The sequence below is a fragment of the Oryctolagus cuniculus genome, chromosome 15, assembly GCF_051225735.1.
Source record: "Oryctolagus cuniculus isolate XC-2025 breed Fujian yellow rabbit chromosome 15, ASM5122573v1, whole genome shotgun sequence".
Classification (NCBI taxonomy): Eukaryota; Metazoa; Chordata; class Mammalia; order Lagomorpha; family Leporidae; genus Oryctolagus; species Oryctolagus cuniculus.
The window spans coordinates 63,496,979-63,740,771 of record NC_142881.1 but is presented as its reverse complement, the minus strand read 5'-3'; the positions used below and the strand labels follow the sequence as shown (position 1 = coordinate 63,740,771).

The 243,793-nt window shown below is 42.3% G+C and overlaps 1 protein-coding gene and 1 pseudogene across 4 annotated transcripts; both read right to left on the bottom strand.

Annotated features, from left to right (window-relative positions):
- Nucleotides 1-773: 773 nt before the first annotated feature.
- On the bottom strand, nt 774-213,861 carry MCU (mitochondrial calcium uniporter). 4 transcript variants are annotated; one of them, XM_089313425.1, is made up of 10 exons: nt 213,706-213,861; nt 195,426-195,541; nt 194,779-194,920; nt 54,737-54,806; nt 33,390-33,560; nt 31,252-31,356; nt 18,350-18,510; nt 16,536-16,739; nt 5,516-5,632; nt 774-2,590 (listed from the first exon to the last, which is right to left on the bottom strand). In XM_089313425.1, the coding sequence occupies exons 4-10, from the start codon at nt 54,765-54,767 to the stop codon at nt 2,513-2,515; spliced, it is 867 nt and encodes a 288-aa protein (XP_089169551.1). In that variant the 5' UTR covers nt 54,768-54,806; nt 194,779-194,920; nt 195,426-195,541; nt 213,706-213,861; the 3' UTR covers nt 774-2,512. The 4 variants fall into 4 exon arrangements, with proteins under 4 accessions (XP_089169551.1, XP_008268198.1, XP_008268199.1 ...); XM_008269976.5 differs by having other exon boundaries at nt 194,779-194,827; XM_008269977.5 differs by lacking the exon at nt 195,426-195,541 and having other exon boundaries at nt 194,779-194,827.
- Nucleotides 57,177-57,253, bottom strand: LOC127484300 (U2 spliceosomal RNA; annotated as a pseudogene).
- Nucleotides 213,862-243,793: the final 29,932 nt, after the last annotated feature.

Here is a 243,793-nt window from a genome sequence, read left to right as displayed (position 1 = left end):
TGAGAGATCTGGTGTGCACTTCTGGTGTGTCTTTGATGAACACGGCAGCATGCGGTATCTTCCCGTTTTGAGACCATGGCAAATCCGTGAGCTGTGACTGTCTCATCTCGGTTCAGTCTTGAAAAACCTTCTGGAGTCCAAGAACCCCCACTGGACAGTCAAGGTGGTCCTGACCCAGTGGAGATTTTTTTTCCTGAGAATCAAGAGATGAGGACGTCAGTCTCCTCCTTGTCACCGGCTTTGCTAATGGTTGTAGGTGTCATTCAATCTCTTGGTGGTTCTGGAAAATGTTCACCATCATGGCTTAAAGAAGAACAGAAGGTGTTTTTAAGGGTACAGGCTGCGGCAGGGCTTGGTGTGGTGGTCACCCTGCTGCTTCGGACGCCCACAGCCCTCCTCAGAGCGCCTGGGCTCCGGTCCTCGCACCCCTGCCCCCAGCTGCCTGCTACTGCACGCCATGGGAGGCGGCAGGTGACGGCTCAAGAAGCTGGGTCCCCGCCACTCCCAGGGGAGACCTGGATGGATTCCTGGCTCCCAGCCTCAGGGGGCCACGCTCTGACTGCTGTGGGCATTTTGAGACTGAACCAGCAGATGGGAGCTCTGTGTCTGTCTTTCCCTTTGAAATGAGATAGATAAAAACAGGCTCTAGGAACAAAGCTTAATTTGAAATGGAATTTTTTATACTAACTAATTTGACAACTCAGAATTTCCCACCTGGAATCACAGGAAAATACATGTTTTTTTTTGGTTTTGTTTTAAAGAATGAGAAGCTGTTTCAAAAATTGAATAAGTATTTATTGTTCCAGAAGGTACATTGCTTTTATACATATTTCATAAATGATACAGGATTTTACACGCCTTCCGTAGTTGGCTATTTGCTCGCAGGGCCTTTCTGCCGCCTCCCCCCTGCCTCCCACACACCCTGAAAGATTTGCGCTTCTGCTCTCTGCTCTTCCTCCTTCCAAACCCTGCACACAAACAGGAGAAATGGCTTCAAAATAACCGGCACAACTTAACAAAAAGAAATGGGGGGGTGAGCGGGGGAGGGAGCAGGGCACAGGAAGTGGGGGGGCATGCATCCTCTCTCCTCAAGCCTCCAGCCTCTGCAAGGCACCTGGGGTCTGAGTTTTTTTTTTTTTCCCTCACACACAATGATCCCAAAGGAGGAAGGAAAAGAGAAGGAAGCCCCTTGCCACGATGAGGCGGGATGAAGCTTGAGAGAGGAGAGAGGCAGCCAGCTGCGGGGCCAGCCCGGAACCCTGCCCTCCTGCCTGCACAGCGCACGGCCGGCTCTGGCTCTGCCAAGGGCACAGGTCTGGACAGACGATGGAAGATGGGGTGACGGGTGCAACTGCTTGATGGAGGGTGACACCAGTTCCTTCTTCTTGCAGTTTAATTTAAGATAAGAAAGAGTAGGGCAGAGTGGGCAGGCTGAATGAAGCCATAGAAGTGTGTTTCAGTATAAAGACGACTCGCACCCTCGGAGATGCCCCCGCTAGGCTGATGGCCAGGGCAGGGGCCGGGGGCGGGTGCCAGCGCGACTCCCCGGGCCTGGGGCGACGCAGGGCCGTCACACAGACTGGCCAACAGCAGTGAGATTACTCGGGTTCTGAAATGGCTACAGAGCCATGATTTTTAGCCAACGTCTAAGACTCACATCTTCCTGATTGGTGAGACAGCTGAACACCCCTCCTCTGGTTTGCACTGTGCAGGGGGACAGATACATGAAGTAGGAAAATTATCCCTCCTCTTAAAGATTAATCAGTTAAAGAAGAAAAAAAAGCAAAACAAAAACTTCATGCAGTGTTGCCAATGATTTTTAAATATTCATCCAGGGAACTGGGATACACAGATATTTTAAGAAGCTATTAAGGGGATAATCCAACACTCAGTGATCAAACAATCATACATTGGTTCTAATTACCACTTGCATAAAATTAGTGTAACCTCAAGTACAGGTAGGCGGTGAGAAGAGGGGCAGAGGCGGGGGAGATTCCGGGGGCGGCACAGAGACTGGGCCCAGCTTGAAATGAATGCGAATGATAGGGACTCAGACTCTGCCACCCATGTATCACAAGGATTTGCTTTTCTGATAATTGATTTACTCCTATGTCAAAATAAGAAAAGTTAAATTAAAAAAAATTAGAGTAGAGTAGGGTGCTGGTGTGTTACTGTTTGCTGACCCTGCAAAGATGCAAGAAACACACACCCCCAGCATCATTCTCCCTTGATGAATCTCTCAGCTATGTAAATGCATCGTTTTCATCCGGCAAGTGAGATGCTTGATTAAGACATTATTTCCTAGGCCCTGTGAGCTTATATTCCACAATGCCTGATCCTCAGATTTTAGCACTCCTTTCTTCCCTAAGATCCTCTTTGTTTTTGTTTTGTAATTAAAGGTAAAAACCCTCTACCCCGACATGGCTCCCAGCTGCCACCTGCTATGCTTTCATTAAAAAGGCAAGAGTTATAAACAGGTTCTTTCTGCCGGGACTCAGAGGCTGTTTGCAGATCAATCTTTTTCACCAATCTGTCGAAGGGGCAGATGTACTTGCAATGGGTCTCTCAGTCGTTTAAGGTCCATTTCTGCCTAAAATAGAAACAGAAGCGGAGGAAAACTGGTTAGTGAGGCTAAAACAGCATCCCCTGAGGACAGGAGACTGTCCATCCTGCGTTAGCAAGTCAGAGAGCCATCTCAGTACTCTGGAAAGCAGAGCGGCTCGACAGGCAAAGGGGCTTCCATTCAGAGCAGAGGACAGCTAGGACAGATCCAAGGTCTGTCCTTGGCAGTTTCAGCTGTTAAGAAAGTTCTGGGGCCAGCGCTGTGGCGCAGCGGGTTAAAGCCCTGGCCTGAAGCACTGGCATCCCATATGGGTGCTGGTTCTAGTCCCGGCTGCTGCTCTTCCGATCCAGTTCTCTGCTGTGACCTGGGAAAGCAGAAGATGATGGCCCTAGTCCTTGGGCCCCTGCACCCATGTGGGAGACCTGGAAGAAGCTCCTGGCCCCTGGCTTTGGATCTGTGCATCTCTGGCCATTGTGGCCAACTGGGGAGTGAACCAGCAGATGGAAGACCTCTCCCTCTGTCTCTACCTCTCTCTGTGTAACTCTAACTTTTAAATAAATGAATAAATAAATCTCTTAAAAAAAAAAAAAAAGGAAAGAAAGTCCCCAGAAAAGGCAGTGCTGTCACTGGCCAAACCCTGCAGACTCAGGGGCCGAAGAACGCAGGGCCATCTGAGACACCCACCTCCACGGCACGGCTCGAGTGAGGCGTCCTTTCCCAAAACTCTCCTGGAACCAGAACTCCAACTTAAGCTACTTAAGACTTTTTATTTACTTATTTATTTTTATATTTATTTATTTTTGACAGGCAGAGTTAGCCAGTGAGAGAGAGACAGAGAGAAAGGCTTCCTTCCGTTGGTTCATCCCCCAAATGGCTGCTACGGCCGGCGCTGCGCCGATCTGAAGCCAGGAGCCAGGAGCTTCTTCCTGGTCTCCATGCGGGTGCAGGCCCCAAGCACTTGGGCCATCCTCCACTGCCTTCCTGGGCCACAGCAGAGAGCTGGACAGGAAGAGGGGCATCCGGGACAGAATCCGGCGCCCCTACCAGGACTTGAACCCGGGGTGCCGGTGACGCAGGCAGAGGATTAGCCTAGTGAGCCGCGGCGCTGGCCAAGCTACTTAAGACTTTACAGTTACTGACCCAGTCATTGTCTAAGGTTTTCACTTAGCCAGCATATTTTAAAAACAGGGATGTGCACTCAACTGCAGCACTTAAAAAATTGTATTTATTTGAAAGGTAGAGTCTCTCTCTCTCTCTCTTACACACACACACACACACACAGAGAGAGAGAGAGAGAGAGAGAGAGAGAGAGGATCTTCCCATCAGCTGGTTCATTCCCCAAAAGCCTACAATAGCTGGGGCTGTGCCAGGCCTGAACTGGGAGTCAGGTCTCCCAGGTGGGGGCAGGAACCCAAGTCCTTGAGCCACGTGAGCCATTATCTGCTGCCTCTCAGTAGCTTAGGCTGGAAGCAGCTTGAACTGGCTCTCTGATATGCAATGTGGTTAGCCCATGTGGCAGCTTAACCTGTGGTACCACAACGCCCATCACTGCAGCACTTTTTTTTTTTTTAAGATTTATTTACTTTTTTAACAGGCATAGTTAGAGAGAGAGAGAGAGAGAGAGAAGGAGAGATACAGAGAGATCTTCCAATCTTCCATCCACTAGTTCACACAATGGCTGGAGCTGGGCCAGTCTGAAGCTAGGAGCTTCTTCCAGGTCTCCCACGTGGGTACAGGGGCCCAAGCACTTGCTCCATCTTTTACTGCTTTCCCAGGCCATAAGCAGGGAGCTCGATTGGAAGTGGAGCTGCTGGGACTTGAACTGGTGCCCAAATGGGATGCCGGGGCCGCAGGTTGTGGCTTTACCTGCTATGCTGCAGTGCAGGCTTCTTGCAGTTTTTTTTTTTTTTTAATTTACTTATTTATTTGAAAGGCAGAGTTACAGAGAGAAAGAGGGAGAAAAGGGGAGGGAGAGAGAGAGGGAGAGAGAGGTGTAGGGGGAGAGATCTCCCATCTGCTAGAAGGCACAAAGGCCAGGGCCAGGCCAGGCTGAAGCCAGGAGCCAGAAACTCTATGCAGGTCTCCCATGTTGGGTGGCAGAGGCCCAGGCACTTGGAGTATCTTCTGCTGCCATTCCCAGACTATTAGCAGGGAGCTGGCTCAGAAGCGGAGCAGCTGGGACTCGCAGCAGCACCCAAGGGTTGCAGGCGGCAGCTAACACGCTGCGCAGAGCGCCGGCCCCAGCGGGGATGATTCGGATGCATCCCCTCAGGACGAGAGCATCCCCACACCGCACCAGGAGATCCAAGTCCACTCAGGCGGTGGCAGGGGTCAAGAGGATCCAGAGAAGAAAAACGTAACACTCAGAGAGAATGGAAGAGCTTCTAGAGACTGCTGAAAGATCTCGAAAGTCACAACTGTTGTGGAGAAGAGCAGGGAGGATTAATTCAACACATCAAAGCTACAGTAGACTGAGGGAGGCACGTCCAGAAATCTGAAAAAGGCAGCTTTTGTGAAAAAATGAAACACATCAATCTAAAAGCATCTGCCACTGGACAGTCCCTGAACTGCACCTGTCGGGAATTTCTGGTACTGTCTCCCCTGCCTGGGCTCTCCGTGCCCCACTGCTGCCATGTCTTAGGTTTGAAATCTTTGGGCCAATTATTTCAGAGAGATTAACAGGAAGAAAGAAAAGTACAGACAACTCAACATTTCAGTGTGTTGGTGTGGATAGACAGGGTCTGCCATCTTTCCGTCTGCTGATGTTGCAACACTTCCCAGAGAGCGTCCAAGGCTAAAGCAGTCGTTTTTATCAGCCAAGGAGTAATTTAGCCAGAAGAGGAGGGCGGAGGGCTGGGTGGTTTTCCCGTGTATCCATTTGAAGTGCGGTGGTTGTGGCTAGTAACAATGCCATACAAGACGCGGCCGGGATTTCATTTTTGCCAAAGTTACCTGAGCAATTGCATCCTTGAGTTGGTTGTATTTCTCTAGGTCAAAACGTGACTTTTTGGCTCCTTTATGGAAAAATAGTAAGTATTGTCTGTCTCTGGCTTCTGGGTAAACATACTCCTACAGAAATAAAGGAGAAATGTAATTATTAGTCTTTCAGGTACTATCTTCAGTTTCCACACAGATGCACACATAGATACACTGTTTCGTGCCGTGTTAAATAGCTCATTTCTTCTGAACAGCTTTTATTGTGAAACACATACAGAAGCGGACACACAACCAAAGAGCATCACAATGAATCGTGAGGTAACAAACACGCCAGTCATCACAGAGCGGCACCACAGCCCGGAAGTCCCTTGCCTCTTCCCAGTTTCTAACACTTGTTTCTCTCCAGAGTAATCACCACTTTTACCTTTAGGGTCATCATTCTCTTGCCTTCCTTGTAACTTTCCTCCTCCGTGTCTCTGAGTGATAGAACTTAATTTTGCAATTTCAGAAAAATGGAGTAATGTAGTATGTATGCATGTCTACTTTTGTTTAATATTATGTTTGTGAGATTCCTCTTTTGTGTGTAGCTGTAGTCTGTTCACTTCCATTGCCATATTATACTGTGAGTAAACTGCAATTTATTTATCCATACTACTACTGATAGATGCTTGGGTTGTTTCCTGTTTTGGCTATAATGAATAATGACACCAAGAACATTCTGGATGGGGCCAGTGCCCTAGCGTAGTAGACTAAGCCTCTGTCTGTGACACTGGTATCCCACACGTGTGCTGGTTTGTGTCCCAGCTGTTCCTCTTCCAATCCAGCTCTCTGTTTATGGCCTGGGAAAGCAGTGGAAGATGGCCCAAATGCTTGGGCCCCTGCACCCATGTGGGAAACCTGGATGAAAGGAGAGGGAGAGGGAGTGGGAGGGGGAGGGGAGAAGGGGGGGGAGAGGGAGGGGGAGAGGGAGGGGGGGAGGGAAGAGGGGGAAGGGGAGGGAGGGAGCGGGGAAGGGGGAGGGGGAGAGGGAGGGAGAGGGAGGGGGAGGGGGAGAGGGAGGAGGAGGGGGAGAGGGAGGGAAGAGGGGGAGGGGGAGGGAGGGAAGGGGGAGGGGGAGGGAGGGAGAGGGGGAGGGGGAGGGAGGGAGAGGGGGAGTCTTCCATTTGCTGGTTCACCCCCCCCAGATTGCCACAATGGCTGGAGCTGCACTGATCTGAAGCCAGGATCCAGGAGCCTCTTCCAAGTCTCCCATGCTGGAGCAGGGGTCCAAGGACTTAGGCCATCTTCTGCTACTTTCCCAGGCCGCAGCAGAGAGCTGGATCAGAAGTGGAGCAGCCAGGACTGGAACCAGTGCCCATGTGGGATGTTGGCACTGCAGGTAGCAGCTTTACCTGTTACTCCACAACGCTGGGCCCTCTATATACTTTCTTTAATGTACAAAATCTATGAACAATGTCTAATTTCTTTTTGATGTCTACATCTGCCACATCTTTCTCTCACCTTCTGTACCAGTTAGGGCTTCTTCAAAGCTGACTAGAAGCCGTACCAGCATCCTCTTCCCAGACGATGAAAGATGTCAGAACAAATTCTCTCTGTACTATAAGTGCTATAAGGGTTTATTATAATTGTTTTGTACATATAATATTTGTTTCAATTCTGTCACAGATTTACCACTCTCATTCCTTCCCACTTTTCAGACTTTCCATTCATGATAATCTTCCTTCTGCCCACAGGATACTCTTTAGTCTCTGAGAGCGACAGCTGTTTGTCTGAAAATGCCTGTCACCTTTTTTTTTTAACTTTTATTTAATAAATATAAATTTCCAAAGTACAGCTTTTGGATTACAGTGGCTTCCCACCCCCCCGCAACCCTCCCATCTCCCACTCCCTCTCCCATCCCATTCACATCCAGATTCATTTTCAATTATCTTTATATATAATACAGAAGATCAATTTAGCATATATTAAGTAAAGATTTCAACAGTTTGCACCCACACAGAAACACAAAATGTAAAATACTGTTTGATTACTAGTTATATCATTGATCCACATAGTACAACACATTAAGGACAGAGATCCTACATGGGGAGTAAATGTACAGTGATCCTGCTGTTGATTTAACAATTGACACTCTTGTTTATGGTGTCAGTAATCACCCTAGGCTCTTGTCATGAGTTGCCAAGGCTATGGAAGCTTTTTGAGTTTACCAACTCCGATCTTATTTAGACAAAGTCATAGTCAAAGTGGACGTTCTCTCCTCCCTTTAGAGAAAGGTACCTCCTTCTTTGATGGCCCATTCTTTCTGCTGGGATCTCACTCACAGAGATCTTTCATTTAGGTTTTATTTATTTTATTTATTTATTTATTTTTTTTTTGCCACAGTGCCTTGGCTTTCCATGCCTGAAATATTCTCATGGGCGTTTTAGCCGGATCTGAATGCCTTAAGGGCTGATTCTGAGGCCAGAGTGCTGTTTAGGACATCTGACATTCTATGGGTCTGCTGTGTATCCTGCTTTCCATGTTGGATCATTCTCTCCCTTTTTAATTCTATCAGTTAGTATTAGCAGACACTAGTCTTGTTTATGTGATCCCTTTGACTCTTAATCCTATCATTATGATCAATTATGAACTCAAATTGATCACTTTGACTAGTGAGATGGCATTGGTACATGCCACCTTGATGGGATTGAATTGGAATCCCCAGGCATGTTTCTAACTCTACCGTTTGGGGCAAGTCTGATTGAGCATGTGCCAAACTGCACATCTCCTCCCTCTCTTATTCCCACTCTTATATTTAACAGGGATGACTTTTCAGTTAAATTTAAACACCTAAGAATAATTGTGTGTTAATTAAAGAGTTCAATCAATGGTATTAAGTAGAATAAAAAATACTAAAAGGAATAAAATAGTAAGTTGTTCCTCGACAATCAGGACAAGGGCTGATCAAGTCATTATTTCTCATAGTGTCCATTTCACTACAACAGGTTTCCTTTTTGGTGCTTGGTTAGTTGTCACCGATCAGAGAGAACATATTATATTTGTCCCTTTGGGACTGGCTAATTTCACTAAGCATTATGTGTCTAGATGTGGATTTCTTTTTTTTTTTTTACAACTGTATTTGTTGGCATTAAATTTCTAAATTGATATCTTTCATCATTTTGAAAAATTCTCAGCTGTTGGCTCCTAAAACATTGTTTTTCTCCACTCTCTCTTCTGCTTCTGAGACTCCAAAAAAATTAAATATATATTTAATTTTCTGCTGTATCTTCTGCCTTTTTCCTTATTTTACATATTTCTGTCTTTTCTTGTGTCACTTGAATATTTTCTTCTGACTTCCTACTCCAGTCATTATTTCTCTCTTTAGTTATGTGTCCTCTGCTGTTAAAGGCATCCACTACATTTTTGTCATTTTCATTTGGTTCTTTAAACAAAAAATCAAGTTATCTGACAATATTCTCAACCTTGCCTTTTACCTACATGAATATAATAAGTACAGTAATTTTGAAGGCTATCTCTGATAATGTCAGTATATGAATTCCCTTTGTCTGTGTGCTATCTAGTGTGCTATAGCTAGAAATAGAAGTAAATATTCACTGACTGATGATGACAGCTATAGGATGAATGGTAGCTAAAGGCTTGAGGAAGTCTTTTAAAATGAGTAAGATTGAGGTCTGGATCAAGAACACCGACTGGGCACAGTGGGTTAAGCATCCCATACTGGAGTGCCTGGTACTGAGTTCCATTCTGCTTCTGACCCGTTCCCTGCTAATGCACCTGGGAGGCAGTGGATGATGACCCAAGTACTCGGGTCCCTGACACCCATGTGAGAGACCCATGTGGGAGCTCCTGGATCCTGTCAGGCCCAGGCCCAGCCCCAGCCCTAGGTGTTGCAGGCATTTGGGGATAAACCCAGTGGACAGATGATCTCTCTCTGTCTCTGCCTCTTTGTCACTTGGCCTTTCAAATCAATCGGTCAATCAGCAATAAAAAATAACACCAATTAAAGAATGAGTTTTAAATTAAGAACTTGACAGCTCTCTACTTTCATCTAAATTTCTATTATTAAGGTACTAACCAATAAGCTTATGATGTAAATCTTCACACTAAATACAATTTGCAAATTTATTCTATTTTTTTTTCTTTTGGGCAATGAACATTTACTGAGAAACTGTGCTACATTCTTTCCTAGAAGCTTTGTGATTTGAAACATATAGAGAAATGTGGATGGCTTGGTTATGAGAGTCAGAGAGAAAGAGTTTAAAAACATAAGGGACACAACAAACTATCCTGGAATAAGACAGTGGAAGGAGGGACTATATGATTAAGGATGGGGAGGACTGGCCCTGAGGAGAATGCCACCTGTTCTTTGAACCTGAAGGAAATAGTACAAAACTTGGTACTGATACAGTTAAACTCACAGAATTAGAAATTAGAAAGCTTAGAACCCATTAACTTCAATGTTCTAGGTGTAGGAGGCAAGGTTAAAGGTAGGCTGGGGGAACTGACATGGAGTGTTAGAATAGTTACTTGGGGATAAAAGGGAAGGAAATAGAATTAGAAATATAAGAAATAGCCCTTTCCACATCTTACTTCATTTTTCCCTAGCCACGCTGAGTGGCCTGTGTAGGATAAAGGCCAGATTTCAGCGAAGGTGAGGAGTCTGAGCACATATGGTAGGAAGACAAAGGGGCCGGGGTTGTAGGAAGCTAGCAAGAATATGGGAGTATGGTCTAGGCTGGAAAGAAAAGGAAACAGTACAGTAGGAAGGTGACAATAAAAACTTGAGAAAGATGCCAGTAGCCTAAAGGTCTGGATGAGGGCAAAGCAGAGAACGAGCAAATAAAAGGGATCAGAAAAAAATACAGTTCTAGGAGAAAAGGTCCTGAATGGCCAATGACGTGGTTTTCAGAAGCAGAATATAAACATACATGATGGCTGTTGGAATGGAGGAGACAAAGAATATTAAAAGCTAGGTGAGTGCTTCCAAACCTATTCTTTTTTTTTTTTTCATTATTGCTCTGATAGGTACCTTGTTGGACTTAAAATCTATTTGTTTACATACTTTAATATTTAACTCTTTTTATTTCCCAAGAGCCAATTTTCAACATCTTGACATAGCATTTCCATGGAACATGCATGGGCTGGCTAGACCATGGGATGGGTGGTTCCCATGCATGCTGAGGTAAAATAGACTGGCAATTCTGCTTTAATTTTTATTTATTTGAGAGGCAAAAACTCACATGCACACACGCATGTGCACGCACACACACACACATTAGGAGGAGGAGAGGATGGAGAGAAGAAATAGGAGATAAGGGAGGGTCAAGGGACAGAAAAAGAGAATATCATTCACTGGCTCACTCTCAAACGCCCACAAAACCAGGAATGCTATGCAGGTCTCCCGTTAGGGTGGCAGGAACCCAGCGGCTTGAGTCAGCACTTGCTGCCCTCCCAGGGTCTGCATGGGTAGGAAGCTGCGGTGTGGCACCAGAGCCAGAACCCAACCCAGGCAACTCCAGTGTGAGAGACATGGAACGCAGTGTCTTATCTGCTGGGCTAAGTGCTGCCCTGGCCTGGCGATTCTGACTGTCAGTTTCCTTTTCCTCATCACAGAGACTACTATTCAGGTTTCTGAAATAGCAGTCAAGGAAATTTAGTATTTCATTTGATTTAATGATTTTTCAATGATATTTCTATCTTATAAAGATTCTTTGGAACGTAACTTACTACTGGGATTTGCAACCATGCCCTGCTCGGGGGGATATGTTCTGAGACACGCATCATCAGACGACTTCATTGTCATGCGACTGTCACATTGTGTGCTTACACACATCCAGGTGGTACTGCCTACTACATGCCTAGGCTACTAGTACACACCATTGTTTGTGTGCTCTATTGTTAACAGAAATGTCCTTATGTGTGTGGCCAATGACTATTTAGATTGCTGATAAACACAGTATCTCATTGTCACAACAGTTTAGGAGGGTTTAAATGCTGTGGAAGAGGCATTTTGCTTCATGTATCAATGATGAATACTAGTTAGAATATTTAACCTGAGAAACTATTTACATTTTATTTGGTTAATGTTTTCCTATTTATAAGAGGCTGGCGCTGTGGCATAGCGAGTAAAGCTGCCACCTGCAGTGCCGGCATCCCATATGGGCACCGGTTCAAGTCCTGGCTGCTCCAGTTCCAATCCAGCTCTCTGCTATGTGCTTGGGAAAGCTGTGGAAAATGGTGTAAGTCTTTGGACCCCTGCCCACATATGGGAGACCCAGAAGAAGCTCTTGGCTTTGGATCAGCCCAGCTCTGGCCGTTGTGGCCATTTGTGGAGTGAACAGTGGATGGAAGATCTCCCCTTCTCTCTGTGCCGCTGCCTCTCTGTAACTCTGCCTTTCAAATATATAAATAAATCTTCCAAAAATTTTTCTCTAATTAACTAAATTAATTCTTTGTTATTGCTATTTTTTTAAGTTGTCACTTGGTGGCAGCAAGCATGTTTTGGGAACCAGAAAAGTAGAATGCTTAATAGGACAAATAAGATATTAAAGATTCCACAGCACTGGGGCCAGTGTTGTGGCATAGCAGGTTAAGCCTCTGCCTGTGGCCGGCGCCGTGGCTCACTAGGCTAATCCTCCACCTGCAGCGCTGGCACCCCAGGTTCTAGTCCCAGTTGGGGCGCTGGGTACTAGTCCCAGTTGCTCTTCTTCCAGTACAGCTCTCTGCTGTGGCCTGGGAGAGCAGTGGAGGATGGCCCAAGTGCTTGGGTTCCTGTACCTGCATGGGAGACCGGGAGGAAGCACCTGCCTCCTGGCTTCGGATCAGTGCAGCGCCGGCCATGGCGGCCATTAGGGGAGTGAATCAACGGAAGGAAGACCTTTCTCTCTATCTCTCACTGTCTATAACTCTCTCTGTCTCTCTCTCACTGTCAACTCTGCCTGCCCCACCCCCCCAAAAAAAAAAGCCTCTGCCTGTGACGCCTGTATCTCATATGGGCGTTGGTTCGAGACCCGGCACTCCACTTCTGATTGAGCTCCTTGCTAGGGCCCCTGCACCCATGTGGGAGACCTAGAAGAAGCCCCTGCTCCTGGCTCCTCATTTAGGTCTAGTCCAGCCCCAGCTGTTGTGGCCAACTGGGGAGTGAACCAGTGGATGGAAGATCTCTCTCTCTCTCTCTCTCTCTCTCTCTTTGCCTCTCCCCCTCTGTAAATCTTTCAAATAAAAAATTTTTAAAAATCTTTAAAAGAGATTCCACAACATGATTAGAAGAAGAAAACTGCATGAACACTGTTTCAAGTTTAATATTTGTATTAACCTATAGTTCAAGGAAAACATCTACAAAACAGTTTTCTGTAAGCAGTCACTGTTTTTCTACCATGTAGTCCACATAAGGCAGCATGATAATGGAGTGGAAAGAGCAGCCTCTGGGGATCAGGTAATGTGGGTTCAATTCCTGGTCTTGCACTCCATTAGACACAGTGTTTGGGCAGACGAACCTCTCTGAGTCTCAGCTTCCTCAACAACAAGGCAGGGATGGGGCCAGCATTATGGTGCAGTGGGTTAAGCGACTGCCTGAGACACTGGCATCCCACAGGAGCGCTGCTCTGAGTCCAGGCTGCTCCACTTCTGATCCAGCTCCCTGCTAATGTGCCTGGGAAAGCAGCAGCAGATGTCCAAGTGTTTGGACCCCTGCCACCCATGTGGAAGACTGGTTGGAGTTCTGGGCTCCCAGCTTTGGCTCGGTCCAGTTCAAGTCATTGTGACCATTTGGGGAGTGAACCAGCAGATGGAAGATGTCTCTCTCTGTCTCCTCTCTCTCTGTAACTCTGCCTTTCAAATAAATAAATAAATCTTAAAAGAAAATGGAGGTATGTACTTACGAGACTGAGATTGAACATATACATGCATGTATTTATGTCCTAAAGTGCCTGATACATAATGAGACTCAGGAAAAGGCAGTTGATAGTAGTGCTGAAGCAACAGGCATGGACCTTTCATAGTCGTGGATACAAAGCTTAACATTTTTAGAAATTAAGGAAATACCATTTTGTACCCAAATGACTAACAAAATCTATGTTCAAGGGATAACTGGAAAGCTACTAGTGTATAGCTGAAGGCATGGGTGTCACTTATTTTATATGATCAGTTCACTAAGTGTTCTGGATATAAGGCACTATGTGACATGGTAAAGAAACAAAAATTGTCACCGTTTCTCATAATGTGGATCCGGCTGAAAAGCCCATGAGAGTATTTCAGGCATGGAAAGCCAAGACACTCTGGGGAAAAAAAAAAAAAAAACCTAAATGAAAGATCTCTGTGAGTGAGATCCCAGTGGAAAGAATGGGTCATCAAAGAAGGAGGTACCTTTCTCTGAAGGGAGGAGAGAACTTCCACTTTGACCATGGCCTTGTCTAAAAATGATCAGAGTCAGTGAACTCAGGGGGCTTCCATAGCCTTGGCAACTCATGACAAGAGCCTAGGGTGATTACTGACACCATAAACAAGAGTGTCAATTTGTTAAGTCAACAACAGGAGTCACTGTGCACTTACTCCTCATGTAGGATCTTTGTCCTTAGTGTGCTGTACATTGAGATCTAATGCTATAACTAGTACTCAAACAGTATTTTTCACTTTATGTTTCTGTGTGGGAGCAAACTGTTGAAATCTCTACTTAATGTATGCTAAACTGATCTTCTGTATATAAAGAGAATCGAAAATGAATCTTGATGTGAATGGAAGGGGAGAGGGAGTGGGAAAGGGGAGGGTTGCGGGTTGGAGGGACGTTATGGGGGGGAAGCCATTGTAATCAATATTCTGTACTTTGGAAATTTATATTCATTAAATAAAAGTTTAAAAAAAAATTGACTACAACCAAATGCCAGACTCAAAAAATAGTAAAAGAGAAATGATGCTGTACCAAGTGTATAACCTAAGGAAGCACGGGATGAGAGAAACATGTGCTAAAAAATCCAGAGGACGAGGGCTGGCACGAGGGTGTAGCAGGTAAAGCCACTGCCTGTGCTGTCAGCATCCTATGGGGGTGCTGGTTCATGTCCTGGCTGCTCCACTTCCACTCCACTTCTGTGCTAATGGCCTGGGAAAAACAGTGGAAGATGGCCCAAGTGCTTGGGCTCCTGCATCCACGTGGGAGACTTGGAAGAAGCTCCTGGCTTTGGCCTGGCCTAGCCCTGGCTGTATGTAGCCATCTAGGAGTGAACCAGCAGATGGAAGATCTCTCTCTGTCTCTCCCTCTCTAACTCTGACATTCAAATAAATAAATAAATCTTGAAAAGAAAAAGAGAGAGAGAATTAGAGAGTTGTCTTTGAAAAACAACAACAACAACAACACAGAATTCAGAGGAGGAAAAGGTCAAAGTCAGCCGTGGGGGACTGGTTGAAGGTTTGTGAGAGATCAGCATTTAAGTAAACTTGAACTCTGATAGGCAGAGATCAACAGGGAGAGCTTTCCCAGTTAAAAGAATGGTCTGGGGCTGCCTTCAGATCGGCCCAGCTCTGGTCCTCGCAGCCATTTGGGGAGTGAACCAGTGGATGGAAGACCTCTCTTTGTAACTCTGCCTCTCAAATAAATAAACAAGTCTTAAAAAAAAAATAAAGAATAGTATGAAGGAATGAAAGAGTGGGAAACTCAGGACTGTCTTCAGGAATAGAGAAGATAATTTGATTTGTTTAGAACACAGACATTTGGACAAGAAAGGTAACAATCAATTATGAACACCCAGCCTAAGGAGTGTGGACTTCAAGGAGCAGATAAAAAGAAACTCTTAAAGGCATGTGTGTGTGTGTGTGTGTGTGTGTGTGTGTGTGTGTGTGTGTGTGAGAGAGAGAGAGAGAGAGAGAGAGAAAGGAGGAGCTAGAAAGGGAGAGAAGTACTGCAGACAGATGTGAGAGGACCCACAGCTGTAAGAATGCGTAATGAAGGTAAGGTAAGAATGACACACCTGTTCTTTCTGTTCACCTGCTCCTTTCTGGACTAGCATGAGCCAGACATGGGGACAAAGGGTGCAGACTCTAGGCAAGCGATTGAAGGGACACACACAGTTTATTTTCTCTTCTCTATCAGACACATTCGGGAGGCCCAGAAAACTTAGATAAAACTCTTGTGCTTCATTTTCTTACACACTTATGTGCTTATGACCACTGATCTAACAATAGAAAGAAAATGCTTATGTTGAATAGCGGCCACGTAAACATCTGAGAGTAACTCCCAGCTTTCTACTGATACCTAAGGAAACAGAGAAAGCTTCTTGCATGTCTAAGCTATTTCAAATGTTTGTATTTCAAGGGAATGCTAGGTTGGATCTGTGGTTGTTATCCCATATATAATAATTAGTAATAAATCACTCATACTTCCTAAAGTGACACTAAGAATTTCCAAGATAATTAAACTAGTGTTGGTAACAAAAATAAGTCTGAGATATCCAATAGAGTCTTGGTTGATAAAGAACAGACCAAGAGCATAAAGTGATTAGGTACTTAATTTTCACCTTTCTTCCATGAAGTAAAAACAACAAACATCCATTCTCTTACCATCCTTAGAGGTAATTCAGAGTTTGGTGTATTTGATTAGTTATTACCGATTCTCTATTCCAAGAACTCAATAACAAGTATGACATTCCCCATCCAACCAATACATTAATTATACATCACATAAAAAAAAAAAAAAACAAATTAGGTGACTGAGTTATTCTATTCTCCTTTGCCTTCTTATTCTGTTCTTACTATTGTCTACCTTTATGAGTTTAATGGCTTCTACTGTTCTCTTAATGGTCTGTGATCTATGAAATGAGAAGTCATGTCTTATATCTACACATCTATCGCTAGCACCAAGAATAATGCCTGACAGATAACTGACACACACCTGCCTATGCACATACCTGTGTGTGTGTGTGTGTGTAAAGGATAATGAGTACTTAAAGACATTTGACCTTAGAAAAAAATAAGAGAAAAGAGAACTATTTTGACAACCAAAACTTCATTCTTTCTCATAAAAAGTTACCAGGAGAGGAATTCTTACCTGGCGTGTCATTACAAAATATGCATACATTGCCATGGCGCTTCCGTAAGTAATGAAGTAGGTGACTGGCTCCATGATGTCCCAGGAATATTCCCACCAGGTAAGCCGGGCCAAAATGCCAAACTGTGTGGCCATGTAGGCAAGGCCACCCCATAGCACCAAAGTGGTCCTCTTCTCAGCTTTTCTGCTAATCTCAATTCGTACCTATTGGGCACATGACCAATCATAAAACATTTTGTCACAGATCCAGTGAAAAATTCTTAAACTGTTTTATTCTCATTAAAGAAACAGGCTCAGGCTCACCAGACACAGGCAAGTCTTAATTCTAGGAAATATTCATATGACTTGGCTTCCTAACTACTATCTATAGTTTTACCAAATAAAATATCTCACAGGAATAGTATTTTTGGAGAGCACTGGTGTTTTTTATTTCATCCTAGAAATAGATGAAAATATGGGAGTAAATAATTTGGTTTCAATAGCTCTTCATCTAACCACAGGATTATCTTCTTTGAAAGGGGGAAATAAAAACATACTATGTTCTCTCACTGTGGCACGCAAGATTTAATCTACCGTCAGTTTTAACTCAAGTGCTGCACCACGGGTAGAACACCACAGTGAGTCAGAGCATGGACTCTGGACTGGAGCAGCAGAATTCAGGGCCCTAATCTGCAAATAACCACCATTAACTTCCTTACAGGGTTGTCCTAAGGATTAAATCAGATAATGCAGATAAAAACACTTAGCACAGTTCCCAGGACATAGTAAATATGGATAATACAGCTGGGCATCTGTGACTTCATATTCACAGGTATAACCAATCACGATTTGAAAATATTTAGGGAAAAAACCTGCATCTGTAGCAAACGTATGCAGATTTTTTTCTTGTCATTAGTCCCTTAACAATATAGAATAAACAACGATTTATATAGCATTTACATTGCATCAGGTATTATAAGTAATCCAGAGATGATTTAAAGTATTCAATGGGAGGAAGTAGACAGGTTATATGCAAATTTTATACCATTTTATGTAGGGGATTTTAGCATAGCAGATTTCAGAACCTTAGGGGGTCCTGGAAACAAACACAAAGGATACTGAGGAATGATCCTAATTATTTCTAAGAAATCAAAAGAAGCAAATTACCAAGAGATGCTCCCTTCCTTAATCCTTATAATCTAATTTTTAAAAATATAAACACTTGCATCATTATTAGGAAAAAGTACATTGTTAAACATTCAAAAAAGTATAAAGAAGATCAATCAAAATCCTATTACTGTATTAGCATTTTATAATACATTCCTTCTGATTTTGTCTGCTTGTATACAGATACATAAATGTATACAGTTATATATATATATATAACACATTTAAAACTTGGATCATAACGTGCATGGTTTTATAATTTACTTTCCATAATATGTCACAAGTATTTTCTACAGCAAATTAGCTCTACAGAGTCATGTTTAATAAATGCACAATATCCACATAATATTCACTTTTAATTTGGCTACAATCATTACCCTTATACTCAGAACCTTTCCTGATCAGCAATTATGCCAATCTCTGTTTGAAAGGTGGTAAATCTGGTAAGGGTAGTATAGCCAGACCTCAAAGCTCCGAGTTCATTAACAAGGCTCCAAACTACTCCTTTTAAAATCCTTCTGGAGCTATGACTGGAAGACTTTTTTATAGTCCCATGAACTAGTAGACCAATTTGATTGATGTGACTTAATCACATAAAATTTAGGAGAAACAGAAACAATATGCCGTGGCCAAAACTCAAGGGAAAAGTCAGAGATGAGAATGTTCACCTTTTCCAGGGGAGCCAGTTGCTCTTTGAGCGCCTCTAGCCTTTCAATGAGCTCCCTCTCCTTGTTCAGCTGGTGCTGCTCAATGCACAGCGTGGTGTAGAGCTGCTGGACCAGTGTCTTCACGTCATTCAGCGTGGCTGCATTTTCATGGCTTAAGAGGTCTGAAAGAAAGGGGTTGCCATTTAAAACAAGAAGTGTGAAGTCAATGAAGAGCTGCTCTCCCTGAGATTAAAAACAGTAAGAACAAGGCAGATTCACCCATCACAGGTATTCCACCTTCAGCATTGACCTGAAGGAAAGTGAGGGCTTTTATTTTTTTTTAAGGAGTCATACAGAAATATAAAGAGTAAATTAATAGCTGGGCAGCTTGAAATTTTGAACAGTATCCACCATTATATTCTTGGAAGTCTAAATGCTTGCTACATATGATGTTACAGCTGAGGCATACATTAAGAAAAACAATGCTAATAATAGCAATATTCAATAAATAAAGACAAAATGTTCAAGAATGTGGGCCGGCGCCATGGTTCACTTGGTTAATCCTCCACCTGCAGTGCTAGCATCCCATATGGGCACCGGGTTCTAGTCCCAGCTGCCCCTCTTCCAGTTCAGCTCTCTGCTGTGCCCCAGGAGGGCAGTGGAGGATGGCCCAAGTGCTTGGGCCCCTGCACCCGCTTGGGGGACCAGGAGGAAGCACCTGGCTCCTGGCTTCGGATCAGTGCAGCTCCGGCTGTTGCGGCCATCTCGGGGGTGAACCAACGGAAGGAAGACCTTTCTCTCTCTCTCTCTCTCTCACTGTCTATAACTCTACCTGTCAAATAAAATTTTAAAAAAAGTTCAAGAATGTGTTAGGAAAGGAAATCAGCCTGATTAGGACACTTATTAAAATGCTGATTTATAATTTATCTGTGGATGTATCATTTGAATTTTTTCCTTTAAATCCTAAAGAAAAATATACATTTCAAATTTGCAAATACAAAAGGTATAAGTAGAAATAGCATTATCCTAATAATCTTAACTCCCATAGCATACCAACTCTTACGCATTCCTGTTGAGGAAAGACAAAAAAACAGCGGTATAGCTCTCAATATCACATTAGTTCTACAGGGCATGAAATTACAAGAATAATTCAAAGAACGAAAGATTAAATTCTTTGATTCAATGTTCTCCATTGAGAGTAGTATCTCTTTCTAGAAATCTCAAAATCATGTTTTAAGAATCTAATAAAACCTCAGCTGATTTCTGGTATGAAAGAATTAAAACTAAAAAAGGCACCAGAAGCAAACCTTTGTTTCAGAATCTTTTTTTTTTTTTTAAATAGATTTATTTATTTAATTCAAAGGTCAGAGTGACAAAGAGGGAGACATAACAGAGAAAGAGAGAGAGAGAGATCTTCTATCCACTGGTTCATTCCTCAAATGCCTGTAACAGCCTACGCTGGGCCGGGCCAGAACCAGGAGGCAGGAACTGCATTCAGGTCTCCCCCGTGGGTGGCAGCACCCCAAGTACTCAGGTGGACATCTGCAGCCTCCACCCATACTGGCAGGAAGCTGGGTCAAGCAGGGCCTTGGGGGCCGGCACTGTGGCTCAGTAAGCTAAGCCTCCACCTGCAGAGCTGGCATCCCATATGGGCACTGGGTGTCCCAGCTGCTCTTCTTCCAACCCAACTCTCTATTTATGGCCTGGAAAAGCAGTGGACGATGGCCCCTGCACCTGTATGGGAGACCTGGAAGAAGCTCCTGGCTCCTGGCTCCTGGCTTTGGATCAACTGGATCCCCAGCTGTTGTGGCCATCTGGGGAGTGAACCAGCAGATGGAAGACATGGCTATCTGTCTCTTCCTCTCTCTGAAACTCTGCCTCTCAAATAAATAAATATTTTTTTAAAAAGGCACTCTGATATGGCATGTGGGCTTTGCAAACAAGGGCTTAACCCACTGCACCATAATACCTAGACCTCAGAATCTTATTAGCTTTAAATGTGACATTTTATTAGGCACAGCATAAGGTTAGCCATCTTCTAAATCAAAATAAGCCAGTCCCAGAATTCAAATATTCTTCATGATGTATAGCTATCATGAAAATCCAATGAATGAAAACATTCAAATAAGGATATCAAAGTGTATTAGAGAAGAGCTAATATAGTACGATGTAAAATAGCATTTAGCACAATATCTTGCATACTTCAGTGAAAGTGTGTTGAATTAATGAAAACAGATAAAAAATACTTCCCAAAAGTCACATAGGGCAACAGCATCTTTTTTTTTTTTTTTTTTTTAGTGAAGATTTATTCCATCTGCTGGTTCACTCCCCAAATGGCCACAATGGCCTGGACTGTGCCCGGCAGAAGCCAGAAGTCAGTTGAACTTCTTTTGGTTCTCCCACGTGGGTGCAGGGCCTAAGTTCTTGGGCTGTCCTCTGTTTTTTTCCCAGGTGCATTAGCGGAGAGCTGGATCAAAAATGGTGCAGCTGGGACTCAAACCAGTGCCCATATGGTGCTGGCATTGCAGGTGGCACTTTAACTTGTTATGCCACAGTCCAGCCCCAACAGCATCTTCTTTGTTCCAAAGTTACAGCTCACAATTGCACATAATGTTAAAGTTTACAACTGCTCCCTAGAAGGCTGAAGTCACGTGTCCAGAATGTTGGAGTTGAGTGACAGAGTCCATGTGTGCTGACTCCCAGACCTGGGCTGAGTTCTAATGCTTCCATGTATATTTCCCCTTTTCGCTCTGTCCCCTTTCAAAAAGACATACCTCAAGTAGGTATAAATTACCTATTAACGAAATCCTCTTATATACATTATCCTGTGTTATCCTCAAGATAACAGAATGAGTAAGCTTAGTGCCCACAATCTACACATGTATCAGAAATAAGATTAAGAAATATTTTTGCACAAGGTACTGATTTAGTCATTATAGAAGGGAGAAAAATCAAATAAGAGATGATGATTTTTCTTCTTAATGAGGTCTAATATGATATTATTAAAGTCTCAGAGTTAGTAGGGAGCTATGTCAATTTTCTTTTTTTTAAGATTTATTTATTTATTTGAAAGGCAGAGATAGAGAAGGGGAGACAGACAGAGACAGAGAGAGAGAGAGTCTTCTATCTGCTGGTTCACTCCCCAAATGGACACAAGAGCTGAGGCTGGGCCAGGCTGAAGCCAGGAGCCAGTAGCATCATCTAGGTCTCCCTTGTGGATGCAGAGGCCCAAGCACTTGGGATGTTCTCTATGTCAACCTTCAATACCATCATATTCTAATACACTGTATTTGCTTAGAAAACCAGGAAGTAAGGGAGCAAGGAAGAGAGGAAGGAACCAAACTAACAGAAACTCTCATTCCCTTTTCCTAATGAAGCATGGACATGATGAAAATTACCAAATGCAGAAAGACAACCATAATCTGAGGATGTATAAAATTTGAAACCAGGCTTAACATTTGTTTTACAAGAAAAATAAGTTTCTATGAGAATACCATTCATTGAAGACTTGTTAGTGTAAAAGTTCATATTCCTTTTTTTCTGGGTGTCGGGGTCATGGTCACTGAGGTAATCTCAAGAGCATAGTGTGACTGGCCCACTCATGGGAGACCTCCTGGGCCCCAGGAGCCCGACCTCGTGGGTCTTCCTGTCTCAGAGCCTCATGCCCAGGAATCTGGGCAGGGGTGCACCCCAGGCTGCTAACTGCTGACTCAGCAGACGAGGCTGTGGGTCTGTGTTTTGTGCAGATGAAACAGAGGGCCTGGGCTGGTCGGTGCCCTGAGACACGGAGTCTCTTGATGGACTTGGGGTTGTGCGTGGAAATGTCTCCTCCCCCACTGCCCAGCTGGCCTTCACAAGGGTTATTCTCACTCCTTGCTCCTGCCACGTCAAGGAACAGGCCTGCCCATTCTGGATTCACGTTCCTTTCCACTTCTGACTTGGGAGTCACCTGGTGTTTCACGTCGTCTCTGACCTGGCTGCTGTAGGTGTGTAGTGCTTTCAATGTTGCCGCTAGATGTTGGGGGCATTTACAACTCCTGCCTCCTCCTAATGCTTTTCCAATTTTGCTGTTAATGATTATGGACGTCAGAGAAGGGAGCACGGAGACATCACTGAAAATAGCTCTGTGATGTGATCTGCTGGTTTTCAACAGCGACTTTATTCCCTTTTCCTTAGAAACCTGAAACCCTGCTGTCCTCCTTGCCACGAGTGGAGGGAGTCCCAGCATCCACTGATGGCTCAGCCCCTGCTCAGGGGCTTGGGGAAGGCCATGTGGTGTTGGCGTTGGTGCTGCTGACCAGGCAGTGAAGGACACCTGGTGCTCACCATTCTTGCTATGTGTTCCGTGGGTCGCACATGGCCACCTTTGTGCCAGCCACTATCACTGGTCAGGGTCAGCGGTGCCCTTGGTTGGTCCTGGCTGCAGCCTCAGCGCCCACACCCCCTTTCCCTTTGCTGTGTTGTCTTCTCATCCACAGAAATCTTTTAAATGTCTAAGATGCTGAAATCTTGGCTGTTTGAGAATTTCCCCAGTGCGTTAGCACAAGTATGTGGCACATGTGTGAGGACTCTCCCAGGGTGAAGTGTAGGGTGAGTGGCATTTGTGAGAAAATGACCTGTCCACACTCACACCTGACACAGACACTGCAGGAAATCAGAACAGGTCTGCTGTCCACTATGTTCTGGGATCTCAGCCTGTGAAAGGCTGTGGACTTGAGCTCTGGATTAGAAGGAAACAAACGGAACCAACAACCCAGCAAAGTCCTTACAAACCAACCCTGTCAACTCTAAGGTATGAAGCAGGGCGGCAGATTCTGCCTGTCCAGCCCCAGCAAGACAGAAGCTACAGGAAAGGACCCAAGATTGGGAAATAACATAAACCTCCAACTTCCAGCCTCCCTGGCCATGGCAACACCAGATTCCTGGGTGGTTCTGATCATAAGAAAAACCTCACCCGGTAAAGTCGCATTTTTAGGGCTGGAGAAGGTGTCTTAGATCAAACTGCGGAAACTTTCATGGCAAGCTGGCTTCTGATAGGGAAACTGTTCAGATTAAAATAGCCCAATGCCTGCCTTAGAGGAATCTGTTTCCCCAGAGTGTGAAACAGACAGGCAGATCCTGGATTCGTGGCCATTGCACCCATTCACAGAGGTGGCGGTTGCTGTGAGAGGCTGAGTGGTGTGGGCAGAAGCAGGGGCCGGGCCATGTCCTCCTGAGCTGTGGTGTCCTGTGAGCCTCATCCTCATCCTGGGTGGGGCTCGGGGCTTTCTGGTCACTGAGGAGACCCCTGCCCAGTCTGTTGAACTCTCACCTGCAGCTGATGCTGTCCTGGGCAGAAAATCTGCATTTTTTGGTCCAAGGTAAGTCATTAAAAATTATTTAAAGGCAGAGAGAAATAGAGCTTCCATCCACTGGTTCACTCCCCAAATGCATACAAGCACAGGGGACTGGGCCAGGTAAAGCCAGGAGCCAAGAACTCCAACCAGGTCTCCTACATGGGTAGCAGGGACCTAGGTACTTGGACCATCACCTGCTGCCTCCCTAGCGTGCATTGGCAGGAAGCTGGGATTGACCGTGACTGGGACTGGAACCCATGCTCCCTGATATAGGATGCAGGTATCCAAAGTAGTGTCTTAAACCCTTCAGGGCCAGGATGTCCTTGGGGCTTGGGGACCTCAAAAGTGGCTAGGCCAAGCAGCTCTGAGCCAAGGGCACCTGTAACGCCTGTGCCAATCACCCCAGCCCCAGCTGCCACACTTGTCAGGGTTCCCTTTCTTTTTCTTTTTCTCTTCTTTCTCCTCCCCTACCTTCCTTCCTCCCTCCCTCCCTTCCTTCTTCCCTCCCTCCCCCCCCTTTTTTTTAAAAAAAGATTTACTTATTTATTCATTTGAGAGGCAGAGTTACAGAGAAGCAGAGGCAGCAAGAGAGACAGAGAGAAAGGTCTTCCATCCGTTGGTTCACTCCTCAGATGGCCACAATGGCCAGAGCTGCACTGATCCAAGGCCAGGAGCCAGGAGCTTCTTCCAGGTCTCCCATGTGGGTGCAGGGGCCCAAGGACTTGAGTCATCTTCTACTGCTTTCCCAGTAGCTGGATCGGAAGTGGAGCAGCTGGGACTGAAACCAACACCCATATGGGATGCCAGCACTGCAGGTGGCGGCTTTATCCGCTAAGCCACAGTGCCAGTCCCTGGGGTTCCCTTTCTAGTACAGGAGCCAAGAAACAAGTCAGGCAAGGGAGTAGGCTGGGTCAATCTTTACAACAAGATTTTATTTATTTAATTTCCCCCCAAAACATTAAACTTATTCATCTCTTAAAAAAAAAAGAAAACGTTAATATTCAGGGTTGATGTTGTAGTGTACCAGGTAAAGCTACCACCTACAAAGCTGGCATCCCTGTGGGAGCCAGTTCATATTCTGGCTGCTACACTTCCAATCTATCTCCCTGCTAATGGCCTGGAAAAGCAGCAAAAGATGGTGAAAGTGCTTGGGTCCCTGCCACCCACGTGGGAGACCTTGATGATGCCCCTGGCTCCTAGCTTCGGCCTGTCTCAGCCCTGGCTGTTGCGACTAACTGAGAGTATACCAGCAGAGAGATCTTTCTCTGTCTCTCCCTCTCTGTTACTCTGGTTTTCAAAATAAATAAATATCTTTAAAAAATAAAAATTAATATTCATATTATGAGTTTTAACTAGTTTTACCAGTTTTAACTAGTTTTACCAGTTTTAACTAGTTTAAAAGTTGATACTCATATTATGGGTCCTTCTATGCAAAAAATATCCTTCTCCAGGTATTGTTCTGTATTAGGACTAACCAAGAAAGAAATTCAGGTGAAAATGAGGAAAGTGGAGGTGAAGAAGTCTTTCTTCTCTGCAGGTCACAGTGGCTGGTGCCTGTAGACACAGCCTTTGGAAAGCTGTCCTGTCTAAATCAGCAGCCACTAGCCATGTGCTGCTTTTTATTTTTAACTAATTATTTTTTTTTTTTTTTTTTTGACAGGCAGAGTGGACAGTGAGAGAGAGAGAGAGACAGAGAGAAAGGTCTTCCTTTGCCGTTGGTTCACCCTCCAATGGCCGCCGCGGCCGGCGCACCGCGCTGATCCGATGGCAGGAGCCAGGTGCTTCTCCTGGTCTCCCATGCGGGTGCAGGGCCCAAGCACCTGGGCCATCCTCCACTGCACTCCTGGGCCACAGCAGAGAGCTGGCCTGGAAGAGGGGCAACCGGGACAGAATCTGGTGCCCCGACCGGGACTAGAACCCGGTGTGCTGGCGCTGCAAGGCGGAGGATTAGCCTAGTGAGCCGCGGCGCCGGCTAATTATTGTTTTATATGTGCATGTTTTGCAATTTGTATGCAGTATGGACAGCCAAATTCAGCAAATTAAGATACACATTACCTTACATGCTTACTTAAGTGTTAAGAGAACACTTAAAATCTACTCTTAGCAATTTTCAAGAATACATTGTAGTAAATTATAGCCTCTAGGTTATATATTCCTTGAACTTATTCCTTACTGAAACTTTGTATCCTTTGTATCCTTAGCTCAACATTTCTGCAATCTCTACCATGTTGCTACTTACGTTTAAGGTAAGACCAAATTAAATATTCAGTTTTAAGTCATGTTGGCTATATTTCTTATTCTTTTTTTTTTTTTAAGATTTATTTATTTATTTGAAAGCTAGAGTCACAGAGAGGGAGGAAAGAGACAGAGAGAGAGAGAGAGAGGAGAGAGAGGAGATGGGGCGGGTGGGGTGGGGAGAGAAAGATCTATCTGCTGGTTCACTCCCCAAATGGCTTCAATGGCCAGGACTGGGCCAGGCCAAAGCCAGGAGGCAGGTGCTCCATCTGGTTCTCCTACATGGGTTGTAGGTACCCAAACACTTGGGTCATCCTGTGCTACTTTTTCCAGGACATTTGCAGGAAGCTGGATCAGAAGTGTAGCAGTTAAGAACTGGTGCCCACATGGTATGCCAGTATCGCAAATGGTAGCTTTACTCATTGTGCCAAAGCACCAGCTCTAGGTATTAGCTTTCTGAGATTGTATTATGGAAGATTTAGTGGACTTAAAAGGTTAAGATTTATTTTTTTTCCAGGTTTTCTTGACAGGAACAATATGGTTCTTTTTAAATAAATGAAATTTTTTAAAAAAGATTTATTTATTATCTGAAAGGCAGAGTTAAGCGAGAGACAGGAGAGGGGAAGACCTTCCATCCACTGGTTCACTCCATAATTGGCTGCAATGGCTAAGGCTATTCCAGGCTGCAGCCAGAAGCCAGATTTTCTGGGTCTCCTACGTGGGTGCATGAGCCCAGGGACTTAGAACATCTTCTACTGCTTTCTCAGGTACATTAGCAGGGAACCAAATCGGAAGTGGAGCAGCCAGGACATGAACTGGTACCCATATGGGATGCAGGCACTGCAGGCTGTGGCTTAACCTGCTGTACCACAGTGCCAGCCCCAACAGTTTGGTTCTAAGGTATTGGTATTTTTGTTAAAGATTTACTTATTTTTTGAAAGGTAGAGTTACAGAGGCTGAGAGAGAGAGAGAGAGAGAGCACGAGCGAGCGAGTGAGCTATCTTCATCCACTGGTTCAGTCTTCAAATGGCCACAATGGCTGGAGCTGGGCTGATCTGAAGCCAGGAGCCAGGAGTCTCTTCTGGGTCTCCCAAATAGGTGCAGGGGCCCAAGGACTTAGACCATCTTCTACTGCTATCCCAGGCCATAGCAGAGATCTGGATCAGAAGAAGAGCAGCCGAGACTCGAACCAGCATCCATATAGGATGCTGGCACTGCAGGCAGCAGCTTTATCAGCTATGCCACAGCACCAGCCCCTAAGGTACTGTTATGGTAGAGGAAAAGAGTAGGCCATGCTCTTGACCCTGAAATCTCTGTCCCCATATTTAGAGACAAAGTTGTAGGAAGAAGGAAAATAAATCTGCTAATGTGTAACAACACTTGAGGATGATTAGTGTGTGCTTCACTAACAAGCAATTAGATGGTTATTACTGTTTCTGTACATGCCATCAATTCTGGCATAATTAAGGTAGAGAAAGGCAGAGGAGATATGCTAACATACGGGCCTTAAAATTTCTTTTCCACTGCAAACACGGTTTGAGCTTTTGGAGTCTCTAATAAGGCAATTGTTACTGTTGGTATTTGGCTTGCCTGTTCAACCTTTCAAACCCCTAACATCATTAAGAGAGAAGCAAGGTCTCCAATGTGGGGAAAAGGGCTTAGTGTTGCCAATCAAAACGATTTTCCTTAGCACAAAAACTTAATTACCAGTGACACAGGGTATATTCCTTTCCAGGGTGAAGAGAAGGGTAGTTAATTACTACTTGAACATGGATTGGGATAAAAGGCTTTTATGCTCCTTTTCATATTCTTTCCTCTGTTCTGGATTTAGATTAAATTATAAACTCATCTAATTATAGAAACAGTTACTCCTCCCATCCTGCAGTGGTCAGAGAGGAAACCAGCTACATATATAGCTGTGGGAACCAAAAGAATGTGATGCAGCTTGTAGCCAGCCTTACTGTTCTGACATGTTCCCTGTCCCATTTCAGTATTCTCTGGCCTCTTCCCTGTAACTTTGTGGTTAGGTACAGGGGTTGTTAACAGCTGAGAATCCATGACTACCCTGGGACAGCCAATCCTACATAAACATCAAACATGGCTTTACTAGATTTGTGATGAATAAGCCCTCTGTCCTTGACACCTAGTGGAGATGTGTGAAATTAGAGAAAACTGGTACACACATTTATAGAGCATTTCTGGTTCCAAGATGCTGGCCATAAACAGAGAAAAGAATAAATAGGAAAGGAAATAAAAGCTAAAGGGGTAAAGAGTAAGTAGAAAATTTGTGTCAAAAGTGAAAAACTGTCCTAGCAAAGTGTTCCTTCATGAATGATTGTAACTTTTATTAGGAAAAGCAAATTTTTTCCGCCTGTCCCATATATACAGAACACCCTAGTGTTACTCCTCATTACCTGACACAGCAGTTCTATAATGCTTTCCATTTCTTTCCTCCATTTACCCTTTTCACTAAAGAGGAGCAGTGTGGTGAGGTGGGCATTTGGCACAGCTGTTAGATGCTGCTTGGGACATCTGCATCCCGTGGTGCAGTGTCTGGGTTCAACTCCTGGCTTTGCTCCCAATTCCAGCTTTCTGCTAATGCAAAGCAGAAGGTGATGGCTCAAGTAATTGGGTGCCTACCACTTACATAGGAGAGCCAGATTGCATTCCTGGCCTCAAGCTTTGGCCTGTAAACCCCTGGCTATTGTGGGCATTTGGGGAGTGAACCAGCAGATGGGAACTCACCTGCTCTCTCTGCCTTTCAAATAAACAAAAATAAACTTTAAAAAGAATCACAATGCAGTAAAAAAGAACAGGATCAATCATTTGGATGAACATTATTCCTTTTAAATACAGAAATCCAAACGCCCTCTTACTCTACTCCGTTTGTATGTCAGCATCTTTCTCAATCAGGCAGAGGAAGATAAAAATGCAGAAATAAAATTCAGATCTATTTTTTATTTTAAAAAACAGAAAAAGTATTCATGGACTTAGTATTATTTGAGCTTCTGTGAGAGATGGTATCTGATGACAGAATCGCTCACTGGCACATACAGAGCTAAGAGAACCTAGATGCATGAATTTAACGTTAAAAAATCTTTAAGTGGCAAATTTCTAACTCTTTCTCTCTGTAACGCTGCCTTTCAAGCAAATAAACAAATTTTTTTAAAAAAAGAAATATTCATTTATTTTTATTTGAAAGGCAGAGTTGCAGAGAGAGAGAGAGAGGTAGAGACAGAGACAGATATCTTCCATCCACTGGTTCACTTCTCAAATGGCTGCAACTGGGCTGATCTGAAGCCAGGAGCTTCTTCAGGGTCTCCCATGTGGGTGCAGGGGCCCCGGGACTTAGGCCATTTTCCACTGCTTTCTCAGGAGCATTAGCAGAGAGCTGGATTGGAAGTAGAACATCAGGGTCTCAAACCAGTGCCCATATGGGATGCCAGTGCTGCAGGCAGTAGCTTTACCCACTATGCCACAGTGCTGTACCCACAAATTAATAGATCTTAAAAAAAAAAAAAAGAGAGGGAGAGAGAACTTCTAACCTGGGAATCAGGGAATAAAGAAGAAACACACATTAGCATAGCTGATAAATGGTTACTAGTCTATCTATTAAGTTATCCCAACTTAATAAAATCTGATTCAATAATGTCTTACTATTTAAAGGATACTTTTCCACTCTTACTACTTAGAGGATACTTTTCTATACTTGTTTTTCAGATAGTTCTTTGTCATCTGAGCTGAACAAAGAAGAGACTCTGGCCTCTGAACAACCAACATGTTTCCCAGTTAACTTATTTAATTCACTCAATATAGAATAACCACATGAGTCAATGCAGAACACAAAACTGCAGTACCTTCCTTCAGAACACTTAAAAAAAAAAGTAGAATTCAGAGAAGAAATGAATCACTCGAGAGTCAGTCAAAGAAAGGCAATTTTGACAGTGAGGAAGAAGGCCATCACAGGCGAGGAAAGGAGAGTGAACACTGGGATGGCACCCTTAGGACAACAATACGCGCGGAGGGAAAGCAGGTAACATGCAAAGTAGGACAGAGGAAGTCTAAAAAGCCAGGTGTGGACCAGATTATGATTGCATTTAATACTTAGGTCTTCACTCAGAAGTTTTTGTCCAAAAGACTCAATTCTCAAAGGCGGAATCCAAAAGAAGAGATATCTTAGGAGGCTAACAGAGGGAGTGCTGGTGATGGAAGGGGCATTACCGATAATAGTAAGTGACAATGTCAGGGTGAGAAAATGACCAAAAAAGACACAGCTTAAAATCCTATTTGAGGGGCCGAAACTGTGGCATAGAGAGTAAAGCTACCACCTGCAGTGCCAGCATCCCACATGGGCTCCAGTTCGAGTTCCAGCTGCTCCACTTCTGATCCAGCTCTCTGCTATGACCTAGGAAAGCAGTAGAAGATGGCCCAAGTGCTTGGGCCCCTGCATCTGAGTGGGAGACCTGGAAGAAGCTCCTGGCTTCAGATTGGCCCAGTCCGGTCATTGTGGCCATTTGGGGAGTGAACCAGCAGATGGAAGACTGACCTCTCTTTCTCTCTCTTTCCCTCTCTCTCACTCTTTCTCTGCCTTTGCTTTTCTATAACTCTGCCTTTTAAATAAATAAATCCTTTAAAAAATCCTATTTCAGAGGGCTATTTTAGTATTGTTCAGAGCCTCATGGAACCTGGATTGAAAAGAAAACTCAGAAATACTGACTATGTATTTTAAATTTTGATATTTATTCACCACGGATTTTTTGCATTACCTTCAATTTTGAGAAACAGTGCCATAAAATCTTACTTATCTTGATGACTGAGCTTTTGGTGCCCTCTTAAAAGCTGCACCTGAGGTGAGCGCTTCCATTTTTCATATAAGGCATATACACATCAGAAATTCTGTGGGTCTATTACTGAATAATTGACTTTCAGACTGCTGACCTTGAGCCTTCAAATATAAAAAAAAAAGATTATTATCTGTTTCAATGTTAAAGAGAACAGGGAAACCCATGATTTATTTTTTAAAATTTCTCCTATATTGTTATTAAGATGACTTTAAGCTGGTGCAGAGGGAAGGCACTTACGTGAGGTAAGACATCCATTTATGCAAATGAAGTGACTGCCAGATAATAAAGCATCTTAGTGTCTAGGCAGAATCTAAGTGGCTTCAGTCAATGAACTCGCCAAATGCCAGGGGCTTAATGAGCTCTTCAACTGAAACAGAATCTATCTGTATGTAAAACTTGTGGCGTTCTTTGAATATTGTCGGTGTCTCAAGGTAACCCAGGGAAAAACCAAGTTCTTTCCAAAAGGCACCCCCACGTTTCTGGGCCACTGTCCAGGCCGTTCTCTTACCTCTCTTTGGTGGCCGCACGAGATACGTGAAGTCATTGATGACCAGCTTGAAGTCATCGAGGAGGAGGAGGTCTATTCCTGTGGAGGCAGCGACTCTCACACCATCTGTGGGATGTTAAATAAGACTTGTCATATGTCCGCAGTTACTCAAGAGTGGTCGGGAAAAAGCAATCCTCAAAATAGACTTTAAAAATTACCTCTTCCCTTTTATATTTCGGTTAACCTCATCTCCAGCTCTATGCTAACCAGTTTAGGTTGGCTGAAGTGTTTGTTTGCAGGCCTCAGGTCTGCGAGGATTTGGCAGCGGGCTTTTCCTATGGAGCTGTATGGCAAGTGAAATACGGCTGGCCACAGAGCTATAGGTTTCTATCTATGAGGGAAACAGTGAAAATGCAGTCTTCTCCCATCTGGAGCTTTTCAGAACAGTCACTGCTTAGCTGCCAGTAATTCAGCTGGGATGAGTGCTAGCATAGCTACCAACCTGGTCTACTAATTATACTACTAAGTAAGCTGGGAATTAAGTATATTTAAAATACTTAAAGCACAGAAAGGCACCAGTTGTTAACAATTAGTGAATCCAGGTGAAGGGTAAATGGGTATTTACTGTACTAAATGCTGTGGTTTCCAGTAAATTTTCTTCTTTTTTTAAAAAGAGAGATAATCCTGTGGATTTTTTTTTAAAGATTTATTTTATTTGGAAAGGCAGAGTAACAGAGGAAGAGAGGGAGACAGGGAGAGAGAGGTCTCCCATCTGCTGGTTCACTCCCCAAATGGCTGCAACAGCCATGGCGGGACCAGGCCGAATCCAGGAGCCTGGAGCTTCTTCCAGGTCTCCCACGTGGGTGCAGGGGCCGAAGGACTTGGGCCACTCTCCATTGCTTTCCCAGGTGAATTAGTAGGGAGCTGAATCAGAAGTGGAGCAGCTGGGACCCAAACCGGTGCCCATAAACTCACTACACCACATTGCCAGCCTCTTGAAAATTTTCAAAGTATAAGCAGGAAAAAAAATTAAGGCACTTAAAATATAAATAAATGAAATGTGGGGGCAGGCATTGCAGCACAGCAGGTTAAATCCATTCTGCTTGGGAAACCCACATCCCATGACGTGGCTGCTCTGTTCCTGATCTGACTTCCTGCTATTGCATCCTGAGAGGCAGCAGGCAGCGGCCCAAGTGTTTGGACCCTTGTTACCCATATGGGAGACCCAGATGGCGCTCTATGCTCTTGGCTTTGAACTGGCCCAGCCCTGGCTGTTGTGGTCAGTTGGGGAGTGAACCAGCAGATGTAAGTGCATTCTTTCTCCCTCTGTCTTGCTCTGCCTTTTAAGTAGATGAAAATAAAATCAACAACAACAACAAAAAAACACAACAGATGTATGTCAAATGGGAATTTTTAGAGCCTTATTTTAAATTCTTTTCAGATCATAAACGTTTTATTTTGGTAATCTTTTATGTGACAAGCACAAGAAGATTTAAAACAAGTTCTAATATTTCATATCTCCAGAGATGAGGTTTCAATTACTAGAAAAATTATTCTACAGCAAAAGTAATGATAAAAAGTTTTCATAACATAAAAATATGACCAACTGTTCATCCTTGCCCATGGCCTTATATGTGAGTAGTTTTTAAATGAGACTTGCGGTGCAAACACATTTGCTAAAACTGAAAAATTAGCTCTTGCGAATGACTGGAAGAGAAATCACTTTCTTTTCTGGCATCAAGAACATGTTTTCTAAAGTTAACAGTATGGGGTTCTTTTGCAGTGATGTGTGTGCCTAGAAACAGCATGGGGGGAAATGAGCCGTGCCTGGGAATTAATAATGAATGCTGGGGCGGGTGTTCGGCCTAGCAGTTAAGCCGCTGGTCGCGACGCCTGCATTCCATATTGGAGTGCCTGTGTTTGAGTCCCAGTTCCACTCCTCATTCCAACTTCCTGCTGAAGTGCACCTTGGGAGGCAGCAGGTGATGGCTCAAGTAGTCTCAAGACACATGGGAGATCTGGATCAACTTTCTGGCTTCTGGCTTTGTCCTGGCTCAGCCTGAGCTGTTGCAAGCATGTGGAGAGTGAATGGGCGGATGGGTACTCTGTTTATCTTTCTCAATCTTTCAAATAAACTTGTTGAAAATGAAAAATAATACCTGGTGAATAGATTGCCACTCTGTCAATTCCCCGATCCTCTTCTTGCAGTTGTCGTAAAAAGACACCAACGGAGTCGGAGATAGGTTTGAGTGTGAACTGGCAGCGCTCACGCCGGGACGGTAGCCTCACAGATATCACAGGTAGTCCATTCTGATAAACCACTGTCACATCTGAAAGAAAAAGACCAGCAAACACGACCGTTCGATTTCATTCCAAGTGAAAGCCACATGATTCCTGTTTTCACCCAGGGGTGGGGGTCTATTATTATTAGTGGTTATTAGTGTGGTTTGATGTGGTTCAAGTTGGAGCCAAGATGGCAGGTAAGAGCCTCTGGTGACTCCCTCCCTATAGAGACTCCAGTGTGAACAGCCACACATACACACCACGTCACCTTTGCAAGAGCTGCAGAAGCCAGGTAAGACCACAGGGCCTCACCTTGTTATAATCATATGAAAAGTCACACTTTTCTGAACAACAGAAAAAGGAAAAAAGCTGCTAAATCAACCCTTGCCCTGCTCCAGGGAGTGGGGTGTGGAGAGACGACTCCCACCTGGGAAAGGGAGTACGAACTGATTCCCAGTGTTAGGCCCGCTGGGGAAAAGTTCAGTCACATGGGTTTCCCACCCCCCCCCCATCCCCCCGTGCCCTGGCCCTCAGGCCCATAGCCATGGAGTGAGTATTTGGAGCTTCATCTGTCGCCCCTCTCAACCACTGGCAGAAAGGGCAGCTCTAGCAGTTCTGAGCCCGGGGAGGAAGATTAGGACCGGGCCTCAGGGCTCAGAGCAGGGTCTGCTGCATGCACACTGGGCAACTGATAAAGGTGGAAGGTATCCAGTCCCATTACTGCTCACTGAGCCAGTCTCTAGAGTTGCCTGGCCTCAGGCAGAGACCTGTGCTTGGGGTGGTCTGGCCCACTTTGGCAGGTGGCACTGTTAGCCTCTGGTGAGCTTGGTGCATGCCTCCAGGACTTTGTAGGGGCCTGTGACTGTGGGGTCCAGCTGGGACCAGCCTGGAGTCAGCCTGGGTGGCCAAAGAGCTGCCTTTATCACTCTCCTGCAAACCTGGGCAGGCAGCAAGAGGCCACAGGACTGTGTCTTGGGACTCAGTGTTGAGCTGCTAAAGCCTAACGCTGCGCAGATCTTAACAGTTTTCAACCCAAGACAAGTACTTGTGGACAGTCTCTGGACTTGCCCCAGTATCAGGTGGAAACCTCTGCCCTGATGAGACAGACTTGTTTTGGCATATGGCACCACAGCCCTTCTGCAGGCCTGGTGTGTACCCCCAAGATTGCACCAGGCCTGGCCACTATGAGACTCAGGTGTGACCCACCTAGGCCCTGCCTGGGTAGCTGAGGGTCAGCTGCCTCTATTCCTCTCCTACAATCTTGGGCAGACAGTGAGGAATCACAGGATTGTTTTGGGACTCAGTGGCAGCTTGGTAAAACTCAGCACAGAACAGGTTCTAACAGCCCCCGTCTCCAAGCTAGTGCCTGCAGATATGTCTCCAGGCTAGCACCTGCAGATAGAGCCCTTGGAGCCGTTTCCGTGCCCAGTGGAGTTCTGTGGTCCCAGGGGAGCACTCTTATATGCTAGACAACATCACCAGTGGCTGACAGATGTGGCAGCAGGCAGTGAGCCCCACTTCGTAGTAACAGAGACAGCTTCAGTCCTACCCTCAGGCTGCAGTGGTCTTGCTGGGCTGAGGGCTCTGGCTGTTACCTAGCAGTGTGGGATTTATGGACACAGGACAAGGAGTCTGAGCCTACCAAAGGCCCAGGAAGAGGCTTTCTTGGGCGGAATACTCCTCTAGGCCCTTCTCCAGTTCATACTGAACAACGCAGCAACTGCAGATTAGGGATAAATGTGAATTTGGGGAGCACTGTAAGACTGAATTAGTAAATATATCAACAGTAGACTTGGGGGCAAACTGCAACTTAGGGTGCTATCTAGTGTTGAACTAGCATAAATATCCTTAGGCTCACAGAAAATCAACAGATTGCTTAGAATTTCTAGAAGGACAGCCACACAGGAAGCCGGACTACTTTAACTAGCCCTAACATGTAGCTGATGCCGCGCACCATCAAGGGCTTCCAGGGAAGCAGGATCTGACCTGCAGAGCAAAATAAGGTATGAGGAACCAACCACTCAGGAAATGAAATTTTCAAATCTTGGATGAACTTTTCAAAGTAGCTGTTTTATAGAAACTCAACCAAATTCAAGAGAACACAGAGAAATGACCTGATATTCTAACAGAGATTTGATAAACAGATGGAAATAAAAATCAAGCAGATATCCTTCAACTTAAAAGTACACTAAATAAAACTAAAAAATGCAACAGAAAGTATCAACAGCAGACTAGAAGAAACAGAAGAATCAGTGAGCTTAAAGACAGGCTATTAAAAAAAAAAAGACAGGCTATTTGAAAATTCATGGTTGAAAGAGAAAAAAGAAGAATGAAGAAAGCTGATAGAACTATGCAATAGCGTAAGAAGCAATATGTGAGTCACTGAGATTTAAGAGGGACCTGAGAATGCCAAGGGGTAGGAAGCATGGTCAAGGCCACAATGACACACAACTTCCTGAACCTAGACAGGAAACTGATTCAGCTTCTCGCTAACGTGCTTGGGAGGCAGCAGATGATGGTCCGAGTACTCGAGTTCCCCACCACACATGTGCGAGACCCAGTCGGAGTTCCCTGCTTCATCCTGGCCTCGGCCTGCTAGTGCAGGCATCTGGGGAGTGAACAAGCAGAGGGAAAACACCTTTCTCTCTGTCACGCTGCCTTTTAAATAAATAAATAAGGCTTAAAAAATAAAAATGGGCAGTAGATTTAAACAGACATTTCTCAACGGAGGACATACAAACGGACAACAGGTACATGAAAAAATGATGAGCATCACTGATCATCAGTGAAATGCAAATCAAAACCACAATGAAGGGCCAATGGTGTACCGAGTAAAGGTGCCCCTGCAGTGCCGGCATCCCATATGAGCACCGGTTTGAGTTCTGGCTGCTCCACTTCTGGTCAAGCTCTCTACTATAGCCTGGAAAAGCAGTAGAAGATGGCCCAAGTCCTTGAGCCCATGCACCCGCGTGGGAGACCGGGAAGAAGCTCCTGGTTCCTGGCCTTGGATCAGCCCAGCTCCTGCTGTAGCAGCCATCTGGGGAGTGAATCAGTGGGTGAAAGAACTCTTTCTGCCTCTACCTCTCTGTAACTCCACCTTTCAAATAAATAAATAAATCTTCAAAGAAAAATGCCTATGGAGGTGATTCACTTAAAAAAAAAAAGTACAATAAGATATCACCTCACTCCAGCACAACTGGTTATTACCAAAAAGACAAAAGTGTTGGTGAAGATATGGAAAAAAGAAGTCCCTTGTACACAGTTAGGAGAAATGTAAATTAATACAGCCATTGTGGAAAACAGTATGGAGGTTCCTCAGAAAACTAAAAATAGATCTACGGTATGATCCAGCAAACCCATTACTGGGTATACATCCAAGGGAAATGAAATCTCTCTATTGGACAGACATCTGGACTCCCACATATACTGCAGCATAGCTATTCACAATGGCTAAGAAATGGAAACAATGTAAGTGTCCATCCACTGATGAACGGATAAAGAATATGTGGTACGTATACGCAATGGACTATTTACTCAGCCACAGAAATAACAAAATCTTATCATTTAAAACAACATGAATGGAAATGGAGGTCAATATGTTAAGTGGAATAAGCGAAGCACAGAAGGACAAATATCACATGGTCTCACTAATATGTGGAGTCTAAAATACAGGTGATCTCACAGAAGTTAACAAATTCAGAGATGGATACCCAAGGCTAGGGAGGGAGAGGATGCTGAAGGGTTGATGATGGGTACTAGGTTATACCTAGTTAGAAAGGAGAAGTTTTGAGGTCCTACTACACATAATGCTAACACACTGTGTATTTCCTTATTTTTTTTTACCAAAAAAAAAAAAAAAACCTAGAAGAAAAACAAAAATAAATCATTTATCAAAATGGTTGCACGTGGAAGAATTCATGTTGAGTGCAATAAGCCAAAGTTTGTTTATTTTCATCTATTTCAAAGGAAGAGAGAGAGCAAAAGGGAGAGGGCGAGCTCTTCATTCCCCAAAAGCCCACAACAACAAAGGGCTGGGCCAGGGCAAAGCCAGCAGCCCGGAACTCCTTTTGGGTCTCCCATGTGGGTGGCAGGGGCCTAAACACTTGAGGCATTATCTGCTGCCTTCCAGGAAGCATGAGCAAGAAGCTGGAGCAGAAACAGAGGAACCAGGACTCGAACTTGCACTCTGATATGAGATGTGGGCATCCTAAGAGGCAGCTTAACCCATACTACCACAGTACTTGCCCCTAGACATTTTGAATTTTACATTGTTGAACACTGGAGCTGTATAAATTATATATTCATGTGATCATTTCAAGACTGAAAGAAAAAATAAACCTTTTTAAGAACAGATCTGACCTGAGGGCTGGTGCTATGACATGTTGGGTAAAGCTGCCACCTGTGATGCCAGCATCCCATATGGGTGGTGGTTTGAGTCCTGGCTGCTCCACTTCTGATTCAGCTCTGGGCTAATGTTCCTGGGAAGGCAGTAGAAGATAGCCCAAGTCGCTGGGCCTCTGCACTCACATGGGAAACCCACGTGGGAGACCCAGAGGAAGCTCTTGGCTCCTGACTTCAGTCCAGCCTATCTCTAGACCTCTAGCTCTATTCTAGTAATAGAATAGTGTTCTCTCTCTCTCTCTCTCTCTCTCTCTCTCTCTCTCTTCTCTCCCTCTCTCTGTAACTGCGCCTTTCAAATAAATAAAATAAATCTTACAAAATAAGAAAAGAAAAAAGAAAGAACAGATCTGGAGAATCCTTCATCCAAGAAACAATTTAGTCTCATTTGCAAGATGCAGTTCTTCTGGGAGTTTCTACTGAACGATGTCTCCCTACTCCAGCAGGAGGGAAGAAAAATGATGTCTGGCCCTGTTATCAGTAGTGCTGAGAATTATTTATTTTATGGCTCCTGATAATTAGTATTACCTGGGAAGTTGTTCTAGCCCAGTCTGTGGTTCAGAATTTATCCAAAGCCCCAGAGGATGCCGATGCAGATTTACTGACCTCTTTCTCTGTGCCTCCCTCCTATCTGGATCTTCGTCCCACAGATGCTAGCTTCCATGGCATTCACACTCTTTCTTCATTTTACCTACACAGCTAGGTTCAGTTTCTTCTCCCTGTTATACTTCCTACAGCTTAGAAACTGCCTCAGGCTGTAAGGGTTCAACCCATTTATTTCTCTTTTTTCAGGGATCACAATACAATATCTGAAAACAGTTGTTTCAGATACTTTGCTTGATGTTCTGGTTGTTTGGAGCAGGACAGCGATTCCTACAGCAGTTAATACTTTGTGAACACACAATTTAAATTTTTACATGAAAAAAGGAAGCACAGTCAGAAATTTTTATTGTCTTTTTTCCTTCCAAAGGGTTAGTCTATATTTCCTAAGGAACAAGAGGTCAAAATTATAACCCAAACTTAATATACAGCATGTACTACCTAAAGTTTAAAGATATTTGAAAATTCTGCCATTTTCCTTTTCTAAAAGAATCCTCAGCAACTAATCTAGTGCCTCTTTAAAATCTGAGGCACTGACATGAATATTTCTGTATCTTTCATGATGTTGTTATCATAAAATAAGGTCACTGACATTCATCTGGTATTTTTACCCAAATTACTCACTTTCAGTATGGGAAAAGAACCAACTAACCACAGATCTCAGGGAGCAGAGGTAAATTTAAATAAAAGATATAAATCTGTGAATATTAAACACCTCATATTTGGAACATCAGTTTCACAGCTAAGTGCATAGGGATTACTGTTGACAAAGTCAGCACAGAAAGCGAAGGTCTTTCACGCCTAGTTTAACTTTTTCCTTTAAAGAACATGGAAGCTTTCAAAAGAATGAAATGTGAAAGCTTTGAGAAACTCAGCATGGAATAACAAATTTCAGAACTGACAAATGTTTAATATAACACTGCTTTTGAAATAAATCCCCTAGGTCTCCTTTCCCACGCACTAGATTGTACCATAAATGTTAGATTTTTCAGTTTGTAACCAAAGAATAATAATCACTCAATTCCCTTAACAATATATAAAATAAAGGGCGACTGTATTGAAGTCACAATGGACAGTTACAATAAAGACCCTTGTCAGTTACTATTCTCTAGAGAGAAGTATTTTTTTGAATTATGAATCACATCAAGTAACTTGTTAGATTTTTTAAATCTCTGCTTTGATTTCAGCATTAATAACAAAAGAAACAATCTAATTATGTTCTGCAGTGTGTTCCAATGAAACCTAGAAATTATAGGGCTTTCAACAAGAACACTTAGTGCTAGAACATGACAATAAGAGGTACAAAAACAAAATGCTAGGGGCCGATGCTATAGCATAGCAGGTAAGGCTGCCACCTGTAGTGCCGGGATCCCATATGGGCACCGGTTCAAGTCCCAGCTGCTCCTTTTGAGATCAAGCTCCCTGCTATGGCCTGGGGAAGCAGTAGAAGATGGGTCAAGTCCTTGGGTCCCTGCACTCACATGGGAGACCTGGTAGAAGCTCCTGGCTCTTGGTGTTGTATCAGCCCAGCTCTGGCTATTGCGGCTATTTGGGGAGCGAATCAGCCAATGGAGGACCTCTCTCTCTGCCTCTGCCTCTCTGTAACTCTGCCTTTGAAATAAATGCATAAATCTTTAAAAAACAAACAAAAAACTCAAAATGCTATGGAATTGTATGAACTAAGGAAAATAATGCTGGAGCTATAAACATTTGGGGTTGAAGAAGGAATACATTTTTACTTCTTTAAAAATGTATTTATTTGAGGGGTTTGCGCTGTGGTGTAGCAGGAAAAGCCGCCACCTACAGTGCCCACATCCCATAAGGGTGTCAGTTTGAGTCCTGGCTCTTCTACTTCCAATCCAGCTCCTTGCTAAGGTGCCTGGGAAAGCATTGGAAGATGACCCAAGCACTTGGGCCCCTGCACCCACACAAAAGACCTGGAAGAATCTCCTGGCTTCATATTTGTCCAGCTCCAGCCATTGTGGCCATGTGGGGAGTGAACCAGAGGATGGAAGATCACCCTCTCTCTCTCTTCCTATCTGTAACTCTGTCTCTCAAATAAATATACAAATCTTTTCTTTTCTTTTTTTTTTAAGTCTGTATTTGAGAGGCAGAGAGACATAGAGCTCCCATCTACTGGTTCACTCTCCATACACCGACACCAGCTTCCAACTGGTGCCAAAGCAGTGAGCCATGAACTCAATCCATGTTTCCCATGTGGGGGGCAGGAATGTAATCATTTGGGCCATCATTGCTGCATCCCAGAGTCAATATTAGCAGGAAGCTGCAGACAGAAGCTACAGCCAGGAATCAAATCCATGCACTCAGATACAGGCCATGGGCACCTCTACTACTACTCCAAACACCTACCCCAGGAAGGAATCGATTTTTTAAAAGTGCTTTTAAGTCATCAGGGTCAGAAAAACAGTAATAAAAGACAAGAATGCTTCACAAAGTTTTTGAAAATGGTACAAAAATATGTTTACTTTGATGAAAAAAAATTTGAAATACATAGGTGTTTTTAAAGCTTATTTATTTATGTGAAAGGCAGAGAGACAAAGTGAGAACGAGTAAGCACTATCTGGTTCATTCTCAAAATGCCCACAACAGCAGGGACTGGGTCAGGCTGAAGCCTGGAGGTAGGAAATGCATCCAGGTCTCCCATGTTGGTGGAAAGACCTCAAGTACTTAAGCCATTATTTGCTGCCTCCCAGGAAACTAGACTGAAGTTAGAGGTGGGTCTTGACTCCAGGTACTATGATATGGGATGTGAATGGGCCAAGTGGTAGCTTAAACCACTGTGCCACAACACCTACCTCCAAGCACAGTTTTTTCATAATACACATTCTCCATGAATGTCCAAAATTTTTAAAAACATTTATTTTCGGAGGCAGCATTGTGGCACAGCAGGTAATGCTGCTGCCTGGGACACTGACATCCCTCTTGTCTTGGCTGCTCCACTTCTGATCCAGCTCCCTGTTAATGGCCTGGGAAAAGCAGCAGAGGATGGCCCAAGTGCTTGGGCCCCTGCCACCCACGTGGGAGACCTGGAAGAAGCTCCTGGCTTCGACCTAGCCCAGCTCTGGCCATTGTGTTCATCTGGGGAATGAACCAGCGGATGGAAGACATTCTCTTTCTCTCTCTCCCTCTCTCTTTCTTTCTTTCCCCCTCTCTATAACTCTTCCAAAGTAAATGATAAATATATTAAAATGCATTTTCATTTTACTTGAAAGGAAGAGAGAAAGAGACAGGGACAGATCAAGATCTTCCATCTGTACATCCTGTATGTGTAATGTGCTCCTGTATCACGCATCCTGTAAGAGCTGGCCAGGACCCTATAAATTAACCCAGGTCTCCCATGTGCTTGGCAGGGACTCAATTACTTGAGCTATCACCTGCTGCCTCCCAGGGTGTGCATTAGCAGGAAGCTGGAATTGGAGGTGGAGCTGGACTTGAATCCAGGCACAGCGATATGGGATGTAGATGACCCAAGCTACTGTACCAGATGCCTGCCCCTCCATGAACTTTCTGAAGATCTCATATATGAATGGATTTCAAACTCTCTTCATCAAAATAAATGTATTTTTTTGGTTCCATTTTCCAAGAACATTTTGAAGTACCCTCTTACAAGTGTTTTAAAAAAAGCTTATAAAGTAAATTAGGTGGTTTGGTTGGTATTCAAAATCAGGGGCAAAATCGTCACTTAAACTTACCACTTTATGTACATGACTATGTCTTAGGTCCTACAAAAAGGAACTAATATAAGGAAGCCCATTTGGGATGTTTGCTACAAAGCTACCTGGAGCTGAACTTAATATGGATGAATTCAGTGACTATGAGCTTGCCATTGTTTCTTTCCTCCCCCACTTTCTGTAATACTCTGCTTCAGAAATGGATGACATAATCATAGAATTTTAGTACTGAAAGGCCAGAGAGACCATACAAACTAACACCCTTCTTGTACAGCTAGGAGGAATTACGTCTAGCAAGGTTGTCACCCACACACAGTTCAATCCAATGTACATATATTAGGTTGCCAAGTCCTGCGGGAATTTGAACCCTTAACTTGCCTCTTTTAGGAGCATTTAATGATGGTTACCATCCCACCAACACCACCCTCCCGGCAAACTCCTACTTTGTAAAAAGCTTTCCCTTTGGCTTCTGTGGGTTTCTAACTTCTTATCTGTATTTTCTAATTTTCCTTCATAGCCTACTTTTCCTCTGCTCCTTAAAAAATTCTAAGTGCTTTTCCCTAGGCCTCTGTGTCTTGTGATCCAGACACTCTCTAGGCAATCTCTTATCCTTTCAAAGTATCAGCTACCATGTCGATACTGGTGGTATCTCAAAGCTACATTCAATTGTTGGCTGGTCTTCCCGTGGGCACACCTCAGACTCAAAAATCCTGAAACTGAATACATCTCCTCTTAACTATCTGTATTCTCAATCAATACCAGCACCATTATTTAACTTTTGCCCAAGAAAGAATATTGCTGGTATCCTTGGCTATTCTTGGAGCCAGAACCTGACACTCCTCGGAAGTAATTAGTCATCACATCTCTTCACTCCACTTTTAAACATCTCTAAATCTCTCCAATTCTCTCTTCAACCAGGATCTTAGACCAGGCCACCACCACCTCTTTCTTCTATCAGCTTCATTGTAACTAGAGTCCTTACTTCATTCCAGCCTTGCTCTGGTTCAATTACCACACTAAAGCAAAGTGATCTTTCTTTCTCCAAAAAAACCACTATCCCAGAGTAGGTGGTAGCTGTTTTTCATTTTCCCTCATTATATACATACATACATGCAGGCAGACACACACATGCATGCACACATACATGTATCTCAATATGAAACGTCTGATACTGTAATAACTAGCCTCCAAGATGAGCCTCTATGACCCTTATATGTAGGTGTTCACGTTCTTGTGTAGTAACCACCCTACATCCAGTTAAGGCTAGTCTGTATAAACATGAGAATACAGCAGAAGAGATGGCGTGTAACTTCCAAGCCTACATCATGAAAGATTTTGTAGCTTCTGCTTTGCTCTCTTGATTATTTACCCTGGGGGAAGCTGGTCATCCTGCCTGGAGGACAACCCTGAGGGGCTACAGAGAAACCTACATGAAGCAGACATGGCTGCCTCCTACCAAGCCCAACGCAGCCTGCCAGCCCCGTCTTGGGGTTGGATCTTCCAGCCCCAGTCAAGCTGGCAGACAACTGTGGCCCAGGTGTGACTACAGCCTCAGGAGACTCCAGACTGCTCACCTAAACTCTTCCTGGATCCCTAATCCACACAAACAGGAAAAATAATAAAGGATTCCTGTTGTTTAGAGGCACTTTTGCAGTAATTTGCTAAATAGTATCAAACAACTAAATACAGAATGTCTTTGCATGCATTTAGACTGAAATTTCACACTGTACACAACATTCTACAATCTGCCTTGAGGACCGTCATTGCTTTGAGATCTGTCTAAGAGGATTCACAGTTCTGGACCATTCACTCACACTCCTATGCAGAATTTCATGTATGACTGTATCCTAATTTATCTGCTGAAAAACAAGACAGTGTTCCCTAGTGTAAATTAAAAGAAGGTTAGCAGTACTAAACAAAGTTGTCAGTTCCTGAGGTAAAACCTTTCCCTTTTACAGCGGAGAGCTGGATCGGAAGAGGACCAGCTGGGACACGAACTGGTGCCCATGTGCGATGCCACGCTGCAGGCATAGGCCTAGCCCACTCCACCACAGCGCCAGCCCCGGGTTGTCTATAACTGATGTCTATAAGCAAAATGTGCTTGCTTCACAATAACCTGAGAAAATTTCATTTAAATATGTAAAATAATTAAGCTTTTCTCTGCATTGTAATATATTGATATATTAAAAACATTACATCTGTTACATATTATTTAAAAGGAGGTCATTTTGAAAAATGTGTCTTTGATTTTTTTGGGGAGTGTGTGTGTGTGCGTGTGTGTTACTTTAGTAAAATACCTGATCTGGCTAAGTTATAAGGAAAAGAGGTTTATTTAGCTCACAGTTCTAGAGGTGGAGCAGTTAAGATCAGGCAGCTGCCTGGGATGAGAGCCTCACAGTGTGTCTTAGCAGGGTGGATGACATCAGGCAGAGAGAGCAGCTGTCAGACTGGCGATCAGGCACACGCAGAGGAGGCTAAAACACCAAGGGTAACCTTGCTTTGTAACAAGCTGCTCCCACAGTACCTAATCTAGTACAGCCAGACCCAATGTATCCCATGAATTCTAACCCAGCCTTGAGAGACATACCTGGTCCATTCATAAGGGTGGTGATTCTACGACCTAATAACTCTCCAAAGGTACCACTTTTTGAAACTGCATTGTAGAAAAGTTGGCGGGGACATGGTCAAACCACAGGAACGAATGTAGATAACTACTTGGAAAACATCCTTCCATATTAATACGTGAAACCCCAAAGTTAATCTCAACAGTTTGGTGAGTCCAGTTGTTTGAGTCTTAATAACTAGTAACATAAATTTTTAACCACATCAACTACATATTTCATTGTACACCTCAAATAAATTAGTATGGTACAAATGAATCTATTTTGGATTATATGAAGTATTTTCATGAAGTCATTGTGATCCTTAAATGATGAAAGTTGTGGAAAAACTTAAAGCTAAAAATTATTTTTTTTAATATGTGGTATTACTAGTCTCTGTTCAACAGTTGTACTGCCTATGTACCTTTTGCTAATTGTAGTTCTTTTAAAATCAGCTTATGGGGTGAGTATCTGGCCAAGTGGATAAGCATTCCATACTGGAGACCTGAGTTCGACTGCAGCTTCCTACTAGTGAGCATCCTGGGAGGCAGCAGATGATGCCTCAAGTACTTGGGTCCTTGCCACACACATGCGACACTTAGACTGAACTCTTTGCTCCTGGCTTGAGCCTGGTCCAGCCCCAGCTGTAGCAGGCATTTGGGGAGTGAAACAGCAATTGGCGTCTCTTGTCCTCTGTGTCCATTTGTCTCTCTGACTTGCAAATAGATAAACTTTAAAAATGTTTTTGAAAAAATCAGCTTAGAAAAATTCATCATAGATTTTTATTTTGTAAAAATGAAATCCTGTTCTAATATACTGTTCTAAGGTTGCTTTAAAATTAAAAAAAAAAAAAAGGATAGTTCTGTTGTCAAGGTAACCTTCAATGTACCCTGACTCTTAACCCACTTTAATTTCTGGGTGGTAAAAGCTGAATACAACTCCAAAGTACAGACAGTGATGAACAGTGGAAACTCGGGTGTGTGAATCTCAGATTTGGTAGTACTCAAATCTACCAGAAGGGGACACCTTGAAAAGATGGGCACATTACTGAATGTAACCGAATCAGTTTTCTTACCTATAATGCAGGATAGTAATATCTTAAAAGGCTGCTGAGAAGATTCCATGAGAATGTATCAACATAATTGCTTTAAAAGTTTCCCTTGCTTTTCCTAAAAATCTACGATCTAAAACAAAGAGTTTAAGACGATATAACACACCCATGAGAAAATTTCCAATCTCTTTAAATGTCAAGAGAATAAAAGTGACTGTGCAATTGAGGGCAACAAGGGGAAAAGGGTGTAAGCTACGCACCAAACACTGGCAAGGATGTGGAGCAACAGGAATGCTTGTTCATTGCTGTTGAAAAATCCAAAATGATATAGCCATTTTGGAAGACAGTTTGACAGCTTCTTACAAAACCAAATATACTCTTATCAGTCGTGCTCCTTGGTATTTACTTAGAGGAGCTGAAAACTTATGTCCACACAAAACCTGCACATGGATGTTTATATTAGCTTCATTCCTATTTCCAAGGCTTGGAAGCAACCAAGTAGGTGAACAGAGACAAACTGTGGCCCATTTAGATAATGGACATTTAGATAATGGACAATTAGTTGGTGCTAAAAAGAAATGAGCTAGGGCCAGCGCTGTGGTGTAACTGGTAAAGCTGCTGCCTGCAATGCCGGCATCCCATATGGGCACCGGTTCAAGTCCCGGCTGTTCCACTTCCAATCCAGCTCTCTACTGTGGCCTGGGATAGCAACAGAAGATGGCCCAAGTCTTTGGGCCCCTGCACCCGCATGGGAAACCCAGAAGAAGCTCCTGGCTCCTGGTTTCAGATTGGCACATCATCTTTGGCATCTAAAAAGTTGCTCCTTTCTGTGTTGATGAAAAGTGGTGACAATCCTGAGGAAGGTATGTGGTGACAAATGTGACCTCAGCTTCCGCCCTCACTTTCCAGAAGATGGAAGGCCTATGAGAGGAACCTAAGGACTCTCTGTGACCCTAGGAGTGCACTGACATCCCTGTATGGATGCAACAGCAAAGGTGAAACGAGTGTAACCCAAGTTCCAGTCCTCAGGTTTTCTGAAGGCGGTATGCTTCAAGGGCTCTGAGGGTTTCTACATACCTACACAGACACTTGACAGAGCTTTTCATTCATAACCAGCCCCACAGAGATGCTTCCTCCAGCAGCAGAGAACTCACGATCGTCACTTCTAACTACCTACTCAGAGACAGCTTAGCTAAAAGGGCTTATGATTCTTCTGCCAAACCCATAGTAATAACTAGAAGGCCTTGAATGGGGAGATTACACTCATTCACTATGCCCAAGCATCCTCAAGTAAATTGAGCCAGGAATAAATTCTTTTGTACTAACACCTCTTTTCTCTTAAGAAGCAAAACTCTTACCAAAAGTTTAATCAAGCAAAGGTAAATTTTATATTTGGATCCTTTTTGATTATAAAAATGGTTCTCCTGAAACTGACTACTTCTGTGGTAGCTGGAAAGACTTCTTTTGGGCTTGTTGGAAGAGCCTTCACTGCTAGTATGTGTCAGTAAGCAAGCATGATTGTGATGGGCGGCGCTTCCCCCGAGGCACTATAAGTACTCCTGTTGCTAAATCTGGAAGATGTACCATCTGTGCACAGAGTACTGAGATTCCTCAGAGTCACAAATTATTTTTTTCCTGGTGATTATTTTGGCAAAGAAATTTAACACCCTTCCAAAGATGTTAATGACCATTAATGTTAACAGCCTTTAATTTCCACAGGAGACTCACATATTAGGGATTTCTGACTGTTGACATGCATGTTAATGGACAAACTAGGAACTGACTGCTTGGAGCAATGTCAGTTGTTTCAGCACACTGCATTCTCAGAAGGAAATGGAATAGTTTGCAGTTGCCTCAAAATTTACTTCAAAATATTGGAAAATTGATGGCAATCTTGGATGGATAATGTCACCTAAAATTTGACATAAATTTGCTTCTACCCTACACTAAGCCAGTAACACTGTAGGGGCCAGTGCTGTGGCTCAGCAGGTTAACACCCTGGCCTAAAGCACCGGATATGGGTGCCGGTTTGACACCCGGCTGCTCCACTTCCTATCCAGCTCTCTGTTATGGCCTGGGAAAGCAGTGAAGGATAGCCCAAGTCCTTGGGCCCTGCACCTGCGTGTGAGACCCAGAGGAAGCTCCTGGCTCCTGGCTTCAGATCAGCATAGCTCGGGCTGTTGCGGCCAACTGAGGAGTGAACCATCAGATCAAAGACCTCTCTCTCTCTCTCTGCCTCTCCTCTCTCTGTGTAACTCTGACTTTCAAATAAATAACTAAATCTTAAAAAAAAAAAAAAAAAAGAAACATTGGGAGCACATAAAGCTAGAAGGTCTTTCCAATTTGACGTGGCCATTTCTCTTGGCAATTTAAAAATTCTATCTCATAAAATCCAAACAGGGTTCTGTGATGGAACAACTTTATCCACATTTTGGTAAAGTTTCAAACTGAAACTGTTACTTAAAAGAAGTCTAAATTACTGGACACAATTTTAAAATGGAAAAATATAAGGTACTTTAGTTTTCCCGGGTAGCGAGAACCTGAGAACTCTGCCACGTTACAGCACTGAGGCTCTGTGTCCTGGGCAGCTTCATTACTTGCATTCCTTTTTTGTTGCCAAGTCTTCAAAGTTGATCTAAAAGACATACAACGGAGCTTCATATTGGAATTAAAAGTTTATTTTATCACAAAACATTTTGAAATCTATGCATAGTTTTTTCATAACACATATTTTCCCTGAACTTTTTGAGGAACACTATAGTATAGTGGTGGGGTATATCTGTGTCTTCAATAAAATGATGACAATATAAATAGAATTTCCAACTACGTACACAGTGGCCTTTAATAAGGAGTCTTGGCTCAAAAATAATATTCTCCTTCTGCAAAAACTATTTTTAAAAATACCAGAAGAAACTCTAGACTACAAGACTAGTCAGTGTTTTTAAATGGGCAAAAAATTTGGACAGCAACTTCACCAAAGAAAATATCTGAATGGCTAATTAGTACATGCAAATATGCTCAAGAGTGTTAGTCATCAGTGGAATGCCAATTAGAACTACACTGAAAGAATACTCCATATCCAAAAGAGTGTCTATAAGCAAGAAGACTGATCATACCAAGTGCTAGGGAGGACATGGGGAAACTAGAACACTTACACATTGCTGGTGGAAATGCAGGGTGGGGCAGCCATTTTGGACAACAGTTCTGCAGTTTCTTACCATATGAACCTGTCATTCCACTCTTAAACATCCGCCCTAGTGGAATGAAAACTGGTCTACACAAAGACTCATGAGCAATGTTGGTGGCATCATTATTTTTTTTTTAAGATTATTTATTTATTTATTTGAAAGTCAGAGTTACACAGAGAGAGGAGAGGCAGAGAGAGAGGTCTTCCATCAGCTGGTTCACTCCCCAAATGGACGAAACAGTTGGAGCTATGCCAATTCGAAAGCAGTAGCTAGAAGCTTCCTCCGGGTCTCCCACATGAGTGCAGGGGCCCAAGGACTTGGGCCACCTTCTACTGAATTCCCAGGCCACAGCAGAGAGCTGGGTTGGAAGTGGAGCAGCCGGGACTTGAACTGGCGCCCATATGGGATGCCGGCACCCCAGGAAGTGGCTTTACCCACTATGCCACAGCAATGGCCCTGGCACCATTATTTTTAATAGTTCATTCAGAACAGACTGCAATCCAAATGTCCTTCATGTAATGAATGAATACAATGTAATATTTCCATATACTAGCAATGCCCCACAATAAAAAATAAAAGAACTATAACACATGCTACATGAAAAAGCCTTTTTTTAAAAAAACAGATTTACTTACTTATTTGAAAAGAACACAGAGAAAGAGAGGGAGAGGTCTTCCGTACACTAGTTTACTCCCCAAATGGACACAATAGCCAGGTCTGGGCCAGGCCTAAGCCAGGAACCTAGAAATTCATTCAGGTCTCCCATATGGGTGGCAGGGGCCCACGCACTTGGGCTATCATTTGCTGCTTTTTCAGCACGTTAGCAGGATCCTGGATTGGTGGAAATGGCACAGCGTGGGCTCAAACTGGCACTCAGATATGGGATGCAGTGACTTTGCTTGCTGTGCTGTGGGTAAGCCTTTAAAGCATTAGGCTTCCCTAGGCCTCCTCTGAATGAGGCACACGTGCACACAGGGCTTTAGAACTCAGGGGTTACCTGGAGCAGTGGCTAAAGAAGCAGCCATCGAAGGTGAAGGTCAACAAGCAAAAAGCACAGGGCTAGCTCTTGAGAACTCACTCTCCTGACTCTTGCCTCAAGCCAGCTTTGGGAAGCCGACAGGGAGCAGCCCCTGCTGAACGCCTCCCCTAGCTTTGTTTTCCTCCTTGGCACTTGTCTCCAGCCTAGCACCTGTCAAATCCACAGAGTAAGATGTCCTTGGAGAAAATGTAAGATCTCTGCCTGGAGAAGTCAAAAACCAAAGCAGTGGCACCTAGATTGATGTCTATTTTGAGTGAGCTATTAAAAATAATGCTGCCATTAACATTTGCTCCTGAGTCTTTGTGATACAGAAAGAGGTTATGAAAAGGTAATTTCTTGTCCAGGGTTATACAGTGGCTGAGTAGTAACCTGGGGAGTGCAGAACTGGTCTGCTGGATTCAGACATTTGTGCTCTGCAGCTCTACATATAATGCCTCACATGGAATCAAGCAGGGTTGTGGGCGTGGGCACGAGCACCTGTGTTCAACGGGTCCAAAACAGTTATCAAGTTGGGGTCCACGAGACTATGGATTTCATGGGTTGGTTTGAGGAAGCCTGTATCTCTATGCACTGTGAAAATTGTATGTAAAGTTTCCTATGAGTATGCATAAATATTTTTAGAGTCAGAGTCCAGAGTTTCACTGGATCCTCAAAAGTATTTATGACACAAGAAAAAGTCACGATTTGTTACACTGTTTTCGTAGAGAGATTAAGCATTTAAGGTAATCTGTATATTTTATCTCAGCCAATATATTTATAAATAGAAGATATGTCAAACAACATAATTAACAAGAAACTACTGAGAAGTAATATATATGTATATACACACACATATATATATATATGTATACACACTAGGCATACAATGTGGTATTTGGGACTCTGTACTTTTTTTTTTATTTTTTTATTTTTTGACAGAGTGGATAGTGAGAGAGAGAGAGACACAGAGAAAGGTCTTCCTTTGCCGTTGGTTCACCCTCCAATGGCCACTGCAGCCGGCGCGCTGCGGCCGGCGCACCGCGCCGATCTGATGGCAGGAGCCAGGTACTTATCCTGGTCTCCCATGGGGTGCAGGGCCCAAGTACTTGGGCCATCCTCCACTGCACTCCCTGGCCACAGCAGAGAGCTGGCCTGGAAGAGGGGCAACCGGGACAGAATCCAGCGCCCTGACCGAGACTAGAACCCGGTGTGCCGGCGCCGCAAGGCGGAGGATTAGCCCAGTGAGCCACAGCGCTGGCCGACTCTGTACTTTTTTAAAAAATGAGAGCCAAGCCCTAATTTGATACTCAATTTGACCCAGCAGTCACAACACGAAGCAGATAATGATAGGAAAAATGTCTGTCATTGGTGACTAAACTCTAGCTGTGTATTAAGCAAGTTTCTCACACACTATACTGGCCTAAGGTAAAATTAATTTAAAAGTACAAAGCAAGAAATATCTATAAATTGGTACTAAGTAAGGATAAGTAAGGATATTGAGCTGCTTTAAATCAAATAGTTTTGTGCTTCTGTTAACACAACTTGATTTTCTTTTTCATTTATTCATTTATTTGAAAGTCAGAGTTACAGAGAAAGAGGAAGATACAGGAAAGAGAGACCTTCTGTCTATTGGTTTACTCCTCAGATGGCCACAATGGCTAGGGCTGGACCAGGCTGAAGTCGGGAGCCAGGAGCTTCTTCTGGGTCTCCTATGTGAATGCAGGGGCCTAAGCACTTGGGCCATCCTCTGGTGCTTTCCCAGGTGCATTAGCAGGCAACCGGATCAGAAATGGAGCAGCCATGACTCAACTGGCATCCATATGGAATGCCAGCATCACAGGCAGTGGCTTTACCCACTGTACGCCAACACCAGCCCCAAGATGGTTTTCTTCAGATGGCCAAAACAGGATTGCTAGGAATTTTGGGAGCCACTCAGTTTTTTAAAGGATGGCATCTTTTTAGTTTTTATAAAAATATTACCTTCAACCCCTCAAGCAACACAGGGCAACCTCCTAGCATTCATGTGCTGGAGTAACATTCAGCCAGATACCTCAGTACAACTGAGTAATCACTGTTAAATGACTTAAATACTTCCTTGTGGGCACAGGCATTGGGGTCAGTGGGTTATGCCCCTGTTTGGGATGTCTGCTCCCATATCTGACCGTGTGAGATTGAGGACTGTCTCTGCTTCTGATCCACTTTCCCGCTAATGAGCCTGGGAAGACAGCAGGTACTTGGGCCCTGCCCCCCAGATGGGAGACCTAGATGAAGTTCCTGGTTCCTGGCTTTGGCCTGGCCCCGTACTGTCTGTTGCAGGTATCTGGGGGATGTATCAGTGGATAGAAGATCTTTCTCTCTTGCTCTATCATTCTACCTTTTAAATAAATAAATATTAAAAAAAAATATTTTCTTGGGGCCAGTGTTGTGGCAGATAAAGTTGCTACCTGCGACACTGGCATCCCATATGGGTGTTGGTTTGAGTCTCGGTTGCTCTGCTTCCAATCCAGCTCCCTGTTGATATGCCTAGAAAAGCAGCAGAGGATAATCCAAGTGCTTGGGTCCCTGTACATCCATGTGGGATCCTGGAAAGAAGGTCCTGGCTTCAGCCTGGCACAGCCCTGACCATTGTGGCCACTTGGGGAATGAACCAGTGGATGGAAAATCTCTCTCTCTCTCTGTAATTCTGCCTTTCAAATAAACATGTAAATCTTTAAAATAAAATAAAAATACATTCATGTGGGTTGGTATATAGTATAATAGTAACAGCATTAAATGGCAAATTAAAATAAATCCCAACACGTATTGACTAGTTCAAATTAACTGTCATTAAACATCCTAACAAACATTGGTATTTGAGTTTCCTGTTACAATGTGACTTGGTTGATATCAGATATATATAATTTACCATATATATACACACACACATATACTAATACGGAATATACATGTAATTTTCAGATAATATTTTAAAAGTTAGAAATGCTTGAGTGAAATATTGTTAGTTCAACAACAGTTGAAAGGATTCAGCACCATGAACAATGATCTTTTTAAAGATTTATTTATTTATTTTAAAGAATTACAGAGAGAGAGAGAGAGAGGAAGAGACAGAGAGATCTTCCATCCATTGGTTCACTCCCCAAATGGCCATAATGGCTAGGGCTAGGCAAGGTCGAAGCCAGGAGCCTCTTCAGGGTCTCTCACGTGAGTGCAGGGGCCTAAGCAGTTGGGCCATCCTCTGCTGCTTTCCCAGGCACATTAGCAGGGAGCTGGATCGGAAGTGGAATAGCCAGGACTTGAACCAGCACCCATATGGAATGCAGGTGCTGCAGACAGTGGCTTAATCTGCTAGGCCACAGTGCTGGTGCCACAACAATTATTTTTCACACTGAGAGAAATTTTCTCCTTATTGAAACTCATGGTGTTACCCTGCACTGGTAGTAGAGGAAGGCAATGAGACCTGGGAGTGGGGCCGGCGGAGATGTGGACAGGCCCCGTTTGGCTGTTTAAAGCACTAAAGCAATGTCAGGGGGAAGGGAGGTTCCAGGTACTACTTCGGAGGGGTTACAGAGGGAGGGGAGCAGGTAGCATGGGCAGGAAGGACTGGAATCTGGCTACTTAATGACTCCTGAGTGGGGCAACACAGCAAGTACCCTCTGGCTGCAACAAAGTGGGGTGCATATAAATTGCCATGACTTCATCAGCTTTCTATGTCCTTAACTGATAGGAAAAGTCAGCTACTTCTTTCTTATTTTGATTCCCCTTCACCCTTTCCATAATACAAATGAGTAACCACGGGTGGCTTTAGAGGATTTAGCAAATGCAAGTATACTGTGCCAATAAATTCAGATACCTAAGCAGCTTTGGGGAGGGGATCTGATAGCACACAAATATCAATAGTGACTACACACGGGGGATTCTAGGGCCTTCCTGAGTCATCTGTTGGGCTTGTTCAATTTCAGGTGTCCTTGCAAATTTGAAGGATGTTTTCAAAGCCTATTGTGCCTATGAATTAATGTTTAGAGCTCTATCAAATGAAATGTTACCCAGAGGAAACATTTAACAGTGCACCCTGGGGCTAAGCAACATACACTATAAATGCACAGTACTGGGTAGGAAGAATGCCAAGAGTTAGAAACACATCTCCCTCCACTGCTGCAAAGACAGCCAGCACTTAGATTCTGCTACTTGTCTGCAGTACTGTGGGCATTTACAAAGGACTGCAGGTGGCTTCCATGCTTCTTCTGCTCATTCTCACACCATACTATTGCTCTGAGCCCAAGGGCAGAAAAAGACAAGCAAGAGCAGGGCCTCTCAGACTTTGAACTGCTTGATGTCGTGAAGGGGCTGGAGCATTTGATCAGTATCTACAATGTGAAGACTCCATGGTTAGCAAAATACCAAAGGCAGTGCTTCTGCGGGCATCACAGTAACTACGTCCCCAGTTCGAAAACAGATGCGTATTCTATGCCCTATGTGCTGGGTCTGTTAGTTTCTCCTCTTGGTTTCTTTAAATTCTAGCTCCTCACCCAAATTTTGTTTCTCTTCTCAGTCCTCCCAAGTTCTCTCTGACGCCCATGCCCACTACCTTAAGTGAATGAGTATGGTTTATACATTTTCATATCGAGCTTAAAAAATGGGCTTAAAAAAAACTAAAAAGCATATCTGCCAAAACTCACCATCAGAGGGCACAACAGTACTGCAATACATGGCTCCCAAATTCTGCCAGGAAGACAGCCTCTGGTGCACCTAGGAAATATGAAAAACATCCCCTGTCAGAACAGAACAGGAAATGTGGGGTGTGCATGTGTGCAAAATAAACACAGCTCTCTGATCACTTAAGTCACATATATTCTTTGTAGAAGTTTAAAAACACAGATAAAAGAAAATAAAAGCCCCTCAAATTCCCATCATTCTGAGCTAATAGTAGTGAACTTTTGGTGTATTTTCTTTCCTTTTTTTTTTTTTTTTTAAGATTTATTTTATTTATTTGAAAGGCAGAGTTACAGAGAGGTAGCTGGTTTATACCCCAAATGGCTGCAATGGCCAGAGCTGAGCTGATTAGAAGCCAGCAGCCAGGAGCTTCTTCCAGGTCTCCCACACAGGTGCAGTGGCCCAAGCACTTGGGCCATCTTCCACTGCTTTCTCAGGCCACAGCAGAGAGCTGGATGGGAAGTGGAGCAGCTGAGACTCAAAGTGGCGCCCATATGGGATGCCGGTGCTTCAGGCCAGGGCGTTAACCCACTGTACCACAGCGACAGCCTTGTGTTTTCAACATTGTATACAAACACATTCACAAACATGCACATGAGTCAAATGCTATGGTAAACAAATTAGGATTATGCCACATAAACATTTTTAACTTATTTTTTAAAAATAGAATACTGGTTTTAAGTGCTATCAAGTCTACACTAAAATTTTCTTGCTCCTTTCTCCTGATGACTTTCAGATCTCCATTTCCTTCCTGTTTTGACCAGGCATGAGATAGTTATTATTCACTATCATAATTGTGTTTTTACTTAAATAGGCATCTGGTCTGTTCACTCCCCTTTTTTAAAACTCGGACAACCTTATTCCTTGAGTCCTTTGATCACTACCTTCTGCAGAATGTTAGAAGGAAACCATGCACCCACCCATGCTTACTATTTCCTCCAAGAGTAATGCCACCGGACCTGTGGGGCTGGAATTCAGGCTGTCATAATTAAACCAAGTTTCATAAAGGATATTGAAGACACTTCTGACTTGCCAAATGCTGAATTTATTCCCTTAGACCTTTTACTTTCCCAGATCCTTAAAAGATCAAAGAAGGGAAGGCACTAACTGACTGAAACTCCACGTGTTAGCCTCAGTCTGAAGCATTCTCTCCACCACCCCAATGAAAAGTGAAGTTAGGACTCCAACAATGCACACCTCAACATGACTATGGCATATGACACACACACAGAAATGTGAGACTGGCACTTATTTACAAATGTAAATAAATAATTTACAATTACTGGAAACTTGGTTCACAGTTTAGTTTTTCAGGTTTAAATCTTTGATACATTAGGTATTAATTTTGGTCAAATTAAGATGCATAAATCCAACTCATTTCCTTTTAATGACAACAGAGCTATCCTGTAGAGAGACTAATTCCTATTATTTGAAATGATATCTTCATAATTTTCCAAATATCTGTATGAGTTAGAATATTTCTGAACCTGTTTTGTCTAATCATATGTCTGTTCATGTACTGGTAACCACATTGTTTTAACATTCTAGTTTTATATTTTAACATATGATAAAGTTAGTTTTCCCTTACTACTCTTCCTTAAGAATTCTTTTGGGTATTCCTCCTTGTTTTTCCATATCAGAGTCAGTTATCTCGTTACACACACACACACACATACACACAGTCCTATTTATTTATTAAAAAAAAAAAAAGTACAGTGTAGTGGTTAAAGCACAAAATCTGAAATCATCCTGAGTTTAGATTGTGGTTCAGTAACTTACTCTACCTGCAACCTTGGTCAAGTTCATTAGCTTCTTTTTGCCTTGAATTCTAAAAGGAACGATGGAGAGAGTAATACTAACACCTACCACATAAACTTGTAAGGACTAATAAGCGATACATATAAAGCACTTTGGACAGTGCCTGGCACTGGCTCGAAAGGTTGGCTGATGTTTTATTCTCAGGTCCTATTAACTTCATGGGTTAACATAGAGGAAATTAACTTCCATATGTTTTGACTCTTTTAGCCCAGAGTCCTGTAAGCCTCTCCATCTAAGTCTCTATTTGTACCCCTGAGGAGGATTTTAAGGTTTCCTTCATATGAGTCTTGTATGTCTTTTTTCCTCATGTAATGCCTTTTGTACCAAGTCTCATCCAATAGCAACGTCGTAACTCCTGTATTTCTTAGCTTACCTAGGCTGTCTGTGTCTTTGCCCGTCTTTTTATCATCTTTGCTAAATATCTTTGTTTTAAGAATGACTCTGAACAGTTTTCTTTGTGATCTCAGAATCTTCAAACCAGAAAGTTTACTTATTTGCATCTATATAACATACACATTTATATAGTTTTGCTTTCTATTTTAATTGCTGTTTTCTTTTGTAAATAATTTGTGCTTGCTTTGTTTCAGGTATGTGTGCATTATGAAACGTTTATGTTTTTGTTTCAGATACTACACTTGATCTTAGCCAGAAGGCCGAGAAGCGATGCATATTTGTTTCAGTGCTTAGACTAAAAGTCACAATCATTTTAGTGGCCTACAGATCTCATACCATCACAAAATCTTATTACCTGACTTCAACTCCTCCCACCTCCCTTTCAGTCATCATCCTTTAGCTCTTCCAGTCTCTTCCCCGTTTCTTGAACACTTCTGCTCCAGCACCTCTGCAATGGCTACTCTTTCTGCTAAGAATACAGTTTCTCCAGGCAACCATCGAGGTTTCCTCACTTCCTTTCAGTCCTTGCTCAAATTTCATTTTCTGGGGGAGGCCTGCTCTGCCCACCCAATGGGAAATGGCAATTCCACCAGGTGGTCCTCCTGACCCCTGCCACGCGGGGCACTGAACGACTGCTTACAACAGACGGAGGTGCTTATTCCTCTACTGTGCTTACTGTTTATCTCCCCAACACACAAAGCAAGAATTCTGGTCTGTTTTGGTCACTTTAAGTGTGCCTGGCAAATAAGAACTCATAAAAAACATGTTGAGTAAATAAATCTTTATAGCTATAACTATGCAAAATGTACTTTATATGAAAATATAAAAACCCTATCTCTATTATGAGCAATGATGAACTGATATAGTTTTCCTTTTTTACTCCTATCTAGATACAGTTTAGCTTATTATATTACCTCTCTTAGGGATAACCTTTAACTCATTCTATGTATCAACTATCTACCTACATACATACTTCACTCCAACACTTAAGTTTTTACTGGATCTATTTCAAATGACATCTTTTGGCAGCTAGTTATAAAACATGCCTCCACATCACTTCTGTCCCTCATCCTTCTACCTTTTGTTAGTTGTATCATTGCTACCTTGTCAAAATGACTACATTATCAAGATTTGAAAGATTCATATTCTGCTCTGGAAACCTCCTTTCCACATTTAGACTTAATTCTGCGGACCAATGGACTTCAGACTCACTGCCAATTATTCAGCTGAAGCTTCTCCTTTCATCTGTTGGTTGGCTGAACTTCTTCCCATAGAAGTAGGGCTCATGAGAGCTAAACTTGCTGAAGCTTGACATGTTAAACCCCAAATTAACTTTTCCACGAGGACTTGGGAGGTAAAGTGTCAGTGCCACTTTGAGCAAATCTGAGGCCAGCCCCTTCCTGTGGAGAAGGGTGTTCGCCTGACTTTGCTGGTGATGTGCAACCACAGACAGCTCCCAGGGCCTCCCACATATCTACTGGACCTTCATCACATCCGGCAGGCTGTGGAACTGCAGAGATCATCTCCATTTATAACATTAAGATGGAGGTTGTGATTCTGTTTATCACTCTCCTTACTCTAAAGTATAAGAAGAAAAGGAGAAACTGGCCTTACCTGGGCCGTTAGCCGTTATTTCATTACATAGTAGCTTTCTAATACTGACAGTTTCAAATATGCACAGAGGTAGAGAGGACAGTCTAAAGAAGCCTAAGTATCCATCACCTGGTTCTCTACTTGCCAAATTTGTGTCATCTGTGGTCACTCAGTTTCCCTCTAGAAAAATCACTTACTTTCATATTACTTCACCTGGAAACAATGCACTATACCATCTACTGTGCCATTTTAAATAAGTTCTCTGTCACCTGTGAAGTTCTCTGTCATCTGTGATTTTACAAATTATTCATAACAATAATAAAAGATGCTTGTGTAGGGCAGAGAACCACATCCATACATAGGTGGTTAGAAATAATAATGATTAGATGCTATAGAACCTGTGTTAGTTGGCTAGTCACTTGTTTTTGTAAATAAAGTTTTATTGGAACACAGCCAAGCTCATTCATTTATTTACTCTATATTGCCCATTAATCTATTTTTACACTACAACTGCAGAACTGAATAGTTATGTAGCTGTGAGAAAGTGTTGAGTAGATACAACAGAGACCACATGGCCCAAAAAGTCTAAAACACTTACCATCTGGCACTTTAAGAAAATGTTAGTTTCTGTAGTTTTGGGATAATTCACTTTTCCAAAGTATCTCCCAGCCCATTTGGAAATTACAGTGGCCATTAAAAAACACTGACCCTGGCAACTACAAAGTATTATTTTTATTTAAAATGTTCACCAACATACATATAAGTCCTTTTCTTTCTTTAAGCCAGTAACTTACAGTTTCAGCTTACAGTTTAATAAGGCCAATTGAAACAAAGATGATTTGTTCTCATCTTTTTTCCTTGAACCAGTGCAACAACAAACAAACAACACAAAAAAGTAAAAAATAAGGGGGGGAGGGGCTGGCACTGTGGCGCAGTGGGTTAAAGCCCTGGCCTGAAGCAACGGCATCCCACATGGGTGCCAGTTCTAGTCCCGGCTGCTCCTCTTCCAATCCAGCTCTCTGCTATGGCTTGGGATAGCAGTAGAGGATGGCCCAAGTCCTTGGGCCCCTGCACCCACGTTGGAGACCTGGAAGAAGTTCCTGGCTCCTGGCTTCGGATCGGCACCGCTCCAGCCGTTTCGGCCATCTGGGGAGTGAACCAGTGGATGGAAGACCGACCTCTCTGTCTCTACCTCTCTCTCTGTAACTCTGTCAAATAAAAAAAATATAAATCTTTAAAAAAAAAAATAAGGAGGGGATTATAAGTGCTCTAAAATCAAAGAAGCATTGCCATTCTGAACTGTCTTCCGTGGCTCCCCTAAATAGAATATATTACATGGTTTAAATGGTACATTCTTAATATATCACAAGAAAACAGCAAACTTTTTAATTTTCTCTTTTTTTATTTTACTTTTAATGGCAAGCTTTTAATAAATACTTGACTGATGCTGAAAGTTTCAAAAATATGTCAAGAAGTTGTAAAAAGAAAAATCAGCAATAACACTCTCACAAATGGTATGTATCATTCACATATTTAAATTTCATAGACAGGGGGCCGGCACTGTGGCATAGCTGGTAAAGCCACTGTCTGCAACTCCTGCATCCAATATGGGTGCCAGTTTGAGTCCCAGCTGCTCCATTTCTGATCCAACTCCATGCTAATGGGCTGGGATAAGAAGCAAAAGATGACCTAAGTGTTTGGGCCCCTGCTACCCATGTGGGAAACCTAGAAGAAGCTCCCGGCTCCTGGCTCCAGCTTGTCCCAGCTTTGGCCCATGCAGCCATCTTGGGGGTGGATCTCTGTTTCTCCCTCTCTCTGTGACTCTGACTTTCAAATAAATAAATAAATCTCTAAAAAAAGGATATTTATTTTTAAAAATTTCATAGAGATCAAGACCAAGAAAGTAAGTATTTAGAATGTGGAAAAATCATCATAGGGTAAATCTCTAGGAAATATGAATACCAAAGAAACAAGGTAAGTTAGTGCCACCACAGTTCTTTTTTAAAAAATGCAAATTTAACTTTTGACAGGACAGTGCATATCTTTGATAAGCAATTTTGAGAACTAAAAGAAAAGCAGGGGCTTGCAGTTAAAGTAAAGTGTCATGTCCCCCCTGGTATTACAACCATTTTCCTTCCTTAACCCCAGGGGAATACAAATGCTAGTGTTATAAATTTAGAGTCAAACTGCAAAAACAGTATAACTAAATCCCCAAGTTAGGAGATTCAAGCCAATAAAAAGAAAAATCAAGCATTAGTATTATAAAGACATTGCATGTCCCCAGAGTAAATTATTAAATTCAAGTCAAAATTTACTTTTAAATCCTTTTATACTATCATAAATTATGCAACTTTCCCTTCATTCACCTTTCACGGTTCAGAAGAGCAAATTCAGCAGTATGTTCTTGCCAGCAACTTGAGACAACTGTCAACTCTAAATAATCTGTCAATATCCTCAAAATACTCAGCCAATTAGACATCAACACAAAGCAAAGAAAGGAAGAGGGGGGAGGGAGAGTTATTTCCTTATTAACCCAGTGCCCTGTATTTAAGAAAGTTGGGAATTTTATTAGAAAATACTTAACAATGATATTAAACTGTACTAAATTAACTATATCAAACAGTTGTACACAGAATAACCTGACCTATATATTTGTCCATATAAATAACCTCACTATGCCATAGTTTAGTTACGTCAAAATATATCCCCCATTAAATTTCCCTTAGTATGATATGGAAAACTTAAAAAAAAAAAAAAGGATCCTTTAGTTATCCCAAAAGCCTCTATTTTAAGACCAGAGTACCCACGTTTCACCAGCTTTGCCAAACCTACCTCTAGAATCCACTGCTTATAAACATACTACGATTAACAGTGTGAAGCTATTTCCACTGGTCTGAAACAAGACACAGCTTTAACAGCTTCTACAACTTGGGGTCAAATTTTTTTTCCTATATGGCGAATTAAATTTGTTGAATCATCGTATCAGGAATAATTTTTTGCTACTTCTAATGCATCAGTGTACTAAAACAGGCACTGAGGCTTCAAACCGTGGCATCTGATAAAGGAAGAAAATACTGAAGTTAGAAGACTTGGAAAAGAGAGAGAGAGAGAGACAGACAGACAGACAGACAGACTTGGGCCCAGTTCTGTAAATCACCATCTGTAATTTCAACCCAGAAGACTTAGTTTCCCCAGCTATTAAAGACAACGATGACGACGACACAAGGCTAGTTTCACTCAGAGGTGTATGTGGTAACACTTGCATGGCACTTTATAGTCAACTCTTTACATTCTAACACAATGTTTATATTATAGAAATATAAACTCAAAACAAATCCCTATCTCCTTAAGGGATACTTACATTAAAGATTTAGTAAGTATAATGCATTTCAAAAGCCACAACTACCTCTCAACACAAAGATATCATACAATTAAAATACCTTATCATATTAAAAGTACATAACTTGGGTTTTAAAAGAACATGTCTTCAGATAGCAAAATGAAAGATATGTAACAGGGCAGCATTGTGATGAGGCATGGTAAGCCACACTTGGGATGCCTGCATCCCATACAGGACTGCTTGGTTTGATACCTAGCTGTTCTGCTTCCAATCTAGCTTCCTAATAATGCATGCTGGGAGGCAGCAGATGATGGCGCAAATGTTTGGGCCCCTGTGAATCTCTGTCTCTCTGTTGCTCTTTCAAATAAATGAAAACAAATATTTTTTTTTTAAAACTGCAACAAATACATAAGACATTTAAAGCATCAGAGTAAATAAAGGCATATGTTATTCTTTTTTTCTTTTTCTTTAAGGCAGAGTTACAGAGAGGCAGAGGCAGAGAGAGAGAGAGAGAGAGGTCTTCTATCCATTGGTTCACTTCCCAAATGGCCACAATGGCCGAGGCTGGGCTGATCCAAAGCCAAGAGCCAGGAGCTTCTTCTGGGTCTCCCACATGGGTGCAGGGGCCCAAGAGCTTAGGGCCATCTTCTATTGCTTTCCCAGGCCATAGCAGAGAGCTGGATCAGAAGTGGAGCAGCTGGAACTCAAACTGACAATGCAGTTTTCAATGACGTACCAAGGCAACATATTTTCTGACCTAGTTTAAGCAAAGATGGGGCTGGTGCTGTGGTGCAGTAGGTTAACCCTCTGCCCGCATTGCCAGCATCCCCTATGGGCACTGGTTCTAGTTCCGGCTGCCCCTCTTCTAATCCAGCTCTCTGCTATGGCCTAGGAAAGCAGAAGATGGCCCAAGTGCTTGGGTGCCTGCACCCACATAGGAGACCGAGAAGAAGCTCATGGCTCCTGGCTTTGGATTGGCGCAGCTCCGACCATTGTGGCTATCTAGGTAGCAAACCAACAAAAGGAAGACCTTTCTCTCTGTCTCTCCCTCTCATTGTCTGTAACTCTACCTCTCAAATAAATAAATAAAATCTTTAAAAAAAGATGGCATCTATATTTTATGAGTTAAATTATATATTACAATTTAATATTTTTAAATGTTTGCCACATTTTATTATAGCATGGGTCAAAATTTCCCTACTTGAAAACATTGTAACTTCATAACACAAGTCATAATTCAATTTAGTTATCTTTAATTTACAAGAACTTTCAGATCTACAAAACAAGACCATAAGTGACAACTGTCATATTTATAACATCAGGTTTTCTAGTTACAATATCAAATCCAGCCACAGATTATCAACAAGGTTATTTAAAAATTAATACTTGCTTACCTGACAATACTGGGTCAAGTAAGATAATGTATATAAAATATTCTTGGGCCAGTGGTGTGGCACAATAGGTTAAACCACTGCTTACAGTGTCCGGCATCCCACATGGGCACTGGTTTTAGTCCCAGCTACTCCATTTCCCATCCAACTCCCTGCTAATGCACCTGGGAAAGCAGCAGAACATGGCCCAAGTCCTTGGGTCCCTGCCACCCACGTGGGAGACCTGAAAGAAGCTTCTGGCTTCTGGCTTCTGGCTTCAGTTTGCCCCAGCCCTGGCTGTGGTGGCCATCTGGGGAGTGAACCAGAGGATGGAAGATCTTTGTTTTTTTTGTGTCTCCTCTCTTTTCTGTACTCTCCCTTTAAAATAAATAAATCTTAAAAAACCTTTTCATTATTTTATATATAAACCTTTTAGCTATAACATTCTTTACCACTGCTGATCTACAATGGACTAAAATAACCAGAGACCACCAAACTTTAGTCATAATTAGTTGTAAATCATATCACTCAATATAGTATGAACTGTGAAATGTCAACTCTTTGATCCTAATACAAATATTTATCTATTTAACTGAGATTGAGAAATGTTCCCTAAAGCATTTGTTATATTAGATTTTTTAATTAAAGACTGAAAAGATTAGAGGTATTTCTCACATATTGACACATAAGAAGTTAAGATACTTTGGTATAAACCAACTTCATTGATAAGCAATGTTTCTAGTATTACCCCCAAATTACAACCTATGTTATGTAAGCATCATAGCCTAATATCTACTAAAACTTCATTATATAAACTACATCTCTAGTATTTGGGTCAATTCTGCACCAACATTTGGAAGGTATTTATATTGTGATATATGCCATATTTTGCCTAATGGATACACCTTTACTTTCTTGGGTCTCATGACAGATATGTTAATGATATCAGAGCACGAAATTTCTGCTTTTCTTAGATGACAGCTTGCCTTCCCCACAGTGAATTGGAAATTTCATTTCTAGTTTATTGTATTCTTTTCATTAAGGACCTAGTATTTACAAGGAAAATGAAGACTGTGCTTGGTGGCCCCTTTATATCTAATCTTAGTTGCTTTGTTATCATTTTTTGAATCTAACATTTTCTTAAGAAACTTTTCAATCACAGAGCAAAATGTAAGAATGTTATAGTGAATACACTATTCCTTTTACCTAGATCCTATATTATCACATGTCAACCTATCTCTCTAGTTCACAGAAAATTTTAATTGCAGTTTCTTTTGTTATTTTTAAATGTATTGCATTCTCCAAATTCTATTTTCTTTACAATTTTCCTGCATTGATTCCAGATGTTGTGCATGCCCCTTACCATTTGTCACACTGAGGTCTATTCATCTGTTTAGATGTCTGCCTCCCCTCAAGAGTACTGATCACCCTGAAGATTACATTTATTTCTTTACATACTAGTATCACCCAGGACACTAAGAGAAAGCAGAAACTTAATAAATGCATATTTAACTGTGGTTTTTTTTTTTTCTAAATTTAGTTGAAATGCAAAGACAGAGCAAGAGAGACAGAGACAGATATCCTCCCATCTGCTGGTTTACTTCATAAATCCCTGCAACAGCTGGGGCTGAGCCAGGCTGAAGCCAGAAGCTGGGTCTCCCACACGCGTAGCAGGGACCCAGCTGCTGCCTCCCAGGATGCACATCAGCAGGAAGCTGGAAGTAGAAGCAGAGCAAAGACTTGAATCCAGGCCCGTAGATATGGGATGTGGGCATCCCAAGTAGTGTTTGAACCACTTGAAACACTTGCCCCAACTTAGCTGTTTTCTTTGGCTTCTTTATGCTACAATATCATTTTTTAAAAGAATTATTTGTTTGGAGGCAGAAAGACAAAGGCAGGGACAGTGACAGACAGCACGGGTTCACTTCCCTAACACCCACAACTGCCAGGAGCAGGGAACTCAATCCAAAGCACCACGTGGGAGGCAGGAACGTGACTGCTTGAACCACCACGACTGCCTCCCAGGGTCCACACTAGCAGGAAGCTGGAGGCGGGAACAGAACCACAGCACTCTGATGTGGGATGTAGCTGTCTTAACCACTAGACCAGACACCCACTCATGCCCCAGTATCGTTGATGAGCTGTAGGTCTTTGCTTTATGCTCCAGATTTCCCCCTGGAGAGTGATTGCAGACTTATTATTTTACTGCTGAATTACTCTGAGAAATAAGAAAGAAATTATGATTTCTATAAGCATGTGGGTATCTATGCAAAGTGCAAATTTCTTCAGACACATATTAAAGGTCTGCTATATTTTGATTGCTACAGGTGCGAATGCAATCCTTGTTGCATTAAGGAGGTCATAAATATACCGACAATAACGCCAAATGCACAATCCTTAAAGAACTATCACACAAAACCATGCATTTGTACTTTTCAATAATCACTTGTTCACTTTGAAGCAGGATACAGATTTAGATACAAGAGAACGAAGTCAGAATGTAAATTCCATAGGAACAGAAATCCTCAGTATTTATTAAATGTATAAATGTAGCCGGCTCAAATATTTTTATTGGAAGTAAAAATGGAACTTCATTTGGTTGTTCTTTTGGATAGAACAATTCCGTTTGGCAAGGATTCTTTTCATCTCCTGAATTCATATTTCTTTCCATAGTACCTTTTAAGTTTGTGGAATCTCAATATTTGTTGATACAATAGCACAGGAGAAATAGATAGTAGCATCTTCTATGACTGAACATACTGGGGTTAAACCTTATTTTGGCTTGATGGTGGGTAAACAGGTACTACTTACAATATTATCTATATTTCAAGGAACAGAAGTATTGTATAGTTTTTAAGAAGCACTTTTGCGACCTGGATGGTGGTGGAGGCTATGGGAGTTCTGTGCTTGTTCTAGATGTCTGCTATGCAAAACGCAGTCCTGGATCTCAGCATCACCAACACTGGCAGCTTACGAGAAATGCAGGTTCTCAGACGCCACCTCAGTCCTGCATTTAACAAGTCGCTAGGAAATTCACATGCATGTGGAAGTCTGGGCAGCACTACTGCAGTGCATCCAAATCAGATTCAAGGGAGTACATGAATTAGCTCGGCTCAGTATTCTTAAGCCTTTCACCGGTCATGGTTATCAAGAGCACAGCATAAGCAACTCAGGGTCGTGGAGTGGCAACACAATATGAGAGAAAAACACTGCAGTGAAGTTAGGAAAACTCCAATCTAGTCTCATCTCTAGTTGTATGATGTTGAACATTAGCTCTTCTCGTGTAAAATGGATAGATAATATATTGCAAAGTGCTTCCAACTCTGCCAGCCCATGAATTTATGAAAATAAATACATTCTTTTGTGACACTTATGACGCCCACTACAAAGTTATTTAGGAAATGGTTCAACTATAATACGTACTTCTCAAAATATGTGAAAAACAAAATTAAGGCAAGTTTATTTTGCTGGAAAAAGAAACTCCCTAAAATCCATGCATGTTTTTTCATAATAAATTATTTTCTATGGACATTCTGAAGTTGCCTCAAGAAATTGGGCCTACTTAATGTTATAGAGCCTTGTCTATCATTTGCTTTATATTTATTCAGGACTGAAATTTAACTGCTTTCATTTCTGGAAGGTGCACAGTGATGAATGAGGGAGTGGGTGGCTGCTATTAATAATTCTCCTCACTGCTTCCTTTGTTCTTAAACACTGAGAAAGCACAGCTAACAGGTGGGATTACAGAAAAATTAAACAGTTTTATATTTTGTACAAGAGCAACATGTTATTATTCTCAGGAAAAACATGGCTAAAATACTTATAAGTAAAGCATTATGATGTCTGTCATTGTCAATGAGTCAGGAAATAAATATTAATAACACATGTGTGTATGTATGTGTGCACATTTACATGTGTATGTATATATGTATGTAGAGAAAAATAAAGCAAATGTGGTAAAACATTAATAACTGATCAATCTACAGGAAATTTTTCTATAACTTTGAAATTGTTCAAATGAAAAAAAATGAGGGAGAAAAAGAATTAACCTAAATATCTACTAATCCTTATATGTACTGTTGCATTCTTCTCTTTTTAAAAGTTAAATATAATAGTTTATTTTCTGTAATCTTTTGTACTTATTTATTGGAAATTCAGAGTTAGAGAGAAAGAGGGACACACACACACACACACACACACAGGATCTTCCATCTGCTAGCTTATTCCCCAGATGGCTGCAATGGCTGGGACTGGGAGCCCAGAGCTTCTTCCAGGCCTCCCAAGTCATTAGCAGGGAGCTGGACTGGAAGTACAGCAACTAGGACTTTAAGTGGCACGTATATGGGATGTCAGCATTTCAGGCAGTGGCTTTACCTGCTACGCCTCAACACTGGCCCAATATGCTGACCTCGATTTTAAAAGACATCAGAAATGCTGGAAGTTGTAGAAGCTATAAAATCATTATATAGAAGAGCCTAGTAACTGATACTCCTATGTTGTTTACTTTGATCTTTACTTACAGACTTGCTAAATTTTTTTTCTCAGACAAGGCTAAAATGAAGGGGGTGGGGCTATTAAAAATGGTCCTAAAAAGTCATCTCACATCTTCCAAATACTAAAGAAAACAGTTTGGGGTCAGCTCTGTGGTGCAGTGGGTTAATGCCCTGGCCTGAAGTGCCGGCATCCCATATGGGTGCCATTCAGAGATCCGGCTGTTCCACTTCCTGTCCAGCTTTCTGCTGTGGCCCAGGGAAAGCAGTAGAAGATGGCCCAAGTCCTTAGACCCCTGCACCCACGTTGGGAGACCAGGAAGAAGCTCCTGGCTCCGGATCGACACAGCTCCGGCTGCTGTGGCCATCTGGGGAGTGAACCATAGGATGGAAGACCTCTCTCTCTCTCTCTCTCTGCTGTGGGCAGCCACAGGCAGTCACCCCTTTTGTTTACACTTAAACATGGATGGAGACATCCCGGCACAGACAATTAGGCTAAGGAGATTCCAGGAAGAGGCAGGAAGAACCGTATCTCACTGCTAGACTTCTCACAAGAGATGATGTAGATAATCAGCCACACCTGAAACCAGCATTTATTACCTAGGTGTTTTATTATACCCTTGTAATCTATGATTGATAACATTTTGTGATCTGTTAAGCAGAAGAACTGTATCGGGAACTCTTTGTAACCCCAAAAGTCTTTTAAGATATGTAAATCCTCTGTGTGCCTTCTTGTGTACAACTGGTCATGTTTAAATACTCCTGGACTTGTTGAATAAACGAGCCTTGATCAGGATTTGTCTTGGCTCCATTCTTTGAGTCCTTGTCCCCACATTCCCACTCTCTGTTTCAGGAAACCCGGTTCATTGTTTTTTGTTTTTTTTTTAACTTTTATTTAATGAATATAAATTTCCAAAATACAGCTTATGGATTACAATGGCATCCCCCTCCCCCCCAATAACGTCCCTCCCACCCACAACCCTCCCCTTTCCCACTCCCTTTCCCCTTCCATTCATATCAAGATTCATTTTCGATTCTCTTTATATACAGAAGATCAGTTTAGCATACATTAAGTAAAGATTTCAACAGTTTGCTCCCACACAGAAACATAAAGTGAAAAATACTGTTTGAGTACTAGTTATAGCATTAAATCTCAATGTACAGAACACTAAGGACAGAGATCCTACATGAGGAGTAAGTGCACAGTGACTCCTGTTGTTGACTTAACAAATTGACACTCTTGTTTATGGCCTCAGTAATCACCCTAGGCTCTTGTCATGAGCTGCCAAGGCTATGGAAGCCCCCTGAGTTCACCGACTCTGATCATATTTAGACAAGGCCATGGTCAAAGTGGAAGTTCTCTCCTCCCTTCAGAGAAAGGTACCTCCTTCTTTGATGACCTGTTCTTTCCACTGGGATCTCACTCACGGAGATCTTTCATTTAGGAAACCCGGTTCATTGTGCTGCAGGCTGGCACACTCTGCCTCTCCTCTCTCTGTGTAACTCTGACTTTCAAATAAATAAATAAATCTTTAAAAAAAAGAAAACAGTCTCAAACTAAGAAGTAGGCCCCAAGTGATTTTCATTTTTGTTCTAGCTCCAGCTAATAATGAAAAGAATGCAATTACCACTCACAAATATAAATAACTATAGGCTTTTCTTTCTTATTCTCCTGCAAGGAGTGGGACACAAAAGATGCTATAAAAATCACTTCCCACCCTCCCACGTGTTGTGCAAGTGTAATGGACTTAACACCATGCAAAGAACAAAACATAAAAGAGAAAGTTGTAGCAAAGTAGTTGATTTTGTTTCAGAATTCCTTTTCATGTATTGCATATGATTTCATCAAATTTAAAACAAAATTAAAAAGCTGCGTGCATTTCCAACATAATTATCCTACTTAGCTGGAAATCTCAAACTGGAATACAAGTAATAGAGACATGTGCCAGCTGACTAATAATGTGTTCTTTCAGTCCTTCCAGACTTTAGCCAACAGGAATAGTGTGAGAATAACAAATCTATTTTAATGAGTTGGAGATTTTTAATACACTCACAGGGCATGTTTGTTTTTAACATTCTGGCTTCATGTAAATACACAAATTTTGATACATTCTTTTCTCTACCTTTAGCTAAAAGCCTTTATTTTGATTTCCTTCACCAAAAAAAGTATCTTTAATTACTCCATTCCAAGATATAAATTCAGAAAATGAACATACCACTTTAAATGATTACAAAATAATCATTAGGGGCCAGTGCTATGGCGTAGCAGGTAAAGCTGCCACCTGCAGTGCCGGCATCCCATATGGGCACCAGTTCAAGTCCCGGCTGCTCTACTTCCGATCCAGCTCTCTGGATCAGGAAAGCAGTAGAAGATGCCCCAAGTCCTTGGGCCCCTGCTCCCACATGGGAGACCCGGAAGAAACTCCTGGCTCCTGGCTTCAGATTGGCACAGCTCCGGCCATTGCGGCCATCTGGGGAGTGAACCAGCGGATAGAAGACCCCTCTCTCTCTCTCTGCCTCTCCTTCCCTCTGTGTGTAACTCTGACTTTCAAATAAACAAATTAATCTTCAAAAAAAAAACCCAAAATAATCATTAAAGTTCTTAAAAGTGCAATATAAAATGGAAGATTAATTAAGAGAGTTAAGATAATTTTCATACATAATTTAAAACTGAAAACAGTCAACTAAGAATTATGCTCAGCTCCCTCTGCCTGACTCCCCTGGCTCTCTCCTATTTAGGAATAACATGGGACCACTCTCAGCAAGCAATTCTGGTTACAACTTCATGTAGTCTAAGATATCAGCAGATTCCCATCTATAGACAGAGTCCCATGACTAACATCACTCTCAACCTTTTCATTTGCTAAGCATACAGAGAGCCCATCTTTTCTAATTATTTTAATTAACCATCCCTGGACTGTTCAACAAAGAATTTGAAGCAATACAACAAAAACATGTACCAGGAAATAGTGGTATATTTTTAAAAATTCTTAAATAGAAATTTAAAAAGCCAGAAACAAGAGAAATTAAAAAAAAAAAAAACTAGTAAACAAAGATCAGAGAAAAAGAATATGTGGGCCATTAAAATCTTCATAAGTGCTGGATGAATTACCATCTCTGGCTCTAAGTATCTACAGTAGGCAGAATGTGGCCTCCCCAAGACGTCAGTTTTGGGAGAACTGAAAATGAAACAGTGTACATTCTTCCAGTCCCTAACATGGTTACTCACTTGGGTCTTCACTATGATTTTCTTTGTGGAGATTTGGCACGCTTTTCACTAGGTATTTTTATGTTTTTTTTTGAAGTTGTAAACAGTATCTGTTATTATTAGGTGTTTTTATGTTTTTTGATGTTGTAAACAGTATCTTTTTCAAATTTTATTTTTCTAATTGTTGAAGTATAAAAATAAAATTTTAAGCCTTTGTACTGAAGCATAATGTGAAAGTTTTCTGCATACATATAAATGTTACAATTCAGTGACTTCACAAACTATATCCAACATTGAACTTTTATATACTGACTTCATTTCCAACAACCCTGAGATACTCGGGTATTAACATTTTAGCTGTATATTCTTTTGTTTTCAATATACAAAAGTATGTCACCTGCAAATAAAGAACATTTTATTTCTTCCTTCCTGACACTAAGGCTTTATTTCTTTGTCTTCTTTCACTGCACCAAGACTTCCAGTCCAGCAGTGAGTAATGGAGGCAGAAGTCACCTTTATCTCAGTCCTGATGTTAACAGAAAAGTCGTTCAACATTTCATCACTAACTGTAACATTCATTCTACACTTTTTGGTAAAAAATTCCTATAAGATTAAGGGAACTATCCTATATTCCAAATTTGCTGAGAAGGTTTTCTGTTTTAGAGGATTTTTGGGTCTATCTTTATGTAGAAGATGGCTTATATTATCCCTTTATTAAAATGACCTTTTGGCTATAAAATAAGTTAGAAAGTGTTCCCACTTTGTATATTCTCTGTAAGAGTTTATTTAAGATAGTTACTACTTCTTAATTTTTTTTTATTTGACAGATAGAGTTAGACAGTGAGAGAAAGACAGAGAGAAAGGTCTTCCTTCCGTTGGTTCACCCCTCAAATGGCCGCCACGGCTGGCACTGCACTGATCCGAAGCCAGGAGCCAGGTACTTCCTCCTGGTCTCCCATGTGGGTACAGGGGCCTAAGCGCTTGGGCCATCCTCCACTGCCCTCCCGGACCACAGCAGAGAGTTGGAATGGAAGAGGAGCAACCGGGACCAGAACCCGGCACCCATATGGGATGCTGGTCCCACAGACGGAGGATTAACCAAGTGAGCCACAGTGCCGGCTCTACTTCTTAAATGTTTTAAGGAATTCACCGAGTCATCCATATTGGGCCTGGGGTTTTCTATGTGTGAAGGCTTCAATTAGTGATTAAATTTATTCCTTTAAAAAAAAAGATTTTTTTTTTTAAACTTGAAAGATAGAGTTGGGGGGTGAGAAATGGGGAGAGATCTTCCATTCACTGATTTACTCCCCAAATTGCAGCAACAGCTGGGCCTGGGCTAGGCAGAACTCAGGAACCTGGAATTCAATCGAGGTCTCCCACGTGGGTAGCAGGGTTCCAAGCTCTGGGGCCATATTCTGCTGCTTTCCCAGGTGCATTAGCTGGGAGCTGCATGGGAAGTAGAGCAGCCAGGACTTAAACAGGAGCTTATGTGGGACACTGGCATCACAGGTGGCAGCTTAACAAACTGTGCCACAACAATGGCTCTTAAATTTCTTTTATAGATATAAGATAAATCAGATTTCATATTTTTTCTAGTATTGGTTTTATTAGTTTCTTTGGAGAAGGTCTTGCTTTTAACAACAAACATCATTGCTGAGATATAATCCATGTACCATATAATTTACCCATTTAAAATATTTAATTTAGCCTATATACCACGTTGTCCAACTATCACAATCAATCCTAGAATATTTTCATCATCAGAAAAAGGAACCTTATACCCACTAGCAATCATTTTACATTCCTCCTTACTCCTAACCTCTGAAAATGACTAGTCTTTCTGTGACTATGGATTTACCTGTTCTGGGTATTTCATATAAATGGAATCACATAATATGTGGTCTTTTCGTGACTGGCTTCTTTCACTTACCAAATGATCAGCACTTCATTCATTTTTATAGATACAGTATAGATATATAGATAGATAGACAAATTTTCAGTGATTGATTTATTTGACAAGCAGTTACAAAGACAGAGAGAGGGAATCTTCCTTCTGTTGGTTCGCTCTCCAAATGGCTGCAATGGCTGGGGCTGTGCCAGGCCAAAACCAGGAGCCAGGAGCTTCTTGTAGGTCTACCATGTGGGTGACAGGGGCCCGAGTGGCTGGGCCATCTTCCACTGCTTTCCCAGATGCTCTGGCAGGGAGCTGGCCCATATGGGATGCCAGCATCAAAGGCAGCTTAACCTGCTACATCACAATACTGACCACAAATATGACATTTTAAAATTCATTCATCAGTCAATGGAAATTTGGGTTGTTTCTACAGTTATTTATTTGAAATACAGAAAAAGGGACCGGCACTGAGGTGCAGTGGGTTAAAGCCCTGGCACCCGATGTGGGCGCTGGTTCTAGTCTTGGCTGCTCCTCTTCCGATCTAGCTCTCTGCTGTGGCCTGGGAAAGCAGTGGAGGATGGCCCAAGTCCTTGGGCCCCTGCTCCCACATGGGAGGCCTGGAGGAAATTCCTGGCTCCTGATCTGCGCAGCTCCGGCCATTGCAGCCATCTGGGGAATGAACCAGCAGATGAAAGACCTCTCTGTCTCTACCTCTCTGTGTGACTCTTTCAAATAAATAAAATAAATCTTTTTTTTTAAAAAAAAGAAAGAAATGCAGAAAAACAGAAAGATCTCTCATTCATTGCTTTACTCGCCAAATGTGAGTAAACATAACAGTCAGGGCTGGGCTAGTTCATCGCTGGGAACCAATAACTCAAGCCGGGTTTCCCACATGGAAAGCAGGAATCCGACTCCTTGAGTCCTTACCTACTGCCTCCTAGCGTGTGCAATAGCAGAAGGTGGACTCTAGAATGGAGCCCGGATCCAACCCCCGGACTCCAATACCAGATGTGGGACGACCAAGAGGCATCCGAATCACTGTGTTGAGAGCTCATTCCCTTGTCCATTTTTAATTGTGTTGAGTTTTAATTATTTTTATAAAACTTTTTGTTGGTTTTGGTAAGTCATGTTATTTAAGGAATCTCCTTCATGTGAAATTTTAAATTTAAGGGCATCAATTTGTCAGATTACCCCCAACTTCTCAATGGTTATAAGACCTGTAATAATACTCTTTTTGTCCCTGTTACAGGTAAATTGTGTCTGCTTTTTATTTATCTGTTCGTTTGGGTTGTTATTTCTTCTTATGCACATTTCAAATATTGGAAGATTTTTCTGTGAAAATGTAATTACTTCTAGCTTAATTCCACTGTGGCTACAGAACACACTTTGTACAATTTCCATCTTTTGAAATTTATTAGAACTTGCTTTATGGCCTAGCGTGTGGCCAATTTTGGAAAATGCTCCATTAGAACACCAAGCAATCTACAGTTGTTGGATACAATGCTGCCATGGGATTTTAATAGCAGCTGTGCTAAAGGTGATATTTTTGTGCGGTAAGAAAAATGGTTAGGGGCCAGCACTGAGGCGCAGTAGGTTAATCCTCCGCCTGTGGTGCCAATATCCCAATATCCCATATGGGCGCCGGTTCTAGTGCTGGCTGCTCCTCTTCTGATCGAGCTCTCTGCTATGGCCTGGGAAAGCACCAGAGGATGACCCAAGTCCTTGGGCCCCTGCACCCATGTGGAAGACCTGGAAGAAGCTCCTGGCTCCTGGCTTCAGATCAGCTCAGCTCTAGCTGTTACAGCCATTTGGGGAATGAACCAGCATATAGACCTCTCTCTCTCTCTTTCCCTCTCACTGTCTGTAACTCTACCTCTCAAATAAATAAATAAAATCTTTAAAAAAAAAAAAGTGCTTAACTGTTCCTTGACTGACCAGAGAGCTATTCTACCCCTCACAAAGTCAAGATCTACAAGAAACTCTAGTGAGGAACTTTCCAAACAAAATATGCTGCCAACTCTAAACATTGTGGAGTTACAGTCAAATCAGTCAAACAGAAAAACATGTTTGTTTCCTTCTGATAAACAGATCAATTTCATGTTAAGAATTCAGGTATGCCCATTAATCTTATTAAGAGTGGAAGAAAAGACTGGACTGGGTCTCTCCCTTTTTCTAATGTTTATTTTCATCTATTTAAAAGACAGAGTGAGGAGAGAAGGAGCGGAGCAGTAGAAGAGGGAGAGTGAAAGCTGTCACATACCTGCCTTTCTGGGCCATTTCTATTTTCTGGACATATGTAATCCAGTTGGTTTTTTAAGCCAATTTTTTTTTTTAATTTTTTAAATTTTTTTGACAGGCAGAGTGGACAGTGAGAGAGACAGACAGAGAGAAAGGTCTTCCTTTGCCATTGGTTCACCCTCCAATGGCCGTCGCGGCCAGCGCGCTGCGGCCGGCGCACTGCGCTGATCTGATGGCAGGAGCCAGGTGCTTCTCCTGGCCTCCCATGGGGTGCAGGGCCCAAGCACTTGGGCCATCCTCCACTGCCTTCCCGGGCCTAAGCAGAGAGCTGGCCTGGAAGAGGGGCAACCGGGACAGAATCCAGAGCCCCGAGCGGGACTAGAACCCGGTGTGCTGGCGCCGCAAGGCGGAGGATTAGCCAAGTGAGCCGCAGCGCCGGCCCTAAGCCAATTTTCAAGAAGGAATATAGATTCTTCAAAATGTTTCTCAAATGTAATTCATAATATTGAAACACCAGATGAAATTTAAAATTAGCTAAGTTACTATATTTTACAAAAAGGGAACACTTCATTAGAAAAATGTCAATCTTTGTATGTAACACTGCCTTGGGGACCAAATGATTTAGTATAAATCTCCTTGATTTTTGTCATTGATCTTCATTCTCTTTCTAGTCTGTTTCCAACAATATAGGAACCCATCACTTCTTTTAGACAGAAGTAATGACCACAAAGAAGTTAGAAGTTAACACAGACAGGACAATGCTTTAGAGATAAAGCAAAGAAATCAATTTCAGTTGGCAGAATGGGCATTGAAAATCTAGTAACAGAATTTGATATATAAAATTCAAGTCTGGATCTCAACACTGAGTTGTTAAAGGGCACATTATTGTGTTGAGTCTAATATCAACTCATTCTATAGGAAAACAAACAGAAAGGGAACATGGGTGAGATTATCAGCTATTAACTATTGACTAAAACACTGTTGAAATCACATTAAAAAATCCTCACAAGGGGCCAGCATTGTGATGCAGGGGGTTAAGCTGCCTGAGATGCCAACACCCCATGAGAACACTGCCAGCATCCCACATTAACAACAGCTTCAGTCCCAGCTGCTCTACTTCCAACCCAGGTCTCCCTGCTAATGTGCCTGGGAAAGCAGTAGAAGATGGCCCAATTGCTTGGGCACCTGCTACCCACATGGGAGACCTGGTTGGGATTGTGGCCATTTAGGGAGTGAACCGGTAGACAGATGATCAGCTTTTCTGTCTCGTTCTCTCTCTGAAACTCTGCCTTTCAATAAGTAAATAAATAAGTAAATCCTCACCACAAGAATGAAGGAGTTGACCATTTTCCAGTAAAATATCAATTCCCTGATATGTCTCTTTCAAACCAACCTGGAGGGTCAATGATGTGTCAAAGCTCAGTGCACATAGGGGGAAAAAAAAGAGACATACCAGTAAAGTGTAAACAACTAGTGAATTTGGGTAAAAGCAGTTTGAATGTTTACTGTACTATTCTTTTAAATTCTCTGTGAATTTGAAAATTTTCATAATATAAAGGAAAGAAAGCATTTTTTAAACTTGAAAATGCCAAAGATAAGTTTCTACTGATTAAGGAATTGCTAAATAGTTAACAATATTATAATCTCCTTGAATGTAACTTTTATCTCTCATTTTATACTTAGTGGAATGTGCTGGTATCTGAACTTACTAAAGAGTACTAAAAATGGTAGGGTGGAGGGAATGGTGGAAAAATAGGACTACCCACAATGAATAGAAGGACTAACAAGTTATGTCTTTTAAAGTTAAGTATGCAAACATATATCACAAATTTTACACATGTAAGAGATAAACGTTTGTGTGCATGCATAATAGCAGTTTTCTTGCCTTTCTTTCTGTTGTCACTCTACTTTCTCCCCAAAATTTCAGACTTACTGCAAAAGCTAACTTCTTAAAGTAGCTCTTCAGTTAAACTATGTGTGATTTGCAAGTCGCAAGGCTGCTCCTGGCTCACTCCAATTTGTCAGAATAATGAAAATTGACCTAAATCTCTTCTATTGATTTTTGGAGATGCTGGTCACTCTCCAGATACCGTTCCCCAGGGGCTTATCCCCTGAAATATTCAAATGTCATCCAACAAATCACTTTAAATTTTTCTCATTCTTGCCCACAAGAAAGCATTATAAAGACACAAGGGAGTCAAGACTATCCTCTGTTTATACACTGAATTAATGTTTCCAGAGAAGGAGGATTAAGAGATTTAAGAGTTAAGAGTAACTTATTCCCAGGGTATAACACTGAATGCCAATATTTAATGTCATCGAATAGCATCACCAAGACCATGCTTGGACTCAGTCTGGTTTCCATGTCTTCACAGCACGAGCTCTTCAAGGGTGGCCTGAATATCCCCCTCCCCTTCCTTAGATTCAACACTACTAAATAATTCAATAACTGATCTTTAGTAACAGCTGCAATAAATAAAAGCTGGTCAATTCTACAATCAGGGAGTGTTAAAAGAGTTCACGGTTCCAAAATGAAAATCAAAGAAGTCAAGAGGGCCACAGGACTTTACTGGCCTCTCAGAACAGTTGTTTCTGCTTTAGTTTCATGGAATAAGTTAGCAAAAACACTGTGAATATCTCTCTTGCCATAACAGAGTAATCTGCGTTTGCTCACAATTAGGCTATCCCCTCCCACTAATCCTATCTTTGAAGCATAGGAAACTCTGAAAAGTCAGAGAAGAGGACAATGACCTAGATTACTGATTCATTCATAAAGCCGGAACAGTTGCTTAATTATAAGTTGTTTAAGCCTTTTAAATTTTCTACTCCATTATTTTCCTATCATCTAATTCGTTTCAAAAAGGGAAGCTGAATACTTTTGATTTTGCCTATTTTCAAATAGCTATTTTCCATTTTACAAAACTCTAACAGAATAACACAAATCAAATATTATCCTCATTTAGAGATTAGAGTTAGTATTTGAATCAATTTTGCTCAAGTACTTGGTATAAGCAAAGTCACTCAATATTAATTTCCTTTGGGACAAAATCTGAGAGTCTTCTGGGTCACTGAAGTTCATAAAAGTCTCCACTATTGTCTTCCTATCACTTCACTAATACAAAATGAGATACACTCAAATTTTACTGACATTTAAGATAATTGTTGAACTAGATTTTAAGTCCTTTTTTTTTTTAAGATTTTAAAAAATTATCCGCTTAATTTATTTGCCAGGCCGGGGGGTTGGGGGTGGGGGGTGGAATTGAATTCCATCCACTGGTTTATTCCCCAAAAGCCCAAATGAAGCTGGAAGACCAGAACACCGTTCAACTCTCCCACATGGGTGGCAGGAAGCTAACTACTTGTGTCATCATTTGCTGCCTCTCAGAGCATTGTCAGCAGGAAGCTGGAATCAGGAGTAGAGCTATGATTCAAACATAGGCCCTCCAATAGGGAGTGCAGGCCTCCCAAGTGGCATCTTAACTGCTATGACAACCCAACTGTAAGCCGTCTGAAAACAGGAATAGGGTCATGTACTCCTTTTACTGCTCATTTTAGTAAATACTAAATAACTTTCATTAAAAACACTAATTCTCATACTCAAGGACAGCGGTTACCACAAGCGAAGTCCTCAAGAATAGATTCACATGTTTATTCAAAATATTAGGTTTCCTTTTAGATTACAGTAAGCCAGCATACCTCAGGCTATGTAAGAAGGTGAGAACAGCAATAAAATAAAACAATCTTGACATTCTGCAGGGAAAGGCTATGTGATGAGATGGAAGTACTTGGTACTAGGGGTTCTATTACTGTGTTGTGTCAATGGTGCCTGGAGAAGAGTGAGAAACAAGCACCTGAGAAGAAGCCACCCTGAGGCAGAAGTTTAATCTGTAATTACTCTGCTTGGAATACACAGATGCAGGGTGTTTGCTTTACACTAAAGATGCCACAGCAACTCTGGAAGAGTAACAGAAGCTGACAGGAGAGATTAACACAAGACGATCCTCTTGGATCCTTCTGGGTTACATTGTTTTCTGTACGAGTGTTAGTTGGGGAGTATGAAGGAACCTTGACCCTGATAAGTAATTATAAATACAGTAGTAATGAAAAGAAATAGAAAAACGTATCAGCAGTAAGTTGTCTGCATAACACTTTTTCATGAAGCCAGGAGCCAGGAATACCATCTAGGTCTCCCCATGGGGAGGAAGCTAACTACTTGAGCCATCTCCTGCTGCCATTCAATGTGTGCATTAGCAGGAAGCTGGAATTAGGAGCAGGAGATGGGACTTGAACCTAGGCATTCTGATATGGGACACGAGTGTCCCAAGAAGCACCTTAACCTCTGCACCAAATGCTTACTTCTCTATATAATTTTTTTTAGCTTGTCTTTTCTTAAGTTTATTTAACTTTTTCCCTCAAGCCTCAAGCCATATCTCTGATTACATTTACTCTTGCTTTGTTATTTCTATGGGGTTTTCATTTCTCTAACCCTTTTTGTCTTTCCTGAGGTTTGTCCCCAAGTTTTTCATCTTCTTTTGTCCTATTATCTCTTCTTAACACCTGTGTTAGGCTCTTAGAAATCATTATCAGTGCATTTTCCTAATAGATCATGTCTATAATTTCTTTGATTTTATGAAAAACTAAATGTCAGAACTCCAATAGAGGTTCATTGGTTAGATCTTTAAAGCAATATGACATTTACTTTTAGGGAAATCAGTGTCTTGCTTGCAATTACCAGGAAGAGTTCAGAACTATATTAGTCCATTTTCTGTTGCTATAACAAAATACTCGAGGCTGGGTAATCTGTAAAGTAATGAGGTTTACTTGGCGTATGATTCTGGTGGCTGAAGGAAGGATCTAAACAGCATGGCGCTGACATCCTGGGGACGGACCCCTGACTGCACTGCAACATGGCAGAGCAATGGAAAGGGAACTGGCTGTGTGCAGTGGTGCGCACGTGGCGGTCCTGTTCTGGAACAAGTTCCTCTCTCAAGAATTAATACTGACACCAGCACTAATCCCTTCCAAGGGTGGCACCCTGGCTGACCTAATGACCTTCCACAGGAACTCACTTCTTTCTTAAAGGTTTTAACCCCTCAACACAAGCACGCTGGGGCAAGCTTCCAGCACATGAATCTTTTGGGGGACACACTCAAAACCAATTCAAAATGCAGATGTTTGCATCTTGAGGCTTAGTCTTTCACCTAGTTTCACTAATGATGGATTTCCTTTTGATTTTTCTGTCATTTTGTAGTGAGTTTCAGAGAATGGAAGAGTAAAAATTCCTTCACTCTACTACTTTCAACTGAAGTCTCTTTATCACACGTTGTATTTTAAGATGAGCTAATCTTTAAAGCAATGAATTATAGGCTGGATAGGTTTTAATGCATCAGGGAATGAAAGAAAACCAACATCAGCAGTGTGAAAGAATTGCTTAGAAGAAACCGGTGCCAGGAACAACATTTGTTCAGAGATCTGTTCAAGCAGCCATGCCAAATCAGTTGTATCACTCGGACTGAAAGCAGTTGCAGAGTGCTGTACTATAAAGCACTTCCATGGTTACAGTCAGGTCTCACCAGCTTACCAGGATCAGTAATGTTAGTTTCTCCTGATCATCACTCACATCCCTTGTTGCCCTGTTTGTTGACATATATGTCTAACACTTCTTTTCCTTTTTCATCCCCTGCCTGTATTTCTAACATCTCTTCCAATTCCAAGAAGTTAGATGAGGTGATTTTTAAGAATGAAATTATTTGGGGGCAGGTATGTGACCTTGTGGTGATACTGGTTAGGATGCCTACATCCTGCTGCCTTCGAACTCCTGGTTCTGGCTACTGAATCCAGCTTCCTGATAATGCAGATGCTGGGAGGCAGTGGTGATGGGCCAAGTGACTGCCACCATGTGACACATCTGGATGAGTTCCCAGTGCCCAGCTTTAGGCCCAGCCAGGGACTGCTGCAGGCATTTGGGGAGGGGAATGAACCAGTGGATGGAAGCTTTCTTCATTTGCCTCTTTCTGTCCCAAATAAGTAAAAATCAAATAAACAGCCATCTTTAAAAGAATTTTTAAAACCTTTGGGTTTAGTTATTTAAACACCATGCTGTTAGTTTCAAACACATCGTGTAGTGTGAACTTGAATTACTTTTCAAAATATCTAGGTAATGTCCAGAAGGACATATACCAAGTAGGCCTGTAAGTGATTACTTCCTACAGTTTTCAGATAGTTTATAGTTGTATTATTTCACAACCAGAAAAAAAAGTCATAAAAACATGCTCTACATAGTACAGATGTCAAGAGAGATGGTACATCCCAAGTTTTTCCTGATTTTTCATCACCTTGTTTAATTAAACATTTGAGTTTCTACAGTCTTAAGAGTTGTTTATAGCTTTGGACTTTACACTGCTGGTTGATGTCTTTGCTCATAAAAAGACACTCTGTCTCTAAATGTTAATTTCCAAGTTGGCTGGTCAGCTGTTGCTCATTAGCAGTCCACAGCTGGCAATCTCATTTAAATTTGTGTACCAACGGTTCTATCCACATTGCTAAGAGCTGTAGCATTTCAGCTTTCTATGGGGAATCTGTCTGGACTCCTACCCTGAGTCATCCTCAAAATATAAAAAAAAATTCAGAATGTTGGGCTAGGTCACTAGATTAGGAACTAGACTGTGTTCCAAATGCCGGCAACAGTGAGCTCACATACTATTTAGTGTTTAGTACAGCTTGGAAATGACAGTGATGAAAGTGATTCAGGAATCAAATGTCAAGTTAAAAGTCCATCTTGAATCTCACAGCCACAGAGATGACTAACTTGCCAAGCTGAAACTTTTAAGTTTTCTCAATTATTGGATGCCCCTCTCTACCAACCTCCCACAGAACACTAATAAGTATAGCAAATGATAAAATGGAAGAAGGCTTCCTTCCTCCTCTTTATATTGCTTTGCCTTAATATATTTTAAACTGTTACTGTCAGAAAACAGTCTCTCATTTCCAATGCTATTTAAGTATATCTCATTAGTGAACACTAAAGATTACTCCCTAGGGATCATCCCTGAAGTCTGTTTTCCTCTTCGCTTCATGCATTCAATCTCTAAATCTCTTCATAGATTTCTGTTATCTCTGGTCACTGGATCAGAGGTCCCTTTTCTTCCTTTTGCTCTGTCTCTTGCTCTGCCCATTGTACTTACCTCGTGTCAATAATGAAGCATAAGAAGCCTTGAAATTGCAAATTAATAGCATTATACTTTTCATGTTATAAAAAAGCACTGTAAACACTGAAAATGAACATATAAATAATACTGTTTCCAAAGTGTGTTGTATATGAAATTGCTTTGAAGTATATCTAGTACACAGATGACAAGACATACAGGTTGAATGAAATTTATATTTCTCTTAAAAAGGAAGGAAGACACAAAGGAACATTTTAGGTTATATCTGTGATGAAGAGAAAAACATTTACAATTTCAAAGGCACAAAAACAAAAATGAAGGCGCCAGTAGGGTCTTTTGGTAAAATTATTTTCAAAAATGGGTCTATTACCTTAAACAATACTTTGTAGTTAAGTTGGTTAATATGAAATTTATTTTCCAAAACTTTAAATCATTATCCTTACTCAATCTATGAATACAGAGGTGGAGGGAAGTTATTACATGACAAGCCCCAAAACAACTTAGGTATTTTAATTAACAGTAGGCCTTTTCTGTCAAATCAAAATAGATTTCTTTCCTCTTGCTCTACAATTCTAAGATGTTGCCTGAAAGAAGCAAAGAAGGATTGCCCAATTAAGAATAAAATTCCAATTGGAAAAATACTGAGGGAGTGTCCCTGATCTTTTTGTTTTAAGATTTATTTATTTATTTGAATGAGTTACACAGAGAGAGAATGAGAAACAGAGAGGGAGAGAGGTCTTCCACCGGCTGGTTCATTCCCCAATCGGCCGCAAAGGCTGGAGCTGCACTAATCAGAAGCCAGGAGCCTCTTCCGGGTCTCCCACGTGGATGCAGGGGCCCAAGGACTTGGGCCATCTTCTACTGCTTTCCCAGGCCACAACAGAGAGCTGGGTTGCAAGTACAGCAGCTGGGACTTGAACAAGCACCCTTATGGGATGCTGGCACTGTAGGTGGCGGCCTTACCTGCGACGCCACGAGCACCGGCACCTCTCCTGATCTCCTAAGACTAATTTTACTAACTAGATCCACAAAGGACCTATGGAATCACATGTCACAGGTCTGCTGGCTAAATGGATCTCCTCTACCCAAACCACTGCAACAGACATAAGAAAACATTTAGCTCATAAAAATACCAACTCGTTTCAGCAAAAAACAACACGTGAACACATCAACAAGATCTAAACAAATTTTATGTTGGCTCATTTAGCCTAGAATACAAGTTTCCTTTAATGGCAATAACCTTTTCCTCAAAACAATAACCATCACAACAAAACAGAAAAGGCAATCTAGGCTTAGGTCTTATAAAAAATTTTATAGCTTCTCTCTCCTACATAATAAATTATGCATTTTCACTTGAAAAAAAATGGAAATAAAAGATCTGAGTTTAAACAATCTTGGCACAAAGTATGACCTCAAAGGGTAAACTAATAAAGTGTATACTGAAAACAGCTGTGAGTTCTCATACATGATGTGATCAAAAGTAGACTTTTCAGCCAGCGCCGCAGCTCACTAGGCTAATCCTCTGCCTGCAGCGCCGGCACACCAGGTTCTAGTCCCAGTCGGGGCGCCGGATTCTGTCCCGGTTGCCCTTCTTCCAGGCCAGCTCTCTGCTGTGGCCCGGGAGTGCAGTGGAGGATGGCCCAAGTCCTTGGGTCCTGTACCAGCATGGTAGGCCAGGAGAAGCACCTGGCTCCTGCCATCGGATCAGCGCACCGCTGGCTGCAGCAGCCACTGGGGGGTGAACCAATGGAAAAGGAAGACCTTTCTCTCTGTCTCTCTCTCTCTCAGTGTCCACTCTGCCTGTCAAAAAAAAAAAAAAAAAAAAAAAAAGTAGACTTTTCAAGGGGTGTTTTTCACAGTGGCTAAGACACTGCTCTGGATACCTGAATCCATATCGAAGTGCCTGGGTTCACGTCCCATTTCTATTTCCAATGCCAGCTTCCTGCTAATCGTGTACCTCAGGAAGCAGCAGGCGCTGGCTCAAGCATTTGGATTCCAAATGGGAGACCTAGACTGAGTTTCTCTCTCCCATCTTGGGCCTGGCCCAGCACTAGCTTTTGCAGGCACTTGGTGAATGAATCAGCAAATGGAAGATCTCTCTGCTCACAAATAAAAAATAAAAATAAAAATTTTTTGAAGAATCCCACTTTTAAAAAAAGCCATTTCAATATTCTCCGTCAGCATGGCCACACCTAGCCTCCTTGCTCAGGCCTACCTTCCCTACTCAGCAGAGCTTTATTTTAATTATCTTCTCTCTAGCATTTTAGTTTCTTTGACATCCTAGACCCACGTGGTAAATCCTTATTTTCTGATAAAACCATTTCATCAATTCCTGCTATGGGATGAGATAAGGGCTATGAAAAAAGGTAACATTACTGTATTAACTGACACCACACAAAATCATGTTGTCCAATCTTAGCTAGACGAGGAGGCTTACTAAATGCTTTCACATGTTTCCAGTGGACTCTCAGACTTCCTGCCCCCTGAGGCTGCTAAGAATTACTTCCTGCCTCTTGGCAGATGATCTCACCTCCTACTTTACTGAGTTCAGTAAAACAGACCTTCCTGCTAAAATTTTCTCCCACAACTTCTCCCTTCTCCATCACAAATTCTCTCCATTTTCTTTTTCTCTCTTACTCTATTCCAGGGGGAAAAAGTATACCTATACCTTTGCAAAGCTAACCTCTTCTTCAGTTAGTTCTTCTCTCTTACATCTACTTGAAAGAGAAAGAGAAAGAGAAAGAGAAAGAGAAAGAGAAAGAGAAAGAGAAAGAGAAAGAGAAAGAGAAAGAGAAAGAGAGAGAGAGAGTGTCTTTCATTCTTAAAATGCCTGCAACAGCCAGGGCTGGCCCAAGCTGAAGCCAGGAGCCAGGAACTCCATTCAGGTCTCCCATGTGGGTAGCAGGGGCCCAAGCACTTGGCCATTACCTGCTGCCTCCCGGGGTGCAGCAGCGGCAAGCTGGATGGGAAGCAGGAGAGTGGGGGCTCGAAGTGGCACTCCAATATGGGACGTAGGTGTCCCCAGTGGCAGCTTAACCATTACAACACTCGCTCCCCTCTCTTGCATCTTTAATAGCTCCAACTGTAGAGGCTCTTCTCTTCAACCTTAAGTATATCTAGTTCTGCACTAAGAGTCTCCTCAACACATACAAACTCAAGCCCACCTTCACTGATCCTATTTTTCAACTAGTTTTTATTCCCATTGTCTTTTTCTCATTTCTCCTAATACAATCTTTTGGAAACGTTTGATCCTGCTGACTACCTCCTCCCACTTGAAATCCTGTGAACTCTATGGGTTTACTTCTTGCCCTACTGCGTCTTTGGCTACTTCTACGTCTCCTTCATTGACTCTTGCTCTTCCAGATATCTTCAAAATAGTCCTCAAGGCTGATTCTTTGCCTTCGTCTTTTCATGCTTCATGTTGTTTTGGAAAACTCAACCGTTTTTAGAACTGCAGGTTACGATCTCAGTGAAAATATCAAGTTGAGTTCTTTTGGCATTGACTTTCAGATCCAAATTCCCAACTGTTTATTAGATATCTCTATGAAATACACCACCAGTACCTGTAAATTACATTCCCCAACATGCTCCACTTCTGGGTTTCCTATCCTGATTAATTATAACTCCAAACTTTTGGTCAGTACCTCAAGGTTTAACTCTCATGGCCATCTTAGAATCTTTACCTTGTACTCTTCAGCCAGTTCCATATCTTACCAAGCCCATTATCATCCTTTCAGCCTCATTTGATTTATTTACTACATTCTCTCAGTCACAGCCTAATTCAGTGGTCAAGAGACCAGGCCCTGAACTCAGAACAGATGTGACTCCCAGTTCCTCCACGTATTAGCTTTGTGGCTCTGAGCAACTGTTTTAACCATCTCGAGCTTTAGTTTCTGCATCTATATCCATATTAGTGTCTGTGGTGAGGTGTCAAAGGACAAATGCATATAAAGCACCCAGCGCAGTGTCTGGCACTCAAACAAATTTGGTATTGTTGCTACTACTACTGTGATAGCCACCAATCTTTTCTCTATCTAATAGACTCATCAGAGTGCACAGCTCATCCCCCTGTATAAATATTGTATGACACTACCCGCTCTTCAGGATCCTTTCACTGGTTCCTCACTGCTTACAGGATAAAGCCAAAAGTTATGACTTGATTCAAGGCTTTCCAGAAATTCAGTCCCAATTCTCTCTCAAAGTACTTCTTTCTAAAACATGACTTAAAAGTGTTAGTAGGATCATTTTTCCCCCGTCTAACAGCTATCTGCCCTATGAATATGAAGACCTCACCTGGAAATTTAATAAAATTTTATGAAAACTTCATTTTTGAGTAAAATTGTAAACTATTTCTTAAGATATTGTAAATCCTTTAAAAAACATTTCATTAGAGAGAGAGAGAGAGAGAGAGAGAGAGAGACAGAAAACTCCAATTTGCTGCTTCATTCCCCAAATGCCTACAATGGTCCTGGGACAGAAGCCAAAGCTGGGAGCCTGGCAGAACCCCAATTATTTGAGAGGCATCATAGCTGCCTCCCAGGGTCCATATTTACAGGAAGTCAGAGTTGGAGGTGGGCAGGGAACTCAAACACTTCAATATGGGATGCAGGTATCCTAACTGCTTGGCCAAAGGTCCACCCCAGAGTCCATAAACATTTTTTTTCCCAGAGGCCCATGACTGCTCCTGCCTCACAAATGAATTTCTACAGTAGATTCATCTAATTTCAGGGCAAACAATTACTTGAATCCTTTCTCATTTGGCTGATAGTGAGCTCTGCATCAGAAGCCAAAGACAAGAGTACTTGGCTGAGTTTCAAAGACAGCAGGTGGAAGAAAAGGTAAACCAACTGCTGAACACAATGGCAAAAGAAACTTAATAGCCGTTAGTGGTGATAATATGGCATTGTAAAGCATGGCTATTATTTAAATTCGTGTTATTTTTTCCCTAAGTGTTCCTGAAAGAAATCATCTGTCTACTATCCAGTAAAATATACTTCTTATTACATTGTTACAAAGTTTCCTATTTTATGATGCTCATCCACTAGATTGTGTCTAAGTGACTTTCTATTTGGAAATGTAATTACAAGTTTAAGTAAACAGAATCTGGACAGGAATCAAAAATCCTCCTTCCCAGTTTTTTCTATTTCCTTAGTTTATCACGCTAAAAATTGCAAGTACACATTAACAGAGTATGTTATTTTATAAATATTACATGCTCCTGGGTTAGAAAAGGGAGGAGGGTCTCAGTGCCATATCTTCTGTTGGTTGCTGCTCAGGACAGCCAGTCAATACTTAAGTGAAAAACTTAACTTCAGGTTTATTTTCTGAGCAAAGTTTATGTATATGGGGGAAAATGGACAAGGAGAGAGAGGGTATATAGAGAATAAAGAAAAAAATCAAAGTACCAGATCCACTGCTCCAGTAAACAATTTAGAATTGAGTTACTTGGGAGTGAAGATTTGGAATTTTTTTTTTTTTTTTTTTTTTTTTTTTATTTTTTTGACAGGCAGAGTGGACAGTGAGAGAGAGAGACAGAGAGAAAGGTCTTCCTTTGCCGATGGTTCACCCTCCAATGGCCGCCGCGGCCGGCGCGCTGCAGCCCGCGCACCGCGCTGATCCGATGGCAGGAGCCAGGAGCCAGGTGCTTTTCCTGGTCTCCCATGGGGTGCAGGGCCCAAGCACCTGGGCCATCCTCCACTGCACTCCCTGGCCACAGCAGAGAGCTGGCCTGGAAGAGGGGCAACCGGGACAGAATCCGGCGCCCCGACCGGGACTAGAACCCGGTGTGCCGGCGCCGCTAGGCGGAGGATTAGCCTAGTGAGCCGCGGCGCCGGCCGATTTGGAATTTGATTGTATCATGATGACTAACCTCCTTTTATAATAAAAATGACAATAACAACAACAAAAAACTCAGAGGGCTGACACTGTGGCGTAGTAGGTTAAGACCATTTGAGCGCTGGCTGAAGTCCTGGCCACTCCATTTCCCATCCAGCTCTCTTCTAATGGCCTAGGAAAGCAGTGCAAGATGGCCCACGTGTTTGGGCCCTTACACTCTTGTGAGTGAACAGAAGAAGCTCCTGACTCCTGGCTTCAGATCGGCCCAGCTCCAGCCATTGTAGCCATTTGGGGAGTGAACCAGCGTATGGAAGACCTTTCTCTCTGTCACTCCCTCTCTCTGTCTGTAATTCTACCTCTCAAATAAATAAATAAAATCTAAAAAGAAAAAAGAACTCACTGAACTTAAGCAAATTTCATTAGTTTTCTTGTTTTATATCACATTAAAATTACCAGTTCCAAAGAGAAACAACTGACAGATTAAAAAAAGTAATATACTTGTCTAAATTTTCATTTAAATGTCAGTTCAGCTGAGGTACAGGTTGAGTTTATTTCATCCAAAATACCTGGGACCAGAAGTGTTTCTGATTGAAATATTTACACATACATCATGAGATATTCCAAATCTAAACACAAAATGTTATTTATATTTCATATGTACCTTATGCACATAGCCTGACTGCAATTTACACAGTATTTTTAGTGTGCCTGTGTTTCAACTGTCATTCACCATTAGGTCAGGTCAGGAGCAGAATCTTTCACTGGTGGAGTCATGTGGGCACTCAAAGTTTAGGAGGGGCTGGTGTTGTAGTGCAGCAGCTTAGCCCACCACCTGTGATGCCAGCATCCCATATGAGCACCTGTGCAAGTCTGGGCTGCTCCACTTCCAATCTTACTAAATCAATCTCTCTCTCTCTCTCTCTCTCTCTCTCTCTTCGTAACTGCTTTTTGAGTAAATAAACATTTAAAACATTTTGTTTAAGTTTTGGAGTTCAGAGAATTTTGGATTTTGAATTTTCAGATTGGGTGCTCATCTGAACAAAATTACTATAAATTAGTGTACAGGCATCTTATTTCCCTTTAAACCTATAGATACAGCAATCTTTTAAGGGTATTTGTGTCCAAAGTCAAGTCTTAAACTCACCTGGACTCTGTGTGAAAAGTAATAGAATAATCACTGTTTCTCAGTGACCTGTAAGCCACACTCAATACCAAATAGAAAGTCGCTCTTCAGAGTTGCACTACCCAGACTTTAAAAAGGACCACCTAGATAAACTGGAGTAATGCTCCAAAAAACTCTCTCCACATTTGTCTGTTACACTGTGTTAGTGACAACAAGTACTAAGTAGTAAGTGGCTTTACCAGAGACCGTACAAAGCTCTTATGGAATTTTAAAATGCATGCGTGGTGGTGGTGGGGGGGGAGAATCATCACATCACACATAGTAATACACGTATGTTGAACTGAAAAGAACCTGAACAGTGGTAATCAGCACTATGTTCCTATTTCAAACTGGCCAGTTACAGCTGGCTCAACATTATCAAATAAAATTAAGGCCACTGGAACTCGACCATGTTGTTAGTCATACAGTCAGACGGCTACAGGAGCTCTAAGCCTCTCCGACCTTGTTGTGCACTTGTCATTCTCACTCTAACATCCCAGCCCAATGCCTTCCTATGACTCCAGGAACTGGCTGACCTCTTCTGGCCTTATGGCCTTGCACACTTTCTTTTCTGTACCTGGAGTATTCCTTCCCGATTTTTTCCCAATGGCTGGCTCCTTTTTGTCAAATTTCACTAAACATCCCCTCCTTTCCATCCAATCTAAAGTAGCCCAACAGTCAGCCTGAACAAAAAAATCCACTTTCCTTTATTCTTGGCACTTTTTACCATGTGACTCTTTCTGATGGATCTGTCTGCACACATCCTCCCTCCTGCCTACAACCACCACTAGAATGCAAGCTCTATTTCTGGTTCCACTCTAGGTTCCCAGTACTGAGAGCAGTGCTCAGGACTCTTGAGACATAATAAATATTTGAATGAATTAATGCATCAAAAGCCTATACCCAGCCTCTTATAAAGCGCCTTCTGGTCTATCCCTCACCTATGTCTTTGGCTTCATCTCTTGACAGCCTTCTCTCGCTCTGTACTCTAGCCATACTGGCTTTTTGTAATTCTCTAAATTCTACATACTCTTCTCCTAGTACTAGGCCTTTCCCCATTCTGTCTAGTTCACTCCTTTATCTGGTTAACACATTGATTTCTAAAGATCTCATTCACTCACTGCCTTCTTAATAACCAGACAAGGTCAAATCTCCTAAGGAAATGCTTTCAAAATTCTTCATTTTTCTATTCTAAGGTATAATGAAATTATAATTCTTTAAGTATGAGTTTATTCATTCATGTTTGTTCCTCTACTACACTGTGGCTCCAGGAAAGCAAGAATTGTGTCACCTTTACAGTACCAACACACAACAGGCACTTCATACTTACTCACTAGATGGGCAAATATCTGGAGAGGATTAGCAAATTCTGTAGGGAATTTCTATAGCATAATTGACCTGATTAGTGACCTGATTCATTTAATAAACAAATGGCAATGAAAAGAATACTGAAAGCAGAAAATTCAGTTCTCTCTGGCACCTTGTGAAAACATTCAATAATACCTTCAATCACAATGCTTCAAACTATTTTTCATTTTATTGCGAATCACATAAAATAGAGTTGACACTCCTCTGTTTGTAGTAATACTAAAAGGATTGCAATTGTGTGTGAATTTGCTAATTTTTTGCATCTGAACTTCCAACATTGTGGCACAGCAGATTAAACTAATGCTTGTGATACTGGTACACTATATCAGAGTACTGGTTTGAATCCGGCTGCTCAGCTTCTGATTCAGCTTCCTACTGATAGACCTGAGAAAGCAGCAGAAGATAGCCCATATACTTGAGAGTATATACACATATACTTGAAAGTATATATACATGGGAGGCCTGGATGGAGTTCCTGGCTTTTGGCCTCGGCTTGGCCCAACCTTGGCCATTGCTGTCATTTGGGAAATGAACCAGAGAATGGAAGATTTCTCATTCTTTCTCTCTCTCCCCCTTTCGCTCTCTTCCTCTCTTTCTCTATCACTTTGGCTTCCAAACAAAAATAAATACATCTTAAAAATTTTCAATCAATTATACTACAGAAAAGGCTGACTCAGCCTTACTCACTATAAAAATATTAGAAAATCACTGTCATATGGAGAAGACTATGAAGACAAAAAAACATTATAGAGGTGTGTCAGGCACTTAACAGGTTTTGCTATTCTTTTGAATTTTGTAGTATTTCAGTTATTTGTTGGCTTTAAAATATGTTAACTGTTAAAGTTCTTTTCTCATTTTAAATAAATATCGACTTACATTTGTGCCCACCTCAGCCAAAAAGAGAGAAATCTACAGATTAAAGAGAGAATAAAAAGTATGACCCTTGCTTGGATTTTGCATCAAAAGAACTAATTTTAAAACATGTATGTGATAACAGGGAAAATTTAAACAATCAGTAGATACTTAATGATATTAAAAATATTATGAATATTTTTCAGTTTTATGATGGTATTGTTGCTATCCTTATTTGTCAGAGAAATATAATGAAGTGCTTATGGGAAAACAATGATAAATGACCTGCATAAAACAGCACACTATGTACATGCAGGGAAAGGGATGGGGGTAAAAATGAAATAAGACTGGCAACCCGCTGATAACTGATGAAGTTATGCAATGAGTACATGGCATTCATTAAACTACTTTAACTCCCAGAAAGGTTTTCAATTTGCAGAATGAAATACTAAGGATATATAAAAATGGAAGTTTGAGATTATTTATTATAAATTATTTATTATAAATTCTTATTTATTATTTATTATTTATTTTGTTCTACAAAAACTTTGTAGAACAAGAACTGAAAAGCCTTCAAATGCAAGTCTGCCCTCCCAGACTTTTTAGCATGCACGGATGAATTAACAGCAGAGGATGCTACTGCAGAACAGATTAAACAGGCCAGATGTAGGAGTTTGGACTTTTTTCCTTTGTGGCAAATATTTGTCAATTCCTTTCACTACTGCAGCTTCCTCAGGCTCACTGAGTCTTCATCAAACAGGCAAGTGTGCCTGTCTGTGTGGGCGAGTGAAGGGGACACCAACTGGATGCAGAAATACAGGGAAAATGAGGGAAGAAATGCTGCTGCTTTTGTGAAGTAGTGGTTTCCAAAACAAACGCACACGCAGGAAGTAAACAAACCATTTACTCCTCCCAATAATCTAAGCCAAGCCGGATTACCCAGATGGAAAGACCCACGTAATTTTGCTCCTCAGAATTACTGTTTTAAACCTATCTTCTCTTACAATAAAACCCACCAAAGCGACAGGGGGGTTGGGGTGGGTGGAGGATTATTCTATTATAAAAGAACTGTAGAAACAATGAGTCATGAATAATATAAACAAAATAGGACATTATTCTTTGGATCATGAATTGAAGTTTATCCAGGGAATGAAGCCACTGTGGGTTAAACTATGCTAAAAAACTCTCAGTATGATTACTCAGGAGTTATAAATATATCCAAATAAATTTGACTGGTGATGTTTTACATTCTTCTCAGCAGTACATGGAACCTTCTCTAGGATTGACCACATACTAGGCCATAAAGCAAGTCTCAGCAAATTCAAAAGAATTAGAATCATACCATGCAGCTTCTCAGACCATAAAGGAATGAAGTTGGAAATTAGCAACTCAGGAATCCCTAGAGCATACACAAACACATGGAGATTGAACAACATGCTCCTGAATGAACAATGGGTCATAGAAGAAATCAAAAGAGAAATCAAAAACTTTCTGGAAGTAAATGAGGATAACAGCATAACATACCAAAACTTATGGGACGCAGCAAAAGCAGTGTTAAGAGGAAAGTTTATATCAATAGGTGCCTACATCAAGAAATTGGAAAGACACCAAATAGATGAGCTTTCAATTCACCTCAAGGATCTAGAAAACCTACAGCAAACCAGACCCAAATCTAGTAGGAGAAGAGAAATAATTAAAATCAGAGAAGAAATCAACAGGATTGAATCAAGAAAAACATTACAAAAAATCAGCCAAACGAAGAGCTGGTTTTTTGAAAAAATAAACAAAATTGACACCCCATTGGCCCAACTAACTAAAAAAAGAAGAGAAAAGACCCAAATCAATAAAATCAGAGATGAAAAAGGAAATGTAACAACAGACACCACAGAAATAAAAAGAATCATCAGAAATTACTACAAGGACTTGTATGCCAGCAAACAGGGAAACCTATCAGAAATGGATAGATTCCTGGACACATGCAACCTGCCTAAATTGAACCAGGAAGACATCAAAAACCTAAACAGACCCATAACTGAGACAGAAATTGAAACAGTAATAAAGGCCCTCCCAACAAAGAAAAGCCCAGGACCAGATGGATTCACTGCTGAATTCTACCAGACGTTTAAAGAAGAACTAACTCCAATTCTTCTCAAACTATTCAGAACAATCGAAGAAGAGGGAGTCCTCCCAAATTCTTTCTATGAAGCCAGCATCACCTTAATTCCTAAGCCAGAGAAAGATGCAGCACTGAGAAAGAATTACAGACCAATATCCCTGATGAACATAGATGCAAAAATCCTCAATAAAATTCTCGCCAATAGAATGCAACAACACATCAGAAAGATCATCCACCCAGACCAAGTGGGATTTATCCCTGGTATGCAGGGATGGTTTAATGTGCGCAAGACAATCAATGTGATACACCACATTAACAGACTGCAGAAGAAAAACCATATGATTATCTCAATAGATGCCGAGAAAGCATTTGATAAAATACAACACCTGTTCATGATGAAAACTCTAAGCAAACTGGGTTTGGAAGGAACATTCCTCAATACAATCAAAGCAATCTATGAAAAACCCACAGCCAACATCCTATTGAATGGGGAAAAGTTGGAAGCATTTCCACTGAGATCTGGTACCAGACAGGGATGCCCACTCTCACCACTGCTATTCAATATAGTTATGGAGGTTCTAGCCAGAGCTATTAGGCAAGAAAAAGAAATTAAAGGGATACAAATTGGGAAGGAAGAACTCAAACTATCCCTCTTTGCAGATGACATGATTCTGTATTTAGGGGACCCAAAGAACTCTACTAAGAGACTATTGGAACTCATAGAGTGTTTGGCAAAGTAGCAGGGTATAAAATCAATGCACAAAAATCAACAGCCTTTGTATACACAGACAATGCCATGGCTGAGGAAGAACTTCTAAGATCAATCCCATTCACAATAGCTACAAAAACAATCAAATACCTTGGAATAAACTTAACCAAAGACGTTAAAGATCTCTATGATGAAAATTACAAAACCTTAAAGAAAGAAATAGAAGAGGATACCAAGAAATGGAAAAATCTTCCATGCTCATGGATTGGAAGAATCAATATCATCAAAATGTCCATTCTCCCAAAAGCAATTTACAGATTCAATGCAATACCAATCAAGATACCAAAGACATTCTTCTCAGATCTGGAAAAAATGGTGCTGAAATTTATATGGAGGCACAAGAGACCTCGAATAGCTAAAGCAATCTTGTACAACAAAAACAAAGCCGGAGGCATCACAATACCAGATTTCAGGACATACTACAGGGCAGTTGTAATCAAAACAGCATGGTACTGGTACAGAAACAGATGGATAGACCAATGGAACAGAATTGAAACACCAGAAATCAACCCAAACATCTACACCCAACTTATATTTGATCAAGGATCTAAAACTAATTCCTGGAGCAAGGACAGTCTATTCAATAAATGGTGCTGGGAAAATTGGATTTCCACATGCAGAATCATGAAGCAAGACCCCTACCTTACACCTTACACAAAAATCCACTCAACATGGATTAAAGACCTAAATCTACGACCTGACACCATCAAGTTACTAGAGAACATTGGAGAAACCCTTCAAGATATTGGCACAGGCAAAGAATTTCTGGAAAAGACCCGGGAGGCACAGGCAGTCAAAGCCAAAAGCAACTATTGGGATTGCATCAAATTGAGAAGTTTCTGTACTGCAAAAGAAACAGTCAGGAGAGTGAAAAGACAACCGACAGAATGGGAAAAAATATTTGCAAACTATGCAACAGATAAAGGGTTAATAACCAGAATCTACAAAGAGATCAAGAAACTCCACAAAAACAAAACCAACAACCCACTTAAGAGATGGGCCAAGGACCTCAATAGACATTTTTCAAAAGAGGAAATCCAAATGGCCAACAGGCACATGAAAAAATGTTCAAGGTCATTAGCAATCAGGGAAATGCAAATCAAAACCACAATGAGGTTTCACCTCACCCCGGTTAGAATGGCTCACATGCACAAATCTACCAACAACAGATGCTGGCGAGGATGTGGGGAAAAAGGGACACTAACCCACTGTTGGTGGGAATGCAAACTGGTCAAGCCACTATGGAAGTCAGTCTGGAGATTCCTCAGAAACCTGAAGATAACCCTACCGTTCGACCCAGCCATCCCACTCCTTGGAATTTACCCAAAGGAATTTAAATTGGCAAACAAAAAAGAGGTCTGCACCCTAATGTTTATTGCAGCTCAATTCACAATAGCTAAGACCTGGAACCAACCTAAATGCCCATCAACGATAGACTGGATAAAGAAATATGGGATATGTACTCTTTAGAATACTATACCGCAGTAAGAAACAACGAAATCCAGTCATTTGCAACAAAATGGAGGAATCTGGAACACATCATGCTGAGTGAAATAAGCCAGTCCCAAAGGGACAAATACCATATGTTCTCCCTGATCGGTGACGACTGACTGAACACCAAGAGGGAAACCTGTTGGAGTGAGGTGGACACTATGGGAAACGGTGGCTTGATCAGCATAGCCCTGACTGTTAATGAACAACTTAATACATTATCCCTCTTAGTAGTTTTTTTATCTGTTCTACTTAATATGACTGGTTTAGTTCTGTAATTGATGCACAGTTATTCTTAAGTGTTGAAAATTAACTGAAATGTGATCCCTGTTGAACATGGGAGTGGGAATGGGAGAGGGAAGAGATGTATAATTTGGGACATGCTCAGGCTGACTTGCCCCAAGTGGTGGAGTTGGAAGCATACCAGGGGATTCCAATTCAATCCCATCGAGGTGGCATGTACCAATGCCATCTCACTGTTCCAGGTGATCAGTTTCAGTTCACAGTTGGTCATGGTGGAGGGACTGGGAGTCAAAGGGAGCACATAGACAAGTCTAGTACCTGCTAACGCTAACCAATGGAGTAAATAAAGGGGAGAGTGATCCAACATGGGAAGTGAGATACTCAGCAGACTCATAGAATGGCAGATGTCCTAAATAGCACTCTGGCCTCAGAATCAGCCCTAAAGGCATTCGGAGCTGGCTGAAAAGCTCATGAGAGTATTTCAGGCATGGAAAGCCAAGACACTCTGGCAAAAGATCTCTGCGAGTGAGATCCCAGTGGAAAGAACAGGTCATCAAAGAAGGAGGTACCTTTCTCTGAAGGGAGGAGAGAACCTCCACTTTGACTATGACCTTGTCTAAACAAGATAAGAATCGGAGAACTCAGAGGGCTTCCATAGCCTTGGAAACTCATGACTGGAGCATAGGGAGATTACTGATGCCATAGACAGGAGTGTCAATTGGTAAAGTCAACAACAGGAGTCACTGTGCACTTACTCCTCGTGTAGGATCTCTATCCTTAATGTGCTGTACATTGAGATTTAATGCTATAACGAGTACTCAAACAATATATTTCACTTTGTGTTTCTATGGGGGTGCAAACTGTTGAAATCCTTACTTAATGCATACTAAACTGATCCTCTGTTAAAAAAAAAAAAAAAAAGAAATTATCAATTCCCAACTTGACTCTCACTGGGATTAAACATGACAATAGGTCTGCTCTGATTTCATCATCATTTAAAAAAAATCATCTATTATTTTTCACTTTATGTTTCTGTGTGGGAGCAAACTGTTGAAATCCATACTTGATGTATACTAAGCTGATCTTCTGTATATTAAGATAATCGAAAATGAATCTTGATGTGAATGGAAGGGGAGAGGGAGTGGGAAAGGGGAGGGTTGTGGGTGGGAAGGACGGTATGGGGGGGAAGCCATTGTAATCCATAAGTCGTACTTTGGAAATTTATATTCATTAAATAAAAGTTTAAAAAAATAAAAAATAAAATAAAAAATAAAAAATAAAAAAAAGGAATTAATGTATTAATCAGATAATTTTTCATAGGCATTTATAGAAAAAGGGGAAAAACAAATAGTGTTTTAAAGTTCAAATAAAGGCATAAAACCAAAAGTCAAGCTTTAAGGAATATAAAAAAGAATCAATGTTCTATTAGCTTCTGAAAGCATATACAATGGATGTACACACTGAATGTATCTGGGCAGGGCAGGCTCAGAGCAGTGGCTATTCAACAGCCCAGCGCAGTTAAGTACTTACCATCATTTTCCTTTCACTAGGTTTCTGGTTGAATTACAAAATCTAAGCCTCCTTCAGATTCTTGCCAGATTCACTGAAGGACTTTTAAGACATCATTAAGAAACCTTGGCCAGAGCAGTTAGGTTTGAGTCACTCAAAAATCTTTTTTTTAAGAACACTCAAATAAGGTTGATTTATATTTCAAATAAGCAAAACATTCTTTTTAAACGGAAATGAGACTAACAAAATTCTTTATTCTTCATCCCTACTCCACATATTCTATCACTGAAAACGCCGAAGCTGCCAAAGCAATGAGAGATGATGATCTCAAAGGAGGCAGGGAAAAGCCTCAGGATACACTAAGTGCCCACCTCTAGGGCCACTTGCCTCCTGAAAAGGTACAAGAGACACAGAAGGCCATCAGGAACTGCCTTCCAGCCTTCAGGACAGATGGGACCAACCTCCCAACTGCAGAAGTTTCCTTTTCTGAGATGAACACTTGGCATCACAGTTCCTCACAGGCCCCACAGGTATCTCTACAGGGAGTCTCACATGAACGCGGAAAAGCATGCTTAATTAAGAGTTACCTAGAATTCACTACCTAGAACCCTCAGGAAACAGGATATGTGCCCTATTTTCCACTTTTAAAAGGAAGTAGCAATTTTCAAGAAAACAAACTGGCAAAGAATTTCCAAATATAGCCTAGGAAGCCTACAGCCAGGGTTGGTGGAGGCTTCTCAAGAAGTAGGGAGGAACATGGACTTGCAGTCAGAGGGCCAGGGTTCTAACCTGAGCTCTAGGACTTGCTCCCATGGTGACTTCTCTCAAGTTCCTCACCTGTTTCTGAACTCCAGTTTCGCCATCTGTGATATGAGCACTGGATTAGATAACCCTTAAGGTCCTGACTAGAAAAGTCTCCTAAAAATTTGTTTTCCTTTTTTATTGGAAAGGCAAAAGACAGAGAGACAGATAGAAAGAGATCATTCACTCATTTGTACACTCCCCAAAATGCTCACAACAGCTAGGGCTGGGCCAAGATGGCAGCTGAAGATGGAACTCAATCCTTGTCTCCTACATGAGTGCCCGAGACCCGAGTACGTGAGCCATCATCTGCTGTCTTTGAGAGTGCACATTAGCAGGTCACTATATCAGAAGCAGATGAGCTGGTTCTAGAAATAGGCGTGCCAATACGAGATGTGGTCATCTCAAGCACTGACGTATCTGCTGTGTGCTGAACACCCAGCCCCTGACTAGAAAACTGTAACAAGCATTTTTTTCAAAGATTTATTTATAATTCAGAATTATAAAAAGAGGGGAGGGAAGGGGAGAGAGAGGGAGAAGGAGGGGGAGGGGGAGGGGGAGGGGAGGGGGAGGGAGACAAATCCTCCATCCATTGGTTCACTCCCCAAATGACCACATCAGACAGGTCTTGGACAGGACTGGGCCAGGCCAAAGCCAGGAGCCAAGAGCTTCCTCCAGGTCTCCCATGTGGGTACAGGAGCCCAGTCACTTGGGTCATCTTTCTCTGCTTTCCCAGGCACATCACAGAGAGCTAGATTGGAAGTAGAGCAGCTGGGACTTAAACTGGTGCCCATATGGGATGCTGGTGTTGCACATGGTAGCCTAACCCTCTGTGCCACAGTGCTGGTCCCTAACAAGCATTTTTGATCCTCCAGTTTTCTTTTTTTTTTTTTTTATTCTTTTTTTTTTTTTGACAGGCAGAGTGGACAGTGAGAGAGACAGACAGAGAGAGAAAGGTCTTCCTTTGCCGTTGGTTCACCCTCCAATGGCCGCCGCTGCAGCCGGCGCACCGCGCTGATCCAATGGCAGGAGCCAGGAGCCAGGTGCTTTTCCTGGTCTCCCATGGGGTGCAGGGCCCAAGCACCTGGGCCATCCTCCACTGCACTCCCGGGCCACAGCAGAGAGCTGGACTGGAAGAGGGGCAACCAGGACAGAATCCGGCGCCCCGACCGGGACTAGAACCCGGTGTGCCGGCGCCACAAGGTGGAGGATTAGCCTATTGAGCCATGGCGCCGGCTCGATCCTACAGTTTTCATACTATAATTCCAGATGATTCAAAATAAATTTATATTCAAATGCTGCCCCTAAAGAACCCAGTAATATAACCACTTAAATAAGAATCACTTATAGTCACTATACTGTACTAACAAATTCAATAAACTGATTATAATCTTTTAGAAATACTTTTAGGAAAAAAGGACTAAATGTTATGAGTCAAAACTAATTATCTAGAAAATTACTTAATCAATTAGAACCTCTCATCACATCATGTTTAAAGCATTCTATCAGATACATAATTAATTTAGTAGCTGATATTGTATCATAGTACTAGAAATAGTAAGGTTACACACAGTCTAGAGAAAACTGCCCACCTTCATCCACCTGAATTAGTGATAACATAGTAAATATTTTGGTTTATCTTTTCAGTGAAATTATTTTAAAAATAAAATAGGGACAGGCATTGTGACAGAGGTAAAGACACTGACAGAGACACTAGTATCAGAGTGCCTGAGTTAAAGTTCCCCAATCCAGCTTCCTGCTAAAGAGCCCTGGAGGGCACAAGTACTTAGGTCCCAGACTCGCACACAGAGGATCTAGAGGGAGCTCCAGGCCCCTGGCCCCTGGCTTCAGCCTAACCCTGGCTGCTGTGGGCATTTAGAAAAGGAACTAGTAGATGGATGATTTCTCTTGGTTTGGTTTTCTTTCTGTCTCTGTGTTGTTCTTTCAAATCAATAAAATAAATACGATTTTTAAAATAACAAAAATAATGTTAACACCTAAGATTTGTGTATATTATGATTTGGACAACAGTTTGCATGTTCCCCTCTAAGGCCCATGTATCAGGGACTTGATCCCCAAAGTCTTATTTCAATGGTTAATGGATTAATGTTAATGGATTAAGGGTGGATTTGATCTCCTTATGGCAACTAGGAGGTGGGCTGGGTGGAAGGTCTTACGGTCACTAGGGGCTCGCCCTCAAAAGGTAGTTCTAGAAACAGGATTGGTACATGAGTGTCTGCTTTGGTTCACCAAATGATCCTCCCTCTGCCTGTTCCGTCATCCACTGCCCTCACTACAAGCTGGACTAATGGGATCACTGGACTCCAAAACTATAAGCTGAAATAAACTTTGCTCCTTCCCAAATAGCCCCTCTCAAGTACTGTTGTAGTGATGAAAATCTAATACAATGTACACCACTGGATTTAAATTATATCTTAAGAAAGAATGCATGCTGGCAAGGTTAAAAAAAATCATCCAAAGACTATTAAATTCAAAGATGTCTTTAGGAAATGACACCTTTCTCTTTGATTCAGTATTCCATTACAGGATGTTTGCTTTTGTTATCAGTAATCCTCAGCCTTTCAAATGAAGGGAACAAGTCAGAGGCTGTGAGTTTTAGACAGGGCTTATTAAGTCGTTCAGTACATAAACCTTGACTTGCCAGTACATGAGTAAGAGATTTTTTTGCCGTTTCTTGGGGCATTGTCAGGCCAATTATAAAAAAATCATAAATAATAATAAAATCACAATTACCAGCCAAATGTTAGCTCTCTACTATGTTTCTAATCTTAGGAGTATAGTAATTCATAAAAGAAGAAATACAAATAGCCACTATAACCTCAAAAAAAGCTCAATAATGACAACTTTAAAAGTAATGACATGGGCCGGCGCCGCGGCTCACTAGGCTAATCCTCCGCCTAGCGGCGCCGGCACACCGGGTTCTAGTCCCGGTTGGGGCGCCGGATTCTGTCCCGGTTGCCCTTCTTCCAGGCCAGCTCTCTGCTGTGGCCAGGGAGTGCAGTGGAGGATGGCCCAGGTGCTTGGGCCCTGCACCCCATGGGAGACCAGGAAAAGCACCTGGCTCCTGGCTCCTGCCATCGGATCAGCGCGGTGCGCCGGCCGCAGCGCGCCGGCCGCGGCGGCCATTGGAGGGTGAACCAACAGCAAAGGAAGACCTTTCTCTCTGTCTCTCTCTCTCTCACTGTCCACTCTGCCTGTCAAAAAAAAAAAAAAAAAAAAGTAATGACATGAAGAGGAGTTTAGGAAAAATCAGATTAAAATAAAGAGATTAAGCAGTTTTTAATGTGATCAACACAACATGTCAGTTAAAAAAGAATGAAATTGTTTCACACAAACATCTACAAAAGTTCCTAATGGAGGGAGAGGGAACGGGAGATGGGAGGGTTGCGGGTGGGAGGGGAGTTATGGAGGGGAAAAAGCCACTGTAATCCATAAGTTGTACTTTGGAAATTTAGATGTTAAATAAAAGTTAAAAAATTAACAAAAAAAAAAGTTCCTCATGGAGATTTTAGATGCTGAAATTAAGTTATAACATAAAATTAAGTTATAACAAATTAAGTTATAAGATGAAATACAGTTTATTTGGCCAGCGCCGTGGCTCACTAGGCTAATCCTCTGCCTTGCGGCACCGACACACCGGGTTCTAGTCCCGGTCGGGGCACCGGATTCTGTCCCAGTTGCCCCTCTTCCAGGCCAGCTCTCTGCTGTGGCCTGGGAGTGCAGTGGAGGATGGCCCAAGTGCTTGGGCCCTGCACCCCATGGGAGACCAGGAGAAGTACCTGGCTCCTGCCATCAGATCAGCGCGGTGCGCCGGCCGCGGCGGCCATTGGAGGGTGAACCAACGGCAAAGGAAGACCTTTCTGTCTGTCTCTCTCACTGTCCACTCTGCCTGTCAAGAAAAAAAAAAAAAAAGAAAAAGAAAAAGAAATACAGTTTATTTTAGATTTGCATTAAAATATGTAATTTAAGACTATATTTGTGCTTAAATTTTATCTACACATTGAATACACATAGAGAAAAGTCTGGAAGGGTCTTCATCAAATTGTTAATGGTATTATCTAGTTTCTCCAAGGACAGAGACCTCTGTAATTTCTGTATTGTCTGACTTATTTACAAACATCACATCTAATAGGAAAAGATTTGTAAAATTTAAAAAATAAATGTGTCTGGAAAAAAGTCATACAAAGATGCATAAAAATACAGTGGGTATCTTTGAGTGGTGGGATGATGGGTATTTATTTCCCCCCATTATTCATTTAGTTTACTAAAAAAAAGTCAGTCTTGAGTAGTTCTCTTTTTCTCTTAGGCATTGTAGATAGTTTTCCTTTGTATGCATAGTAGATACATTTTTCCCTGTATCATTTATATACTTTCCAAATTTTATATATCAGTGATCATGAATTACTTTAGTAATTAGGGAAAAATAACAAAAAAAATTAAAACTTCAGTATATTTAAGTATGTCTAAGTACTGTTTTATGGTTAAACTGAAGTTAGGTAATATATAAAGCAACACAGCTATTAAAGGGTAACAAAGCTACTTAAGGCAGTCCCCGAAGAGGTATGACTCACAATTAAGATATAACAATTATGAATATCTATGCTCCAAACAGCATAGCTGTAGGCTATCATGAAATAGAAACTGTAAGTATTATACTAGGTGAAACATACAAAAACATACAATAAAAGGAGACTTTTACTTCTTAGACTATCACAGTTTAAGGACACAAATAATATGATGCCACTTAAACAACAGTTGACAAGCCACAATATTGTGAATGTGTGGGTATTTTCTACAACCTCAAAATTAAAGAATACTTTGTCAAATACTCATGAAATATTTATGAAAATGATTAACAATAAGTTACAAAGAAAACTTTAATAAATTCTAAGCAGCAGCAAAAATAAAGAAAATACTCTCTAATCTTACTGTACTAAAACTAGAAATTTACAACCAAATTACAAAATTTAAAAAAAGTCATTCTATCTAGGATATTTAAAACTCTATTAAATTTTTGGTCATAAAGGAAATAGGGGGGCTGGCGCTGTGATGTAGTGGGTAAAGCCTCCGCCTATAGTGCTACCATCCCATATGGGTGCCGTTTCAAGTCCCAGCTGCCACTTCCGATCCAGCTACTGGGAAAGCAGTAGAAGATGGCCTAAGTTCCTACGCCCCTGTACCCACGTGGGAAGACCCAGAGGAGACTCCTGGATCCTGGCTCCTGGCTTCAGATCAGCCCAGCTCCGGCCATTGTGGCCATTCAGGGAGTGAACCAGTGATGGAAGCCCTATCTCTCTCTCTCTCTCTTTCTCTCTCTGTGTAACTCTACTTTCAAATAAATAAATAAATCTTAAAAAAAAAAAAGAGAGAGAGAGAGAAATAGGATTGTTTAAATTTTCCTGTTCAAGCTTTGGCCTTGCATTTCATAAGATGGGATATATCTACTACTGTTGTTTTAAAGGTTTCTATCTGAGAAACACTGAGTACTGCATAGAATTTAGGGCTACAGGTTCTGAGACAATAGACCTGGATTCCCCAGTGTGCTGTGAGAAATCTGTGGTGAATCCGTGAGTTCAAGAGTGGCATTATTTTGTTCACTTGTGCCAGGAAACGACACTACTTCATGGGTGCTTTGGAAAAGCCAGCATTTTGAGTCATCATGAGCTGTGATTAAAATGGCAAATGAATACTTAGCAGTGTTTCTTGGTGTCTGAGGAAAAATTTAGCACAATTCCCTGGAGTGTGTTTTTCTTGGAGTTACGGTGGAAAATAATCTAATATTGTAATAAGCAGATATGTTTATTCTTCAGTAGAATTTAAAGTGTAAGCAAGCTTCAAGTGTAAAACATGGGATTTCAAATAAATTATAGACACTTGCCAAGATGCCCCCAGGAACCCAAGGGGTACACTTCTCATGTCAGTAGTTAGGGGCACTTTAGGAAAAAAGTCTGAAAATAACCCAGTAAAAGTGACATAAATATAGTGATGCCAGGTGGCTCTTGTTGGGTACATAAAGTAATTGGAAAGTTTTTTAAAAAAGTTTAGATGAGGTCTCCTTTGCTCAGCATTTTCACAAAATTGAGTGTTCCAGACAGCTGAGTTTTCCATGAAACTAAAGCCTACTCATTTAAGCAGGTATCTTTTCCATTTTTAACTGTCTTTCCTCTGAAGAACTCCCAAAGTATTTTTACTTTAACTTTTTAAAGTAGAAAATTTAAGATATATACAAATATTTAAAATATATGCTTTACAATGTACCTATCATGCAGACTCAACAGCTACCGACATGTGGTTGTCTTATTTCATCTGTACCTATACCCTCTTCTCCCATGAATACATTGCTCTGAAGCAACTATATCATGTTACACACTATATATATCATGTAAACAGTGTACTATATAGTGTACACAGAAACTACATTATGATACACATTAATATCTCAATATCTCTAAGGGGTTATTTTTAAAAATATAGTCATAATATCACACATATAAACATTTTTCAACTCTCAACAGTTTTAATGGGAAACTTTCTAAAATGTACGCACTGATGCCAGCGCCATGGCTCACTAGGCTAATCCTCCGCCTAGCGGCGCCGGCACACCAGGTTCTAGTCCCGGTTGGGGCGCCGGATTCTGTCCCGGTTGCCCCTCTTCCAGGCCAGCTCTCTGCTGTGGCCAGGGAGTGCAGTGGAGGATGGCCCAGGTGCTTGGGCCCTGCACCCCATGGGAGACCAGGAAAAGCACCTGACTCCTGGCTCCTGCCATCGGATCAGCGCGGTGCGCCGGCCGCGGCGGCCATTGGAGGGTGAACCAACGGCAAAGGAAGACCTTTATCTCTGTCTCTCTCACTGTCCACTCTGCCTGTCAAAAAAAAAAAAAAAAATGTATGCACTGTTCTTAAGGCAGACTGAGCGTGAAAAAAACCTTTAATTCCAAGTCAATATTCCTAAAAGTAGGGTGTTGCCATCTCAACGATCTAAAATACATGGAAATGGGAGAGGGAGGAGGAGGTGGGATGGGAGCGAGGGTATGATGGGAAGAATTACTATATTCCTAAAGTTGTACTTACGAAACTTGTACTCACTAAAAAATGGTTTCTTTGGGAAAAATACTAAATAAAATATCTGGCACTGACTCTGGGATGGGGTGCCAGGTCGAGAGGCAGGGTGGGCCTGCGGCAGGTGAGGGAACTTTCCTTGTAGCTCAAGTGATGGAAAATTTGGCAACATGTCAGTTAATGTAGAAAACTGAAAATGCACCTAATGATCTCGATGGTCTGAGGACCCCTGGGAGCAGAGTTCTGAAGGTACTGCTTATCTTCCTCTAGCTGTGTGTACTAAAATATAAGTGGAAGAGATAAGCTATTAAAAAAACTATTCTGTTTAAGAAAAATTTAGAGGAAATATAAGTAATCTAGGATTTGCTGGGTTTGAAACAAATATAAAACCCTTTTTGTCATTCCCAGTCTCTACAGAAGGCAAACTATTTTCAAATGAAGAAATGGGTCCTGGGCAAATATCAAATCCAGAATGGATCTTTTATTAAGACCTCAGAAGACTGATGGTGGTGCTTTGTAGATCATCTAAAACAAGGGGAAAAATTAAGAAAAAAAAAAAAAAACACAAGAGACTACAGATCTTAAAGGTGTACTTCCCAGATATCCTACAAGAACACAGTAAGATTTCTAAGAACATTGAAGGTGATATCCCACAGAAGTCTCCCAAAGAACTCAAGGTAGAGACAGATGGCTTATCTTGAAGAAATTTCTGGGCATGAGTAGTTTAATGGAATGACTTATAAACTGATTCATAAGAAATCCACAAAGGTTTAAGAGAAGTTATATCAGCTTAGACCAAAAGAGACAGAAACAGAACAAAATCAACAAAGGCCTTTGGATCTCTGAAAGGCAAGAAATAGGCCAAAAACATCTGCAAAAACAGGCTACTTTTATGCAAAAGCAAGCACAGCTCAACAGAATGAAAAGCCCAGATGCAGAACCAAAAACCTTAGCAAACAACCGCAGAGAAAGAAAGACTAAGGCCTAATCAAAGAACTGGGAACATGTCTCATAACTGCTATCACTCAATAACTGCTACGAATAGTAGTTATCCTATGCTTCTACCACTGTATGCTATGAGTATGTGGTGCAGATAATTTATCCTTTAACAACAGAGCTTCAAATCAAGACCCTCAAATCAAGAGGAATGGCTCTCAAGAAGCAGAATGCAAGGAAATGCATTGGAAAAGCCTTATCCATACATGGATTTGATTCGATGATAAGGCCCTGGACTCAGTTACAGCATAACAGAATGCTAACTGGGGATGTAGATAGAAGGGTTGAATGTATTTTGCAAGTGGAAGGGATGTGTATTATGTGTTTTCTAAAGATGACCTCCACAATATATCCCATTCCATATGCTCTTCTCACAATAAAATGAAGCTGATAGTCTTCCTGTTAAGAGGTAGGTCTATGATTCCTTGAATCTGAGTAGGCTTGTGAATAAAGTAGTAATGATATGTAATTTCTTTTTTTTTTTTTTTTGACAGGCACAAAGGTTTAAGAGTGAGAGAGAGAGAGAGAAAGGTCTTCCTTTGCCATTGGTTCACCCTCCAATGGCCGCCACAGCTGGCGCGCTGCAGCCAGCACACTGCGCTGATCCGAAGGCAGGAGCCAGGTGCCTCTACTGGTCTCCCATGGGGTGCAGGGCCCAAGCACTTGGGCCATCCTCCACTGCCTTCCCGGGCCACAGCAGAGAGCTGGCCTGGAAGAGGGGCAACCGGGACAGAATCCGGCGCCCTGACCAGGACTAGAACCTGGTGTGCCGGCGCCGCTAGGTGGAGGATTAGCCTATTGAGCCGTGGCGCCGGCCAGATATGTAATTTCTAAGACCAGGTCATAACAAGGTAACACTGTTGCCACCTGATTTCTTTTGTATGTTCACTTGTGGAAATCACTCAGCATGCACTTAGGAAATCTAGAAAGAACAAATATAAACTTATTCCAAGCTAAAGGCCTAGATGAGTTAATAGTCAGCCTCAATGAAACATGCATGAAGAAGTCCCAGCCAACATCTTACTGCAATCACACAAGGTACTCTGGGCAAAAACCACCTTGTTATGCCTAATCCACCCACAGGACTTGGGGCGGGCATTTGGCACAATAGCTGAGACACTGCTCGGTAGGTACTCTTACATCCTATGTGGCATCTTCTTCTGATTCCAGTTTCCTGCTAATGAGAACCCTGGGAAGAAACAGGAACTTGGGTCCCTGCCACCCATGTGGGAGACCTAGATTGACCTGGCTTAAGCCTGGCCCAACACAGGCTGTTGTGGGCAGGTATGGAATGAACTAGTAGATGAAAGATCTCTCTCTCTCTCTCTGCCTTTCAAACAAATTTTAACAATTTAACCTACAATACACTGAAAGATAGTAAAATGAATGCTGTTTTTATTCTCTAATTTTGATTTGTTACGAAGCAATAAAAAACCAGAATCTATTACATATCTGTTTTAATAAAATAAACTATCAAGGCCGCAAAAGTACAGAGTATTAAGATTTTACAAAACTATCTTAATAGTTCCTCTATCTCTTCTTCTTGGTGCCTGTTCTCTTTTTTTAAGTGGTTTCAACACCTGGCTTTCCATTTGTTGCTTTACTTTGCCTAGGTGAGGGTCTAGGGCAGGCTCTGCCTCACCTTTGCAAAACTGCTTATTTCTAGATAGCTAGATGTATTATTGCAGTAAACCTTGAAATGCAATATAATCATCACTGCCATTAATATCTACTGGGCACTAGGCAGGTAATGCACTATACCGGATATGCATTGATGGCAGTTAGACTACAAAACAAACACCTGAGGAGGCTTTTCTTTTTTTTTTTTTTAAGATTTATTTTATTTATTTGAAAGACAGAGTTACAGAGAGAGGTAGAGCCGGAGAGAGAGAGAAAGAGAGGTAGGTAGGAAATTCTAAATACCAAAAACTAATATACTTTTTTTAAAAAAAAAAAAGATTTATTTATTGAAAGGCAGAGTTCATCTGCTGGTCCACTCTCCAGATGACCGCAATGGCCAGAGTTGAGCTGATTCGAAGCTAGGAGCCAAGAACTTCTTCCAAGTCTTCTAGGTCTTCAGTCATCTTCTACTGCTTTCCCAGGCCATAGCAGAGAGCTGGATCAGAAGTGGAGCAGCCAGGACTCAAATGGGCACCCATAAGGGATGCTGGTGATGCAAGCTGGAGCTGTAACCTGCTGTGCCACAGCGCCGGACTCAGGGAGGTTTTATTATTCTCCTGTTCACACACAGGCACTGAATGACTCAACCCAAAATTAAACAGCTGGAAAGTGGTGGAGTCAGGATTCAAACTTGACTTCAAAGACCCTATTCTATAATTACTATTCATTGGCTCCTTCTGATAAAGGAAACTGAGGAAGCAATCTCCTCTAGATAAACTCATTTAAAATGTCTACTTGTGGGGCCAGTGTTGTGGTGTAGCTGGCAAAGCCACCTCCTGTGATGCCGGCATCCCATATAGACGCCAGTTCTTGTTCTGACTGCTTTGCTTCCAATCCAGCTATCTGCTAATGCACCTGGGAAAGCAGGAGAAGATGGCTCAAGTGCTTGGCCCCTGGAAGAAGCTCTTGGCTCCTGGCTTGGGCCTGGCCCAGCTCTGGCTGTTGCAGCCATGTGGGGAGTGAACCAGCAGATGGAATATCTCTCTCTCTGTCTCTGCCTCTCTTTCTCTCTCTCTCTCTCTCTCACTTTCTCTGTAAACTCTGCCTTTCAATAAATAAATCTTTTTTTTTTAAAGTATATTAGTTTTTGGTATTTAGAATTTCCTACCTAAAATAAAATATGCTCAGAAAGTGAAACATTAAAAATGAGTTTATGATTTTACAACAAATATACCTGCATTCAAACAGCAGTTATAGACATGTATCACATAAGGATGGTGGCACAGTTTAGAAATATGACATTAGGCAGTTTCATCATTGTGCGAACATTATACAGTGCACCTACACTAAGACAGTTATGATGTCGACAGCTGATACAATTTTTTTTTGGTAAAGATTTATCTATTTATTTATTTGACAGGCACAGTTACAGAGAGAGAGAGACAGACAGACAGAGAAAGAGAGACAGAGATAGAGATAGAGAAAAGGTTTTCCATCTGCTGGCTCACTCCCCCAAATGTCTGGAATGGCCAGAGCTGGGCCAATCCAAAGCCAGGGACCAGGAGCTCCTTCCGGGTCTCCCATGCAGGTGTGGGAGCCCAAGCACTTGAACCATCTGCAACTGCTTTTCCAGGCCATTAGCAGAGAGCTGGATCGGAAGAAGAGCAGCCAGGACACGAACTGGCGCCCATTTAGGGTGCCAGTGCCAGAAGAGAAGGCTTAGCCTATTATGCCACAGCACCAGCACCAGGTGATACAAGCTTAGGAGATCACTTTCGTGTAGGTAGCACGTCACTGACAGCAATATCACTGTGAGGCAAATGACCCTGTTCCTATAGTTGCACCTGGTGATTTGTGGCATTTCAATAATGAAAGGAAAGCACACTGAACTTCTTGATTATAAAAATAAAATAAAATAAAGTAACTTCTAAAATAGGTCACATAATTAAAAACTTCCAAGAAGAAGGAATAGAAATAGCCTATTCAGCATTGTTTTAAAGAGAGAAAAATTCTCTAAAGAAAATTCATCCAAGGGCCAGCAGAAAAAACTCTGATACCCTTCCCATGATCTGGGGTATAGATTGGAATGTTGTGAATCAAAAAGAAGTAAAATCATAAATACTAATGACTGTGGTTTGCAATCCATACACAACATTTAGTTAAAATTATTTTGTTCACTTTTCACTTGAAAATACTTATTTATTTATGTGAGAAACAGTGCTCCAATCCACTGGATCAATCCCCAGTGCCTGTAAGTAGCCAGGTTTGGGTTAGGATGATGGTCCCATGTGGGTGGCAGGAACACAATTACTTGAGCCATCAAGTATGCTTCCATAGCATTTCCAGGAAGCTGGAGTTAGAAAATAGAACTGGCAATCAAACCCAGGGCCTCTGACATGGGATGTGACATCTTAACTGCTAGGCCAAATGCCTGTTCTCCATTTTGCAATATATATATATATTGGAGGAGGGGGGAGGAGATAGGCAGAGAGAGAAAGGGACACTGATAGGGAGACAGAGAGCTCCCATCTGCTGCTTCACTCCCAACCCAGGCCTCATATGTAGGTGGCAGGGATCCAGTTTCTTCAGCTATCACTGCTGCTTCCCAGAGTATACATTAGCAGGAAAATGGAATCAGGAACTAGAGCTGGGTATTGAACCCAGGTACTCTGACAAAGGACATGGGCATCTTAATCAGCAACTTAACCACCAGGCTAACACACTGCATTTTGAACTTTTTACCTAAGGTAAGAGACAGATAGCCAGCAGCTGAGCTTAATAGACTTATATTTCATTTTAAGGCTTTATAGTCAGCTCATAATTTAAAGTATCTAATATGACATAAGATTCATTACTAATTTGAAACTTTTGAAAACAAGGAAAGATAACAAAAGCAAATGAGGGGCCGGCACTGTGGCATAGTGCATAAAGCCACTAACCGCTATGCCGGCATCCCATGTGGGCACCAGTTCGAGTCCCGGCTGCTCCACTTCCGATCCAGCTCTCTGCTATGGCCTGGGAAAGTAGTAAAAGATGGCCCAAATCCTTGGGTCCCTGCCTGTGTAGGAGACCTGAAAGAAGCTCCTGGCTCCTGGCTTCGGATCAGTGCAGCTCTGGCTGTTGCAGCCAGTTGGGGAGTGAACCAGCGGATGGAAGACCTCTCTCTCTGCCTCTCCTTCTCTCTCTGTGTAACTCTTTCAAATAAATAAATACATCTTTTTAAAAACAACAACAAATGAGCCACTTCTTACTTCTCAACAAGGAGAAAATCTTTTCACCTTAAATTTTAATACACTCTTCATACATCCTCTCCCCAACTACTAAGTCTACCACAATAAATCATATGAACAGTATTCCTTCTGGGGAGAATCCACCACTCTGAAGAGTATCCACTAAGTGTATAACAATAGCACAAGGCTTTCAAGATTTTGAAATAGCTCCAAAATATATGAAATGTCTATCTTTGTTAGAACATATTTCTTTGTTTCTTATTTATTATCAAAGTGAAAAGCACTATTATGATTTAAAATATATACTGGATTTGAGATCCTAGGAGATTACATTTCAAACAAAGTGTTGTTATTCATAAAAGCACTCTGGTAATCCAAGCTCCCTGACAACAGTGGCACACAGCATGCCTTGTAGCTTTTACTATGTAGCTGCAGCCTTCCCTAGAAACAGACTTATAAATAAATAAGCACCAGGGAAACCCAGGAATATCCAAGATCACTTCATCAAGCAAATAGAGATTGGATTTACTAGTAGATATATACCTTCATCTCCATTCACTGGAAAATAATAAAATTAAAAATATAACACATCAGAATTACCTAGCAAAGCCTTCTTTTTAACACCAATATTTCTAACAGGCGTATGTATGATTCTCCTTACATCGGATTCAGTTAACAATCTTTATACACATTTTGGTTTCTGGGAAGAATTTAACACATACAACTCTTCCTACGTACCTTCTCCTTCCACTGCCATCTAAGGGTGGAAGGAAGTTAGAAGGCACTGTGTCTCAAAGTTATCCCCTTCGCTTTCTATGGAAAAAGTTGTATTGCTAGATACAGATTTGGGGAATATTTTTCACCCCATCTTCTTTACTAAATTTTGAAAGACAAACACTAGCCCCAGACTAAAACATTGGCAGCAGAATTGCCTTACTGTCAGGTTACAAAAGATCCACAGAGTTCAGAATTCTGAGTTATAGTTTACGTTTCAAGTGGTCTATGATGTACAAGGTTCAGAATAGGTTCCCATAAAGTCTGCTGAATCGAGCCACTGTCCAAATCAGAATCAAAGCCAGCAAGTACATCGGAAGTGTGTAACCAGAAATAGCTGGAGGGCCATGTGGTAAGAAAAGAAACTGAGTTTTTGACAACCTCTGTTCCTGTTAGATGTTTTTCAAATTTCTTTTCCAGTGACCCATATATACATGGTATGTTTACATGGTTTGGTGAAATCTAAAATGCCTTTAAAAGAGGGTAACTATTTCATGTCATGATTAGAAATACAAATCTAGGTGCCAGCATTGTGGCGTAGTGGGTAAAGCCACCATCTTCGGCGCCAGAATTCCACATGGGCATCAGTTCAAGTCCTGGCTGCTCCACTTCCAATTCAGCTCTCTGCTATGGCCTGGGAAAGCAGTAGAAGATGGCCCAGGTCCTTTCCTTAGTCCCCTGCACCTAGAAAAAGCTGCAGGCTCCTAGCTTCAGATCAGCCCAGCTCTGGCCATTGCAGCCATTTAGGGAGTGAACCAATGGATGGAAGATACCCCTCTCTCTGCTTCTCTCTCTCTCTCTCTCTCTCTCTCTGTAACTCTTTCATAAATCTTTTAAAAAGAAAAGAAATATAAATCTAGTTTTAGAAGCCCAGAAGGGACAAACACATTGATAGTCTTTTTCTTGGATCCAAATTTGATGGAGAATAATGACAGAACAGGTCTTAGCCAGTATTACTGGAAATAGCATAGAAAAGCTACGAATCCTGGAGATAAACATTACCAGTTTTTTACATTTGAGGGAAAGAGTGACAGGAAGAGTTAATAAAGTGTGTCAAATATGCTTTAATATTATTTTATCTAGGTGTAGTATGAAAATGGAGCAGTTTCCCATAAAACAAAATAAGACTATAAAGTAATATAACGGTAGCATCATAAATTCTTATAAGTTCCTATATTACTTGACATGTAGCTAAAGCTAATTAGCTCTAAACACATCATGGAAGCCACAGACATTTTGGAAACATTGTATTATAGCCATTTGATTCTATTAGATATTAACTGGTACACATGCTCCCAACAAGAAAATTGGAATCATATAATAATATAAGCATATTTCTACCTTTTGGGCTAAGATTATATTCTTTTTTTTTTTTTTTTTTTTTTTTTGACAGGCAGAGTGGACAGTGAGAGAGAGAGACAGAGAGAGAAAGGTCTTCCTTTGCCGCTGGTTCACCCTCCAATGGCCGCCGCTGCAGCCGGCGCACCGCGCTGATCCTGGCAGGAGCCAGGAGCCAGGTGCTTTTTCCTGGTCTCCCATGGGGTGCAGGGCCCAAGCACCTGGGCCATCCTCCACTGCACTCCCTGGCCATAGCAGAGAGCTGGCCTGGAAGAGGGGCAACCGGGACAGAATCCGGCGCCCCAACCGGGACTAGAACCCGGTGTGCCGGCGCCGCAAGGTGGAGGATTAGCCTATTGAGCCACGGCGCCGGCTGGGCTAAGATTATATTCTTAAGTACTATAGCTGTTTCCAAAGTCCCCAGCCATTTAATTCCATTTTCAAAACTGGTCAAGTCATCTAAGAAATGGAAATGAAAAATTACAAGCCTCACCTCTAATGTTTATTCATCTAATACTACAAACCTACTCTTTATAAGCCTCAAAGAGTAGACATCATAATCATTCTAGAAAGCACAAATGAGCTGACTTCAGGACTCTTAAATATAGTCTTAATTTTCTCACATGGGGGATTTTAAGACATAAAAGATTCAGGAAAAGTCAATGGTTCTATGACATCCCAGCCCATTCCAGACCAGTCAAAGGAAGGGTTCAGACATACCCAACTTTTACTCTCTTTAGTCTGTACTTAGCAACCATGAGGTTTTTTCCAGCTACTTGGTCCACTGCAATATCTGGTCTGCTGCAATATCCTTTAAATCAGAATTATTATAGAGTAGCAAGCAGGCACTCTATCATGAGTCAACTACTCATGATGTATTAGTAGGTGTCAATGCAGAACACAAAATGATTTTTTAAAGACATTTTTTTCTACCCATCTCCTAGCTGTATGGTGTAAAAGTCTCAAATAGAATGCACTCAATGGACTTTACTCACCACTAGTTTATATGTACAACCACTGACACCAGCCTACTACCCATGTGTTTTCACTACAGTTCCATCATTTCAGTGTTACACTGAAGTCAGTCACTGAACTGTTTAACCAGCTGGAGGCACATACTCAAAAGTCAACAACTTTGGATTAAGAGTTGAATAGCTAACTGAATGAAGAAGCCAGAACTCCGCCCCCCCCCCCCCCCGGGTCTGGAATCTAGAACAGATAAACGGGAAACATGTGCCTCAAGTGTAAGGTATCAGCTCATTGCCTATTGCCTATTAGAGCTTCACCAAGGTACTGTGAAAAGAGCAAACAATTAGAAGACGAGGTCCTTAACCACTATTATAATCTAATTAGCAAGGTATAATACAATAATAAAAATGGAAACACATTGGTCTGTAACATAAAGGTGACAAATGAGAGAGAGAGATCCAAAGACATATAAATAATAAAGAGAAATTAAGTTTTCAGCAAGGAAAGATTACTATGGGCCAGAGTAGCCAGAGCAGTTCCTTGGAGGTCCTCAGATAGGGCCAGAAGGATACAGGTGAAGCAGGTTTGTCTTTCAAACAATGTTTTGTTGAGTATAAAATGAAATTAGCTTTATATTAAATTATTAAACTTACAGAAAGTTTATATTTCCAGGCTTAAGATTAAAATATGGTTTTCTCTCTCTTTTTAGATTTATTTATTTATATATTTGAGAGGCAGAGTTAGAGAGAGAAAGAGCAGGAGCTTCCAAACACTGGTTTGCTCCATAAATGGCTGTAATAGCCAGAGCTGGGCCAATCTGAAGCCAGGAGTCAGGAGCTTTTTCCAGGTCTCCCACATGGGTGCAGGGGCCTGAGGACTTGGGCCATCTTCTGCTGCTTTCCCAGGCACATTAGCAGGGAGCTGCACTGGAAGTGAAGCAGCAGGGACTTGAACCGGCTCCCATATGGGATGCTGTCCCACTATGCCACAGTGCCAGCCCATAAAATATGGTTCTTGAGAAATTCCTCTTTCCCCATTTATAAATTTCCTTTGCTATCTGGCTATTTGAAGTTCAGGTTGTAAAGATTTACCAGAGACCTGTGGAGTACAGATTCGGTGATCTGTACAAGTGCTATGGGAAATACCTAAGACTTTAAACTCATTTATTCTATCAGAGATGACATGCCTCCTACAGGACTGAATTTAGTGAGAAAACTAGGGAAACAAAGTTTTTGTGCTACAAAATAATTAAATGCCAAGAAATCTGTGAATTAGTAACTGTCCCCCCAATTTTTCCAAATGGAAAATTGAGATTCAGAGAGGGCACAGAGCTAAGAATCAGCACAGCCAGGATTTGAAATCAGATATATCTGATTCTAAACTCTGCTTTTCCTATGCTGTGACTCAGTCTTAAGTAGCAAAAACAGTGAGTGCTTGCTCTCTGTTGATGTGTTCAAACGCTAGCACAACACAAGACAAGATACACTAAAAAAAAAAAAAAGAGAGAGAGAGAGAGAGAGAGAGAAAGAACTATCCAGAATTCCACAAACAACTAGCCATTACATTAACTAAACTGGGTGCTATCTTCAAACACCAATGTGACATGTAATGAAATTATCTCTATGGTATTAAGTATCATCTATTTCTTTAATTTTCACTACCCACTGTATTTAACAACAGCCTTGTTTACTGACTGTTCCATGGACAACTTTTATCTCCTCAAATTGGTAAGAAATGGCATTTGCAAAGATGTTATTCTTTCTAAAATGCTCAATACATTCCCACAGTATATATTCAGTAAACACCTATTATTAAGTGTTGCCAAGCAACACTCCCTTGATTTCTATAAAAATCTCCTTTCCAAAAAGAGTCTCTTCACCCATGTATACGATTACATTGACAACTGACCCTAAACAAGTGGCTATGCACACACGATCATGTTTTCCTCACAAATGAACCAAAGTGGAAATTGCTGCCCCTATAGGGTCTTTCTACAGACACAGGTCAGAGAAAAAGCTCTATTTCCATGAAAAGAGCCAGTGTGAGAATTCCACATAAACACTAAAAGTGAATAAAACTACAGTTCTGGACTATATGCCAACACACAAAAGCAGCTCATTTCAACGTGTCATATAAATGCTAACTCAACAAGCATGTCTTCCTAGAATACACTGGGCTATTTTATATTCTGTTTTCTTAATCTGTCATTAACTGTGACAATAACAGAATATTTGGACATGGGGATACATTTCTATTAGGAGCATTTTTAAAAAGATTTATTTATTTATTTGAAAGTTAGAGTTACAGAGAGGGAAAAGCACAGAAAGAGAGATCTTCCATTTGTTGATCCTCTCCCAGGATGGCAACAATAGTCAGGGCTAGGTCAGGCCAAAGCCAGGAGCCGGGAGCTCCATCTGTGTCTCCCACATGGGTGACAGGGGACCAAACCTGAACCATCCTGCGCTGTTTTGCCTGGCTACTAGCAGGGAGCTGGATGGGTCACAGGCACAGCTTTACCCACTACACCACAACACCGGCTCCATTATGAACATTTTTAAAAACTCTAAAATATATTTTTAAAAGGCATGCTTAGTTTTTGCATGTAGCAGGCAAGTTTATTAACCCAAGTGGTAAGGGGCTCACAAAGGGAAGTAGGGAACGGATGGAAGTGAGAGAGAAGTGAAAAAGAAAGAAGGTTGTAGCTTCATAAACACAGCCACTCACCTTGCGGCCGAGACACCAAGGTTATTAGAAAAGTGCTGGCAGCAGCACTGCCAGGTTTGTCTGGAACAGCCCCACCACCCTCCGCTTCACTGACTGTGTGATGTATGTGGAAATTAGGGAGACTTTGCTTCTGGATCGTGCACTTGCATGTGCCTGCTAAGTAACCAGAGGCAGGAGGAGCCCTGGGTAAGGGAAAAGAGCAACCTCTGTATTGTGTCCAACTCCAACTCCCCCAATGAGAGCAAGATCTGCTTGCATAGCTCTATCAAGCAAAAGACACATACACGAGAAAATGGATGACAAGTGTTTTAAAGTCATTCCCTGTGTGCTTTCTGCTCTTCATTCCATTTGGAGCACAATCATTTGAGTGCTGAAAACATACCGGCCTTTAGGAATGGCCTACATTTCTCTAGACAGGGTGGATTTCCACTCCCGAGCCGTGAAAAGGCAAAGCAGCTCTGCAGTGTACTTCAGCCAGAGCAGCAGAGTGCTCAGCCACCCTAGCACTCGCCCACGCAGACCTCAGGGCAGGCTTTCCCCAGCATCCTGCGCTGCAATAAGGAGACTGCTCCCTCCCTGCACAGGGCCACATTAACATTTACGGGAGCTACTGAGTACACAGAGGGCTTTTCCTGCCAGACAAGGACATCCAGAGATCTATTCCCTGCTGACAACTGCTTTGTGGGACTTTCCGTCCTGAAATACGCCAGTAGGCAAACAAGCTTACTTATATCTGTTCTTTAACCTCTCCTACAACTAAAAGCAACCAATTAAAAATGGCACTTACTATCAAAGTGCTCAGCAAACTTGCAGCATAGCTAGAAGGTGGCTTGATTTTAAGTAAATAAATCACATTTACATTAGCTTTAGGAAATATAATTACTGTCCACATAAGAGACATGCTTCTAGGAGATCTATTTAAAAAACAGAGCAACATTTTCCAAATGTGACAGTATTAATTCGATAAGATCCGAACAAGCCAAAGTCTTTGTATTTCCATTTTAGTCAAATTCAAAACAATCCCCCAACGCAACCTACTGAAATATGCATATTCTTCCCATTGGAGAAGAAGGAAGTCTCCAGGAAATGCCGCACCTCACAGCTCCAGGTACAGGAGCTCTTCCTTGTCCCACAGCCTGAAGGGTTAAGCAAGGAGCTCCATCCAGCAGCACCCTTTCTGGTCTTCTCCTGGCTTCCTTTGGATCAAGCAGCAGGATTAATTATGTGAAACAACCAAAAAGGTTCAGTAATTGGATATTGACTTTTGGGGAATGGTAATTTCTATAATGCCTATGGCTCTAGACTTCCTAATAAGTTTTTCCTTAGCCTGCTTTCCAAGACAAAGTAAAAGAATTTTTTAGGGGCCAGAGCCATGTCTCACTTGGTTGATCCTCCACCTTGGCCCACTCCCATATGGGCACCAGGTTCTAGTCCCGGTTGCTCCTCTTCCAGTCCAGCTGCTGTGGCCCAGGAGGGCAGTGGAGGATGGCCCAAGTGCTTGGGCCCCTGCACCCACACCTGCATGGGAGACCAGGAGGAGGCGCCTGGCGCCTGGCTCCTGGCTTCAGATCTGCGCAGTGCCAGCCGCAGCGGCCATTTCGGGGGTGAACCAACGGAGGGAAGACCTTTCTCTCTCTCTCTCTCACTATGACTTTACCTGTCAAATTAAAAAAAAAAAGAATTTTTTAAAAAGAAGAAAGAAACGAGCAATACCACTTTTGTCTCTCCCACCCCCACCACTTGGAGCTAACAGTGGGGAAGAACTTTCCCACAGGCAAGAGATTTCAGGTACTTGTACATTTCCTTCCCCATTCCACTCTACCCTAGATGCTTTTCTTGGCATGATTTCTGCTCTCTCATCCTTTCAGAAAATAAACTGTATTTGCTCTATATTAACACTGAATACAACAGCTCCATCCATCGCTTTCTTTCCCTGCCCCCTCCTTCCCCAACCCAACCCCAAACCCTCTCTTTGTCTTTCCCAGTTTAAGTTTATATGTTTTTTCCCTTTAAAGAAAATGATCACAAAATCCTAACATGGTCCCACTAAACAATCTGCCACAGGAAGGGAAGATTCGGGATACAGTTTATACAAAGCCTCCCAGATGCCAAAGACAGACTCAGCTGAGGGGCAGAACACATCCCTTTTGGAGGCCACTAGTTTGTTTTAGCTACACTTTTTGCCCTGAAGAATATTCTAAAACGCATAGCAACACAGTTCTTTTGGGCATGAAGGTGGGGAATGCAGGGGCAGGCATTTAAAAGCATATTCTAGTCTTTCAGAATACCAGAGGCTCTGCGTGGAAAGCACTCAGATGGAGTACCTACGCCAGGTAATAAAATGGAATTAACAAGTCACCACACTGACTCCCTGTAGCCGAGGTGGACCACACGCAGAGCAGTGGCTCCATCCAAATCATTCAATGAAGTACTTAGGGTGGATATTGATTATGCTTAAAGTGCATTCAGCAAAAACTTCAAGCCAATTGAGTTGTTTCCTTTTTTTTTATTGTTGGGAATTCCTTCTATACTTTCCTATAGGCTGTAAATTGCTCAGGTTTGCTTAGGCTCAATAAAAGACACCAGCAGTCACAAGTATTTCTAAATTCCTTGGCTTCTGCAAAATGAATTAGACAGCTGCACTGGAGTCACAATAACCTCACAGCTCCTGCCCTTGTCACCAACCAGCCAAGATACATGCAATACCTGGGCCCTACATACAAGGACCTTACAAAGCGGTAAGGGAAACCAGACATAATCTTATCAAGTTAAATAAGAAAACAAAAGGTATAAAGGGCTCCATAGAAGAGGCATAAATTCAAAAAAAAAATTCAATTCAATTTTTAAAAATAATTAGAAGTTACAAAAATGAAGAAGAATAAGGGATCATTGAAAGAACATGATTGAAAGATGGCACTCAACAAGTGGAAATTGATGACTAAGTACTGACACCTCTATAGGCACTGAACAGAGCAGTCTGGGGCAGACTGAGGAGGAATATAGCACACATACTTATATACTGCCAATTCTTGTGTTCAGCCCACCTCAAAGTGTGCTCAGGATTTTTTCTGTGGAATCAGCAATAGTGAAGGAGGATTCTGGGACACAGGGCAGACAATCATGACCCCAGGACTGCAGAAAGGGGTTTGTGGAGTCCTGACAGCATTCACAGGTTTCTGATGAGGATGAAAAGGAGTTTACCCTTTTAGCAACCAATGCATGATTACACATCACAGTGTCCTTGTTCTTCTAGAATTAACTAATTGGATCTTCAGAGATCTTGTCTAAATCAAGTAGCTCAGCTATTCTTGCTATGGTTAAGAGATTATGGTAAAAAAAATTCTTTTGGCAAATGGCAAAGGCTTTTTATATATTACAGTAGGAAAGGAAGGGAGAAAAAAAGAAACTGACCTGAAGTTAGGCTCCTATTTTTCAGAGGTATGTTTGGAAATTAAGCAGCTTGTCATTCTCATTCTTCATACCTAGGCATTAGCTCAGGTTAGGCACCCATACTTAAATCTCAACTCATTCTGAGGAAGACAAAACATCTGCTTATGTACAACCACGTGACCATCTGTTTCTAAAAACCATAAACACCCAAACTCCCAAAGGGCTTTTTTCTTTTTTAAGCAAAAATAGAAATAATAGATAATGCCTCACACACTTGTGTGCTTTGTGTGTTTTCTGCTTTTGGAAATTTTCACACCACCCAGAACCTGACCAGCCTTAGGCTGACCTCAACTCTACAATGATTAATTTAAAACTAATGCCTAAGACACTGAACAGGCTGTAACAAAGCAAAGCGTCAGAGGCAAAGTAAGCTATGGGGAAAAATTCTAAAATCTCGCAGCCCAAGCTAAGAATATTACTTGTTAATACATCTAAACAAAGAGGTCCTGACTGGCTCCAAGGAGCCTTAGCCTAAACAATTCCTAATCCCCCAACTCCTCACCTGTCAAATTCATCAGATTTTCCTGATTACCAGTAACAAGATACCAGATTCTCTTTCAACAATTCCCTATTCTAATTTCCTCGGCAATTACCATCCCTCTTCTTCCCATTCCAGTGTTCTAATTGTGAAAATTACATTAGGATGGCAAATACATTCCAAAATAAAAGAAAGAAACATTAACCGAATTACCGTCTTTGCCTATCAGTCAGACCAGTTAAGCGGGCATCACTGTAGCACCACATTAAAACACCATCCTGTGTGTCACTGTGTTTGTATTATGTTACACCTGCAGACTGTTTTCAATTCTTCAAGAGTTCTTCCCATCTAAAACTTCATTTGACCCTCCCAACAAGCCGGTGTTAAGAGAGTAATATGGGAGGAAATCAGAAACACAGCAGATAAGGTAAAAGGCATTGCTGTTCCAAGTCTTCTCTGGCTAGACCCTGCCAGATGCTAGGAAGGCTGAGAGACAGAGACAGGGAGAGAAGTTTTTTGTGGTTGCATCTCAATCAAGTAGCTCAGATGTCCCTGCCACGGTAAGAGAATACGGCAAATTTGCTTAGTAAGTGCTGACAAAAATCTTTCCTTCTCACTTCCAAATTTATCCAAAACAAACGCTACATTAGTAATCAAACAATATTTTAGAGCTGGGAGGGGTGGGCACTTAGCCTAGTGATTAAGATTCCAGTGTGGGAATCAGCATGCAACCCTGGCATCCCATACGGGTTCCAATCCCATCTATTCTTTCAATCCAGCTCCCTGCTAAAGCACTTGGGAAAGCAGAGGAAGATGGCCCAAGTGGTCCTAGCCACCATGTTGGAGAACTGTAAGGAGTCCCTAGCTCCTGACTTCAGCACGGCTCTACCCTGGCTGTTGTGGCTATTTGGGGAATGAACCAGCAGATAGAAGGTATTTCTCTTTCTCTCTCTCTCTCTCCTTCCTCCCCCCTCCATCTCTCTCTGTCTCTCTGTGTGTGTAACTTTGCCTTTCAAATAAATAAATCTTTAAAAAAGAAAAATGTTTTCATAATACAACTTACATACCATAACATTCACTTTTGTAAAGTGTACAATTCAAAGTAGGCCATAGCTGGGAAAAAAAGGTATACAATTCAGTGGTTTTTAGTATATACATAGAATTATGTACACAACACCACTATCTAATTGTAGAATATTTTAATTATGCCAAATGAGACCTCATACACATTAGTAGTGGCTTGTCATTCCTCTCTTCCAGCTTCTTGGCAACCACTAATCTACTACGGCCATATGGATTTGCCTACTCTGGACATTTCATAAAATGGAATCAAACAACATGTAGTCTTCTGGGACAGGCCTCTGTCATTTAGCATAATATTTTCATGATTGGTCCATGTTATAGCGTGTGTCAGTACTTTGTTCCCTTCTAGGGATGAATAACATTTCATTGTAAAGGCACGCTGTGTTTATCCAGTCATCAGCTGAGAGACACTTGTGTGATTTCCACTTTTTGGCTGTTATGAATAATGCTGCTTTGAGTATTACGTACACATGTTTTGTATGCGTATGTGCTTTTATTCCTCTAGGGTACATATCAAGAAGTGAAATCCTAGGCCTTAGGAGAAATAAATGTTAAACATCTTGAGGAAATGTCAAACTGTTTTCCAACGACTGTACCATTTTATAATCCCACCAAGAGTGTATGAATGTTCCCATTTCCCTATATTCTAACCAATACTTGTTATTTTCTGTCTCTTATTATGATTACAGCTAACCTAGTGGGTGTATAGTCATGGTATTGAGTCACACTTCCCTAATAACTAATGATGTTGAACATCTTTTTATATGCTATTTGCCATTTATGTATCATCAACTCTGGAGAAATGCCATTCAAATTCTTTCTCATCTTTTATGTCTTTTGTCCTTTTATTATTGAGTTGTGTTCTTTTAATATTCTATATATAAGTCTTTATCAAACACAAGATTTATGAATATTTTCTCTCATTCAGTGGGTTATTTCCTTAACACCTTAATTTTGCAGTATACATGGGTTTTTTTGGTTAAAATTTCTTTAAAAAAGAGAGGAAGATTTATTTATTTGAAAAGCAGAGTTACAGGGGTGGAGGGGGGAACAGACACAGAGAGAGAAAGAGCAAGCGAGATCTTCCATCCACTGGTTCACCCTCTCAACGGCCATGGCAGACAAGGCGGAGTCAGGCCAAAGTCAGGAGCCAGAAGCTTCATCTGGGCCAAAACACTTGGGCCACCTTCTGCTGCTTTCCAACTAGGCCATTAGCAGAGTGCTACATTGGAAGCAGAGCAGCTGGGACATTAAATGGCACCCACAGGGATGCCAGCATTGCAGGCAGCAGCTTTACTGACCATGCCACAACACCAGCCCACATAAGGAAGTTTCAAATGTTGATTAGGCCTAATTATCTTTTTTTTTCTTTAGTCACTTTTGTCTCTGGTGTAATATCTAAAAGACCATTTGAACTAATCCAAGACCAGGAAGATGTACACTGATTTTCTTCTAAGAGTTTTATGATCTTTGTTCTTATTTGAAGTCCTTGAGCCACTGTAAGTTAAATTTTTCTTTGTTGTAAGGATGAGATCCAACTTAATTCTTTTATGGTATATATCCAATTATTCTAACACCATGTTTTGAAGGACCATTCTTTCCATCACTGAATTGCTTTGGCATCCTTGTCAAAAGTCAATTAGCCACAAATATGAGACAGATTCTTAATTCTACTCCAGGGTCTATCTTTGTACTATTTTCATACCATTTCTATTACTACTTTGTAGTAAATGCTGAAACTAGGGACTATCAAGTCCTCCAGCTTTGTTCTCCTTTTTCAAGATTCTTTCAGCTGTTCTTGATTCCTTGAATTCCTATAGGAACCTTAATATCAACTTATTAATTTATACAAAAAAAGGAGAAATTTTAATACCACTTTTGTTGTCTCTGCACCTCAACTGCCATCTGACAATACTCAGTCTTTTGATCCTTAACATGGATGTCTACTTTTTATTGCTTTCTTTCTATGTTTTATATTTTTCAGTGCACAAACCTTGTGCCTCTTTTATTAATTCCACAGTTAATCTGGTCACAGATACAGCAGAATTGACTTTATATCATCTAAAAACTCATAGAAACCAGTAATCCATCCCCATGCCTAACCTCCACGTCACCACTTCCTATTCCCCGAAGGTAGTCACTTTGATGCTTTTGGTATTTCCTTTCATATTTTTAATAACATACTTATAGTACCACTTCTTGACACTTCACCTTCATGCATCATTTGTTGATTTCCTGCTAAAGTAAGATCAACTCTCTTTCACATGTACACATGCCCTTACTAAATAGTTATCTCATAATTTTGTTTATACTGTGGAAATGCTATTATAGCTCAGCCACATAGTATATTGTGCTTACTTTTCTTTCTTTTTTTTAAAGATTTATTTATTTATTTGAAAGTCAGAGTCACACAGAGAGAGGAGAGGCAGAGAAAGAGAGAGAGAGGTCCTCCATCCAATGGTTCGCTCCCCAATTGGCCGCAATGGCCAGAGCTATGCAGATCCGAAGCCAGGAGCCAGGAGCCTCCTCCTGGCCTCCCACGTGGGTGCAGGGGCCCAAGGCCTCAGGCCATCTTCTACTGCTCTCCCAGGTCACAGCAGTGAGCTGGATCAGAAGTGGAACAGCCAGGTCTCGAACTGGCACCCACATGGGATGCTGGTGCTTCAGGCCAGGGTGTTAACCTGCTGTGCCACAGCACTGGCCTCTCTCTCTCTCTCTTTTTTTTTTTTTAAGATTTTTTTTTTATTTATTTGAAAGGCAGAGTTAGAGAGAGAGAGAGAGGAGAGACAGAGAGGTCTTCTATCCACTGGTTCACTCCACAGATGGCTACAAAGGCCAGGGCTGGGCCAAGTCAAAGCCAGAAGCCAGGAGCCAGGAACTTCCTCTGGGTCTCCCATGTGGGTGGCAGGGGCCCAGGAACTTGGGCCATCTTCTGCTGCCTTCCTAGGAACACCAGCAGGGAGCTGAATCAGATGTGAAGCAGCCAGGACTCCAACCAGTGCCCACATGGGATGCTGGCATTGCGGACTGCAGTCTAACCCACTGCACCACAGCACCAGCCCCAATTCCTTTTCTTTCTTGCATTATTTTAGTTTGCCTAATTTGGGAGGGAGGGCTTGGTCTTCCAGGAATTTAAACTCAATTCTACACAAAATTTCCTTCTACTTACTTAAGTCTCTTCTCAATAAATCCACACATATTAGATATTCTACCAACTTTTCTTCTTGAAGCAATCTCTCCTAACTGATCTGAGCCATTCCAAACAGGACTCTTCACTCTCCCACTCTGATACAGGGCTCATATCAAGAACTACCTGGTGTCATCATTCCGAAGATTTCCTTCACTTCTTGGATTCCATTTTCTGGATAGCCTCTCCTAGGTGTACATTCTCATTTTGGTAGAGCACATGTTTCAGGAGCTTCCTGAAAAAGAGTGCTTGAGAGACAAAAATGGAGATCTTACATCTGAAAACGTCTTTAGTCTTCCATACCCTTCTCTCAAAGTATGGCTAGACATAGAATCATCGATTAAAAATAGTTTCTGGGGTGGGCATTTGGCACAGCAGTTAAGAGGCTATTTGGAACACCAGCAACACATTCTGGAGTGTCCGATTCAAGTCCCAGCTCTAGTTCTGATTCAGCTTCCTATCAATGTGCATCCTGTGAGACAGCGGATGATGGCTGAAGTACATGGCTCCTGATCACCCACATGGGAAACCCAGACTGAGTTCCTGGCTTCTGGCTTCAGCCTGGCTTGGCCCTGGCTACTGCCTGTATTTAGGCAGGGAACCAGAGGATGGAAGATCTCTCTATGCCTTTCTCTTTTTCTGCCTTTCAAAAAATGAAAATAAGTAAAATTTATTTCTAAAAAAGTTTTCTGTGAAAATTCAGAGCTCATTCCTCCATTGACTAGTTTCTACTACTGAGGAACTTGAAGCACTCATTTATGATCTTTTGTATGAAACTTGTTTTTTCTCTTGCATTAGGTATGATTTTCTTTATCTATTTGAATAGCACAGAGAAGGACAGAGACAGATACAGAGACAGAGATCTTCCATCCTCTGGTTCTCTCCTGAGATGCTCACAACAGTAGGTGCTGGAACAAGCTGAAGCCAGGAGCCTAGAACTCAGTCCAGGTCTCCCATAAAAGTGGCAGGGACCTAACTACTTAAGCCATCTGTACCCTCTATGTCCTTTAAAATACATGGGTAAATGGAAGTAATATCTTGTTTAAGTTCTCTGAGTTATTCTAAAAACAAGTTGAACCCAAAGAGGAGATCTTGGTTTTAAGCCAGCTGATCTAAAGTATAGATGACTTGTCTTAATGAAGCCCTAACCCTAAGGACTATAATGAAGTACTTATGGGCCCCAGTATCTCTTCCTTACCTTGTAGATCCTTTGTAAAGACTAAGGGAGTGACACAGTAGTTAACATAGTCACCATCTCAATGCTGGCCTCTATTCTGAGAATTTTTGCAAGAATTCACAGGTAGAACACCCAACTGCAGGCCTTAAAATTCATTTATCACTCCTATAACTAACATATTATTAAACTTTGAGATGTTTTTTTCAGAAACTTCAAGCCCCAGTCAAAGAAGCTAATACCCAGTCTATCCAGACAGATGGGGTCATACCTTTGCCATTCCCAAAGAAACACAGATCCCCATCACTGACCAAAGGAAGGTCATGTGTACTATGGACCAACCAGAGATCCACACATGAGCAGCCATACACTGCTCACCCCCAATGCTGGACTATAACATTCACTACCATGACTTCCTTAGGGAATCCAGGAATTAAGTGACAGCTGCCTAGCTCCTTGTTCTGCACACTGCAATAAATATCTACTTTTTATCCAACAGCCCAATGTCAATAATTGACTTACTGCATGCTAGGTGAGCTGACTCAGTTTGGGGGGCTCTATAGCAACTTCTCCAACTAGTTTTGAGGACTGTTCTATAGCATTACCATTAGCAATTATCTGAAGTGGGGAATAGTTTTGGGGACATAGCCCTCTGGGATCTAACACTTTCTCTAAGTAGTTAGTGTCAGAATTGACTTCAAGTATAGGACAATAACTGCTTGTTGGCTGTGGGAAAACCCCTGAACTTCTGGTGTCCTAAGTGAAATGCTGAGTAACTATCTAAGAGAGTAGGAAAAGAAATGTTTTTTTCTTCCCTCAAGAAATGCCACTATCATATAATTGTCAAAACTATAAACTTGGACATCTTTTCCCCTTCTTCATTCAGTCACTAAGACTATGGATTGTAGCTCTTAAATCGCCATCACACCCATCGTTCCCTGTCTCCAACTCTGGACTGTGACAATCCTGCTCTTCTCCTTGCCTCCCGGCTGTCTCCACGAGATAATCAAAATTATCTTCCTAAAATACAAATCTTTTCAGGTACCCTCTCACATAACCCTCTTTAACTTTATGAATTTTTAAAATTACGAATACTTATGGGGAAGAACAAAGGCAGTAACAAGGTTTTAACAATCAGGTGTCATGGATATATTTTGTGAAAAGGGTCAAGAGAAAAGATGTGGATTAGTAAAACAGTAGGACGAAAGAGCAGAGATCCTGTGGGGACCAAACTTGGCTTAAAGACAATATAAGGCCGGCACCATGGCTCACTAGGCTAATCCTCTGCCTTGCGGCGCCGGCACACCGGGTTCTAGTCCCGGTCAGGGCGCCGGATTCTGTCCCGGTTGCCCCTCTTCCAGGCCAGCTCTCTGCTGTGGCCTGGGAGTGCAGTGGAGGATGGCCCAAGTGCTTGGGCCCTGCACCCCATGGGAGACCAGGAGAAGTACCTGGCTCCTGCCATCAGATCAGCGTGGTGCGCTGGCCGCAGCGCGCCAGCCGCGGCAGCCATTAGAGGGTGAACCAACGGCAAAGGAAGACCTTTCTCTCTGTCTCTCTCTCTCACTGTCCACTCTGCCTGTCAAAAAAAAAAAAAAAAAAAAAAAGACAACATAATATCTACACTGAAATGAACGCAGCAAAATGTTAAAGTTGTTAAATCTTAAAATAAATTATTTTTTTAAATTCAAGTCTAAAATTAAAGGTGGAATAAAAATTACTTTAATGAGTAAATTACCTTTGTAGAACATTAAAAATATAATATTACAGTACATAATTTGTATTAGATTTTTCAATTCAAAATGCATAATAGCTCTCCCACTCTATGGAAGATACCAGATAAGCTCTTGTTTCCGTTACAAAGATTTGCTGTGATTTCACCTCCTCAACAGCCTGCCTGCAAGACAACACTTTCTCTACCTCTATTTTAAGAGTTGCATATCAAAATGAGTTAGATGGAAAGAGTAAGCCTTGGTGTTCTACAGCACAGTGGGTGACTATCCTTCACAATAGCCTATTATATATTTTATGAGTAATTTATTGGATCTGAATGTAATGATAAGAAGATAGAAATGCTAACTGCCACAGTTTGATCAGCACACACTACATACATATATTAAAATATCACATTACACCCCAGAAATATGCAATTATTATGTTAATCAAAACGTTTAGGAGGGAACACGGTGGCACAGCAGGTTAATCCATCACTTGGGACCCTGCATTCCATATTGGAGTGCTGCTTTCAGTGCTGGGCTCCTCCACTTCCAATCCAGCTTCCTGCTAACGCATACTGGAAAGAAGCAGATGAGGGTCAAGTGCTTAGGGTGCTTCTGTGAAAGCGGGAGACCCAGATGGGGTTCTGGGCTTCTGGTTTCAACCTGGCCCAACTTAGGCTTTTGCAGGAACTTAAGGAATGAATTCAGTAAATGGAAGAGCTCCATCTCCATCACTCTGGCTTTCAAGTGCATGAAGATAAACATTTAAAAAAAATTTGTTCAGAAAATGTTAAAGGAAATGGAAATACTAAATACCTTGATTTGAACACTACACACTACGTGTGTGTGTGTGTGTGTGTGTGTGTGTATTTCACATGGTACTCAAGAAATAACTTTTAAATAAATTTAAAAAGAAGAGCAGGGGTCGTCACTGTGGTGTAGCCGGAAAAGCCACTACCTGCAGTGCCACCATCCCATGTGAGTGCCAGTCGTGTCCCAGCTGCTCCACTTCCATCCAGCTCTCTGCTATGGGCTGGGAAAGCAGTGGAAGATGGTCCAACTCCTTGGGCCCCTGCACCCGCGTAGGAGACCTGGAAGAAGCTCCTGGTTCCTGGCTTCAGATCATCTCAGCTCCGGCCGTTGCAGCCATCTGGGGAGTGAACCATCAGATGGAAGACCTCCCTCTCTGTCTCTGCCTCTGTCTCCCTGTAACTCTGCCTTCCAACTAAATAAAAATAAAAATAAATCTTTAGGGGCCAGCACTGTGGCTCAGGTTAATCCTCCTCCTACAGTGCTGGCATCCTAGTGAGCACTGGTTCTAGTCCCAGCTGCTCCTCTTCCGATCCAGCTCTCTACTGTGGCCTGGGAAAGCAGTGGAAGATGGCCCAAGTGCTTGTGCCCCTGCAACCATGTGGGAGACCTGGAAGAAGCTCCTGGCTTAGGATCAGCACGGCTCTGGCTGTTGTGGCCATCTGGGGATTGAACCACCAGAAGGAAGAACTTTTCTCTGTTTCTCCCTCTCATTGTCTGTAACTCTACCTCTCAAATAAATAAACCTTAAAAAAAGGAATACTTTGTTTAAAAATAAAATTAAGTAAATAAAACTTTTTAAAAAAGGAAGAATCACATAATATTTATGAATGGAAGAATATGATGTCTCCAATCTGCTTTAAAATAACTGGGGGATGGGAGACTATAAGGGAAGAAAAAAGATCAAATAAAATTAGCTGAATCTGCATAATGGGTACACAGAGGTCCATGGGTTAATTACACTATGATCTACTGATCCTGATCCAGCTTCCTGCTAATGTGCACCTTGGGAGGCAGGAGAGGTGGCTCATGTACTTGGGTCCTTGCCATCCGTGGGAAAACTGGATGGAGTTCCTGGCTCCTAACTTTGGCTTGGCCCAGCCTCTGTTTTTGCAGGCACTTGGGGAATAAATAAGAAGATTGGATAATCCCCCCTCCACATTTTTCTCTGTTGCTCTGCCTTTCAAAAATAAATAAATAAACTTTAAAAATCATAAGGGTAATATTAATAGAACATATAAAGAACATTTCTAAATCAAGAGAGGGGGAATGTCCATAGAGAACACATTTTCAGGAGGAAATAGTAGGAAAGGGGAAACATGTAAGAAAAAAAAAAAACAGAAACAAGATAATTAGAATGAAGAAAATAAAATGATAAAAATAAATATAAATGGAGACAACTTCTAGAATGGCAATGTGAGGAACTTTGGATCATACATCCAGCAAAACCACCATAGCTGGCAAAAGTAAAGAAAAAAACAAACAAACATACCACCATTTAAAGTCTGGCAATTGTCCCAAAGGCATACAGTAAATGAGGAAACATTTTTCAAGAAAATCTACTAAATCTCTGTAAGAACAGTGAAAACTGGCATCTGGCTATGACTTGCTCCCTCTCCCTTTCCCATCCCACAGATCAGCATGCTGGAAGTTCCACTCAGGGTAAGTGAAGCTAAGAACAGAGGCCTTCTTTCCCCAACCCCCAGTGGAGGATTATGGTCCCTTCCTAGGAGGAATGGGCTTCCCACATTCTCACACCTCATTTCTGTGTTGCAGAAGATCTACAGTAAGGGACAGCAGACAATATGCCTGGGGATAACTTCTTCCAGCCAGCCCCCACTCAAAGAAAAATTCTACCCTGGCAACCAGGCCCAAAATAGGAACCTCAACTGTCCTTGCCCCAACTCACTCACATAAGGGAACATTCCCATACTGGAAGAGGTCTAGAAGATCAAGAAGATTTGTCACTGGCAAAAGCAGATGACTATCCTCACCCCTAGCTTTAGGGCAGCTGCACAGGTTTCACCCAGGGATAAAGGCAAGTTATAAGAAAAAGTTCTGAGGACAGCACTGTGGCTTAGTAAGGCTATCATCTGCAGTGCCGGCATCCCATATGGGCGCCAGTTCAATTCCTAGCTGCTCCACTTCCGATTCAGCTCCATGCAAATGTACCTGGAAAAACAGTAGAAAATGGCCCAAGTGTTTTTTGGGCCCCTACCCCCACATAGGAAACCTAGCTCCTGGCTCTGGATCAGCCCAGCTCCAGCTGTTGCGGCCATTTGGGAAGTGAACCAGAGGATGAAGGATCTTTCTCTGTCTCTCTCTCTTCTGCAACTCTGCCTTTCAAATAAAATAAATAAATCTTACAAAAAATAAAAAAAAAGGAGTTCTGAAACTGTCCCCAAGGAAACTGACTTTATTTAGAACACAGTGTGGAAAAGTTCAAGCCTAAAGCACTGCACAAAACAATGGAGATTTTGGTGGTAAGCATTTGAGAGAAAACTGGGAGCTATTTGGCAATAACAATCTAAACCATAAAACAGCTACAGTTTTACTAGAAAGAATCTGGGAAAGACAAAGCTGCATGAATTCAGAACAAATCTCAAAGGCTGGCCTGAAAACTACCCATGCAATGAGATCCAAATTTAACTGCATTAACTTAACTGAGGAAGAATTACGCCATTGACAAAACAGAGCAATCAGCTGGCAATTAGAGGAAGCTAACAACTGAGAGTGACACCTGTGGAGGCAAACAGCTTGACAGAGACAACAGGCGAAGAGGCAGCCAAAGAGAATCCTGGGAGAACCACCATAATCCCAGGATGAGTCTCCACATGCCAAAGACTCTGACCTCAGAAGACAGTATCAGAGGCTGTACACCGCAGGGGAAAGAGAAACCACTAAGACAGTTGGGCGAGTCAGGAAACAAGCATGCAGAACACACTGCTGGGTGGGGAAGGTGGGGTGGAACCAGTATCCTCAGTTGCTGCATCATGTTCTCTACAATGCCTAGTTTTCAACAAAAAACTAAAAGATTCACAAAGAAACAGGAAAGTATGACCCATACCAGGAGGAGAAAGGCAGACAATGGACACTGCCTCTGAGACCAGATGTCAGACTTAGCAGGCAAAGACTCCAAAGCAACTATTACAAATATGTTCCAAGAACTAAAGGAAAAATATGATAAAAAATAAATGAAGCCACAATGACAGTCTTATCAGAGTTATTATTAAAATATAGAAATTATCTTTAAAAATAGAAATTCTGGAGTTGATAAGTACATTAGCCAAAATGAAAAACTGATTAGAAAGGCTGACCAGTAGTTATCAACTGGCAGAAGAAAAATAAGCAAACATGGGGCCAGCACTGTGGTGTAGTTGGGATGCCGGTTCTGTCCTGGTTGCTCCTCTTCCAGTCCAGCTCTCTGCTGTGGCCCAGGAAGGCAGTGGAGGAAGACCCAAGTGCTTGGGCCCTGCACCCGCATGGGAGACCAGGAGGAAGCACCTGGCTCCTGGTTTCAGATCGACACAGCACGCCGGCCGTAGCGACCATTTGGGGGGTGAACCAACAGAAGAAAGACCTTTCTCTCTGTCTCTCTCTCTCACTGTCTAACTCTGCCTGTCAAAAACAAACAAACAAACATGGAAGACATGGAAGAAGCTCCTGGCTCCTGGCTTCGGATCGGCTCAGCTCCAGCTTTGCAGCCATTTTGGGAGTAAACCAGCAAATGGAAGACCTCTCTCTTTCTCTCTCTCTCTTTCTAATAAATAAATAAATCTTTAAAAAAAAAGGACATATTACAGGGCAGTTATAATCAAAACAGTCTGGTACTAGCACAAATGTAGACATGTAGGCCAATGGAACAGAATAGAAACTCCAGAAATGAATCCATGCATCTACAATCAACTAATCCTTGACAAAGGAGCTAAAACCAATCCCTGGAGAAAAGACAGTCTATTCAACAAATGGTGCTGGGAAAACTGGATCTCTTCAGGCAGAAGTATGAAAGAAGATGCCTACCTTACACCTTAAACAAAAATCAACTCAATGCCTTTAACCAAAAAAAAGGCAAAAAGAATCAACTGAAATTAGATCAAGGACTAAATCTATGAACTGATACCATCAACTTCCTAGAGGAGAACACTTGGAAACTGCAAAATATTGGCATAGATAAAGACTTATTGGACAAGACCCCAGAAGCACAGGCAACCAAAGCCAAAATAGACAAATGGGATTACATCAAACTGAGACACTTCTGTACTGCAAAGGAAACACTCAGCAAAGTGAAGAGGCAACTTACAGAATGGGAAAAAATATTTACAAACAATTAAACTAATAAGAGATTAATATCCAGGATTCATAAAGAGCTCAAGAAACTCAACAACAAAACAAACAATGCAGTTAAGAAATGGGCAACGGACTTCAACAGGCATTTTTCAAAACGGGAAATTCAAATGGACAACAGATAAGTGAAAAAATGCTCAGGATCACCATCAGGGAAATGCGAATCAAAACCAAAATGAGGTTTTTTACCTTACCTAGTTAGAATGGCTCTCATACAGAAATCAATAAATGCTGGTGAGGATATGAGGGAAAAGGTACCCAAATCTACTGTTGATGGGAATGTAAACTAGTTCAGCCATTGCAGAAGACAGGGTAGATACCTCAGAAAGCTGAAAACAGGTCTACCATATGACCCAGCAATCCTACTCCTGGGAATTTACCCAAGGGAAATGCAATCAACATATGAAAGAGTTATCTATACCTTCATGTTTACTGCAGCTCAATTCACAATATCTAAGATATGGAATTAGCCAACATGTCCATCAACTGATAACAAGATAAAGAAATTATGGTATATATACACTATGGAATACTACTTAGCTATAAAAATGAATGAAATCCTGTCTTTTGCAACAAAGTGGATGCAACTGGAAATCATTATACTCAGTGAATAAGCCAGTCCCAAAAAGACAAATATATGTCTTCTCTGATCTGTGGTAACTAACACAGTACCAACAACATAATGTATAGGAGTAAAATTGACATTTTGAGATTCAATGATTGTTTTCAGCCCTTATCTCTATTGTTAAGGAATAGTGTTTTTTTTTTCTTCCATTTGTTGAACTCCTTATTTAGTGTAGGGTTAATCTTATGAGTACAAAGTAAACTGAAAGTAGATGGCTGTAAAAATTGAGAAAGGGAGTAAGAAAGGAAGGAAAAGGATGGGTAGGAGCATAGGCAGGAGGAAGGGTAGGGTGGCAAGTACCACTAAGTTCCTAAATCTGTATATTTGAAATACATGAAATTTATGTATCTTAAATAAATTTTTTAAAAATATATAAATAAGAAATAGTGAAGGAAGCCATTCAGGCTTAAAGTCCTTGACCAAGAAAATAATTCAAATTGACATGTCAACCACGTAGAAGACCCAGATTAAGTTCCTGGCTCCCAGTCTGTACCTGGTCTAACCCCAGCTGTTGCAGTCAACTGGGGAGTGAACCAGAGGATGTGAGATCTTCCTCTGCCTACCCCCTTATGCGTTCAAGGAAATAATTCTATTTCAGTCATGTTTTTTCTTATTGCTACATAAAATAATGGTAGACTTACAATGAATGGGATCACAGGGGCAATGGAATAGGCTATGTTAATAACAACCAATGTGAGTAGAATAAATCACTATTTAAGGAGCTGAAATTGTCAGTTTGCTAACTTAATTCCATGCAACCTTCTGATCTTGTATTAAAACCACTGTTTAGACACAGAATATTACAAAAAGGTTTTAGCACAGAGTTCAAGATTATTTATTCATTCTAACAACACAAATATTCTAACATAAATTCACTGATATTACATAAAGGTTTTTTTTTACTTTTTGTTTTTTCATTTTTTGACAGGCAGAGTGGACAGTGAGAGAGTGAGAGAGAGAGAGAGAGAGAGAGGGAGAGAGACAGAAAGGTCTTCCTTTTGCCGTTGGTTCACCCTCCAATGGCCGCCACGGCCGGCGCGCTGCAGCCGGCGCATCACGCTGATCCGAAGCCAGGAGCAGGAGCCAGGTGCCTCTCCTGGTCTCCCATGCAGGTGCAGGGCCCAAGCACTTGGGCCATCCTCCACTGCATTCCCAGGCCACAGCAGAGAGCTGGACTGGAAGAGGAGCATCCGGGACAGAATCCAGCGCCCCGACCGGGACTAGAACCCGGTGTGCCGGCACCGCAGGCAGAGGATTAGCCTAGTGAGCCATGGCGCTGGCCACATAAAGGTTTTTAAAACAAGAATTACCATAAGCCTTTGTATAGAAGTTCTTCAGAACCTTATTGTTACTATAAAGTATATTTCTAAAGAAGACACATCTGTCTTGCAACCTGGACAAGAGAGGTTAATTATTAAAATAGAACAATGACTTCACAGTCAAGTATTTTTACTGAAGATGATTCAGAGTTAGAATTTAAGAAAGAGTCTATGGTCATTTTATCTCACTTGTAAATAAATGCAATTTTAAAAACAGACTTCTAAGCCACTTTTATTTTTTTCTTTTCTTCTCTAGTTAAAAGTTAACTGATCTTGGGGCCAGCACAGTGGTACAGCGGGGTAAGCACATGTCTGCAATGCCACCAACCTCATTCCATAATCAGAGCACCAGTTTAAGTCCCAGTTGCTCTACTTCTGATCTTGTTCCCTGCCACTGCAACAGGGGAGGCAACGTAAGATTGTCCAAGTACTTGGGCCCCTGCCATCCACATGGGTGGCCTGGATAGAGTTCCCAGGTCCTGGCTTCAGCCTGGTCCAGTCCCAGCCATTGCAGCTTTTTGGGACATCTACCAATGTACAGAAGACTTCTGTATCCACCCCCCACCAACCCTGCCTTTCAGATAAATAAGTCTTTTAAAATTAATTGATTTTTATTTCCTGATCCTATTTTTCTCCCCTTGGAAAATGTTTTACTCTAATAGACAGTACACGTCATTTTAAGAATCTTGACATTTGTTATGTCCCCTCAGAACATTTTTTCAAGTTGATCTGATCATCTAACATCTGCCTAAACTGAATGTTGAGAACCTAACAAAATGAAGATGGAATGAGTGCAACTGCTCCCCAAACTGTCTGTCCATTTATATATTCTAATTCCTTTAACAATTCTGAATTTTTATTTCTATATATCATAAAATCAAATTTTCAAAAGCTTAATTAACTAAACCTTTTGACGAAGCTACTACAACTCAGATCTCAAACACAAACTTTAAAAGCAAATATGCTATGGAGACAAAAGAGCTACTCAGAACTGATCTGAGAGCAAAACTTAAAGAAAATGCTTTCGTAACTTTCAATAGAGCTCCTTTTTCTTTTCTTCTTTTAAAGATTCATTTTTATCTATTTGAAAGGCAGAGAGAGAGAGAGAGAGAGAGAGAGAGAGAGAGATTTTCCATCTGCCGGTTCACTCCCCAAATGGCCACAACAGCCAGTGCTGAGCCAGGGTGAAGCCAGGAGCCTAGAGCTTCTTTCAGTTTTCCTATGTGAGTGCAGGGGCACAAGGGCATGGGCCATCTTCTGCTGCTTTCCCAGGAACATCAGCAGGGAGCTGGATTGGAAGTGGAGCAGTCAAGTCTCGAACCAGCACCCATATGGGATGCCAGTGTGACAGGCACCAGGCAGTGGCTTAACCGCCTATGCCACAATGCCAATCCCAACAGAGCTCCTTTTTCTAAAACCAAGAATTCATATGTTCTATGTAATCTTTGTGTCTCAGCTTTTAAATCATTAACCATGGGTAATACCTCTCCCAGGCAACCTAAAAAACATGAGGGTCATTACAGACAACACAGGGAAATTGTTCTATTTTATAAATTCTTAATGTCCTAAACCAAAGTAATCCGTTAAAATAAAATAAAATAAAATAATCCTAACTTGAGATAAATAATGCTTTTATACACAGAATCTAAAACTAATCTGTGATGACAGAAAGCAGGTCCATGGTAGCTTTGACTGCAACATGACATAAGAAAACTCCAAAATGATAGAAATGTTCTACCTATTTGGTATTACACATGTATACACGTGTCAAATTTATTACCTGTGTACTTAAAATAGTTTTAGCACCTTTATGATCAATTATTCTTCAATAAAACTGAATTTAAAAGGATTAAAAGATACTGAATTAAGCCTAGATCCTGTAACGGTTCCCCTACATGGACAATCTCTCCTGAGTATCACCTTCATACTTACTGGTCTTTAGGTAAGTGTTTAATGAAATTCACTTATATCAGAAGAAAGAGAGTTGTTTATACATAGAAGCTCATCTGAAGAATGATACAGTGTTAAACAGCCTGGATTTTAATCATAATTAATCATTAAGTATCAGAAATACAGGACCAGAGGCTGTGGAGTAACAGTTTTACAGACAGCGAAATAGACACATCAAGAAAGGACTGTTTTAGAATGCTAAGTGTTAATGCCTTAGCATCATGATTCCACAATCGGGCCGGCGCCGCAGCTCACTAGGCTAATCCTCCACCTTGCGGCACCGGCACACCGGGTTCTAGTCCCGGTCAGGGCACCGGATTCTGTCCCGGATGCCCCTCTTTCAGCCCAGCTCTCTGCTGTGGCCAGGGAGTGCAGTGGAGGATGGCCCAAGTACTTGGGCCCTGCACCCCATGGGAGACCAGGAGAAGCACCTGGCTCCTGCCATCGGATCAGCGCGGTGCGCCGGCCGCAGCGCGCCTGCCACAGCAGCCATTGGAGGGTGAACTGTGGGGAGCAATCCGGACTAGACTGAGTTACTCGAATTAAGACTTATTCTATGCATCTGCTCTCCCACAATATGGCGCTGGGAGAGAAGTAAACAGCTTCCGCACAGCTGCCTCCAGTTCAACTAATAAACTGTAGGACTTGCTCCTGATTGGAGAGCAGCGTACTCGGCGTGTGGGCAGCCGAGTGAGGATTGGCGGAGGAGGACTATAAAGGAGGAGAGAGACGGCATGCACCGGGAACATCTATGGGGAACATCTAGCTGAAGGAACACCTGTGCAGCCCCCGAGAAGAGCCGGCCGGCGGTGTGCCGCTCCCCTGCGGAAGTGGGGAATGCGGCCAGGGGGAACTGCCCTTCCACGGAGGTGGAAGGGATAGTAGCCAACCCGGGAAGAACCAGCAGCAAACCCGGGGAGGGCCGAGCAGACGAAAGAACAGCGCAGGGTCCTGTGTCGTTCCTCCACGAAGAGGGGGAGCGACATAATGGTGCCGTGACTCGGATATGAAGCCTAGGCAGGGTTTAGTGTCGTTCCTCCACGAAGAGGGGGAGTGACAGTGAACCAACGGCAAAGGAAGACCTTTCTCTCTGTCTCTCTCACTGTCCACTCGGCCTGTCAAAAATAAATAAATAAATAAATTTTAAAAAAAGATTCTACAATCTCCTGCCAATAAATATAAGAAAAAAAATCAATTTTTAAATTATTTAAAAGTGAAACTGAAAAACAGTAAAAAAGGAAGGAAGGGAGGGAGGGAGAGAAGATGGGAGGGAGGGAGGGAGAGAGGAAGGGAGGGAAGAAGGGAGACACTCAAATACTTTCAGAAATCCAAAGTTTCAGGAGTCAAAGCAGCCCTAAGCTATAGATCACTAACTTAGACTTCAATGATTCAAATGTAATGAATAAACATAGCTCTTCTATTTTTTGCACTTTTTGTACTCAGGGGCCATCTAAAGAAGCTCATAGTTGAGCTACAGAAACCTTGGCAAGCTCTGATTTTACCATATATTGGTAATACTAATTAAAGGCCTCATCTGGGTTTAATCTAGCTGAGGTTCAGGAAGACTTAATCTTGGGGCATGGGCTTTGTGGTGCTGCAGGTTAAGCCACCTTGGGGACCCACATTTCATATTAGAGTGCCTGGGATTGAGTCCCACCTCCAATTCTGACTCAGCTTCCTGCTCAAGCACACCCTGGGAGGCAGCAGAGGATGACTCAAGCAGCTGAGTTCCTTCCACCACAGGGGAGATCCTGTATGGAGCTCCAGGCACCTGGCTTCAACCTGTTCCAGCTCTGGCTGTCATGGCCATTTGGGCAGTGAACCAACAGATGGAAGATCTCTCTGGCTCTCTCTTTGTCCCTCTAGTTTTCAAATAAATAAATCTTTTAAAAAGAAAAAGTCTCATATTTTCAAATTTAATATAAAAAATAAAGACAAGGGAAAGGTTACACAAAAGGTACTTCAAATTTCCAACCTGTCTTAACTTTCTTTCAATATATGTAAACTTCAAGAAAAGAAAAATAAATCTGAATTATTTTTATTCCAGAAAGTTTTAGAGCTAGTGTAACTCATTGGTAACAAAGAGGACTCCTTATTCTTGATAGAGATATTTGCTTTAACAATATCTGCAAAAGAAGGCCCCAGATATTATTAAAATAATAATCTTTGAAATATAAGACATGTCCCAGGAATAGTGACTTTACAGGAGGAGCTGGCACAGAGCAGAACAGAAGGCTAATAAACCTTTCCACCTACTCATTACCACATTCCATCAGTTCTCATATAGAATGTTGAATGAAACCATGTGCAAGTTTTGCAACATGTTATAGAGAAAATTGTTTTCATTAATACATGTATAAACATCGATCAACCATAAGTTAGCTATACTATGCCATCAACAACTGAATTGTTATGGACTGACGTTCCTGGGAGACACATGTTTTTATTAAGACCTTTGTTTTATATGTCCTAGCATCTAATTCTTGCTAAAGGTAAAACAGTACCAGTATTGGTCGCATTTTAAACCACTCTACAAACTTAAGACCACTAATCAATTTATACAGTCACTTTTACAAAGTATTTACAGTGAACTTGGGATGTAGAAATTTAACCCATCCCCTGATAAACCTCTCTTCATTGAGCCAACAGATCACACAGGTCTACTTAGAACTTTAAAGCAATTAAATTTCTTAGTGACTCTGAGTAGAGTCAAGTCCAGATCTCAATTAGAAACACTAGAAATACAATCTCAAATCTATATAGGAGAAAGCAACTGTTTAAATTCAAATGATAATTATTCCCTACTGCACGGCCTTCCTAATGAAAAATTATAGTAACTGCTTAAATGTTATATAAAGTGGGCCGGCGCCGCGGCTCACTAGGCTAATCCTCCACCTTGTGGCGCCGGCACACCGGGTTCTAGTCCCGGTCGGGGCACAGGATTCTGTCCCGGTTGCCCCTCTTCCAGGCCAGCTCTCTGCTGTGGCCAGGGAGTGCAGTGGAGGATGGCCCAAGTGTTTGGGCCCTGCACCCCATGGGAGACCAGGAGAAGTACCTGGCTCCTGCCATCGGATCAGCGCGGTGCGCCAGCTGCAGCGCGCCGGCCGCAGCGGCCATTGGAGGGTGAACCAACAGCAAAAGGAAGACCTTTCTCTCTGTCTCTCTCTCTCACTGTCCACTCTGCCTGTCAAAAATACAGAAATAAATAAATGTTATATAAAGTGATATTGTAAGAACTCAGTCCAATAGTAAACAAGATATTTGCACACATGCTACACAGCATGTTACATTACCTTCCAGCTACTAGACCAACCCAGACTCATTTTTTAAAATATCTGGAATTTCAAATATACATTAAAATGCTGCAAACTGACAAGGAAAACATATGTCTATATGTAAATCCTACATCTAATCAGCAACCATGTCCCTTAAAATTTCTTAATTTTTAAAATTTTAATTTATTTAATTTATTTGAAAAGCAGAGAAACACTGGATCCTCCAACTACTAGCTCAATCCCCAAATGCCCACAACAGCCAGGGCAGAGCCGGGCCAAAGCAGGGAACCAAGCACTTGCAACAAAATCTGCCGCCTACCTGGAATCTAGGTCAGAAGCCAAGTAGCCAGGACTCAAACCATGCACACCAACATGAGATGTAGGTGTCCCCCATGGGCCCCTGAGCTGCTGCACTGAACACCCACCCACACACACACACACCCTTTTTTTTTTTTTTAATCTTCAAGTAACATGTTTCTTCTGTAGCCAAAATTACACTGTCCATTAAACTGAATGGACTATTTGGCAAGCCAGAAACTAGCTCAACCACAACACAACAAAGGTAGAGAAAGAATACTGGAGGAGGGGTCCACAATGCCCTAAGTCCTTATATCACTAAGTGGAACCGAAGGCCAAAGGGCAGGGAAAGACAAAGCGTGTGGCCAGTCAACATTATGCGTGTATGTGGAGTAGATACCAAAGGAGAAAAAAACCTGCTCTTAATTCAAAATCTAACAGTGTAAGCTAAGGTCTTTAGCTTGCTAAGTGTTGTAAACAGCGACATTTAGAGAAGGAAATTAAGAATTTAGGTCAACTCTCTACAAAGCCCTTCTGCTTCCCTCCCTTCTTTCCAACTTTCCTCCCACCCTTTCCCCCTTTCCTTCCTTTCCTCCCATCTTTCCTTCCTTGTGCCAGAGTGTGAAGGAGGAATATTATATTACATTTCTCAAATCTTTCTCATATCCCTTCCTGGAAGTTTATACTGGATCCCTACACTGGGTTGGATACCAGAATTTACAAATTCCCTTGATATAGTTAGTAAGCAAAACAGTGGCCTCAAATGTCCACAACTAATCCTTGAAATCTGTGAATCTGTTATTTTACAGATGTAGATCCTTTTACAGATGTAAATCCTTTAAAGATTTTAAATCTTCATCCAGGATAATCCAGATGAGAGCAATCCAGTCACAGTGCTGTTAATTATTTCAAACCAGCAAACTAGAGCTACAAAGTACCAGCATGATAGGAACCACCCACCATTTCCAGCTTTGAAGGTGGGGGAGGGATCATGAGCCAAGGAATGTGGGTGCCCTCCAAAAACCAGGAAAGGCAAGGAAACTCATTCTCCTCAGAAGGGTCCCCTGGGAATGCAGCCCTACCAACACCTTGGATGTGACCCAGTCAGAACCCCATCAAACTTCTGACCTCTAGAACTGCCAACATAATAAACCTATGTTATTTTAAGCAACCAAGCTTAGGATAACATATTACAGCAACAACAAAAAGCTAATACACTTGGAGACAATTTTATGATGTTATACTATATTGTGTTTGCTACCAGACTAAAAAATATAATATTGTTGAGGGCGAGAACTCTGATTTAATATTGCCCGCAAAGTTCCTGACTACAGAGATGTAAAACAGGATTTCAGAATTGATACATGTTCGTAAGTTAGTTCCAAAGATCCTATTACTGCTATTAAAACATTTTCTTAACCTAGAATCTTAATTGGGGATATGAATTTCTCTCATTCCTCATCAGTCATTCCAGGCACAGAGATCTATTAATATTAGAGTTTACTTCTTTTGACTTGGCTCTTTTTATTAACAGGGCATGCACTCACTGCCACACAGTCTTTCAATGTAACACCCAAATGTGGCCTTTTAAAACCTGTGTTCTGTCACATCAGGTACCATATATTTTTTAAACTCATAATATATATCGTCATCAGGAATATATTTTAATTCTACCAATTTCAAGATCCATTAAGAACTATTTTGTTTATCCAGAGCATTTTTAATTAGGTCTCCCGAGTATCTGACAAGATAAATTAGTACTGAAAGTTCATCCTTTGAATCAAGGATTTAGAAACATGCACAAGATACCAAAGCACTATTTCATAATCCTCTAAAATTAACATTATTTTCCCTTCATCAGAGGAAGGGCACAATCTCATCAACTAACCTTTTTTTTTTTATTTGAAAGGCAGAGAGATGGGCTGGGGGTGGGGGGGGCGCTTGCAGAAACAGAGAGCTCCACAGCCAGGGCTGGGCTGGGGCAAAGCCAGCAGCTCAATCCAGGTCTTCCACATGGGTGGCATGAACCCAATTACTTTGGCCATCACTGCTGCCTTCCAGGATCTACCTTAGCAGGAAGCTGGAGTCAGGCATTGAACATAAGTACGCCAATGTGAATGCAGGTTTCTTAACAGCTATGCTAAATGCCAGTTTCTCAACTAACATTTTTTTTTTAGGACATATCACCCTGTGTTAATTAAGGGTTCTAGAAGCACTCTTAATTGTTATAATGACACAGTGAAGTTGACCATATATTGCCCCCATGGGGCAGGGAATTCAGAGGCAATAGCACCCTACCCTAAATAATTTACAGAACTCAAAAGTATTGGAATTGGGAATTCAAATCCTGAAGTCAATAAAAAAGTGATAAGCAAATTTCTTAGACCAACATTTTTTAATAAATCTTTTTCTTTAAAAAAGATTTTATTTATTTATTTGAGAGGTAGAGTTACAGACAGGGAGGGAGAGACAGAGGAAAGGTCTTCCATCCTCTGTTTACTCCCCAAATGGCCACAGTGGCCAGAGCTGAGCCAAACCAAAGCCAGGAACCAGAAGCTTCTTCTGGGGCTCCCATATGGCTACAGGGGCCCAAGCACTTGGGCCATCTTCTACTACTTTCCCAGGCCATAAGCAGAAAGCTGGATGGGAAGAGGAGTAGACAGGACTCAACCAGTGCCTATATGCGATGCTGGTGCCACAGGCAGAGGCTTAGCCCACCACACCACAGCGCTGGGCCCTTAGACCAACATTTACACAATTTATTCTACTAAATAAAAAGTGGAATTTGGGAAATATCAGCCTTTACAGTTGACAAAGAACTTTCAGAGTGAAGGATAACCATGAAGGTAAAACACTAAATAAAAAAAATACTAAAAAAATATTGTCATGTGATAAAGAAAAGGTACTCTGACTTAAAACAATTCATTTTACAAGCTGGAATAGGTCTATAGATTATACACCAGCCTTACATGTCTTTCTTGTCAATGATTGCTTCCATTCTTTGGGAGACACAGAGTAGAAAGACTGTAAGCTCAGGTTCATAAGATCAGTTCCATATTCAACTTTAATGAGTCCAATAATTGTGTGAATGCCCAAAATGTGGCACCCTGGTGTGCTGAGTATTTTAAATTAAAGGCTCTTGGGGATCAGCAAATGCTGAAAGAGGCTTTTCGTTAATAATCCCTTTTCTACCTAAAGAACAGACCAACCAGCGGGGGGTAAAAAAACCCACCTAACTCCATATACCAGGTAAGAGTAAGCTGATATCTCAGGAAGGTAGACTGAGGAAAGTCACTACACCCACACAGATTTTGTCACAAGCACTGTATATTCTTTGGGCTGATTTAATTCCCCCTGAAAACCATTTACTACCCTTCAAATTGCCTACATTCCCCTACCTCCCTCTTCCCTATGAAGAATATCTATACATTTCTAAATCTCTTTGGATTACTGGATAATGACATTTCTGTATTGCCCCCGTGTACATTTTTTCTGTTATTTTCCCTTGTTAACCCACTTCCTGCCAGTTTATTTCAGCAAATGTTCAGAAGATGGAGGGGGAATTTCTCTTGCCCCTGTAAACTCATACCGCTTGTTCAACATCTTCCCATGTCTCTTATTACTAATGGTTAGCATTTACACAGGCTTAAAAATAGCCTGCAAAATGTTAGCAAGTATTGATCTTCACACTTCACTAATTACTTCAGTAATCTTAAGTCACTTCATTAACTCTCTGGTTCTTGACTGTCTCATTCATAAAACAAGAAAGTTAGATCAGATGAAACTTAAAATCTCTTCCCAGTTCAAACACCTAAGATGTCATTGACCTCTGCATCCGGCCTGGCATTCTACTGAACAAGTACAATTAGTAGAAACACAGAAGGAATCAGGGAATAATCAGAAAGCTTCTGAGAGACCATGTTTGAACCTCAGACCTATCACTTACTACCTGTAAGACTTTGACCTAGCTATATTTACCTTATCCTATAAAATAAGGACAAAAATATCTGGAAGGTTCATAAAGACTGAAATACAAAGCACGCTTTTGAAATGCACCCAAAATAATGCCTGGCACTAAGTTAAGTACTCACTGAATACCCTTTCTCTTTTTGTAAAGATTGATTTGAAAGAGTGATAGGGAGGGAGACACACATATACACAAGAGAAACAGAGACAGAGACAGAGAGAGACCATCCGTCTACTGGTTCACTCCCCAAATGGCTGCAACAAGAGCTAAACCATATAAAATCCAGCAGCCAGAAATTCCATCGGAGTCTCTCACGTGTCTGGCAAAAACACAAGTACACAGGACACCAACTGCTACTTACCAGGTTATTAGAAAGAAGCTAGATAGGACTCAACCCACGCACTCAGATATGGGAGGTAGGCCTCCCAAGTAAGAGGTGGCTTAACCTGCCACGCCACAAAACCCATTCCTCCTTTCTCTTACAGTATGACTTTTAAGTATTATAACCTGCTTTTCAGGGAACCATCTCTTCATCAAGATTTCAACGTGGTGTAGAATTTTAATATTTATCCATTTAGTTATTTGATAGGCAGAGTGATGGAAAGACAGAGACAGAGACAAAAAGGTATCTTTCATCTGCTGATTCATTCCCCAAACAGCCACAATAAGCTGAAACTGAGCCAGGCTGAAGCCAGGAGCCATGAACTCCATCCTGGTTTCCCATGTGGGCAGAAGGACCCTAGCACTTGGATCATCCTCTGCTTCCTTCCCAGGTGCATTACCAAGAAGCTGGATTGGAAGCAGGGCAGCTGGGACTAGCACTGGGACTCTGATGTAGATGTCAACAGACTGTGCCCAACATCAGTCCCCAGAGTGGTAGAGGATTTAAAGATAAGATATCATCAAGAGTGCCTCAGTCTTCTCAGGCTGCCGTAACAAAATATCACAGACTAGGGGACTTAGACAACAACAAAAATTCCTTTTCTCACGGTTCTTGAAGCTATACATCTCAAGTCAAGGTCCAGCAGAGCGGGTTTCTCCGGAGGGCTCTCAACATGTGATAGCCACCTTCACACTGTGTCCTCAGAAGGCAGAGAGAGACTGGTATGACTTCCTCTTTTATTTATTTATTTTTTGTTTTATTGATTTGAAGGGCAGAGCTACAGAGAGACAGACAGACAGACAGACAGAGAGGTCTTGTATCTGCAGGATCACTCCCCAAATGGCTGCAACAGCAAGGACTGGACCAGGCCAAAGCCAGGAGCCAGGAGCCTCCCCTGGGTTTCCCAGATGCATGCAGGGGCCCAAGCACTTGGGCTGTCCTCTGCTGCTTCCCAGACATGTTAGCAGGGAGCTGGATCAGAAGTAGAGCAGCCGGAGCCCAACCCACTATGCCACAGTGCCAGCCTCTATGTCTTCCTCTTAAAAGGGCAGCAACCCCTCAAGTTAGGGCCCATCCTTATGACCTTATTTAAACATTATTACTTCCTCACAAACCTAATCTTCAAATCATCACATGGAGGTTAGGGCTTCAACATATGAATTTGGGGGACCTGAGGGAGGCACAATCAGTCTGTAACAGAGTATCACCTTATTTTTACACTAAGAATTTCAGATTTTAAGGCAAATTTTACAGATTTCATATAAACCTCATGCTGTTTCTAAGACTAGACGACTATTACCCTAGGCATGACAAACAGATGTGAAGAATTTAAGCAATGTAATCTTAATGTTGCAACTGAATAGATCTACAGCTACAAAAATAACTTGAGCCTTTCAACTTTGAAGTTTATTCCATTAAAATAATATTGAGGGGCTAGTGCTGTGCCACAGTGGGTAAAATCACAGCCAGCATCCCACATGGGCACAGGTGTGAATCCCAGCCGCTCCACTTCCAATCGTGCTCTCTACTAACGTGCCTGGGAGAGCAGTGGAAGATGGCCCAACTCTTTAGGCCCCTATATCTATATGAGGGGCCTGGAAAAAATATATTAAACAGAGGCATGAAAGCCATAAGCTAGTCTCCTGGCTTCATGAGTTCTGCTTTCAGGGAAAGATGAAAGTGGTGCGGCTAGCACAATGACAACCACTGGCTTATTTCCTGACCATCACTCATCAATGGGCCTAACTCACCCACCAGCAAGCTGAAGCTGAATAACCATTCCCAATAACTCAACGCTGCCTTCTCACGTTTCCAAAAAGAGGAATAGACTGCATTAGGACATAAGTTTCAATTCTTTGGGTGGCAGAAATTTTATATGCCATCTCTTTGTGTACTAGTATATATCTATATCTATCTATATCTATCTATGTACACTAGTATCTAATATGTATGTGTGTGTGTATATATATGTGTGTGTATATATATATATATATATATATATATATCTGTGATACAGCACAGAGGGTTGTTTTAAAGCATATTCCCACAGGGAGGAGGAGAGGAATTGTACTATGGAGGGTGGGGCAGGGGCTTATATTTGGTAGGTATCACCAAATACCTATGATATCAGGTTATTACCCCCCCCCCTTTTTTTTTTTTTTGGACAGGCAGAGAGGACAGTGAGAGAGAGAGATAGAGAGAAAGGTCTTCCTTTTACTGTTGGTTCACCCTCCCACGGCTGTCCCGGCTGGCGCTCTGCGGCCGGCGCACCGCGCTGATCCGAAGCCAGGAGCCAGGTGCTTCTTCCAGGTCTCCCATGTGGGTGCAGGGGCCCATGGACTTGGAACATCCTCCACTGCACTCCTGGGCCATAGCAGAGAGCTGGCCTGGAAGAGGGGCAACCGGGACAGAATCCGGCGTCCCAACTGGGACTAGAACCCGGTGTGCCGGCGCTGCAGATGGAGGATTAGCCTAGTGAGCTGTGGCGCCGGCCTACCGCCCCCCCTTAATTCAATTCTGATACTCCCCCTTACTCAAAGCCCCCTGTAATGTTTCCTTCCTCTAAATACCTCCCAAACCTATTCTTTAACAATAGCTTCCAGCCATTAAAGTCAGATGACTAAATCACTATTTTTTAAATTGTTTTCACCGACTTTTACCACCATGTGGGCCTAAATCAGTTTCAACTGCATTGGGACCGGCCAGCTGAGCCTCACACCGTGCACAAAAAGGAAGGCTATGACCTACAAACAGCGCCAGAGCCAAAGCTGCACCCCACTCTCACCCTCCTCCTGCATGGCACCAGAAATAGAAGAATGAGCAGACACAGCAGAGCCAAACAGTTTCAGGGAACCCACATGGTCTGAGGGCTCCACAGCCCTGGCTGCCTCTTCCTCACACTGATCCATACCAGGCCCTGCCACAGGTCCCCCAGTCACAAAATGGCCCTGTGTGCCCAGTGCCGATATCTCTTTCCTGGCTCCATAAACCTTCCCCAAGCCCTGACTGGAGAGACATCTGGGTCTTCTGGATGTTTCTGCGGCACAGAAAACCCTTCTTTTCTGCAAAGACCAGCCTCAGATTGGGGTTTTTGTGCATCTGGCCGGGAGCTGCCTGAATCAGAACCTCTTCAAATGATCTCCTCAGATCACTTTTTTTATTAAGTAAACTTTCTTCTCCTCTCTTTAGAGATTAAAAAATGTAAAAACTAGGTGATGTTATTCCAATTTTTATGGCTTTTTAAAAAACAACTACTTTTATCATTTAACACTGATGTGTAGACTGGCACCTCATAAAAAGTGAAAAGTTCCTATTTAAAAATAGCAATTTTTTTTTTTTTTTTGACAGGCAGAGTGGACAGTGAGAGAGAGAGACAGAGAGAAAGGTCTTCCTTTGCCGTTGGTTCACCCTCCAATGGCCGCCGCGGCCGGCGCGCTGCGGCCGGCGCACCGCGCTGATCCGATGGCAGGAGCCAGGAGCCAGGTGCTTTTCCTGGTCTCCCATGGGGTGCAGGGCCCAAGCACCTGGGCCATCCTCCACTGCACTCCCTGGCCACAGCAGAGAGCTGGCCTGGAAGAGGGGCAACCGGGACAGAATCCGGCGCCCTGACCGGGACTAGAACCCGGTGTGCCGGCGCCGCTAGGCGGAGGATTAGCCTAGTGAGCCGCGGCGCCGGCCTAAAAATAGCAATTTTTACAAAGCTTTCTGGGCTTTTTCTTGTGGGGAGGTAGGAGGGGAGAGGGAGATGCAGCACACTGTACTTTTTTCTCAGTAAAATCTTACTTCTGCAGTAAAGTTGCACCTTCCTGTGTCTCTTCAGCGGGAAGAGGTGATGGTGGTGACTTCCTGTTGCTAATCTCCAGTTGCCACACCATCTCCTTCCTATTTGGCCCTCAGCTCCTTCATTAACTGTTAAAATTTGCCCACATCAAATTCCTTCTGTCCTATACACTGAGATAGTTTCTGTTTTCCTAGTGAGACTCTGACAGATAAAAATCACTTTTTTGATCGTGTGCCATTTGCCACTTTTTGGAATGCTAATTAGCATTTTTCATACTGTTCACTGGCTTTCCTGTCTAATTGAACTGATTTTTTTTTTTAAGATTTATTTTATTTGAAAGACAGAGTTACAGAAACAAGGGAGACACCGAGAGAGATCTTCCATCCAATGGTTTACTCTCAAAACAGCTGCAATGGCCAGAGCTGAGCCAGACCAAAGCCAGAAGCCAGGGGCTTCCTCTGGGTCTCCCATGTGGGTACAGGGGCCCAGGCTTTTGGACCATCCTCTGTTGCTTTCCCAGGTGCATTAGCAGGGAGTTGGATGGGAAGTGCAGCAGCCAGGAATCAAACTGGTGCCCATATGGGTTGCCAGCGCTATAGGTGGCAGCTTAAATAACTAAGCCACGGTGCTGGCCCTGAGTTGATCTTTGAATACAGCAAAACTACTATTAAAAACAGCTCAGAATGTGTACTGATAATGAATACAGCTGGCAATGATTATACTATCATAGCCTCTAAGAGCCAGGAAACTCCCATTCATCTAGTGAATTACAGTTTCTCTCAAGAGGCTCCCCAAATTGACTAATGACCCAAAAAATCTTTATGCATAAATAATTGTTAGTGGCTATAACTTAGAGTAATCTACTGAAAATGCAGTCAATAAACATTAACAGTATACACAAAGATTGACATAACCACACAGTACAAATATCATTATTTCCAGAAAAAAAAAAAAAAAAAACACAGAAGGATGGAGAATACCATATGGTTGGACAAACCTCATTTAAGCAGCAAGTACTCTAACATAATCTTTTTAAATTGCTATCTGGCAAAAAAAAGAAGGTGCCCACAGATATCACAATTAGGTAACCATTTGTGTTTCATCAATTCAAAATACTTAGAATTACAGGCTCCAGGTACAAACTCATAATGATGTGATATTAACAACAGCTGACACTTAAATAATACTACATATATGTGCCAAGCACTAGCTATCTATATGTAACTTATACATAGTCACAACTCATTAGGATAGCAACTATGTTATCCACCCCATGCCTGCCACTGAAGACTAAACTCAAAGACATTAAGTAGACTGCCCAAATTTACACAGCTAATAAGTAACAAAATCTGACCCTAGGAAGTCTGAGTCTAGAGTCTAGGTTTGTTTATTTGTTTTTTAAAATTTATTTATTTTCCTTTTATTTGAAAGGCAAAAAGACACAGATTTTCCATCCACTGGCTCCCCAAATGCTCACAAGTCAGGGCTGGGTGGACCCAAGCCAGGAACCTGGAACTCAATCCAGGTTTCCAATGTCATCGGCAGAAACCCAAGAACTTCAGCCATCATCTGTTGCCTTCTAGGATCCACGTTAGCAGGAACCTGGTTCAATGCACAGGGTATCAATGGGGAAGGGGGTACTCCAACTAGGCATGCCATTATGGAATGTGGGTAACCAAGTGGTAACTTAACTACCTTCTGCCCCTGGCGTTCAGGTTCTTAACCACTATACAATCTATGTTACATCCAGAACGTGGTCAAGGTCACAGAGTTAGGTGGTCAAGCGAAGAATTCAATATACACCTTTAGGGGCAGGTGTTGTGGTATAGCAGGTTAAGCCAGCAGTCTGTGACACCAGCATCTGATCCAGCTCCCTGCTCATGTGCCTGTGAAAGCAGTGGAGGATGGTCCAAGTGCTTCAACCCCTGCAGCTGCATGGGAGACCAGGAAGAAGCCTCTGGTTCCTTGCTTCAGCCTGGCCCAGCCCAGCAGTTGCAGCCATCTGGGGAGTGAATCAGCGAATGGAAGATACCTCTCTATATCTCTGTAACTCTTTCAAAATAAATCCAAAAAAAAAAAAAAAAAAAAAAAAAAACAAAACAAAAAACACAACTTAGTCAACATTTAACCAAGAACAATTACATGTAAGACAGGTAAACTCTGTAGCTCTAGCCTTTTAAATTCTACAAACCTTTAACACTAACCACATTAAAAAAAAATGTAGAACAGGGTACTACTAGTCATGGGATAGTATGGGACTCCATTGCCATTTGCAATTCAATCAACTTGCATGATGCATAAGAAAAAGAGGAAATGTATATACTCAGAAAACTTGGGTACAAGTCTTAATATGCCATATATTGGGAATATGCTATTAAATGTGAATAAACTGAATAAACTCTGGAGTCATACTTGAACTGTCATCCTGGCTTCAAGAACACTGAGTAGGCAGCTCAGTTATACGGTTACAAAGGTACCAAAGCAGCAAAAGTGGGGCTGAAATTCTGCCCATATTCAGCTCACTAAGATATTGACACTGAATGGGGGCTACATGTACTTAAAGAAATGGCATCAAACCACAGGCCTCCAAGTTACTGCAGAGGGTAATGTGCCAGTCTGGCTTCCTTACTGGTTTACCACAGCAGGTATTTTTTTCTAATTCAAACAGGAGTATCTCAAGTCTAGAAATTAACTCTGCCTACTTCTCCAGTTAATACTACTAGTTTTATCATCTAAAGTTGCTTAACCATTACAATGGTTGGTTTCCTCATCTGGAAAATATGGTTGAAAGCAATACTTGCCTCACAGTGTGGTTTTGAGCATTACATAAAATAATACAATTTCAATGTCTACTATGGTGTCAGGCACTTAATAAATACACAATAAATGGTAATCATCAATATCACAATCTCTCTGAGACTCAGGTTCCTTATCTGCAAAAATGAACACCATCTCCTTCACAAGACATTTCTGGGAATGTCAAATTAAACTGATAAAGAGCAAGCATTTCAACAATTATCACACCCTGCAGAACAATTAGTAAATATTAAAAGTTTTGGGGCCAGCGCCATGGCTCACTTGGCTAATCCTCCACCTGCAGCATTGGCATCCCATATAGGCACCAGGTTCTAGTCCCAGTTGCTCCTCTTCCAGTCCAGCTCTCCGCTGTGGCCCGCAAAGGCAGTGGAGGATGGCCCAAGTGCTTGGGCCCCTGCACCCACATCAGAGACCAAGAGGAAGCACCTGGCTCCTGGCTTCGGATCAGCGCAGCACTGGCCGTAGCAGCCATTTGGGGGGGGTGGGGGTGGGGGGGTGAACCAACGGAAGGAAGACCTTTCTCTCTGTCTCTCTCTCTAACTCTGCCTGTCAAATTAAAAAAACAAAAAGTTCTTGGTACCTATCACTTAATAAATGTACAATGACTTTTAAATGATGTGGTTGTTGTTATTATTGACATCATGTTTACATCAAATATTGTTATTTTGTATATGTGATGGTTAACAGACTGGATTGAGGGGCACCTAGAGGATTGATTGATGAAGCATTGCTCCTGGTGTTTCTGTGAGGGTATTTTCAGAGAATACTGACAAGTGGGTTGGGAGAGCTACACAGGGAAGATCCATCCTGCATATGGGCAGGCACCAACCCTGGCAGGTGGGGGGCAGAAGAAGGGAGGAAGGGAAAACTCTGTCTGGCTCTTTCTCCCAAGGCAGGCATGGTTTTGGCAGCTGCTGCAGCCACCACCCCAGAGCATCAGACTCCAGGTTTTTCTGCATTTGGAATCGGGGACTTACACCAGGAACCTTCCAGCAGTTGCCAGGCCTTCAGCCTCAGACAGAACTACATCATCACTTCCTTGGTTCTAAAGCTTCTAGCTAAATAGTATCTTAGAAAAAAAATAATACTCTATCAGGTTTAGGTTAACTTAAAGAATAAATAAATGAAAGTCACCTGAAACACTGAGTTCTAGTGCTTAAAATTTAGGCTCTGAGTAGAAAAGACTGTTTCTCCCGTGAGTTGCCCATGAACAAAGCAGCAATTTACACAAAGTGGCACAGCTACATTTTCTCTGGACCAGGAAATAGCATTCTTCAGAAACGGCTTGTCAATTCATTTCAACCTCAAAACAGGCATTTGACCCTGATCTCTTATGCGCTCCTTGCACCCATATTGCAATGTCTGGAATATTTAAAGCTTCAACTGCCATAGATTCCAAGCTTACAGTCTCACAACAGCCATAACTCAGTTACCAGGAACACATAACACAGGTCTGCAAACTAGAGGCTTTAGAAAGCCTCCACTTCCTTCACGGAAGAGACTTAGTATGGCCCATACAGCAGACAAGCCCTGAAACAAAATTAAGACAGGTCTGGCAGAAGGGGTAGAGGGAAGGGGGCTGTGAGTTTGGTACAGCAGTTAAGACACTGCATGGGATGTGGGCACCCTGTATCAGAATGCCTGGTTCGAGTCCCAGCTTGGCTTCCTATTCCAACTTCCTGCTAATGCACACATAGGTAGGTTGCAAATGATGGCTCAAGTACTTGGGTCCCTGTAACCATTGAGTTTCAGGCTCTTGGCTTTGGCCAGGCCCAGCCCCATTTGGGAGAACCCATGGATAGAAGATCTCTGTCTCTCTGCCTTTCAAATAAATTTAAATTATATGTTCATGTTATTGAGTAAAAAAAACAAAGACCATCTTACATTTGTATCCCATCTTGCATTTCACATGCCCATTTTGGCATTTCCTTCATGTCTCTACCTCCCAAATGTACTTTCGAATCCTGTTGTACTGCTATTCACATGTACCACCATCACCAGAAAGCTGGCTGCACACGCAATGACACAGTATGAGGAGAACAATGTTCTTTCAACTTTATAAAATCCTTTATCTTTCTAGCACTTAGGCACAAAGCATATCCTATATTTACCAAGGATCATTTTGATGGGATGAATACCAAGAAGCTGTGGATTCAAATCTAGACTCAAAAACAGTGTCACGACCCCAGCATATCATTTAACCTCTGTGGTTCTCCTCTGAGAAAACGCATCAAAAGGTTTTTTTAATTATAAAGTGATACATACATATGGAAATAATTATTTCTGCCAACACCATGTTATATAAATAAGTATAAAAAAAATCCCTGCTCTAGTTACCTCCAAGCACTATAAAGAAAAAGTTGTGAAAGTGCTTTCAGAAATAGAGATATTTTATAAATGCAGGGCCTTATGAACTATATCACCATTTAATTCTTTAGAATCTTACAACAGCGCCTTCTAGAGGTAATACACAAAATGCATCAATCAAAAGGTAACTATCATTTGAAATTTCTGGAAGCTTAAACACTGACGGTTGGAATAATCTGCTTCATCAATAATGTTATCTGTTTGGCAACACTTGCTGCCTTTTTTTTAGGGGGATGCTTGTCAAGTAACATTTTATGCATTAAATGCTATTCCTATAAGGGCAACAAATGTGGAACCTCAAATCTGTTAATCTGTCCTAACATCTCCTGGGGTACTATGGGCAAGAGACAATACTTGCATTTAATAAACATGGAAAGCCTAGGTAAACAGCTAAAAATGTAGACTACAACAAGGAAGCCCCAGAACTGGAGCAGCAAACAGCAGATTTCAGTGTTCTGTCCCCTAGAATTCACTGCCTTGCTCCGGGCAGGACAAATCTCCAAACTGAAACCAACTTCCCTGAGCTTTCTCCTAGACTTCTGTACTACTTGTCTGAGAAACTTGCAACAGAGCACAAGAAGCAAAAACCCTGTTCCATATGAAATTGCAAGGAATTAACTTCATGAAATCTTTGGCAACTCTACAACTATGTACAGCCTGACCTCCATTAAAATCAAGGCTAGAATCATGTGACTGACACTGCTCCACTTGGGGTAGAAAAGCTGGGCATTCAGCAAAATAATCTGTCCAAAAGAAGGCTCTATCCACCATGGTCAGGCAGATGAACAGAGCAGCCACTCACCACATTCACACTTCCCTCATTCACAGGACTTACTTTATTTAATGTGTTCTAATCATTACTAATCTACAACATCTCTACTTGCCAGAGCACAACTCATAGAAAGCATGCCACAGATAAAGAAAACTTCCTCAGCTGGCATTAAAAGAGAAGTGGGAAGATGATAGAAACACAAGGTAGTTCAAGAATTACAACTCTGAGGCCAGGGCTGTGGCGTAGCAAGTAAAGCCACAGCCTGTAGTGCCAGCATCCCATATGAGCACTGATTCGAGTCCTGGCTGCTCCACTTCCAATCCAGCTCTTTGATCTGGCCTGGAAAAGCAGTAGATGGCCCAAATTCTTGGGGCCTCACACCCCCATGGGAGACCCAGAAGCAGCTCCTGGCTCCTGGCTTCAGATCGGCGCAGCTCCAGCCATTGCAGCCAATTGGGGAGTGAACCAGCAGATGGAAGACCTCTCTCTCTCTGCCTTTCCTTCTCTCTCTGTGTAACTCTGACTTTCAAATAAATAAATCTAAAAAATTATAACTCTGAAATTAAATACGTGTGCATTCTGTGAAGTACAAACATGATGCCCCAATTTAAAACTGACTGCTTGGGGCAGGTGCCGAGGTGCAGCAGGACGAGTTGCCACTTAATTCTCGCATCCTTTATCAGACAGCCAGTGTGAATCCTGGCTACTCTGCTTCTCACCCAGCTTGGGAGGCAGCAAAATGGTGGCTTAAGTGACAGAGCCCCTGCCACGCTTGAGGGAGACCCAGATGGAGTTCTGGGCTCCTGGCTTTAGCTTAGTCCAGCCCCAAATGTGGCAAGCATTTAGGGGGTGAAACATCAGATAGAAAATTGATCTCCCTCTCTCTCTCTCCCTTTCAGGTAAGTGAAAAGAAACAAACAGTAAAAAAAAAAAAAAAAAAAAAAAAAAAAAACCTGACTGCTCATCCAGACACGAGTTCTACAAGAGACGTACATGCTGAATTGGTTCTGAAATGCTGTCTTTCAGATGTTTATATGTTTTGACATTCTGAATTTACACTGAGAGCACATTCAATCCATAAAATGAACCAAAACAGTGAGCAGAAGGTAGGAAGTAAAAATTTATTCCAATGCAGAACATCTGAAAGGACAAATGGAAGACACAGGAAAGGGATTTATGATCAAGGACAAAGACATAAAACACCCTAGTTGCATAGAAAACACTTCAAAAGGGCCCTAAGAGATTATTTTTGTTTTTGAAACTCATGCATAGTTTTTTAGTACTATACATTCTTCCATGAATTTAACAGAGACAGACAGGGGATGAGGGGTAGTTTGCAGGCTGAAGCCAGGAGCCCAGAACCCCATGAATAGTTTATTAACATGAATAGTTCATAAACACAAGAAAATGTTTGAGGCCAGCACTATGGCACAGTGGGTTAAACCAATACTTGCAACACCAGCATCCCTTATGAGCAACGGTTCAATTCCTGGTGGCTTACCTTCCCATCCAGCTCCTTGCTAACGCACCTGGGAAAGCAGTGGAAGATGGCCCAAGAACTTGGGCCCCTTGTCACCCATGTGGGAGACCTGGATGAAGTTCCAGGCTCTTGACTTCAGCCTGGTCAAACTTTGGACATTGAAGCCATTTGAGGAGTGAGTGAGCATATGGAAGATGTCTCTCTCAGTTTCTAAATCTGCCTTTCAAATAGCCAAATAAATCTCGTTTTTAAAATAAATTAGGTACTTAAAAAATTTATGGAGAAACTGAATTTTAAAAAGATAAATTTGGGGGCCGGCGCCGTGGCTCACTTGGTTAATCCTCCACCTGCGGCGCTGGCATCCCATATGGGCACCGGGTTCTAGTCCCGGTTGCTCTTCTTCGAGTCCAGGTTGCTCTTCTTCCAGTCCAGCTCTCTGCTGTGGCCCAGGAAGGCAGTGGAGGATGATCCAAGTGCTTGGGCGCCTACACCCGCATGGGATACCAGGAAGAGGTGCCTAGCTCCTGGCTTCGGATTGGCGCAGCACCGGCCGTAGCGGCCATTTTGGGGGGTGAACCAACAGAAGGAAGACCTTTCTCTCTGTCTCTGTCTCTCTCTCACTGTCTAACTCTACCTGTCAAATAAGTAAAAAAAATAAAAATAAAAATAAAAAAGATAAATTTTAAAAAAAGAAAATGTTCAATTTCATTCAGAATCAGAAAAATGATTTACAAGGCTTTAAGATTCCATTTCATACACATCATTTAGAGAAGAAAAAAAAAACACCAGACACCACCAACTACTGGAAAGGATATGGAGCAGTAAAATCTTACAAACTGCTGGTGAAAAAGTAAACAGGTATAATCACCTTGGGCAACACTTGTAAGGAAAGACATGTCAACTCTATAACAATGCTACTCATAGGCAAATATAGATAGTCTGGCATGTGTACCAAAGGAGACTCAGGCAAGAATATTCACAATAATTATTTTTATTACAGGAAAACATTAAAAACAGCTGCATGACTTGACTATCAATGGGGAATAGATGATACTCTCAAGTGTTCAAAAGTTGTTCACTGAATGAATGACACTGAGGAATTAATTTCAATGTCTCAAAAGAAGCCACGGCCAGCGCCATGGCTCACTAGGCTAATCCTCCGCCTTGCAGCGCCGGCACACCAGGTTCTAGTCCCGATCGGGGCGCCAGATTCTGTCCTGGTTGCCCCTCTTCCAGGCCAGCTCTCTGCTGTGGCCCGGGAGGGCAGTGGAGGATGGCCCAAGTCCTTGGGCCCTGTATTGGGCCCTGCACCTGCATGGGAGACCAGGATAAGCACCTGGCTCCTGGCTTCAGGTCAGCGCGGTGCACCGGCTGTAGCGTGCGGGCCGTAGCAGCCATTGGAGGGTAAACCAATGGTAAAGGAAGACCTTTCTCTCTGTCTCTCTCTTTCTCTCACTGTCCACTCTGCCTATCCAAAAAAAAAAAAAAAAAAAAAAAAAAAAAAAAAAAAAAAAAAAAAGCCATAATCTCAAGAACCTATTTGACAATACCAAAAGGCAAATATGTCATCAGAGAGAAGAAAATGAGTATGATGAAGGAAAAAATAATTGAAGAAATAGTGAAAACAAATTGGTGAAACGTGAACTTTGCTGTATGATGGAACACTAGGCAGTAATAAAAAGGAATAGTTATTGATACATACAAAAACATGGACGAAGCTCAAAGGTAAAGCTGGGTGAAAAGAGCAAATCTCAAAACTATTTGACTGTATTTATATAATTGGGAAATGACAAAACTATAGAAACAGAGATCTCTGATCAAAGACTGCCAGGGGTTAGGGATGAAAGGAAGGTGTGAATACGAATGAGCAGCACAAGCTTACGTTAGGGATGGTGAAACTGTCCTATAACCTGATTGTGGAGATGGTTACAAAAATCAATAAATTCATTACAATTCATAGAAATGTATACCAAAAAGGTCAGTTTTATTAGAAATAAAATCTGAAAAAAATCACTATCTTTTCCAAATCGATGTATATCCAAATCACATGGTATCACACATATTACATACTCACCTCCGGAAAATGTAAATGGTCACCAGATTATGTGGTTAGATGGCCAACCACACAAACATTGCATGGCTCCCTCAAAGATGATTTTAAAAAAAGCCTAAATATGAGTACTAAACAATGTTCTTAAAAATCAAACATGTAGGAATGAGCATTTAGCCTAACAGTTAGGACTCACACATACTACACTGCAGTACCTGGGTTCAACTACTGACTCCAGCTTCTGTCTCCAGCCTCCTGCCAATGCAGGAGCCTGAGTGGCAGTAATGATGGCTCAGGCAATCGGTTTCCTACCACACACACGGGAGACTTGGATTATGTTCCCAGCTCCTTGGCCTCAGCTCACAGAAGCCATTGTAGTGATTTGGGTAGTTTGGGTGTTTTCTCTCTCTTTCTCTGTTTCTCTCTCTCTTTTCCTCTCAAATCAATAAACAAATAAGCCAAAGGGATACAAATTGGAAAGGAGAAAGTCAAATTATCCCTGTTTGCATGATCTCATATATAGGAGAACTGAGACATGATCTCATATATAGGAGAACTGAAAGATTCCACTAAGAGACTACTGGAACTCATAAGAGAGTTTGGCTAAGTTGCAGGACATAAAATCAACACACACAAGTCAATAGCATTTTTTTTTAACCAGGCAGAGTTAGACAGTGAGAGAGAAGGAGACAGAGAGAAAGGTCTTCCTTCTGTTGGTTCATCCCCAAATGGCCACTGCGGCCGGTGTACTGTGCCAATCCGAAGCCAGGAGCCAGGTGCCTCCTCCTGGTCTCCTATGCAGGTGCAGGGCCCAAGCACCTGGTCCATTCTCCACTGCCTTCCTGGACCACAGCAGAGAGCTGGACTGGAAGAGGAGCAACCGGGACAGAATCCGGTGCTCCAACCAGGACTAGAAACCGGTGTGCCAGCACCGCAGGCAGAGGATTGCCTAGAGAGCCGAGACGCGGGCCAATAGCATTTGTATATACAAACAATGCTATGGCTGAGAAAGAACTTGTAAGACTCCAATTCAAAATAGCTACAAAAAATGTATATACCTTGGAATAAATTTAACCAAGCATGTGAAAGAGCTTTACAATGAAAATTCCTAAAAGTTAAAGAAATAGAAGACACACAAAAACATGCAAAAATCTTCCATGTTCATGGATTGGACAGATTAATATAAGCAAAATGTCCACACTTGGGGCAAGAATTGTGGCACAGCTTCCAAAGCCACCACCTGTGAAGCCGGCATCCCTTATGGGAACCAATTTGTATCCTAGCTGCTCCACTTCCCATGCAGCTCCCTGTTAATGGCCTGAGAAAAGCAGCAGAACGTGGCCCAAGTGTTTGGACCCTGAAATCCACATGAGAGATCCAGATGAACCTCTTGGCTCCTGGCTTCGGTCTGGACCAGCACTGGCCCCTGCAACCTCCTGGAGTGCATAGAAGATCACCTCCCCCCCACTTTCTGTAACTCTGACTTTCAAAATAAATAAATAAATCTTTTCAAAGAAACTCCACACAGTAAAAACTATAAAACATTGATTAGAAAAATGAAGAGGACACAAAGAAATGGAAAGACAATGCATGTTCATAGATTAGAAGAATTAATTAGATTTTTAATTTAGATTTTTGCATGTTTTTGTGTGTCTTCTATTTCTTTAACTTTTAGGAATTTTCACTGTAAAGCTCTTTCACATGCTTGGTTAAATTAAATTAGAAGAATTACCATTAAAGTAGCCATACTATCCAAAGCACTTTACAGATTCAATGCAATTCCTATTAAAATCCCAATGACATTTTTGTCAGAACTAGAATAAAAAATACTAAAATTCCTGTATGAAACCACAAAAGATCTCAAACAGCCAAAGTAAATAATCTTGAGCAAAAAGAACAAAGCAGGAAGCATAACCAACTGACCTTAAAACATACTACAAAGCTACCGTAATTAAAATAGCGTGGTATTAGCATAAAAACAGATCCATATCAATGGAACAGAACAGAGACCCTAGAAGTAAACCCATGCAAATACAGTCAGCTGATCCTTGATAAAGGTGCTAAGAACATGCACTGGAGAAAAGACAGTCTTTTTTTTTTTTTTTTTTTTTGACAGGCAGAGTGGACAGTGAGAGAGAGAGACAGAAAGGTCTTCCTTTTTGCCGTTGGTTCACCCTCCAATGGCCACCAAGGCCAGCGCGCGCTGCGGCCAGCGCACCACACTGATCCGAAGGCAGGAGCCAGGTGCTTTTTCCTGGTCTCCCATGGGGTGCAGGGCCCAAGCACTTAGGCCATCCTCCACTGCACTCCCGGGCCATAGCAGAGAGCTGGACTGGAAGAGGGGCAACTGGGACAGAATCTGGTGCCCCGACCGGGACTAGAACCCGGTGTGCCGGCACCCCAAGGCGGAGGATTAGCCTGTTGAGCCACCGCGCCGGCCAAAAAAGTCTTTTTAATACATAGTACTGGGGTTGGCACTGTGGCTTAGAGAATAAAGCCACTGCTTGCAGTGCCGGCATTCCATATGGGTGCTGGTTCAAGTCCCAGCTGCTCCACTCCAGATTCAGCTCTATGCTATGGCCTGGGAAAGCAGTAGAAGATGGCCCAAGTCCTTGGGTCCCTGCACCTATATGGAAGACCCAGAAGAAGCTCCTGGCTCCTGGTTTCTGATCAGCCCAGCTCCTGCCATTGTGGGGAGTGAACCAGCAGATGAAGCACCTCTCTCTCAATCTCTCTCTCTCTCTCTGTCTTTGCCTCTGCCTCTCTGTAACTCTGCCTTTCAAATAAATAAATAAATATTTTTAAAAAATTTGAAAACATGGTACTGAGAACATTAGATATCCACATGCTGCAGAATAAAACTAAACCTTTACTTTTTACCATGTACAAAAATCAACTCAAAATGGAAGGGGAACCTAAATGTAAGAACAAAAACTTTGAGAATTATTAGAAGAAAACAGGGAAAATACTGCATGACATTGGAATGAACAGTGTTTTCTGCATCAGACTCCAAAAGCACAGGAAATAAAAGTGAAGATAGACAAATGGTATTTCATCAAACTAAAGAGCTTTTACACAGCCAAGGAAGCAATCTAAAGCGTGAAGAGACAACCTATAGAATGGGAAAAAATACGTGAAAACTATATATCCAACAAGAGGTTAGTATCTATAACATATAAGGAATTCCAACAACTCAAAAGCCATAAAAAGGTGCCAGTATCCCATATGGGAGTCCCGCTGTTCCACTTCCCATGCAGCTCCCCACTAACGCACCTGGGAAAGCAGGTGGAAGATGGTCCAAGTCCCTGGGTCCCTGCATCCATGTGGGAGACCCAGAAGAAGCTCCTGGCTCCTGGATTCAGCCTAGCCCAGGCCTGACCACTGCAGCCATTTGGGGAATGAACCAGAGGATGGAAGGTCAAGCCTTCTCTCTCTGTCTCTGCCTCTCCTTCTCTGTAACTCTGACTTTCAAATAAATAAATAAATCTTTCAGAAAATTGGCCAAAAAATAGTCAAAAAAATTTTAATGGGCAGATCTAAATAGATGTTTCTCAAAGGAAGACATACAAACGGCCAGCAGGTACATGAAAAACTACTCAACATAACTAATCAGGGAAATGCAAATCAAAATCACAATGAGGTATCACCTCACTCTAGTTAGATTGCCTAGAACCACAAAGACAGGGTACGCCTTTGGCACAGTGGTTAAGACCACTTGGTACACCTACGTCTCATATATTTCCACTGTACAGTCTCCCTTATACTTGAGCATGACTCCAGTGAATCTTGTCTGTGTTGTACATTGGCCTCTTGTCAACTGTTATTTGAAAGTGAGCCAAAGAACTTGGGGCCTGTAACACTGCACGTTACACAGTGCATATATGCATCAGAATGTCACATGACACCCCATGAATATGGACAATTTTAAATGTGTCAAAATTTATGAATATTAAAATTGAAAATTACTCAATTGTACACTTTAAATATATGAAATTTATTGTATGCAAATTATACTTTGATAAAGCTGTTTTAAAAATTGTGGTACAGGGAGATAGTCTCCATCTGGAATACCCACATCCTCCGACAGACTGGCTGATTCCACATTTCTTTTTTTTTTTTTTTGACAGGCAGAGTGGACAGTGTGAGAGAGAGAGCGAGAGACAGAGAGAAAGGTCTTCCTTTTCCATTGGTTCACCCCTAATGGCCACTGCGGCCGGCGCACCGCGCTGATCCAAAAGCAGGAGCCAGGTGCTTCTTCCAGGTCTCCCATGCAGGTGCAGGGCCCAAGGACTTGGGCCATCCTCCACGGCACTCCTGGGCCACAGCAGAGAGCTGGACTGGAAGAGGAGCAACCGGGACAGAATCCAGCACCCTGACCAGGACTAGAACCCGGGGTGCCAGCACCACAGGTGGAGGATTAGCCTATTGAGCTGCGGTGCCGGCCTGATTCCACACTTCTAATTCAACTTCCTGCTGGTGTGCCTGGAAGGCAGCGGAAGATGTCCCTGTGCTTGGGCTCTTACCACCCGTGTGGAAAACCCAGCTGGAGTTCCTGGCTCCTGGTTTTACCCTGGCCTATTCCCAGCTGTTGTGGACATCTCGCTCTCTCTATATATAGATAAAAAGATGCAAAGATGTAGATATAGATATCTATATATCGCTATATACATATATATCTCTCACTCTACTTTTCAAATAAATAAATCTTTTTTAAAAAAACAGTATTTTTAAATAAAATAAATCTTTAAAAAAAAAACCTACAGCAAAACTAATGTAGCTGGCATCAGACTTTTCTGTATTTGAATACTGTCACGGCCATTCCAACACTAGGTTCCATGCCCCACTGAATACACAAAACTGCTTAACAAAAATTCGTTGGGTGAATTAATGAGAAGAAAATATGTCTACTACTATCAGATTACAAAGAAAAACCAACTGAAAGAGCACAAAGTACAGGCAGGCCAGGTGGGATGCCCTACAAGCAGCCACTCAGTATGGCACGATGAAGAAGTTCTGCAGATGCACAGTGGTGATGTTTCACAACAGCATGAATGAACTTAACTGTTACGGAGCTGTGCACTTAAAAACAGTACATTTTATGTTATGTATATTTCACCACAAAAAAGAATTATTTTTTTTTTGACAGGCAGAGTGGATAGTGAGAGAGAGAGACAGAAAGGTCTTCCTTTTTGCCGTTGGTTCACCCTCCAATGGCCATCACGGCTGGCGCGCTGCGGCTGGCGCGCTGCGGCTGGCGCACTGCACTGATCCGATGGCAGGAGCCAGGTGCTTCTCCTGGTCTCCCATGGGGTGCAGGGCCCAAGCACTTGGGCCATCCTCCACTGCACTCCTGGGCCACAGCAGAGAGCTGGCCTGGAAGAGGGGCAACCGGGAAAGAATCCGGCGCCCTGACTGGGACTAGAACCCGGTGTGCTGGCGCCGCTAGGTGGAGGATTAGCCTATTGAGCCGCGGCGCCGGCCAAAAGAATTTTTTTAAATAGCTACTCAGCCAAGTGTGACTACAAACTTTTACAGAATGACACTGAGACTATGGTGAGAAAGTCTGGCCATGTAAAATCTTATGACAAATGGCAAAGGAACACACTTAAAAATAAGCAACAAGACTCTCGGTGAAAAGGTTGTAGTGTGAGGATATTCAGTTTAACAAAATATTTGTGCTTGCCATGTCCGTGTGATGAAGGGAGCAAGCTAGAGGAGCTGTTTATGTATAAAATACTGAACAGTGGTTCCTTGGAAGAAACACTATCTAAGGTAAATAAAGAATTCGAACCTTCAAAAATAAACCCACTTCCTGGGGAAAAAACAACACGTGCATTAAACTGTTATCATCTAAGTTATCCACAGCCTTTCAATTTTATTAATAGTCTTTTTAACTCACAAATAACCCAAAAACAATTTCATAATATTGTTAGGCAAATCCAAAAGAAGAAGTACAGATCTCCTTAAGGAAAGAAAACTCTTATGCTGAACATCCAAAGGTGAAAAGAAAATACGAAGTCTCAATTGCTGAGGCAGGCCTATCATTCTGCAGTGTCTTCCAACAAAGCTCAAACACGAGACCAGCAGTAAGAAGTCTACAGGGCAGCTCAGACAGTGCTGGCAAAGCCAGATGTTCTGAAGAAAGGGGAGTGGGTCTACCCTTGAAATAATCTCTAGCCTTGCTGTCTCCTGTTCTGTCCCAGAGCTGGGGACAATCAACCAAAAGTTCTATCATTTCTCCTTCCCACCAAACTCTTGCATTTAGGGAGTTCATCAGAAAAATAAAATTAGTCAATTTGTCAAGCCTGCACTCAGCCTGTCACTGAGCTGGAACATCCTTTTACTGCTAAAGTTTGCCCCAAAGTTAGCCATCCAATTATCTTATTTTTAAAAAGCTGCTTTGGATCTAGAATGAACATATAGTCATAATATACAGAAAAATGTGTAGACTATTAAAAAATACTGCCTATATTAAGATAGGTCAAAAAGAGGACTGGGTTAAAATAATTTTCAAATTACAAATGTATCATACCAGGGAACATAAAAAAGTTCACGGAAATTTTGCTTTATCTTTTAATTCCATTACCCATGAAATTTCTGAAGCCTCCTCGTGTGTGTGTGTGTACGTGTGCATTTTCTAGTTCTCAAGTCAGGGAAATAAAAATGCAGCCACAACATAACCCATAGAAACCAAATGGCTAGGGGCTGGCATTGTGGTGTGGCACGTAAGGCTACCACCTTTTACAGTGGTTAATGTCCCAGCTGCTCCACTTTCAATCCAGCTCCCTGCTAAAGGGCTGGGAAAAGCAGCAGAGGATGGCCCAAGTGTTTGGGCCTCTGCACCCACCTGGGAGACCTGGATAAAGTTTCCAGCTCTTGGCTTCAGTCTGGCCTAACCCCGGCTGTTGTGGCCATCTGGGGAGTGAACCAGTGGATGGAAAATCTTTCTCTTTCTCTGTCTTTCCCTCTCTCTGTCATTCTTTCAAATAAACAACTAAATCTTAAAAAAAAAAAAAAAATGGCTGGGGGTGCACATCATGGCACAGCGGGTTAAGCCACTGCTTGGGACACTTGCATCACAAACTGGCAAGCCTAGAATCAAGTCCTACCTCTGCTTCTGCTTCTGATCCAGCTTCTAGCTGACGTGCACCTTGGGAGGCAGCAGATGATGGATCAAGTGCTAAGTCTCTGACATCTCCATGGGAGAGCCTGATGCAGTCAGTTCCTGGCTTCATCTTGGTCCAGCCCTGGCTATTTGCGGGCATTTGGAGAAAAAACCAGCAGATGGAAAAACCCTTTCTCTTTGTTGTTCTGCCTTTCAAATAAATAAAAATGAACTTTTTATTTCAACATGAGTTTTTGTTGTTGTTGTTGTTAAAGATTTATTTATTTGAAAGTCAGAGTTACACAGAGAGAGGAGAGGCAGAAAGAGAAGTGGTCCACTCCCCAATTGGCCGCAACGACTGGAGCTGCACAGATACAAAGCCAGGAGCGTCTTCTGGGTCTCCCACGCAGGTGCAGGGGCCCAAGGACTTGGGCCATCCTCTACTGCTTTCCCAGGCCATAGCAGAGAGATGGACGGGAAGTGGAGCAGCTGGGTCTGGAATCGGCACCAATATGGGATGCCGGAGCTTCAGGCCAGGGCATTAACCCGCTGTGCCACAGCACCAGCCCCAACATGAGTTTAAAAAACAAACAAACAAACAAACAAACAAAAAACACAAAAGGCTGAGTTCTGGAGAGACCTATGGAGTTTAATCGTACCACAGAACATCACTTTGCTCAGCCTCTCAGAATCAGCTGCCATCACGGGGCAGGCTTTTAGCTCAGCTCTGAAGACGCCACACGGGACATGCACATCCCATATCAGAGTGCTGGGGTTAAAATCCTGGCTGTTGTGCATATTTGGGAAGGGTACCATGAGATGGAAGATCTCTCTCTCTCTAATACATAAAAATTATTTCCAATTAAAATAAAAGAATCAGCTACCATCAGGCAGATATTCTAGCAGAAGTAAAGATGTTACACAGAAGAAAGGTTATTTTCAAGTCTAATTAGTTGGTCTCAAATTCTATCATGCACATACAAATCCTTCATGATTTATTCATAGCTGCTCTTCCAATGAAAGCATCTACTCTAACAGGTGATAATGAGAAATGAATTTGTTTTTGTTGAATTTTTTTCATTTGCCTCTAAATTTATAATGTACAAATTTACATAATGAAGCTTATACTGAAAGCTTTTAGCACTGGAAACACAACTTGTGTAACACCTTAAATGAATAAGTACAGGAAAAATAACTTCCAAAAATCACAACAGTACCAGCTAAAGAGTAGGTACTCAGTAAGTAGCTGCTGAATAAACACAAGTCCTAATTATAGTAAAGATTACCATCTCCCCTTCATGAAGATGCCTGTATTAAACGAGCCCTAGAAACCCTCACCTTTCTCTCAACAGCCAAACAGAGAAATGCCATAAATACAATGTGGTGACAAGCACTCTCCTGTCTCTGCATAGTTTGTGTGTCTAGCACCCACACCCATACACTCCCTCTCTCCCACTCACACATTCTCCCACACAACATTCTCTCATGTACTTTTTGTTTGACAGGCAGAGTTAGACAGTGAGAGAGAGACATTGAGAAACGTCTTCCTTCTGTTGGTTCACCCCCCAAATGGCCCCTGCGGCCGGCGCACTGTGCCAATCTGAAACCAGGAGCCAGGCGCTTCCTCCTGGTCTCCCATGTGGGTGCAGGGCCCAAGGACTTGGGTCATCCTCCACTGCCTTCCTGGGCCACAGCAGAGAGCTGGACTGGAAGAGGAGCAACCGGAACAGAACAAGCGCCCCAACCGGGACTAGAACCCAGAGTACCGGAGCTGCAGGCGGAGGATTAGCCTAGTGAGCCGTGGCGCCAGCCTCTCACGCACTCCTACACACTCATACAAGCCTATTTGATACCAAAACTAAATATAGGGCATTTGTTTCCCCTTTTTCCTAGTCTTTAGTCAGATAAGCACCCAATGAACACATGAAAATCATTGCTATTAATTTTTAAGTGAAAACACTGACCAGTGCAACCAGAGGTTGTAACTAGAAAAATCCTATTTATTTATCAACATAATTTACTTAATCAGAGGCCTAAAAGTCTGGGGGAAAAATGGCTGAATGGCATATAAAAATGCTGAGGCCCTCTGGGGGAAAACAGCAATGCAACAGAGTATAAATAAAGTAGAATTTCAATTCTAAAAAAAAAAAAAAAAACCTAAGATGACAAAGAATACACAGTAAAAACAGGGAGAAATGGAAACAAGAGGATTAATCAAACAGAAAGTTTAGATACAAATAATCCACAAGCCAGAGTCAACTTGGAAACAAACACAGGAAATATCACAGCTGTGATGGCTGAGCTTAGGGAACCTGGATACTCTTCTATAGTAGAGATGCCTCTTGTTATGCTTCCTATTACCTAGGGAACACTGTTTGTATCTGCTTATTCTTTTCAGTAAATGTCATAAATTTTTGACATAATTTGCTTATGCCTATTAAAACTTGTATTTAGTCATGGCCAACTAAATGCTATTTTCCCAACAGCTCAATTTGCAAACTCATATTGTCTGTTAGAGAAAAAAATCACTAAGTATGTTTACAATTAAATATGTGAGCAAGTAATTGCATTAACATCTTATTTGCAACTACTGAAATATCTGAAACCACATTTTGTGAAATACAGTGAGAACCTTTTAAACTCCGTGGAGTTCTTGCCTTTCTAGAAACCCTTTCTCAGAATCACGCTCTCATCTCCCCACTGCCACAACCGCATTAAAAGGATCTGTCCAGACAGAGAGCTTATTGAGAGACAACCACACCTAACAAGCAGCGTGCTGCCTGCCCAGCAAGGCAGCGGATGAGTCACAGTGCCTACTGGTGTGGACTCTCCCCTCTACTAGGTTAGCTTTAATGACCTAGCTAGAGTCAAAGTCAGAAATCAAGAAAACAAGCAAGCAGCAAATTATACATAGGAACAGGAGTCAGAAGTCAAAGAGAAACAGAGAATTACAATCCAAAGTTGTGAAGCTTTGCTGTTCAAGACACTGTAACAAAACTGGTGAGAAGTTAGATTTCAGAAAACTCACTCCTAGTAGGATACTCTGTCGTTTCACTGGTACGCTCAGACAGCCACTATGGAGCTTCCTATTTTGAGACACCACAAATGAAAGCTTCACACGAAAAGGGACACGGTCGTGACAGCATTCTCTACCACCTGGTCACAGAGCTAAGCCTGAGAGCCACGATCAATGTAAGGTGAAAAGACACTGATCAGCTCAAAACGAGAAGAGAATAAACCTCCTCATTCTCTTCCCTGGGTAGCTTCATATACTAAGTCCACTTAGGAAGCCCTGAAACCTACTTCTGTAAAGTCAGACTACCAGACTACCAGCATAGTTTAGTGGGCATAAGAAATTGGCTTTCCTTGTAACAGAAAAATGTCTCTGTTATGTAAATGGAGAAGTCTGAATGACCACTCCAAGGGAGGCTATTAAAATGCACAATTCATCTAGAATTGAAATTAATACTTTTAAGTCACAATTCAAAGGGAAAAAGTATCTATATAGGCTGACTTTATCACATTTCTAACTTCTATCACAGGATTTTTAAAAATCCTACTTGATGCATTTCAACTTAACAAGATTCAAATTGTGCTAAGCATAACCCCAAGTATTATTTTTAAATGTATAAAAAGGGAATAGTCTACTTCAAATTTGAATATGAACTTCAAGGCAACATATACTAGTCATTCTAGACTTTCCTTCTGAGTACCAGTCAACTAGTAGTTAGTCGTCAGTAAATATTTATTTTTCCTTTATTTGGAAAGCTGGGAGACTGAGACAGAAAGAGAAAGAAATCTTCCATACAATAGTTCAATTCTTAAATGCCCCTAACAGCCAGGGCTGGACTAGGCCGAAGTCAGGAGCCAGGAACTCAGTACCTGAACCATCATCTGTTGATTCCCAGGGTGTGCCTTGGCAAAAAGCTGGATCAGAAGCAGAGGAGTCGGGGCCAGGACTAGAGCCATGCACTCCAATATGTGATACAGGCACCCCAAGTGGCATCTTAACCACTGCACAAAAAATGCCCAGGCCCCCCAAATTTTTAAAGTATATCACACTCAGACTGTCCAATTCTGTTTCTGAATCAGTAGTCTAACTCCAGTTTACATCTTTGCATCTACCATACGCAAGCACATCACTGTGACCCAACATTAAAGTCGTAGTATTAACATCATACAAGTGCACTTGGTATTTGCCTGCCATTTTTAATTTCATCTGAACACAGTAATGAGAAGAGTGCCCTAATAACAGTTTAAACAAAAAGACTGAGGTCTTGACAAATGAATAGTTTTCTGACAGACTGAAAAGTAATAGGACATCCTACACTAAAAGATGTGAACCACAAAGCATGTCTCAGGAATCTAACCCAGCAAAGCCTAGTCTGCAAAAAGGCTAGGAGGAAAAAGGACAGCCTTTAGAGCGAGACTAGATTCAAACCAGGAAGCACTTACAACACCAGAAGCACTTACAACACCAAGGCTCACAGATTTTGGGATTTTATTTCTCCAGAAAATAGTGAACAGAGAAGTCAGCAGAGGAGTGACCACAATAAACTGTATGACAAATACAGGATCACCACAGATAAGAAATTGTAAGTTTCCCTTGATATTCCCTTGTGCTTTGTTATTTATAACCCCTAACTACTGAAACAGGAGGGTAGGATGTCAAAGGCACAGCTATCAACACTCAACATTTCCTTTTTCAAGACAAATATGAACCCACATTTCCTTGCTTAGCATAAACTTTCTGGAAAGGCTCTTCATCTTTATGCTCCATTTATTGAAAACAAACTAAAGGAAAGTCTTTTCTAACATCTGCTCAATCCAAAAGCTAAACCCCACATGTAAGATATACATTACTTTGTCACTGTATATGACGGACTCTGTCCCTTCATTCCAGAAAACTATTTCCTATTTGTTGGACATCTAACTAAAGAAGAGTGGGAAGAGTGGGAAGAATTTCTCAGTGCCTCCACGGTACATATTCACGTAACTTCATTATAACCTCCCCTCTACTTTCCTCAAATAAATCTTTTTGATTACTATAATTATAAGCTTTATTCCATTAACAGAATTAGAAAGTCTTCCAGTGTTTTTTAAAAATAACAGGCTGTAACCCTGCCCTCAGTTCCAATATAGGTTTCCACATTTTTTTTTTCTTTGCAGATTTCTTTAAATTTGAAAGGCAGAGTTAAAGAGAGAGGGAAACAGAGAGATCTTCCATCCATTGGTTCACTTCCCAAATGGTCTCAATGGCCAAGGCTGGGCCAGGCCAAAGCCAGGAGCCTGAAACTCCATCTGGGTCTCCCCTCTGAGTGGCATGGGTCCAGGGACTTGGGCCATCTCCCACTGCTATCCCAGTTGCATTAGCAGAGAGCTGGATTGGAAGTGGAACAGCTGGGACTCAAACCAGGCAGCAGCTTAACCCGCTACACCACAACATCCCCCAGTTTCCTCATTCTTTTAATACATTTCTGCAACTGCACAACTCCCAGAAGCCTATAAAGCCTAATGACTACTAAAACAGCAACTGTACCTAAACATAACCCCTTCAAAAACCACCACTCATCCCTGCTCCCATGCCAACCTGAAAGCAGGAGAATAATACAGAGTTGCTACAGATATACTTAACAGCTTGCTGTCTTGGTGCCTATATTCAGGGATAGCACACTCTTGAACTTCAGATCGAAAATAAGAGGTAGAGAAAGGGAAATTACCGACAACTTTCCTTCTTAGGAATTCATACAGGATAAGGATATGGTTGCTTCTTTTATCCCCCTCCTTTAAGCTTGCAATTATGAATCCTTTACAGTTAGACTATGGGCCATTTACCTGGGGCCAAGCCTAGCAATAGGCCTTTTATACAAAAGGTTCAGAATATTTATTTTAAAATAAGTGAGAAAAAGAGAGAGAGGAATGGAGAGGGAGAAGAGGGGCGGGGGAGAGGGAGAGAGACAGCAAGAGCATGCCCTATCCACTGGTTCACTCTCCCATGCTCACAACAGCTGGAACAAAAGCACGGAGCCAGGAATACAAGGCAGGTCTCTCACCTGGGTGGGAGGAATCTAAATCAATGCTGCCTCCAGGGTATGCATCAGCAGGAAGCTTGGAGTCAGGAGCCATAGGTGAATATCAAACCCAGACACATGAATGCAAGATGTGTGCACCCTGAACATGAGGCTAAATGCCTTTTCCAAAAACAAATCTTTCTCTTTTTTTAAGATTTATTTATCTATTTTTTATTTGAAAGGCAGAGTTGCAGAGAGAGAAGTCTACCATCTGCTGGTTCACTCCCCAGATGGCCGCAACGGCCAGAGCTGAGCTGATTCGAAGCCAGGAGCCAGGAGCTTCCCCTGGGTCTCCCTTGCAGGTGCAGGGGCCCAAGGACTTGGGCCATCCTCCACTGCTTTCCCAGGCCATAGCTGAGAGCTGGATTGGAAGTAGAGCAGCCAGGACTCAAACCGGTGTCCATATGGGATGCTGGCACTGCAGGCAGTGGCTTTACAGGCTATGCCACAGCGCTGGCCCCAACAAATCTTTCTTGAATTCAGGTTTCTGCTCATCAATATTACCACTTTTGTTCCTACCCTATTCTAACAAAGTTTCTGAAATGACATCAGTGGTTACTCTTCTTTATTTTCTTACCTCATGGATACTCATTAACACATCTGACCAAATCTAAAAGAAATGAAATTATTATGTTGAAGAGATATCTGCATTAATGAAAACAGCCAAGATAAACAATCAACCTAAGTGTCCATTAGCAGATGAACACATGAAAAAAGAGTTGATATATTTATACAACAGAAAATTACTCAACCATTAAAAAGAATGAAACCTGTCACTGGCAACAAGATGTGCAAATCTCGAGAACATTATGTTAAGTGAAATAAGCAGTGCATAAAAACACAAATCCCAAATGATCTCCCTCATATGTGAAATTTATAAAAGTGGATCTCACACAGAAGTGAAAAGCAGAATAGTATTAACCAGGGGTTTGACTGGTCAGAGGGGAGAAACCCCTGGCTGTTGCAAGCATTTGGGGAGTAAACCAGTGGACGGAAGCGCTCTCTCCATTTGTCTTTGTCTCCCTACCTTTCAAATAAAAAAAAAAAAAAGGCATTTTTTTAATGGTGAAGAAAGTGAATTAAAACAAAACACATCCAAAAATATAAGCTCATTACTAAAAAGTTTAAACTGCACAACTACTATGGTACTAACTGAAGAATTTCTGAAGCTTAGAGAGTTATAGGCAAGAAAAATGTTTGTGGCCACCTGGAACTTAAAACACAAGTCATGTGCCCTACAGGTTTCACTAACAAGACCAACAAGCTTTGAAGACCCCTGTAGTGAGTTCCAAACAGAATTGTGTAGAGAATGTTTGTCAACAACCAGCAGTGAGAGCTGATGAAACGTTACCATTTCACCTGGCACTGACCCCTAAAACTCCAGCAGCTTGTGCCAGCATCCAGCAGCAATGTCCAGAGCTGTGAACCATCCACGCTGCTAAAAGTGTGACCTAAACAACCACAGAAAGGCTTTCAGAGAAAGCATACTAACAACCCTCTTCACTGACAAAGCACACATGAGAGAACTGCACCATTTAAATAATCCAAATCTTAAACTTACATTTTATTAAGACATTCATTGGAGGAAGATGGCATCACTCAGGGTTTTTGATTATGACCTATTTACTATGGCAGCCTAGCAACATTTCTCTTAACCATCTCCATGAGGCAAGTACTGGTCATAATATTTCTTTCCCAGTAAGAATAAAGCCAGGTTTTGGTCTCTGAGCGATATAATAGAACCATATAAGGGAAAACAAAAGATGTCTGGCTTAGAAGGAAATAGTTTCCTATGAGAATTCAAAACATTTTTCCACTCTCACTTCCTTTTAGTACTAATAGTCTTCAGACACTACAAGGATATTAGGCAATAGCAGTGTAGTGCAGGAAAGGAAACACAGGAATTAGATTCTTAGTACTTGTTTATCTCACACTGCAAACTTGGGGGCTGAGGGTCAATCTGAGCAAGCAGAACGACCCGTCAAAGGCAACACAACTTCTACTATCACCACCCGGAGAACTACAGAAAGGAAGAAAGGCAAACATTAAGCAAATCAGCCTTCCTAAAGCGAAAAAATCCATATACCAAACCTCTGTGTGCACACACATCTCTCAATATGTGCAAAGGACTTTAAACATGAAAAATGTTTCTATTCAGGGTCTGGTGTTTCAAGCAGTCATTAAGCCACCATTTGAAACACCTACATCCTCTATCAGAGTGCCTGGGTTTGAGCCCTGGCTCCACTCCTAATTCCAGATTCCCGCTAATGCATACCCTGGGAGGCAGCTGAAGATGACCTAAGCACTTGGGTCCTTGCCACCTATATGGGAGACCCTGGCTGAGTTCTAGACTTCAGGCCTCAGCCTGGCCCAGCTGTGAATGCGGCTGGAATTTGGGTTTGAACTACTGGAAGATAGATAGATAGATAGATAGATCGATTGATCGATCTCTCCCTTTTAAATAAATAAAAAACTTTAAAAAAAATTTCTATTCTCGGGTAGGTGTTGCACAAAGGTTAAGATACCACATAGAATACACACACCCTACAATGGAGTACCTGAATTCAAGAACTAGCTCTGCTTTCCATTCTGGCTTTACTGCTAATATGCACCCTGGGAGGCAACAGCAGAGGGTTCAAGTAGTTGGATCTCTGCAACCCACGTGGGAGATCTGGATGGAGTTCCTGGCTCCTGCCCCCAGCCTGGCCCAGCCCCAGCTGTTGCAGCCATTTGAGGTGCAACAGAATCAGCAATGGAAGATTTAAAAAAAAAAAGATTTAATTGTTTTATTTGAAAGGCAGATTAACAAAGAGGCAGAGAGACAGAGAGAGGTCTTTCATCCACTGGTTCACTCCCAGATGGCCCCAACAGCCAGAGCTGCACCGATGTGAAGCCAGGATCCAGGAGCTTCTTCTGGGTCTCCCACATGAGTACAGGGGCCAAGGACTTAGACCACTTTCCACTGCTTTTCCAGGCCATTGGAGAGAGCTGGAGGAATCTGGAAAACATTATGCTGAGTGAAATAAGCCAGTCCCAAAGGGACAAATATCATATGTTCTCCCTGATCGGTGACAACTAACCAAGCACCGAACTGAAGCCAGGAGCCAGGAGCTTCTTCTAGTCTCCCAGGTGGGTGCAGGGACCCAAGGACTTGAGCTATCTTCCACTGCTTTCCCAGGCCATAGCAGGGAGCTGGATCGGAATTGGAGCAGCTGGGACTCAAACTGGTGTCCATATGGAATGCCTGCACTGCAGGTGGTAGTTTTATCCACTATGCCACAGTGCCAGTCCCCATCACCATCATTTTTAATGTCTTTTTCATCCCTATAGTAAAAAAGGTTCCTTACCAGAAATATAATTAGGATATTAAAAATTATGCTTTCAGTGGGCCGACACCGTGGCTCACTTGGTTAATCCTCTGCCTGTGGCGCCGGCATCCCATATGGGCTCCGGGTTCTAGTCCCAGTTGCTCCTCTTCCAGTCCAGCTCTCTGCTGTGGCCCAGGAAGGCAGTGGAGGATGAGCCCAAGTGCTTGGGCCCCTGCACCTGCATGGGAGACCAGGAGGAAGCACCCGGCTTCTGGCTTCAGATTGGCGCAGCACACCGGCCATAGCGACCATTTGGGGGGTGAACCAACGGAAGGAAGACCTTTCTCTCTGTCTCTCTCTCTCACTGTCTAACTCTGCCTGTCAAAAAAAAAAAAATTATGTTTTCAATGCCACTTATTTTAACAACATAAATATAAATAGCAAGCTTATACTTACCTATTTCTATTCTTTTTTTAATGTTTTTATTGTCATTTTAGAAGCCTCATCCCACATTCAGCTATTTCTAATAACAGTCAATGTACCTTCTCTCCATTGGTCTTTTGTAAACATCCATTTCTGATTGGAGTCAATCAGGAAATTTCTTCTGTCATATTCATCAGTCTTTAAAGAATCTTCCTGAGGTCATACTCATAATTTCCACGGTTTACTTCAGAGGGATTTTTTTTTTCCATCTAGGACCACATTCCCATTTAAGGTCTCTATTCATAAACCCTTATCTATCTTTTTAAAAATTTCATAAAATTTGACTTTTAAAATAATTTTCCAAATTTTTAACTGACATATAAATCACACATATTTATGAAGTACTATATGATTTTTTTCTACTTCTTTATTTATCTATTTGAGAGTCAGAAGAAGCTCCCATCAGCTGATTTGCTTCCCAAATGCCCACAAAGTTCCAAAATAGGAAGCCAAGAACTTAATCCAGATCTCCCATGTGGTTGCCAGGAATCTAACTTCTCGGGTCCTTACCTCTGCCTCTCAGGGTATGCACTAGCAGAAAGCTGGAGCTAGAAATCAAACCCAGGTACTCTAACCTGGGATGCAGGTGTCCTTACTGCTAGGCTAACTACCTGTCCCCACATATTATATTTTGATACATGCATATATGCCTAAGAAATTTTTTCAACAACTTAGTTCATCATCACAGTTAAAAAAAAAAAAAAAAAAAACCACAGGCCCAGGTTTGCTTTATATGTCATCTGTGAAATTAATTACCAGAAAGTTTTGTCAACAACTGAAACACTGCTCCAATTTAAACTTAAGCTATACATAATCATTTGAAATAAACACATAGTAGGTACCATCGATTGAATGTCTACATGTGCCAAGCAGTTGCCTACACCTTTCAAACACTGCCTCATTTTATCTTTACAACCTTGCAAGATATACTTTACTTACTCCATCTTATAGACGAGAAGATTAAAATGTAGACATTAATATGGTTTGTCCAAGGTCACTCAAAGAGGAAATGATAGAACTAGGATTTGAACCCTGTATGACAGTAAGTGTATGCTTTTTGCAACACTCTTCTGCTTTTGCTTCATAACTTCTTACAGATACTTTATTCGTATGTATTTTTTTCATTTATTATGAATCAGGCATAAATGTTCTTAGTGAAAGACTACACACCTAATAATTCCTCTAAGAAAAGCATTCAAAAGGGCCATTTTGGTCTCACAGAGGCTCTCTCCTATAATTTGATCAAGCTAAGAATATATTCCATTATCTTTGCTACCACAAAAGATGGTAATACGATAGTTATGTAAATCATTCTCATGATCTAGTTAAACCAGTTTGACTTATTAAATAGCCAAATTCCTGATGCCAAAGGGTAGAACAAATACATAATCAAAAAGTCATACCTAAAATCTTAAAACAATAGCTACAGGGCTTTCTTATATTCTTTTATTTTTGACAGGTAGAGTTATACTCAGTGAGAGAGAGACAGAGAGAAAGGTCTTCCTTCCAGCCAGCGCGGCGGCTCAATAGGCTAATCCTCCGCCTGCAGTGCCGGCACCCCGGCCCCGGGGTTCCAGTCCCGGTTGGGGTGCCAGATTCTGTCCCGGTTGCTCCTCTTCCAGGCCAGCTCTCTGCTGTGGCCCAGGAGGGCAGTGGAGGATGGCCCAAGTGCTTGGGCTCTGCACCCCATGGGAGACCAGGAGGAAGTACCCAGGCTCCTGGCTCCTGGCTTCAGATCAGCGTGGTGCACCGGCCGCAGCAGCCATTGCAGGGTGAACCAACGGAAAAGGAAGACCTTTCTCTCTCTCTCTCTCTCACTGTCCACTCTGCAAAAAAAAAAAAAAAAAGGTCTTCCATTGGTTTATTCCCCAAATGGCCGCTATGGCTGGCGCACTGCGCCAATCCGAAGCCGGGAGCCAGGTGCTTCCTCCTGGTCTCCCATGCAGGTGCAGGGGCCCAAGCACTTGGGCCATCCTCCACTGCCTTCCTGAGCCACAGCAGAGAGCAGGACTGGAAGCTGGCACCTATATGGGATGCTGGCGCCACAGGCGGAGAATTAACCAAGTGAGCCACGGCACTGGCCCCGGCTTTCTTATATTCTTGATAAAGACATGTGCTCAAGGAGTGAGTCTGAAACCAGATGCAGTATTTTGACACATTTACAAGTCAAGGATTCTCTTGCCCAGTCAGATTCTCCCAGGAATTCTAGGGATTTGATTTAGTTCACGAGATCCTATCATGTATGATCACCATCAGCAGTGTTAAAGTTTAAAACTTCTTTCACTTACTTGTCTCTGTACACTAACAATACCCATTTTAATTTACTTAAAACTGACTTAATCTCTTGATGACAAGCATTAAAAGAGAGAGAGAGAGAGAGAGAGAGAGAGAGAGAGAGAGACTAAAAAGCACACACAATTGCCTTCTTTGAAAAACGATTCCATGAGTTGTCAGTTCAAATCAATGAATGGATACCAGATTCCTAAGGAAGTAGAAACAAGTTCAAGGTATCCTTACTCTTACAGTTCAACAATGTATTTTAAAATGGGCTGAGGTTTTGAATAGGTTTATTTCCAAAGATATGTAAATAGCTGATATGCCCATGAAAGGATGTTCAACTTCACTAGTCATTAGAGAAACACAAATGAAAACCACAATGAGTTATTGTTATATATCTACTAGGATGACTAAAATAAAAGACAGCAACAACTATCAGTGAGGATGTAGGGAAACTAGGATATGCATACACAGTTAGTATGATTTTAAAATGATGCAGTCTTGGGAAACAGTTCGGTGATTCCTCAAAAGGTTAAACATAAGGACAGGCATTTGGCCTAAAAGTTAAGACATACTAGAGGCTGGTGTGCTGGCATCCCACATGTGTGCAGGTTCAAGTCCCGGCTGCTCTACTTCCAATCCAGTTCTCTGCTATGGCCTGAGAAAGCAGTGGAATATGCCCCAGTCCTTGGGCCCCTGCACCCATGTGGAAGACCCAGAAGAAGCTCCTGGTACCTGGCTTCAGATCGACACAGCTTCAGCCATTGTGACCAACTGGGGAGTGAAACAGCAGAAAGAAGATCTCTCTCACTTGTCTCTCCTTCTCTCTCTCTGTAACTCTTTCAAATAAACAAATAAAATTAAAAAAAAAAAGACACACTTAAGACACCTGTGACCCACATTGGAGAGACTTGGTTTGATGCCTGTAGCTCCCATTGCCCTGCTTCCTGCCAACTCTGACCTTGGGAGGCAGCAGTGATGGTTCAAGTCACCCAGCCACATGGTGACTTGGAATAGATTTCTAGTTCTTGGTTTGGACCTTGGCCTAACCCCAGTCATACTAGGCATCTGGGGAATTAACCAGCAGATGGGAGATCTCTCTCTCTCTCTGCCTTTCAAATAAATTAAATAAGTAACTAAAAATTTAAGAAATATACAGAGCTTAAAGACAGGGATATGTTGTGAGAAATGAATTGTTTGATGATTTTTCACCATATGAACATCTTACACAAGATGGCTACAATGCCACTAAGTAATATAAACTTTATGGAACCTCAGTCCTATATGAGGTCCTTCATTGGCTAAAATTTCAGTACATGGTACATGACTATTTTAGGAGACTAAGTATACAAAAACACACACATGAAATCAACATCCTATGAAATCAACATCCTGTGAAACAATACTTACCCTTACTATGCACAATGTATTCTGATACACTTTTGTATTACATTTATTTGCTTTAACATTGGTAGCCCCTGTACTAAATTGATTTATAACCCTTTTAATACAAGAGGTGGTATCCAGCAGTTTCTGAATGACTGGTTAGGCTAATCAGAGCTCACACCTGAGGCTAGGGTCAAATTCAGAAACCAGACTGACACTGCACAATGGGAAAAAGGCTAAAAAGCTATTGCAGAATCAACCATTACGTGGCCCAGTGTGCACTCTTGCATACATTATTTTATTTGATCTTAAAAAAGTAGCACTGGAAGAGTCCAAATTATATAAACACATGAAAAAGGGGGTTTTGTCTTTTTAAAACAGGCAAAACTTTCTGTGTGTTTAATTCACAAAGGTCAAATTCAGAGACTGTTTCCATGGATATACTCTCTCTCTCTCTTTTTTTTTTTTTTTTTTTTTTTTGACAGGTAGAGTTATAGACGATGAGAGAGAGACAGAGAGAAAGGTCTTCCTTCGCTAGTTCACCCCCCAAATGGCCGCCACAGCCAAAGCTACGCTGATCTGAAGCCAGGGGCCAGGTGCTTCCTTCTGGTCTCCTATGTGGGTGCAGGGCCCAAGCACTTGGGCCATCCTCCATTGCCCTCCTGCGCCACAGCAGAGAGCTGGACTGGAAGAGGAGCAGCCGGGACTAGAACCCGGCACCCATATGGGATGCTGGTGCCGCAGGCGGAGGATTAACCAAGTGAGCCACGGCGCCGGCCCCTCCATGGATATGCTCTCTACAAAAGCATCAATAGAATACAGCTGTCAAAAAGGACATCAGAAAGGACAGCCATTAGAAAAGACAAATAGAACAGTAAGTGTTGTTGTTTATTTTTTTTTTTAAGATTTGTATTTATTTATTTGAGAGGCAGAGTTACAAAGAGGGAGAGCGAAAGGTCTTCCATCTACTGGTTCACTCCCCAAATGGCCACAACAGCCAGAGCTGAGCTGATCTGAAGCCAGAGACCAGGAGCTTCTTCTGATCTCCCACACAGGTGCAGGGGCCCAACCACTTGGACTATTTCACTGCTTTTTCAGGCTATTAGCAGAGAGCCAGATTCGAAGAGGAGAAGCCGGGACAAGAACCGGCGCCCATATGGGATACCGGCACTGCAGGCAAAGACTCAGCCTACTACGCCACAGCGCTGAACCATAGGATAGTAAGTATTAAACGATGGTCAAAGAGATAAAGAGTAACGGCTCTTACCCATGGGTGATATTTGCCAATGTCTAAGACCATTTTGCTTACTACATCTGGAGAGGAAAGTGCTACCTTCATCTAGTGGATAGAGGCCAGAGTTGCTGAAAAACATGTTACAATGCACAAGAAGGGCTCCCAATCACAAAAAAATTTCTGACACAAAATATTAGCAGTTCCACAGCTGAGTAACTCTGAGTGTTACCACCTGTGGCCCTGTTAGCGCATCTAAAAACTATTCCACAAAAGGAGACTCTTAGATAAATCTGGACTATCTGTTCTAGTTTAGGAGCTGAGTTTCCCAAAAGGAAAGAGAGTGAACAAGCAGCAGAATCCACTTTATTCTAAGTGTAACTGTTCTGCATTCCAAAGGTAAATTTACCTCACTTGTTTGTGGGATTGATTTTTTCTTTTAAAAGGAGTATAAAATGCAGTTTTCTATCACTTCACTATGCTTGCATAACACAATTCTTTAACAGGAAAGACCTAGCAGTAGACATTTGGGGTTGGAGATTTTGTATTCTGGTGTGGCCGTAAGAGCTAGTGCAGTACAAGTAACTGCAAGCACAAGACTGTTCCCTGGACATCAAGGTAAGAAGAATGAAAAAGCAATTTCTTTCAAGGTCCACCAGGCTAGGACACTGGTATAAAAACAGAAGGCTCCCTCCCCCTACTCATTGAACACAGAGTCTTTCTACTACTTATCTTTGCTAGATCCCATATGGTATTCCCCTCCTGAAGAGTATACAAATAATCTTAGTCATTCCATAATATCCAACGCTCAGGGGATTTAATCATACAGAAATGACTTTCTTATCTCAACGCTCATAATCACATCCCTGTTCTCAATGGAGCATGCAGAGGAAGAAAAGGGAAGTGTCTTCAAATTTCTAATAAAACCTTCTCTCCTGACTTATTTCATATTTTACTCTTCTTCACTTAGTCCTGCCACATCAGCCATCCTGCTCTCCCTCTGAAAGACCAAGCTCATATAACATCCTATGTCCCAAACCCCAATCGCAATCCCAAACCAGGAGGTTTTCACTCGACCTCTCTACTGAAACACTCTTCACCCTTATGTTTACACTGATTTCCCCTTGTCATGTAGGTCTCACCTGAAGTATCATGTCCTTAGAGAGGCCTTCACCAACTACTCAAGCACTCTGTGCTCTATCAAGTTCCCCACGGTACAAATGGGAAGCAGGTACATGACTTATGTTCTGCCAGTCAAACCCACCCACATGACAGTTCAATAAGGAAGCAAATGATATCTCTTGGGACACCATACAGAATCCATCGTAAAGAACATTTCAGAGTGATATCCACTTTTGTTCAAAATCAAAAAGGCAGCTGTCAAGCAGTTGCATTTCATTCTCAGTAGTTTTTGAAGATTTATTTATTTATTTGAGAAAGTGGGACAGAGACAGAGAGATCTCCCATCTACTGGTTCACCTCCCCAAGCAGCTGCAACTGTCGGGGCTGGTCCATGTGGAAGCCAGGATCCTAGAACTCCATCCAGGTCTCCCATGTGGGTGCAGAGGCCCAAGCACTTGGGCCATCCTCGGCTGCTTTCCCAGGAACATTAGCAATGATTTGTATTGGAAGTGGAGTAGCCAGGACTCAAACTGGTGTTCATACAGGATGCCTGTTGTGCCACAATACCAGTACCAGCAGTGCAAGTTCCAATATCTGCTCCCAATGATTTAGTCCAATGGTACGGTCTGGACATTGGTCCTGGCTAAGTATTCACCAAGACTGATCCTCTGGATTCCCTAAAGATTCTGTGAGCTACCCCATATCCTTTTTTTTTTTTTTTAATTTATCTATTTGAAAGTCAGAGTTACACAGAAAGAGGAGAGGCAGAGAGAGAGACAGAGAGGTCTTCCATCTGATGGTTCATTCCCCAATTGGCCGCAATGGCTGGAGCTGGGCCAATATGAAGCCAGGAGCCAAGAGGTCCTTCTGGGTCTCCCATGTGGGTGCAGGGGCCCAAGGACATGGGCCATCTTCTACTGCTTTCCCAGGTCATAGCAGAGAGCTGGATCAGGCGCCCATATGGGATGCCAGTGCTTTAGGCCAGGGCGTTAATCCGCTGCACCACAGCGCCGGCCCCTACCCCACATCCTTAAGATAGTTTTGAAAATTTTTTTCTGTTTAAATTAACTGGAGTGGGATCTGCCATTTGCAACTAAGAGATCTGATCACTTTTAATAATTTCATTCATGAGATACTCATTATCTGATATTGTCTTACTACTTTTTAGCTATGTCTCCCCCCAAGAATATAAACTCCATGATGAAAAGAACACTGCCAATCCTGTTCATTCCCATAACTTCACTATTTAGAATGCTGCTTCAGATACAAGAGCTACCCAGAAAAACTTTCCACAAAAACTTCAAAATGGTGTTACAGGAGTTAAGAGCTAGAAATAATCAGTGTGGACTGGACAAATCAAGGAGACGCTATGAAAGGGACGACACTTGAATGGAGCGCTGAGAAGGTGGATTGTGATCAGGGATGTGGAAAGGGAGACACAGTCACACGGTGCACAGTGACGTTTCAATGATGGACCCTGTGTACAACGGTGGTGCCATAAAAGATAATGGAGTTGAGGGGCCGGCACTGTGGCGCAGCAGGTTAATGCCCTGGCCTACAGTGCTGGCATCCCATATGGGAGCTGATTCGAATCCCAGCTGCTCCTCTTCAGATCCAGCTCTGCTATGGCCTGGGAAAGCAGTAAGAAGATGGCCAAGCCCTTGGGCCCCTGCAAACGCTTGGAAGACCCAGAAGAAGCTCCTGGCTCCTGGCTTCGGATCAGTGCAGCTCCGGCCGTTGTGGCCAATTGGGGAGTGAACCAGCGGATTGAAGATCTCCCTCTCTCTCTCTCTCTCTCTGCCTCTCCTCTCTCTGTATAACTCTGACTTTCAAATAAAAAATAAATAAATCTTTAAAAAAAAAAGATAATGGAGTTGAAAAATTCCTATTGCCTACTGACATCATAGGCAACAGAGTACTCTCACACCTGCAGTGATGCCAAACAAATCTGTTGCTCTGCCAGTGGTATAAAAGTACTGTGCACGCAATTACGCATAGTACAAAACACTTGAAAATAAACGACATACACTACTAGCTTATGCATTTAAAATATACTTTTTATTGTCAGCGTTTACACCTTCTAGTCATAAATAAAAAGGCTTACTGGAGGAAATGTTTAGCCTAGTGATTAAGACACCCTTGTCCCAGGGGTCAACGTTGTGGCACAGTGGGTAAAGTTGCCACCTGCAGCGCTGGCATGACATATGTGCACCAGTTCAAGTCCTGGCTGCTCCATTTCTGATTCAGCTCCCTGCTAACACACCTGGGAAAGCAATAAAGGATGGCCCAGCTTGGGCCAATGCACCCAAGTGGGAGACCCAGAAGAAGCTCCTGGCTTCAGAACAGCCCAGTGCTGGTCATTGCAGCCATTTGGGGAGATTAATGATCTTTTTCCCTGTCTCTCCCTCTCTCTCTGTAACTCTGCATTTCAAATAAATAAATAAATCTTTAAAAAAGAAGACGACGACGACACCTTACTCCACATCAGAGCGACTGGGTTCAATTCCCAGTTCTGGCTCTTCCCAATGCAGATCCTGAGAGACAGTGGTAATGGTTCAAGGGAGACCTAGATTGCATTCTTGGCTCCTGGCTTCAGACCTGGTCACTGTAGGTATTCGAGGAATGAACAAGCGAATGAGATTATGTGCTCTTGCTCTCTGCCTCTCAACTTGAAAAAAAAATTGTTTCAGTTTGCTGTAAAACATTATACTATATTACACCAGCAGCCACCTCATCCATCTTATGTTTACCACATCTCTTGATGGCATCACTTTCTCTTGTGCTCAGTTTAATCTTGTGTTGTTTGCTTTGTTTTCAGGAGCAACAAAGTATACTGTCTGTCTATATGACACAGCTTGAGAGAATAGGAAGCTATACCACCTAGGTTTGTATAATTACACCAAACAACAATGCACTTCTCAAAACATGTCCCTGTTGTTAACTGATGCATGGCTATATATGCCTTTCATAGGAGAACAAACTTTGGCACTGAGAATGAATGTGGCAAGCACACAGAAACATGGGAGTAAGGAATAGTGTGTTGAGCTTGGTGGGAAATATCAAAAGACATTCAAGATGAGCAAGATCATGAATGGCCCTGGATTTTAGGCTTGGAGAATGTTGTATCTGATGATGTTTCAAGAACACTAATCTTCAATGAGTATTTTCATCTGTTTTTTTATTCTAGATGTTATCCACTGTGTAAAAACTACAACAGTTACCCACACATTCTCTACAGCGATTCCTCTCTGCACATTGGTACTCTATATTTATCTGTTCAAGCTGACAGACTACTTGAGAAAAAATCTGATAAATTAATCCTACTGCAACCAAGTGAATACCCAATATAGAGATAAAAATCTATTGTTAAAATGGCTTTTTTCCCAACCCCATCTCCAAAATCATATTTTAAAATCTGTCTCGGGGCCGGCACAGTGGTGCAGTGGGTTGACACCCTGGCCTGAAGTGCCAGCATCCCATATGGGTGCCAGTTTGAGACCCTGCTGCTCCAATTCCGATCCAGCTCTCTGCTGTGGCCTGGAAAAGCAGTGGAAGATGGCTCAAGTCCTTGGGCCCCTGCACCCACGTGGGAGTCCCAGAGGAAGCTCCTGGCTCCTGGCCCCTGGCTTCGGATCAGCACAGCTCTGGCCATTGTGGCCAATTGGGGAGTGAACCATTGGATGGAGGACCTCTCTCTCTCTCTCTGCTTCTCCTCTCTCTGTGTAACTCTGACTTTCAAATAAATAACTAAATCTTTTAAAAAAAAAATCTGTCTCAACTCCATTTACCCTCTAGTCTATTAGAATATTGTACTAGTTCCAGGTGTACACATGTCAGCTTTGACCAAAGAATTTTATTATATTTTGCATTGAAGTAACATAGAAAGACAGTCAATTTTATAATGGAACTCTTTAGATAAAGCCTTTTAAGAAACTAGCAAATCCTGTAACTAACAACTGTCAGAAGGCTACATAGGGGTTGACACTGTGGCCACATGGGTAAAGCTGCCACCTGCAGTGCCAGCATCCCTTATGGGTGCTGGTTCGAGTCCCAGATGCTCCACATCTGATCCAGCTGTCTGCTATGGCCTGGGAAAGTAATGGAGGATGGCCAAAGTCCTTGGGTCCCTGTGCCCACATGAGAGATCCGGAGGAAGCTCCTGGCTCCTGGCTTCAGATCAGCGCAGCTCCAGCGATTGCAGCCAGTTGGGCAGTGAGCCAGAGGATGGAAGACCTCTCTCTCTCTCTCTCTGTTTCTCCTTCTCTGTGTGTGTGACTCTGACTTTCAAGTAAATAAATAAATCTTTAAAAAAAAGGGGTACATAATAATATTTCATGTTCTTACATGAATCAAAAGAGACATTAGACTGTAAATTGAGTTTTGAAAATAAGCTGGTAATAATTATTAAATATTATTAAATATGCAAATATCATATGTATTTATCCTTTGAACCTGCAATCCTACTCCTATATCATAAAATAAGTGTACTAGTATGTGAAAATATGTACAAGATGCTTACAATATTCACAGTGACAAAACTGGGAAACAAAAGCATCAGTAAGAGGTCAGGTTAAAAAAAAAAAAAAGGTACAGCAATACCATGGAATAATCCCATATTCAAAGACATTACGTAACCAATGAATTAGCCACTCAGAGCTATATTTGTTAAGTTAAAGGAAGCTCTACTATTTATTACTATGGGAGAAAAAACAAGATGCAGAAAAGAATGCACAATATGATCCAATTTAATAAAACAAATTATACATACGAAAAAAGTGTGCCTGGAAGAGTACATGTGGTGGCAGATGGGCAGACAAAATATAGAATGATTATTCAAGCATGGTGGGGAGGGGTATGAAGGACACATACTACCCTGAAGTGAAATGGGCAAAGGGAGAGGACCTAGACAAGAAAGGATGAAAGAAGTACAGGTGCCGGCATTGTGGTGCAGAAGGTTAAGCCGTCACTTGCGAGGCTGGCACACCATATTGGAGCACCACTTCCCAGTCTCGACTGCTCTGCTTCTGATCCAACTTCCTGCTTATGCTCCTGCGACGGCAGAAGACGGTCCAATTACTTGGGCGCCAGTCACCTACATGGGAGACCTGAAAGGAGTTTCTGTCTCCAGCCTTTGCCTGGCCTATCCCAAGCTGTCATAGACATCAGGGGAGACAACAATGGATGGAAGACCCCCCACCCCATTGCTCTTTCAAATAAATAAATACTTTTTAAAAAGAAATCTAAATCCAGTTATATACAAGTCATTATGTGTAGGCATAGAAATATTTTAAAAATAAAGGGAAGGGGCAAAAAAAATGAATATAAGAAAAAAAACAATTAGAAATCAGCTAACCTAATGTTCCAGATGATCCAAAGATTCATTTATTCAAAACTAACTGCTTATTTTGTGCAAGATACAGAAAAAAAGGTGGGAATCTCCCTTCCAATAACAGATCCAGTAACAAAGAATCCTTCTGTTCCCAAGGAGGAACATAACTTTTTTTTCTAAAGAAACCTTGTATTTAATGAATACAAATTTCATGAGTACAACTTTAGGACTATAGTTACTCTTCCCACCATACCCATCCTCCCACCTACACTCTCATCCCTCCTTCTCCTCCCTCTCCCCTTCCCAATTCCATTCTCCATTAAGATTCATTTTCAATTAACTTTGTACACAGAAAACCAACACTATACTAAGTAAACATTTCAACAATCTGTACAAACACATTCACACAAAAAAAGACCTGAGAACAAGTTTTACAGTTAACTCTCGTAATACAACTCACTGAGGTCCTGCATGGGAAGTTAGTGCACAGTGACCCTGTTGTTAATTTAACAGTTAACACTCTTACATGTGACCACCCAAGGCTCCTGACATGAGCTGCCAAGGCTATAGAAGCCTTTTGAATCCACAAATTCCATCAATATTTAGACAAGGCCATAAGCAAAGTTGAAGTTCTCTCCTCCCTTCAGTAAAAAGTACATCTTTCTTTGATGGCCACTTCAATCCACTGGCGTCTCATTCACAGAGATTTTTCATGTAGACCATTTTTTGTCACAATGTTTTGGCTTTCCATGCCTGAAATGCTCTCATGGGCTTTTCAGCCAGACCAGAATGCCTTAAGGGTTAATTATGAGGTCAGAGTGCTACTTTTTTTTTTTTTTTTTTTTGACAGGCAGAGTGGACAGTGAGAGAGAGAGAGACAGAGAGAAAGGTCTTCCTTTGCCGTTGGTTCAACCTCCAATGGCCGCCATGGCCGGCGCGCGCTGCGGCCAGCGCACCGCGCTGATCTGAAGCCAGGAGTCAGGTGCTTCTCCTGGTCTCCCATGGGGTGCAGGGCCCAAGCACTTGGGCCTTCCTCCACTGCACTCCCGGGCCACAGCAGAGAGCTGGCCTGGAAGAGGGGCAACCGGGACAGAATCCGGCGCCCCTACCGGGACTAGAACCCGGTGTGCCGGCGCCGCTAGGCAGAGGATTAGCCTAGTGAGCCGCGGCGCCGGCCAGAGTGCTACTTAAAGCAACTTTCATTCTATGAGTCTGCTATATGGTCGCACATAACATTTTAAAGTTGATCTAATTAAAGAAAATTCTTCCATATGTTTAGCTGAAATTTGCTTCTCCACAAGTAGAAAGAAGGAAGAGGGGCCGGCGCCGTGGCTCAACAGGCTAATCCTCCACCTAGCAGCGCCGGCACACTGGGTTCTAGTCCCGGTCGGGGCGCCGGATTCTGTCCCGGTTGCCCCTCTTCCAGGCCAGCTCTCTGCTGTGGCCCGGGAAGGCAGTGGAGGATGGCCCAAGTCCTTGGGCCCTGCACCCCATGGGAGACCAGGATAAGCACCTGGCTCCTGCCTTCGGGTCAGCGCAGTGTGCTGGCTGCAGCGCTCCGGCCGCAGCGGCCATTGGAGGTTGAACCAACAGCAAAGGAAGACCTTTCTCTCTGTCTCTCTCTCTCTCACTATCCACTCTGCCTGTCAAAAAAAAAAAAAACAAAAAAACAAAAAACAGGGGCCAGCACTGTGGTGCAGCGGGTGAAGCTGCTGCCTGCAGTGCCACATCCCATATGAGTGCTAGTTTGAGTCCTGGGTGCTCTACTTCCCATCCAGCTCTCTGCTTCAGCCTGGGAGGGCAGCGGAGAATGGCCAAGGTCCTTGGGCCCCTTCACCCACATTGGAGACTGGGAGGAGGCTCTCTCTTGGCTCCTGGCTTCAGATTGGTGCAGCTCTGGCAGCTGTGGCCATCTGGGGAGTGAACTAGTAGATGGAAGACCTCTCTCTCTCTCTCTCTCTCCCCTCTGAGTCAGCCTTTCAAAAAAAAATAATTTTTAAAAAATAAAAACAAAAAATATCAGGAAGGAAATACATAAAAATGTCAACAATGGTTGTCTGTGGGTAACGTTTTTCTTTTTCCCTCCATCTTTCTGTATACCTCAACTTTTTTTATGATAAAGACTTAACACTTTTATAACAGTAAAAAACTTTAAAACAGATAATGATTTTGAAACATACCAGAGAAAATAAGAATCATAGTATCACATATAGAAACAGAAACTACATTTATCTTTGTTTGGACAAATTTGTAATTTTTAAAAAAAACTTAGTTGAAAAAAGAAAACATGTTGTTGGGGCAGGTGTTTGGCCAAGTGGTTAAGACACCTGCATCCCATGTCAGAGTGCCTGGGTTCAAGTCCTGGCTCTGCTCCCAATTCCAACTTCTTGCTAATGTGCACCTTAGGAGGTAGCAGGTGATGGGTGAGATGGGTGAGTTTGAGATGATGATAAAACATTAAAAAAAAAAAAAAAAAAAAAAAACCATTTAGGAACCAGCACTATGACACAGCAGGTTAAGCTGTCGCCTGTGATGCCAGCATCCCAAACTAAAATACCAGTTCAAGTCCCAGCTGCTCTGCCTCTGATCCAGCTCTCTGCTGATGTGCCTGAAAAGGCAGCAAAGGATAGCCCAGGTAGTTAGGTCCCTGTCACTCACGTGGGAAACCCAGAAGCAGTTCTAGACTCCTGGCTTTGGCCTGGATCAGCCCCAGTCATTGCAGCCATTTGCGGAGACAATCAGCACATGGAAGACTCTCTCCTCTCCCTTCTCCTCTCTCCCTTCTCCCTTCTCCCCTCTTCCCCTGCACTATGGCGCAGTGGGTTAAAGCCCCAGCCTGCAGCGCTGGCATCCCAAATGGGTGGCGGTTTGAGACCCGGCTGCTCTGCTTCCAATCCAGCTCTCTGCTATGGCCTGTGAAAGCAGTGGAAGATGGCCTAAGTGCTTAGGTCCCTGCACTCATGTGGGAGACCTGAAGAAGCTCCTGGCTCCTGGCTTCAGATCAGCTCAGCCCTGGGCATTGTGGTCATTTGGGGAGTGAAGCAGCGGAATGGAAGACCTCTCTCTCTCTCTCTCTCTCTCTCTCTTTCTCTGGCTCTACCTCTCTCTCTGTAACTCTTTGAAATCAATACAATAATTCTAAAAAAAAAAGTTTCAGATTTTGGAGATTTCTGGATTAAAGATGCTGACCTGTGTGATAAATCAGCATGCTAATCTGTACATTTTATTATTTATACAAGAAAAACTCCCCATAAACCCATTTTGATTTTCTAAAAAAGTACAAATCCCATTTTCCCATCACTTAACAGAGATCTTCAAAGTTGCAATTATGTTATTGTGAGAATAACATACTACCAAATACACATTCAACTGTAAATATTGTTGAGCTCCTCATAAGGAATTGAAGTTAATAGTAATTTCAAATTGCAATTACCAATTATAGGCCCACACTGATTTGTTTATATGTATCAAAGATATTTTCATTTCAAGGAAAATGAAATGTTTTTTTTTTTTTCAGTCTCAACAGCAAATATAACCATTATTCACACCCACAAACAACACTGCCCTAAATAGCGATAATGCATCACTACAGCAAGGCATCAGTACCTAAACACTGTAGTATATCAGAAATCATCTCGGAACAGCCAATACAATAAAAATTTTATAAAAGGAGACCACGGAAAGCCTTATGGAGAATACAGTATTTCAGCAGATGTGTGAGAGAGATAAGAAACAAGCAAAGCCTAACTCAAATAACTGGATAAAACAAAAGGAATCAGTAAGAAATGTTGCAAAAAAGCGTTCCATTTGGGAAGAAAGCTGCATATTCTTGTTGGATGTCAGGTGATGCCTTGAAAGATAAAAGAACACACTAAATATACAGCGATGCAAGACTGAAGTTCAGGCACGGATGTGAAAAAGACAACTCGGGGGAACGACGCTCTATTAGCAATGCTGAAGCAACAGCTACACCCAAACCACAGCTACTTGGCTGAGCAGTCTTCACTGCAGTAAAAGTAAATAAATAAATAAAGGTGGAGGGGAGGAGATGCTATAACGTGGTGGCTCAACTTAATACAGACCAAAAAGAAAAGACATTGTCCTCTGAAGCATCCCAAAATCTGGTTACACTAAAAAGAAACCGTTAGCACTACCTATTTTACTCATCTAATAATACAATAGGACTATAACAGCTGTAGTAATACAATGGCACTTTGATAATCTTCCATTTCTGATGCCACAAACTCATATTCTAAAATAAATTTGTTCAATGTGTTCTGTATATATATCCCTTAAACATTACTAGTGAAATTCTGGGGATGGTTTGTGTGTGTTTCAGAAGTGCTAATACGTTTGATACTTCTGGTATACCTTTCTTCTTTGGAAACTAACCAGTGTATGCAAAGTACTTAAGTTTAATAACATTTTCACAAAGTGAACACAGCCATGTAACCAGCACCTAAACCAAAAAACAGAATATCTTAGCACTCCCAAAGCCCCATTCGCACCTCTTTGCAAACATTTCCTCCAACCTTCAACAAGAGTAATCAACATCCTGACTTCAGACACCGCAGTGGAGGATGGCCTTTTTTGAATTGTATGTAAATCCAATCATGGGGCGTACAGTATTAGTGCCTCACTTTCTTTGCTCAACCTTACATTTGTGAGATTCCCGCATTTTTATATGTAGCTGTAGTTTGTACATTCTAATCATTGTCTAATACTCATTGTGTGACTATATCACAACCCATTTACCCATCCGACCGTTCACGGACATTTGGGAAGTTTCAGTTTTGACTATTAGTCCTGCCATGAACATTTTTGTCCATGTCTTTCGGTGAATATATGCCCACAGTGCTGTTTGTATAAATCTAGAAGTAGAACTGCTGAGTCATAGGGCATGCATGTGTTCAACTTCAGTAAATAAAGAACTTTTAAGGAAGAAGACTGCAGGTCCTTACGGGGAAATCTAAATGATTAATGATCTATTAGAAATTTCTGACTTCAAAAATTACTTCCAGGTGGATAAATACATTGAAGCAGGACAGATAACCACATCACTACTCCCACATGAAGCAATTAAATTCAGAAAATTTTTTTTCTTTTTTTTTTTTTTTTTTTTTTTTGGGACAGAGTTAGACAGAGAGAGAGAGAGAGAGAGAAAGAGAGAGATCTTCCTTCCATTGGTTCACCCCCCAAATGGCTGCTACAGCCAGCGCGCTACGCCAATCCAAAGCCAGGAGCCAAGTGCTTCCTCCTGGTCTCCCATGTGGGTGCAGGGCCCAAGCACTTGGGCCATCCTCCACTGCACTCCCGGGCCACAGCAGAGAGCTGGACTGGAAGAGGAGCAACCAGGACAGAAGCAGTGCCCCAACTGGGATTAGAACCCGAGTACCGGCACTGCAGGAGGAGGACTAGCGAGCCACAGCACGGGCCCCAGAAAATTTTCATCTGAGGTTTAGCATGGGACAGTAATAGAAGTAACCAAGTTTGTCTTACCCTTTCTGAATCTGATGATGCTAAAATTTAGAAACAAACAACCAAAGAGCCATGACTTCAATAAGATAAAGTATCGACTTTTCAACATGTTACAGAATATAAATGTTGCAAGTCACAATTTTGTAGCAGCAGGCTATACTCATTTAATCAAAATATCTAAGAGGGAAAGGGACCTCAGAACTGTCTAATCTACAAATGATCTTCTACCTCAATGAACATGCCAATAATCACTTAATTCTGGGACAGAAAAAAGAATATTGGGCAAAAACTAAGCAAATCTGAATAAAGTATGTACTTTGATTAATAAAAGTGCATCAAAATTGTATCATTAATTTTAACAATTATGCTACAGTAATGTAAGATGTCAATAAGGAAAAAGGATATATGGAAACTTTATGGACTATCCTCATTTTTCTTTATAAGATTTGTTTTATTTATATGAAAGGCAGACTTACAGAGAAAGAGGGGCAGATACAGAGAGAAAAACATCTTCCATATACTGGTTCACTCCCCAAATGGCTAGAACAGCCAGGGCTGGGTCAGACTAAAGTCAGAAGCCAGGAGCTTCATTCAGGTCTCCCACACGAGTGCAGGGGACCAAGCAGTTGAGTCATATTCTGCTGCTTTCCCAGGTGCATTAGGAGGGAGCTGGATCAGAACTGGAGCAGCTGGGCCTCAACCAGCATCCACACAGGATGCCAATGCTGCAGACAGTGGCTTAACCTGCTATACCACAACACCAGCCCCTTCTCATCATTTTCCTACAAATCTAAACTTCATTTTCAAAGTCCACTTAAAACTATGTAACATAATATGCAGATTGGAATACATCTGCTAAACTATTTTCAGAATGCAATCCAGTGGCACACACACATGCACCCACATACACATACACAGTTTCCATCTATGGGTTTAGATACACAGATACATGAGGGAAGAATTCTATCTATAACAATTCTGGGTTTGCTCCTAGCTATAAAATTATGAACAAGAGTCTGGCTTCCTTTTTTATCTCATCTAATTTAACCTTTCGAGTATATAACTAAAAATCACATAATGATTCACTAAGAAGCAATTCCCCAGTCACCCACAAAAAATGAAAGAATCCAAACTCCAAGTGAGATCAACATTCCAACAATCATATCTTTGTGGTTTAAACCATAAGGCCTTCCTTTTGGTCTGAGAGAGTAAAGGGAAACAGCCTATGCATTTGGGCTAACAGAGAAAACATGCAGCCTGCTAACAGGTACTGAAACCTGGAGGAAGGAACCGCGAGCGAGGACGAGAGGACGAGCCTCTAGCTGCAGTTCTACCACCCATTTGTCCTGTGATCCCTGAAATGGCAGTCCTCAATTTCCATGATCTCAAGTCCACATAAAAATTTTAATTAATTAATTAATTTTATTTCAGAAGTAGAGGAACACGGAGAGGGAGAGACAGAAAGCACACTCCCATTTTCTGGTTTAATCCCCAAATTACCGCAGTGGCTGGGAGTGGGCCAAAGCTGGGAGCTGACAACTCAATCCCGGCCTCCCACATGGATGGCAGGGACTCAAGTACTTGAGCCATCCTAATTGCCTCCCATGGTGCACATTAACAAAAAGCTAGAATTAGGAGCGATACCAGGACTCAAACCCAAGCACTCCAACATGGGATGTGGATGTCCTAACTTTGGTCTAAACCACCAGGCAAGACACCTGCCCCTCAAATCCATTTTAATTATAATTCTTACATGAATCAGGAGGTTCTTTCACTATCAATTCTGGGCTGTGTAAGATATCACAGTTAAATCTTTTATCCTTATATGTACTATAAAATTGTTAAAGAATCTGAAACTTAGAATATAATGAATACATGTATTTATATATACAATATAATGAATGATAAAGAAATTGGACTGCTATCATAGCTTTTCCACTTAATTAACCTAGTATTTGTAACCATACACACATAACAAATATTTACAGTAATACGTCAATAAGGAAAAGAGAAAGTTGGGAACTCTGTGGACTATCCTCATCTTGTTTTCCACAAATCTAAAGCTATTCTAAAACAAAATTATGACACAGGTCTTGGCATTCTCAGTTTTCTCTTTAGAAGCCTATTTGAATCAATTGTGATTTTAGCAAGTTTATATCTAAATACAATTTGGTTTTGTTCTTCTATAGTAGGAGTTGCCAAACTTTTTCTTAAAGGGCCAGATCACAACTATTTTAAACTTCATGGACCAATGGTCTCGGTCACAACTCTGCCATTATAGTGCAAGGGCAGCCAGATGATATATAAATATCTGGATCTGTGTTTCAATAAAACTTCATTTACAAAAACAAATAGCATTTCTAGTTTACCAATCCCTGTTCTATAGTAACAGGGAGCAGGAAAATCAACCAGCAAGACCAATTTTGTAAAATCTCAGCAAGAGTTCATGCTGAAATGAACTGTTTCATTTGCAGGGAGAAAATGCTTATGAATCATGATCTTCACATACCTGTGAATGTTCAAGTTTCCCCTGCGTGAACAGGTCACATCACCAATACCTAAGACAGAGCAGGAAAACACTCTCCCTTACATGGTTGTTATGACATAACAGGGGATGTGTTAATTTACATAGGCAAAATTTACAAGATGACCTGCAAAAGTAAAATACCAGGTTTTAGAAAATTCATTGATAAACACAGAAACCCAAACCTGATTAAAGTCAACCATAACTTCATTAAGATAAATGTCACAGTCACTGGCTTTCCAGGGAGAGCTACCCTGTTCCCATGCAGCCTAGCAGATCCTCGGTCATTCATAACCTATTAAATTTCCAGAAGGCCAGAGTAACTGAGCTAACTGTTCTGATTTGTTCTAGGATAGGACAGGAGTTCCTCACCAGTATGAAGTCATCTAATCAGGCCAGCTTCATATGTATCAGCCCTTAGGGTTTCTCCTAATAAAAGTGTTCTATTCTGCAAGAGTTACTTCACTAAATTCAGCCTCACGTAGCTACCAGGTGTTCAACAGCAGGCTGGAGCAAAGAGCTGGCCCACAAAACCAAGCAAGTGCCTTTTTAAAAACTAATCTTAAGAAGTTCCTCTACATGGCTTTGCAAAGTAAGCAAAAACCATGCTAAACAGTAAAAAAGGCACTTACTTGACTTCCATAGGCCAGCTCCACACTCTAGCAGCTAGGTTGTCACTGGCATGGAACATGGAGAGTGAGGTGGAAACGCAATCTTGCCAACCACTGTAGGAATGGTAGTGAAACACCTAAAAGAACAGAAGAAAGTAAAGTCAATGTGGAAGGTAAAGGCCCTCCTGAACCTGCTAACGTGGCTAGCTCAGTGCATAATGCAAAAGAAGAAAAGGAAGTTCAAAAAGACCATTAGTTATGAGAGTGAGCCTCAGGAATTGAGGACTCTATGATAGGAATATGAGCTGTAATCTAGAATAAATCCAGACTGACTATGAGAAATACTGTATTAAATCTTCGGTACCACATGGTAAGCTCAAACCAATGTAAATACTGGGAATCTGAAACAATTCATAAACACATAGTCTTAGAAATACTTTCTGATTAAAGAAGGGAAACTTTTTTTAACTTCATTTCTGTGCTTCCAGAATATCAAAAACTGATAGAAACCTAATAAACAATGAAGAAATAATTTTTTTTTTTTCAGTTAGAAAAGATTCTGACAACAGAAAGTTTAGGCTACACAGGTTCATTCAGGAACTTTTACTAGTTTTAGAAACAAGTTTACCAGGGGATTCCAATTCAATCCCATCAAGGTGGCATGTGCCAATGCCATCTCACTATTCCAAGTGATCAATTTCAGTTCACAATTGATCATAATGAAAGGACTAAGAGTCAAAGGGAGCACATAAACAAGTCTAGTATCTGCTAACACTAACCGATAGAATAAATAAAGGGGAGAGTGATCCAACATGGGAAGTGAGATACTCAGCAGACTCATAGAATGGCGGATGTCCTAAATAGCACTCTGGCCTCAGAATCAGCCCTAAAGGCACTCGGATCTGGCTGAAAAGCCCATGAGAGTATTTCAGGCATGGAAAGCCAAGACACTCTGGCAAAAAGATCTCTGTGAGTGAGATCCCAGTGGAAAGAACAGGTCTTCAAAGAGGGAGGTGCCTTTCTCTGAAGGGAGGAGAGAACCTCCACTTTGACTATGACCTTGTCTAAACAAGATAAGAGTCGGAGAACTCAAGGGGCTTCCATAGCCTTGGAAACTCATGACTGGTGCATAGGGAGATTACTGATGCCATAAACAGGAGTGTCAATTTGTAAAGTCAACAACAGGAGTCACTGTGCACTTACTCCTCATATAGGATCTCTGTCCTTAATGTGCTGTACACTGAGGCTTAATGCTATAACGAGTACTCAAACAGTATATTTCACTTTGTGTTTCTATGGGGGTGCAAACGATTGAAATCTTTACTTAATGTACACTAAACTGATCTTCTGTAAAAAAAAAAAAAAAGAAAAGAAAAGAAAAGAAATTATCAATTCCCAACTTGACTCTCACTGGGATTAAACATGACAATAGGTCTGATCTGATTTCATCATCATTTAAAAAAAAATCATCTATTATTTTTCACTTTATGTTTCTGTGTGGGAACAAACTGTTGAAATCCTTACTTAAGGTATACTAAGCTGATCTTCTGTATATTAAGATAATCGAAAATGAATCTTGATGTGAATGGAAGGGGAGAGGGAGTGGGAAAGGGGAGGGTTGTGGGTGAGAGGGACGGTATGGGGGGGAAAGCCATTGTAACCCATGAGTCGTACTTTGGAAATTTATATGCATTAAATAAAAGATAAAAAAAAAAAAGAAAAAGAAACAAGTTTACAAAACTTAGAAATCTTAGTTCACTAAAGGAATGAAAACAAACAATTCATTTGCCTAGCCACACAGCTTTTCAGCACAGGGATTCTGCTTCAGAATAAGACACATTGCTTCTTGGCCTTTTGGCTAAGATCAAGTGTAGAATGATAAGACACAGGAAGAGGCATTTGGCCCAATGGTTAAGTCACCACTTGGGATGCTCACATCCAGTATCAGAGTGCCTGGGTTCAAATCCTGGCTCTGCTTCCAATTCTAGCTTCTTGCTAATGCACACCCTGGACTCAAGGAGACTGTGTTACTGTCACCCACATGGAAAACCTTGTTTTAGCCTGTCTCAGTCCTGCTGTTGCCAGCATTTGAAGAATGAACCAGTGGATGAAAGATTTCCCATTGTCTCTGTCTTTTTGCCTTTCAAGTAAAATTAAGTAATTCTTTTGGAAAATAAGAGATTATCTCAAAACAAAAACAATAGAAGAAACACTTCACATACCACTACCTCCTCTTCCCAAAAACAAGTGCACTAGTCCTGAGTAAAAAAAATTGTGCAGTTAGTAAGAAAAACAACAATTATGAAAAAAATAAAGCATTCTTAATTAGCAATACCCTACTCCCTCCTTCCATCTAATCATTCCAACCATTAAAAAATGTTTTCCTTTACTGGAGGTACATTCAGCAGCTTTCCTACAGAACCGGGTAACAAGTAAACAGGCAGCTGAGTTTAATCATCTTTAAGGCTCCGGAATCTATCCAAAAAGCAAAGAGATAATTTTTTATCCTAATTTTTAGCCAAAAGACTATTCTTGTATAACCCCTAATTCTAATATCCTTAAAATTGGCCATCCTTTTTAACAATCTGGTGGTTCAAACTGCCCAGATCCCAATTAATTTAATTAGAACAGGAGATCCACTGCTAATAGCATATTTGGCCAGACTACATCTTGAGTGCCTAACCAACATTTTCATCTTAATTTTGGCTGATGTTTGCTTGCCTTAGCTACAGTCCCTGGAAAGCATCCATTTATTAGTGTTTCCCTTGCTGTCTCAGCATTTCTGGTTAATGCACTATAGCAAATCATTTGGAGGTACAACCTGAATGAAGCTCCGCACTGTGCATTCCACAAAAATGCTCCAACCATTACCAACAATGCTACAAATGAAAGACAACAGCATCAAACTGAGAAGATAAAAAAAGTATAAGACTGCTTTTTTAAGAACAATGACTATCAAACATACACACTAATACACACAGAAGATTCATTAGTAAAACAAATTTTGGGGCCAGGGTTGTGGTGTAGCAGGTTAAGCCACCACTTGGGCCTCCTGTGTCCTATATTAGCATGCTGATTTGAGTCTTGGCTGCTCCACTTACTATCCAGCTTCCTGCGAATCCACCTGGGAAGGCAATGGATAGTAGCCCAAGTACTTGGGCCCTATTATTCGTATGGGAGACCCAAATGGAGTTCCAGGCTCTTGGCTTCAGCCTAGCTCTCCTATTGTAGCCATCTGGGGAGTGACCCAAAGGATGGAAGCTCCCCCCTCCTCCCCTAAGTCATTCTGATTAAAAAAAAAAAAAAGACAAATATTTCTTGGAAACCACCTGTCTCAAAAAGAAGTCTCTCCCCTCATTCCTTAGCCTTCCTTTTTTTCAGCTTGCCTCATAAAACCATGGCAATTCTAGGACAGCCTTTTTTTTTTTTTACCATAAAAGGCGCATATCCTCTTAAAAAATAAAGCAGACCATCTCCAAATTATGGATAGTTTCAAACAGAGAAAAGAAACAATGAATTCATGCCAAGAAATTTCCATCCAAGACTTGTCTGCACTTGAAAAATCTGAGGATTTTAGTCAATTAAGCTTTGGCCGCAGCAGCTCCATCCCTCACAAGCTTCCCGCATCACAGCAGATGCAGTTCTGTGCTTCACACGAGACGAGACGTGTTCCTCTGTGTAAGGAAACACTGGGCTTCTCCGCCTTCCCTCAGGGAAGAACAAAGGGTTTTCCCAGGAATGTTATACACCAGGACACTGCAAACCAAAAAAGGAAACTGGCTTTTTTGAAAGTCAAAACAGCATTCCTAGTCTAACTTTAAATATGACATAATAGATTCCTCCTTCCATCCCCCAAATACTCTGCTCTAAAGGCCAACAGCCAATGGGAGAATGATTAAATATATGAATAGAGATAAAAATGACAAAAAGCAGTTTAAAAATGAATAAGCAAGAACCACTAAATACTAACAACTACTTTTTTAAAAAGTACTAACCAAAAAGAACAAATGGCAGAAGGATACATACAGAGGATTACCTTCTAAATGTTTCCAAACACGCTTACAATACTCTCTAAGGTTTGTAGACAGACACTTATCTACTAAAAGGATAAACACAGGCATGGTACAGTAAACATTATATTTGAAACCATGGTACTTTGGGAGAAAGGACAAGAAATAAGACTGAGGGAAAGGTATTTGGGGGCAGCAACTATAGTGTTCAATTTCTCAAGCTAAAAGACATCAAATCAGTTATTCTTGTTCTTATAGAAATGATACCCTTCATAATTTGCAAAGACTTATCCCCTTATATAGTTGATTCCACACAACGTAAAGCCCTTATGAAGGGTCCACCCCCCCACCCCCACGCACACCCGGAAAGAAATCCCGAGGAAGCTACTATGACTGCAAGCTGCTGAGTCTGTCTCTCTTCCACTAGTGCTGTGACTTTCTGATGCTGGCTATGATGGGACCTTCAAATCCATAACCCAAGGCTTCAGCTTTATCTCTACTTTTAATTCTACCAAGAACACACATTTGGGGGTAAGAAATCTATTACAGTTCCCTTTCATTCTCCCCCTTTCACTGCTAAAAGCACTGCTATTAAAAAGAAACTCATTATATATTTAACGCTCACCCAACTTTGTGGCACTTGGCCATGCTAAGAACGTGAATTCAGTCTGAACCAAAGACCAATGCAGAGCGAGACATTAAAATTAAAGAAAGCACTGTCTAACATTCAGCTCTCCTTTAAATTAAGGGGTATTCCCAAGTTCTGTAATATGTTATATCAAAATTCTGTTTTACCATTTCAGCTATGCTTGGACAACACTTAAACATTTAAGTAGGAGCTAAAAAATTTTTTAATGTTCAAAAGATTTCATTTTCTTTGGTGTTAAAACAAGAACAAAATAAAACACAACCAAAGCATTAACATGTATGTATGTATACAGACATTGACATAAAGTATACCCTTTGCTTCTCCACCCCTACCTCCTCAAAACACGACTGAAACCACCACTACCAGTTCATGATCAGAAAACTCATTTTCCCTATCTGTTTGCAGCTTCTAGTACCAGCACTCAAATATCAGGAAAAGAGAGGCAAGAAAAACTGACAGATAAGCTAGACATGGGGTCGGTGCCATGGCATAGTGGGTAAAAACGCCGCCTGTGGTGCTAGAATCCCATGAGTGCCTGTTCAGGTCTCAGTTGCTCCCTTCCAATCCAGCTCCTTGCTAATGGCCTGGGAAAGCAGTGGAAGATGACCCAAGTGCTGGGACCCCTGCACCCATTTGGGAGGCCCAGAAGAAGCTCTTAGTTCCTGGCTTTGGATCAGCCCAGCTCCAGCCGTTGCAGCCATTTGGGAAGCGTATCAGCAAACAGAAGATCTCTGTCTCTCCGTCTTGTTACTCCATTCTTCAAATAAATAAATAAATCTTCAAAAAACAAACAAACAAACAAAAAAAAGGTGCGGGGTGGGGGGGCTATGTTGTGGCTAAGTGGGTTAAAGTCTCTGCATTGGTTCATGTTCTGGCTGCTTCTCTCCCTATCCAGCTCTCTGCTATGGCCTAGGAAAGCAGTGAAAGTGCTTGGGCCCCTACACACATATGGGAGACCCAGAAGAAGCTCCTGGCTCCTGGCTCCAGATCAGCCCAGCTCTAGCCCTTGCAGCAATTTGGGGAGTGAACCAGTGAATGGAAGACCTCTCTCTCTGTCTCTTCCTCTGTAACTCTACCTCTCAAAGAATTAAAATCTTAAAAAAAAAAAAAAAAAGACATGAGCTGATATTTTTGTAAAAAAAAAAATGTAATGCCATCATAAGCAAATCAAACACCTCCAATCTCATTAGGTTTTTACTACTTCTTCCACTACACTCAGTCTATCTTTAAATTCTTCTTTAAAGTATTGTGACATCTGTATTCTGTTTTAAAATGAAAAATGGGTTTTTATCACACTTGGCCACTTGCCACAGCCCTGCTTCATGGCAGCGAGAACAACTCTGGCAGTTCAAGATACAGGATACAGTGGGAACAGAATGGAAATACAGAAGATTAGTTCCAAAATAAACACCTCCAAAAATCTGTCGTCTTTGGAAATATATTTATTGAAGGAATCTCAAATCGGCAGCACCTCTTTCAAACAGTCCCTCTCTATTCTGCAGTGTTCAGCACTGCCCACCCCCGACTAACACATGCCAAGAAGATGTCACTGTACCAGCTTCTTAAATTACTTAAAACAGTTCTATAATCACTTTCCATCACTATCCTTACCTAGCATTTTATATAGTCCTGCTTGTTTCATGCCATCTATGAATTGTTGTAAGATTATTAGCTGCTAAATGAATCAAAAAGAAATCATTCCTTCTTGACATTTCTGTGATTTCCATTACTATAGTTTATGAGTTCAGAAGATATGATGGTCTACAGCTGTGTGACCCACAGGCGTGGAGGATTCAGATGGTCTCCAGCGCTGTTTAATTCACAGACTCTCACCCATCCAACACTGACTGATTCTATATTCTTGACACTGTACTAGGCTCAGTTCACAGAGCTGGGGTATTTTATGTAGACTACCGGTGGACTATTAATGGCAATTAATCACTTGTTTTTCTTTTAAAGATTTATTTATTTATTTAAGAGGCAGAGTTATAGACAGAGAGGGAGAGGCACAAAGAAACAGACATCTTCCATCCACTGGTTCACTCCCCTAATGCACACAACGAACGGGCGTGGGCCAGGCTGAACCCAGGAGCCAGGAGCTTCATCTGAGTCTCCCACTTTGGTGGCAGGGGCCCAAGGACTTGGGCCATCCTCTGCTGCTTTCCCAGGCCGTTAGCAGGGAGCTGGATCGGAAGTGGGAACAGCCAGGACTCAAATCAGTGCCCATATAGGATGCAGGCGCTGCAGGCCGTGGCTTAATGTACTGCACCATGGTGTTGGCCCCAGTTAATCACTTGTTACTGTTTTCCCACTGAGGACTCCTATTGTGACCACCAAGGAAAAGGGAAACGTGTTCTGTTTCAGCATGGCAGGAACTAGTAAATTACTAGTCTGGTCCCATCTTACTTCAATACTCCAACCTTAACTGCTTTCTTCCCTCTCCCAGCTCTCCAACTCTCTGGACTCCCCACCATATCTTATCTCTTTCTGCATTCCTGAAGCAGTCTGCATTGGAGAAAAGAAGACAAAAGAGAGTGATGGCACTAAAGGCAAAATGTGCTGTTTCAAGGGACTATAAGATGACTTGCCCATCAAAAACGTCAGAAGTAATCTCAAAACTGTGCAGAAGAAACTGGAAGAGTATTTACCTTCATTTCAATTCCTTGACCCTTTTAAGAATGAGCAAATATGAGATACCTGAGTTTATGATTTTATACAAACCACTCAATGAAACAACTACAAATTACTCCTGAAGTGTTACCTAAAAATGAAACATGTCTTATAATTTAAAAATCACTTTGGCAGCAGGTACTGCAGCACACCAAGTTAAGCTACCACTTGGAATGCCCTCATCCCATATCATAGGGCCTGGTTTGAGTCCCAGCTACTTCATGCCTCCAATCCAGCTCCCTCTAGTGCATCTGGGAGGCACAGGATGATGGCCACGGTGCTTGTGTACTTGCCACACACATGAGAGACCCAAATGGAGTTCCTTGCTCCTGGCTTTGGCTTGGCCTATTCCTGGCCATTGTAGGCAACTGGGGAGTAAGCAAGTGGATGAAAGATCTCTCTCCATTACTCTTCCTTTCAAATAAATAAATCAATCTTAAAAAAAAAAAAAAAAAAAAACCATAAGTTCACCTGATCAAACAACCTTATTTACGTGACAAAAATACTAAGGACAAAGAGGTTAAGTGACTTGCCCAAGTTGAAACAGCAAGTTACTGGAAGAGACAGGAAGCAGAATCATTACATGGCACCCAATCCTCAATGACTTACTTTCCATAAGATTTCAAAACGTTCACAAAAAATACTGTAAACACAATCTCTCCTGATAGCACAGATATTGCACAGTCTCTAAGAAACTGCCACAGTTATCCAAGGCAAGCAAATGACCCAGAGATTAAGCAGCTGCCTGGGATGCCTGCATCTCATCTAAGAGTGCCTGGTTAAAGTCCTGACTCCTCTACTTCTAATCCAGCTTCCTATTTGTGCATACCCTGAGAGGTAACAGATGGTTCAACAAATTGAGCACTGTCAGCTCGGGTACCCACTTGCATTCGCTGCTTCTGGCTTTAGCCTAGCCCAGCCCTGGCTATTGTGGGCATTTGGGGAGTGAAACATCTGTTTGCCTCTGTCTTTCCATCTCTCTCTTTCTTTCCCCCTTTCAAATAAAATGTAAACAAAATTGTTTTTAAAGCTTTACTATTTAAAAGGCAGAGTTACAGAAAGAGAGGGAGACATAAAGAGATTTAGATCTTCCATGTGCTGATTCACTCTTCAAATGGCCATAACTGCCAGGTCTGGGTCAGCTCAAAGAAAGTAACAAGAGTTTCATCTGGGTCCCCTACACATAAGGGAAGAAGGTCCCAGGCACCTGTGCCATCTTGTGCTGCTTTCTCAGACGCATTAGCAAAAAAACGGATCAGAAGAGGAGCAGCCAGGACACAAACCGGCACCCATATAGAAAGCCAGCATCACAGGTGGCAGCTTAACCCGTTACACCACAATACCGGTCCCCATAAAAATTTTTAATAAATGAATGGTCATAGTTACCACAGAAACAGATACCTACTATTTTACTGTAATACCTAGAAAACCAAAGAATGTATGCTTTCTAAAAAAAGCAATCCCAGGGCTGGCACTATAGCATAGCGGGTAAAGCCACCACCTGCAGGGCCGGCAACCCACATGAGCACCAGTTTGAGTCCCGGCTGCTCCACTTCTGATCCAGCTCTCTGCAAAGGCCTGGGACAGCAGTGAAGGATGTCCCAGGTCCTTGGGCCCCTGTACCCACATGGGAGACCGAGAGGAAGCTCCTGGCTCCTGGCTTCAGATTGGCTCAGCTCTGACTATTGTGGCCATTTGGGGAGTGAATTAGCAGCTGGAAGACCTCTCTCTGTGTGTCTCTACCTCTCTCTGTAACTCTTTCAAATAGAATTAATTTTTTAAAAAGATAAAATTATGAGAAAAGAAAACAAACATATTTAACATGACTATAAGAAGAAACATTTCAAAGAAGGTCAAGAAATAAAGTCTCAGTGCCTGGATAATAAAGTCAGACCTTGAACTCATTTAGCTTCCTACCTGGTGCTAGCTAAGTGATAATCCACATCCAATTTACAAGTCCCATCAATTTAACTCCTAAATCTCTCTCCTGTGCTGTTCCTGCCCCCAGTGCTACTGAACTCCTGCCTGACCCACTGGACTCCACCTTTCTGATCCACCATCTGCAGCCAGCCTTCCCACCGCTGCCAACGTGACCTACCTAAAAGTACCATACCTGATCATGTGATTTCCCTACTCAAAATTCTCCAGAGGCTCACCTATTGACAAGAAATATTTTTTTCAAACTGCGGTTTAAGTTGTAAACTCAATTTAGGGAGGCCTCAAACAGTATTTCTTGTCCCAAAGCAGAACAGAAACTAGCATGCCTCACAAAAAGCAAGAGTTCCATAGATGTTTTCTGAATGATTCCAGGTTATTAACTTTACTAGGTCTTCATTTTTCCAACTGTACAATGGGAGAAGTATTTTGACTGAAGGACTGCTTTGGAGTTAACTACAAAATGTTATGAAAGTGTCTGGTATAGAAACAATACTCAATAATTAGCAGGTCTACTGGGACTTTTCAAAGTTCCAAACTAAATTTTTAAGATCTGCTGGAGTCAAATACCTTAGGCCCCTACCAACTGGCACCTGGAGACTGGGGGGAGATTTAAGAAATGAAGTCAGTGGGATGAATGATAAGAGCTCTTCGAAGAAAACTGCAGTAGATGCTTGAGATTACAAGAAGGAGCAGACAATGAAAAGGAAGGAAGACCCATAATGACACTCAGTTTGGTGCACTGTTAATTCTTCCTAGACCCAGGCTTAAATCCAAAGCATCTGTCTTGTTCATCTTTGCTTCCCTGGCACTAAAACAGTTTCTGACACTGAAGAAGTGAAACTATCTCATCCTCAACTTCCCCACCCAGAAAACCAGGATAATTAATACCCTCACAGGTTCCTGGTGAGAACTGAATGAAGTTGACAATGCCCTTGGACCCTTGATGTTTTCTTCTTTATCTACTCCTCTAGCTATAGAAGTCGGGGTAGTCCAAGCTAGACTCCTTGCTTTCCTATTATATGACAAGTTATCATTCTTATCAATGGCCTGAACTGAAGTATAAGGTAGACATTAACACCCTTAAACACCCTGTAACAACTCTTAGTGTATACAGGAAGCACAAAGTAGGCCTGTTTTAGAAGGCAAAAAAGCACACAGGAGCTTGTCAGCACATTTCTAACCGTCTTCCAGAGAGCCTCAAACAGCGATACCGGATTCCTCAGCAACTCTCTCCTGGTTACTCTAAGTACTCCTCAAATAAAATGGACAATAAATAGCAAAATCTAAATGTAAAACTGAAAACTTAGCTAGCAAAGTAAAAAAGTAAATAGCTTCCCTCTAGGTTAATAAATACAATCAAGGCCAGTGTGGTAGCACGGAAGGATAAGCTACTGCCTGCAACACCAGAATCGCATATGAGCTCCAGTTGGAGTCCCAGCTGCTCCACTTCCAATCCAGCTCCCTGCTAATGCACCTGGGAAAGCAGCAGAACATGGCCTGTCATTTTGCCTTTCAAATAAATAAATAAATCTTTAAAGAACTAAATACAATTAACATCATTAAAGATCCTTTGGGAAAGATCATTATTTTTAAGAGAAACGTTGAGGCAGGCATTCAGCAGAGGGGTTAAGATGATGCTTGAGATGCCCACATACGCTACCGAGTGCCTGGATTTGAGTTCTGGCTCATTCTCCATCCCAGCTTCCTTCTGACATGCACTGTGGGAGGCAACAGGTGATGGCTCAAGTGGTTGGGTCTCTGCCACTCACATGGGAGACCCAGACTGAGTTCCAAGCTCCTGGCTTTGGCATGCCCTCACCCTGGCTGTTGTCGACATTTGGGGAACAAACCAGAGGACAATAAATTTGTCTCTTCACTTTTCAAACATATAAATAAATAAAAATTTTAAAAGTGGTTAGGGTGAAATTCTCATAGTAAGTACCCAAACTCAAACTGTCTTTGAATATTTACTCTGATTTAATCAAGCTTGATGACACCTGTTAAGACTTGTCCTCTACAGGCTGAATTCTCACTGCACTTTGGTAAAAGCCTTAAATGCCTGCAGTGAGACAGCCTATGTAACAATGAAATGTCAAGCAAATTAACTGTAATAAGTTTAGTGAATTACTGGCCCATAAACTGTGTATATGACAGATATATAACTTGGTAAATTGTATCACCAGCTGGGTCTAATACCCTGCTAAAACTAAACTTCCTTTAATGCAGTTCTGAAATAATTAGGGCATGAGATGGCATTTTTTATGTTTCTATTTTTATCAAATTTTTAAAATTTATTCATTTTATTTATTTGAATGAGAGCAAGAGAGACAGATGTCCCATCTGCTGGTTCACTCCCCAGATGCCCGCTATAGCCAGGGCTAAGCCAGGCTGAAAGTAGGAGCCCAGAATTCAACTTGGGTCTTCCACATAGGTAGCAAGGGCCCAGGGGCTTCAACCATTACCTGCTGCTTCTCAAGGTGTATGTTAGCAGGAAATGGAAGCAAAGGAGCCAAGACTCAAACCAGGCACTCTGACATGGGATGCAGGCATCTTAACTACTGTGCCGATCACCCACCACCTCCCATTCACTTTGTAAAATCAGCCTTAAAATTTTTCAAATGAAACACAAAACTGTAAAATTTAGCAGGAAATGAACAGAGTAGGACAATCAGAAGATGTGTGACCCATAATCAGCTCTGTATTAACTTGATGAGTACTAAGAACAAAGTCATTTCATGGCTCTTTCACTGCTATTTCCCTATATAAGGTCTATTTTAGTGCTAAATTCTAGGATTTTTAAAGTTATACATCTCCCAGAGTAACAGCTTAGTTTTCCTAATAACATGATATTCTAATAATCCGATGTGTCCATAAGCCACAGTAACGGCAATAATCAAATAGAGAATAAAGGACTAGAAGGCAGAAACCCTACACCAAGCATCTACCTGAGATATTTAAAAGGTAATTTTGATCTTTTTTTAAAAGATTTTATTTATTTATTTGAGAGGTAGAGTTATAGACAGTGAGGGAAAGACAGAAAGAATGGTCTTCCTTCCGTTGGTTCACTCCCCAAATGGCCACAACAGCCAGAGCTGTGCAGATCTGAAGCCAGGAGCCAGTGCTTCTTCCCGATCTCCCACATGGGTGCAAGGGCGCGAGCATCAGGGCCACCTTCTGCTGCTTTCCCAGGCCATAGCAGAGAGCTGGACTGGAAAAGGAGCAGCCAGGACTTGAACCGGCACCCATACGAGATGCGGGCGCCTCAGGCCAGGGCTTTAACCCACTGTGCCACAGCACTGGCCCCTGTGCTGTGTTTTCTATTTAGATTTCCTCCTACAGTAAACAGTTCCATAAAGCATGAACTAGAATCTCTCGGGACTTAGAAAGGTTCAAGTAATCAGAATTTGTTGAATAAACCCAAGTTCATTCATGAAAACATTTTTATGGGTTTCAAAATAATCAAGACATTAAAATAAATAAAAAGATAGTTGCTTTCTTTAAAAAAAAAGTTTGTTCTAAACATTCAAGCATGAGGTAACTATCATATATTTTCCGACTAGGGGAAGAAAACCAATGACCACTGCAGAGCTAATCCAGCATAAAGAAGTATAAATGTTGGGCGTGGCATTGTGGCAGAGCGGATAAAGCCACTGCCTGTGACATCGGCATCCCATATGGGCACTGATTCCTGTCCCGCTTCTCCACTTCCCATCCTGCTCCCTGCTAAAGGCCTGGGAAAAGCAGCAGGAGATGGCCCAAGTTCTTGGGTCCCTGCCGCCAACATGGGAGACCCAGATGATGCTCCTGGCTCCTTCCAGGCCTTCTGGCCTGGCTCAGGCCTGGTCATCGCAGGCATCCATAGAGTAATCAGCAAACACAAGATCAATATCTCTCTCTCTCTCTCTCTCTTCCTGTATGTGTGTGCATGTGACTGACACACAAGATTACTCTCTGTAACTCTTTCAAATAAATAAATCTTAAAAAAAATTAAAAGTATAATATACAACCAAAGATAGCACTGGTAATACCAAGCTTAAAAGAATTACCCAAACATGGCTACCCAAGCAATAGACTAAGAAACAAGTTATGGGGCCGCAGGGCATAATGTACACATCTAATAAGTCAATGCCAATCTCTGTCCTGAAGATAACCTTATCAAAATTCAGAGAGGACAAAATTTTAAAAAACAGAAAGGGATTAAGAGCCAGGAATCAGGGCCGGCGCTGTGGCACAGCAGGTAAAGCTGACATGTGCAGCATATATGGGCGCCGGTTCGAGACCCGGCAGCTCCATTTCTGATCCTGCTCTCTGCTGTGGCCTAGAAAAGCAGTAGAAGATGGCCCAAGTCTTTGGGCCCCTGCACCTGTATGGAAGACCCAGAGGAAGTACCTGGCTCCTTGTCGCTCCCCCTCTTCGTGGGGGAACGACACTGAACCCTGCCTAGGCTTCATATCCGAGTCACGGCACCATTATGTCGCTCCCCCTCTTCGTGGAGGAACGACACAGGACCCTGCGCTGTTCTTTCATCTGCTCGGCCCTCCCCGGGTTTGCTGCTGGTTCTTCCCGGGTTGGCTACTATCCCTTCCACCTCCGTGGAAGGGCAGTTCCCCCTGGCCACATTCCCCACTTCCGCAGGGGAGCGGCACACCGCCGGCCGGCTCTCTGGGGGGCTGCACGGGTTCCCTTAGATGTTCCCCATAGATGTTCCCGGTGCATGCCGTCTCTCTCCTCCTTTATAGTCCTCTTCCGCCAATCCTAACTCGGCTGCCCACACGCCAAGTACGCTGCTCTCCAATCAGGAGCAAGTCCTACAGTTAATTGGTTGAACTGGAGGCAGCTGGGTAGAAGCTGTTTTCTCCTCTCCCAGCACCATATTGTAGGAGAGCAGATGCATAGAATAAGTCTTAATTCCAGTAACAGTCTAGTCCGAGCTGCTCCCCACAGCTCCTGGCTTTGAATCGGCACAGCACCGGCCATAGCGGCCATTTGGGAAGTGAATCAACTGTCCAACTCTGTCCAAATCTGTCAAATTAAAAAAAAAAAAAAAAAGTAGAGCCCTCTCTCTCTCTTCTCTCTCTGTGTTAACTCTGACTTTCAAGTAAAATAAATAAATCTTTTTTTTTTTTTTTTGACAGGCAGAGTTAGACAGTGAGAGAGAGAGACAGAGAGAAAGTTCTTCCTTTTCCATTGGTTCACCCCCCAGTGGCAGCTGCTACCGGAGCGCTGCAGCCGGCGCACCGCGCTGAACCGAAACCAGGAGCCAGGTGCTTCTCCTGGTCTCCCATGTGGGTGCAGGGCCCAAGGACTTGGGCCATCCTCCACTGCCCTCCCAGGCCACAGCAGAGAGCTGGCCTGGAAGAGGAGCAACCAGGACAGAATCCGGCGTCCCGACCGGGACTAGAACCAGGGGTGCCGGCGCCGCAAGGTGGATGATTAGCCTATTGAGCCACGGCGCTGGCCAAAATAAATAAATCTTAAAAAAAAAAAAAAGAGAGAGAGAGAGACAGGAATCACATATTAAGATTCAAACCAGGACTTTTTGAATCTACCTCCATTTAAAGGAACTTTAATATGTCATTATTAACTGCAAGTTTAACCTGACAAGACACTTCCCTCAGTTTCCACTGGCTCTGTCCCCTCATCTGTGAAGTGAGGACGTCCACTGACAAGGAACTGAAGGTCCCAGTCACTAACCTGAAGTGAACCTTAGAGGTTAGAGGAGTGATTGGGGTGATTAGGGTGAAATTCAGCTCCCCAAAACTGCAGAACCATTTGGTGTGGACGTATGGGACATTTGGGGACAGTGCAGAGGCTGGCTTGACCACAGTGAAGGATCTGTGCTGGGCTGGACCTGGCAAGGGAAGACTGGACCAGGACACAAGGAACTCAGTTAAAGAATCAGGACCTGCCTCTGAGCCAGGCAATGTAACTTCTGTTAAAACTTTGAGGGCAAGCTGAAACAGCATCACTGCCAAGGAATGTGATGTGTAGAGAGGGACAGCACAAACCCTAACGTGCAGTGACAGACTTAAGAAAGAGACAGTAATTCGGCATAGCTGCTGAGCACCAAGAAATGCCAACAGTCATACTGCCATAATCAGAGATGTGACAGCTTCAGTTAGCAAAGGAATTACACAGCTGACAATGAAAGGCAGCTCCCCTTCAGAGTGTCATCCTCAAAAATAGTAGCCACTTTCACAAACCACACAGAAAAGCACGCAACAACATTTTACATCAGTCTTCATTAAGTCACAGGCTGGAGAGCCCTAACAGCAGCTCCTCACACTGGAAGGGAACTATTACACTACATGATACCAAATACATTTCATTCCTGCACCTTTACTGCTATTTACTAGCTGAACGACATTTTAATGGAAGGGGATGGGGTGGGGAGGCGAGTTACGTTTTTAACTCCACAATTGCATTTACCAGTTTGCTGAAGTGCTGTACTGCTTTGGAATCATTCTCCAAACTTAGAAAGATGGATTTCAAAAAAACATGCCTCTAGAGCAAAAAAATTAAGCTAAGCAGTACTGCAATTATTTATGTCGCCCTGGCTGTAATTTGCCATACCTACTACAGCAGAACAAAAGTGGCACAAGCTGGACGTGTGATCCAGTCCAATGCAGACTGCCATCTGCTGCACACACAGGATGTCTACCGTGCAAGATTCTCCCTCGCTGTCTCTCAGGGAACCTTTATAAGAGCAGCTATTCCTTCTGGCAAGTTGTTTGTCCCCATGTTCACCTAACATACATACTTCAAATCAGTATCTACTTACAAGAGAATTCCCATTCATGGGGTTCAGAAACACGAATACTTTTTGCACAGAAAATAGTCAAATCTCTAAGGGGAGAAATACAGAAGAACTCATGCACTTTACAATAAAAAGACCACAGTAAGGGGGTTAATAATATCTATGGTGAATGAAAGTTCGAAAACGGTTACATATTATCTCTGTCATCTTGGCCAGTTCCCTCTCCTTTCTGGGCCTCCATTGCAGTCACAAAATATCAAGAGTAAACAAATCTATAAGTGATATGTTTCAAACGGAATGTCTTGTTAGCAACCATAGGACATCAGATGGAGACGGACAGCTGTATACATGATGGCTTCAGAGCAATCGAAGAAAAATTAGAAATGTTTCCGTATTTTAAATAATCAGGTTCAACTTTTTTTAAAATTTCACAATTCCAAGCTCATTTACAAGTCACCATTCCCATGACAACACACTTCATTTTAATTGTGCTTTCAGTTACAAATTCACATCACTTTTACCCACCCCCAGAATAGCACAAAACACTTCCATGGAGTACCTCTCCACAAGCAAGGCACTCACAGTCAGAAGATTCGCAGAGTGGAAAACACACAGAGGCACAAATGTTTAAATGCTACATCAATACCACACCCAGAGAGCCTCAAATGCAAACTGTGCAAAGTCAGAAGATCTCTTATCAAAAACAGAAATAAAGATAACTTGGGAAATCTATGTATAGTCGGGGGGAGGGAGGTGTGCTTTCAGATTTGGGGGTGGCCTTAGTTTTGAAGAGAATACAACACCTAACTGGAGACTACAAAACATGCAAATCTACACTGAACTGTGGCAGCTCAGCTCACCCAAAAGCTCCAGTAAAGCAATATGCCAGTAGGCCAAATACAAAAAAGGACAATTTCCTTACAAGAATGAGGACAGGGCCCACCACCCCTACTCAAAGTGACAGCACTGCCCTGCACTCCCGGAGCACCTGCTCTTGTCACAGCTCCTGCAGACATCTGATTTGATGCTGTCAAGGGTCTCAGGGGCTCCTCTTTGAAAACCTCCAGTTCAGTTTCCTCTCAAGAGCTATGTGTGTGATTGCAACAAGACAGGTGATGTGCTGTTGAGAGCTGGAGGTGCTAGTTCGCCCCATCAGGCTGTCTGCGGTGATCCTCTTACTACCACACTATACAACTTAGCCCTAGGAAATAAAACCTGCACTCTTTCTGAGTTGGCCAGGGACCAACACATATGGGTCCAGAAAGTCCAAAGGAAGGAACCTGCTGACTTGTTAGGTCGACAACTCCATACCAAGTTAAGCCTTGCAATTAAAAAAAAAAAAAAAAAAAAAAAAAAAAAAAGGAACTATCTCTCCCTCTCTCTCTCACACTCACACACACACCCAAAGCTGTTCAAACAGAAACTCCCTTTCATTGCCACGCAAGGAACCCGAGCAATAACTGGTTAATACAACCACCAAATCTCTGCCTCCGGGAACAACTGGTCGTGTTCGCTGCTCCCCTGGCCGCTCCCACCCTGCGATCGTCAGGCACGCGCGGGCAAGCGTCCCAGCCAGCGCTCGGAATGGGCCACCGAGGACCTCCGAGGGCCCGGAGCCTGCCTCGTGAGGCAATGCAGCACCGTCTCGCGAAGCCGCTTCCTCTTGCCCGCACACGCACATGTCACACCGGAGGATAAAGTTTGATTTTCCTGCTTGCCCGTTCCCGCAGGGCCGACAGAGGACGAGGGAGCGGCCCCGCTGGGGTCCTGGGCTGCTCTCTGGGGACACGTCCCAGCAGCATGGCACTGCCACTCTCCTGACACATACACCAGGCAGCCGCGGCAACTCAGGACACCCCGACGCCCCCGGAGGAGGAGCGAGAGGGACAACTTGCACGGGGCTCAGTCCGGCAGCACTGGGGCAGTGCTGTTAGGAAAGGAGGAGGGAGGGACCGAGACCGGAGGCGAGTCGGGGAGATGTTCAAGTCCAGTCCCTTCCCCGCCCTGGTGTCCCCGGTCCTGCGGGAACATCCCCGCCGTCGCCCCTCCTCCTCCTCCTCCTTCTCCTCCTCCTCTTGGCTTCCACCCGCCCGCCCTCCCTTCCTGGTCGCCGCCGCAGGCGCCTGAAGGGCACAGCGGCTCCTCCGGTGCCCGGCAACCCGGGAGCGGCCGGGAGTTGAGGTAACTCGCCCGCTGCCCAGGCGGCCTGCCGGCCGGCGGCTCCCACACACCAGCGCCGCCCCGCCCTCCCCGGAGCCGCCGGGCGCGCTCGCTCACCGTCCGGTGGTGCTGCTGCTGCCGGTGGCGGCTGACGCTCAGCCCGGGGAAGCAGCCGGCAGTCAGCGCCCCGCAGCCGCCGGCGCCCCCGCCGCCGCCCCGGGAGGAGAGCAGCAGCAGGAGCGATCTACCTGCGGCGGCCGCCATCTCTCAACTGGAAACGGCGCCGACCCAGGCAGCGCAGCGGACGGGCGGGGCGGGGCGAAGACCTGCCACTCACCGACACCAGGCCAACTGCCACCCCTGAATGAGTTGATGAGGCGGGGCTTCCTGCCAGGCCCAATCGACGGGCGGGAGAATCACACTTGAGGCTGCCTGTCACTTCCAGAGTTACCTATTGTGGGACATAGTCAATTACGGGCAAATTCTAGGGAACTGATAATTGGCACCCGAGCCCCCCACAGTAGCAGCAATGGGGACGGCATGCTCGATTAGACTTATTTCACCAAAGATAGAACTATGATAAGGGTAACGGGGTAAGTAGATATTTGAGCAAAGCTTTGTTCTAAGTTGTTTTGAGTGTTCTAAGTTAGCAAAATAGGCACCAAATCAATTACCATTAACTAATATGCTGTAACTCTCAGCAATACAGCCAGAACCCTCATTCCTGACTGATAGTATTTGGATATGTTGAAAGTAACCCTACTTCGTGGGCAGATCTAATGACTGCGGGGTAGGATGATGACAATAGCAGAGTCCCAGAATGAATGCATGCCATCAGGGTGAATTCACAGACTTGTGTATCTCTCAAGTTCATGTTTACAGAACCTCTGTGCTGAAAGCCTCAAACTCTTCAGAAGCAGCACTCTCTATGTCCTTACCATATGTGGCCCTGTGTGCATTTATCGAACTACAGAAGCAGAACCTACCAATAATGTAGTAAGTCATTAAAGATTATTCTAGCGTCGCTTTATCATTTTGCTAAAATAGCCATTAGAATACATTTTGGGAAAATATTTTCCCTTGAAAAATAATTCCACAAGTTCATATCGAGGGCTCATTAAAATTCTGTGTAAGAAAGGAGCTTTGGGGGTCTCTGAATTTCTGTAGGAGAGGAGTTCCTTACTCTGTTATGAGCTGTTAATTTTCATACCTCATTTCAAAACCTGCATCAGAAAAGCAGGTGTTATGGCACAGCAGATTAAGCCAACGTTCGCAAAGCTGGCATCCCACACTGGAATGATGACTTGAGTCCTGCTTACTCTGCTTCTGATCCAGCTTCCTGCTAATGAGGAAGACAGCAGATGATGGCCCAAGTGACTGGGCCCCTGCCACCCAGGTAGAAGACCCTGATGGAGTGAGTTCCTGGCTCCTGGCTTGGCCCAAACCTGGCTGCTGTGGCCATCTGGGGAGTGCACCAACAGGTGCACTCTGCCTTTCTCTGTCACTCTGCCTTTCAAATAAACAAATATTTATTAAAAAAAAAAAAAAAGCTGGAGCAGAAATTCAGTTTGGAAAGCAAATGTAAGTATTACTCTAAATTTTGGAAAACGTCTTTGTGAGGTAGCCTTAATACACACAGAAAATGTTGTCACAGGTCCGGCACTGTGGTGTAGCAGGTAAAGTCGTTGCCTGCAATGTCGGTATCCCATATGGGCACCGGTTTGAGACCTGGCTGTTCCACTTCTGATCCTGCTCTCTGTTATAGCCTGGGAAAGCAGTAGAAGAGTCCTTGGGCTCCTACACCTGTGTGGGAGACCCGGAAGAAGCTCCTGGCTCCTGGCTTCGGATCGGTGCAACTCCGGCCATTGTGGCCAATTAGAGAGTGAACCAGCAGATGGAAGACCTCTCTCTCTCTCTCTCTCTTTCTCTCTCTGCTCTCCTTCTCTCTGTGTGTAACTCTGACTTTCAAATAAATAAAGTAAACAAAAAAAAATGTTGCCACTTGTCCTAATGATCTTCTGCAAAGTTTGACAGAAATGGTACTTTCCTGGCCAAGAGTAGCTGAATGATGATGTGGAATTTTGGTGTGTTTAATCCTCAGGCCTGACCCCAGACAGAGAGAGATGATTGGCTGCTCCAGGTGCGACTGTCAGGCAATTCACCCAAAGAGCTTTACGCCCAACAAGTGGAACCTGAGAGCCAGGAATGCAGGCCCCATCCGCAGCTGCATGTATTATCTCCCCGCTGGAAGTCTGTGACAATCCGCGGCAACTTACTTACAATCATTTTCCATCCGATCTATATTTATCCCAACTGCATTTTATGTGTTTGCCCATCCGGGCCATTTTCTCTTCTCTCTCACCTCTTCACAGCTTCTTACTAAGATCACTGTAGATTTTGGTTTTGTGTTTATTTTCTGTGCTTTGGCCAAATCCGGCTCTGAATCAGAATTGGTCCCTCCATCTCCAACTTACACACTGAGAAATCTTACTGGAATTGCTTTCCTTTGTGTCTCCAAGGATGAAAAGTAGATGAGTTTCCTGCAGTACAGAAATGTCGTCCCATGTATTTGAAAAAGAATCACAGTAAGAAGGTGTTTTTTTTTTTCTTTATAAAAAGGTTACAAACCTGAAGCTGAAGGAATTACCGAAAGCTTCCTTCTTACCTAATACCAAAATGTGTTATTTATCGAGATAAACCACAGATGCACCAGAGGTAGGGCTGTGTAATTTGAGAATCCACTGACTCAACAGGGTTCTAATAATCCAGGGCTAGCAATTAATCTAAACGAATGTCAGGGGCAGGTGTTGTGGTGCAGCGGGTTAGGCCGCTGCCTGGAAGGCCCACAAGTCCCAGGATCAAGTCCCATCTCCGCTTCCTGTCCTGCTTCCCTAATCCACAAGCTGATTGGGAGGCAGTAAACAGACGATGGCTCAAGTATGTGGTTCCCTGTCACCCATGTTGAGTTCCTGGCTACTGCTCCTGGCTTCAGGCTGGCCCAGCCCTGTCCGTTGTGGCATTCAGGAAAGTGAGCCAGCCTATGGAAAAGCTCTCTCTGTCACTGTACCTTCCAAACAAATGAAGATGAATAAATTAAAAAAATGTTTAAACAAATGTCAACCATCTCCTCATAGAAAAAAAGCCTTTTCCATAGCAGCAAAGAACATATCTAATACGAGCTGGTTGACCAAGCCTGATGAAAGGAATATATGGGGGGAGGTCTTCAAAAAGTTCATGAAAAAATGCGTGTTATGAAAAAACTAAGCACGGAATTCAAAATATTTTGCACCAAAATAAACTTATGTTTGGATAGCATTTCCCATGGACTTGTTGAAGGGCCCTCACATAGAGAGAAAGGGAATCAACATTCGCCGACCGCCCGCGTTGTGCCTGAGACTGTGCTGCGGGCTCCAGAGACAGTATGTTTATAAAGGCTGCCAGAGGGACCACAAAACAACTGTAAAAGATGGTTACTTTTGTAAGAAATCCTCAAGGTGTTCCAACAGGAATTTTTAAATCAGGGGTGGGGAATCTTCTTTCTGCCAAGGGCCCTTTGGACATTTATATCATCATTCATGGGCCATACAAAACTATCAACTTAAAATATAGACTGATTAAATACATAATTAATAAATACATAAATAAATCACGTTATTTTGCTATAGGTTTATTTAATTTTGAGTTCAACCTGCAGTTGCCTTGACAGGGCCACACCAGAAGGTTTCACGGGCCTTATATGGCCTGTGGGCTATTCCACCCCTGGAATAAACGATACACTAAGCTTAGAATATTTTTCGCCATTAAAAAAATTAATTATCCTATCTATACTTTTAAGAAGGTATAACAGATAATATAGTACAGATGATTCTTTTAAAAGTGATTTAGAGGGACCGGCGCTGTGGCATAGGGGGTGAAGCCGCCACCTGCGGTGCCGGCATCCCACGTGGGCACCATTTCTTGGTCCCAGCTGCTACACTTCCAATCCAGCTCTCTGTTGTGGCCTGGGAAAGCAGTGGAAGATTGCCCAAGTCCTTGGGCCCTGGCACCCACGTGGGAAACCCGGAAGAGGCTCCTGGTTCCTGGCTTTGGATCAGCTCAGTTCCAGACGTTGCAGCTGTCTGGGGAGTAGACCAGTGAGTGGATGGAAGACCTCTCTCTCTCTCTCTCTCTCTCTCTCTCTCTCTCTGCCTCTCCTTCTCTGTATAACTCTGACTTTCAAATAAATAAATAAATCTTAAAAAAAAATGGAGATTTAGAGGGGCCGGCACGCCTGCAGTGCCAGCATCTCATATGGGCACTAGTTTGAGACCCAGCTGTTCCACTTCTGATCCAGCTCTCTGCTATGGCCTGGGAAAGCAGCAGAAGATGGCCCAAGTCCTTAGGCCCCTGCACCTGTGTGGGAGACCCAGAAGAAGCTCCTGGCTCCTGGCTTCAGATCAGCACAGCTCCGGCTGTTGTGGCCACCTCGGGAGTGAACTTGTGGATGGAAGATCTCTCTCTGCCTCTGCCTCTGCCTCTCTGTAGCTCTGTCTTTCAAATAAATAAATACATCTTTAAAAAAATATTTAAAGATGTGTTTTAAAAGTGATATAGATAGGCAATGATTACTGAGAGGATAAATAAGAAAACATGTTACCTCTGGGGAGTTTTAAGGGGTGACTATCCTTTTGAGTCATGTAAATTGTTCCCATATGCATATTATTTTATAATCATAAAACATGGTCATTAAAACCTACATGGCTACAGAATTGTTTTCTATGCCAAGCCTTAAAAGAAAGTTGATCGTTTCTAAAACTAATCAGAAAAGATTTCCTCAGCCACGAAACATTAACTAGATTCTCTACTAAAATGTACACGGAGTCAGCTCGCAAGTATGACTCAACCCAGTGGAGTATTTGCTTAAGCATTCCGGAACCGCGAGGGTAGGTGATGCACAAAGTTCACTGACGTGAGCCACAAAGGATGAAAGGAATCTGTTCAGACTACGGGGGCTGTGTTCCACTGCCTGTTTGAATTATTATTCAAGTGAGACCAGCAATTCTTAATGACCAGGAAAGCATGTATGAAGAGGGACGGTTAAAGCAAGGGGTGTTGCCTTCAGAGACTTAGCATCAGCCACAGCCTAGACCTGATTGCTGGCTGTTTTCTGCTTCCCTCTTCTGAGATGTCAGTATTCCCCTTTCCCGGCTCTTCCATCTGCAGTCACCTGTCCATCACTACCACTGACTTTCCTGATTCGTCCTAGCTTCCGTGATCTTTTCTAACCTTTCTCTGGATTATAAATATTCCTAGTCGGCATAGCTGAGCTGGGCTTAACTGCTCTTTTTTTTTTTTTTTTTTTTTTTTTTTTTTTTTTTTGAAAGGCAGAGTTACAGAGAGGCAGAGGCAGAAAGAGAGAGGTCTTCCATCTGCTGGTTCACTCCCCAAATGACCGCAGCGGCCAGAGTTGACGTGATCTGAAGCCAGGAGGCCGGAGCTTCCTCCGGGTCTCCCTCGTGGGTGCAGGGTCCCAAGGACCTGGGCCATCTTCTACTGCTTTCCCAGGCCATAGCAGAGAGCTGGATCGGAAGTGGAGCAGTCAGGACTTGAAGTGGCACCCATATGGGTTGCCGGTACTGCAGGCAATAGGTTTACCCACTACACCACAGCACCAGCCCCATGCTCTTTTTTTTTTTTAATTTTGCCTTTTAGTTTCATTTTCTGTGAACTTTTTTTCTTAAAAAATTATTATTTATTTGAAAGGTAGAGTTAGAGACTGAAAGAGAGCTTTTCCATTTGCTGGTTCACTCCTCAGATGACCACAGCAGCCGGGTCTGGGCCAGAATGAAGTCAGAAACCAGGAGCTTCATCCAGGCCTGCCACATGGGTGCAGGAGCCCAGGCATTTAGGCCATCTCCCACTGCTTTCCCAGGTGCATCAGCAGGGGGCTGGATCAGAAGTGGAGCAGCCAGGACTTGAACCGGCGCCCATTTGCAATGCAGCCATTGCAGGTGCCAGCTTAACCCATTACACCACAACATTGGGTCCCTTAACTGCTCTTAAACTCTGCTACATTTCTTTTCTATCTCCATTCTCCCTTTACTAAATATACATTTTTTCATTCCTTATTTGTGTTTCTCTTCTTCCTCCAGCACTCCCTTCCCCCTATTCTAATGCACACTGCAATCCCACCGCACATCAAAGGTATGTGAGTATTTACATACTGCCTCTAAAAATTCGTGTGTAGCAAGAGGGTCATGCCCTGGTCTCCAAAGGATGACTGACTATTCACTTCATGACTCAGAGACCCTATAATTGAACACTCTTTTACGTCAGAAACGTCCAGTGTGTAAGTTCTTTTTTCTATTGAGAGCAGAAAACCAAGGAGACACTGAGTTGAGAAGGGCAGGGCTTGTTCATGTTTCGCAGGATCTGAGGGTGGCAGTGAACTTTAAAGTCCTTTATGTGTGGCGTTGGCCTGTGGCCACCTAGCCTTTGCTATTTACTAGACTTTTGGATCTAGGAAGTCTTTTATCTTTACCCTCAGTGACTCAAAGGGGCAGGATGATAACTTTGCATTCAGATAAGTCACACCTCCTAAGTGTAAAGGAATTCAGCTCACTTTCTCACAGAGCCCAACACCATCCGTGCCAGGAAATTCAAAAGCGTGAAAAAATCCTAACAACTTTCTCTGACAGAGGTGAACTATAACAAAATTCCAAATCGGCAACACGTCTCCCCCTCAGCAGTCCACTCCACAGACGTCTACCCCCTATCCTGAACGCACCCTGAAACCTCCACGCTCCCGCGCTTTGCTCCCACCTGACCCCCGAATGCCCGCTCAGCCTCCTCTGACAGCATCCAGGTGCAATTACACTCTGCCGCCCGTGGCTCTCAGGATTTGTTGCTTGGTTTTGCATCAGAGCATCTAGGTACTGGATCTGAGCTGTGCTGATGGTGAGGTCTGTCACAGCCCTGCATTTTCAGAACTATTTAATTAGGCTAATTCGGTTGGCTCAGCCACAGTTCCCTTCTCTCACCGTTCCGTGTGCATTTTGTACCAGAATTATTTATATTACTGTTTTCCTCTGACAGAGCTCTTCCAGGTTATAGTTGCCAATCTGGCAAATGAACCAAAGCGTACTCTTTAAATGTCAATCATTCCTTCGATTGCCTCTTTTACAAAACATGTACTTGTATAGGTGCCTCCAATGCTGATGTCTAAAAGAATTTCCAAGGGCTGGCGCTGTGGCACAGCAAATTAAAGCCCTGGCCTGAAGCGCCGGCATCCCATATGGGCGCCGGTTCTAGTCCCGGCTGCTCCTCTTCCGATCCAGCTCTCTGCTATGCCCTGGGAAAGCCCAAGTCCTTGGGCCCTTGCACCTGCATGGGAGACCTGGAAGAAGCTCCTGGCTCCTGGCTTTGGATCGGCTCAGCTCCAGCTGTTGCGGCCATCTGGGGAGTGAACCAATGGATGGAAGACTTCTCTGTCTCTGCCTCTCTCTGTAACTCTGTCTTTCAAATAAATAAAATAAATCTTTAAAAAATAAAAAAAATTCTGAATTCTTTTATATGGCAAGTCCAAAAAATTGTATTTTACAATGAGATAGTCCTCAACAATCTTCAAAAATCCACCAAATACCTGGCCACATTAGTCTACCTACTTCAAGGGCAGATACAGCTATAAATTATGCTGGGGTTTGCCAAAATTTCACCTCTTTTGAAACTAAGCTCATTTACTGTCAAAATACTACATTCACTCTAAATTTTAATATAATGTATACACTCTCCGTTAGTGCTTACTAACGCAGGAACACATAAGGAAACTGGACCATGGGATGCAGTTGGTGGGAGGCAGGGGGCGGAGGAAACCGTGGGCGGGAGATTGGTCACTGCCAGCTAACAACAGGTGCAAACACTGCTTTTAAATTTAGCCGTTGGACTTGGCATTTGGCTCAGCCGTCACTTATGGCAACCACCGCTGATTTGGAAAGGATTAAGGAAAGGATGACAGAACGGGTCACATTTATTAAAAGGCAGAGTGGGGAAAAAGTTCTACTCTATTCAGTGAAAACTAGCCTCAGGAATGAAAACCAGTAGGATACTTGGAAAGCATAACCACAGCTTAAAAGAATGAAAAGGGGATAGAAATTATTCAGAGATAATAATCATTAACAAATCACTCTTAATTAAGCACTTTAAAAGCCATTCCAGCTGCCAAAGCTTCGGAGCAAAAATCATCTAAAATTTAAGTGGAGGCCCACAAAATAATTATGATTAATTCTTAGTTGGGATAAGAGATAAGACCTGGATTGGTATCATTCATTCATTCAATTACCCAGGCAATCAGTCAAGAAAAATACATCAAATGCCTAAAAGGTATCAGGCAGGCTATGCTAAAAGAAATTTTCCAAAATTTGCATTCATTCCCTATACAGTGTATTTCTCTTTTTTATAATACTTATTCTTTTGATTTTTAAAATTTATGCATTTTATTTGAGAGGCAAAGAAACAGAAAACAGAGACCTTATATATGCTGGTTCGCCCCCAAATGTCCACTAGCTACAGTGCAGGTCTCCCACCGGGGTAGCAGGAAATCAACAGCTGGCATCATCAGTGCTGCCTCCCGGGGTGCACATTCGCAGAAAAGGAGAAATTGGAAGTGGGGCCAGGACTTCTACCCAGGCACTCCAATCTGCGGTGCAGGCGTCCCACGCCACGTCTTAACTGCGGCACCAAATACCTGCCCCTGAAATACTCATTTAACCATCTAACCCTGATCTTGTAATGGAATCAATTCTTCCTATTATTTTGCAGTCCAACATTTGTGTATCATTACCCCTTGAGTAATCTCTGATAAGATAAACTTGAGACATATCATCAATGTAATAATTGTTGCTCCCAATATAACTAAGAAGACATGGAGAAAGTGTAGGTTTTTGCTGTCAATGTGCAGTAGAGTATAATTCTAAACAGTTTCTAACTAGTTCACTGCCTACAGTGTAAAATAAATTTCAGTTTCAAAGAACTGTAAGATGGTGTGTTACTTTCTTCATGCCTTGTTTTATTAAGTATAAGAGTATTTTTAAAAGTTCATGGAAAATGGAATTTAAAAATAAGTTCATTTTAGTGCAAAGGTTTTTGAAATACATACAGGTTTTTCATAACACACATTTCCATGAACTTTCTGAAGATCTCTCATATACATAAAGTGTGAACAAGGCCCTTTGGGTTACACAGTGAAGGCGGTCATAAGTCAGCTAATATGTTTATTAACATATAATCGGGGTTGGGGCTGGCACTGTGGTGTAGAGGGTAAAGCTACTGCCTGCAGTGACAGCATCCCATATGGGTGTTGGTTCAAGTCCCAGCTGCTCCACATCCGATCCAGCTCTCTTCTGTGGCCTGGGAAAGTAGTAGAAGATGACCCAAGTCCTTGACCCCACACCTGCGTGGGAGACCCAGGGGAAGCTTCTGGCTCTGGGCTTCGGATCAGCACTGCTCCAACCATTGCAGCCGTCTAGGGAGTGAACCAGCAGATGGAAGACTTCTCTCTCTCTCTCTCTCTCTGCCTCTGCTTCTCTGTAGCTCTGCCTTTCAAATAAATAAATAAATCTTTAAAAATATATAAGCAGTTTTTTTAAATAATATTTTTAAAAATATTTACTTATTTATTTTGAGAGGCAGAGTTACAGAGAGAATGAGAGTCAGATATTCCATCCCCTGGTTCACTGCCACAACAGCTGGGGCTGGGCCAGGCTAAAACCAGGAACTCAATCCAGGTCTCCCAAGTAGGTGGGAGGGGCCCAAAGAACTGGACTATCCTCCACTGCTTTCCCAGCTGCATTTGCAGGGAGATGGATGGGAAGTGAACCAGCCAGGACTTGAACCAACATCCATATGGGATGCCTGCACTGCAGGTAGCAGCTTAACCTGCTAAGCCACAATGCCAGCCCAAGCAGGGTTTATAATATCTATAGATTCTAGTACTTTAAGGTCCTAAAGCAGTTAGGTTTATCCAATAGAATTGCTCTATTCAGTCAAAACATTCTATTTATTGTCAAGAAGAAAATTTTCACATAATACCACTAGAATATTAACCCAAGATAACATTGGCGAAATCATTATTACTTTCCATAATACGAATTAACAAGAGATTTGAGAAAGAGGATGAAGACTTGATAGTTCTTTTAAAACAAGGCTATGGGGGGCTGGGTGCTTGGCACAGCAGTTTAAAGCCGTCTCCTGAAACCCTGGCATCCCTTATGGGCACCAATTTGAGTTCCCTGCTAATGCACCTGGGAAAGCAGCAGAGGATGACCCAAGTGCTAGGTCCCCTGCACCCATGTGGGAGACCAGGAATTTGCTCCTGGCTTTGGCCTGGCCCAGCTCCGGTCATTGTGGCCATCTGGAGAGTGAACCAGCAGATGGAAGATATCCTCTCTCACTGTAATTCTGTCTTTCACACAAATAAATAAATGTTTAAAAATAATAATAATAAGGGCCAGCACTGTGACATAGTGGGTAAAGCTACCTCCTGCAGAACCGGCATCCCATATGGGCACTGATTTGAGTCCTGGTTGCTCCACTTCTGATCCAGCTCTCTGTTATGGCCTAGGAAAGCAGTAGATGGCCCAAGCCCTTAGGCCCCTGCATCCACACGGGAGACCTGAAAGAAACTCCTGGCTTCTGGCTTCAGATCAGGCCATCTCCAGCTGTTGGAACCATTTGGGGAGTAAACCAGCAGTTGGCAGACCTCTCTCTCTCTCTCTGCCTCTGACTCTCTGTAACTCTGCCCTTCAAATAAATAAATACATCTTGAATATTAATAATAATAATAAACCAAGGCTATGCTGCTTTCTCATCAATTTTATAATTTGGAAGGTAAAAGAATATAAATATAGATAATTTCTTGTTTGCTAACATGAGTCCTTCTCCAAGGTATAGTCCTGGAAAATGAATGAATGTTGTGAAATTAAATTTTACATATAGGCTAATAGTAAGCAGGCCAGGGTGGACACTTGGCCCAGAGTTTAGGACACACACATCCCATATCAGACTGCCTGGGTTTGAGTCCCAACTCTGCTCCCAATTTCGGCTTCCTGCTAATGTGTCCCCTGAAAGGCAGCACACAACGGCTCAAGTAGGGGCCGTGCACCCATGTAAGAGACTCACATGGAATTCTTGGCTCCTGGCTTGGGCCTGGCATAACTTCGGTTGTTGTGGCCATTTGGCGAGTGAATCAGTGGATGAGAGATCCCCTTCTCTTGTTCTCCCTCTCCTTCTCATTTTCTGTCTCTCAAATGTAAAAATAAAAATAAAATATAAATTTATTTTAAAAAATAGTAACTAGGCCAATTTTGAAAAGTTAAACCTCGTTAGTTGTTTCTGGAATATACCCTTTAGAATAGCAATTCTCAATCTTTGCTCCATTTTGACAGATAAACTTTGAACACATGCTCATCACAAGCAACAGCTCTTAAAAAGCATCTGAGTGAGATGTGCTAGCTTTGTACACAAGTCCAAGTGTATTAATTGTGACTACACTGTACCCAGGCATGTTCCTTTTAAAAGAATCTGAACTATTTCTTAAATTTAATGAAAGAATTGTTCTACTACTGTGAATAGTGGTTATCCTTGAGTTCCAAGAAATTCGATCATTATTTCAACAGATAGTTTGACTTGGTTGAGTTACTGCAGCTAACAAAATAAAGGCTCTGGCCGGATAGAGCTCACCACAGGATGATAAGCAACAGGGAAGCAGAAGAGCATTGCAGGAAAGCATCTAATCCAGATTTGAAGATCTGGGACGGCACCTCGGGGGAAGCAACATTTGGTGAGATCTGAACAGTTAGTAGGAATAAATACCAGAGGGAGAGTAGTGAGATGTGATAACAGAGAGGCAACAGAGAGGGTTATACAGCATCTTATAAAACATATTAAGAAATTTGGAATTTATCTAAAGAACCAAGAAGAATCACTAAGGGTTTTATAAATGGGAGAGAACTAGATTGGACACTGAAGGCAGGGAAACAAATTAGGGGATCTAGGCAAGGCAGTGCCAGTGGTGGGGGTTATAGCATTGCCCTCGGGAAAGGAAAGAATAGATTAGTGTGAGAGATATTACATGTGAGGAGTTGAATCAAAAAGAATTGGTGCCGGTGCCACGGCTCACTGGGCTAATCCTCCGCCTTGCGGCACCAGCACACTGGGTTCTAGTCCCGGTAGGGGAGCCAGATTCTGTCCCGGTTGCCCCTCTTCCAGGCCAGCTCTCTGCTGTGGCCAGGGAGTGCGGTGGAGGATGGCCCAAGTGCTTGGGCCCTGCACCCCATGGGAGACCAGGAGAAGTACCTGGCTCCTGCCATTGGATCAGTGTGGTGCGCCGGCCGCAGCGTGCCTGCCGCGGCGGCCATTGGAGGGTGAACCAATGGCAAAAAAGGAAGACCTTTCTCTCTGTCTCTCTCTCTCTCTCACTGTCCACACGGCCTGTCAAAAAAAAAAAAAAAAAAAGAATTGGTGATTCCGTTGACCAACAGGTGACTACAGTTAATGACAATATCACTTGAAAAATGCTAAGAGAATGGATACCAAGTGTTCTCACCACAAAAATAACCATGTGAGATATGCATGTGTTAATTAAGTAAATTAGCAAATGTATACTTCAAAATATCATGTCCACAAGATGATGGATGAAGCAAAGTCAGTTATCAAGGAAGATTTCTAGGTGTCTTGCATGGGCACATGGGTGGATGCTGATGCCGTATGGTTACAAAGAAAACAGAAAGAATTGTTGGCCAAAAAACATAAGTTCACTTTTGTTTTGCTTTTAATAGCTTGTACAAAGTTCAGTTTTGGAATACTGAATTTCAGGTGCCTTGAGACTTCTAAGCAACAGTATTCATTAGACAGATATTTGAGTCTGAGGCTCTGAAGGACATGTGGGCTCTAGAAATAGATGTGAGAGTCATCAGCATGTAGATAGCTGGTAACTGAAGCCACACGACTGAATGAGAACACTCAAAATGAGTGTGCAGAAGAAAAGACCTAGCAAATGAGTTTCCATACAATATGTTTAATAAATATTTGATTTGAGTAAATAAATGCATAAAAACACAAGTCATTAAGATCTAGAAGGCATTTTTCACATTTGCAAAAGAATTTCCCAGGGAATTATATTCAGTTTGTGGCTATGGGTTACCCAGTTTTCAAAAATGTTCTGTATTCCTGAAGAATGTTTTAAATCTATCTACAAGATTCTCATTTTATTGCAATGACAATATGCATAAAGTTCCCAAACCGAGTTCTAATAATTCAGAAAGAAGGAAATGGATATACCTGGCCTAGTTCCTCGCATGTCACTAATGCTCAGTGAATATGTGCTCACAGTTTTCTGGAATGAATGAATAAATGCATGAATAAAATACTCCCACCTTCTCACAGTAGGGGAAGTTACAGGGCCTCCACTATACTACTGTGGTGTTAGTTGAGGCATTACAACAAGAACACCATGGTAGCTCCATTCTCAGAAACAGTTAATCAAAGGAAGTATATTCTGCATTAGTAAGACTGCTGGAGTGATATATCCAAAAAGAACTCATGTCGAAAATTTATAAATAACTCTTATAAATCAGTAAGAAAAAGGCAATAACAACAGAAAAACGGGCAAAAGATTTGAGCAGACAATTCACAAAGGAGGATATACAGTCAACAAACAAATGGAATGGTGCTTGGCTTCATTATTCATCACGGAAATATACATCAAAAACCACCGTGCACAGGTGCCGTGGCTCACTAGGCTAATCCTCCGACTGCAGCACCAGCACCCCGGGTTCTAGTCCCGGTCGGGGCGCCGGATTCTGTCCCGGTTGCCCCTCTTCCAGGCCAGCTCTCTGCTGTAGCCCAGGAGTGCAGTGGAGAATGGCCCAAGTGCTTGGGCCCTGCACCCCATGGGAGACCAGGAGAGGCCCCTGGCTCCTGGCTTCGGTTCAGCGCAGTGCGCCGGCTGCAGCATGCTGGCCGCAGCACGCCGGCAGCAGTGGCCATTGTGGGGTGAACCAACAGAAAAAGAAGACCTTTCACTCTGTCTCTCTCTCACACTGTCTACTCTGCCTGTAAAGAAAAGAAAAGAAAAGAAAAGAAAAGAAAAGAAAAGAAAAGAAAAGAAAAGAAAAGAAAAGAAAAGAAAAGAAAAGAAAAGAAAAGAAAAGAAAAGAACCACTGTGCAACAGCACTTCAAGCCCACCGGAATTGTTAAAATTAAAAAGATGATGGGGCCAGCGCTGTGGTGGAGTTTAAGCCTCTGCCTGCAGTGCCAGCATCCCATATGAGCACTAGTTTGAGTCCTGGCTGCTCCGCTTCAGATCCAGCTCCCTAAAATACCAAGTTGTGGCAAAAATACAGAACAATCATGATCCTCATTGTCGCTGGTGGAAGTATAAATTGATACAACTGTTATCAGTCATAGTAGAAGACAGAAACCACAATTATTTAATATAAGCAATTTAATATTTTAAAAAACTGCTAACAAGGGCCCCTTTTCTACATTTCTAAGTTTTAATAATCCAATAATTTTCCTTTGTTTTCTCAGCCCTAGGAGTTGTAGCTGCTTCCAGAATTTGTTATCTTCATTGAATATGAATTTCACTCATTGAGGTTTTCTTCTTGTCCTTTCAGTTACTCAGTTAACATTTTTACAGCCAGTTAAAAACTCTTACATTATTTCTGTTCAATTAACTAGCATGGTGTTTATTTTCCTGATTGTAAAGAATTGGTACCAAGAGTGATCCAGGAACCAAATCCTCAAATACAGGATTTAAGGATAGTTTTGATCAGGTCTTTGAGCTAGAATGTTATGCTGAGCTCCTGGCCAATAAGAAACTTGATGCTAGCAATTCATGGCACATAGTATCTTCCCATTTAATCTAATTATCACCTAGTGGTGACTGTGATTAATTGCATATACAGCCAAGGTTCTTGGGGCCCAAGTGGATGCTGTATTGTACCAATATGGCAGTAATGGTGACTTCTAGGGTTGCCCTGTGGCTGGGACTCAAACACTTAAAGATGAATGTTCTCATGTTACTGGGAGTGGGGTGGCAGTAACAGTTCTAAGACTAAAAGTATGCAGCTCTTATATACCGCTGGCTAGCAATGATACTCCCATACAACTCTTACATCCTGCTGGCTAGCAACGGCACTCCCGCACACTATGAGAGCAGCCAGACTTGGAAATCTTCTGGAGAAAGGATTCTGTGTACACAGAAGAGGTAAATAAGGTACTAAATTCATAACTGGCCAAATTTCTAAAACAAAAGTTTCTATTACAATCATAAAAAATAGGTTGAAAAATAGAAATAGAAAACACTTCAGAAATAATGTACTTCTGTTCTCTCTCACTAAAAGATTGGTTTATTTGAAAGTCAAAACAACAGAGAGAGGGAGAGGGAAAGGGAAAAAGAAAGGGAGAGAGAGAGAAAGAGAGAGATCGTCCATCCTCTGGTTCACTTCCCAAATGCCTGCAACAGCCGGCGCTGGACCAGGCCAAAGCCAGGAGCCAGGGTCTCTCGTGTGGGTGGAGCAGCCAAATGCTTGAGCCATCCTCTGCTGTGTTGCAGGCACATTAGCAGGGAGCTGAGTATCTGGGACTCAGCTGGCGCTCACAGATGGGATGCCGGCATCACAAGCAGAAGCTCCACCTGTTGCATGGCGGTGCCCACCCCTGTACGCCTATTCTCTGACTGCACCAAGAAACTTTAAGGAAACCCTGAGAACTTAGTGACTTGACAAAGACCAAGAGTTAATTTAGTAACGGGATGAGTAACACCATCACCAAGTGCTGAGGACCTACTAAGTATCAAACACTGTGCTGAGTGCTTTTGTACATTTGAGCTCATTTTATCCTCTTACCAGGATTACAACATAGAAATCAGTATTTCTCTTTTACAGATCAGGAAACTGAGGGTAAGTAATTTGCCTGAGTTCAAAACTCAAACTCAAGTAATGGGGGCCAGCATTGTGGTACACTGGGTTAACCCACTGCTTGCCACTCTGGCATCCCATATCAGAGCTCCAGTTGAATTCTGGCTGCTCCACTTCTGATCCAGCTCCCTGCCTGGAAAACAGCAGAGAATGGTCCAAGCACTTGGACCCCTGTCACCCACTACAAGACCCAGATGGAGTTAGAGGCTTCTGGCTTCAGCCTCGTTCAGCTCTGGCCCTTGTGGTCATTTGGGAAGCGAATCAGAGGATGGAAGATTCTGTGTGTGTGTGTGTGTGTGTGTGCGTGTGTGTATCATTGTGCCTTTCAAATAAATAAATAAATCTAAAAAGAAAACAAAACAAAACCTCAGAGATGAAGGACCGCCTGCACCTGCAACATGCTGTAACCCACTTCTCTAGAAGTCAGCACTCTTGATACTCTTGATATGCAGCCAACTTAACTCTCTTAAAGCTACAGCTCAGCACTGCTCTCCTTCTTCTCAGGCCATTCAGTTCGTAGTGGGAAAATAACCACCTGGACGGTTAGAGCTGAAAGTTTCTCTAATTGAGTCTCTTAAAACACAGTGAAGCCATTGAGATCTCAAGTCGCAACTCGCTTTCCCAGGCCACAGAGCTGTTCCGTGGCGGAAGCAGGACTACCACCCAGGTTTCCTCCTTCTCAAGGCCGTTCTCTTCACCACGCCACAAAACCTGCCTCTCCCACATTCCCTTCTTTCAGGTAGATATTAATATATGAGTTCAAAGTTCTTGTTGACTCTGACTCTGCAAATGACTTATTTGATATAACACAGGAAGTACTGTTCATTAAATCTGTGTAGCTTTATTTCCTGGTCTGTATTCAATACCATCTCCAATTCTACACACCAGCAGAGTAGTTAGGGACTATGTGTTTTGCCAAAAAGTCTCCGGTTTTCTTTTTCTTTTTTTAAGATTTATTTATTTGAAAAGTGGAGTGACATGAGGACATACACACACACAAACACACACACACACACACACAGAGAGAGAGAGAGAGAGAGAGAGAGAGAGAAACAGAGACCTTCCATCTGCTGATTTACTCCCCCAAATGACTGAAATGGGTAGGGTTGAACCAGGCTGAAGCCGAAGCCAGAAACTTCATTTGGGTCTCCCATGTGGGTGGCAGGGGCCTAAGTTCTTAGGTCAACTTCTGCTGCTCTCACAGGCACATCAACATGGAGCAGGAACCGAAGTGGAGCAGCCAGGACTTGAATCAGCGCTCCAATACAGGTCGCCAACGTCACAAGCGACAGTGTAACTGGGTGTACCACAGCACTGGTCCACTCTGTTTTTTTTTTTAATGTATTTATTTAGAGGAGAACAAGAACTGCAATCTGCTGGTTCACTCCCCAAATGTCCAGTGACCAGGGCTGGGCCAGGGTGAAAGCCAGAAGCCAAGAAATCCATCCAGATTTTCTATGTGGGTGACAAGAACACAACTACTTGAGCTATCACTGTCTCTTCCCGGGGTCTGCCCTAGTAGGAAGATGGAGTCAGGAGCCAGAACCAGGACTCAAACTCAGACACTCCAATATGGGATGTGGTTCATCTTAGCACACATCTTAACTGCCAGATCAAACACTCTCCCCCAACTCTTTTCAAACTGCCTCTCTACCTTAGTCACCTGATAGACCAGATCCTCACACTGTCTCCTCCTTCAGGCTGGAACACTGGAGACCTCTGTTAAGTGGACAGTACAGCCCAAGAAAGGTCTGTCAGTCCCCTAGCTAGAATTTATTTATGCAGTTAGCACCATCTCTTGGGAGATGGGACTTTGAAGAGATTAGGATTTTCATGACAGGATCAAAGATACATGGGGCTGATGCTGTGGTGTGGTGGCTAAAGCTGCCTGGAGCGCCGGCGTCCCATATGGGTGCCAGTTCGAGTCCCAGCTGCACTTCTGATCCAGCTCTCTGCTGTGGCCTGGGAAAGCAGTAGAAGATGGCCCAAGTCCTTGGGCCCCTGTATCCATGTGGGAGACCCAGAAGAAGCTCCTGGCTCCTGGCTTCAGACCGGCACAGCTCCAACCATTGTGGCCAGTTGGGGAGTGAACCAGCAGATGGAAGATCTCTCCCTCTCGCTCGTCTCTCCTTCTCTCTCTCTGTAACTCTGACTTTCAAATAAAATAAATAAATCTTTATTTAAAAAAAAAGATACAGGTGCGAGGTAGGTTGGAGTGGGAGCTTTAGCCAGGGGTCACTGCCATTTGAAGCCATTGAGAACCTGGGGAAGGTGGGAAGGCACTGAGAGTAAGGAAGTGGTCCAGACACACTGGAGAATACAGTACCTTTATACAAATTAGAAAAAAGGGGACCTTTCTGCATGTCCCCTTGTGTGCGACAGGCTTGAACCAAGTACGTACATCATAGTGTTGCGAAGGGTCTGCCCTTCCTGTCTCCTCTGCTGTTGTTACTCGTTTCCCATGATAGCCATTGAAAAAGAAATGGGAACTAATATTCACAATGCCTCAGTAAATTGAATTTACTGAGCCCATACCTGTGCAGTCACTGTCATCACAAGATACTCGGTGAATTGGATGTTATTATCTTGATTGTCCAGGTGAGAAAAATAATAGCTCAAAGAGCTTAAATAATTTCCCTAAGGCACCTACGAACTCATTCAAAAAGGCTGAGCCCTGCGTGCGAAGCCGAGTCCGATGGAGGTCTCCTGACTCATGCTCATCTTATCTCACTACACAATGCCCCTTCACAGAAAACTGCTTCCTAGAGCTTGTGAGGCTGCACATCCCACCGATGTCAAACCGATTCTTTAGTACCCTGCCCTGACCTTCAGTGGTCTAATTTATCACAGGTAAGCTGTCGGCATCTCATTTGTAAGTGTGCCATCTGGCAGGCAGCATATGGAAACAGACCCTTTGACAAGGTCATAAGAAAGTTAATTAAGTCTAGATTTAAAAGTATTTTTCTAAAATCTGAAAGAAATACTGCTAGTATGATACTGAAGACTAGCTATTAAGGTGTTGGGTTGGGTGCTAACATAAATATTCCTTTAAACATTCTATTTAATCCTCACAATATCCCTGTGGGGAATACTACACTACTCGCCAATTTTCTTTTCTTTTAAGATTTATTTATTTATTTATTTGTAAGACAGAGTGACAGAGAGAAAAAGGAAAAGGGAGAGGGAGATGGCAAAGGAAGAGAGAGAAATCTTCCATCCACTGGTTTGCTCACATGTCCACAAAGCCTGGGCCAGCCTAAAGCCTGGAGCCTGGAATTCGATCCCCGACTCCTATATGGGTGGCAGGGACCCAAGTGGTTCAGCTTTCAACCACTGCCTTCTCAGATGCATTGGCAGGAAGCTGGATCAAAAGTGGAGGAGCTGGGCCTCAAATTGGCACTCCAGTAGAGGAGTGAACCCACTGGGCCACAGTGCCTGCCCCAGGCCCACTTTCTGATGAGAAAAGTGTGATACTGGGAAGTGACTTGCTAAAGATGGTCTGGTTGGTTAGTAAGGCCAAGATACGGATCACAAACATCAGATGACTGAGTCCACAGACCGACCCGCTCACTGCTCTATACCGTCTCCCTGGTGGGCAGGATGTGAGAAAGGTCTCAGAGTAAATCCTGGAAGACCTGCAGCTACTCAATCAAAAGTAATCACTTCAAGCCTGTTGAGGGGAGCTTCAAGATTAAAATAATAAACAAAATTTAAAAGAGTGTTTTTCTTTTTTACAATTTCAAATTTTTTATTATTGACATTTATTTCAAAGGCAGAGAGAGAGAGAGAAACAGACAAACAGAGAGAGAGACAGATAGAGAGACCTCTGATGTGCTGGTTCACTCCTCAAATGCCCACAATTTCTGGGGCTGGCCCAGGCTGAAGAAGGAAGCCAGGAACTCAGTTCAGGTCTCCCATGTGAGTAGCAGGTATCAGCTACTTGCGGCACCACCTGCTGCTTTCTTGGGTGTGCAGTAGCAGGAAGCTAGAGTTGGGAACAGAGCCAAGACTGAAACCATGACACTCTTAGATGCAGGTGTCGCAGTGGCAGCTTAACTGCTAAGCCAAATGTCTATCACTGAAGTTTTGGATTACTATGTAATATTTGTACATCTTGGAGGCCGGCACTGTGGCGCAGCGGGTTAACACCCTGGCCTGAAGCGCCAGCATCCCATATGGGTGCCAGTTCTAGTCCCGGCTGCTCCTCTTCTGATCCAGCTCTCTGCTATGGCCTGGGATAGCAGTGGAAGTGGGAGATCCAGAAGAAGCTCCTGGCTCCTGGCTTCAGATCAGCACAGCTCCGGCCATTGCGGTCATCTGGGGAGTGAACCAGTGGATGGAAGACCTCTCTCTCTGTCTCTACCTCTCTCTCTGTAACTCTGCCTGTCAAATAATAAATAAGATAAATCTTTTAAAAAATATTTGTACATCTTGGTGGCATACAGTGCAATATTTCAACACATACACACAGCATAACCTGATCAAACCAGACTACTAGCTTTTCCATTTCTTTATCTTTTCTTTATGTTTGGAGCCTACCAGCTGCTCTCTTCTGGTTCTCTATGCAACATGTAATACGTTATTATGAACTATAGTCACCCCACTATGCTGTGGAACACTGGAACTTATCATTTCTATTTGACTGCATTTTGTACCTGTTATTCTATCTCCACCCCTTCCCAGCCTCTGCTAATCACTGTTTTTTAAAGCTTCCATATATGAGAGATAACATGTGGTATTTATCTTTCTGTGGCCATTACTGGGTCAACGGGTAAATAAAATTTGGTATATATAAACAAGGAATATTATTCTGCCAAAAAAGAAAGAAATCCTGACATTTTCAGCAAAATGAAATAAGCCAGACACAGAGTTTGTGTTTTTAAAAATAATGTCATTGATACCTTGCTTTCTGCATATGATTGAGTCAGCATTGTTTTGGTAAATGCCACTTCTCTGATTTTCTTCCTTCACTCAATCATTTGTGAATAAGTGATACTGAGCTTTTACTATGGAGAAGGCAGTAGAGTGACTAACACAAAACCAGGCACATAATTAAGGATTCTCAAATATTCACTGAGTGGTTAGAAGAGACAGATGCTGTACAAGACCTTCTCTAGATGCAATTCCATAGGAAGGAACCACTAATTCTAATAATTGTATCATCAAACTGCTAAGATAATATTGCCTGGGTAGGGGCTGGGTTAGAGTCTTGTTGGTATAACAACTTGTGACTTGGTGGTAGGCAGCAAATGTTCAATAATTATAACCTTTCAATGGAGTAAGTAAATTGAAAACAATAGTTGTGGCTTTTTCTCTGAGATTGTAAAGTCTGTCTCCTGAGAGCAATAGATTGCATCTACAGCAAAAGTTTGTTAATTCACTGGAGTGCTCCACCTTGTTTCAGCAAGTGTAGGAAATCCTCTGTTTATTGCATGTCAGCTCCCAGTTCTGACTTCGTGATTCAGCCTACAAACAGCATGCTCGACGTATAGTACCCTTGGTGAGTCCCAAACAAATAGGCATGTGGTGCCCAGGCACTTTTGGAGAAGTGCATTTCCACTTTATTGCAAGAAAAAGACCCATTCTGATCTCTAACATCTGTATGTTGCTGGAGAAATATACAATCAGAAAAACAGGAGTACTTAAATATTCCTGCATTCAGTTCTCAAAAAGCCATCAAGTGGCCTAAAGTTAATGTAGAAATTGCCTCCCCAAAGGTAATCATAAAAATGCTGCCACAGCCTTCTGTGACTTAGTAAAACATATGTTGGAAATGGTTCTGAAGACCTGGATTTTAAGTCAGCTCTACTACTATGCAATCTGTGTGAGTGACCTTGGGTAAGTCCCTCAAGCTCTGCCTTGCCATCTGTAAAATGGGAATACTCAATGCTTTAGGTTGTTGCAAGGTTTTAAAAAAAAGAAAAGAAATAGATAATGTACATATAATTATGTAACACCCTACAAAATGTCAATTTAAAACCAAGGATGTTATTTAAAAGTTTTCTTTATCTTCTAACTTGTTGTAAAAAACTAAGAAAAGAATTAGGAAGAAATTAGATCTTTGCTCATTTGGCACACATCTATCTGAGATTCTGATTTACGTGGAAAGCGTCACCATTGAGAAAGTTTATGTGAGCTTTATATTCCTTCCAGCAGGGCAAAATGCCCACATCCTCCGAAATACATGGACTGAGAGGAGACCAGGCGTCAGCTTATATAACGAGAACTCATCTCACTGTATTGTGTCTCCTAGAATATTTATCATCTGGTGAGAAGCCTCCTGGTTTACGAATTATGACTGGTCTCATTCACCCACATTTACAGAGTTAAGCAACACATTTCCTAAATGTGGGACAAAAGATGCCCCCCCCCCCCCTTTCTATTTTCTCCTCTCCTCTCCTGGTCTATTCTCAGGCTGCCAGGGGACCGGCCTGCCCATTGGAAAACTGAGCTCTCTGGTTCGGCTCGCTCACTCACACCTGCTTTAAGCAAGCAGACGATTGTTTCTCGCTTGTAATGATTCTTTTTCTGACTCCTAATGAGCTTCAGTCAACCAAGATCCTTTTTCAGCATGCAAATATATACTGAAATAGAAGAAATGACAGTGTCCAAAAGAATTTCAATTTGAGATTGCTTTTTCCCCTTAGATAAGCAAAAAAAAAAAAAAAAAAAAAAAAAAAAAAAAAGAATTATTTTCTCTCTATATAATGAAAAGTTAACTGAACTCATGGTGGTTGGACTCCCAGAGTGCATAGGCACGCACTTTTTGATAAAATTTGGTCATTTAGTCCTGCAACTTAATGGTAGGATCAATGAACAACAAGGAGTGAGAAGGCTTGGACTCTATTTTCAGTTCTTGCTTTGGCTCATTACCATTACTTTGCCCTGACCAGCTTCCACTATCACTTGTAATCTCAATTATGTTAGCAATGCAGAACATTTGGAAAAACACCCTCAAAGTTAATGAAAAGAATATGCAGCACCTCAACTGCCTTTTTTGGCAACTGATGTACCACTGGGGTCTCAAACAAGTGCTGGTCTATTTTGGCGCCTCAGTTTCTTTATCTGTAGAAATATGACACTGTATTTGCTCCTCTTTCCTTCTAGCTCTTTCACAAAGATGCAGTAATGATCATGGTACCAGTGCTACAAAAGACCTTTGATCTCTCTGGAATGTTGCTATACAAAGAAAAACGTCCTTTTTGTTATTTCTACTAGTACTTTTAGGTACTTAGTGCTACCTGACTTTGAACCAAATCAGTTCTATTTGGAAAAGATTACTGTTTATACTGTCATTCTTCCATTGCAGAAATAGAACAGGCTATAGAGAATACACTTTAGCAAAACAAAATTATTCCACAAGATTGTTGGCAGTTAAAAATTCTTCTGACTCGCATTATTATCCCTGATCAAGAGGCAGTTTATCCATTCAGAGCTGCCTGTAGCAGTGCTGTCCAGGTAGCAAGAACCAGCTAAAAATTAGGCTATTATTCAATTGATCTTAGCTATTCCAAAATTTTTGCAAAGTGCCTGAGAAATGTGTAGGTAGTTTGGAATCTTAAAATCTAACAATAGTTGACAGACAGCTTCTAATCTGTTTAATTGTGTGTGTATGTGTAAAACATAAGCATTTTATAGCAATATTCACTGATCTCATATAGATAATAGCAGGGTTGACAGGTAATAAATAATATCCTATGCAATTGTTAAACAATTTAGATATTATTCTTACAATGTATGTTTTAATTTTTTAAAATATATTCACTTGGGACTGGCACTGTGGCATAGCGGGTAAAGCTGCTGCCTGCAGCGCCAGCATAGTATAGGGGCACTGGAGTCCCAGGTGCTCCACTTTCGATCCCGCTCCCTGCTATGGTGCCTGGGAAAGCAGCAAAAGTTGCTTGGGCCTCTGCACCCACATGGGAGACCCAGATGAAGCTCCTGACTCCTGGCTTCAGTCTGACTCAGCCCTGGCTGCTATGGCCATTTGTGAAATGAAACAGAGATGGAAGACTCTCTGTCTCTCTCTCTTTCTCTTCTCTCTCTCTTTCTCTGTGTCCCTTTCTGCCTCTGCCTCGCCCTCTCTGTAACTCTGACTTTCAAATAAATAAATAAACCTTTAAAAAATAGTATTCGCTTTATTTATTTGAAAGGTAGACAACAGGAGAGAGAGAGAGAGAGAGAGATCTTTCATTTGCTGGTTGACTTCCCAATGCCTACAACAGTTGGGGTTGAGCCCAGTCAAAGCTAGGAGTCTGGAGTTCATTCCAGGTCTTCCATGTAGGTGGCAGGGACCCAATTACTTGAGCCACAACCTGCTGTCTCTCAAGGGTGCTTATTAGCAGGAAGCTGGAATCAGAAGTAGAGCCAAGACTTGGACCCAGTTACTTACATATGGAATGTGGGCATCTCAAGCAACACCTTAACTGTTGTGCCAAATACCTGCCCCCGTTTTAATTTTTAAAGATTGTAGTGATAATGTATTTTGTTATACAATCTCTTTGTCACACTAGAGGACTACCAAAGCCAAAGCTTAGACAATTAAGGAAAAAATCCTAAGACTGAGACACAAAGCAGTATTAATTCAAAGATGGGTTTGTAACTGAAAGATCAATTTATAAGGTAAAAGGAATACAGGAACGTGAGTAACAAGATTCCCAGCCAAGTAAGATCCCAGATGTAGGACTGGACTGGTAACTGATGGAGATCCTGACAGGCAGGTCAGAATTGCAGGTGCCTGGCAACAAGGACTGCGGATTAGTTACTAGGAAACTGAACTCCAGAGGCAGGAAATCCAGTTACTTTGGTTACCAAATGTACCCACAGAAATCAGCACTGGACCACACAGACCAAGGTCATTGACTTGGAAAGCTTCTATCCTAGTTTTTAGGGACAGACCATAAACAAATAAATAAATAAAAACATATAGTATGTGAGTACTATATGTGAGAAGTAGTAAGGGAGCCAGTGTAGTTGGGACAGAGTAAAGAAAGGGTAGTGATGTCAGAGAAGTAAGGAGAGACTAACATAGGGCCCTGTAGACCACTGTGTGGACTCTGGCTTTTCCTGTGAGTGAGAAGAGAAACTATCAGAGGATACTGAGCGTAGCAGAAGCACAATGAGATTTACAGCTTGCAAGGATTGATTGGATTTGTTTTGAGACTAGACTATAGAAGGCAAGGATGCATGCAAGACCATTTATGACATACTGCAGTACTCCAGGTAAGGAAATAATGGTATAGGCTAGGAGTGGGCAGCAGTGAGAAGTGGCTGGAATCTGGATATGTTTTGAAGGTAGGGTCATCATGATGTGCTAATTAACTTGAACTAAGAGACAGTGACAAGTCAAAGATGATATCAAGATTTCGGGCCTGAAAAACTGGAAAAATGGAGATGCTGTTTAGGGAATAGGGAAGATTTGGGGGAGTCTTAATTTCCTTTGCATCTTCATGCCCTTGCATGATGCCAGACACATTGAAATGTTCAGTGAATATCAATAAACTAATCTGAATCTAGTGACTATACACAGGGGAGCAGAGTTGTTCCACATACAAGATTAACTTGTTATTGTTACTAAACTAGGGTTTGGACCCAGACACTAGGGCAAGGTTAAAATCAGTAGTGTGCTGGGACTGACTTGTACAAAAGCCAATGGCTGAATTCTCAGGATACCGCAAGCCAGGAATTAAACAGTCATTATTTAAAAATAAATAATACAAATTTACAGCTGGTAAACTATATTTTAAAAATGGTAAAATATTTAAAGTTCGTTACTTCCTAATTATTGTACTACATTTTAGTATTGTCTAGGCTCTGGAGATAACTTATGTGCATGGTATCCATGGAGTAGAAATACTGTAAAATGGTGTGCTACTATGCCTTTGTTCCCAACACTGTGTTTGCCGGTGTTATATCAGTGGCTTTAAACTGGCCATGGTACTGGTATTTACAATACCAAAATTAGCAAATGCTAGAAATAAGGACTCCCCAAATCCACACTCAGAACTGCTTAAATCTATAATTAGGAATTTAGTCTTCCTACCTTTCAGGACAATAGTAGGGGATGAGCAAATTATTACATATTTTATAAATACACATATGTAAAACCATGGCACACACAGTATTACAGTATGGGTATATAAGAGAACTTCCCTGTTCAGATGAGTGAGGGTTGGGGACTGAGGGAACAGGAGATGAGAGACACGCAAGGAATGACACAAGTGAAAGAAAGGCCTTAGATGTTGATCAAACTAGAAATCTGTAAGAGAGATGCGCATCTATATTCAGTCAACACGTCAGTAGAATTAAATCTAGGGTTGATAGAGAAAGGATGGTTAAGAGGTACAGGAGTACAGTTGGATAAGAGGAATAATACCTAATGTCTTACAGTATGACAGAATAATTATGGCTCATATGAATTAATTGAATATTTCAAAACAACTAGTAGAGGGGTTGGCACCGTGGCATTGTAGGCTAAGCCTCTGCTTGCAGCACGCACATCCTATATGGGTGTTTGTTTGCATCCCGGCCGCTCCTGTTCAGATCCAGCTCTCTGCTGTGGCTTGGGAAAGTAATGGAAGTGCTTGGGCCCCTGCACAAATGTGGGAGACCTGGAAGAAACTCCTTGCTCTTGGCAACGGATGGGCCCAGCTCCAGCCGTTGTGGCCATCTGGGGAGTGAACCAGTGGATATAAGACCTCTCTCTCTGCCTCTGCTTCTGACTCTCTAACTCCTCCTTTCAAAAAAATAAATAAATCTTAAAAAAAAACTGGTAGAGAAGATTTCAAATGTTCTCAACACAAATGATAAATGGCTGAGGTGACAGATATGCTAATCACCTGATCCGATCATTACACATTGTATATATGTATTGAAATGTTACAAGTACCCCATAAATATGTGTCATTATGATATGTCAATTAAAATAAAAATACAGTACAAATTTTTAAAATATTTTTATTTATTTATTTGAGAGGCAGACTTACAGAGAGAGGGAGAGAGAGAAAAAGGTCTTCCATTTGCTGTTTCACTCCCCAAATGGCCATAACAGCAGGAACTGAGCCAATCTGAAGCCAGAGGCCAGGAGCCAGGAGCTTCCTCCAGGTCTCCCATGTGGGTGCAGGGGCCCAAGGACTTGGGCCATCTTCCACTGCTTTCCCAGGCCGTAGCAGAGAGCTGGATCAGAAGAGCAGCTGGGACTCAAACCAATACTCATATGGGATGCCAGTGCCACAGATGGAGGCTAGACCACTATGCCACAGTGCCAGCCCTCAGTATATTTTTTCAAAAGAATTAAATACTGATCAAATTACAAACTGTTAGAAAGGAGATTAGCAGTCTTGGACTGCTTATTCATGTGTTTTATTTTATTTGTGTAGGGGATAAGGAGAAAGTGAGAGAAGTCAATGCCACGTGTAATGACTGCCTGTGTTTGGGCAGGCGCCACGGCTCAGTAGGTTGATCCTCTGCCTGCAGTGCTGGCATTCCATATGTGCACCAGTTCAGTCCCAGCTGCTCCACTTCCAATCCAGCTCTCTGCTATGGCCTGGGAAAGCAGTAGAAGATGGCCCAAGTCCTTGGCCATCTGCACCTGTGTGGGAGACCTGGAGGAAGCTCATGGCTCCTGGCTTCAGATCGGCATAGCTCTGGCCGTTGTGGCCAATTGGGGAGTGAACCAGTGGATGGAAGACCTCTCTGTGTCTCTACCTCTCTCTGTAACTCTGTCTTTCAAATAAATAAAATAAATCTTAAAAAAAAAATAACTACCTGTGTTTAAGACTCTCCTGTTAGGCCCTTTTAAAAAGAAACATCAAGAATACAAGACACTGCCTAGTTATTACTGTGAGACAGCTGGAAAACAGCGCAGTTTAGTTTTATGGCTTTTATTTCACAGGGAAAGAATCTGGAATCCAAGGAATATTGATGAGTTTGTAAGGAAAACAGATTGACTGAGCCGATGGCAGAACTGGGGGGAGAAAGGCAGGAAATCTGACATTGTGGCCACAGCAAGAGGGACAACAGTGAAAAAGTACAGCATTCAGCGGTTTTCTAAGGATTAAAGATGTGCCTTTGAATTACAAATACGGCAATTAAAACAACAAAAAGTTGAGAATGCGAGTGACCAAGGAGACTAAAAAAAAAAAAAAAGCACATTTTTAATCTCTGATTTTCCCCAAGTCTCTTCACTTCATTGAGTCTAAACATTTCTAAAACTGCTCTTTTCTTTTCTTGATATATTTATTCTCCATTTCTTACCCTACTTCACTGGTTTTATTCCAAAGCTTTAATAATGTTTTCATAATGTTGTTTTCCATAAGTTGGTAAAACTTCATATTTAGCAGAATCACTTGGCTTTAGCATTAATCTTTATTTCTCCAGAAATATTTTTGGATATTAGAATGTGGAACTACTGGATTAAAGGGAAGGAGTTTAGGAGTTTAGTAAGAGTCCAGTGATACATGATAAGATTTTTATTTTTCTTTTTTCTATTTTGACAGGCAGAATGGACAGTGAGAGAGAGAGACAGAAAGGTCTTCCTTTGCTGTTGGTTTGCGTTGCGGTCAGCGCACCGCACTGATCTGAAGCTAGGAGCCAGGTGTTTCTCCTGGTCTCCCATGGGGTGCAGGGCCCAAGCACTTGGGCCATCTTCCACTGAACTCCCGGGCCATAGCAGAGAGCTGGCCTGGAAGAGGGGCAACCGGGACTAGAACCCAGTGTGCCGGCGCCGCAGGTGGAGGATTAGCCTATTGAGCCACGGCACCGGCCAAGACTATTATTATTATTATTATTGTTACTAATAAGAGAGACAGATGGATCTTCCATCCACTGGTTCATTCCCCAAATGCCTGCAACAGTTCAGGCTGGGTCAGGCTGAAGCCAGGAGCCAGGAACTCAATTCAAGTATCCTACATGGTGACAGGGATCCAATTACTTGAACTTACCTGCTGCCTCCCAGGGTGCGCATTAGCAGGAAGCTGGATGGGAAGCAGAGCAGGATTCAATCCCAGGCCCTCCAGAATGGGATATGGGATATGTGTGCAGCTTCCTAACTGTTGCTCCCCATCCCTGACAAGATCTTTTTGTAATAACTTTGCTTATTTGATGTAACTGCTTAAAATGTTTACCAAGTTCCTAAATGAAAAACTGATATTTTATTACTGCTTTAGTAGTTTGCATCCTCTGATAATGAAACCAAATGCAGGCCGGCGCCGTGGCTCAATAGGCTAATCCTCCGCCTTGCGGCGCTGGCACACCGGGTTCTAGTCCCGGTCGGGGCGCCGGATTCTGTCCCAGTTGCCCCTCTTCCAGGCCAGCTCTCTGCTATGGCCAGGGAGTGCAGTGGGGGGTGGCCCAAGTACTTGGGCCCTGCACCCCATGGGAGACCAGGAGAAGCACCTGGCTCCTGGCTTCGGATCAGCGCGGTGCGCCGGCCGCAGCAGCCATTGGAGGGTGAACCAATGGCAAAAGGAAGACTTTTCTCTCTGTCTCTGTCTCTGTCTCTCTCTTTCTCTCTCTCTCACTATCCACTCTGCCTGTCAAAAAAAAAGAAACCGAATGCTTTCTCCCTACAGTTGTTCACTAATATTATGCTATTTGCCTATTCATTTCTTTGAGGTTTAGGGCAGTTTTACCAATTTGAATGGGCTGTTGATATAAGAAAGATATTAGCTCTTAACATTGAAAATCCATGCAAATTTTTTCCTATTTTGTTGTTAGCTATTCATTTTGGTTACTTAGAAAAAAAAATCTGAGGGCAGTTGGGACACCAGTTAACAAGTCTATTCCCATATCATAGGGCAACATCTGGCTCCAGCTCCTGCCTCCAGCTTCCTGCCAATGAAGACTCAGGGAGGCAGTAGCGATGGCTCAAGAAATTGAGTTCCTGCCACTCTCATGGGCGACCTTGACTGAGCTCCCAGCTTCCACTGTTGGCTTCACTCAGTCCTGACTATTGAGGGGAATTTGAGGAGGAAGCCAGAGGATGGGAGCTCCCTCTATCTGTCTCTGTCTCTCAAATAAATAAATAATTTTTAAATGTTCATTTTCCTGTGATTCTGTAAATTGCCTCTAATTATGAGTATAAAAAATAATCATCCTCGAGAGGTTTATTACCTATCTGATTCTATTTTTTCTTCTAAGTTTTCTATGATTTAACATTTTATATCTACTCTTTAATTGGATCTAGAATTTATTTTGACTTATAGTATGAAAGAATGATCTAAACTATTTTTTTTCAAAATTAATAAAC

Excerpts from the sequence above, each read along its gene's own strand:
- MCU (XM_002718430.6), bottom strand. The coding sequence starts at position 213,852 with ATGGCGGCCGCCGCAGGTAGATCGCTCCTGCTGCTGCTCTCCTCCCGG. Across the intron at positions 33,561-54,736 it reads TACTGTTGTGCCCTCTGATG|ATGTGACAGTGGTTTATCAG; the intron begins GTGAGTTTTGGC and ends TTTTTCTTTCAG. Across the intron at positions 2,591-5,515 it reads TCAAGGATGCAATTGCTCAG|GCAGAAATGGACCTTAAACG; the intron begins GTAACTTTGGCA and ends TTTCTATTTTAG.